This window comes from Cottoperca gobio, chromosome 5 (assembly GCF_900634415.1).
Source record: "Cottoperca gobio chromosome 5, fCotGob3.1, whole genome shotgun sequence".
NCBI classification, from domain to species: Eukaryota; Metazoa; Chordata; class Actinopteri; order Perciformes; family Bovichtidae; genus Cottoperca; species Cottoperca gobio.
Window position 1 is genome coordinate 17,743,418 of NC_041359.1, and position 288,358 is coordinate 18,031,775.

Here is a 288,358-nt window from a genome sequence, read left to right on the forward strand (position 1 = left end):
ACAGCATCAATCATCTTCAGTCTTCATGTGACTGCTTAGAAATTCCAGTGGATCTGCCATTTTCCAAAACCACAGCCACAAAAGTGGGAGACAACTCTCTGGCTTAGGTGTAGCACCAGAGGCCTTTGCCCACAGGGTCTGCTGGAAATTTAAAGAGCTTTACAGTTGCAGATATATCTCACTTTCCAGTACATCTAACTCTATTAGCATTGGGGGTTTAATAAATCATACAATTCAGCGTTTTCCTATATTTTCAACAAGATGTATGTTAAAGATTCAGCGTTTAGCTTGAGTACTCGTTAATGGCCATAATCTTCAAAGTATTTGGTTTCACATAAAACTAAAACAGAATTTAAGAAGCGGAATGACAGACGATCTGGTATTTTACATTGAGATTAATACAAATCCTCCTTCTGTGGTTTTTGTTACAGCCGTACTTCCTGTTACAAACCCTCTTATCTGTCCTCTTTCATTCATTTCCTTAGACATTTGTGCATTTTCATCATTCATGGATCTTCATGTTCATGTTGTTGAAAGTATTGAGTAGTGTTGGTTAATCACCATCATCAATTAAGCAATAATAACAATGGACTCGCCTTCATCATTTCAGTCCCCAAATTCCATTGCAGCATTGCACTAGGCAACACAGATGGGAAGAAGGAAGAAATATGTGTTCAGAGGAATCGCTGGAATTTAGCACATGGACATTAACATGGGTGTCGCACAACATTGCGAGTAGAATTTCAACAGCATATGTTTGTTTGTTTTCCCATGTGTATGAGGGTAAGAGATAATCATTGTCAATTGTTGCCTGATGACCGTCAGTACAATATAATGAGTAAACTCAATAGAAATAAATGATGTTATTCATGTTATCTTGGACTGTGAGATTGAATCCTCAACATCAACAAAGTTTTCCTGAAGCTTAAAGCAACTGAGTCATGAAAGTAGTCTAAGATGCCGTTTGATATGGACAATAAAAAGCACATGTTGACAGCAGCTACTGTGAACATGGGACCTGTGTGCAGAGCTTTCTCTGGCCTCTCTTGAAAAATGATAATAACTCAAATATTTTATGTGCTGACAAACTTATCCTCCGGTGCATAATCATTAGATCCGAGGATGTTGCCTTGATGATGTCGAAATCTGCTTACTTTTAAACCATGGTGGTTTATAACTATGACTTTATAACTTTCTGTATTTTTTGTTCTTTTTGGGTTTCTAAAATCCACCATGCAATTACAGAGAAAACTATTTTCAAGCACTTCCCATCACAAATCCATTTTAATACTGATGTTTACATGTGATCTTTAAAAAAAAATGAACTCTCAATGCATTAAATAGCTGTTTGCTTATCACGCATGGATGTATTACATCTTTAAGTCTCCAGCAAAATGTTCAGTTTCATTTGCTTCACAGAGTTTTAGCACATTATGAAAATATCTCAACATGACAAGGAATGCTTTTTCATCACATTCCCAGTGAGGCCACACTGCTTCAGGATGGACAGTTTAATTAATCCACCGACAAAATGAGGTCACTGAGAGCATATCTGGGGGTTAATGCTCTGAAGAGGGTCGGGGCTGCGAGCTGCAGAGCAGGACACTGAGGACACTAAATGAACGCCTCACATCGCTACCTTGTGGAGGTGATGGGTAAGACTATTTACTGTTTTCACTGAACCGGGGACAGATATAACGGGCTTGACTGCTGTAGTGCTTGCCATTCGGATTCTGACCAGAGATGACGTTGGAGATTGTTGGAGCTTTCAATTTCTGCTGCTTTTTTTTCTCGTCGTATTTTGTTTTCCAAAGTTTCATCGTGGTTTTTTTAAAGTAAATATATATGTTTTTGCTCGACAAAAAGCCTACTTATTCTTTGGATTTTTGAGAATTACCTATGACAAGTGAGGTGTACTACTCACGTATTTTAGACCCTAGTTTTTCTGTCTTGTAGATCCACATCGTAGCATTCTGAACCTTACGTTTACTTTTGTTTTGGCGTCAACATTTAGTCAAATATTTCATATTATCAGTGGAAATATTTTCAAGTGTCTTAAATTTAAGAAAGAATGGGAGATTGATCAACCAATCCTTGTATATTACTGAAGGAACATGTGTTGAGCCTTATCATACCCCACCCTTCGTCTTGACACCTGTGAGGACGCAAGGAAGACTTTGTCACTTGAGACCCTTTAAGTGACTGTTTTAGCCGTTGCGTGACTGCACAACTTCGGCGCATCTGCAGAGGACAAGACTGCAGCAATGGAGAGAATTTCAAATGAAAGTGACTTTTGGCAATTTAACGAATCCTGGCGGAACTCAAGTCTCGTTAACGGGACCGGTTTGTTGAATCAGACGAACCCTCTGAAGCGAAATGAAGAAGTGGCGAAGGTGGAGGTGACTGTGCTCGCCCTGGTGCTGTTTCTGGCGCTGGCGGGGAACCTGTGCGTCCTGCTGGCCATCCACACCACCAAGCACAGCCATTCCCGCATGTACTACTTCATGAAGCACCTGAGCATCGCCGATCTAGTTGTGGCGATATTTCAAGTTCTCCCTCAACTTATCTGGGACATTACATTTCGCTTCTATGGACCGGACATTTTGTGCAGGTTGGTGAAATACCTACAAGTCGTTGGGATGTTTGCCTCGACTTACATGTTAGTTTTGATGTCCGTAGACAGGTGTTTGGCAATTTGTCAGCCTCTCCGTTCTTTGCACAGGAGAAAAGACCGTTTCTATGTCATCTTTTCCTGGGTCTTGAGCCTGATCTTCAGTATTCCACAGATGTTCATTTTCTCCCTAATCGAGGTTGGCTCAGCCGGATCAGGAGTGTATGACTGCTGGGGCGACTTCGTGAAGCCTTGGGGTGCCAAAGCTTACATTACATGGATCAGCCTCACCATATATATCATTCCAGTGGCGATACTGAGCATTTGCTACGGGTTGATAAGCTTCAAAATCTGGCAAAACTTTAAACTGAAAACCCGACGCGAGCAGTGTATAAGCCTGACACCCAAAGCCTCCAAATGCAACACACTGTCCCGCGTGAGCAGCGTTAAGCTCATCTCCAAGGCGAAGATAACCACCGTGAAAATGACTTTTGTGATCGTCGTGGCATATATCGTTTGTTGGACCCCCTTTTTCTCTGTTCAGATGTGGTCTGCGTGGGATCCAGCAGCACCCCGTGAGGGTATGTGTCATTTTAAAGTTGTATTTCATAGTGAATGCGCGCCATGGTGCGTAAAGGCTGATGTACTCATAATGTCATTACGCATCGGAAAATGTTTGAACCACGTACACTCTCCCCATATTTTGTCCATCTTGTTGCACATTTTCCGGACAATATTGCGCAGTGGTAATGATTGGAGAGCTGCAACTGTCGCATCCCTCTTGCTGTGTGCATCAGTTCTCTTTACGCACGAGGGTGCCAGCGCATGCGTATCCGATTGGAGCCAACAGAGACAACTAAATCCCCATTCTTGAGAATGTATTCTGTTTTCCTCATTCAGATGGGTTGGGCACCGGGGGTTGTTTGGCTGACTCACGGAGAGCCGGGTTCTGCCGTTTTAGTATCAGGGTAAATAACGCAGCCAGGTTGCTTATACACCCGTGTGGCATTTGAGTGTTTGTGACATTTAGCAATTTTAATGAAAAAAAAAAACTAAACACAGTTCTTAATATAAAGAACCTGTCACCTCACCATCTAAATCAGAAACACGTTATTATAGCATGCTGTGTTTTCCTAATTGACTGACAGAGTCTAACACTATTTTACTAGTTAGTTGTTAATCTAATGTGTTCTGCGGTTAATGGTTTATTTACAACAAGAACAAGAAACAAAACAAAACCTAGGTTTTATTTTGTTTTTACTAATAGGCCTATGTCAAATTCTTGGATTATATATAATGATACACATGATAAGAACAATTAGGAAAGGCCTTTAAAGTGCAAAAGTGGTACACAGTTTCCTCTGACCCTCATCGCGCTGCAGAGACCGACTAACGGCTAATCATTAATCAAATTAGTGTGCACCACCAGTCGCCAAGGAGCTTTTATTTATGCCTGCAGGGCACGTTGGAGTGCGTCGTTGACATTTTACCACAATCGGCCACTAAGCAGCCGTGTGTATGGTCCCTATATTCATCGACCTGCTCGGCCATGGTCACGCTCATAGAGCAAAAGAAGATTTAATATGCCAATTTGACTTCACAATGTATTTGCCCTCTGCCTCTGTGCTCCTTCCATAATCCCATTATATGTCGATATAACTAAGTAAAAGGTACACTTAAAATATTAGCCTCGTGAAAAGTAAAGATGTGTTTCATAGTGGCTACAATGTGTCTATATGATGTGAGGGCATTTGTGTACTGAGTGAACAGTAAATTAATTAGAGCTTTTAATATAAAGACTTTGCAGAATAATATGTCTGCATAATAATAAACTCTCCACATGTTGAAAATAAGACAATCATGTCAAGAAGTTTCATGGTGAGTAGAGAGTAAACAAACTCGGCTCTTTTCTTTTTCTTCTGTGGGTTTGTTTACGAGGCTCCAGCTCCAGGTTGTGCGTCGCTGTCCTCCTCTTCCTCAAGCTGCATTGTTCACACAAGCTATTTGAACTTTGCAGCTAAACAGTTGCACTTAGCTGTCATCCAGTTCTTCAACACTAAGGTATATTGCTATAAATGGCTCTGATGCTGCACCTCACATCAATATTTACAGTAGCCAGAAAAATAGCAACAAAGGTGCTCCAGCCCTTGAATGGAAAAGAAAGTGATTATTTCATTTTCAGGTTGCAGTTGATGGCTCAGTGCAGGGAGGAGGCTGATGCGTGATGGCTGTCCCCCACGTGAACAGTGCTCAAAAAGGCCAGAGTTGGCCGTGACACGTGCCAGTGTTTGTGTACAAAAGATAGGCTGGAGTGTCTCGTGTGTGTGCAGATAAAGTGTCCATTAGAGTCAGAGTCAGCAAAGTGTGACCAGACTGCACAGCTTAGAATAGAAAGCCCTCACTAATGGAAGAACCTCTGCATTGCAAAAATATTTCAAAACATTCATGATGAACAAAAAACAGTTTCAGAAAACATCAGGTTAAGTAAGATTTTGAGGTTGTAGTTAATTGTAGTCAATTTGGTTACAATAATGTGTTTTGAATTTTAATGGGGCGACTGAATCAGGGTCTGTACCTTTAACACTGTTTGTGTTGTACTGAAATATTATCAGCAAACATTATTCATTATTAATTATTAATGTGTAATTACTGCTTAAGAGATAACATGCAGACTTACAGCAAATATTTAGATAGCAGCAGATCTCAAACAAAGATTATGACATGGGTCATTCAATATAATCACCTTTATTACTCCACCATGGAATATATCCATAACATGTAATATGAAACGAAAACAAAACATTATTAGAGGACTAAAGTAAAGTGTTTCCATGGTGCAGAAAAAGTACATTATTTTGGTTATTGGTGCCATTATGGAAAATGATTACCATGGTTTCCTCTGAGAAACACGTCCTTGTGTGAAATGTTCACATCAACAGAAGTGCAGGTTTATTTCTTAAAGGTTGCCGCCTGTCTTTAATATAGCATTGTATATATATTGTATAGCAGCAGTCGACGTACGTATGCGCAGACTCCCACACTTTCTACACTAAAGTAATCACGTCTTCTGCAATGAATGATTCAGGAAAACAACAACACAACACAACAGTGTCAACAACACCTTGCAAAATCTGTCCAAGTTCAAAGTTTGACATTTTATACAATATGATTATTGGCTCTCTTGTCGAGAGTTAAATAAGAAGCTAGATATTTCTAGCTTTGAGCCGACTATTTCTAGTTACTTGGCCAACAAACAGTTACAGATTAATGGTAATACAACATGTTAATTGGTAGGATTTTGTTTTTCTACCTTTGAGCAGAGCCGATATATTTATTTCCAGTCTTCATGCTAAGATAAGCTAACCGACTGGTTGCTGTAGCTTTATATTTACTACACAGATGTCAGATCATCAATCAATCTTCCTATCTAACTCTCATCAATCAAGCAAATAAGCGTATTTTCCCAATAATTTGAACTTTTACTTAAGCCACAATTGTACCAGTTGTGTAGCACACATCAGATACAATGTTCCCATTCAGCCAATAAGTGTATTTTAGAGGCATGAAGAGTCAAATTGCTTGAAACGAAGGTCCATCAAAACTGCTGATTTATTGCCAGGACCACCCCATTAGGCTTATCAATATGATTTTTGGGAATGTCAATGTCCCATTCTTCTCAGCTTTGTGACGTCAGTGGCGTCTGTGATTCCACTTTGAAACAACGTGACAAAGGACAAAAACACCTGAAGGCGATACCCTGAATCAGGCACTAACACAAGCTCCCAAAAAAAATCTATGAACATAAACATCTACCCCTGCTGAGCCTGGTGCCCTCGGGCGGTGACTTACAAGCTGCTATTGATTTGCGTTAAGTACACAAAGTCCAGTGTTCAATGTCTAAATGTCAGTTTCTATATACAGTAGTGTCTTTACAAGCAATGGGAAAAGCAAGGCGGTGTCATAGGTAAAGAAAGACCTCACAAAGCAAACGTTCTCATAAATATAACTTAACGTAGAAATGAAAATGAGATTACTGTAATGCGTTTACCATCAGGGAAAAAGAATCAGCACTAAGTGTTCTTGTTAATGACTTGCTGAAGAGTCTTCTGGGGCTGCCCCGGTATCAGCTCTGACAGTCAGACAGATGTACCACCCAGAGGATAATCATTCTGCCTTTTCATTTGTTGTGTAATTCATCATTCTCTTCAGTAAAGATTTTTCTTTTTTATAGTTCCCCTTATTCAAATTAGATCCAGGCTCTACTCTCATCCACCCCGATGACAATGCGTGATAATCTGCAGTTTTTTTGCACCGTCTCCAATGAAGCGTATTCCTCTTTACATCCCAGCAGCATTATAGTCTACATTAGAGCAGGTTGATGCATGGCTCACAGTGTTTGGGGTACAATTGTATCATATCAGCTGGTAAATTAACACTGTTTTTGGCTTGCCATTTTGTAAAACGTTTAATGAATCTGTATTTTCTTGTCATTTTCATTTGTATATCTGAAAGATTTCTACACAGTGCATACCCAAAGATAGATTATAAAACCTATGACACGATAGTAGAAGGGTATTGGAATGATCTGCACTGATCTCATAAATCAAACCCTTAAGGCGGACGATCAATTCTTATTAATCATGCATTTGACTTTCATGCCCTTACAGAGATCATTTACACTGAACAATTTAGTTAGAGCTCAGGGACTTTCATTAGAGACAACATGTGAATAGCAGGAGCACAGACTGATTGACATCAGTAAGAAGGGGGTAAATACAGGATGCAAGCCAATTACATGAATGTCACGTGAGGAACATTTCCACATCTCCCACACTAACCTGGAAAGTGATTTTGCAGGAATTTGCTTTGTTTTAGAAAAGCTGCGGTTTCTGAACAGGTTGCCATTTAAATTACTTTGTGTTTATTTCTTGAGTTGCTCTCTCCTTCCTCAATCTCTCATTTTAAAAGACTGAGAATCCCTCCAGCTATAATCACAGTTGTAACTGTATGATTGTAACTTATCATTTAACATTTTTGCAATTCATCCAGAGGGTGGGCATGCATTTCTGTAACAAATGTCAAAGCAATCCACTCAATAGTTGTTGTGACTGTCCGCTCAAAACCACAAATGTCAACCTGGTGGCACGAGAGGAACAATCAGGTGATCGCCAAAGTTATTGAGATTTCTGTTCCAGAACAATTCATATAATGTTTATCATATTGCAGTCTGGAAGATAGTGGTACACTGACTGATCAACCAACACTGCCAACCCTACAACCATGGATAAAAACCATGAATTTATATAGAGTTGTAAATCATCGGAAGTGAAACAAAATGTGTGCACATGTGTGATTTATGATAAAGATGGCAGAAGCTAAACTTTCAGCCAGCCACTAACACCTTTACTTTTTACAAACAAAACTTTCACAGAGGAAAACAAGCTGCTGGTTCCTTTTTGTTGTTGTTGTCAGTAACTTTCCGCTCTCTCTTATCTCCTGCAGCCATGCCCTTCATCATCTCCATGCTACTGGCCAGCTTGAACAGCTGCTGTAACCCTTGGATCTATATGTGCTTCGCCGGGCATCTGTTCCAGGATCTGAGGCAGAACTTTCTGTGCTGTTCCACTCGCTACCTCATGTCATCCCAGTGCCGCTGTGAGCGTGACTTTGACTCCAGTCACAAGAGCAATTCCTCAACCTTTGCCATTAAGAGCACTAGCAGCCAGAGGAGCATCACACAGACTTCCACCACATAAGCTCCCGCCCTCCCTTCCCTTCTTTTTCTCGAGCTGCCTCACACCACACGCCGTCATATCCAGCCGTTCTCCTTCAGATACCTCTCGCCCCTGGGTCTTACTGCTTGCAAGCCCGGAAACCACAGAAGTCTTTATAATTTTTTACAGTAGGAAAATGGAAATGGATTGAGAAATAGGAAAAAAAATCAGAATTTTATTAAGGGTGCGATATTTAGTTCATAAAGACGTAGAAGATAATCATGGAACGAGCTGATTAATCACCTGAATCTTTTTGTTTTTACATTATTCCTGTTTGAGATGTATAGAATATATTTGCAGTGCAGAGAAAGTAAGTAATATTTTATAAGCACTGTCAACCTTGGCTAACCACGCTATAGATTCAGTTGTCGTCATCAAAGCTTGTGGATCCTGCTGTCTGTGTTATGATGAAATTGCTCACCTGTTATAAATATTGTATACTTTGTGTTATTGCACAAAGTGGATTGCATACATGTAAACTGAGATATTGTTAGATGTGAAATGTCATGTCTGTCACTGGTAAAATCTTTAAAAAAAACCTTTTAAAAAAATAAAGCGCAAAAGTAGCACAAATGCATCAACGACTTTATTATTTGCACCTAGCTGATGCTAATTAGAGATCCTGTTGCCTCTTTGAAATCCTTGGCAAGGTTGCTGGAAATGTACCAGAGGGATGTTTGTCAACGCCAAATCAATAACGGCACTGAGTTCCTGATCACTTTTGGCAGCACATTGAAACTTCCTGTTAAGTGCACTGTTGGGTTGAGATCTGGAGACTGTGCAGACCACTGCAGTGAGCTAACGTGACTCCTGTTTCTTGAGCAATCTTAGGGGCAACAATTGATGTGTTTGTTGTGTAACATGTTGCAATATATCCCACAGGAAGTGCCAATAAAGGTAAACTGTGGCCATGAATTCCTTATAGCATTCTTTGTTGCAAAGCTAATTAAGCATGAGGCTGTTGTCAGTTGTGTTTATATTCATTGTAATATAAGAGCCATCCAGGATATGATCCTTGTTGTTATATTTACAGCACATTAATTATCATTGTTATAATGAGATGCGAACTGAAAAAATAAATAAAAATCTGCACAATAAAAACAGTCCAACACAATATCTCTGATAAATAAATATATAAATACTACATTAGTGACGTTTATGATGTTCACTTCATGTTGAGAGACAGGTTCAGCTTTCAACTCTATAATTCATCTGATCCTAATAATTTGCATCTTTCCCACTTACACTGTACTTACAATATAATGTAACACACACCACAAACTAGAGCCTCATCTATCACTAGTGAACTATCATTACTCGCTTTATACAGGTAAGTTGTTGCAGTGATATTCAACTGCATTACACAGCGTAGGTGTTGCTTTCATTAAAAAAATGTGTAGATTCTAGGATTTATTAATGAACCAGAACTATTTACGAATATATTTAGAGGGAGTTTACTTCCTGTATAATAATGTTATCTTCAATAAAATAATTGTGCACCAGTGGAAAATATTGTATCACGAGAAAATGTTAAAAAAGGTCAATATTTGATACAAATTGATACAAAGGTAAGCCTTTTAATTATTAATACATGTTATATTAAAAGGTAATTATACTTTAGTTAATAGCTATTTTACTTTTAACAAACAATGAAATTATAGTTAATAATGTTTACCAATTATCTAATCATTATTTGATTACAGTTACTCTGTATTAACAGTTTATTGTTCCACACATTGTAACTATAATATTATATATATATGTTAGAATATATAATAATGTTTTGTTAATGATTGTCAAATGATTTGTCAACCTTTGAGCAAACGTTTGTAAAACATCTTTAAACATTACGTTGATAAACAGACCAGAAACCAATTATTAACCATTAACAAAGTATTTACTATCTGTCTAATAATGTTTATAGATGCTTTACAAGGTATCTTTAACCATTTAACAACGTATTATAATCTTCAATTGCAACTTTATCCAAGTAATGTTTATAGACGGTTTACAAACCATTAACAAAGCTCACAAATATCTGCTCCATCTATCTATATATGTTTACTTTTTACAAATCATGGTGTAATCATTAACTAAAACCTAATCTAGTGGCCTATATCAAACTTTATAACATGTGCAAAAATGAAAGCATTACTAATAATGCGTAAACATTATTTATTCTAATTTAATTGTTAATAACTATTAACTAAAGTTTAATTAACTATCTATTTATCATTTATTAATGATGATGTTTCGTTTTAAATAACGTAAGTGTGAAGGACAATTTAGGTTTACAGTATGTTTGTAATTGCACACGTTTTTTTCAAGATTAGATAAATACATGAATAAAAGTGTGAAATTGTTGTATGTTGGTTGTATTTTTATTCTACATATTCACTGTCTCTGTTTAGGTTTTGTCAAATAAATCCCTCTTGTTCTTAATCTTAACACTGTGTGAGGTTTCTGCCTTTCTAAACTCTAGCTGTGCATTTTCCAGCCAGAAAGTTAAGAACAAACATTGACACCCTGTGAGATGCATATGAAAGATACACAACAGCAGCCTCTAGTGGGTCACCGCTCCCAGGTCACTGCGTCCCGGTTGACTGGAGTTGTCAAAAATATCACTGAAACGCAGTTAAGATGTTTGGTGAATCTTAAAAATGTATTTCTCCAGCCTCTCACAATGAATTGAAATAACACACATAATACACTTCCAATCAAACACTGAACCAGTGGTGCAATATAATTAGTATAAGGACAGATTCATCAATTGTAAAGAGTCTTTAGATTAGTTTCAGCTCACGTATACTTCATTGCAAGTACACTATAGCCGTAAAGGTATTACACTTTTCTACATAATTAAAATAACACTGTGGAGCAATACAATTATTCTTTGCTTTACTCCATCAGTAGTTAGGTCCATACCTGTTTACACATATGTGACTGATAAAAGGAAGTATATTATATTCACGGTTGGTTCCAAACATATTAATGACATCTGCGAGTCAGCAAAAAAGAGAATTAAAAGAATTATGTAGAGAAAACATTTTCAATTCCTTTCTTTTTTTTGTTAGAGCTTTCCAAATAAGGTTAATATATCAAATCCAATTAACTCAATACAAAGTTAAACAATACCAGACACGGCGACATACAGCATCATGTAATGTTGAAGAATGGCCAAATGTAATGCATACATGCAGCATTGTCCACAGGTGCAGCAGTGTTGGGGAGTTTATTGCATTTGTTGTGAGGGAGTAGCTATTGTCTTTGGCTTTTGTGATACACTTCAATGAGGGAAGACGGATCCTCGTCATGGCCGGCAGTCCTCTCCTTCCTCAGTGAGGAACCACTGAGCCCTGCAGGAGTGCCAGAGCTGTCACAGAACCACGCTGCCTGCTGCAGCTGTCACAGAGCTTCTGGTGGCAATAGGCACACAGGGCATATCAGGACCGAGCTTGAGGATGTGTGGGTGGGGAACGGCATGTTATGAAGGAAGGAGGAGGAGTATCAGGGAGTAAGCAAGATGCCAGGACTGAGCTTCTGGTGTAAAAAAAGATACTGCACTTCATCCGATCAAACTGTAAACACTACTGTGTGAGTTCTTAGACTTCTTTGCGCAGTGCAACGCGCACACTGCTGAAGATCTTTCCCAGGGCTTCGAAGAAGGGATCGCAGAAGGTCTGGATGCAGAGAGAGTAGATACGGCCGATGCACTGCGACTCAATCAGACAGCTCTTGATGCATGGAACCACAGCCCAGATGTGGCAGAAGGAGATGCATGCGAACAGGAAGCCCCAGAGCAGAGCGATAGGGATGCCAAAGACAGCTGACAAGATGCGATAGCACCAGTACTTGGACACAGTAAAGGTGGTGTAGCTGAGCTTCCACACCCCATCCAGGCTGTGTGTCCCGTCAGGCTCTGCAATGACATCCTCAAAGTCCACCTAATAGGAAATAGGAAAGAGGCTTTCATTACTACACATTCCTGAGTGCACAACCCTTTTATCCATCTCCCTCCACCAGAACTCTGTGGGCTCTGAATATCTGAAGTGTAAAGATAAGCTTGTGAAAGGGTCAAATTTATGCAGAAAAACCAATTATGTGTAGAACATTATACAAAAAAGAAATGTCGTAGCATACGAGCAAAGTCATGGAGTGGCTTTTATTGCTTGTTCCAAATCATTCTAAAAGCTCCATTCAGACACTTTTCTTAGTAACTGAAATGCACTGTATGTAAAATGCATGAGAGCAACTATACAATCATCTAATCTGTTTTCAGTATGTGTCTCCTTCTCTTTTTGAAAAGCCCTGTCGCATGCTAAGGCTAGTCTCATCTTTAAAATGCAAATTAATTTAATCATGACACGAAGACACACTGCACATCTGAAACCTTTTCTTTTCTTTCAGATCACTGGATACGATCAGCATGAGAAGTACTGAGTCCGTTTCCTGTAGAGATCATCCTGAGATCATCCTCTGAATGGATGGTTGGACATGCACTGTTTTAAATTCTCTCTGTAATGTCTGGCCTCGTTCAGCTCTTAGAGGGATTGTGGAGTCAAATTAAGGGAGAGTATTCTTTAGAAACTATAGATGGACAAAGAAGATAACACTCCCTGACTAATTAGGGAGACTGTTTCCGTACTACTTTATTTTAATGGCAAGGCCTTGTTACGTTATCAGAAAATGACTGCATGGATTACAAATGTAAATGATACCAGACTATTGGGATCGTCATAATTCCATCACTGAATTCATCCTCTACTTATCACTCATGATTTAACATCTTCAGTGAGCATGAACCCCTTCCAGTCAAACAAAATATCTTCTAAATTTACATTCAGTCCTGTCCTTACAGAAAATATTTTGTGGCAACAACATGGCAACAATCACAGGATAAACAATAGTCGAACCTAAATAACTCAAAGCGACACAGTGTATCAGTTTCACTCTCTTCTACCCCATTCCCAAAATAAACTTTGGGTTCAGCAGAAGCAACAGGAATAGCTCTTGGTCTATTTTAGGACGTTCCAGACAGTATGATAACCTGTTCTCCTGTCTTTGTTTCTACGAAACACTTTATTAACTTCCTCTCCACACATGCCAAGACAGGGGTTATGTTCTTAATCCTTTCGGTGACAGGGTGGACTCCATGCAGCACAAACCTTCACCACGTCCTCATTGATCTGCTTGGGATCTCTGTTAATTAGATCAATCTCCTTGGTGTGGCTGTCCTTCACAATCTTCTCCTCGTTGCTGTTGTACTGGTACTGATCCGCCATGGTGGGGCTGCAGGTCCTGGATGGGCCGGAGACGGTGAGAGTAAACCTTCCTGGATCAAACTGCACGGAGCCGCCTCGGTTCACTTCTGAACCCCTGTATCACCACTGTGAGTGACGCTCCCTCTGACATGCCAGTGGACAGCTGCTGCAGACGCCTTGGCAAAAATGGAGGCTTGACCCCCACCCTGCCTACACATAGGCACCCCACACACGGACAGTGAACACACACACACACACACACACACACACACACACACACACACACACACACACACACACACACACACACACACACACACACACACACACACACAATGTTATGCACACAGACAGAAAAGGCATGCCTTAAAGGAGAACCCAGGGCTGTGTCACATTTCACATTGGGTTGTGGTGCTAACTGGGTAGGGTTTACACAGTGGCACGAACTTCCACCACAGAGTGAGGCAGTGAGCACAAACACACCCTACGGCTCTGGCTTTAGTTGGGACTCCTAATCCTGAACTTTTTTATCTGTTTAAAGCTAAATTGCACAACAGAAAAGAGATAAATATAAAGTATACTCAATGTCACCACGAGGTCAATATCACTGTTAATGTAGATTCACACTATTACTATAGTGTAGCATTCAGAAGGAGGAATATTCACATTGAAATACACTTTACTGAAGCAGAATTCATCAACTCATCCACCTACATCATGCGTGATGTTTGTCAGGTGGTTCGTTGGTCAGTAGATGTCACATTGTTGGCACTGTGCCGGTCTGAATAACTCTACTGTACCTCTTCTGTCACTGTAACCCTACAGTTGACAAACACTCTGTAGAGTAGTAATACTGTGCTGAACTGAGAAATGTAATGATCAGTTTTCTGATGGTTTTGTTTATTTTTCAACCTATTTATTGTAAAAAAATGTATTTTCTTTCATTTGAAAGACTTGTTAGGAGAGATTTTCCTTTATTGCATGCTATCCCCCAAAACATGTTAAAGATCTGAGAGAGAATTTAAGAATTTAAGAAAATGTTATTCAGTCATTGGGACAATTAAAATGTCATTCGCTATTATATTCCAACATGTTTGCTATCATCCAAACATAACAGTAAAGTGATCACATGTTTCCCAGTCTTGCACAATGGAGAGAGTTCACACAATGTGGGTCCTGACTGAGCCTTATATTCAAGATATTTCTCATTTTAGCAAGGACAAATACATAGAATCCTGTAGTCCCCCAAAATAAACTCTGATTCAGTCTTCCTTAAGCTGTGCAGTTGTTGCTATCAGTCATAGCTTTCTATATCAGTAGGTCGCATAAACAAACACATACAGCATGGTGGTGCCAAAAAGAGGGGGAAGAGGAGGAGGCACATATGAAAACTGGTCTCACAGCAACCCCAGCTCTCCGTTGCTATCTCAAACAGTGGGGTGTAAGAACAGTAAAGGAAGTGTGACTGAGGGGCATGGATACGCATTTTTTGCCCCGGTTCCCTGGTGGCAGAGACAGGGACAAGGAAGGAGGGGTGGAATGGGATCTGTGTGCATGTGATCAAAAGCTGGCCCAATTAAAGGAGTATTCTTGTCGTGGCAATGGAGAGAGTTGAGGCCAGTTAGGCATGGAGGCTGAGCAACAGAAATAGCTCAGCAGAGCGACATGGTGGGCATACCTCTGCCTCTATGGGGGTCAATGCATTCAGCTGAGACTGCACTCGCTCCTGTCTTTCATTTAATGTAGACAGACATAGCTATATTTAGAGTCCTATAGAATGTAACAGTATGAGTGGGGATCAGTAACTAGGGTTAGTTTAATCAACAGTGCTGGGTGTGTTACTTACTGTAATACAAAATGTTTTACTTTTTGTTATATATTTATATATAGTATATATCTTCAAATTAAAGAAATTGTTCCACGTTTTGAGAAATACACTTATTCGCTTTCTTGGCAAGAGTTAGATGAAAAACTGTTTACCACTCTCGTGTCTCTCAGGTCAACAGGATGCTACACCTCCAGCAAGCTAAGGTAGTTAGCTTAGCAAAAAGGGAAAGTTAGCCTGGCTCTGTCTGATAGTAACAAAATCTGCCAACCAGCATCTCTAAAGTTCGCAGATTAACACAATATATCTTGTTTGTTCATTTATAATTGAGATTTTTTTTTTTACTGTGTAATAAAATGTATTTAGCCCCTCGTAAAACCTGTTTACCAGCTGCTGGCTGTAGCTTCATATTCACTCTGTATTCAGACATGTAACCAGTTTCACAGTGTACTTCACATTTATATTATTTCAATTCATATTAATATGGCAAAACACTAATACAAAATAATGTTTACGTCCTATGGAATACAACATATATTTTAATTCCATTCAACCAAACATTTTGAATATGTCAACCTTATCTCCATACAAAACAACATAGTACATTACAGTCAAAGAAAGACACATTATTTAATGAAATGTCAGTTTTTTTTAATGTATTTACAATGTTGTTGTATCAATATTAATATTAATGCAATAATTTAGCCTTTTCTCAAATTGACACACTTATTCAGGTTCTGGCTTAGAGTTAACTCGATGTATCATCAACATAATCACAAAAGGGACAAATTGAGATGTATGTCTCAGCATGCCAAACATCACGCCAGGTGAGTAATAACACAAAATAATCACAGACAACTATGATGCAGATTATAATTGACCTGGAAGGAGTCAGTATGAAAACTGTTGCCACATTTTCACATTGTTTTTCTATCTGTCTTGATCTTTTGCCACATGGATGGTGATTTGTCCACAGCACTTTCCAATACTGGTAAAAAAGGGGCTGATGAGAATGCTCAGTATGCTGCCCCACACAGTCTGAACCCAGTGCATGTTGATGAGAAGCAGCTGCACACAGGGCATGATCAACCTGGAGAGATACAGGGAAGTGGACAAAACATGAGCTCAACTCTTTGATAAAGAAAACAAATAGAAATCCTTCTCCCCTCTTAAAAACTGTTCCCATTGGAAAGACAACAACAACAACATGTAGTAGGGAAAAGGTTGCGTTACTACTGTATATCTAATTCAACTACCTACTCAATTATTTTTTTACCAGAAAAAGCGTCCATCTTATCTGAGTGTGACAACAGTCCTACCATATGTGAAGGCAGCTGAGCACAGCGAAGAGGATCCCTGCAGCCAGTGAGACTGGCACTGCCAGAAGGAGGGAGATGAGGCGGTAGATCCACAGTCTGGACACCTCAAACAGGGCGTGACTCCAAAACCACACTTTATCAAAGCTCCGCACCGAGGGAGGCTCTGCAATCACATCCTCAAACGTGACCTCAATACACACAGAGCGACACAAACACAGACTAAGAGATTTCTGGCAACCGTTTTTCTACAGCGTGTAAAATATTATACTGAGGCGTGGGGTTAGATGCTAAAACCTTGACATGCAGACTGAGAATGATGGGTAATGCATTCAAATGTACTGCAAAGAGCCGTTTTTAATTACAAACAAAGTAATTTTTTCTCTTCTGTTGTACTTTACAGTGTAAGATCATATGACCAGAGGCCAAAATAGAACTGTGCGTATGATCATGTCCACTTGAGGTCAGTATTATAGAGCATATTGATATTAAGGACATTACAGTATGTTGGTGGTCTTATATTATCTGAGAACAAATATGAAAGTCATTGGCATACATACCAAATTGTATTTAATAAAAAGCTTTATTTTCTAGTTTGCATTCATCCTCCTCATCATCGCTCTGTTCTGGTTCACTCCACTTTGCATTATCGCTGTTACAGGTGGGTCAATAGAGACAGGAGGAGTGGTATGCAGAGCATGTGCAGTGGGTTTGTCTATTTTACTGACCTGTCAAGTTTTCTCCAGACAGAAATGACGTATCTGTGCTGTGTGTTCTCTGTAAAGGTTTATGTGTGTTTAAACCTCCTGTGACGGTGCACACTCGTTACCTTGAGAATTGTGTTGACTCCTTTGGGATCCCTGTCCTCAATCTGAGGCCTTGTGTCAGTGTGAGTAGAATTCAGATCTGCAGATTGCACATCCACTTTGACTTCCATCAGTTCCACAGCTGGTCTCTTGTCTTTTAATCTCTGGTCCTCCATTTCCACTGAGTTGAGCTGTGTCCCGGCTCTGTTGACTGCTTTGTTCATGTCATTGGACATATGGAGGACGGGCAGGGCGCAGCAGGAGGATGGCCACTCTAACCACCTCTGCAGGGAATGCACTGACACCCAGGTGAAACATAGTGGACTGCTGACTGCCTTGCTCCTTGATGAGGAATGCCTTTATTGGTTTTTAAGGGCTTGTCTTTAATGTCATCTTCCATGTGACACATTACATGGAAAGTCTCATTTAGACCTGCATGAGAAATGGCCAACAGGCCATCGCTAAACGGCCTTCACTTCCTCCATAAATAATAAAGAGGGTGAAGATGATCAGGGGGAGTTCTTTTGCAATGTCGTGGTTATACCATCCTATCAACATGAAGGCAGAGTTGGCGGTGTTACTGTAATCTATTACAGAGTTCTTCATTCATTCTGTGATCAGTACATCAAGTGAATGTAGCTCTCTTCTTGTAGCTCTGTTTTGTTCTCCACCAACTCCTGAGTGAAATATCTGGCTCTACTATATCCACTGATTTAGTCTGTGTGCCATATGGTGCTGAGCAGGTAGTGTACATTTGTTTTTTTTTAACGACACTATGAGAGCAATGAAAGTAAACAAAATAGTACGGTTGCCAACCAAAACATAAAACAATGAAATACATTCAAATGCAAAGGGCAACTGCAGAGTCGGGTGATAATTCTCTGTGAGTGTAAGCTTAAAGTAGTTATTTATTATTCTATTGTAAATATAAGAATATTGCTTATAGCCTAGATTAGTTACTTACTTCAGACTTGAGGCGTTTATCTTGTCAGATGATATTGTGCTTTGGTGGTGCATTTTTACCAAACAAATTTGCAGTTAATGAAATTACAATAAACCAAAACACACAAAGTGAACCAGGAGCTTTTCCTGCTTTACCCTGCAGCCTGGTGCATCTTTTTTTGGTAGTTATAGTCCCCTTCGTTACATCCCCAGCACTGCCTTTATTTAACACTGACTGTGAGGTCCTGTTTTCCCTGAAGTAAGATAAGAAAGATGAATTTGTGCATTTGTTACACTGCATTACTCACTTCTTTTACAGTTTGCACTTTTATGGGTAGTGTATGTTTGGTTGGTTTATAACACACACATGTTATATTATATAGGAATGTTTCTTTCACAGCATTATCCCTCACGAAGCAGCCACGCAATCATACAGCAAATAGTCTCTTCTAACATCTGTCACTAAACCATCACATTTACCTGCTTATTTATATTAGACTAAAGTAAACTAGGCTACTGTCAAAGTCTAGAACCGTGAATCTAAAATGGAAAGCCTTACAATAAAAAATATGAAATATATATTTAAAATAGGTAAATTAAATTAGATCTCTTTTTCAAATAAAAAGAACCAAGAAGATGGAATGGGCAAAGGTCACAGTTTAAAGAATAAACATTACGTGTGTACAGAGATAATAATCAGCAGCAATATCTTATACATGGAAATGTTCTTCACATTTCGAAAAGCGAACGGACATTTAGCAGGTAACGTGTATCTCACTGTTTGTTGAGGATTCTGAGAAGTCTTCTTGTCAAAAATGTCCCAAAAAATAGGAGGGAAGAGATTTCACTGGTATATAGCACACTCTGTTGGCTATAGTTTGTCTTTGTCGTTGAAAAACAAATCAATACCACACATTCTTATTGTTTATCACTGATGGTTAAATGTGCTTAATGTTCCACCCAAGCAGGCCCAAAGAGCTCATATCTTCTCAATGCTTCCATTAATACCAAAGTGCTTGTGTTCCCGATGGCAGCAGGACTGCAGCGGTAGCAGAGTGGAGACAGAGCCTGATTAGCTGATGATTAATGCTGTGTGTGGAAACCATAGTGATGAAGAGCCCCCGATATTGTGTTGAGATTGTGTCTGTAGGTCTGCAGATCCTCCACTTAACCAATGCCGGCTTAGTTTTATCTGAAAATAGTATGATGAATTGAATGAGAGAGAAATATAATCCCCACTAATGCTGCCACTTTAAAATAAAGGCAACACAATGGTATTATACCAAAACAAACATCACTTTTACTTCATGCATGGTGATATCATTTCTACTACTCTGACACCTTAAATTAAACTGATAGTAGTATTTATGTTGAAGCCACACTGACATGTGCTGTGGTATTGCATATCATATTGTTCTGTCAACTCCAAATGTCACAAATAACATTATGAGCAAATACTGTAAAAAAAATCATTTAAAAAACTTGCATACTGTGTGCATGCCCAGTCATGGATGTCTTGAAATATGTCCTGTCTGTCAATACGATTTCTCTCTGGTGTTGCCTGACGTGACCAATAACAGAAATCTCCTTTGTTCTTCTCCACATAATGTGACTGAATCCACCATAAGTCTCATCCTGATTATACTTGAAGCAGGGTTTTACTGAATACATTTTGGATGACATGATTTTTATTTTCTTGCCAACTGCAATCATCAAAATGTGTATGCCTCCATGCAAAAGTCTTGTCCGTGTCGCTTTTTATCACATTATCACAGACAAGGCTTGTGACTCGACTTATGAGCGATTGCTCTTTCCTTTGCACGCTGTTTTTGGGCCTTTGACAATTATTGTCTAAAAGCCCTGTACAGAAATATCTGGCTCAGTGAGTGATCTGTGCTACTTCTGTCTTCTGTGATCTTTACCGTGTAAAAACCACACTCAGGTCCTAGACATCTAGACAACCCTCAATGCTGTACTTACCCACTTGATTTGATTTGTGAAGAGTGCTGAGCTCCAACATCAAACATGTGCTTCCAGAGGTTTCTGGAACAACATGCTCATGTCTTTCTAATCTGTTTTACTTAAAGAATAATGTCTGAACTCAGGTTGAGAAAACAGAACTCTGAATGTCGTGAATATCAATGTAATGGATAACGATTCAAAAGTCCTTCCCACAAGTCACAAGAGATATGATGGTTGTCTAGATTGTGTCCTTATTTGTATTCAGTTGATGTTGTGTTCCTGTTTTTATCATTGTATATGTAAGGTTCATGAAATTAAAATCTCAGCATGCACAATATGGATTCTTCTTTTTTTTACCTCATGTTGTCAACAGCTTTTAAAATAAAAGTCCTAAATGTTAAGATAAATATTCTGCTGGTCTTATTGATTCATTTGAGAAAATGAGATGAGAGGAGACAAAGAGAGAAACAAACATACATGTGTATGGACACAAAAGGTGTCACAGCATGCTGCGTGTGTTTCTGTGCACAAAGCTATTGCAGTATTAAGAACACAACCGCAGTTATGCAAGAGTGGTGTGTGTATACTCCAGTTAGTGAAAGCACTACAGCAAAGTGGGGTGTTTGCCATTATTTGCTTTAACCACAGTATTCATCTTTTTTTCGTCATGACCGCTGTTTGTAAAAGACTAATACAAACAGCAGGGGCCATAAAGCAGCACTTTGTTACCACTCTCAGAGCATTATCAATCCCCAGTAGTGATTTCCATTGTAAATTCACAATCTTCACCTCACCGTACCCATGTCACTATTTTAGCGGTTCATATGTGCAGAGACTTTTGCTACCTTACCCTCAGCCTCTAATCACATGTTGATGAACTTATAGGCTTCGTGTAATCGGTCTACATGTGAAAAGCTAAAGCACAAGCTAGAATTAGCAGACGGACTCCAATCAGGATTCAAAGCTTTACATCCATAAGCCTGCATCCAGCCTAAAGGTGCTTGTTGCTATGCGAGTCACAGGCTCACTTAACTTCCATGGCGACAGGGGCGGATGACATTCACCATCTATCAGCACATCTGTTACACACAGGATCTCTGTAGTATTGTTCCTCAGATGTATGAGAGCTTGTCACACTGCAGAGGCCACCGTGTTAGTTAATCCACTGCCTGGCAACATTTACATGCAACACTTTTACTAAATTCAACAGACTTAGTCACCAATGTCCCATTTGAAAATACTTATTGTTATTGGCATGACAAAAAGGATGAAGTGGAACCAACTGATGTTTATATTGAATACAAATTGTTCCTTATTAAAAACAATAAAACATTCAACATTTATCCGTCCAATCATAACCTTGTTATTGTAGTTACACTCCAGATGTTCACATTTATAAACATATAAAACCTTTTCTACAAACATCATTAAAACCAGGCCATTTGTATGAATGGAAAATATGCACAGGGGAACATTTGACACTAATATTTCATGTTACAGTACAAGCACAGCACCTTGACCTAAAATGAGAAAGCCTACCTGAATTATACGATGAAAGGCACTGTGAATTTGAGATGTATTTAAAGGATAAGGTCACATTTGTCTATCAAGTCTATCTTAAAACAATACTGACATGTCCCTATGTGCATTGGAAGGATTATCGGTTGATGTAATTGATCTACCCGTCCATACTGGCCGCAAAGACTTTATATAAGTGTTGGGGGACAAAATCCATTGTTATATGCAAAAACAATCCTTAAAGGTGCAATTGATAACATTAATATAATTCAGCCACTAGATGGCGCACTCCTCCTCCCCCTTCCATCGTGTTCACGTCACAAAATCGTGGTTGGCGGTTCCATTCACAACCTGCATATTTCATGGACGGTGTCAGTGTAGATTCCCAGTTAGCTAACTAGCAAACCTAAGCTTAGCTTACTGGTCAAGAAGAGAAGTGGCCGCATCAGCCTGGCTTTAAAGCCGTTGAAACTCCTTCAGCTGACTCTAACAAATATATGCAGAAACAATGTTCACACCTGGTCATGCATCCAAGTGTTTGACGTGCGTCTACGTCAAGCGCAGCCATTTTCCATTTTTTCATATTAACTGGCGAACTACTAAGAGTCTTGTTAGCTGACGACACAGCGAAACAAAGTTGTGATACTATTGGCTCACCAGCCTTGTTAGCACTGGCGGCAATCACACGTCAGATATCTTACACAGAAATAAACAAACAATCATTTTCAACCTGGCAGACATATCACAAACATATCTTTTTTTTCTTTTAGGAAAAGCAATACTTATATTCTGTACCTTGTGGATGTATAGTTTTTTTTTTTTTGATTCAGCAGACTGATTTTTTGCAAAGAACAATGACTGTGCATTTTATCCTCCATCACTTAGATTAAAAGAATGGATCATTTAAATATTAATATTAATGTATGCTTGTGCAATGGTCACATTATGCAATGTAAGACCAACTGCACTCACTCATAAGTTAGGAGGTTTTTATTTTGTAATAAAATATTAAATTATCTCTCGTGGCCAGTGCGAACAGGAGGAATTATTCAGGTGACCAATAATCATTTTAATGGGCAGGTTATTTTAAGATAGACTTAAAAAGTGAACTCATCCGTTAAGAAAAAATGTCCAGCTTACATAAAAAACTGACATGGCCAATATATTAGCACTGTGGTCCATAACTCACGTTGTTGGTCACTGTCTAAGCGTGCTCCTCAGGTATTTGTCCAGGGATCTTTATTCCCTGGTCCATAGTGTTTTTGGTATTGGCACAGCTGGATGTGGTCTCAACTATGCTGCTGCTGGTTCTCTGGATGAACTGGAGGAAATTCTCCTGAAGGGAGCCCTCATGGCTGGATGTCCCAAACTCTGCCGGCTGGGTCAAGCAGCAGCGCCGAAACTTTACCAGCTCTTCTCTGATCTGCCTGTTCAAAAGGCCGTAGAAGAACGGGTTAACAGCAAAAGAGGAGTAGGCCAGCCAGGTGACTGCCTCCTCCAAGTCCCCGGGGCTGTGCATGGAGCCAGTCAGAGACATTTGCAGGTGGAAGATGAAGTAGGGCAGCCAACAAACAAAGAACTGACCAACAATTAATACCAAAGTGAGGGCAGCCTTTCCTCCACTGAAGGCCCTCTCTGGAGATAGTCTTTGTGGCAGAGTGCGTGTGGTGGTGATCATGGTGGTCTGGCTGTTGATGGAGTCTGAGCGATTCTTAGCAGGGCTCGCATTTGCCCATGTTGGCACAGCAGGGACTTGCTGCAGGGCTGCGGAACGAGCTACTTTGTACACGGCACAGTAAACAGCAAAGATAACCACTGCAGGAACCAGGAAGCAGACGACACTAAAGAGCACAGAAAATACACTTCTTAGCCGACTGTGGCTCGCATGGAGAGAGCAGTGAGCTGCAGCAATAGAGCTCTGATGTCCATACGCTGGCCATCCAAACATCGTGACCATAGCTAAAAGGACTGACTTAACCCAGATTAGGAGCATGACACCAATAGCGAGGTTGATGGTCATCTTCACTTCATAACGCATGGGGTGTACGATATAGAAGTAACGCTCCACACTGATGGCTGTGATAGTGAGAATTGAGAGACAGATGAGGAATACATTTAGAAAGATGTAAACCTGACACTCCAGAACAGTAAACACCACAGTACCAAAGAACGCTGAGCTGGATATTATACCCAAAGGCATGAGAAGGATGGCACACAGCAGGTCCACTGCACAAAGGTGACACACAAAAGCAAACCTCTTCAGGTGAGGAGCACGGGCAATGGCCACCATCACACCAGTGTTGGCCAACAAAGCAATGAGGTTAAGGGTCACCATAAAGAACAACCCAAAAAGGTCTTTGATCTGTGACTGGGAGCTCGTGACGACGCCCAGGTCGGCAGGAACCGTAGGATTGGGCTCCCATAGGGCAGTGGTGAGATTTGGCACTGGGGGATTTGGCACAGAGGCTATCATGGGCCCAGTCTTGTCGGCCATCATTTATTCACAACTTCCATTTGTATCTCAGATGTCTTCATATGAGGATGTCCTGTGTTGAGAAAGACATAAAAGTGTTATTTATGAACATTTTCAAGGCAGTTCAAGATATAAAATAAAATAAACATTAGGTCCAGATGAAAGTAAAACAGTTACTGAGTGTCCCCAACAGTTACCCCAAATCTTCTTAAACATTGTAGGTCTTTTTCTAACATTGTAGAGGATCTTCTCTGGAGTACATGATCAGATCAGGTCAGATTTACAGTTCACTTAAATGCATAATAGTTTAACATAGCGTAGTTGAATACTGATGCAGGATCATATAATATCATGTGAATTATTTAAAAGATATATCGCAATTAATTGTGCTTCCTATTGATTTCTTATTGGAAACATGTAAACAGTTACATACACATTTTAAGTAAAAATAGATACTGTTTACAATAAAACTGTTTACAATAAAATACAGCAATGACTAGCATTGTATGTGTAAGATCAGTATTTTCTTCCCTTGAGGGCCATTCTACACTGATGTTGAAGATAAGACAATGACACGCTCAGTAGTCTGAGCCGTTCGCTACCAATTGTTTTAGGTCCACTGCAGTCTGCTATATCTGTGCGTTTGACATTTCATCTGTGAATTCCGTTTTTAGACGCTCAACATCCATTAATATTGAAGAAATGCAAGTCTGTCTTTTATGTCAGAGTGCTAAGGGCTGACAAGTTAAAAGGAAATAAAGCTTTCCCCCCTCTCCATCTTTCAAAGCTCTGAACACAATTTTACACATTTCTGGGAATAAATTGCTAAAGTTAAAGCAATTAAGTTGTTTTACACTCCAAAAAGTCTATTTAGAAAAAAAATTATATATATATATATATATATATATATATATATATATATATATATATAATATATAATATATATATATATATATATATATATATATATATATATATATATATATATATATATATATATATATATATATATATATATATATATATAAAATATTTGGAGTGCTGATATCAATACCTTCATATCTCATTGTGTGGTAAAACATATTGATAGTTTGTTGATTGAACGTAAAATGATGTCGAGATTCAGCATAAAAACAACAACAACACTGATTATGCATAAAGTGACTTACCCATGATCCACTCTGTGTTTGTGTGGTACAGTTCACACCAAACAGGTTAACCAGGCGTTTGAGCTCCTGTTGAAATCCCACATACGTTTAGATACAGTTGCCCCAAACCAGTTTTATTTATTTATTTTCCAAAAAGTAAAATAGTCAGTCCTCAAGCGTAAAATCCATTTCATAAAGTCCAGTTAACTCAGTGTGTGAGGTTTAGTACTTCTGAAGAGCACTTCTTCTCCAGAGGTCCAGACTTCACACATGTTGAAGAAACACTGATGACTGATTCCATGATGATGTTTGATGGTAAATGATGCTTCCTCTCTCTCCTCACCCCTCCTCCAGTAACACTCTCATTCCTGTCCTGTGCTGTGAATGGCACTGACTGTCACACATTGTATTGTGTGTGATTGTGTTTTTCTTTTTTTTTGCTTTCAAATAGACACACACTCCACTGTCTCCCTTCCAGAGCCCAGTCTCCCCTGGGTCCTAATTTCTGCCAAGTTAAAGGGGAAACTCGTGTTCACCCTGATGCAAAGCAGTAGTATTTATTGAAATCAGAGGACACTGTAACATGAGTATAAAATGGCACTACTCTACTGACAACAAGTAATTGATTAACTGCTGTAGTCACCAAAATAAAATGCACAAAAAAAGGCATGTTAGTTTACATCTATAGAGTTGAAGGATCTTCTTCTTTTTTTTTTTTTTTACCAATTACCTGTATTCCATAGCAGGGGTTCCCACTGTGGCCTCAGAGGTGGCCCTGTCCTGTCCTTCCCAGGCTGTGTGCTTAACATTGTGTTTCAGGAGGTTGATTGGTGGAGCTGAGACCTCGTCAGTAATGCAGCACACCTGAGCAGGCTGGGCTCCGGATATAAAGCAGACCTACAAGATCTTCTGGTCTCTTCACTTTGGGCTGCTGACTGATCCTATTATTTGCTTGTGAGGTGTGTTCCTGTCATTCACTTAATTAAACAATATAGCAAAGTTATGGATTGGGTGGGCTCCCTCCTTGTCGCCTCCTCTCGAGACAGGTTGTGACACCACACATGTCTACATTAATGAGCCCAAAAAGGCCAGTCTTCATATGACCTCATCCCAAGTGCTACCTGAATATTCATTCATGATGTCTTAGTGCAGAAGTATAAATTGTATTGTAATAGTACAAAATGTACTGTAATAGTATACATTTCATCCACCCCTCAAGTCGTCATCGAGTTAGCTGAACCAGTTTGCTAACTGTTCTGGACAATAATTATAGCAGCCTCCTTGAGGTAATTCAAAAATGAAAAAGGTGGGACCACCATTCACTTTATGCAAGTTTCCCACAATCTCATCAGCAGTGTCAGAGCTATATGCACATTTATAAGACCCATTCAGACACAACGGGTCATGCAAAATGAACGTAATAGTCCTGTTTTATGATTACATTTTCACAGTAATAAGAATTTAAAACCACAGGTAGTTAATTTCAGACAGATATTTCTGTATTTCTTTCTTGAAAAAGTCATGGTATAATATGTATGGAATTAAATTGTCCATGTAGATTCTGTATGCACTAGGATCCAACAGAAACTTTACTTTTTGCACACAGTAGACTCACTCCGGGTGTTTGAGGTTGGACAGAGAGTAATGGTTATATTTTATAATGCTGTGACATAAAAGGGTTATAAATGGGAGGTACATTCCCTCCTGGTGGATGCAGCAGGGATTACAAGCCACCAGACTGCAAAACAAATAGTCAGCAGGGCAGTCAGGACAAGGTTTGCTGCCCAGCTGTACCATATCAGCTGATTGCCCTAGTATGGCAGCTAAAAGGGGGGGGGGGGGATACAATACGTAAGGTGAAGAGGAGACAACTATGTTCAATTTTCATTTCTGAGCTGCAAAGTCGGCAAATGCACTCAGTTGATCAGCAGAATGCTGTCGGGAACACAGCGGTGGAGAGGTTTGTCAGTGTTTGGCACATAGTGACCAAAGTTTCCTTCTGCATCAGAGTCTCCCACAGGCAGCTTGGCATCATACATGTCCGTGATCACACGGCCCTGAAGCTGCAGGTTTAACAGTGAGATGCTTCGTTATGTCGCACAAACAGGCCAGCTCACATCGTCCCAGAGATCTGTGGTGTGTTTCCCTTTGCTTTCCAAAAACTTTCATTTCATTCACACATTTAGATACTTCCTCAAATGTCTTTCCCCGTGGTTGTGCCATGCATTGATTTAATTACTAAAACCAGCGGGCCAGTTATGACAGACATATGATATTTTCTCGCGGGCCGGATATAATAGAAATAATAATAATAATAATAATAATAATAATAATAATAATAATAATAAATTGTATTTGTAAAGCACCTTTCAAAGCTAAAAGCAATCTCAAGGCGCTAAAATGCAGGACAACAACAAAAACACCACACAACAGACATAAGAGGTTAAATAGGTCACAATTGCCTTGAGTTTGACACCCGTGCAGTAAACACTGAAACGTGCACATAAATTAGATAAATAACGTAAGCGTTTAGTTTATTTAATAAAAGAGCACCTGCTCAATGCAACACTGATACCTCTATTAGTACTCGGAGACGTGCTATTCTTAAAAAATGCACGCATAAAGTTGCGTTCAAATGTATTAAATATATGGCTCTCAAGGAAATACATGAAAAAATATTTGGCTTTTATGGCTCTCCCAGCCAAAAAGGTTCCCGACCCCTGAGTTAGACGATATAGGGTTCCAATGAAATACAGGAGAAGATACCTGAATAGTTATAAAAACTATTTTGTCCCTCTATAAGTGAATGTCCTACACTCGGGATTTAAAATAAGGAAGGGGTCGTGTTACATGTTTGAATGCATTTTATGTCGGCACTTGTCTGCTATGCACTTTACGTGCACTATAAATCTATGTTTTTCAAGTGGCAGCCTTTATGTCTAAGTCAAGTCAAATTTCCCAGGAGACAAATTTAGAGATGTTTTTAGCATTTTTAAGACTCTTATTTAATTTGTTCACACACAACCATCACTATTTGTATTACTACCATACAAATAAATGATATTGCCTTTTATCAAATGCCGTCCAGCACCATATTGAACATTCTTTACATGAAAACAAGTAAACAATGACGACCATATAAAACTGTAATACTGGGAAACACCTCGTAGACAAAAATAAGTATTTAAGCTCAACATCCAAAATGAAAAACATTTCAACAAGATGGAAGTGCACTTTAGTTTATTAACTAATCATTGGTACAAGTGATGTCTTAGTGCAAAAATGCAGTTACATTCCAAAGGGACTCTCGTTACTGACACCATATGGTGGCATTTGGAACAAAGCTAGAAGATCTACTGGGCAAGACATTTGACCAAGCTGTTCCATGACTTACATGTGACATAACTTTGCATAGTAGAAGCACTTTCAGAGTCTTCCTTTAAATATTAGATTAGTAAAAGTGCTTGAATATTAGCCACAAATTGCACTTCATACTTCTAACTGTAAATATATCTATGCATAGAGTACCATTTATACTCGGGCTCTGCTATATAACATTAGTCAAATGTCTATAACGGCAAAGGCATGCGGCAAAGTCTTTAAAGATGTTTCTCTCTGAGGGACAGGTTTATACAAGCGTTGTCACTTGGATTAAATAATGCAGTATGTAAAAAGTAAGCTACTCAAACCAGAATTGAGATATCAAGTATAACAAAGTGCAGCACGTAGTTTGAAAGCAAAACTGTGCAAATATCTAGTCCTTTGAGACATTTAAAGAAGTGAAGATGTCATTATTTCATTGCAGCATGTGTTATAATGGAAGTGCAGTCTATCCCACTCAGGATAGTTTTACAGTGTGCAAAACATAGGCACAGGGAAATCATTTATGAGTCGTGATAGGGACATATGCACAAACAACAACTGTAATAAGAATTAAGAAAATAACCATATCATTATAAGAAAGCAGCATAGCCAAGCTTTTTTAAGAAGTCCCTTATATAGAGGGAATGAGGAACGTTCCTCTATCAGAGGTTGTAGTTGAATTACTACATGTTAAGCTCCAGCAAGTAGCGAAGGCGACACTGGCTCTCTTTGTAGATGAGATATTCACTGTTGCTGAAGCTGCTCTTTGAGAACTGGGGCTGTTCGATGGGCTCACCCTGAGGCACAGAAACCTTCTTACCCTCCAGGGTGATGAAGACGTCCTTGGATGGATCTGAAAACACAGAAGCGAACAACTTAACCAAACAAAATATGTTTCATGAAATCATTTAACACGTTGGTTTTCAAATTCTTTATTTTTTTTAAATAATACTGGGCAAACTAGAGTCAAAAATAGCCATATAGAATTTTATTGAAATAACTTGATTCTTACAAACTGCGTCCACATGTCTTTTTTTTTTTAGAAACAAAAGACATGTATCGTAGTATTGTACCTGGCTCGACGTTTCCTCGTGCGACCACACTATCGTAGCCTGCGGGCGCCTTCTTCAAGGAGCCATTGTCTTTAGTGATGGTACATTCTTTGCCGAGGGCGACCTCACTCAGAAACATCACTCCAGTTTTTTTAGAGGTGCGCACTAAACATACATGGCAGAAAAATGTAATTTGTTAAGATTGCAATCAATTTCATTATTATCTCCTTCAATCCCTGCCTTTTTATTCAGCCTCACCGTAACCTGCAGACTTTCTGTTTTCAGAGGCAAAATAGATACCGCTACCAACACGGCCTCCTGAATGGGGCATGATCCTCAGACCGCTCTTAAGGATAGCTGCCACCACCGCTATGTTTGTACCATGCCACAGCAGACGGCGGTTCTCAAGACCATCATTCTCGCTAAACCGCTCCCCCTGCAATGTGCAACGTATGTGTTAGGTCGGAGCACTTCAGTCTTCTGTATCACTTTAAACAAGATAGAACGAAAGTTCCTACCTCAGTTTGTCGATTGACGTCCCAAACATTGACAATTTTTGGTCTATGATAGTCATCTGAAGTCGCTTTCAGGTATTTTTGTATGATCTTTAAACGAAAAAAGTTCATATTGGTGGACAAGAGGACAACATGAATGGAAGACGATCTAAGTGCTTTGTATTTACTGAACGTTAACATCACTTATGACAGTACCTTGAATGTATCTGTATCCTTGTCCATCAGAGTGAGGGGGCATTTGAGAGAATTGTAGTCCTGGTCTAGAGGGTGAGGAACCGTCTCTATCATCTCTTCTTGAACCTTTTCAGTCTCTGACTTCAGAGTCTGGGCAAGCTCGATGTCAGCCAGCACCTTTAAAGCACAAGTAAAAGGAGAGTGACTTTACGACTAAGAAAACATCATAGAAAGACAGCTCATTCCAACATGTAATCTAAAAAAACAAACTCACCATAAGCATCTCTTTCTTCTTCTCCACAATCTCTTTGTCGTCGATGGTTGGCGGTCTGTTCCGGCCAAAGTTGTGTGGGATCGCGGTGAAGAACTTTGAGGAAAGTTCTTCCATTTTTGCTCTTCTGCTTTTTTGATTTATGGCTGCCTCAATCTCCTCCAACACTTCGAAGCCCTTTGCAATCTGAATCTTACTGAGTTTACCCAAAGGCATCTTCTTGATGTCTGTGTGACACACACACACACACACACACACACACACACACACAAACACACACAAATCGGACTTTGTTTTTGCTAAGAAAAGGCATCTCAGACTGTGTATTTTGCCTATTTTAAGGTGCAAATTGTTTCAATTCAATTACTTCCAAACATTAGAATAAACATGCAATAATGATGAAGGTCAAGCAACAGGCCGGCTAATGCTGAGATAAGAGATGCATTGTGTAAATGCAGACTTCACCCAAGGCAAGGGTCAATCATTTACATGTCACATTCTGTCTCACTCTCTGATTTCCAAGTTTCACTGAAATCCAGCTAAATATGCAAAAAACTCAAAGAGCACATTTTTTGCATCCCATCTAGTGCAACAGGCACGAGCCCAACAAGCGTGTTACACAACAAGTATTTATGCATAGTGAACTACTGAACCTGTTTGTATTACAAGCTGTGTAAACTGCGGCACACCCACCTAGGTTCATACATTCCATCGCCTCCTTGAACATGTCATTGCTGAAAATGAGCTCGATGAGCTTCTTGGTCGAGTTGTCGAGGGTGCAAGCTTGGACATTTTTAGTGACTTTGACACTCTTTCCATCGACAGCGTCCACCTGCAATATCAAAAAGTTAGTAAACAGTGAGATTTTGTAAAAGCTGATACTGAATTTAAAATGTGTTTTCTCTGATGAAGTGTGTCCTGGATGGTGGTAACTTAGTCTATAAAATTATGCTTCTAAGATTTTGTAATTAATATTTCTTTCTCCGGGGAGATGTACATTTATGTTACCTTGACTTCAGCATCCTGCTCTCCATCCACCTCAATCAGAGTGTACTTCCCAGAGTGAAACACAAAATTTGACCGATCGCTCCAGTTGTTCTTGGTCTTGTCCTTAAACTTTTTCTCAAAGTCCTTGACAGCCTTCTCAGGATTATTAAACGGGTCTGATAGTTTGGATTGTCCCAATTCCCCCTGAAGTTAGATTACAGATGAGGCAATAAGGGGCAATTTGCTTTATATATCAAAATGAAAAAACCCTAACATGAACAGTACAAGAGCACACGTGACTTAAAAAAAGTAAAAGTACAGTAGTTATTAATATAAAAAACATAGTAAATGAACAAAACAGAATGTAGTTTAGAAAGAATCTGTTGCAGGACAAACGTACCACTCTCCCCCATCTGTTCCATGTATAGTAACTGTTTTTTCCTTTGATAACTTGAATGACATAAAACTTATTGTTGTTATGCCCAATGTTGGTCTGATTGAGCATGCAGTCATAGTCCTCGTGTATCTGGTGGAGAAAATACACAACATTTTTCAGTTTTTATTTTTCTATAAAAATTCAATAATTTGCACATGTCTAAGTGAATATATACCAGTGTCCTACAGCATCTTTCTTACCTCTCCAGACACTGAGCAGTGCTCATCAATCTTCCTCTTCAGGTTTACCTGTGGCCCTGTAGCCAGAAGGGCCTCTTTTGCAGAGGTGAAGGCATCCTTTGGCTTTGGTGTCTCGGGCTCCTGCTTCACCTTCTTCCCACCTGCCTTGGCAGCAGAAGCAGCTCGTCTCTTTGGTGGCATAATCCTGGATGAAAACCCTGAACAGAAACTTGCCATGTTGTTGATCCGGACATGATGCCTGGACATGTTCAAACATGCCTACACTGAGCAGCTCTCTGGCTGTCCATCAAAGCAAATTAATGAATTCTTCTCCATGCATGAGTAAATACCAGTCAGATACTACTATGTACTATGACAATTATTAGCAAATCAACATTAGACAACAGTAGTTTCGCTGTTTTGGGGAACTAAGAAGCCACAGTGCGTATGTGCCTCTTCTGTTTATTACGAAGTCGATCTGAATGTCCCTCAGCTGGGAACTCACCTTTTAGATTTAAATAATGTCAGCCCGGCTGAGACGAGCGCAGACGGGCAGGCAGATAGGGTCTCCTCGCTGTTGAAGCTGTCACAGGGCGGACAGGAGGCTAAACTTCTTATTGACTCAGATATACAGACACTTTTACAGCCAGAGGAAGAGGTGGAGCTCTTCCTTATTTTCTACGGAGCTATGTAACGGCTACCGCCACCTAGCTTATTCTGGTATGTATTGTTCTCTCAAAACCTTCTCTCCCGCTTGCTTTTCTCCTGCGTTGTTTATACTTTAGTTGTTATTATAGTGTAATTTATATTTCCACGTGCTGTCCCCTGTTACTTCCTTTTATGTTTTGTAAATCAATCAAAAAAACATATGTTCCTTGTATGTTGCACTTTTGTATGGCTTATTTGAAGCTATCGTTCTGCACTTAAAGGATTGTATCTATTTGAAGCTAATGTACTTGTAAGATTCTTGGTGTTCGGAGTTAAATTAAATTTAAAACCGAAAGGAGTTTTGGGGGTCGTTGTTGAGTGGAGTGACAAAATGAAAACAGCTTGCTGTATTTGAAGATAAAAAAAAACTATGTTTTCCTCCATTGATGTCACAGTCTGGTTGCACTTTTGTTTCCTGTTTTATTTTGAAATGTTCACTCCCCCTTGTGTCATGTCTAGTTGTACTTCCTGTATGTGTGTTTTCTCTCGTTTACTGATTGTTAATGTCTTCCTCCTGTGTCTATTTACCCTGGCCTTTCAAGGGTACCCTTTGCCTTTCTCCCCCAGCTGTGTCTTGTTACCTCGTTTGGTGTCTGTGTATATATCCCTGTCTGCCCCAGTGTGCCTTGTCGGATCGTTATTCATGTTGCCTGCGCAGCTGGCTGCGCTGCCTGCGCTGCTCGGTCTTATTTTGTTACTACTACTAGGTCGTCCTCAGACGGGCCATCCATCGGTGCTTCCAGTCATCCCGATCCACCATGCATCTGGCTAGCTCGCCAGTATTTTCTGCTCCAGCATCTTTCCTGAGTACATCCACGTATGTCATTGCGGGACGTCCTTGTGATCGGTGCCCGTGTGTTGGCTCCCACAGCACAAGTTTGCTGGCTGGCAGCTCTTGGTGTCTCTGCCAGCCTCATTCTCCTGACCGCTGTTTTCTCACCCACCCTTAGCGCCCCCCCCCCCCCCCCCCCCCCCCCCATACAAGTGCGTGTTGGTGACAAGCTGCCAAGTACCACACGCAGCATTCTCATGTAGCACCCATCTAGGGATTTCTGCAGGGTGGGCTTCAGGGTCCAGCATTCACTGCCATACAGGAGAACAGACTCCACTATTTTATGGAAGAAGCTGAGTTTCATTTGTTGGGGGAGGTTGGAGTTCCACACACAGGTCATGCCGTTCAGGGCTCTCCATGCAAGCGCCTTCCTCACTTTAAGGTCTTGCTTGGACGAGTTGACCCACGAGCCCAGGTATCACCTTATCGTGGTGGAAAGGTTTGTGTATCTTCAACTCACACCTCCGGCGGAGCTTTTCAGACATCCCTGTGGAGGTTGGGGGCATTGAACCTGAGTGGGCGATGTTCAAAACCTCTATTGCTGAAGCTGCGGTGATGAGCTGTGGTCTCAAGGTCTTAGGTGCCTCAAGGGGCGGTAACCCTCGAACACCGTGGTGGACCCCGGTGGTCAGGGAAGCCGTCCGACTGAAGAAGGAGTCTTCTGGGTTATGTTATCCGGGAGGACTCCGGAAACAGTTGCAGGGTACCGAAGGACTAGAAGGGCAGCAGCCTCTGCCGTGTCAGAGGCAAAGCAGCGGGTGTGGTGGTTCCCCTATTTAAAAAGGGGGACCAGAGAGTGTGTGCCAACTATAGGGGTATCACACTTCTCAGCCTCCCTGGTAAAGTCTACTCCAAGGTACTGGAAAGGAGGGTTCGGCCGGTAGTCGAGCCTCTGATTGAAGAGGAACAATGCGGATTCCGCCCTGGTCGTGGAACAACGGACCAACTCTTCACTCTCGCAAGGATCCTGGAGGGGGCCTGGGAGTATGCCCATCCGATCTACATGTGTTTTGTGGAGAAAGCGTATGACCGGGTCACCCGGGTGATACTATGGGAGGTGCTGCGAGAGTATGGGGTGAGGGGGTCACTTCTGAGGGCCATCCAATCCACTCGTTCTCAGTGAATGTTGGCCTCCACCAGGGCTGCGCTTTATCACCAATCCTGTTCTTGACTTTCATGGATAGGATATCGAGGCGTAGTTGTGGAGGAGAGGGGTTGCAGTTCGGTGCCCTGAGGATCTCATCGCTGCTCTTTGCAGATGATGTGGTCCTTGGCATTATCGGTATGTGACCTTCAACAGTCACTGGATCGGTTCGCAGCCGAGTGTGAAGCGGTTGGGGTGAGGATCAGCACCTCAAAATCTGAGGCCATGGCTCTCAGCAGGAAACCGGTGGATTGCCTACTCCGGGTAGGGAATGAGCCTTTACCCCAAGTGAAGGAGTTCAAGTACCTCGGGGTCTTGTTCGCGAGTGAGGGGACGATGGAGTGAGAGATTGGCCGGAGAATCGGAGCAGAGGTGGCGGTATTACAGTCACTTTACCGCACCGTTGTGACGAAAAGAGAGCTGAGCCAGAAGGCAAAGCTCTCAATCTACCGGTCGATCGTCGTTCCTACCAGTCACCTATGGTCATGAAGGCTGAGTCATGACCGGAAGAACGAGATCACGGGTACACGCGGCCGAAATGGGTTTTCTCAGACGGGTGGCTGGTGTCTCCCTTAGAGATAGGGTGAGAAGCTCAGCCATCCGTGAGAGACTCGGGGTAGAGCCGCTGCTCTTTCACGTTGAAAGGAGCCAGTTGAGGTGGTTCGGGCATCTAGTAAGGATGCCACCTGGGCGCCTCCCTAGGGAGATGTTCCAGGCACGTCCAGCTGGGAGGAGACCCCGGGGAAGACCCAGGACTCGGTGGAGAGATTATATCTCCTCACTGGTCTGGGAACGCCTCAGGATCCCCCAGTTGGAGCTGGAGGATGTGGCCCGGAGAAGGGAAGATTGGGGTTCCTTACTGGAGCTGCTGCCCCCGCGACCCAATCGGTAGACGATGGATGGATGGACTTCCTTTAGAGCAGTGCCTCCTGTTGTTTTTAGAGGTGGATGGTCCGGGGGGATGTTATGTTATGAACTCAGTTTTCTTGGCATTTAGCTGAAGGCCAACCTTGGCGCACTCTGTCTCCACTCCGCCCAGGAGTTCCTGTGCTTGCTCTACGCGGTCAGAGAGCAGACTGATGTCATCCGCATAGTCCAGGTCCGTTAGGACTAAAGCGGGGTGTCGTCTCGACCTCCTAGGTGTTATTGTGAGGCCGAGTTCTAGCTCCCGTCCACTGATGGCCTTCCTGAGCGCATAGTCTAGGATTTTGATGAAGAGGAAGGGGGCAAGGGTGTCCCTTTGCAACACTCCAGCCAGGATGTTAAACTCTTCACTGTTGCCATCTGGGGTTACCACCTTTCCTCTTGTACCCTTGTACATGGTCCCTATGGCCCGGAGTAAATTGGAAGGGACACCGTAGGCCTTGAGTATCTTCATCATAACGCCTCTGTGTATCGAGTCAAATGCCTTTTTGAAATCAATGAAGCACAGTACCGCTGTCAGGTTGTTCTTCTTAACCTCCTCGATGATTCTCCTCAAGGCCAAGATCTGGGTCACAGTGGTCCTCTTCTCTCAGAAACCGTTTTAGTTCTCTCTCAGGTGAACTGAACTGTATCCGGTTCAGTATCATGCGGTTGTACATTTTTGCAATGACACAAGTCAGACTTATGCCACGGTGGTTGTCTGGCTTCGAGAGATCTCCGGACTTAGGCACTGGGATGATGTTAGAGAGAGACCACATGTCATAAGGGCGCGGTTGCAGAACTCCAGGATGATGTCGTCAAGATCACAGTATTTACAGAGCTCTGGAGTGATGCCGTCCGGCCCAGCACTTTTTCCCTGCTTCAGTGTGGATTTCACTTTGGCAAACTCCCTGACTGTAAAGGGACCATCGTCAATAGCGAGATTCGTGAGGACGACAGGTATCACTTCCTCAGGTCCATCCACTGTCAGGTGTGTTCCCAGGAGATTTCAGAAGTGAGTGAACACCCTCTGTTCTGGGCTGTCGCCCGCCACCTGTCCCTCCTTCGACCTTTTCCTCCTTTTCCTCCCACTCATCTCATTGATGACCCTCCATGCCTCCCTGTACTGCTGTTCACCATGCGCTGCCTCCACTCTCTGCACCTTCTCCATCAGCTCCTTGTTACTTTGTATTATTGATTCAGCTTTGTTTTATTAGAAGCTCGCTTTTGGTTATATCTTCGTCTGATCTTCTGCATTTGGGTCCTCCCCTGTCCTGAACCGTGACAATTGATGCTATTAACCCAATACATACATGAGGAGCTACACCCCTCATTTTTAAATGATATATATTAAACCCTACTGTACTTTACAATTTACATATCGTATGTATATTGTAAGTATACTTATCTTCCCAAAAGGAAAGAAGAAAAATCCCTTTTCTTTTCTTCTCCTTTCTACTCCTATTGTACATCACTGTTAAATCCAGCATGAAAATAAGCTCCCTATGTGGTGCCGTTTTCTTTAATAATAAACTTAATGTGCAGCTTTTCTCTGTTAAATTCACAAAAACATTGAAGAAGACAACTGTGGTAATGTGTGAGTAATGCACAGCTGGGTAGTGTGTGTCCTGTGCATCTTTAGCAAATAGCCATATACAGGTTTACTTAGTAAAGACATGATACACATATTAAATATATTAGTCAATGGTATCATAGGTGGTGTTTGCAACATTTACCATTGCAGTCTCCTGTGTTTTATCATGACATTAACTTAATTAGATAGACTGTGGATGTGTCTCTTGAGAAATGAGTTTACCAGGACTGCTGCTATGAACTGTCATAAGCCCAAGGAATATTGTGAAATAAATATGGTTTGTCATAAACATTTCCTCAAGAAAATATATTCTCATAATTATGTCTCTAAATATTTATCTTAATATGCTGGGGCTTTGTCTTTAACCTTTACACACATGGCGACACTCTTGTTCTTAACACAGCAAGTATTTGTTGCTGTACATGGTTTATATAATATATATAACAGTAATTTGATGATGGCCACTGAGTAGATCCAACAAGATAAGACAATGCTCTGTTTATCTGTCTGCTTCCTCCATATGCAAATTCTCTATTTACAGCAAGCCCCAGGGCTGTCTACATGCTGTAACGTGCACAATTAGATCAAACAATTTGGACACAAGATGGCAGTGTTAAATCACAGATACTGTACAAGTCTATTTTCCAAAGCATCTGCCTCATGTACTCATGGGTACTGAGTGCTGTGTATGTTCTTGGACAGCTTTGGTGGGATTTGTCCCATATCAGCAGATGATGATATTTGTGCTGGTATTTTCATGCAGAGACTGTTTGGTTTTGGCAGATGGTGTATATAGAAGTTGATGAATACTAGAGAGCTCAGAATTCAAACCCAAACTGAGTCCAAATGTTGATTATCTAAATTGCACTTTTTCCACCTGAGTCTCCTATACATGACTTTCTTTTAGGGTTGTGGCTCAGGCAGTAGACTTCCACTCATCACTTAGTTGATGGTTCGATCCCCAGCTTGTTCTGTCCACATGTTGAAGTGTCCTTGACCAAGACGATGCAACCCAAGTTTGCTCCCAATGGCCAGGCCAATGTCTCGCATGGCAGCGCTGTCAACATCCGTGTATGAGTGGTGTGAATGGGTCACTGAGAGGCAAAGTAAGGAAGTGTAAAGTGCTTTGTCCTCTAAGGTTGTTAAGCACCATATACGGTATGTGCAGTTAAGCTGCACTGCCTCCAACCGCAAGACCCTGCAGCGCATAGTGAACACTGCTGCAAGGATTATTGGTGCCTCATTCCCGACACTCCAGGACATGTTCAACACCCGCCTCACCCACAAAGCACTCAGCATTGTTAGTGACCCCTCCCATCCCTCCAACTGCCTCTTCAGCCTCCTGCCTTCAGGGAGAAGGTTCTGCAGCCTCTGGTCGAGCTCCACCAGACTCAGAAGCAGCTTCTTCCCCCAGGCTGTCAGGATGCTGAACTCTCTCCACTGTGTGTGTGTGTGTGTGTGTGTGTGTGTGTGTGTGTGTGTGTGTGTGTGTGTGTGTGTCAATAAAATTGACATTGATGTGTAAATGACAACATCTCAAACTATCCAATGGAATATTAATCTCATGATGGTGTATAAATAGCTAGACTATGTCATTTTGGTATTAATAAAAAAACACAGCCGCCTCTGGTCAAGCTCCACCAGACTCAGAAGCAGCTTCTTCCCCCAGGCTGTCAGGATGCTGAACTCTCTCTCCCATTTATACATTTATTGTTGTGCCTTTATTTATTAAACTCTGTTATGGGTGTATATATGTGTGTATGCGTATATATATATATTTATAAATTCTTTATGTTTGTATCACACACAGAGAAATTGACAATAAAATTGACTTTGAGTTTGATGTGTAAATGACAACATAATAATGTAGTATGACAGCACGTTTGGCAAATTTGTGTAGGTTAATAAAAATGTGTCGAGCCAAGCAAATCATTTTTTGTATATACAGTATTATCCTCTGGAATATGAATCTCATGATGGTGTATAAATAAATAGTCAGACTATAAGTCATTTTGGTATTAATAAAAAACACATTTTATTTACATAAACTACAAGAAAGTGCAAACTGGTTCACCAAAATTAAAAACGTCTTGTATATATTACATATATATTTTCCTGGATTCATCCAAACTTTCTATTTCTTTTTTTTTTTCCAACACAACATAATTTCTGTCAAATGTTGTATTTGTACTATGTTGTTTATCCTGTACACACGACATCTATTGCACGTCTGTCCGTCCTGGGAGAGGGATCCCTCCTCAGTTGCTCTCCCTGAGGTTTCTTCCATTTTTTCCCCTTTAATTTTGGGGTTTCTTTTAGGAAGTTTTTCCTTGTGCGATGCGAGGGTCTAAGGACAGAGGATGTTGTAACCTGTACAGTCTGTAAAGCACACTGAGACAAATGTATAATTTGTGATATTGGGCTATACAAATAAATTTGATTTGATTTGATTACATTTAACAGATTTACTATAATTTACTCCATTGTTGCAAGTAGAATCTTCAATAAAAACAAGGGCTATATGCAACGTTTATTGGCATCTCATTTCAATTGCTACGAGTCAAAGAACAAAATAAAAGAATCGGGACATTGTACTCACAGCACTTTGAGGACAACAAGGTCAGGACAATCGTCTGTATGACCTCTTTAATATCTGAGACACCTTATTCAGGACTAGTGATTATATTAAGTTTACAATGCTTGGCAAAGGAACTCAGCTGATCTTCACAAGGAGGACGTTGCGGAGTCCACCACTTCTCGTCCGTTACACACTGTTGGAACAACATTGGAGGCTGATGCTGCAAAACCATAAATAAAAGTTATTTTGGATTACACAAATAATGCAGAATAATACATATGCCATATGCCCCTGCAAATTCTTTCTTCACTCTTCTACTGCTTGCAGATGAATCAGCAGTTGATAATAAAGTAATGAATTATATGAAATCTGGTGATTTGTAGTTAAATGTGGTAATATCGAGTAATATGGAGAAATCCCAATATCGCCAAGTATCACTCTTTTATTACATAAACTATTAATAGAAATTCAACTTTTTGGTAACAATGGCTTTTTCAGTCCACTAGATGGGGCTGAGGTTTTTTTGGGGAGGTCATGGGTAAAGTCAGCGGGATTGGCATGAAGTTGGTCAAAACAAAGATGTCAAACTGCATAGAAAAAAGGTAATAAATCTACAATATATAACAATGTATGTTATCTCAATACTCAGCATATCGTGGGACTTCTGGTGATTCCTACTCCTAGAAATGACAGAAAGGATCTGTATTTTATCTGGTGGATATGGAACAAAAAAGCATCGGACAAACTCCTCAGCCTTTTTGGCTTTCCTGATCTGAACTCTGCATGATTCGTAAAAAGGTAAAGAGAATACAACAGCCAGTGCTAGAGTTGTAACAAAAAGGTGGCTTCATAAAGGTAATGAACTTTGCAGTAGCAACAATGATGTTGTTGTACATCAGGTGGTACCTTGAGAGAAACTTGAGCCTTGGCCAGTGGTGACGCTGAAGCGGGTGGTGGCCACTCTCAGAGTGCTGACATTCTTCTGCGACTGGAACAGGATGATGTGGACCTTGGGAGCAAAGAGGCAACCCAACACCACCGACCCATTCAGACTGACAGAGATGCACATGGTGGTTGTCTGCACCTGGAGGAGGATAGAGAGGTGAGACATTCACAGAGATTATTCAGTGATTTGAGTTTACTTTTATTTAGGAGAAAAGTAAACATAGATTTCTAGATTGCCAAGATGAGAGAATCCCTATACCCCCTCAAAACCCCATCACATCAGTGTCAGTATTAATATTCACGCAAAGCTCAAATCCCAGTGTTAATGTCTTTTCAATGCAATTTATTGGTATAAGTGTGTTTGTTCATCCATAGGGCAGATAGGACTTAAAACAACCAGAAAGTTTTAAATTAACTCTACTCGTTTGGAATCGTACAAGAAATGGCATTGGGCTGAGAGACATTTTGCTGTTCAAGAATATTAATTTTAATAAGAAAGGAGCTCAGAAGTTAGGAAAGAAATGATTGAACCAAAGTCAGGTGCAACAGAAGAGGAAGGCTGAAGCTATCAGCTGGTCAGAGGTGTTAAGAGATCTGCTTATTTGCTTGTCAGTCAACTGCGTAACTCACACTCTTTTTTCCCTCACTCTGCCCACATCTTGCAACATGTCATTAGTCTGCTCCTTCATTTCCAATCTCCGCACAGATTTTTATTTTTCTGGATAACAGGATACAGCTCAGCATTGTGTTGCAGGTGCATCTCATTTTCACACGGCACAGCAGGTGTCCGTTTTCACTCACACAAAAGCAAACCTCTTCAGGTGAGGAGCACGGGCAATGGCCACACCAATGATGTCACAACGGTGCGGTAAAGCGAATGCAATACCGCCCCCGCTGCTCCGATTCTCCGGCCAATCTCTCGCTCCATCGTGCCCTCACTCGCGAACCAGACCCCAAGGTACTTCAACTCCTTCACTTGGGGTAAGCGCTCATTCCCTACCCGGAGTAGGTAATCCACCGGTTTCCTGCTGAGAGCCATGGCCTCAGATTTTGAGGTGCTGATCCTCATCCCAACTGCTTCACACTCGGCTGCGAACCAATCCAGTGACTGCTGAAGGTCACAGACCAATGACGCCATCAAGACCACATCATCTGCAAAGAGCAGCGATGAGATCCTCAGGGCACCGAACTGCAACCCCTCTCCTCCACGACTACGCCTCGATATCCTATCCATGAAAATCACAAACAGGATTGGTGATAAAGCGCAGCCCTGGCGGAGGCCAACATTCACTGGGAACGAGTCCTTACAGTTCTTACTTTACAGTTCATAACAATATCTCATTGTGTGATAAAACATATTGATAGTTTGTTGATTGATCGTAAAATAATGTCGAGATCAAAAACATTCAGCATAAAAACAACAACACTGATTATGCATAAAGTGACTTACCCATGATCCACTCTGTGTTTGTGTGGTACAGTTCACACCAAACAGGTTAACCAGGCGTTTGAGCTCCTGTTGAAATCCCACATACGTTTAGATACAGTTGCGCCAAACCAGTTTTATTTATTTATTTTCCAAAAAGTAAAATAGTCAGTCCTCAAGCGGAAAATCCATTTCATAAAGTCCAGTTAACTCAGTGTGTGAGGTTTAGTACTTCTGAAGAGCACTTCTTCTCCAGAGGTCCAGACTTCACACATGTTGAAGAAACACTGATGACTGATTCCATGATGATGTTTGATGGTAAATGATGCTTCCTCTCTCTCCTCACCCCTCCTCCAGTAACACTCTCATTCCTGTCCTGTGCTGTGAATGGCACTGACTGTCACACATTGTATTGTGTGTGATTGTGTGTTTTCTTTCTTTCAAATAGACACACACTCCACTGTTTCCCTTCCAGAGCCCAGTCTTCTCTGGGTCCTAATTTCTGTCAAGTTAAAGGGGAAACTCGTGTTCACCCTGATGTAAAGCAGCGAGCTCTGTATCTTTGCATTAGTAGTAGTATTTATTGAAATCAGAGGAAACTGTAACATGAGTATAGAATGCCACTACTCTACTGACAACAAGTAATTGATTAACTGCTGTAGTCACCAAAATAAAATGCACAAAAAAAGGCATGTTAGTTTACATCTATAGAGTTGAAGAATCCAATTATTTTATTTTTTTTACCAATTAACTGTATTCCATAGCAGGGGTTCCCACAATGAGCCTCCTTGAGGTAATTCAAAAAATGAAAAAAGTGGGACCACCATTTATTTTATGCAAGTTTCCCACAATCTCATCAGCAGTGTCAGCGCTGACCCATTCAGAGACAACCACAGGTAATTAATTTCAGACAGATATTTCTGTATTTGTTTCTACAAAAAGTCATAGTATAGTATGTCACAAAAACATCATAAAAAAGTCATAGTTTAATATATTGACTGTGATCTGTTAGGAATTAGGACATGTGGATTCTGTATGCACTAGGATCCAACAGAAACTTGACTTTTTGCAGAGTAGACTCAGGGTGTTTGGGGTTGGACAGAGGGTAATGATGATGTTTTATAATGCTGTGACATATGACAGATGTGACAGAATCTCAGCTTGGTTTGGTAATATATCATTCATCCATCCATCGTCTACCACTTATCCGGGGTCGGGTCACGGGGGCAGCAGCTCCAGTAAGGAACCCCAATCTTCCCTTCTCCGGGCCACATCCTCCAGCTCCGACTGGGGGATCCTGAGGCTTTCCCAGGCCAGTGAAGAGATATAATCTCTCCACCGAGTCCTGGGTCTTCCCCAGGGTCTCCTCCCAGCTGGACGTGCCTGGAACACCTCCCTAGGGAGGCGCCCAGGTGGCATCCTTACTAGATGCCCGAACCACCTCAACTGGCTCCTTTCAACGTAAAGGAGCAGCGACTCTACTCCGAGTCTCTCACGGATGGCTGAGCTTCTCACCCTATCTCTAAGGGAGACACCAGCCACCCGCCTGAGAAAACCCATTTCGGCCGCGTGTACCCGTGATCTCGTTCTTTCGGTCATGACCCAGCCTTCATGACCATAGATGATTGTAGGAACGAAGATCGACCGGTAGATTGAGAGCTTTGCCTTCTGGCTCAGCTCTCTTTTCGTCACAACGGTGCGGTAAAGCGACTGCAGTACCGCCCCCGCTGCTCCGATTCTCCGGCCAATCTCTTGCTCCATCGTCCCCTCACTCGCGAACAAGACCCCGAGGTACTTGAACTCCTTCACTTGGGGTAAAGGCTCATTCCCTACCCGGAGTAGGCAATCCACCAGTTTCCATGGCCTCAGATTTTGAGGTGCTGATCCTCATCCCAACCGCTTCATACTGTACTGCGAACCGACCCAGTGACTGTTGAAGGTCACAGACCGATGATACCATAAGGACCACATCATCTGCAAAGAGCAGCGATGAGATCCTCAGGTCACCGAACTGCAACCCTGGCGGAAGTCAACATTGACTGGGAACGGGTCCGACTTACTGCCAAGTATCCGGACACAACTCTCGCTTTGGGCGTACAGGGATTGGATGGCCCTCAGAAGTGACCCCCTCACCCCATACTCCCGCAGCACCTCCCGCAGTATCACCCGGGGGACCCGGTCTTATGCCTTCTCCAGATCCACAAAACACATGTAGACTGGATGGGCGTACTCCCAGGCCCCCTCCAGGATCCTTGCGAGAGTGAAGAGTTGGTCCGTTGTTCCACGACCAGGGCGGAATCCGCATTGTTCCTCTTCAATCAGAGGTTCAACTACCGGCCGAACCCTCCTTTCCAGTACCTTGGAGTAGACTTTACCAGGGAGGCTGAGAAGTGTGATACCCCTGTAGTTGGCACACACTCTCTGGTCTCCCTTTTTAAATAGGGGAACCACCACACCCGCTGCTTTGCCTCTGACACGGCAGAGGCTGCCGCTCTTCTAGTCCTTCGGTACCCTGCAACTGTTTCCGGAGTCCTCCCGGATAACATAACCCGGAAGGACTCCTTCTTCAGTCGGACGGCTTCCCTGACCACCGGGGTCCACCACGGTGTTCAAGGGTTACCGCCCCTTGAGGCACCTAAGACCTTGAGACCATAGTTCATCACCGCAGCTTCAGCAATAGAGGTTTTGAACATTGCCCACTCAGGTTCAATGCCCCCAACCTCCACAGGGATGTCTGAAAAGCTCCGCCGGAGGTGTGAGTTTAAGATCCCGAGGACAGGGGCTTCCTCCAGACGTTCCCAGTTCACCCGCACTACCCGTTTGGGTTTACCAGGTCTGTCCAGAGTCTTCCCCCACCCCTTGATCCAACTCACCACCAGATGGTGATCAGCTGACAGCTCCGCCCCTCTCTTCTCCCGAGTTTCCAAAACATCAGATGATACGATTACATGATACGATTACAAAATCGATCATTGACCTTTGGCCTAGGGTGCTCTGGTACCACGTACACTTATGAGCATCCTTAAGTTCGAACATGGTGTTTGTTATGGCCATTCCATGACTAGCACAGAAGTCCAACAACAAACGACCGCTCGGGTTTAAACCAGGGAGGCCCTTCCTCCCAATCACGCCTCTCCAGGTGTTTCCATCGTTTCCCTCGTGTGCGTTGAAGTCTCGCAGCAAGACTACGGAGTCTCCTATTGGAGCCCCCTGCAGGGCTCCATTCAGGGTCTCCAAGAAGGCCGGATACTCCGAACTGCGGTTTGGGGCATAGGCTCAAACAACAGTCAGAGTTTTCCCCCCCATAACCCGAAGGCGTAGGGGGGCAACCCTCTCGTCCACCGGGGTAAACTCCAACGTAGCGGCGCTCAGCCGGGGACTTGTGAGTATCCCCACCCCGGCCCGACGCCTCACACCTTGTGCAACTCCGGAGAAGAATAGAGTCCAACCCCTATCCAGGAGTACGGTTCAAGAGCCAAGACTGTGCGTAGATGTAAGCCCCACCAGATCCAACTGGTAGCGCTCCACCTCCCGCACTAGTTCCGGCTCCTTCCCCCACAGAGAGGTGACGTTCCACGTCCCCAGAGCCAGCCTCTGCTGCCCGGGTCTGGTCCGTCGAGGTCCCTGACCATCACTGCCACCCGTGTGACAGCGCACCCGACCCCAGAGGTTTTTCCCATGAGTGGTGGGCCCACAGGATGGATGGGAGGCATCACGTAGCTTCTTCGGGCTGTGCCCAACTGGGCTCCATGGCAAACCCGGCCACCAGGCCCTCGCTGTCGGGCCCTCCCTCTGGGCCTGGCTCCAGACGGGGGCCCCGGGCTTCCTCCGGGCAGGGTCTCTCCTTTCCCTTTTTTTCATGAAGTCGTTTTTGAACCATTCTTAGTCTGGCCCCTCGCCTGAGACCAATTTGCCTTGGGAGAACCTACCAGGAGCACTAGGCTCCAGACAACACAGCTCTCAGGTTCATAGGGACACACAAACCTCTCCACCACGATAAGGTGATGGTTCCCAGAGAGGGGTAATATATCAGTTAATCAAAAATCACAAATAAACAGACTGGTCCATACAGCAATGAAATGTTCTTTGAGATGACGATAGTTAAACAGCTGCTCCCATCAGTTAGACGCTGTCGGGTTCCAATTAAGTAAATTACAGTAGAAGATACCTGAATAGTTATAAAAACTATTTTGTCCCTCTATCAGTGAATCTCCTACACTCAGGACTTAAAATAAGGAAGTGGTCGTGTTACACGTTTGAATGCATTTTATGTCGGCACTTGTCTGCTATGCACTTTACGTGCACTATAAATCTATGTTTTTCAAGTGGCAGCCTTTATGTCTAAGTCAAGTCAAATTTCCCAGGAGACAAATTTAGAGAGATGTTTTTAGCATTTTTAAGACTCTTATTTAATTTGTTCACACACAACCATCACTATTTGTATTACTACCATACAAATAAATTATATTGCCTTTTATCAAATGCCGTCCAGCACCATATTGAACATTCTTTACATGAAAACAAGTAAACAATGACGACCATATAAAACTGTAATACTGGGAAACACCTCGTAGACAAAAATAAGTATTTAAGCTCAACATCCAAAATGAAAAACATTTCAACAAGATGGAAGTGCACTTTAGTTTATTAACTAATCATTGGTACAAGTGATGTCTTAGTGCAAAAATGCAGTTACATTCCAAAGGGACTCTCGTTACTGACACCATATGGTGGCATTTGGAACAAAGCTAGAAGATCTACTGGGCAAGACATTTGACCAAGCTGTTCCATGACTTACATGTGACATAACTTTGCATAGCAGAAGCACTTTCAGAGTCTTCCTTTAAATATTAGATTAGTAAAAGTGCTTGAATATTAGCCACAAATTGCACTTCATACTTCTAACTGTAAATATATCTATGCATAGAGTACCATTTATACTCGGGCTCTGCTATATAACATTAGTCAAATGTCTATAACGGCAAAGGCATGCGGCAAAGTCTTTAAAGATGTTTCTCTCTGAGGGACAGGTTTATACAAGCGTTGTCACTTGGATTAAATAATGCAGTATGTAAAAAGTAAGCTACTCAAACCAGAATTGAGATATCAAGTATAACAAAGTGCAGCACGTAGTTTGAAAGCAAAACTGTGCAAATATCTATAGTCCTTTGAGACATTTAAAGAAGTGAAGATGTCATTATTTCATTGGAGCATGTGTTATAATGGAAGTGCAGTCTATCCCACTCAGGATAGTTTTACAGTGTGCAAAACATAGGCACAGGGAAATCATTTATGAGTCATGATAGGGACATATGCACAAACAATAACTGTAATAAGAATTAAGAAAATAACCATATCATTATAAGAAAGCAACATAGCCAAGCTTTTTTAAGAAGTCCCTTATATAGAGGGAATGAGGAACGTTCCTCTATCAGATGACCTTCTTCTTTCCTTGAGTTGAATTAGTACATGTTAAGCTGCAGCAAGTAGCGAAGGCGACACTGGCTCTCTTTGTAGATGAGATATTCACTGCTGCGGAAGCTGCTCTTTGAGAACTGGGGCTGTTCGATGGACTCACCCTGAGGCACAGAAACCTTCTTACCCTCCAGGGTGATGAAGACGTCCTTGGATGGATCTGAAAACACAGAAGCGAACAACTTAACCAAACAAAATATGTTGCATGAAATCATTTAACACATTGGTTTTCAAATTCTTTAATTTTTTTAAATAATACTGGGCAAACTAGAGTCAAAAATAGAATTTTATTGAAATAACTTGATTCTTACAAACTGTGTCCACATGTCTTTTTTTTTTTTGAAACAAAAGACATGTATCGTAGTATTGTACCTGGCTCGACGTTTCCTCGTGCGACCACACTATCGTAGCCTGCGGGCGCCTTCTTCAAGGAGCCATTGTCTTTAGTGATGGTACATTCTTTGCCGAGGGCGACCTCACTCAGAAACATCACTCCAGTTTTTTTAGAGGTGCGCACTAAACATACATGGCAGAAAAATGTAATTTGTTAAGATTGCAATCAATTTCATTATTATCTTCAATCCCTGCCTTTTTATTCAGCCTCACCGTAACCTGCAGACTTTCTGTTTTCAGAGGCAAAATAGATACCGCGACCAACACGGCCTCCTGAATGGGGCATGATCCTCAGACCGCTCTTAAGGATAGCTGCCACCACCGCTATGTTTGTACCATGCCACAGCAGACGGCGGTTCTCAAGACCATAATTCTCGCTAAACCGCTCTCCCTGCAATGTGCAACGTATGTGTTAGGTCGGAGCACTTCAGTCTTCTGTATCACTTTAAACAAGATAGAACGAAAGTTCCTACCTCAGTTTGTCGATTGACGTCCCAAACATTGACAATTTTTGGTCTATGATAGTCATCTGAAGTCGCTTTCAGGTATTTTTGTATGATCTTTAAACGAAAAAAGTTAATATTGGTGGACAAGAGGACAACATGAATGGAAGACGATCTAAGTGCTTTGTATTTACTGAACGTTAACATCACTTATGACAGTACCTTGAATGTATCTGTATCCTTGTCCATCAGAGTGAGGGGGCATTTGAGAGAATTGTAGTCCTGGTCTAGAGGGTGAGGAACCGTCTCTATCATCTCTTCTTGAACCTTTTCAGTCTCTGACTTCAGAGTCTGGGCAAGCTCGATGTCAGCCAGCACCTTTAAAGCACAAGTAAAAGGAGAGTGACTTTACGACTAAGAAAACATCATAGAAAGACAGCTCATTCCAACATGTAATCTAAAAAAACAAACTCACCATAAGCATCTCTTTCTTCTTCTCCACAATCTCTTTGTCGTCGATGGTTGGCGGTCTGTTCCGGCCAAAGTTGTGTGGGATCGCGGTGAAGAACTTTGAGGAAAGTTCTTCCATTTTTGCTCTTCTGCTTTTTTGGTTTATGGCTGCCTCAATCTCCTCCAACACTTCGAAGCCCTTTGCAATCTGAATCTTACTGAGTTTACCCAAAGGCATCTTCTTGATGTCTGTGACACACACACACACACACACACACACACAAACACACACAAATCAGACTTTGTTTTTGCTAAGAAAAGGCATCTCACACTGTGTATTTTGCCTATTTTAAGGTGCAAATTGTTTCAATTCAATTACTTCCAAACATTAGAATAAACATGCAATAATGATGAAGGTCAAGCAACAGGCCGGCTAATGCTGAGATAAGAGATGCATTGTGTAAATGCAGACTTCACCCAAGGCAAGGGTCAATCATTTACATGTCACATTCTGACTCACTCTCTGATTTCCAAGTTTCACTAAAATCCAGCTAAATATGCAAAAAACTCAAAGAGCACATTTTTTGCATCCCATCTAATGCAACAGGCACGAGCCCAACAAGCGTGTTACACAACAAGTATTTATGCATAGTGAACTACTGAACCTGTTTGTATTACAAGCTGTGTAAACTGCGGCACACCCACCTAGGTTCATACATTCCATCGCCTCCTTGAACATGTCATTGCTGAAAATGAGCTCGATGAGCTTCTTGGTCGAGTTGTCGAGGGTGCAAGCTTGGACATTTTTAGTGACTTTGACACTCTTTTCATCGACAGCGTCCACCTGCAATATCAAAAAGTTAGTAAACAGTGAGATTTTGCAAAAGCTGATACTGAATTTAAAATGTGTTTTCTCTGATGAAGTGTGTCCTGGATGGTGGTAACTTAGTCTATAAAATTATGCTTCTAAGATTTTGTAATTAATATTTCTTTCTCCAGGGAGATGTACATTTATGTTACCTTGACTTCAGCATCCTGCTCTCCATCCACCTCAATCAGAGTGTACTTCCCAGAGTGAAACACAAAATTTGACCGATCGCTCCAGTTGTTCTTGGTCTTGTCCTTAAACTTTTTCTCAAAGTCCTTGACAGCCTTCTCAGGATTATTAAACGGGTCTGATAGTTTGGATTGTCCCAATTCCCCCTGAATTTAGATTACAGATGAGGCAATAAGGGGCAATTTGCTTTATATATCAAAATGAAAAAACCCTAACATGAACAGTACAAGAGCACACGTGACTTAAAAAAGTAAAAGTACAGTAGTTATTAATATAAAAAACATAGTAAATGAACAAAACAGAATGTAGTTTAGAAAGAATCTGTTGCAGGACAAACGTACCACTCTCCCCCATCTGTTCCATGTATAGTAACTGTTTTTTCCTTTGATAACTTGAATGACATAAAACTTATTGTTGTTATGCCCAATGTTGGTCTGATTGAGCATGCAGTCATAGTCCTCGTGTATCTGGTGGAGAAAATACACAACATTTTTCAGTTTTTATTTTTCTATAAAAATTCAATAATTTGCACATGTCTAAGTGAATATATACCAGTGTCCTACAGCATCTTTCTTACCTCTCCAGACACTGAGCAGTGCTCATCAATCTTCCTCTTCAGGTTTACCTGTGGCCCTGTAGCCAGAAGGGCCTCTTTTGCAGAGGTGAAGGCATCCTTTGGCTTTGGTGTCTCGGGCTCCTGCTTCACCTTCTTCCCACCTGCCTTGGCAGCAGAAGCAGCTCGTCTCTTTGGTGGCATAATCCTGGATGAAAACCCTGAACAGAAACTTGCCATGTTGTTGATCCGGACATGATGCCTGGACATGTTCAAACATGCCTACACTGAGCAGCTCTCTGGCTGTCCATCAAAGCAAATTAATGAATTCTTCTCCATGCATGAGTAAATACCAGTCAGATACTACTATGTACTATGACAATTATTAGCAAATCAACATTAGACAACAGTAGTTTCGCTGTTTTGGGGAACTAAGAAGCCACAGTGCATATGTGCCTCTTCTGTTTATTACGAAGTCGATCTGAATGTCCCTCAGCTGGGAACTCACCTTTTAGATTTAAATAATGTCAGCCCGGCTGAGACGAGCGCAGACGGGCAGGCAGATAGGGTCTCCTCGCTGTTGAAGCTGTCACAGGGCGGACAGGAGGCTAAACTTCTTATTGACTCAGATATACAGACACTTTTACAGCCAGAGGAAGAGGTGGAGCTCTTCCTTATTTTCTACGGAGCTATGTAACGGCTACCGCCACCTAGCTTATTCTGGTATGTATTGTTCTCTCAAAACCTTCTCTCCCCGCTTGCTTATGTGACGACCCTCGTTAGTATGGCTGCATGTCTAACTCGGCTCTCTTGCAGTTACGGAGGAGCTGGAAGGGAGTGTCTGCTGGTACCTGCCACCTGGGCGGGGCCTACAGAAGCCATTAATGACGGAGCTCTCTCTCACAGCTGGCCTCTCACAGCTGGCCTGCTGCAACATTTGTTACATTTGTTTGGTTTGTTGCACCTTACAACACACATTAAACCATATTTTCACCCATCCACACACTGCTAACATAACTGATGACCATACCTGGTTACACATCCCATTAGTTGCTTTGTTATGCTTATGTTTGTTAGTTGAATAAACATTTTTTGATGGTTACGACTGTGTGTGGCCTCCCTCTTTGTTGCCGGCCTTGAGCCAGGCGGTATAATTTAGTTATTACCGTTGTTTTCAAATTATTTTATTTTTACATGGTGTCCCGCTGTTTCCTTTTATGTTCTGTAAATCAATCCAACATTGTTGGATTATTGTTCTGCACTTAAAGGATTGTACCTATTTGAAGCTAATGTACTTGTAAGATTCTTGCTGCCTCATGATTGTTTACACTTATTGTAAGTCGCTTTGGACAAAAGTGTTAGTTGTAATGTAATCACATTTGTTATTGGATTCGTAGTTGTTAGTGAGTCGAAATTGTCCACGAATTGGTGAATAAAGGGGGGGGTGAATGAAAATTAAATTTAAAACTGAAAGGAGTTTTAGGGGTCGCTGAGTGAAAAAATGAAAACAACTTGCTGTATCTGAAGATAAAATGTTTTCCTCCATTGATGCTATTAAAACAATACACAACACAACACAATACATACGTGAGGAGCTAAACACCTCATTTTTAAATTCTATATATTAAACCCTACTGTATTTACTGTATTTATCGTCCCGAAAGGAAAGAAGAAGAAAAAAATATTCCATGACATAACTACTTTCTCTTCTTCTTTCTACTCCTACCATCACTGTTAAATCCAGTATGAAATTAAGCTCCCTATGTGGTGCCGTTTTCTTTAATAATAAACTTAATGTGCAACTCAGACAACTCAGAAGTGTGAGCAATGCACAGCTGGGTAGTGTGTGTCCTGTGCATCTTTAGGCATATAAAGGTTGACTTAGTAAATATATTATACACATATTAGTCAATGGTATCATAGGTGGTGTCGTTTGCAACATTTACCATTGCAGTCTCCTGTGTTTTATCATGACATTGATTTAATTAGATGCACTGTGGATGTGTGTCTTGAGAAATGAGTTTACCAGGACTGCTGCTATGAACTGTGTCATAAGCCCAGGGAATATTGTGAAATAAATATGGTTTGTCATAAACATTTCCTCAAGAAAATATATTCTCATAATTATGTCTCTAAATATTTAGTTTAATATGCTGTACATGGTTTATATATATAATAACAGTAATTTGATGATGGACACTGAGCAGATCCAACAAGATAAGACAATGCTCTGTTTATCTGTCCGCTTCCTCCATATGCAAATTCTCTATTTACAGCAAGCCCTAGGGCTGTCTACATGCTGTAACGTGCACGATTAGATCAAACAATTTGGACACAAGATGGCAGTGTTAAATCACAGATACTGTACAAGTCTATTTTCCAAAGCATCTGCCTCATGTACTCAGGGGTACCGAGTGCTGTGTATGTTCTCGGACAGCTTTGGTGGGATTTGTTCCATATCAGCAGATGATGATATTTGTGCTGGTATTTTCATGCAGAGACTGTTTGGTTTTGGCAGATGGTGTATATAGGAGTTGATGAATACTAGAGAGCTCAGAATTCAAACCCAAACTGAGTCCAAATGTTGATTATCTAAATTGCACTTTTTCCACCTGAGTCTCCTATACATGACTTTGTTTTAGGGTTGTGGCTCAGGCAGTAGACTTCCACTCATCACTTAGTTGATGGTTCGATCCCCAGCTTGTTCTGTCCACACGTTGAAGTGTCCTTGACCAAGACGACCCAACCCAAGTTTGCTCCCAATGGCCAGGCCAATGTCTCGCATGGCAGCGCTGTCAACATCTGTGTATGGGTGGTGTGAATGGGTCACTGAGAGGCAAAGTAAGGAAGTGTAAAGTGCTTTGTCCTCTAAGGTTGTTAAGCACCATATACGGTATGTGCAGTTAAGTTTGCATATTATAGATATTCAGTTCATTGCAGCATCAGGCTGATATGCATCACATCGTGAAGTTTGCGGATGATGCAACTGTAGTGGGTCTCTTCAGCAACAACGATGAGACAAACTACAGGAAGGAGGTGAACCAGCTGGCCACATGGTGCAAAGATAACAACATTTTCCTCAACGTGGGGGAAACAAAGGAGATTGTTATAGACTTCAAGAGAACCCCACACCCATCACCCCCACCCGCTGACCATCAATGGTGCTGCTGTGGAGCAGGTGAGCAGCGCCACATTCCTCGAGGTGAACATCACTGAGGACCTCTCCTGGAGAAACAACACCACCTTACTCGCCAAGAAAGCCCAGCAGCGCTTCTACTTCATCCGCAAGCTGAAGAGAGCATGGGTCCCCAACACCCATCATGTACTCTTCCTACCGAGGCGCCATCGAGAGCATCCTCAGCAGCTGCTTCACTGTGTGGTTTGGTAGCTGCACCGCCTCCAAACGCAAGACCCTGCAGCGCATAGTGAACACTGCTGCAAGGATTATTGGTGCCTCATTCAAGACACTCCAGGACATGTTCAACACCCGCAAAGCACTCAGCATTGTAGGTGACCCCTCCCATCCCTCCAACTGCCTCTTCAGCCTCCTGCCTTCAGGGAGAAGGTTCCGCAGCCTCTGGTCGAGCTCCACCAGACTCAGAAGCAGCTTCTTCCCCCAGGCTGTCAGGATGCTGAACTCTCTCCCCTCCCTCCCCTCCCTCTCCCCCCTGCCCCCATAATTTTCAGAGTGTAGATTTTTATTTTTATATATTTATTGCCTTTATTTATTCAACTCTGTTATGGGTGTATATATGTGTGTATGTGTATGTGTATATATATATTTATAAATTCTTTATGTTTGTATCACACACAGAGAAATTGACAATAGAATTGACTTTAAGTTTGATAAATGACAACATAACAATGTAGTATGACAGCACGTTTGGCAAATTTGTGGAGGTTAATAAAAATGTGTGTCGAGCCAAGCAAATCTTTTTTTGTATATACAGTATTATCCTCTGGAATATGAATCTCATGATAGGTGTATAAATAAATAGTCAGACTATAAGTCATTTTGGTATTAATAAAAAACACATTTTATTTACATAAATTACAAGAAAGCACAAACTGGTTCACCAAAATCTACATTAAAAACGTCTTGTATATATTACATTTAACAGATTTACTATAATTTACTCCATGTTGCAAGTAGAATCTTCAATAAAAACAAGGGCTATATGCGACGTTATTGGCATCTCATTTCAATTGCTACGAGTCAAAGAACAAAAAAGAATCAAATAAAAGAATCGGGACATTGTACTCACAGCACTTTGAGGACAACAAGGTCAGGACGATCGTCTGTATGACCTCTTTAATATCTGAGACACCTGATTCAGGACTAGTGATTATATTAAGTTTACAATGCTTGGCAAAGGAGCTCAGCTGATCTTCACAAGGAGGACGTTGTGGAGTCCACCACTTCTCGTCCGTTACACACTGTTGGAACAACATTGGAGGCTGACGCTGCAAAACCATAAATAAAAGTTATTTTGGATTAGACAAATAATGCAGATAGAGAATAAAACATATGCCACATGCACAATTCTTTCTTCACTCTTCTACTGCTTGCAGATGAATCAGCAGTTGATAATAAAGTAATGAATTATATGAAATCTGGTGATTTGTAGTTAAATGTGGTAATATCATATTTTCAATTAATTATCCAGAAACAACAGTGGGTTCGAGTTTCTTTTCTGATTTATAGAAATTACTATGCATGGGGGGAGAAATCGATACAAGCACAGTATACACAGGATTGGCATGAAGTTGGTCAAAACAAAGATGGAGTCAAACTGCATAGTTTGCAGTTGAAAAAAGGTAATAAATCTACAATATATAACAATATATGTTATCTCAATACTCAGCATATCGTGGGACTTCTGGTGATTCCTACTCCTAGAAATGACAGAAAGGATCTGTATTTTATCTGGTGGATATGGAACAAAAAAGCATCGGACAAACTCCTCAGCTTTTTTGGCTTTCCTGATCTGAACTCTGCATGATTCGTAAAAAGGTAAAGAGAATACAACAGCCAGTGCTAGAGTTGTAACAAAAAGGTGGCTTCATAAAGGTAATGAACTTTGCAGTAGCAACAATGATGTTGTTGTACATCAGGTGGTACCTTGAGAGAAACTGGAGCCTTGGCCAGTGGTGACGCTGAAGCGGGTGGTGGCCACTCTCAGAGTGCTGACATTCTTCTGCGGCTGGAACAGGATGATGTGGACCTTGGGAGCGAAGAGGCAACCCAACACCACCGACCCACTCAGACTGACAGAGATGCACATGGTGGTTGTCTGCACCTGGAGGAGGATAGAGAGGTGAGACATTCACAGAGATTATTCAGTGATTTGAGTTTACTTTTATTTAGGAGAAAAGTAAACATAGATTTCTAGATTGCCAAGATGAGAGAATCCCTATACCCCCTCAAAACCCCATCACATCAGTGTCAGTATTAATATTCACGCAAAGCTCAAATCCCAGTGTTAATGTCTTTTCAGTGCAATTTATTGGTATAAGTGTGTTTGTTCATCCATAGGGCTGATAGGGCTTAAAACAACCAGAAAGTTTTAAATTAACTCTACTCGTTTGGAATCGTACAAGAAATGGCATTGGGCTGAGAGACATTTTGCTGTTCAAGAATATTAATTTTAATAAGAAAGGAGCTCAGAAGTTAGGAAAGAAATGTTTGAACCAAAGTCAGGTGCAACAGAAGAGGAAGGCTGAAGCTATCAGCTGGGACGCCTAAAGAGAGGTGTTAAGAGATCTGCTTATTTGCTTGTCAGTCAACTGCGTAACTCACGCTCTTTTTTCCCCTCACTCTGCCCACATCTTGCAACATGTCATTAGTCTGCTCCTTCATTTCCAATCTCCGCACAGATTTTTATTTTTATTTTTCTAGATAACAGGATACAGCTCAGCATTGTGTGGCAGGTGCATCTCATTTTCACACGGCACAGCAGGTGTCCGTTTTCACTCTGAATGCTAATGTTGGTATTAAAATAATGTGGGCACCAAGTATTGCACTGTGCACATACTGTTCTGCAACAAAGATTACATGATAATAGCAAATAAACACCCATTACTTTAGGCAGGGATGTAAGTGACACAAAGTCAGTTTACAGAATAGTGTTTAATTATCTGTTTATTACTTTCTTACAATACATTATTACTAATTACTGTAATTGTATTGAACAGTTGATAATAAAGTATATGCAGAAAGGGACTAATTGATAAGGATATCTATCAAAAATGATTTAATATTCATATATTTTGATGTATATGTTTGCAACATAGTGGTCACTCTCTTTAGATGTATTGCAGGCTGCCAAGTGCAATGAATTCAACATTAAAATTCAGCTCATGCCACCTCTGAAATACACACACTGACACACTGACACAGGTCCTGGGTTGAGCTGTAAATTCATAAAAATGTATCATCACCCCTTTTTTTTTTTGTATATCTGACCTGTATATTTGGGATACTTGGAATAAACGTAATACAAAGGCAAAAGGGCAGTTTACACCTAATAATCTGAGCAATATTGAAGTGCAGAGAGGCTAAATGTCCTCTACTTAATTCAGAAATAGTTTTTGAATAAAACCAGGGACAGTACTGCATAGGAATGACCTGGTAAGTGGTTTTAATAATTCACAAGATGTTGCTTTGGAGGAGCAGAGAACAAGGAATCTGCCTTTGCAGTAATATTTCTCCAAATGGCTTGTGATCGAGTGTGGCGAACAGGATGTAGAGCATGGCTACTACGCTTTCGACTTGTCTCTGTTCACTCTTGTTTTTTTTTTATAACTTTGAAGGTATTATTTTATTATACGAACACAGCACTGCTGCTTCAGATATAAATAATGTCTTCTGTTTTCAGGTAGCTTTATTCCTCCAGAGAACCTCACAGCGAAGATGAGATTCTACCTTTTATTGGGCTCTGTGCTGTACGTATATTGAAACGCTTTATTGGATGAACCAGCCAAAAGTTATTCATCGATGGAGACCGGTGTGTGATAATGTTGAGATTTCTGTAGAATTATGTTGTTAATCTGTAATTAGACCTAACATATGAGTTAGGTTATTGAGAATGTATTATTAAAAAACAAATGAAAAAAACATATCTGTCCTACCTGAACCTCAGTGGTTCAGCTGATCTAGATAGGGTATCACTTTAATTGTATTTCCTAATGCTATGTTGCTCGATTTATTCCTGTATTTGCTGTGAGAGCTGCACATTCTGTAGAGAGGCACCTTCTGGTTGAACTCCTTTGTTGAACACCATGAGAGATGATACTCGCACTACGTCTAGTACGTGTGAGACGACGTCATCAATGGGCATTCTAAAGACAAAAAATACTATGGTGTTGAACTAAGTCGGAGGAGTTTAACGGACGGGTATTAAAATTGATTTAGGAAAGGTTGGCTTCCAGACAGATCTTGAAAGGATCTGTTAATGTGCCAGGAAGCGGTTGTAAAGATGTTCTGTCTTTTAGTAGCCTTCAGTGTTTTCATAGAAGTGCTGTGTGTTTAATCAGATGCGTTTACTGCTGAGATGAGATGACCAGTAGTGGCATATGAGGAGAGCCCTCTCCCTCAGGGTGCATAAAACATCTTCAATATTTCATATGATAATCAAATGTGTTATTCATGGTTCAGTAGTATTTAGTTTGGTTTAACATTTCATGACTGACCACAATCAAATCTGTATTTGTTATTCAGCTGGATATTTGCATCAGGCTGTGACAACAATTTGAGAAGTGGTGTAAAACTAGGAAAGCACAAGTAATATGTCCCTGCCTGTGAAAAACTAGAGACACTGTGCCGAGTCAGTTCCTTTAGTAATTATTTATTGGTCAAAAGGGGAACTTTGCGTCTAGCTGATGAGCCTTTTCTGGCTGTGAATGGCTCGCGTTGCCTGGGGGGGTCTGGTGAAGGGTTCCTCCGAGCCTCACTGGATTCCCAGGATAGAGGGCACAGCTGGGACTCAGCATCCCAGTCTTTCACACTCTATTCCACACAGCTACACACAGGGACACACAGGGACGTTCAGTCCTCATGGTCTTGCCTGCCTTCTCCATGTTTCTGCAGAGGCGGCTGTGTCAGGGGATTCCTCTGTCTATTTCTCCCTTCTGCCTCTCACTCGCTGTACGCTGTTCAGATCCCAGAGGAATAAAAGCCCACGACTCAGGCCACCCTTTTCTCTGAAGTTCTATCAATTCACTGTACAGTATGTTCTTGTGTTTACCGATCACCATCAGCATTCATTCAGCACGCAGGGGCCGGGACTGAACACTATTTATCTATTTTTATCAGTACCCATTTTGCTTTATTAACTATATTACATGCATACACATTATCTGTCTGTCTGTCTGTCTGTCTGTCTGTCTGTCTGTCTGTCTGTCTGTCTGTCTGTCTGTCTGTCTGTCTGTCTGTGTTAGCTTTAGTTGTGTGCTGGGGGTAAAGGGATAAATTCACTTCCTACCATAAGTCTTTATTTTAGGGGAGATGTGAATGATCTGCTGTGTCTTCCCTCCATTTCTTTTGTTAATTTAAACCAAAAATTGACTGTTTATGTTATTTTGTTCCTCGAAAAAACCTAGATTACATCTCATCAAAACGTTACGTAAATTATACCCCCACTGGAGCCGGGGGTTTTGTTTTGGGAACGCGAAGATTTTTGGCGGCCCGTTACACTTCTCCATGACTTGAGCATCAATATTTTATAATTTACTCTCACTTCATTAATATTTAAACTTTCAAAAGGTAAATTAAGGCGGGTAAAGTTCTTATCTTGGTGAGCACCGAACAATCTTTATTATGCAACTAATTCTGAAGAAGTTAAGCAATGCAGTAACACAGATTATATATTCCTAAGAGCCACGGGCAGCACAGACACGGCTGACTGCTGAATCAATAATAGCTAACATTAGTTTGTGATTTCATGCATATAAAATCCAACTTAAACCCCAGAAGAAGTCATTATCTGCGAGGATGTATTCTGCTCAGATTGAGAACCTAAAGCCATCTGAACAAAAGATGTTTACAAATCACTTCGACAGCATGTATTTCATTTAAAACTTAGGAAAGAATAAAGTAAAATTTCATTGATATGAAAAAACATGCGTTTTGATTATTTTACAAGACTACATGTGCTCGCTCATGAAGCACGGAACTCACCCTGTAGTCACTGGCAGTAACGTAGAAAATAGGCTGGAAAGCCAGCCAGATGATGCAGGTGGTGTACATGGTGAACCCGATGAACTTGGCCTCGTTGAAGTTCTCGGGGCATTTGCGAGTCTTGAAGGCGTAGACTGTGCAGAGGATAATGAGGATGCAGTTGTAGGTGAGAGACATGAGCATGCTGGAGTCCTTGCTGTTACACTTGAGGGTGACCACGTCTCTCCTCTCCGGGCTCACTTCCTTTCTCACCCCTGGGGTCTCCACAAGCAGCCAGACCACCACCACTACCAGCTGGCAGGAGATCAGACCACCGCAGATGGCAACTTGGGAGGCCGGGCTGATAAATCGAGGCCGTTGTGCTCCATCCTTCACCCCGCTGAAGATCCGAGCGATGCGATTGGTCTTGGTCAGGAGGGCTGAGTAGCACACAGCAAATGAAGTGCCTAAGCCTAGCCGACGCAGTGTACAAACTGCCGTGGACGGTTTGGCAATGTAGATGAAGGTCATGCTATAACACATCAACACTCCCAGCAGAAGAATGTAGGAGAGCTCACGGCCACTGGCCTTCACCACGGGTGTCTCATTGTGTTTAAGGAAAAGGCCAATGACAAAGAGCGTACACATCATCCCTAGAAAGGAAATGGTGACGGGTCCAATGGCCCAGGCATCTTCCCAGCGGATGTACTCCTCAGGCAGATCATAACAGCCCGTCAGGTTGCCCAGGGGCCACTGTCCAAAGCTGCAGTCAGCACAGGTGAACTCATCCAGCAAATACTGGTAGGACTGACAGGGGATACAGATCCAGCAGCACACATCTCCAGGCTGCATACTCTTCACCTCCATCTTCCTGCAGGGGTCACTACACTGGGAAGTTGGCGCAACCTGGCCAGCCCAGGGGATCAGGCTGGTGTTTAGGATCAGGCTCTGAGCCCAGTAGCCAACCTTACGGTAGACATAGCGACCATCTTCTTTGTGGTAGTGGAAAATGTTGTAACGGCCGAGGCTGTCCCCGAAGCCATCAAAGCGCACTACATTCTCTGTCTCTGGTGGACGAAATGGCGCTGTAGGTGAAAAGAAAACAAGAGAGTGTTAGAAAATAACAGGACTAAGAAGGTCATTGTATGACAACTGCAACTATGTTCTAAAAACTGTGAAAGCAAAGCACAAATATCAACATTTCTGGACAGTGGACTTTGTACGATGAACTCAAAGAGCACATTTTTCTGGTAGTACAGTCTCATGTAACATTTATCTCTTGGCCTATTATGTGTCTCAGCTGACATTTTATTTGTCTTGGGGTACAGACTGAGACTGAGCAGTGACTGTGACGGGACACAGGTGCAAATTGTCAATTTAAATGATGGAAGCCACAGTTTGAGTCTGTTTACTCTGATGGAAAGTTACTGGATTAAACACTCGATTGGAAATTCCAGACAGATGGGACAAAATACATAAAATAATGTTTGATTTTCCATGTGAAATCAAGGCTGAAATAATCCAACATTTACAAAAAAATGTAACAAAAGTTTAAATTGATAGAAACAGCAGCACAAGATTTCTACATGCCTCGTCAGAGAATAGTGTACTAAGGGCTGCAACTAACAATTATTTTCTTTATCCCTGTTTATTACTTTCGCAATGACTTGATTATTAATTTTTACTATGATCATTCCTGTAAATCCAAGGTGACATACTCAAATGTACAATTGTATATGGAAAATAAACACTTTAAATCTGTTGAGAAGCTGAAACTAATGACTTATTAGTGATTGTAGTTGCATCCATCGACTAATGTGTCATTTAATTGTAAAACTAAATCATTTCCAAGGTGTGAATATTATATTAAGCAGCCATTATGTTGTAGAATATTAGAATTCCTTATTATCTAGCAAACTAAATTTAAATATAATCTGTTATATCTAATGATAGTTAGCGGTCCACCTCTTTCTGTGTGTTTTCTCCTTTGGGTTTTGTAATGCCTTCAGGGACTAAATTAAGCCTTTAATCCAATTTCAGGTCTCTGGATAGTAAAATCCTTTGGGTATTTTTTTTTCTCGCAAATAAAATGTGAAGATCAGAAAAGCACAGCTGGATAAGAGCACACTGGTCCACTTCTATCTCCCATCAATGAAAATGTCAGTATTTCCATAAATCAAATGCTCTCACTTTCATTTACCAAAGTGAGAGCATCGTTGGGTCTGTCGTTTGTGATGAGTGGATGTTAGTGCAAATGCTGTTACACATTTTGTGTTGCAGCTTTGTGTAGACAAGCAGGAAACAAGTAATGTTTGCCTGATCAGTATGTGCAATGTTCAAACTGAAGATCCCTCTCTCTTCTCACACTTAAGTCAAGATGCATGAAAAAAAGAAGCCTGCAAGTACGACAGTGAGGAAATAGTTTCATCTTTGCAAATTGAATAATTACAGAGCTTATTTTAGCGCCTTGAGATTGCTTTTAGCTTTGAAAGGTGCTTTACAAATACAATTTATTATTATTATTATTATTATTATTATTATTATTATTATTATTATTATTATTATTATCAGCAGCTTCAGTGTACAAACATGTATAATTAATCTTGCACTAATTCAACATAATATGAATTGGTACATTGAATCTAAATTGATATAACCTAATTTAGGAGCATGCATTGTGTGCAGAGTGCACTTGGGGAAATTAAATGATTTTTATATTGAGGCGTGTATGGAGTTGTGTACAGATGACAGAATAATGAAAATGTTAAACCACTCTGTAATAATAGATTTTACTCACCCTCAAACTTGACCTTGAGAATGTAGTCCCTGTAGAACTTTCTGCCGTTGCCAGGTTTAAGAGCCTCACACACCTTGGTGGAGTTGGGGCATAAGGCCTGCCTCATGTTATGTAAGGCAGCAGCTATTGCATACACAGCATTCACTACAAACATGATCTTGGATTCGGGCTGAAACGGAGCCTCGCGCAGTGAGTGCTTCCCACAGCCCAGGTCATGGAGGCTGCATTGGAACTGGTTTTCCCAAAACTCTTTGAACCAGGGATTCCTGGTGTTGTTGTACGGGTGCAGGCCAGTAAAGTAGTCATTAAACTGTGGGATCGGATAGGAAGCCAGTTCGATGGTGAACGCCCCGTCGGCCACAGCCTCACTGCCTCTCACCACACTCTCCTGCGCTCCCCAGCCATCACTGGCCACCCAGGTGAAGGTGACGTTCATGCGGTTGGCTGCCACCAGAAGCTCCCGTGCGTCTTCGCTGCGTGTGAACAGGATGACCACCTTGGCGTTGGACTTCTGCTGCAGGGAGCGGATCACGTTCTCGTAACTCCAGCGGCTCATGGAGCGGCTCACCTTGGCGGAAGTGGCAATGCAGATCTGGCGGGCACGAGCCTCTTGCTGGAAGGCGTCAATGCCAGTCTCACCATAGTCACCTTCTGAAGCCACCGTCGATACATACGTCCAGTTGAAGTAACGCAGGATCTCTGCCATGGCCTTGGCCTGGTAGAAGTCAGGGGGAACGGTGCGGGCAAAGAAGTCATAGCGGGTCTTGTCGCTGAGCTTGGCACTCGTGGACGCATAGCTGATCTGAGGGATTTGGAAGAGTCGCAGCAGGTTGGCCACCTAGAATAAGTGAAAGACACTAGAATGATTATGTTTGTTACTTAAATCCGTCTTCACACAATATCAATCACTAAGGGTACTGTATTAATATGCATACTATTATGATATATTACTTCTAATTAACCTATAACACAGAACACATACACACGCCAACTGTGGGAATAGTTTAATTACTCATTATTAAATAAATAAATAAATAAATACAATTGGCTGCACAGTTTTTTTCCCCTCTAGTGGAATTAGTCTCTAATTTCTGCACTGGATCCCTGCTGGGTCTTTCACTATGTAACTCTCCTGCTGACTGAGTGACGAGATCCTGCATTAAACAACTATTGGGATTGTCTGTCTACTTTTCTGATTTCTATTGCTGTCAACAATTTGAAGTTGATGCTCTGCTGTGGAGAGGAGAGAGAAGTAGATAGGGTGAGACAGATAGGGGTTGAGGGCAGGGATTGGGGAAAGAAAGGAAATCAAAGAATCTCGAAACTTTGCGTTTTCTGTGTAATAGGTTTTGTCAGTGGCGTGACACTGTGCACAGTGTGCAGAAGCAGCTACTGACTAGCTTTTGCTTCAGGCATTTCTGTGGAAGCCTAAGGGGAGCCGGTCTGATCAGTCAAAAGGATGCCAACTTAAATCTGGTTGACTTTAATGCCAACTCTCACACCAGCACCCTAAGTCGTGGCACAACATCTTGAATGCCACTGAATCATTTCTGAGAAAGTCAGAGAGGAAATTCACATACAAATACATCCACTCTGAGTTAAACGTGTCAGTCCTATATTGTCATGTTATGGCTGTAAGTAAAACAACTTGTTTGACATTACAAATAGTCCAGAACTGTGTACTTTTACACGGGAAAGTGTACTTTTACACGAGAAAGGGCCCTTTTAGTGGAATGATAAAATAATATAGGGCAATTCCATCTCCTGTCTTTTACCCAAATCATTTACACCTTTCCAGGACAATGTTATAAGGCCTATCATACAGGATATACAGTATCTTTACTGAAAATTGGCCGGCAGTTTTTACAAATAATTGCATTTTTGGCTGTAGTATAACCTTGAAGAGGAATTGAGAATGTTGGATGATTGCTGGTCGTGATGCTTTATATACGGTACCATGTACAAAGTAACATGCTGTCATGGCTATAATTATGGAATAAATTACAATGTAATTACAATACACTTTTTCTGTGAAGTAACTAAATCACAAATAAAAGTCACACACCCAGTAAAACCTGATATTAGATATATAGTATTTGGCTATTTAAACAGGTTATTTCAGCAGCAAGTAGCCATTTCTAATATACACCAAATGTGCCAGTAGACAAACAGACAGGTAGAGTCAAACAGAATATACAGGCACTTCATTGATTAGTATGTATCCTCGCTGAAGGAGAGGGCAGCACACTGAAACATCACAACACATCTAGTGTGATGTGCTTCAATTGACATTAATCATAGGATCTTTATTATTCCACAGGATCAGAGAGATGAATATTAAATGAAACCATGGCAGTGATTTCCGATCCACTAGATTTATTGGAAGTAATGAGAGAATGTTTCACAGAAAAAGGAAATGCAACAGCACAATCAAGAGTGACTGGACTCGATATTTTACCACCACCCAAACAATGTTACACGGAGGGAATGTTGTACAACATTACCTTGTTGTCTGACATTAGAGGTATTCTGCCACTCGTCTGTGGTGTAGCAACTGAAAGACGCAGCAGTGAGCATTTCATATTAGATCAAAGATTGCTTTCCACTGAGATTTTCAGGTCAGCGAGAGAAACTCTGATTATGCAGACGGGCTAATAATCACATTTCCACATAAAATTGTATACCTCCTTAAAGCGCCTTGACAGCTTTCTCAACATGTGGTGAAACAGATGGCAGCAGTGCTCTTGCTCTCTCAGGAAGAAAACAAAAACTCAATTCAATATTAAAAAGTGCCAAACCAATTCCTAATTCTCACGAGGGCTTTTCTCTAAAATTCCCTCATTATCAAAAACCTTTCACAACAAAGATATTGAAGCTTTATTGGATTTAGTTGTGTGAACTTTGAGTGAACTAACTTAATCTTTGCTTTCAATTCACACAAATATATACCGTAGCGTTCACCAACTATACACGAGGATTTCAGCATGATGGTGCACCATGAGTTCTCTCCGTGCATAGAGACACTATAATAAAAGAATAAATGTGAATATTGTGAATTTTATTAAGTGAAGGTTTTTCAAATCCAGACCTGAAAATGCGTTTAAAATATAACATTGTCATGTATCAACACTCCAAAAAGATATTTTCTTTGTTCTCTTAGGCTAGTTCGGCATATTGTCTGAAAATAAAAAGCAATATGTTTGAGGAGCTCTTACAATACTTACAATAAAAACGGCTTAGCATTAAACATTCAATGCAGAAGGACGGGACGAAAGGAATAGCCTGGCATGGTTGTGTTAATGTGATCATTTACTCTACACAGGTATAAAAGTAAAAAGAAATGTCAATTATGCTGAAATGTGGCTATGCTTGCGGTAGTCAGTGAGTCATTTCTCTGCAGGGTATTAAAGGGAGATGTATGCCAGTTTAGTAATCCACTTACAAGTGGTTTATGGAGGTTATAAAGCAGAGTGCCAGACGTGTCACCAATACAAGGGGCTTATCAGAAATCATTATATAGATTTCACATGGCTTGTATGAAAAGCCAAGACCTTCCACCTGCCAGGGCCTACGACTGACACATCGTGAGTGTAGAGACCGTTGATACATATCAGATGGCAGATAAGGAGCATTGTGAAGATTTGATTGACAGTGACTGTGTTTTTCCTTTTACACTTATTACTTAATACAATTACCTTTGGTGTTCTGTGATGCACCTTCTACCCAGCCCCCCCTGCTAACTAGTTACTACTGCACGAGGATCCTCACTCAAGAATCTCAACTGTTCACAGAAGCACAAAAGTCCTGGAGCTTAATATACTAGAGGGCAAGAGGAGCAGACAAGAAGAGCTTGAGGAATAGGTCGCATGACACCAGAAAAGCTGAGCCAAAAGATGAAAAGATGTGCAATGCTTTGAAGGCTTCTGTGTCAAGTTTATATCCTGCAGACGTTGTCATTCTGCAATTTGTGCTTGGAGGGTGTTGTGTATTCGTGCCTACAGCTGCAGGTTTCAAGGAGGCTGTGAGTTTGTGTTTCTTGATTTCGGAAACCTCCTTTATTGCAACAGAATTCATCGTGTCCGACATAGAGACAGACCTGCATGTGCATCATTCTCTCTGCTGTTGTGCAGTAAACTAATGTAATTATGCATCTTAGAGATTAAAGAGGAAAACAGCGTTTAGATACTTTAGTTATGTAGGTAATTTAGTCATATTTTGTAAATCTTGTTATTTTACCTGCTCACAGTAAATGTCTTACAATATCAGCTACTACAAATGCATGCACGTCGTAGTTCAACCACTTATCAAAAGCAACCTGTAACATCTATTCATTCAGTAAGATATGGTTTCCAACATACTGATGTATCATAATTTAGTTTTCTTCTTCTTAGTCTTTGTGATATTTGTTGTGTTGTTAATGTTTACAGTACTAAAAGGAAACAAAAGGCCTTTCTTATTTCTATTTATAGCGAAGGAAGGGCAAGAGGAGGGTTACAAATATAGAATAAAGCATAAGAGGATTATAACACCGACACCATAAGACTAAAGTACATATTACTTAGTTAACATTAGCCACATGGCATGGCTTACAATCCCACCCGCTCAGCTATAGGGATCATACAGCATCTTATTTTATTATGAAAATTAAGAAGTGCCTCACTGTGGCTTTGCACTGGAGGGGCAGGTACGGAGCAGATTATTGTGAAAGTGGTTTCATTTGAAGCAACGAGAGCATACAGGACCTGGTAGCTTCATTTGACACAGAGTAACAGGATGTGCTAGAATTATTCTGCTGCCCATGTGAAATGTCAAAATACAGTTGTATAACACAACATAAAATATATTTATACATCCTAAATACTTGATAAAAGTCCATACATTTGGATATCTCAAGAAAATACCAACATAGTGTTTTAGTTTATAGAAATGTGTTGCTTTTACAAATGCCAGAAGTGCAGAATTTACTAGAATATTTGATTAAAAATTAAATAGCAATGCGGTTTCTTTTTTTTCTTTTCTTTTTGATGCTTTGGAGATGCAGCACATCTCCATCACATTTTATGTGCAGCACTTATTTGTGCCTTATTTTTGTCTGCTTAACATACTGTTGAATGGGTGAGATGCACTAAAGGGACAGAAAGGAGGGAAGAAGGAAAGAAAGGAAGAAGGGATCTGAGAAGAGGCACAGTTGGGGCAACTGTCAAAAAAAAAACAGAGCTAGAGAAAATAAGAGACAGAGAGTGCCGTGGTCCAGGAACTATCAGGCCTACTTTGCAGAGATGTCATGATGTTTTCTACATGAAAAGCCCATCCGCTCTTCCCAGAAGACTGTCTCAGTGTGCTTCTACAGCAATAACACTGTATTCCCAGAGCAGCAGTCCTTAGCTCACACAACTACGGCCCACTGCAGCATCCGGAAACACACATGCAAACACATACATGCATGCACATACAGCGTATAGTGTATAGTGTGAACTGGATCATTATTAGTTTATTTCTTATGATTTAGTTGCTTGGCAACAGCTTTGACGGGATGGAAATATGAACTGTTGGATACCTAGAGCAAGGTTGTTTTTTGATCAGGTCCTGCCCCTTCATCCTGCTGGATAATATGAATGTCCTTTATGCTACTGTGGAAAGTCCACAGTCATACCACATGTTAAGCTACGGCTGTACCTCCATTCATTTACAATGTCAGTAGTAACTCAGCTTTGACGTGCACCTGCATTCATTAGATGTATTATCACCTCTGTTACTCTGTATAAACCTATTAAGTTTTAGGTAAACTAAAAATCCAAAAACCCAACAAAGCAAATTGGGGGTCAGCTGACATTACGCTGTCGTTTATATCTAATGCGTGTGCGATGGTCATGATATGCATTTCAACTGCACAAATAATGGGTTCTGCCAAAACCACTGAATAATCCAATCACAAGTGAATTATTTACAATTTCGGGAGCACGTTCTTTACTTTTACCGATGAATAATGCATTTTCACTGCATGGCTTTACTGATATGTTTCATCATCATTGTTCTCTCTGGCATGAATTATGTCATGTGTGTATCCATGTTTAAATCCTTTGTATGACTCAAGTGTGCTCCAGAAATTGGCACCGTCTACCTTCAGATGAAGACAATTCTATAAATAGTGTTGTTTGTGTGTGTGTGTGTGTGTGGGGGGGGATTTAGATTCTTGATCTCGCTAAAAGCCCATAAATGTACCTTATTATTCTGCTCACACAGTTTAGTCTGCAAATGTCAAGCAAGTGTGTTCATATCAGAATCAATATCTTTAATTTCTAGCATGTGAGTGTGTCTTCTCCTGTCTCATCCATCAGTAAAATCTCAACCAGGTTTCAAATACAGGCAGCGATTTCTGTGCGCAGCTCTGAAAGATCACAGTAGCTTGTTTTTCATAGTTTAATCAGATGGTTTCCAGAAGTGTCCTCTATCTGTGTTTCATGCCTGAGAATAGTTCTTTAGCGAGCGTTTTTTGAGTATTTGACATTCCAGAGGTGTTGTTCTTCTAATGCGCCTGGTGATTATGATGTTGTTCCTGGGGGATGCTCTATTACCAGTGAGTCATATTCAGCAGCACAGACTGCTGTCAGTGTAACAAAAGTGGAGTCCCTTCCATGTATTAATTAGAAGCCAGCCCCGAGGCTAGATGTTCCTGGACTGTAATTGTGGAATATATCATATCATATCTGATTAACCCAAAGCTTCAGGACAATCAGGAGTAACAAGGACAATGGTCCCTCTATAAAGCAGCTAAATCCAGAAGAAATCAAATACTTTGCAGGCTGACAGTGTTTTGAAGATTGTGCATTGTTAAAGCTTGCTTTCAGTATGCAACAACACAACTGTAGGTATACATGCATCTAGTTGGTGCTGCAGCTTTCCACACATGAATAGATATGCTGAATGTACTGAGCATGTCATCGCAAGGTCATTACTTTCCTTGCACTGATAACCTGCTGTGTAGACCACAGGGAAGATGTTCAAGACTAAACACTTGCATCACATGAATATTTCTACAAGTAGATTCATTCAAACTGTCCAGATGGCGTCACAGACTTCCCTGTGACTGTTTAAGATGCAGGCTTTGATTATCAAATGGTTTGTGACTCACTCCATCTCTCTCCCCCCCCACGATCATATCTGCCTGTCACTGTCTCAGTGTTTCTGTGAAACATGATCTCTCGTCCGATCCCTCTACATCCTCTTTGTGCAGGCACACCTCTGCCAAACCACCAGACAGTCCAGCAGCAACCACAGATGGGGAAGGCAGGACCGAGCTTGCGAGAGCGTCATAGAACTTCGCCTCCACACTTAACTCAATCTGTGCCCATGTAACGCCAGCATGGCTAGGCCTGCCGCCAGATCCGCCCCCATATCTGCGATTGTCACACCACAACACCAGCAGCACAGCAACACGCTCCTTAATTGTAACAGATTTAGACATCACTCAGTGTTCTCACCACCTGTCAGTTCACCATGTTTCCACCATGTCACCAAGGCAATAGAGGTCTTTAAACTAACATTGTTATGTGTCCTGTAACTGCTCTGCCTTTGGGGTGAAATACACACGTCTGTAGAAGGGCAAGCGTCGGTAGCCTTTCACACAGTCAGGCTGGTTCACTGAAAGGTCTGACTGGCTATAGATTATGCAAATACCAGTCAGCTAAAAAGGAAACATTATGTGGAGATGGTAGAGCAACAACCAGCGGCAGCACAGGAATGCCACACGTTGCCCCAAATGCACATCTTTCTGCTGTAGCATTTCCCCGAAAACTACATTCACACCTCGTCTTTTTTTCAAAGGGCACATCTCACACAGCAAATCTTTAAAATATCAAGAAGATTTAATATCATGCAAGTAAATAATTCATTTTTAAAAGAGAGAAAGAGATTTAAAAATGTGCAGTTCGAGAGACTATGAGTGCAGATTAGATGCAAACCAACCAGTCAAGAGCTAGCACACCTCATAACCCAACTGCATTACAATATAGAGGATCATCATGGTGAGAAGGGGAACTATGTCCTGATGAGGAAAATTCAGTGAGGAGCTAGAGCAGACCTCAGACCTGAGGCTTGTAATAGTACATCCATAAATTACCACAAGACAAGGGCACTCTCTGAGGAGCCCCAGAAGCAGGGTTTCAGTAAAACTACAGCTCGTTAATCAAATCTTTTATTTCCAAACTGTCCTTTTCATCAGGAATCCCAATATAGGTGCTTTGAATCCCTCCTCTTACATGGTTTCCTAGGAGCTCTCTACCTGTATAATATATCATTGCACTGTGCTGTACTTGTGGCATTGTGTTTTGTCAGCAGCGAGACAAAAAAAGCCAGATATGTTTGCTGGGTTCCAGCACGATCAGGGATAATTAAAGCTAGCATACGCTTCATAGTGGCATTTTCTCATTCGAATAAAAGAAGATCATCAATTTATTTTCAAAATTGCTTCAAATTTGTCTTAAATATGGATATTGTTTTCAAGTGCACGTTTGAGAAAACATTTGTATGGCAGCAGATAGACACTGAAGCAGCTATTCACTGCGATTTACTTATTGTTGGCATATCAGTGTTGACATGTCTTTCTGCTGGCTGCTGTTCTCTACAAATCATGACTAAATAGTATGGAAGGATGCCACAACCAGTCCATTGTCCTGAAGTACCCAGTGGAGAAAAGCTACTAACAGCACCCTGCCACTATCTATGGTTTATCAATGATCTGAAGCCAATTATAATTTTTGGATGGGCAGAAGTGTCTTCAAACAAGCAGATATGTGGAACACGAGGCTACCCGTCTCGAGTGAAGTGAACCACACTCTTCAGCCGAGACAGCAGTGACGGTCCTCTGGCTGGCTGAGCGAGGATGACGAGTTTAAGTTAATGCTTTAAGGCATGTGTATTTCTGGGTATTTACCAATCTCTGTTCCACGTGACACACCCATCTCTTTTCACAATGACTTAAAATGACTCTGATGTGGCAGCCATATCACAGCTGAAGATTTGGAGACCAAATTAGCAGAGCTTTCATCACATCAGCTTGAGTGAGCCGAAAGGTGCATCGGTGCTGAGAGTAATCATGCCGTCACTAGTCATCCTGTCAGCCCGTCCCAAGCGCAGCATCTGTAGCATGTCCGCCTCTGACAGGATTGCTGCCGAAGTGTGAATTACCCGGAAAGAGAAAGAGATCTTCTAAATTAGATCAGCCAAGCATATGGGCATACAGGTAAACAGATCCTCCTTGCGGAACTGATACTCATTAAGTCCCTGTGTTAACATCTCACAAGGGGTAATTGCACATGGTACTTAAGTCTAAATGGACAGTTATATTACCATCCATCACATTCTTGCGTGTACTCCCTCCTCTCTCTGTTTCTATCTCAAGCCTGCATTAGCTGCTGATAGTTCACGTTTTATAATTGCCTGACAAAGTTCATGTAGCTTTTTTACCAACTCATTATAAGAAATAAAACCAGATTGAGTAGAATCAGACAGCCCACCCACTCAGTTTGTGTGTTTTCATTAGTTCCTACCTGAATGGAGACATCACTGTAGGATCCTCCTATGACCCCGGAGATAGCCAAAGGGACGTCATCATGGATGGCATAGGAGCCGTCGGGGCACGTGTATTCACTGTCATCCACCTTGGTGAGGGAGGCCCTGACAAACTCCAGAGACTGCTCTAGAGCGTAGGTGTCTTTAGAGCAAGTGTCCAATATATGAGCTCCCAGTCTGATCCCAGGCAGGATGCGCTCATCCTTGTTGATTTCATCTAATGCCAGCAGCATGGCCTCCAGTCTCTGGATGCCTCTCTGAGCATTGATCTTCCCACAGTCCTCTGCTCCCTCACCCTTCTGGTGCACAGGGAACAGCCCGCCGATCATCAAATCTCCCTCCAGTGTGATCTCCCTCTTGGAGTCAGTGTTATAACCTACCATAGGCAAACCCTGGGGAGCCTGGGCAAAGAGAGACACACATAAGCACAGCAGGCTGAGGTGGGAGAGCCAGAGGGGTCGGGGCACAGGGCGCACCCCCAACACATGGGATTTCCCCAATGACATATCCCTGGGCAAAACAAGGTCACTGTCCTGCTTGTGGTTCTGGTCAGCGTTTGGTTGGCTTTTGATGACGTCAGCTCTGAAGAAAAGAACAGTGAGGCGCAGCAGCACCAGATCTCAATGCACCAGAGTCTTTATTCTGACAGAGGCCATTTACAGCATCAGCCCCATCCTCTTCGTCCTCCTCTTCTTCAGAGTTTTTTGTAGATTACAGCCTGCAGATCAAACAGAGAGAAATTCAGTCACAGCCTTTGAGATGGAGCACAATGCTCTCTTTGTCTCACCCACATTTGTGTCTGCCAGGGACTGACTCGTCCCATTGGAAATATTTGACATCATCTGCACAAGTGAGTAAATATCCGTATCCTTTGATGCTTTTTAATAATGGGAATAAATAAATAAAGACGGGGCGTTATTAGTAGCCACAACACATGCTACTACACACTTGAGTTCACCATCAGAGCAGACTTCAATGAGGACAACAGAAACATCCTCCAAATGGTTTTCTTGTGTTTTTGAGCAGCACACGGCCAAGCCTTCGTTGTGAGAGGTTTCATTTAGAGTGTGTGTGTGTGTGTATGTTTTATTTTGAAAGCCCTTTTCTCCTCCCGTTTCATTGTCTCTATGACCTCAAGTTACTCGCCTTCTAAGGCAGATGATTGTACAACTCTTTTATAATCCCATGTGCACATGCTCCTGTACACCGAAAGTCTACAGAGATAACAAATCATGTCCTCAAGGATTGTTCGTCAAATCACATTAACTACTCACACAGTTTTACAAAAACGCGATTTATGCCCAACAAAAGCAAAATCCACACGCAAATCAAACGGAGATTAAGTATTGAAATCTATTTCAAGCATACTAATTCATTTTCTTGCCAACAGATTACATTAGTGTGATTGTATCTAGAGGTACGTACACTTATTCATTTGTTTTGTCTCTCATGTGGTACATTATTTATTCCAATACAAAGTAAGATGCAACTCTTAATATTATGAGCACTTCTCATTCCCAGATTTAAAAACAAAACAAAAACAAAAACAGATATGACTCATGCTGAGACAAATGGCAAATTTGGGTTTCAGTGTTGTTGGGAAAACACTTCATCTTCACTATAGTAGAGTTAAGTCCCTGTCCTTGGACTGTGAAGGCAATTACTGTGTGTGTTCAAATTAAACTAATACTAATACACAGTTGATCCTGCAGGTTAAAGGTTAGGGTCTGCTACACAATGGATTTCCTGTATGTAGAATAAACACAATTTACCCCCAGATTACCAGATACACAGATACCACACTTTGGGGAGCAGTGATTCTGATCTGCTGTACTGCCGATCTATTACTTTAAACCCACATAAAACCCAAAATGGTTTGTACTACTTGTTTTAACTTATGTTTTCCTTCTACCAAATAAAAGTCATTTTCCTGAAATAATACAAATTATAGGTCAGTACAATAAATAAATGTCACTTTTTTGTTATAAATCTGGCATCAGCACTATGCAGAGCCACGTCTCGATTTAACGTGACACTGCACGTCGATGCAGTTCATGTATGGATTTCAACAGAAGAGACGCAGGGTTTTTGTTCTGGTGTCAGTCCCTACAAATCCCAGAGGCTTAATTAGGCAGAGTGTTGAGTGTGGGAGAAGTTTATCGGAGTAAATTATTGAGCCAGAATGATCTGTCTCATATCCACGGTTTCAACAAGTCAAGTTAGGCTGACAAGCAGTAATTAACTGTATTGATGAGAGATTATTAAACCAGAGCAGGCGGATATTAATGCTCATATCTCTTTCTCTCTGTTGCAAAGTACTGACTTACCTATTAAAACAATGCAGCGCTCTCAACAGGAGTCAGATTGCAGACCTCTCTCCTCTCTCTCTCTCTCCTCTCTCTCTCTGCCTGTTGTTTCCATGGAAACTTGCCAGTAGATAGAAAGGGTGAATAGGAAGTGGAAGATAGACCAAAGACAAGCGGGCCAGTCTGACCATGCATGCTGCTTGGTCCTGTGGGAGAACTGGGAAACCTGCACTGTGAACTAACCAAACTGATCCGACTCCAGTCACAGCCTTTTTTGTGTTCTGCCTTTTAAACACATCTCAAACAGAACAATAACGACACAAGCCTCTGTTTCAAACCACCGATATCGCTTTAATATCTTATCTTTAAACCATCACGATTCTTACTCTTAAAGAAAAAGAAAAAGACTGCCTTAGAGGTGCTTCTGGTGCAAACACTGTAGTCTTTTAATAAGAAATAGGATGTGACATGTCGCATTACATTCGATGAACCGCCAATGACACTTGGATCCTTATTCTTCCACACAAAATGAATGTGTGGATACCAGACTTTCCATTTTCTCCCTCAGCAGCTTGTCAACAAGTGAAAGTCCATTGAAACAGCCTGCACATATGGGCCATGTCACTACTACTTGCCTCACATATAAAGGCAACTGCAAACATGCAAGGGAATACAATTGTGTACGACAAGAAAGTTTGAATGGTTCCTGAGTGTATTCTAGTTGTACTGTAACTCTGCAGTGCGGGAAACATTGGTGCATAGGCCATAAATGCCCAAATGGTGAAAGAAACAACAAGTCTGGACTGTAAGCTGACTAAATGTGTTTATCTTGAATATAGTTCTGCGGTGGAAAGAAAGGCGTCAATAACACTGGTAAAGCACTTAAGCACACAGCCTCATGAGAGGATGGTGACAAAAGGATTTCTGGCTGACACGTTGTCAGTCTCCTTCCCGATCCTACATTTACCAGGAGACCTCCATCTCACCAGTGGACTCTATTTCTCTCTCTGAGTCTGTGTTCACTACACTCCAATATCCAACCTATTGTGAAAGCATACACATAGAAAATATTTAAATATAATAATGTCATTGCAAAGTCGTGCGCAGTAAAGGCTGTGATCTCCTCACTTTGCTAAAACATTCTGAAGAATGTTCTTTACGTTTTCTTTTCACCAAAACAATTTATTTGTAGAAGTTTTTCCTTTACTTTATACTACATTTTAAAATTCCACTGAAAGCGATAGTTTGACATTTTAGAAAATACGCTTATTTGCTTTTTTGGTGAGAGCTAGATAATAACATTGATACAACTCTCAGCAGCAGGCAGTTAGCTTAACTTAGCACAAAGACTGGAAACAGCCAGCAGGGCTCCTTCCCAGGGGGTTAGAGGAGCATGTGTCAGAACATGTCAGATACTTCCTGGAGTCCTGACCAGTGCATTACCCCAAACACAATGTGCCGTTTTCACACTTAAACTGTTTATGGGTGGATCAAATAAACAAAATATATCGTGTTTAGTTTGGCAGGTTGTGTTACCTTTGGACAGAGCCCCTCCGTTTCCAGTTGTAATACTAAGCTAAGCTAAGCTAAGCTAACCATCTCCCTATTTTCCACACAGACCAGAGTGTTATTGATCCTGTCATCTAACTCAGTGCAGGTGTCTCTTCCTTAAATAAATGTATAAACTTTGTCCTGCTGGTTATAATATTGTATGGCTATGGTGGTTCTTGACATCCTTTTAGATAGCTGTTGAGAAATTGTTGATTTTCTAGCTCAAATACTCGATCAGCGTAATGCGTAAAATACTCTTTGTAAATGTATAAATGACAGATGTTACTAGCATTATTTACACTGTAGAAGTGATATCCCACCCAGGATTCTGTCTACACGTTAACTTCAAAGAAAAACTATGCCTCTCATTTTTCCTCTCTCCTCCTATCCTCCCATCTCTGTTTCCCTCTTCACCAGATGGCCTTTTTAATTCAAGAGCGCAAAGCCTGCCAGCCTCTTGCACACTTCAAACCAGACTGTGTGAAGGAATGGGAGGAGGGGATGCAGGCCGGAGAAAATACAAAAACAGATAGCAGATGTGAGAGGGCAAGAAAAAGAAAACGAGATGTGTGGGCAGCGGTGAAAAGACGGACTAGGGTGGGGTTTGAGAAAGATCCTATACGAGCTGATTTTTTTTCATGACACTCATTTAGCCCCAGGAGTGGAGTGCAGCATTAATATGGTAATATCCCCCCAGGCGATAGCAAGTGTTGACGAGTGGAGGTCGTCTACTGTAGATGCAGCCTTGGGCCTGGAAGAGCAGGTTGGAGATCCCCAGTGGAATGACTTGGAGGCTGGCTAAGAGGAAGCAAAGGTAATGGGAGTCAGGCTTCCCTAAAAATCACATTTCCTGCTAACAAAGAGAACGGCCCTGTGTGAGGGAAGAAGACTGAAAATGGTCTGCTAATGGGAAAGAAGGCTCAAAAGTGCCCACACACTTACACGTATTACTGAGTACAGACAAATGCAAATCCTGGAAGCACCTGTGACAAATGAAAGTCTGTGATAGTTTGCTTTTGGATATTTGATACTTGATTGAATTTCTTGACACGTATTAAAGGACAAGGCTGCTGATAATCTGTGTTTTTCTAATTGTCAACAAATCCCATAACAAGACCAAAACCAACAATGAATTCATCCTACTGACAAGTATTTACTGCAATGCCTAACTTTTGAGTGTATTCCTGTTTCAGAGCTCACCATCGCACTGTGTGACATACATGAACGTTGCATTTGTATATTCTGCACTGATTTTTTTTCATTTCATTATTGTGTCATTTTTATGTGAAGAACATTGTGTAAAATGTAATTATGTATGAATTAATAATAGTTTAAATATAGTTGACTTGAACATGTGTACTGTCTATTTTGAGTTTATTCCACATGCACTGGTGCTGTACTCACTGTATACTCACTAGAGCACCAACATGTGTATTAACTCACAGCTAGAAAGAGTCCACACAAAGTGCACCATTTAGTCCCGTTTGTGTTGTGTTTGATAAAAAACGACAGTTCCCAGATGTTCTATGAATTACTAAATGTTTTTTTTTAAACGAGTCTTTGTGAATCTTCAGTGCAGAGATAATAAAGACTACGGACATGTTGTTTTTGGTCTTTTTATAAGATGTGCTTATACTAAGAAAAATGTGGAATACCTGCAGCCTTAACTTTGAAAGATATTTTTCATACGGATCACATTTTTCTAAAGTAGGACATGAGAATAAAGTGCAACTGGTGATTAGAGAAAAACAGAAAATCCTCACGACTGAGAAGCTGGACATGTCCGTACAACTTCTGTTCTGTTTTGAAACCTACCTCCCAATGGGAGTTGGATTAACCAATCGGTGTGCATGTCTGTACAATGTGTTTTTGAGATAAAGGAGGTGTTCCTGTGTGCTCCACTGTGACCTTCAGGTACCCATAAACACTTAAAACTGAGATATTGCAGCGTCTTTGAGGACATTTGAGGCTCTCGTATTGGAAACATTTTCAATTATCTACGCATTTTTTTTTTTTGTTGCCAGTTGATGAAAGTGTGTAATACACTTAATAGATTAAAATAATAAAATAATAAGATCAAGAAATCAAGAAAAAGAAAAGAAAAAAAATACATAAAAGTGAGATATGAACAGTGTGTATATTTGGGACTTTTTGTAATATATAATATACATATTCAGTATGTCATATGTTATTTTCTTTAATTTTCAGTGTATTAATTTATTGAGAATTGTACTGTAATTACCTAATATTATTCACATAATATTTTTATTTATTTTTATATGTGTATTTCAGTTGTATACGTTGAAATCTAAACTAAATCTATCATTAAATTATCTGTTTTTCTCACTCAACCTCTGTAGAATTACTCATAATGACTCATTCAAACAGTAGCAAACATGGCTACTTAAAGCAGCACGAGGTGGGCTACATACATTTTGAAAGACAACACGCTCTATAGAATATAGTGAGATATTAACAGGAAATCTTACACGTATTATCTCTGAAAGCCACAAGCATTTGAATCCAGTTCAATTAATAAAGCTAGATTGACTGGATCAATGACTTCCACTGAAGTTAAACAAGGAAATGTCTCCCAAAAAACACAACTGCTGACCTTTTCTGATAAGGTCATTTATACAAGTAGCAATTAAAGAGCCAGGAGGTCCTTGAGGTTTGGAAATCGCTAAAGTCAATTTCACGGCATTTTTGCGAAGCAGCAAATAAGAAGATATGAATCAATTTGCAGGCTCGCTGCATAACTGGAAGAGTTTACTGTCACACAACCAGCATATGGAAAGAAAACCTTATATTCATACATACAATCCACCTCATTCATCATATGTATGCTTTTATACTTCTCCCCCCCCCTCCTCCTCTCCTTCCACCTGTAAAGGGGGAATCCCTTGTATGTGTTCAACGGTCCCTTCGCCTCCCAAGAGCCCCATTCTGCCTCCCTCATCAAACATTGATCGTCTCACCGAGATCATTACTGCCAGACCTATGATTGGCCGGAACACAGTGATGGATGCACAGTGCTTTTTCTTTCAGAGGTTTTTTTCTTGTATTGTATCTTTGCATTATTCATCATCACATCATCACATCACTAAAAGAAAGTGGCCTGAAACATTTTTTTGGGGAAATCATTAAAAGTGCTGTTCCTGGATTGACAATAGACATTAGTGAGGGAATTAAAAGTTAGCGATATGACAGCTCACATTTAGATTTTCTATGTTTGGAAATTGCATCAATTATATTACTAAAAAGATATCCAAGAGCAGTAAGGATTGGTTTTAAATAGATGCCTCAATCTCTCTTAAATTAGTTATTGCTTTAACAAAATGAAAGTTAGACTGAGTCGTGATGCGTTTGGGGGAATACCACCGTGCAAGATTACACAGTGGTATCTCCACCGTTATTTCTTTGAGTCTTTGTATTCCCTTTTCTCTTTTCTTCTGATATTATCTCATTTTTATTTGGAACTTGTGTCTCAACACTTCTGATGATAGATTGAAAAGGACTCTTACAAACAAAAAGCACATTTTCTTGTGATGTAATCTTAAAAGTCCAAAAGTGTTTCTCTAAAGCATTGTATAATTTGACTAAATTTGCTTATTAAGAGTTTAACACACTGATTTTCTTTATCAGGACTGTGTGGGTGTATCATCTATGTCAGGGGTGTCAAACATGCGGCCCGGGGGCCAAAACCGGCCCGCCAAAAGGTCCAGTCCGGCCCGCGGGATGACTTTGCAAAGTGTAAAAACGAGTTGTTTTCATCATAAAGTAAAATACTGTTCCAGATACCTGTGACAAAATGTGTTGTGCCTTTGTAGATACACTGTGATCTGTAAGTTGTAACACACATATATAAATGATAAACTGAGGCATAATATTGTTGAAATTGCACCTTTTTTTCTTAAGAAACTTCAGGTTCATAATGTTTTGTAAAAAAAGATAGTTCATTAAATTTAAACATTTTCAGAATGTACTTTTTTGCACTAAAACGAAGGGAAACATTTGGAGTTGTTGTTATTTACAGGTTATTATGCTGTGATGTTACTGGTCCGGCCCACTTGAGATCAAATTGGGCTGCATGTGGCCCCTGAACTAAAATGAGTTTGACACCCCTGATCTATGGTTTGATGTTTCTCACAACATAATCACATGGCTGAACAGTCTACATCAGCCTGGTACGAACAATTACAAACTAACTCAAACTTCAGAAATTCAGCACTAAAACCCCACAGCAGACCAGAACACCTGTCCCTAAAATGCAGATTAAAATTAGGCGCTTGAGGTTTAATACTTTAATGCAGTATTACTGGGGGTCAGGATACCTAAGGGGTCGTTTACTCGTTTCTAGAATATTTGCTTCCTTCTTGTGAGATACTGTAATTTGACATTTTCACCTTAAAGATCACTCTGGGGGAAACCCTACAACTGGGCTGCTCACAATTTACAGATTAGGGAACTTTATATTAAAGGGACAATATACAGCATTCATGACATATCTACGATTCGGAGTCTGAGCCGGGTTTGCCTGCACACAGCTCTAAACATGGAGATGGCAGAGCGGGCGGCTGGCAGCTAACGGTGCTGCCAGCGTTAATGCTGCATTTACACAACGAGCGACCAAGCAAAAGGCAACAAGTCATTTTCAATGGATAGCGGTGACCTGCCGTCCAACACTTGTCGCTGGGGGACAGGCAAAGGGGGGACGGGGCATGAGGCAATCAAAAGTTGAGCTGGCCTCAACCTTTTTCAGCGCTCCAATGACGCGGTGAAGAGTCAACCAATCATATGTTTTTACTTCACCATCTCCACTCCCCTGTTCCGTTCCTCTAAGAAATTGGAGGAAAAAAGGTATTGCTATTAAACGACATAACTACGTCAACAAGCCCTGAAATAACAGCGGCTCAGCTACAATGTAGCCACGCTTGGATGTTGCTTTTGTCGCTTGTAATGTGAACAAACAAACATGCAAACAACGGCAACAGTGCTGACAGATAACAGAGTTAACCTGAGGGGGATCTGGAGTGTGGGGAACCATTGCTTTAATGCATCAATGCTGGATCTCAAAACACTCACAGCTGGTCATTTTAGAACCGTTTATATCCATTCGTTAACAGCAGATCCTTGATGAACTAATGTTCAAGACACGTTGAACAGTAGGCGACATTAGCAGCATGAGAAGTGAAGAGAGCTTGGGCTCCACTGACTTGAAATCTATCGAGGATAGGGGCACAAAAACAAAGCAGATCTTTGTGCACATAATATAATTAATTGCAAATTCCGTTTTAAGCATGAACATTTCTTGGATAGTGGGGGAATCCACACATCCTTGGTTAATCCACAGATATGAAAATGTTTTGTTCATTGTCCTGAGAATTTTGATTAACAACTCTTTCGAGTGCAACAAAAACTACAGGCAGGACTAAGAATTGCAAACAATTGAAATTATTAATGCAGCCGATAGGACTCACATAGGAACCTCTCACACATACAAATAACGTAAAATAGGAATGAGCCATTTGCAGCCAGTGCAGCAGTTAATTTTAATCTGATAGTCATACACACATCTTTAATGAATTGGAAGCTTATTTATGCTTTCACTTGAGTAAGTCCATGCTTAAATCATTCTCCTCGAGTAGGAATCCAGTGAAAGTGCAGTGTGTCTCTCAGCTTAATGTGCGATTTCACCACGTTTTTATCAGGACTGCATTGTCAGTGAATGGGAAGCAGACTTGTTTGATCTAAAATTATATTTAAGGGGAAAAAACCTACAATACATGCTTAAAATATAGAAACTGAAAACATTCACATTCTGTCTTTTGATTTCTGTCATTTCTTATCTTTCATTGTCACTCTACCTTTGTCTTACGTAACAGCCACACAACTGTGTCTTGCTAACACCATAGTGCAGATGTACTATCAGCTCACAGAATACAAATCAGTACATAAATACCTACATTGAGAGTGGTGCAGTGGGACATTAAATATTTAATTTAACAGATTATTGTTATGAGCATCAGGTGTACAGTATAGACCAGGCTTTATGATATGATATGATACTGGCAGACATCGCACTTCCAAACGATGTACCTCACCTGCATGCGTGTGAGTAAGACCATAAGGACCATAAGGGAGAGTAAGCTATTAAGCTGTCCTGTTTTGAATAGGACCGGAGTGATTCATCACGCAGGATTGTAATCACTGGTAGCTGGATGCTAATAAAGCCCATATTGAGCCCCTTTCTAAAGTCTTTGCTTGGTTTGCTGTAATGTCTTGCCTCGTCTGTACTAGAACGATTAGGCATTCAAGTTAAGCTACTACAACATATCTGAGGAAAAAAACTTCTTTGGTTTCTCTTCGCAGATAATGAGTCATTTTTGTATTGCTTGTTGTTCAAAACTCTTCCCAAAGCACCTAAAGTAATTAACAGGGTTCCCCGTCCTCATGTTACCCTGGCACTGAGTCCCCTTAGCATCAAATCAAAAGTAACAAAGCGAGGCAGACTGCAATCAGGTCTGAGCTGCGCAGGGAGCACAGGTCAGACAGCCTCACCCACTCCCGTTACTTTTCTTGTTCCTGGATTCAGAGGATGGCAGTGGAGCATGGTCTTCTTCAGTCAGCCATGACCTGAATAATTTACTCTAATCAACATCTTCAGCTGTGAGAGCTGGGCTCACACGTCAGTCCAGATTCTCAGTCGTATGGAAGGAGGATTTACAATACTAACATGCTTATTTCTATAGTGTAAAAAAAAGAAAACCCAAGCATAAACACATGTACCCATGGTAATTTGAAGATGTCCTTGTTGGATGAACTGATAACACTGCATTCTGAGGAGTTTCTATTGTGTTGCATCTGCTGAACATGCAGCACAGATGCCCCTGGGACTGGAGGAAGCATCCACAGTACATTTTGCTTCCCTTAATGACTGTCCAGCATTAGCGACACAGCCTCTAAATATTTTTGCCTTAGGGTATTCTTTTATATTCCTAGTGTGTTTAAAAATGTATTTTAAACTCCTGGTGGTATGATAGACACAGAATCACACCGTATATAAGCACACATGCAGTATCCCACTGTTATCATGCTGATTTGCAACATTATGTAAATCTGCACTGAGGTAGTTCTATCAATTTGGATTATTATTTTATTTGGAGATGAAAAAACACAATAATAGATTATTACACATTATTTGATCACCCTCAAACTATTAAAAAATTACTCCAAAAATAGAAACCAAGGGAAATAATGACAATCTTCTTTTCTCTCGCACCCTGTGGGACACTAACTAATTCTCAAGTTTCTGGCTTTCAAGAAGACTTTCTCGGTAACGTTTAGCACTTTTTTTTTTTTTTTTTATCATACAAGGTGATTTGCCAAATAACCAAAATCAGATATGTTGTGTTTTGCATGTGGAGAGTTGTGCAGTGAATAGACATGGCTGTAGCTAGAGATGTAAAAAAAATTGGTAAAACGTGGCGACTATACGTAAACAATTGCAAATAGTGTCAAAGAAAAAAAAAAAAGAATATTGCCAGAAAACGACAAAAACACGTACTATTTTACTAATTTATTCTTCCATCCCCTTCGCTTTCATTTCCCACGAATATACTTTACGGATGTGCACCACAAAGATAAAAGGTGAGGCCAACAAATTCAAAACTCAACACTAGATTTAATTATCTACAAACCAGCTCGTAGAAGTTCACACAAATGCACCTTCAGGCTACCAACGTTCAAATCAGTGGAGACAAAAACACACAACATCTCCTACCTGTGCAGGGTTCCTCAGTTTCCAGCGCTGCTGTCGGAGTAATGGATCGTGAAAAGCCAACGCATATCCTTTGCAGCAGTGTTGAGTTTTGTTTTTTTAAAAGCCTAAAACCAGCGTTGATGTGAACTACAGTGGCGCTGGATGAATGAATGAAGGAGGAGAGGGTGTTGCTGCCTGAAGTTTGAAGCGCGTGCAGCTGAGCCGCGTGCCAGGAGCTGTCCGTGGTTCTGAAAGAAAATAAAAATACAAACCACGACGACGAGCCTGCCCGGATACCTGGAGGTGTGATCCTGCTGGTAATGGTTTAAAAGTCACATTTCCTAAACAAATGCAACTGACGCCCACTTCATGGAGAGAGAAAAAAGCATCAACTGTGAAGAAATATGAATTTAAAGATCTAGAAAAAAATGTGACGTTTATGAGCCTGATAGGATGCCAGAGTATCGGCTTTAACTGCTCAAGAAATTCTAGGAAAATTCTACCTGTTACTCGAGCAGCCTATGCAAAAATCTTCTGCCACTGGCAATAAATTCAAGAATGATCTTGCTGCAGATGAGCCACAAACCTGGGATAGCCTCAACTCTCAGAAGGTTTGGACACCTGAACAAAGGCGCAGTTGCTCTTTGCATGCGCAGTCTGTGAGATAGTCTGTCTCCTCGCAAATCAACATTATGTTATTCAGAGCCAACCGGAAAACATGTCTTTCAGCCGCTTTGTTCTAGTTTGTAAGCTGTTAGATCGGATGTGGAGACACTTTAAGAGTCGCCCCCTATTTGTTCAAGCGGCAGGAGGGGGAAGCGGGGGGTACAGTGCATTAAAATAACGATTCTTTGGAGATATCTCATCTTCAGCTGTGGGAATTTTATTTGGGATCCGCTAACAAGTTGTGACACGGCACGGGAGAGTGTGAGGTCAGTCCCAGATGGCACAGCGATGCGCGCGGGGGGACATGAGTTTTGAGAGGATGAGCCGCGACCCTTTCCTCTGCTCCTGCCGAAAGCAGCTTCAGACACGCAATGGTCCAGCATCTAAATCTGTCTATTGAGACATCTCCCCTACCATCTCTTTCGACGTGCAATGTAATGAGATTAATAATTAACATCATGGGAAGGCAATAATCTCCGCGCCCTCAAAGCTGCATGACATCCCTGTGGGTTTCACAATTAATTAAATCAGTTGTTGACCCAGTGTGTCATCGCAAGTGTCTTCCAGGCTGATTTTGTATTTTTTTTTGCCTTTGGACAAAGGTTATGTTGCCAGGATTAAAACTGAAAGTGCAACAGACATGTGGTGAGGGCATCTGTCCCCGCAGACTGATCACACCTCATGTAGTACAGCTACCAATCTTGCAGTTTAATCACACAAAATGTCACCCACAGAGTGTTTCGTGAGACAGTTTCAAACTTCATTTCTCCCATGCTCTGAAAATGAACAATTTGGGCACTATGCTAGTACATTTTCTTTAGTAGTACATTGTTCTTAGAGGCTTCATTTCTATATTGCATAACAGAATGTAAAGATGGGGGATCAAATTAACTGTACAAGATAAAGTGTCTTAATAAGGTGTCTTACACCACAAGTTGCAAAAACAGCTTTAATGCTTCTTGGCATAGATTCTCCAAGTGAACTACTGGAGGGACCTTTTTACACCATTCTATAAAAAGATATTCTTTCATTTGTCACCTCGAGTGCATCTTCTGCCATTATGGGTTGTGTTCTTGTCTGCCCCATGGAATAAATCTACAACAGCCAGACTGACATTGCATTTCTGAGGAACATGCATATAATAAGAGTTTAACATATTAAGTATGAGGTATTGGTCGGTAATAATTTTTCTACATAAGCACATACAATAAACATATTACATGTACTGGGTTAGACATGTTACAGATGATAAATAACACTTTATTGTGCGATGAGACAATATGCACCACTACTTTAGCCTGTGCAGGAGCAGGAAGGACGTTTTCCTCTCCATGGTCGATGGCGTAATATTCAGTAAAATGACTTCGCCTACAGTGGTGTTGGATTTAAATGAATGCATTTGTCCGTATAGGTCATGATGCTCATTAAGGACCACCGGCTAAAGAACACACGTGTCCATCAAACATCAATAGACTGTTGGAGCCTATTCTCTGTACTCACAGCTGATTAAATAAACTGCGACACAAATGCCAAACCTCTCATTCAAATGCAGCTCAGATTAACGCAGCTCCTGCTAAAGTGACAGAATTTATATACAAGATTTTGTAATAATCTTTTTGAGAGTGTTTGCGTTTTCCAAAAGACACACCACATCTGTATCATTTCTGTGCGCATTAATTAAACCGTTCAAGTGTGCCAGGGGAAATTGCTCCCTCAAGAAAATCTTAAAACAGCTTTGATTAATTTGTTCAACTTGCACTGAACGATGGTTATTGGTTATTTATTTGTATTCATTTTTGTTATGAACGTTTCTCTTTTAATCAGCTTTTGAATTCCACTGCTTCGCCTTTTCCAGAAAATGTTGGCAAGAGGCAATCATTACAATTTGAAAACTAGGATTTAATAGGCGTTAACTTCCAAACGTGTCCCACTGCCGCCCACACTATCTCTCCGTCTCTGTTGGGATACAGAGAAATAAAAATTGGTAAGAATTGTTCTCAGAGTGGAGCGGTAATGATGTGGCTCTGTAATAAAACGTACAACAAAATCTATAAACAACTCGTTCAATGTCAACTTAACTTTTCATCTGACATTTTATTACAGACAGAAAGACACCACCATGGCAATGTGCTGTACATGACTTCCAATGTCTCACAGCACCAACGATTTCAACCTACAAACATATCACAACTAGTCTCTGGAAGAGAGTGAATTTTGGCTACAAACAGAACTGTGGTTCAACGAAACGACTATAGAAGAGAAAACCACGTTAAACAAAAAACTAAAGCAATTATCTGAGCACAGGGTGACATTAAAATCTTCTGTACAGTATCCAAGGGGAAAAGTTTGCATCTTTAAATTGCATTTTAAAGCCTTGGTGACTTGGGTGATGTTACTTTACTGGTGTTGATAAAAAAAGCTTTTAGGCCTCAGTCTTCAGAATTTCCCCGTGTGATAGATATTCTCTTTATATAAAAAAAATTAAAAAAAGAACAACACACTGAAATAGGTCCATCAAACATTTCGACAGCATTATCTCCTGCACATTTTCACCCCATCGTTACTGGATATCAAGACACCAAAGTCGGGTAATGCACACCAACACGTTACATAAAAAAATCTTCAAGGTCATGACCTTGAAAGTGGGGTACAATATCAACAGTCACACACGGGCAAAAATATGCTGTATGATCCAGGATAGCCGGCATCAGTGTCCTTCCTTTCATCTTAAATCTTAAATTGAAGTGTCATTTCTTATCCGAGTGGGAATAGTGGAGATTCACACAGGATTATAGCCGGAAATTAAATATTAGAGTTAAACAAATCTCGCCTCTCATTTGCTGCACACCATGTGCAGAGAAAATTGGGTTTACTCAAGAAAACTTAACCAAACGGGGCTGTCTGTTGTTCGATCCTGACGGAGTTTAAATATAGAATCAAGAAGTATATTTTTGTTAAAAAGAGAGATTATAGTATAACAAAAAGTACAGGCTTCAAAAAGAGAATTAGAAGGCGCAGAAATACGGCATGTTGGTCATGGCATGAACAGCTTTAGATCCACCAACAGGATTACATGACAGATAACCAGCAACAACTGAGAAACTCTCGAGCATGCCAGTGTTACATGGCTTCATCTTTTATCTTCTCGGCATCCACCCTACTCCTCTCCATCCCCCAAGGGCTCCTTCTTCTCAGCCACCAGTTCAACTGCTTCTCGAGCACCATCTTCACCCTCAGGGACCTCCGCCTCTTCTCCATCTCCCCTCTCCTCCCTCTCTCCTCCCGCCTGCTGCTCCTCCTGATCCATGTCAAGCTCTTCAAAGGATGAGCCGCTGCCCACAGACTCGTTCGAGCCTCTCTCGCTGCTGTCCCTGTGCTTAATGTCTTCATTTGCATCCATTACGTCCCTCAGAGGCAGGGACGATGCCAGGGAGGCGGCTGTGGAAGCAGCCAGGGACGTCTCTCTGCTGTCCCAGGGCACGCCACCGCTCACTGAACTCACGTCGCTGTGGGAGTCTGCACCTGCAGCAACAAGAGAGAGAGAGAGGGAGATAAAATAGGACCTGCGAGTGTGTGATTGATACCGAGGAAAACTCAATTAGAGTGAACTACAGGTGTTTGTGTGCTGATTTATTATAAACTATTATGTTGTCCTTATAGTGTGTGATTTCCCTGGGTGGGATTGTAAAGAAGTTACTACAACCTTCTCAATTGAGAAGAGCACACTGAATGGCACTCAGGGAGCGCAGACCTCCGCCAAGACCAATGGTGCATTCAGGTGCTGCACGGATGCTCCCAATTTAAGAGTTGGAAAGTCGTTCTTCCGACTTTGGTGTGTTCAAGAGCTTTAGGATGTAATGTGGAAACGACATGGACACTAAAAAGAACATTGCGGTGGCGCTAGAGGAAAAGCCAGGGGATTCATCCTCCAGGGACGACAAATGCATCCATTACACACAATCCATCCAGTAGCTGTTGAGAGATTGGCGTCTCACTCTGTCATATAGAGCCAGCATTGCTAAATTTTACATAAATACAGGTTAATGAGTATGGAAACTTTATTTATACAGTACTTTCCAAAGTGCTTCACCGTTAATAATAAAAATGATTATAGTGCACTGCATGAAAACACATACAATTCATAAAACGGAAACAGACACTCACACAAAGCGAGAGAACAAAACAAACAGAATTTAAAAAGGGGAATGAATCCAGAAGGAATTGCAAGCAACACACTTATAAAACCACCAGCCTATAATAAGTGGGATTTAAAAGTTAGTTTTTTTTAATGTGGCACAGACTCAGCTGACCTGACAGCGAGGGGGAGGCACGGTCCCACTTTGTTTTGAGCATGAACTGTGGGATATTTAAGAGCAATTGGGTTTAGAAGATCTGAGTAAACTTGGTGCAAAAGTTATAAATTCTGGAATATAAGACAGTGCGATGCTATAGTGGGCTTCGGATGTGACCAGGAGGGTCTTGAACTGACGTCTGAAGCGGACAAGAAGCCGATGTAAGTGTGCAAATGTGCGTGTAATATGCTCTCTTTGTTTAGTGTTAGTCAAAAACAACACAGTAAGTAACATTAAGCCTTACAATGAACCTCATTAAAAGATGATGCAAAGGTGAAAAGATGTATGTCCATTTTCATTCTCTGCCATCCTATGAGCACAGCGGAGCAAAAACAACACTTACGTTATGAAACTTCTGATTCATAAGTGATACCAAGCTCACTTCCTCCAGCTTGAACCCGGTTATTAAAGCTCATCAGGACTCTACGTGTCATCGGAGCTCAGAGGAAACAGATTATTATCGCCGAAGAGAGAAAAGACCTTTCATATAAAAGACGAGTCATAGCCATGTTAGGAACATTACTCGCATGTAATGTTCCTGTTTTGTGCAGCGGGACAGCTAACTATAGCTCTGCAGGGAGGGAAAGTTCTCGCCGCTGCCGTCTGCAGCATAGAACGCATATCTATAAAATCTGCCATTAGCTTAATTTATGGAGATTTCTTAACCCACATGATCGGCTAGCGAATGCTTTCAGCCTAAACATGATTGTAATTGGTCTTTGATCTATGATATTCTGTTACCGAATAGCCATTCATTATCTCTAACTACTGTTATTTTTTGGTGTGTGTCAGCGAAAAAGAAGTGAAATGCTTTAATGTTGTGAGCAGAAACATAGTAATTGCAGGAAAAAGACAGAAATATGAAAACATTCCAGGAAGGTTGAAATAAATTAAAGTTTGTAAAATGCACAGCACTGCGTGTCAGGTAGGGGGAAACACAAAACAACAACTCACAAAACTGAAATGAGGGAGACAAAGAGAAAAATATGGAGGCCTTTGTTGCTTTTACTGCCTAAAAAATTGCAAATGAAAATAGAAATCAAGACTTATAAATGTAAGAGGCACATCACATCTCCCACCTACACAACAAATATTACTCAGTGAGACTTCAGAGGCAGGAGCAAAGAATATGCCAGAACCTTGCTCTGCAGAAAGCCGTCTTTAAACCTCGATGCCAAATTCTGGGTTCACTCTTGTCCAATTTATGACCGTTATTGTAAAGCTTTGATAATTTTTGCCTCTCCTGTTATTGTGTATGATACTGACCCTTTTCATACGTTTGTAGGGACCTTATACATCTGATTGGTTTTGAAATGAAAAGCCTCGATATAAAATGTCTTCCACAATTAACATCCGACTGGAGGAGACTCGACTATCCCACAGGACACTAACACACTATTGTCCGAGCTATTTTTCTTGCTGCTTTCACACTAGAAATAAATCTCATCCACACATCAAAGTGTGTTTGCACTAAATGTGTCATCTGGGACCCGCATACAATAAAAAAAAAAACGAGTCTCCGAGCTTCTCGCTGAAGTCGGTCTTTCCTTTTCATTTATTCGAAAGCTCAACATCACTTAGCGATCTAATTATCACATCAAGCAGATCTGAACCCGTCTGCAGTCAGGAATATCATATACAGGAAGTCCATTTAGGTTATTTCTAATATCTATTTATGGGCCTGTTGATTGGATGGCAGGTCCAAACAAAACCATTGGGAATAGTGTTCAGTGAAACATGTCCGGTGTGAATGTGATGAGACGTTTTGTTTTAAATGCATATTGCAGTGTAGGAACTGATTTATATTTCATTTGCATGTTGCAGTAAAATGACTTTTCCAGAGAGACTCATTTTACAATATAATATTTTTTACGGGAAATAATGGGTCTATTTAGGGTAATTGGGTGGACAGCCCCCCAAGGAAGAGCCTCAACACACTGGACAACTTTCACCCGTTCTACAACTGCAAGCAAGTCATGAAATTGGGATCCCGGGTTGAAGCCAGCTGCGCCTCTGAAAGTCTTTTAGATAACATTTGCCTAAATTAGTTGCTAAATTGGGCCCATTGGGATTATTAGCAGAGAATCAAGGTCTTGTTCTCCCAACTGTTTGGAACAGAGGAGAGGATTCTTAAAGGAGGTAATTAGAGCGAGATCGGGCTGAGGCACGCTGAGAGTTTGGAGCATCAGTCTGAGAGGAGTGCAAGAACAGTGCGACAAAAACAACATAAACAGAAGTTAAGAGGCGACACAGTCGAAAGGAGCATTTAAGGATACTCATAAAACATACACCTGTGTTGAAAATATATGTCTAAGTATTGTGGCACATGTATGTCACACTTTTTTTTTTTTTAAGCGCAGATTTAAACCACATTAAATCCAGTAAATCAGCAAAGAGAAATGATCATTATGATGCATCACGAGTCGGGTGCATCAAGATTAACAGTTGTTGGCAGTAATTCTTCAGACGGATGCCGTTAAATGAGAGTAATTAAAAAGAGCACCAGTCAAACTTCAAACACACAGAAAGGATGTAGAAAACATGATAACATTTGGCATTTATGTTTGTATCATGTATTGATTGGAGGAAGGTTACAGTCTCCTTCCGTCCGCACAGATCTGATGTTTCCTACACCTTCTTTGCACAGTGGAGCGGAATATATTCTGTTTCCATTGCCCTTAAAACGCATTTTGCTTTTAGCGATACGCCAAATTTTCCAGATCCACCAAAGATATTTAAACTTTTTTCTGGTTTAAAACTTAAAATGTCTCCTCTTAGGCAATAGGGTTAGGGCGCCTTGCATCAACTTTAACATGGAAACATAGCCTCATCCGATGGTAAGAATTATCGCACACTTAATAGAGCATTATTATCTAATGATGGGTTATTATACAGCGATGCCAAATAGATTTAGACATTAAGTAAAAGCATGTTTACAACTACCAATTTCAAATGACTTGACACGTTTAACAAGCCTGCCATATTTTGTAAGGTTGTACCTCAGCTGGGTCCAATAAGCCTCCTGCGGCTTTCTGCGACGAAGAGAAAATCCATCAGCGTTCTAAATGATATAGAAATGAAGCCCACAGGCTGGTTTTACACTGAGGCTGGTTTGTGTGTCCTCAAAAGATTAACAAGCTTCTCGCAGCACAAACAGTTGGCTGCTGTTGATCACCGGATTATCATGAAGGTATTCACATTTTGTTTGGGTGTTTACTTGCTCTCAGTCACCTGTGATGGTACAAAGACAAATATTGTGGCACAGGCAGAGTTTACGGTCAAGACGCTCCATCATGTGGACAGTGGAGTTGAGGGATGAAACGTCGAAGGCAATCTCGTCGCTGGCTTGTCAGACAAAAGATCAGCTGCACGGATTGATCCATCTCTCATTAGGAAAGCTCAGAACACACACACACACACACACACACACACACACACACACACACACACAAATAAGGCAGACATTCATATACTATCACACATGCCTTCACATAGAATACCTGAGCTGACTGCGCAAATGTTGAAAATGCACACCTAAACAGATTCTTCAGTTTGAAAAACAATCTGCTTTAGAAAGATGTTCAACAAAGAGGAAAAACAAGATAAGTTTACATTCCAATTGTTCACACTACTGCAAACACAACAGACAGCTGCATGAAATCTGATAAAAGTAACAACTCGCTATAGAAACGTGGTGCCTCTTCAAACTCAAGTCACACAACAGCTCCTGCTCAGCTCTTTGGAGAACAATAAAGAGGTCTGAGTGTTTCCAAAGGAGCAGAAATAGAATCTCACATTACTTTACACAGATGCATAAAAGCGCATGCGAAGTGTTCTTGTAGCCAATCGACTACATTGTGTTTAATGCGAGTTAACGCTCCTCATCTGAACTATTAACCCTATTTGATTCAATTTGATAAACATGGATTTGAGATTTTTAATACAGCAGTAAATCTTTTTAGTTTAAACTATTTAGGTGATTTTTTTGAATTGTGCCACAGTTAGAGGACAACGCATGGCTTTTTGTAGTTCCACCTTTAGCTACCAAACCCAACTCACTGCATGGGGCTCTGAGACGCTCGCAGGAACCTTAGAGTTATTAATGCAGGTGAGAAATCATAACCTAATTTACCTTTTTAAATAGATGTATAGGTGGCATCACTAATAAACACCACTAACCATTGCCAACACTTGGGTTAAGCTGCATGAGGTTTACTTCACTGTGTTTTCCAGCAGAGCTTCGCCAACAACACACGTCGTCTCTTATAATATGTTGCTGCAGCTTGGTGACATTTTTCATCTGAACGGCAACCGCCATGTTTGGTCGAAGCTCCGTTTTGATTAAAAGCCCCGTGACAATCAACAAAATGTGTTCAACACAAGTTGTGCATATATTTAAATTGTCAAAATTCTGAAATTATAGTTTTAAACCATTTCAAATTAAATGGAGAAATTGCTTCAATTCGGGGAACATGATGAGTGGGTTACTAAAGAAAAGGATGTGTGTGTGTGTGTGTGTGTGTGTGTGTGTGTGTGTGTGTGTGTGTGTGTGTGTGTGTGTAAAAACATGTAAGATCAACTTCACTTGTTCTGAACTCCTGTAGTCTCATGTTTTTCTAGCACTTTAGTCACTTTCGTTCGTTCTTATTAATTTTCCCATTTGTTAGAAAAGCAAGCCATAATCAAAACGTTGCCTCGGTCTGGTGATGCTGACAAAGTCATTTAAAAATGTAAAAAGCCTCGACTCTCAGTGGAACCACAGGATCTGAACAGGCCGAAGACCCGAACACATGTACAGATCATGTACTTCATGTACTCATACTTCACATATGAGCTGTGTTTACAAGCGATGCAACGTGATCTAAGTTCAAGGTAGACAGCACCTGATGTAAATCAGCCCACCTCCACCCGCTCTCTCTCTCTCTCATCGAACCAACACCATTTTCTTTCTCTAGTCATTTGTACGACGACAAAGTCAATACTGCCATGTGTCCAGCCTACAGGTCCTGCGAGTTTGAAAGAGTAAGAGCAGCAGAGAAGACATTGCGCTTGAAGACACACACACACTTGTAGTGACAGAACAATTACAGCGTCTCACGCATCACGTGTCCTCGGTGATCAAGGGCAGGAGGGGAGTCGGTGCGATGTCGGACAAAATAAAAGTTGTCACATATTTCCTCTGCGTTTGCTTCTAACTGACACAAGCTGTAGTCTCAATAGAGCGGAAACCTGTGTTTCTATTACCACGTTTCATTAGACTGCAATTAGATGACAACATAACAAGTGCCATCGGATGAATTCATTAATCCGTTTTTAATTTGTGGTTTCTGTGAAACAAACATTGATTTTAGTATCTGAAACGATGTGGTTTGGGAGAGCTTTTTGGCAGGTGCTGTGAATGATTCCCTAATGAGCGCTCAACAGTAACAACAGTGCTTGGTTGGAATATACACAACGCACAACATTACCTGTAATGTCAGTTCCTCTGTCCTCGTCAGAGTCCTCTTCTTTACCGTCTGTTTTAACCTCCTCCTTCATCTCTGGAACGAAGAAGTCTGTCTGGCGAGACAGCGGGACCATATAGTTGATGACATCCGAGCTACAGATCTCAATAGTTGGGAACGCACACAGCTTCCTCTCCTGTGGAAGAACATGCACAGTTAGATGTATAACATGAGACATTGTTGGACACAGTTTGGATTCATCAGTGCACCAAAAAAAAACCCTGAAGCAAATGAAGCCAGAATACACATTCAATTTGCAAAACACAGCTTCAGAAACTTTTACAGGTCCCTTTAATCAACAAGGTGCTAACCTTTCATAATTACATTGCGCTGGGATTGGAAAGAAAAACGAGCATGTCAATAATTATAAACTGCGACCAGCGTTCAGTTATGAGAGCAGATCAGACTGACAGTGTGTAAGGTTCTGCCAATCTCCATCAACTGCTTCACACTCAACACTCGTAGATAACTGCGATGGTCTTAGGCGGGCAGAGAATGTCGAAGATATGTAGCTTTTAAATGTCTTCCCTTTGCCGACACACATGAATATGAATATGTGCATGCGAGTGCATTAAAGTGCCATTACCGTCCACATCTAAATGTCTACATTTGCACCCTCCAGTGGTGTGTGTAGAAAGTGGAGAGCTTATTAAACTATGTTCTCTCAAGAAGACTTGAGCGTTGCATAAGTTTGGTTTATGCTTTCATATAGTTCTCAAAGGACTGCAGAGACGTGAGCGCTCTGTCAGAGTGCAGCAGGAGGAGGAGGAGGAGGAGGAGGAGGAGGAGGCTGCGCTGTGATTGGTCGCAAAGTGAGTAGAACTTTAGCAGTGCAAGTTCTACACTATCTCATTGATAAACAGTTTGCACAGCTTTACAGCTTTTACGCTCCAATTTTAGAACATTTTGGCCACGTTTAGCACATTCACAACACAACGTTGCTTCTCCTGTGGATAAGAAATGATATTTTATCATACATTTCCTTTCATTAGTGCCGGTCCATGTCTATCCAAACTCTTCAACACATCATACTGTATGTAAATCATTTCCATCACATTACCAAGATAACAACAATCAACAAACCCCTTTATTCGCTACACAGTGGATACATGTTCAGATCCAATACTTAAATAAAAGCAATAACACAAAATAAAAATACTCCAAATGTTAGTATTAAGCATAAACAGCAAAACATAACTACATTTAGTACACTGTGCAGAAAATTACCTCAAGAATGTTATTATGATATAACAAATGATTTGATGATTATCACGGACGCATTCAAGGTTGAGCCAATTCTATCTACTTTATATACTTTATGGTAGTTTAATCCATAACAGTGCACAAAAAGTGAAGTAGTTAAATGTACACTTAAGTAAAGTACCTTTCTTTAAAGAAGCCAATTCTCAAAATCTCCACCGTCTTTAATAGACACTGTTCTTACTCTAATGCCTTTTGCTAAGTGGCAAGACTGACGGTTTAACTTTTCATTTCTTTTATTCTACTGGATAAATGTCTTTTTTTGTTCTCTTTGTTCGTGATGTCTTGGGGTCATGGACACAGTAACAGATAGATCACACCCCACAAAACAATATAACTGGCTTTGTTGGAATCTTTACGCTCGCACTGATCTGCCCCTCGCTGCGTGAACGTTCTCAGAATGACATAAAAGGGCCCGTCTCCAAGTCTCTAAATGGAAAGTGAATGTAGAGATTTGTAACGTTGCCATGGTTGTGCGACAGATATGGCTTTTCTGGACAAGAAAACATGTTGGATGGTCTCACACCAGTCACCTGACTCCTTTTCCTTTGGGTCAGGGTGATCTAGGCTGATTGATTGGTTTTAATCTAATCCTCTTCAAAATAAGACTGTAGGAGCTGGTATGAATCACCTGGCTCCTACACACGGGGGCTGCAGCCCCAGGGCTGCCTATGCAAATGAGTACCCATCTCCTTGAACCTGCTCCGATAATGAGCAGAGAATTCTAGACAAAGGCAGTTCTCACACACACACACACGCACACACACCTCCATGGGATACTGTCACAGATGAGAGAAGGAAAACAGCATGTGAGAAAGATGTGCACCAAAAATATGTGTGCATTGCCAACAGTAACATTTACCTTGTTAAAACAGTACTTCTTTATCACTATCATATTCTCTCCATTAAACCTGGAGTCAGCAGGGGCTGCAGGCTTCCTGCCAGAGACTACATCAGGTGATTTTACTGATTAACACACCACTGACCAGGGAGAAGGAACTCACCATGAAATCTCTTCATCTGTAGATCCGTAGAAGTGAAACCCTAAATATTCTCAGCGCTCCATGACAGAGTGAGTCCTCACTCTGCTGCATGTGTGGATTGTTGCCTTCAGCACAGGAAATGACAAATATTTCTACCAACTCAACCAAATATGTTGTTGTAGCCGTAGCTAATTAGTGCTCCTTTGACATTACTGTGGCTTGTGATGAAAAGCAGGCCATCCAGTGAACACCACATACTTTACAATATGTTCAGTGAAATAGCATTTGAGGTTTAATTAGACTTGACCCTACTTTCATAGTTTTTGATCAAATGTATATTTCTGGTCCTGTTCTGTCAAATTATTGTTTATATATATATATATATATATATATATATATATATATATATATATATATATATATATATATATATATATATATATATATGTATTTATTTTTTAGGAACTACAATATAATGCCTAGTTATGGGGAAATGTTCGGTCTTTATATTTCTATATCAGTGGTGTGTACTCAAGTCTTATTGTATGTATTGCATATGACTTATTCATTTGATATTGATCTTTTCTTTCCTAAGGAGGCTATGATTTTTGCGTCACTTTGAATAAACATGTTTGATGTGTATGCTTATCTAAAACCTGTGCTAGGAACACATCTATGCCAACAGCTTTAGAGTCACAGTCCTGCCGGCATGGGCGCTGACAAGAGCTGTTGAGGTATTTTGTGATATCAAGGAGATTTTTAACATCTTTCTCACCTTCCAAGCAAACTCTATCCAAACTGAGGTGTTTATTAGAAGGTGTGCCTCCCTGCAAGTATTTTCCAATGTTTATCAGTGATTATAATATTTATTTCAGTTCCACTTTCTTTTGATATCCCGAGTGTTTGATGTATTTCAAAGAACTCTGTGACTCCACTTGTGAATATTAAGGTTCTTCCTTATCACTCCTCTCTGTTGTTAACATGAGGAGGTTGCTTCAACATAGAGCGTCATACTTGGCACAACTCCATATGCCTCTGGAAACAGTTTCACTGTTGCAAAAGTGTACAGCAACCCTTTGCATATGAAGCAAACTGCCACACAATATTTTCAAATCAAATCAAATAATATTACAACTTTAATTAGGATTAGCCTTTTTTCTGTATCAGCCAGAATTTATTATAAATTACAAGGCTGAATTAGAAAGGAACATTTGAATTATTTCCTTTCTTTTGAACATTTAAGTAAATGTTATCAATTAATTTGGGGCATTCATTTTTCTCCAAATTATTTAATTTGAGAAAGGGCATTCATTAAATATACACAGGCACAACTCAAAGAATCATTCATTAAATGATACAAGTACTTTTCAAAGGCTACAATGAATTAAATTATTATAATTTACCTCTGAACATTTTCATTCTCTAGTCCCCATTGATGACTCTATTTCCCTCAATTGCATTCTCTCTAATGTCCAGCAGGGGTTGAATCCTCTGATTGTATAGAAGTCGATGAAAAAAAGACTACTTCTCACTCGATTAATAACCTCAGTTAACATGTCCTTGATGAGTTTATGGTCTCAATCGCTAGTTTCAAGTCTTCTTCAAGACAGCAAGATGTTCTTTTATATTTATTTATTTATTATGGTAACATTTAGAGAAATACAGACAATAAAATAGCGTCAGCTAAATGAACTGTAATGTAACGTATGCTTTGGGGCGGGGCTACTTGTTGATTGACAGGTTACTACCACGGTGTTGTCCAGTGTGGGTGCTGTCTCAGAACTTAAACCCTTTTCAGTTCATGACAGTTCATTTTAACATTTTGGTCGCCTAAAAAAATATTTTCCAGCGTTCCTTTTGTACTTTAGTCTCTCGTGTTGCTTCTGGCTCCAGGAAAACAAGATGTCGACGGCTAAAACGCCAAACTCAAAACGATAGTCCACAAACTAATGGGTGACGTCAGGGGGACTATGTCCACTTCTTATATACAGTCTATGATCGTTTTAGAAGAATTGATAAACAGAGAGACAGTTTATTATTATTACTGTTTATATGTATGCCACTGTCATAGGTTGCTCTAAGCTTCCATGAAATAGAGCATAAACTAAGCTCTTTTCGAAAATACTGTACATGTTATACACATGGGTCTGAAAATCTATATATTTTATTCTGCTATTCACCCTCTTATGTGACAGCTAAACAGAAAGAAAAACACCACAAATATCTCTTATTAAACAATGATAAGCACATCAAAGCAGGTCTCATCTTTGGGAGGTCAATTGCTCTGACCACTAATCCATATTTCCTCTCACCTGGGAAATTAATAAAGAAATAGCAGATGGTTTAACCCGTCATAATCAAAACCCACTCCTGGCTTGAATTTGTTGATTGTACAACAAGCAAGATGTTCCATTCTCTCCCTGTGCCCTTTTCTGGTCGAAGCCTCCACATCTGCAGTCTGATTGGGTGCCATCTATTCATGTCATGGAGTCAACACTTAACCTGCGTCTAGACCCTGCTGGGTTTGAAATGTGCTTTCCTGCAGAATACGTAGGCAGATGAGACTGAACCCTCCAAAAACAGGTGGTCCTCCCTGCCACCTCAGAGCAGACTCACTTATTCTCAAATCACAGATCCATCATCTTGGACAAAGAACCAGCAAGTGAACAACCAGTTGGTATCAGCACCATTAAACCAATATATTCAACAGACCTGTTTTTAACCTCATAGTTACAATATGGGTCACTTTCAGTCCTGGACCATCGCTCTATCTTATGCAATCTCGCTCTTTATAATTAATAACCTTGCAGCACTGAAGTGTTTTGTCTATTAAACATGTTGCATTAAAATTGGTGGAGAATAAGTGATCTTATTATTATACAAAATGATCCTTTATTTTATTTTCTCATGCAAATTACACTGCCTCTTATTTCAAGAGAATATTACTCAACTTTAATTTAATATTACTTTAATTATGTGCAATCAAGCACTAAAAAGGTTTTAATTCCAACCAACAATCACACCACCGGGTTTCACTACTGCACGTGGATACAGCCGCTCGGTGTGGGAAAGTATTGTAATTAAAAATCAGAGAGTGTAAAGTTTAGTTTGTGATCCTTGGTGGTAAAACCACGACTGAGCACCACTTGAAATAACATTCAACTCTTTAGTGTTCTTCTTCAATCTGACAGATATGTTGCTACAGTTTGTCGATGCTAGGACATCTTTTGTTTGCCAACTGTATGAAGCCATTTTGCAAATCGATGAGCATTTACAGGAAGGTTCGCATCAATCTAAGGAATCGTTTCCATTATGATAGCTAATATCATGCCTGAGAAACACATCTTTGATGTCTGGCATCTCGGAAAGAGAGTGTGAGACAGAGGTGTGAACTTAATCAAGCAAGTAAATGTGGAAAGAGAGACATAAGTAGCCGTGAGACCGTCACATAATGGATCAAAGGACAAAGACACTGCATCTCTTGCCCCCCACAGGGTACGACTCCGTTGACCTTTTACCTTCACTGGACGTTACAAGCGGGTTTTTCCAACTAAATCAATAAACGTATCACATTTTTACTACCATTACTCACCAAGTGGCCTCACAGGAATAGTATGATTGCCTCATCATCTTCACAAGTCTCTTCAGGTGACACAACTCAAACAACCTTTCTCCAATGCAAACAAATGAAACCAGCCAAATGTATTTAAGAGGAAGATCAGAAGAAGTTAATTAGGATCAGTGTGTGTGTGTGTGTGTGTGTGTGTGTGTGTGTGTGTGTGTGTGTGTGTGTGTGTGTGTGTGTGTGTGTGTGTGTGTGTGTGTGTGTGTGTGTGTGTGGAAGGTGAGTTGAGGGACGCAGCAACAGACAGATATAGGGGAGGGTCTCATGGGGCTTTATAGTGTCCTTGACCTCTCTGGCAGCTGCTCAAATAGAAATACCAATAAGAAGAAAGTAAACCTAGATAACAACACCCCTGGAGCTTGATTTACTGCTTCACTTAACAAACCCTGAAATATAAACATAGCCACGGAGTAACTGGGTCATTAAAAGGACAGCAGAAGACTGTATGTAGTATTTCAGCCTTTCATACATGGTATGTATTGAATCTGTGCTCTCAGGTCTGATGAATAACACTTCTAAATGTGGCTTGAAAGGACATCAAGCAGCCATTTTCAGAGATCTGTGCATTAGCTTCGTTCTTTTTCGTCTCATCTCTCTCCCCTGTTTGTTTTCAACACAGTGGCTCATCTGGCTGACATTAAGAGAAGAAGTGACAGGAGACTATGATAAAGAACCTCACTCTCAGGAGGCCAGAAGTTTCACAAAGTCTGGGAGCAAACAACAGCAACTATCAAGAGGTCTGACTGGAGATCGACCCAGACAAAAGGGACATTTTCACCTTGCTCATTTCTGTGTTTTCAGAGATGCACTGTAGTGATTCTCTGAGGGATGGATAAAACAGAAACAGGGAATGCCGACGGGTGGATGTGCTACTGGCTGTGTAACCTGGACTCTTCTCCTCGAGTCCATCGTGTCACTTTCATAATATATCCTGCAACATATTGCATTTAACGGGTATCAGATTTTAGTGTAATTCTCAGAGAGAAGAGACTGTTAAATCAAAGGCTAATGCTAATTTGTTTCAAAAACACCACCCTGCCATTACTTTCACTCCCATTAGGTTCAATACTATATATAATAACACTCAGCTGGACACTGAAGGTCCTGTGGAGTCGTCCAGGAACGTCGGAAGAAATCCCGGGAAACGTCTATTAATTCAGAAAATCACTAACTTAGATAGAAAGTCAGGCAGAAGAAACGTGTAGGCAACAAAAAGGCAAATTACAACACTTCATCACAACCCCTGGGATTCAGTGGACATCAACAATGGAGGATATATATGAGAGAATAGGAAGATCTAAGGCAGCATCTTCATTCAGAGACAAGGGGGCAGAGTGGGATGGTGGATCGAGGTCACAGATTTCATCATCACAACGTCCATCAATAGTTGTGTCATGTCAGTGTCCATGAGCCAGGCAGAGAACCACTACTACCAATTACAATATACTGTACCTGAAAAAGAGCGACAACTAGAAAGAATGTAAGACATGTCCACATATTATTTCCCCATTTCCACTAAAACTCATCCTTCAATCAACCTCACCGTCTAAAGCAAAGTCAGCAGAGTCTACTCTTCATCCATGTCAAGGTCAGGGGTCACATATTGATCAGGAAACTACAATAAAAAAAGGTTATTCCCATTACTTTTCAGTGGAAAGAATGGTGAAATACATCCTAAACCAATGCAATACATTTTACAATGCTTCGCAGACAACTGAAGATTTGATTGAAGAATAGTAAGTGGAGTTTCAACACGTTTGTTTTGCTTCCAAATGACTTAGAAAATAGGATCTCCACTTCCCATTAAACTGCGAAGACATACACTGGTTCATTGTACCACGAAGCAAGTTCAACATACCCAGGATATCTTTTTGTTATGTGGCGTCACAAACCCTAACAACCGCAATCACAACAAGGTGGTTATCAACTCGGTAAATCAACCCAGGTTCCCCCCCCCCCCCCAATCTAACCATGAGCATGTTCACATAAAAGTGGAGTGTTTGCAGAATATGACTAATCGCAAACAGGGATAGGTCTGCTGGTATCAGAGCAGCATATTTTACAAACGAAGAGCAAACCATTGTATTAGAAGAGTACAAAAAAAGATATAAAAAATAAATATTTAAAACATCATTTTAAGTGGCAAGCATACATAAAATACACCCATATCACAGAGTCTGTGTTGATCTGTTTTCTCGAACCTCCAGTAATAGTTCATGTTGGCTGACCAGATACTACGTAGCCACAAGATAACCAATGAGTTTCTGTGCGGATGCTCACAGGTTTGATTGTTCATGCTGCGTCTGTACTGTTTGAAGTAATTCCTAATGTTAGGAAATGATCACTTGAAGAAGAAGGAGATGAGAAAATATGCACACGCAAAAATGAACTTACAACTCAGCATCAAAAGGTTGATAAGACCTAAGAGACCCTCCAAGGATAGATTCCTCCTCTAAACATCCCTGACTATCATTCAAAGAAACTACTGATCCTACGACGTAAAAATGGGTCGTCTTGCCAGTAGAAGAAAGAATCAGTGACAGCACACCTCCCCCTCAGGGGAGAGATGTGAGATATGTTGGAGGAGCGGAGGTGAATAATGAGAGGAAGAAAGAACCTTAATTCAGCCCTGTATTCACAGTGACAGCCTCCAACTAGCATGGATGGACCCCTACGGAAAGATGGAGAAAGACCCAGGCCCCCCCAGCTATGGCTGCAACACACCTTATCACAGTGAGTCGAGTACAGAAAACACACTCATCCATACACGTACAAAGACACATGTGTGTGTGTGACACATTCACACACACATCTATTTATAGGTGAATAATTTCTCACCCTGGTCCCCAGGCACACGAAAAGGAAAATTAATACAAAAGCCAGGCGGCGCGTGGTGACAATTGGTGTCAGTCCCCTGAGTCCTCTCTCTCCTCTAGTCTATTTGCTTCCACTGTACTATTACAGCCACATAGTCCACCATCCCCACACCTACCATAACCTCCTCTTCCCCTTCCTATCTGTGCAAAGAGACAAAAACTCTACTTCACACCTCAGTAGAGGTGTCCAATTCAGACTGTCCCTTATGGTCATAGACTTTTCCAGAACAGTGTATTTTCATTCTGCCCGCAGTGGGGCTATTTTCTGCATCCGTCTCAGCAGGCCCAGGCCTCCTCCATCTTGCTTGCTTGCCCTGGTGGAAGTGTGCAGAGGTGGCTGTGGGTGGAGGTAGCGGAGCTCTAAGAACTGAGAATGGCATTGCTATGAAAGCGGTGGAGCCGGAGGAGCGGAAGGCAGGGCGATGGATTTGTTGCTACCTCTCCATGCACCCGTGCAATCAATAAGCAGAAACACTTGATGAGCTTCAAGTATAGCGACTCTGTCAGCAGCTGCTGGAGTCTCCTGAGGTCTTCCACGATTGATCTGGTGAGAGGTGAGAGGCAATAAGAGTAGTTGGTCTCTCAACTGCTGATTAGAAACCCCCTCCCCACACTTTCCTTTTGTCTTTTTCCATCACCTGGTAGATTTTGTTCGTAAATTAACAGCAAAACTAGGAAATATAATGTGGACGCTCTGTTCCACTACACACTCTATATGGCTCACAAATCACTGCTGAGCAAGTAATACTCTTAGAGTGGACTCAAATACTACGTTCACACGCACACAAGGAACCAGGTTACTAGGAGAAATTGGAGAAATCATGTAAAGGCAGGAAATCAAAAAGTGAATGAGGTCACTAATCCGATCGTTAGCCGTGCTATCTGCATGGCTTAATGGCTCTATGGATGGCAGTGACAGTCGGTCGGTCGTAGAGATATTCATGTTCTTCAGGAGATTAAAATCATCCCTCGACTTTTCATGTAGCGCCATCATGAGGTTGACCTTTTCATTTCTTTGTGAAACGCCTTGACAACTACACGGATGGATTGCCGTGAAATTTGGTACAAACATACACGTTGCTGAGAGAATGAAGCAAAGGGACTTTTCATCCGGCGCCACCAGCAGGTCAAATATCTCAACATCTCTTGAGGAAGTATTAGGAAAAGAAAAATGGCTCATGCTCCTGAAGACATATGCTGATCACTTTGACTTTGGTGCTCCCATGACTTCTCCTGTAATGCCACCATGAGGTTGACATTTGTGGTTTTTGAGTGCCAGTAATAGCTTTAGCGATCACTTCATCTTTACATCTAGTGCTATCATCAGGTTAAAATGTTAATACTTTAGTTCATGACATGCAAAACGAATGATTTTCCCATCAGCATTGGCGATAGTTTGTGTTTAGTGCTGATACACGCTGCAACATGGACATGGGGAACATGGTAACCTGGTAAGTACAGTACAGACTCACACAGCAACGGCGTCAATGCGAGTTGTTAAAACAAGACTTGGATATTTAGTATCAATGATATATGATGCTGCAACCTGAGAAGTTTGTTTTCTTCTTTGTTGGATCATTTGTACATTTTATTTAATTAGTATACTAGTCATTCGGCTGTGAAAAGTGACTTTTCTTTATACTTAATTCAGCTGTTGGAACAGCGAGCAAAGCACCGCTATGAGCTTTCTTTTCATTTCACAACAGTGCCATCAGAGTAATACTTTCCCTGTCTGAAGTTTGTTTTTCTGTAATACCCACTTTTTAAAAAAGCAGTCTGTATCCTGGTTAAGCAATAAAAAAACCAGGCTGAGCTAACCGGGTTTCTTTTAATCTCCTGCTAAGTTTACAGAAACTTGGGTTCTCATTTACATGATGTTTAGGACATCAGATTGCTACAGAAAAAAACCAACAATAACCAGTTCCTTGAGTGCATTTAAACACGCCGAGTTCCTCCAGAGCTCTAAATGCATCCTTTGAGGAGGAAACTTAATGTGCCTTTAAGTCCTAAAGTAAACACACACTAAAAAAGCAAACAGTGCCTTTTTACAGCAGCTGTGAGATTTCTCTCTAAAATGGGATTCAACAGAAAACACGTGGCCATTAAGAAAACCATTGGAGAGGTTTGCAGTCAATTAGTCCTGGCCATTAAAGCTTCAAAATTCAGTGAACCACTGCATGAAGGGGGATATGGAAATACATGAATATGAATAGTGATTAATTTTAAACAGGCAGACAGATTCCCTCCTCTAATTGAGATCTTAATCTGGGAGTCTAATGTTAGAGATATTCACATCTCTATTCTAATGAGATACAATTAGGAGGAGGGGATGTGGACAGTGGCTGCGTGATTGTGTGAAACTGGACCATCTATTCTTTTCTCCGGCAGGCTTCTCATGAACAGAGCAGTAATATATTCCACATGATAAGTCCTCGACACGCCGCTGCAGTTTGTTTGCACCATCATACCTGGTGGCATTTAGTGGGACCAAGAAATTATTAGTGAATCTTTTCTGACCTGTCAAGTGAAGAGGGCGAAATTCTGCAGAGGCGGCATTTTGTTAAGTTTCAACAGTATAACGAATCTTTAAAAAAAACCAAAAGACCCGGGGCAGAACATTAGGATTGTGGCTATGTCCCTGTGGCAGCCTTGGAGAGACATGTGCAGCCAATCAATTTCTATAGGTGCATCTTGCCCAGAGTCTCGAGACATAATTAAAAGTTATAAAAGGCAGCAGCAGGATGAAAAGTATTGTGTCCGAAGATAGGAGATATGATTAATGTAGCAGTAATGAGTTGTCTGTCATTTCATTATTAGGACGTGTTCAAAACTGTGAGTTAAAGAAAAGACCTGCACAGAAGAGAAAAGACTTAATTGGGGATGAAAACATTTCCTTCCAAACATCACAATTCATAATCAGTGAAGATAAACAGAATTCTTTTGACCAGGTTTCACTTCATCTATTGTCCTTGTAGTCTTAGAAATAAGCCATGAGGCATTATACCACCTCTCTATGAATAAACCATGGCTACCCATCCGTGGCATTCACACAGGAAGAAGGCATGCACCAGCTCAAAGCACACATGTGGCCATGGTGCACACACACACACACACACACACACACACACACACACACACACACACACACACACACACACACACAAGCCCTGCCACACAGACTGGTAACTGGTAGAACTAATTGTCACAAGTCTCAGCTCTTCTTCTGAGACAGTAAAGTCCCTGTCTTCCCGTTTTTACAATTCTTTCCCTCCATCCAATTGCTGGACATGTGGGTGATTGAAAAGCCCCAGAGCAGAACGCTAAGACCTCAAAATCCCTTTCCTGTCTTGGAGCTCAACGTGGCATCTCCTTAACTACAACACCTATAGAGCTGAATTAAGGACTGGGATGGAGAACTAAATCTAAAGCATCTCACAAGTCCTGCCAGGTCACGTTGATCATCAAATATATCCACACAGCCTTGAACATTTGTAATGTTGTAAGTTGAAATAGAAAAGTTCTGATTCGCAGAGTGTACACAGTGTATGGAAACCATGTTCCTGTCTTTAAGCCAAGAAGTAAAATTAAAATATTCATAAAGAAAAGTATTGATGGCGCAAAATAACCAATCAAGGGATGACCAAAGTTACAATTCATCCTGGGAGGGAACATGAATGTACCAAATTCAATGGCAAGCCATTCGATAGTTGAGATATGTCACTAAAAGCTAAAAAAAGGTCAACTTCATCATGGGTATGACTTGATCCTAAAACATACATCCTTTGTCCAGAGCAGCCGGCAACCTCTGGGTCTGAAAAATGTAGCCAATTCAGAAGTGCTCTAATATCCAGCAGGGGGCGACTCCACTGGTTGTGCCAAGATGGCAATAGGCAAAAAACCAAGTTAGCCAAAACAGCAAACTCCAGGTTCCAAAACTGTACGACTACGTCCACTTGTTATATACAGTCTTTGGTCCAGAGGAGACGTGAAGCAGAAAGAAATGACAAAATCACAAGAAAAACAGATTACAATCTAAAATCCCAGAGATGTTTGGCAACAACTCGTTTTAAGTAAACTCTGCTCTGCATGTTTGGCCGTTCATGAGGAACCCAGTGGCTTGAAACAAGAGGCTGAAGTCTGAATGCTAACCTAAAACATTCTGCTGATAAGTTCCTGCTGCACATGCTTATGTCATGAATATTAACCAATGTGACAACCATCACAACACATAGTGCTCAAAGCTATAGTATTGCCAATATCTAATTATTGCACGGTACTGTGGCTAATAGGAGTTTAATTCTGTTTGAGTCTTTCAATTAACCCCGATAAACTGCACAGCAGAGCATTGTTCAAGAAAGAAAACAAGCTTCACTTCCACGGCCACAATCAGTGTGAGTGGAGCAGAGAGAGAAAAACAGGAAACTGGGACTAATGGCATGTTTTTAAGAGGTACCAAAGACAACAATTTGTTTTAGCTTCACGTCTCCATCCCTGAAGACACAGGGAAAAACACAGGGAGGGATGATCCGGTGTCAGTTCCAAGACAGAAGCAGTTGGATCCGGGGTAAAGATGTTATAGCCCTGCTGCTGTCTACGGGGCACGAGCCATGTTTAAACCATAGGCCAACCACCCTCTATTAGAGCTCTGTCAGTATGGCACAACGGCAGCCTAATGGTAACAATTAACAGTGCCTTCTGCTGACAGAGTTGCTATCTGAATGCCCCCTCTGTGCTGCTCTCAGCCTGATACTGCTCTAATGACTGTGATTTACAGGCGCAGTGAAAGAGAAACCAAATTTGGAGCAGGAATGTGAAGAACACAGAAAGAACAAATGTACAGAGACATAAGTTAACGGTTAAAAAAGCTTTGAGAAAATAACAGAGAAAGTGACTCTTGGGTTTAGTTAAGCGATAGTTTGCAGTGATATGATATGCTGTAGATATTGCCCAATTAGAAGAAAGCACTATTACATTATAGGACAAATATTAGATTCAAAAAACATCCCAGTCAACCAACTCAGTTGTAAAGGTTTGTGCAAGGATAAACTCAAACACGGATTCAAATCATCTCTTCATGATGAAGGCACTAAAGCTAGGGTTGGCTTCGTCAAAAACATCATCCTTATATATTTGTTTACATCCTGACAGCAATTAATAAATCCGCTAAATAATCAGATGCTGTGACAAAAAAAGAAAATCTTGCATCTGTAATAAGCCCGTTTAATGAAACGATTGAGCGTCTGCCTGTCCACCTGCCCGCGCTCTGCCTGTGCATCATACTTACAATAACCCTAACCAACCCTAGCTTTAAGACATCCTGTAGAAACCTGAGAAACTTCTGTAAAATGATGTTTGCTGTTGTTTGAGCAACTGAACCCCACAGAACTCCCACGGAGAGCTGAGAAGAAGTGCAATAAACACTTATTTTTGCTCCAATGCTTTCACTCTGTGGAAGAGGCACGGCTGCTTCTTCTTCAGTTATTACATTTTCTCAAGAAACAAAATCTGTACTTTTGTGCTTTTAGTTTTCTATGGTATGGTTATGATTATTTGTTTTAGTTGTTTCAATGTTAACGCCTAAACGATGGTGGAAATTGCGTGCCTTTTTATGCTACTGCTTTAGTTGTTCAGAATAACGCTTGCTTGGATATTGGCAATCGGAGGCAGACAGGCCATCTGGAGGAGTGGGAGTTTTCCTGGTGGGCCGGTCGACCAGTGGGCTGGTGATGAGTCTAGGAACAGCAATATAAAATCGGGGGGGGGGGGATGGGATATCTCATGTTGTTAGATCCTTCATTAGGCTGATTCACATAGTACAGATGCGAGACTGGCAGCGTTTAAATCCACATCTCGAGAGTACATCTTTCTTCCCTTTGGTACATTCTACCTCCAAAAATATCCAGCTGAAAATGACAAACTACGTTTTTCCATATCGGAAATCAAGCGTCTTGGAATTTGGGATATCGGGCGATATAAATGAAATTTGACTTTTTGTATTGCATTGAGCTGCATCATGCTGGAATTACAAGGTGATATAATACAGACGGGGGTTGAACATGATTTCTAACACACAATGACGTACACACATTTAGTCATGTATGTTAGGTCCACATGGGCTTAAACGTTGAGTAAAGCTCCAGGGCACAGAACCGCTGAAGATACTTAACACTGTAGGTACAAGCATCAGTCAAAATAGTTATAATAAGCTAGTTAATAACTTCCTGTGATCGGTGTGATCCATTTTGACATTTCATTTGTTTATTTGATGCAGACTAGAAACTAGAGAAACATTAGACATTATTTTGAATCCGTCTGTGGAAAGGAACAGAACACTTTGATAATGTTTTAGGTTTTTTTGTTTAAAATATAAAAACATGCAAATGGCAAAGAACCTCACACCCTCCTGTACTTTTCAAACTCTTTTCTCTAAAGAGCACATCACCTTGCTCCAGAGGACCCCTCTGTCTTCGTAAAGCCCATTCCATTCAACGTGGCCACACCTCACCGAGTCTAAATTACTTTGTAAATAGCTAAGAAATTCCTCATCAGAAAAACCATGTGTCAGAGGCTAAATAAATCCTCCATTAGCATGACTACTTCACTGCTTTCATCACTATTTCAGTCCGTCATTCAGTCTCCCCAGCTACTGTCACTCCACTTGTGATAGGTACATATAATGGTGCTGTCCCTGGAGGTAAAACTTTAAGTTCCAAAACCTTTCCGCTGCCTGTCTGTCTTGAAATTCACTGAGCTTTCTACTTTTAAATACCCATTGGCTTTTATGACAGTAAAGCTACACATCAAAAGATATTGCTTTGTACTCTGCTGCTAAAAAGGTTTCCTTTTTTTTTCCTTACAGTTCCTGAACAGTTTTACCGATTTAGTTAAAAATGGGAAACTCTTTCTACAATGTTGTATTCATACCGTCCTGTATACTCATGATGCTGCATTACTTTAAAATGTAGTACTAAGTCAGCATGTCCGGATGCAGAGGCAGTTTTCTAACTTACAATCACCCAGGAGAACTAACCCCAGACACAGTGACACTGATGAGATGGACACTTAAGTGCCGTGCTGTTGCATTTTATATGACATTTTCGTCTTGGACCTTTACTTTCAGGTCGTTTCCAACTAGTCAACAAATTACTAATTGGATGGTAGGGTCTCTCAGGAAACCAGGCAGGTTTATATGTCAGCAGCAAAGTTGATTTCAGTCAAGTTCAAACACCACCAGCCCTGAGAGAGTCTGCTCAGGTCAACACCAGAGGTACCGTCAGTCCACATGAATTACATGCATTATTTAGTCTTCAAGACTATGCTCCAAACAAGAGAGAATCAATAATGTCTCTGCCTGGCAGAACGTATTGAGCTGTGACGTGCACACACGCCTTTCAAATAAAGAATACTGAAACATTAGTCAGTTTTACTGTAGCAATGGGGCTTCAGAAAAACCTGCTTGACAAGTACAGTTGTTTCTTTTATGATTTTCTACTACCGACAGAAACATAGATGCTGGAAATGTCATGCGAAACATATGGTACTAACTTCAGCCTGACAGTCATCCGTCAAAGACGCTGCTGCTGCTGCTGCTGCTGCTGCTGCTGCTGCTGCTGCTGCTGCACAGAAGTATGAAGAAAACTGAAGCGCTCAGCAGCACCACACACAGTATGGCGTGAATGACAGCAGCTCGGGAAGAAACACTTTCGCAAAACACAAAAAGTAGTACATGTGCAAGACAAGACAACACACTGAATAAAGTACATTTGACGGCAGATGTCAAAAGTTCTCGTGTATGTTACCAGTAGAAAGAAATATACAGTATACGGTTTCTCGGAGGAGGTAAAAGAGGCAAACTTTAAGAAAAGAGAATAATTGTTTTTGGGAAACTCTTAAGAGTTCAGACAGCGCTGTACTTCAGTATCGTACACTTTATCAGTGAGAGGTACAAAGATATCTCAATCCTTTAAAACAGATTTTAAGATAGAGGATTTTCTACAGTATTCTCGCCCTGGATGTCTCGCTGGGCTGAGACAGATAGATACACCAACCTGTCAGCTGTCTGCCAACTTCCAGTTATGTGGTTTAGTCGGTCGTGTTTTACCTCTGCTCCGGGCAGCTGATTTAACTGAGCTTGTTGCCAGGGCAACCGTCTCTGCCAAAGATCCCCCTCTCTGTTTTCCATGGAGACCGGATACTTTGATAATCTGAGGGATTGCAAGAGACGTGGGGGGGGGGGGTGGAGTGGCTGCCAAATGTCTTTTGAAGCACAGGAGTTCTCTCAAAAGAGCAAAATGAGAAAAGAAGAAGAAAATGCCACCAGTGCTACTTTGTGTTATTCAGACGTTTCTACCCGCTCATTTGTAAGAGGCGTTTTCCTTTCCATTAAAAACGCGATTATGTCATCATGGTTTTTTTTTTTTAAAGATTTATAAGGATACAATGTTTTATAGCTGAACACTTCTGCATTTATGATTATCCCAATATTCAATCCATTTTCCACTAACAAAATGAGTTCAAACAAACATTCAAGAAAGAGAAAAATAATCACAATGGACGACAAAGAAGGCGGTTTGACTTTCTAGACTTTACAAAAATCAAACTAAGACAAGTGCCCAGAGTAAAACTGATCGTATCCAGCCATCACAACAATATTCTCCAAACATTTGGTCATTCAGCAATGATAAAATAAGTGCCAGGGGCCATGTTTAACTCAATGAACTAAGTGTTACGTTCATTATAATGACACCTGTCTGTTGATTTGCTCAGGCTCAGAAGAACTGCTCTCTGAATATGAACTTAGTCAAATTGTTCCTTTAGCAAAGAGAACATCTCTATTGATGTTGTTAAACATGAGAATACATTTAGTTCCAGATTATCCATTAAAACCAATTTTTAAGAATGTCATTTGTTTGGCTTTTCATCCTCAGTCTCTCAACAAGGAAGGTTTGCCCCTTGAGTCAAAGCAAAGTCAACTTCATCACGTTAATAGGATTTGTGACAGTGATGAAAATTATGTTAATTAAACCAGTGAAATGATGAAACACTTAAGAGATGATTCACAAGCCTGGCTGCCAAAAATGAAATAAAATAAGATCAAAAATGCAGAAAAGCCCATACAAAAAATAAATTCCAGGAAAAATTACCCCGCTTACGCAGCGTTATGAAATGATATCAAACTCTTAACTCCTTCATTCCTCTTCCAATGGATGTCTAGCAGTAAATATAAAACATATGTTGATAATGAGAGGACCATCATACCAAACAATTCTGGGGAGACACCTGAAATAAAATGCTAAATCACCAAGTGACACTATTTATGTGACATATGAAACTTCAGTGCTCATTTAAATCTCTACATCTTTACTACATCGACTAAAGTAAACAGAAAGCATACCGTCCGGTTGCCCACGAGTAGAGAAACACAAAAAAAATTAGCATATATGGAAATTAATCAGGGAGGGAGAAAATGTAAATGTGCTGCATGCTCTCCACATAAAACAGAGAAACTATTTATCTTCATTTTCAGCTGAATGTGAAAAAGTTCCCCAGACATTAGAATATGGAGAACAATAAGCTGCCAAGGAGTCTCAGGGGACAGGGGATCCATATGAAAGTATTCCTCATGGCTGAGGCTGTGCTGGTGACAGGAGGGAGATGAATGAAGGCGCAGTAGATTGTTCTGTTCTCAGCAGTGGCAGAGTGATGCCATTATGTCACTACTAATGTTAATGTACAGCAAAGAGGGAGCATCCTCCATGGCAGATCATCGCCTGATTAAAACTATCAGATGAAGTGACGAGAGACAACACGCATGCCAAGTTACAACATGGGGAATATATATAAAAAAAAAAAAACACATTCAACTTCCCACTCAATGTGTTGAGGCTCCAAGAAAACTATTTATAGAACATTTTCTCCAATTAGCAGAACCCACCCATACGCTGTATAATGCAACCCCTTTCTATGTCTGATATTATCACTTCACCAGTTTCTGGCTCATACAGCACTGATATGTGTGGGAAACAAACAGACATATTACATAATATAGTGTAGGAATTATGTGTGTGTTCAGCAACATGACAACACACACACACACTGGCTTAATACGCATCAAAAGACTAGAACAGCTAAATAAACATTCAGGTCCAGTTTACTTGGTATACAGTACAATTATAAACACACATCTAAAAGAAGAGGTCCACATTTTCAAGGTCTGTCTATGAAATCGCTGTATGTATGTCAGAAGAGTTGTGCTGCTGTAATTGTTTCTCCAACGCGACACTAATGCTAGAAATAGAGACAAAATGCTCAGGCTTTTTATTGTGCAAGCATGCATTATGAAGTTCAGCTGAAACCAACTTAAACTGGGTTAGCTGGATCACGATGTAGTCTTCTTGGTACAAAATTACCTCTGGACATGGAAACATGAATGCTAATGCAGGGTGTAAATGTAAGCAGAACGCATTGTCATTGGACCGCGATCGGAGCTCAGCCTGTTGTAAATGCTTTCTGTAGAGCAAATTCAAAAGGTCACATTACTCTGCCTCTTCCTGTTAGCTTAAGAAAGCCAAGCAAAACATACAAGTAGTAGCAGTAGCGAGCAAGTCTGTCCTTGAAATCTTGATTTAGAAATGAATGACGCCTCACCAGTTCTTTGACTTGGGACACGGCGTGTTTGTTGGCCTAACTAATTTGCACATTGAGATGCGATCACAATGTGGGTCGTGTGGAGATAGTGAGGACACGCATTAATGCAAAGGCCCGTGGATCGGATGTCATTATACAGATATTGTATCCGAATACAAATCGCATGATTAGACCATGTTCAAATGGGGGCTGGAGTGAATTAATTTAACACAGAACAAAGACCGTAAATTGTGTCCCCCATCTCTTACATTGGGGAGGAATGTCCTCCGGGATATGGACAAGAGGAATGATTACAGCAGCCAATCACACTTTTGAGACGATCCATCCTTTAGTCATAGCTGTATTATTTACCAAGTTGACCCGTGACACATATTCTGGGGCTGTATCGGTATGTTATCCACTTCATTTGAGATCTGCCTTCACCGTCATCGCCCCGGATCTGCAGGAGCTCACTGGTGTCCTACTGCAAAGTGTGTCTGAGGCTTGAACTCTGGCACACACACACACACACACACACACACACACACACACACACACACACACACACACACACAGAGAGCGGTCTTCAAGGCCCTATGCGCTCTTCACTCCTCTGCTCATGGGGTACTCTTCATTGCACTCGGGTGCATCCCATCACCTCCTGCCATCCCGCTCCTGCAAACTGCTCAGTGCCATGAAGATTGTTATGGTATTTCACACCCTGCTCTGCTCTGCCTCATTCCTCTGAGCGACGGCTTTCTGAATGGCATTAATAAATTGAGTCGCCCTGTTAGCAGTCTTCACTTCAGTACACAGAGAAACAAGCTCTCAGTCGGCATTTGTGAGACACCTCGGGTCAGGAGGGTAGGTTTGTCCAAAGCATTTTATCATCTGCAAAATGCCCACTGCCTGGCGCAAGTCTGTACACTACATTAATTTCTCATTATACTGCTGCATGTCAGTAAGGCTCTGCATTTATCTAGTTGTCGGTATGGTGTAACCTGGGTTGTATTACAGCTACATGATGAGCAGCAAGAGCAGATTCAGACTTGATCCTTTATCTCACAGAGTACGTACGCTCATCCTGTTTCTAAAAGGCTACTGCTGGCAAACGTCTTGAAAAGCACTTCCATTTGTTTTCATCACCATCCTACGAATAGTACATGTAGCCTGCGCGTGTGCGTGCGTGCATGTGTGTGGGAAAGCTCAACTTACTTTATAGGCGGTGGACCAAAATGTGAAAACATCAATTTTAATCAGCCGTCTCTCTCTGGCCTTACAGGGCTGTTTGGCTCAGCCTGACAGTTTGACATCCTTCCTGTGCAACATTAACCTTTCCTCTTGTTCCTAATTTTTCCAGCCCCTGCGGACGAACACCACAATTGCCCAAGAGGGGGCATGCGAAGGGAAGACAGGCCAATAAGGACACATGCTGTGCTTGCAGGGATGAGCGAAGATCTATGAGGAAAGTGAAGGGCAGAGGGGGAGGAGAGGGATGAGCCTTAGACTGCTGATCCATAACCTGTGGCATGTTGAATGTTAAAATACCACATCTGCCCCTCAGATGAAAAGCCCAACCCTCTCCCAGCTAAATGATTTAACATCGGTGCCAGGGCCGAGTGCTACTTATAGGAACATACAAGTGTGTATCTTCTTTTTTTGAGCACATATTTACATATTAATTGGATGTTCTCCCTGGGCTAATTCCAGATGCAGTGCTGTCTTGATGTTTTTCCAGCCATCACTTCAATTATATTTGCTGTTAAACCAAATAAATCTCAGCTGTATAAGCAATATTCAATAATAAAAGATACTGTGTTGGTCTTTCATGGTCATTTTTCAGGTGAAGGTTTTCTGTAAAAAAGCAAATATTGTGCTAAATGTTCAGGATTCATGACTATGGTTTCTCTTCTCATCATTGTGAGACCTTTCATTATACATTTTATATATGAATAAAAACATCATTTTAATTAGCTGCACAACTTTTAGACATATTAGACTTAATACCAGTGAGCTTTTCTGGAAATCATCTTTATCACTAGTGTGATTTCAAGGCAGGAAACTTCACTTCATCTGACACGAATGCTACAAAAATATAATCTAATATCTCACAAATCATCGATACATATAGCAAACACACACAAAAAATACTAAGTTAAGGTAAGTGTGTTCCTCAGTCGTCATTGGCAAATAATAGGCGTGTCTAACAGCACTACAAACTACGGCATCAACAGCAATACGCTTTAACAAATTGGTATTTACAAGCAAGCCTTGCCGTTTCTGCCTGAATTATGAGTTAAACAAACATTTAGAGCCATTGAATTCAACTTTACTGGAAACTGTTGAAGGTGGAGAAACTGCAGTGCATGGATGCCAATACATCTCGCAGCGCTTTGACAGATGAGCTGAAGGTTTGCATTGACAGGACCGTTTGTAACGGGGAAGCTTTAAACTGAATTAAATCCTGCACACAGTTAACGTTACATTACTGCATGCACTGAACAGTAGCTGTCGGCTTCACTTGTGAGGAGAAAAGCGGAATGAAAGAAAGCATTTGCACAGCCACCTGTAGCTGTACAGCATGTCATTTGGGCTGTTAAGTCAGAGGGGTGTCTGGCCTCTCAATCAACAGAGACTGGAAAATGTCCAGACACCATGCTGCTATACTCCACATTATTATAATAGCAGGGATGAGGGAGGCATATGGTGTGTGCCTCTAACAAACACAGTCGATGTGAATATAAGGATCTGGATCTAAACCTCTTTAAATAAAAAATGGGGGGGAAAAAAGGTAACAAAAGTATCACACTGTTTGATAGAGCCACTAAACCCATTATGGCCAAGGCCCGTTCTCCAGCTGGATGATACTGCAGCTGACCGCGACATGTCTGGGCTTTGATAGTGGAGCTGGTAGCGGTGAAAGGTGAAGGATGAAGCACGCCTTTCATTGTCCTCTCAGGAACAAAGGCCCTCTTTGCCAGTTGTGACATATTGTGACACATTACAATAGTACTCAGCATCAAACGCTGCGCACACACAAGCCTTCAGATAGCACAGATATCTCTCAATCCTGTTGGAGATAACCTAAAAGCACACCTCTTTGTGCATTGTCTATTTTTTTTTTTTTAAATGTAATACACAGCGCTTCGCCATTTTCTGAAATCCAGCTGGCAGAACAAAACAGAACCAGCGATCTTTCTTCAAACAGACCTTTCCTACACTGCACACATTTTTGTACTGCATGCTATTTACTGCCTGTCTGAATACTGTTAAAGATCCATGAAGAGTGAAGAAATGCATAAACCATGATGGCAGCTGCTGCTCTGTCTGAATGGGAGATCTACAGGCAGCACAGGTATGAGAGCTGTCAGTTTGATGCCACTGTGGGACTGGGTCTCAGGCATGCTAATGTGGCATTTGGGTTAAGAAGTGAATGTGACAGGAGTTCATGGGAGGGGGTAGAGGACAGGCAGTGCCCTTATTAGAACTGTGATAACCAGCTCTTCCTCTCTCTCACCCATGTCATAGGAGGTCAATCTGAATCAACCACATAATCGATGTAAACATGTCCATCTTACTTTATGATGTAATAAGCCTCTGATGCAGAAGTGATTACTGGAAACAAAGAAGAGATGTCAGCACTACATGGCCATACAAATAAAGAAATATAGATAGTCCTGGATTTACATATAGAAAAAGGTACCCTGTGGTGTTTTTGCAGAGAACTATATATTATTATTTTTTTCTGCGTGTGCTTTAAGACCAAAGACGGACACAAACACATACCGCATGCGACTAATGTGGCGAGATATTTGGCAGGGGCTAATGCAATATTAAAAAGGCAGCAATGCACCAATAAAATAGAAGAAAAACTGCCATCTGATGTAAACAACATGAGTCTCTAAACAAAAAGATTCATTATGTATTGAAAACATATTTGAAAAGTGGTAATGATTCAAGTCAAACATTTGAAAGATCCCAACTATAAAATGTTATGTTCTCCCTTCTGTTTTATGGTGTATACTTCACATGTCTGTCATAACAGGACACAGCTTTCTAGTTTGTGAACATGCGTCTTATTGTCTTGACTGGAGTCAAGCTATCAAGTGTGTTCTGAGAACATATGGCCCAGTAAGCCAAAGGGGGTGAATGAATAGTGCTGGGGCAACGGCCTTTCTGTAACTTTTATTGATCACATTGCTGCATGTGATCTCAAGCCATCTAACTTCCCTCCACCTCTCCATTTCTGCTCAGCCTATTGGCACATTAATCCCAATCTGCAATAGCTGCCGTAACACAGATTGCATTAGTTGCTGAGTGATCAAATTAGGCAACAGCACGCTTACCCGCCTCCACAATCAGTGGCACTTTCCGATGGAGACAACTACACGCTTACAATCAATTTGCTACCTAATCTAATCAAGAAGCTCCCAAGCATCTCTGTGCCCCTGTTTTATTTCTTGTACACTCGGGGACATGGCAAACATGAGCTCCACACAGCTAAGCAGTGACACACACACACACACACGCAGACGCCCACTTGTAGTATCACCGCTGCATGCACGCACTTTCATAAACCATTTTTCACATCCACACTCGTCCTCATGGACATGGTTCACTACATCCACAATAAACAAATGCGCCTCCTGCCTCTCCCAGGAGCTCGCTGCCTTCTTGTTAGGAGTTGGTTAAGATGTAGCAAAGCAAGCAGGGAGAAGGCAGGAGATGATGTTGACACAGTCTCTTAATCAACACTGTTCATCTCACAAGCATGCCTTTAGCAGTTTCACAAACAGGTGAGAAGCAAGAAGAAGGTCCACAGTGGGACAGGCATTGAACACACCACTATGCCGCTCATTGTCGGATGAAAAAACAAGTTCAGTGAATAACAAGGAGCTACACCCCAACCCCTTCTTAATTGCTTTCGGAATTAAGCACTAAATGTCTTAAAAATAAATATGAATTCACAGAACCACTGCTTAGGGGTTGTTGTTTCCCTTTTTCCAAAACTATTTTCACAGATCGTTTTGTTTACATATATCCAAAATTTGTGTTTTTTTTTCCTACTGCAATTACCGAGACACAGTTCAGTGTAGTAAACACGTAAACATTGTCATCTTGCAGCAGCGCAGCTCAGAAAAATGAAGATGGGAGAAAGCATAAATGAGCTGCTGAATATCCAAAGGTCTCTTCCTTGTTTTGTAATAACACAAACAATAAGCACCGTGTTTGTGCTAAACAAGGTATTTTTCCATTTAGATTTTAACCCACATATTGATATTTAAAATGAACACAAACACATGCACTTTTTTTTTTTTAAATGTATATGAACATAATGAGCAAAATCTAAATGACTTTAGTGTTTGATCATTAATCAGAGCACATATCCAACCACATGGATCTACAACATCCATCCCACAGGGACAGAGTAAACAAAATCAATATTTGCACCCATGAAGCATTTCTCCAGGCTCCACAGTACAAACCACTGATGTCTCATCTCTTTTAATGAGGGATGGCTCACCAGGCATCTGTTACACATAGATTGTTCCCACTGAAGCTCCAGGCTGCTGCTAGTTAGAATGTGACATGCAGTAAGTGTGCAGTCCACAGAAAGACTCAAGAAGGGGCTGAAAACATTAAAAAGGGGCCAAATATGAAAGTCAGAGAATACTGTATCTACGATTAAGGAATTGCCTCCACACAGCTCTAACGGTGCTAACAGAGCTAACCGTGTAATAAACAACGATATAGCTAACGGTGTTTACCTGAGGGGGCCACGATGTGGGTCTGACCGCAGTGCAGAGCGGAGGACGTTAGATCAAGGAAATAGGTGAGGGAAATATGTGAATGAGAGTTCTGAAGGACTTAGGAGAAGACAACAAGAGAATCCATCTGCACTTACACGAGGCTATTGAACTGTATTCATAACGCATAGAAAATGAGCACAGTGACAAACTCAATGCTGTACAATTCAAGTCAGGATTCTCAACAATTGAAATAACTTTCCTTAGCATTGAGGGAGTTCAGCTCTTCATGTGGTTTTGCTTATTTCGTTTCTAACTGAGTGATATGACCCAGAAGTATCTATTCGACGGCAGCGAGGGACTCACATGCACTAACATGCCCGGCTGGCCCAACTGCCAAAACAGAGAAGCTTGGATTACAACACACACACACACACACACACACACACACACACACACACACACAGAGGGAGTGTGACTTCATTATCTGCTCTGGTAGACATTACTCCACAATATCTTTACAAAGCAAATAGTTGTTTGTCGCTGTATTAATGCTCTGAATGCCTTAAAGAGAACCTTTCAAACAGTACATTTACATACATGGAGTTGGTACACATGAATTAAAGCTGTAAGAAAGGTTTTGTCAAAGCAAAAAACACAACTAACTACCTTCATTTACACCAAATACTAATAATTCAAACAAAATGGTGCTGCTACTTTGAAAGATATTGGATAGTTTAAGTGCAGAACTACAATAACTGTCAACACTGGCATACAAATTGTGCTGGTGGATTGTTGAGCCAGCTGAGTTTTAGCTGCAGAACCAATCAGTGCAACCAATACGGGCTGCTGATGGGTAGTTCAGCTACTAACAGGCTTTGCATGAAGGGCAGACATGGAAATGAGGCCAATGTGATCAACATCAGCCTGTCTTTCCATAGTTGTAGAAAATGTAATGAGTTTCAGCAACTAGCTTCTCCAGTAGTTGGTGAAATCCAAAGTGAAACGCATCCGTTTTGGGGAGTTTTCTCCAGGTGCTCGGGTTCTCAAAAAGTACCAAGACATGAAGGTTAAGGTAACTGGAAACTCTAAATTGTCTGTAGGCGTGAATGTAAATGTGTTGTCGTCTATGCGTGTGATGCATTGAGCCTCTCACCTAAGCTAGTGTTACTGCTACTCACTGGTGGTAGCCAACCACACTTTCATTGTTAGCGCCACGGCAATCCCTTCTGCAAAATATTGCCTTATTTATCCCTATTGCTTGCAGTCATGCTGTCATTCACACAGCATCGTCACAGTGGGATCCCCATATATTGTTCTCTTCTGCTCCATTAATTTGCTGCCATGACCTAATGTTGATGTGTAAAGCTACTGTTAATTACAACTCAATGAGTACGGCAAAGAAATTAAAATTAATGAGTATGGAAACATTATTTCTGTTTATTTAAATTCAGTTTTTTTTCTAAACCAAGATATTAATTGAGACTTATTTGAATACTGGCTTTTATATGAGAATGTATGGTATACACAGGACCAGTAATCCAACGTGTGCCTGTGACATGTTTTATGGCGCTTCACAAGAGTGAAATTGATACGTTTGGTTTGTTTTCTATTTAGACTGGTTCGGTTTCACTGTGCACAAATTCAGATCAAAAAAATTCAGCTCTGACGGATATGCCATTGTTAGACTAGGGAGTCTTGAAGATCAACAGCTCACTGGTTTTATGCCCTGACAACCGCCATTTACATTTTCAAATCATTCTTAAAAAATATAGGCTACCGGTACATGACATCAAGTGGGATACAACCACCATATTTTATAACACCACATTAAGGCCATATGGCTCCGGTAAACAGCGCTGTGTTGTTTCTTTCTTCTGACGCACGCAAGTAGGCAGGGGGTGGAGAGAAAGAAAATACTGGGAGAATCAGCGATCCTGCCCGAAAAGAGTCCTAAGTAAAAAGGTATTGGACAAACTGCTCTCTGAAGCATACGGACTCCCCACCACTGGCTGCCAAAGAAGGCTCACTACAAAGTTCATTAAAGGCTTAAATTACCCCTGTACATTGAATCGCCTACCTGAGAATCAGGTGCTGTCCTGCGGTCACTTCCTTGTGACAGCACCTCTGGCAGATTGTTTTCCAAAACTGTAGCCCTGCTGCAACAACACCTGACCTGAAGAATACATCTATCCATCTAAGTTATATTGATTATTCTCAGGTATAATAAATAAATAAATAAATAAATAAAATATATATATATATATATATATATATATATATAAATAAATAAATAAATATATATATAAAAAAATATATATATATATATATATTATTTTTATATTATTATTATTTTTTGTCTTGTTTCTTGTCTTGTTTAATTTTTATTTATAATTTCCTTTCTTGTCTCATCTTTCCTTTCTTGACTTTTGAGCTGCTATAACAAGTAAATATCCCGTGTGGGGATCAATAAAGTTCTTGTCTTATAATCTTATATAATGTTGTTTATATATTTTGTCAAATGTAAAACATCTGGTTAGAGACTGCAAACACAGCTCGGACTAGTTTCCCTGAGGACTTCAGTTAATCCCATTAAAAGCACAATGACATTTCCGTTCTCATGGAGGCAACAAGAGTGGACCGCAGGCTCAAAAGAAACATGGATTGTGAAGCCACCTGGGACCGAGACAGGACGGACACAGTGGCAGAAAAGGTATTTGAAAATCACTTCCACATGAGATAACACAGCATCTCGTGTAAGACCTTCCCCTCTTTGGAACTCTTTGATTTCCCCTAACATGCCAGAGCAGCAAGTGGGCGGTGATGCTGGCACGAGGAAGTGTACCGCAGGACAGCACTGATGAGGACAAAAGAGAGGAAATCTCAGGTGTTTTATCTTAACATACTACGTCACTACAATAAAGTAATCCGCTTCACACGATTCAATGCTGGATGCAGGTGAACGGACGTCTTTAAGCCTTTTCTATACAATATATACAGTAGGGGGTCCCTTCTCCACGCTACACCAGTCTGGGGGTCCTTGGCCTGAAAAACGTTGAAGACCCCTGGCCTAAAGCAAAACCCTTTTCTTAACCTTAGCTACTCGGTTTGTTTTTGTGAGCTGGGGTCGTACAAGTTTGCCACACTAGACATAGCAAACACCCATAGCTTCATACATATACTTAGTATAATTATAGTAATAACTTCCCAAGTAAAGAAAACGCTAAACAGACAGAAAATAAATGAAACAAGAAAGAGCCACAGTATCATTGTAGAACAAGTTGCATTTACACAACAACCAGCATAGTGTTACCAGTATATTACCACTTTTGCAACATAAACGCAGCATGCCCCGTCTCCCCACATAATATTACTCCTTTCCCCTGCTGTTGGTACGGAAGTGCCCAAAGGCTAGTGCGTGTCTGTGTGGCTACTTTACATAAGCCCAGCATCTTAGTATGCATCCACTGGAAAACAAACAAACACGCAGAGAAAGAGCTTCTGCAGCTATAAAATCAAGAGACAGAAAAAGCAATGCATGTAACACACATTTAAGGAAATGTCAACAGCTGATGCGTTTTGACACCTCTGCCCCTGCACTTCTCCTGTGTCTCCACGGCCAGGGGGGGTTGTGGATTAGCTGGCGTATGTTCCAACCAGAGGGGTTGTTCTCAGTAATCTGGCACCTATTTAATATTTGCTCACCCACAGTGATAAGGCAGTGTGGCCTTTTCACTGCGGGACAGCCGGAGAGGCAGAGTTACTGAAAGAGGGGACAGGATTCATGTGGTCCCTAGGACAATATGCCGCCTGACCCGGAGGTCAAGACTATGTGTGGGATGGAGATCAAGGTTTGACCATCAATTGTGGGAAATATAGAGACCTTTCATTGAAGTGAGAACCGCAGCTGTGGAGCAGACTTGGAGAGAATTTAAAATACAGTGAGGCAGATTTCATCCTCTCCTCACCGTCACACCGACATGGGCTGGCTTGGTTATTCTGGGATGACACTGCTGGAGCATCTACAACTGTTCTTGTAAAGCAGGCACGGGTGCTTATGACCAGGAATGACGACCATCCAAAACAAATCATTTTGTAAATCTCTTCCAAACCATTATCAGATGCTACGGTCAATGTTCTGTCAGCAGTATAGTGTACAGTACACTAAAGCAGCATATCTTGTATTCTTTTCTCCATCTGATATATCATTTTACGTTCCAGCCTGAAATCACACGAACAAGACTTCTCTGCATTTCTTCTCGGCATATGAGCCCACTATGGTTGCCCATCATAAATACTTTAAAGCTTTAGTTTTATTTTAATCAAGTTGATGCTGAATGTACATTAATTGCTTGTTCAGGACAGGTTTTAGTAAAAGGTTCTTCAATATCTATGAACATAGTGTAGAGTTGTTGTTCTTAAGCAGTATAGACGTATAGTGCTGCGGTGTCAAAGTGTTGCATTATATTTATCGGTTATATTATATTCACAACCCCAGAGAGAGAGACCAACCATTGCTCTCTGCTCATATAAGAGAACGGGTGTGTAATTGAGAGTAGAGTTTGTACACATACTGGTCCAGCCTGAAACAGGCCCAGGTTCATTTTCCAAGTTCTTCCACCAACGTGATTCAATAAAAAATACTTCAAGCTTATAGATCGCTGTTGTGAACCAACCTGGATAACATCAGTAGCCTACTAACAATACAAATAAACAAACACAAAACAATAGAGTACTTTATAAAATTAAAAAAAGGGTACAACACTATGTAGAAATAAATGAAGAATGATGAAAGAAAATGCTCCATCTGGTACAAGCCATATGGCACAGGGCCGGGCACATTGGGTTCTGGAATATATTATGCTACTGGTTTAGAAATAAGACATTAGAGTGGAAATTCAACATCTTGATTCTGTAACCTGTCAATCTCTATTAAACACACACACACACACACACACACACACACACACAGGCTGTAAAACTCAACAGATTCTCTGTATTCCACCATAAAATAAATTGTTTTGTTTTGTGTGGGACTATAATTTGCATTTCATTGCTCTGTGTTGTAGAAGAAGGACATTACTTTAACCTTGGACATTGTACAGATAGCAATAGTGCCACAATCATATCTAATGTTAGTCAATGCAATGATACAAATAAATAAAAGCATCCTCACTCTGCTCTCCGAGATGTCCATAGAGCAGCCTGCCCAAGCCGAGTGTACTGCCTTCTGTTAGGATGATGATGCAAAGATAAGCCTATTCTTCACACTTCCACTGTCTGCTACTTCAAACGGACAGATTTAGACTGAGCCCAAAGTTCCTACGGAGAATTGCTTCTTAAAGGCTGTGAACTTCAGTTTGAAAGGCCAAAATGTCCTTGCCGACTTAGCTGGATGCAATACGCTGAAATCAAGTCAATACACGTCACGGAGTTATCTGATGAACACGCTCACACACACACACACACACCACACACACACACACACACACACACACACACACACACACACACACACACACACACACACACACACACACACACACACACACACACACACACACACACACACACACACACACACACACACACACACACACACACACACACACACACACACACACACACACACACACACACACACACACACACACACACACACACACACACACACACACACTTTTGTGTGCAGAGAGGGTTGTAGTGCTTGTCCATCCTGTGGATGCACAAAGCCTCTCATCTAACCTCGTCAGTTTTCTTTCTTGGTCATCAAGCTGCCATTCTGCACGCAGATGAAAGAGGACAGGCCCACACATTCAAGACAGTTATTAGTTGCCATGTTAGAGCAGAATTTTTAATCTCAGACAGAAAAGGAAAGTACTGAATATCAACAAAACATAATGTGTTACGCATACCGCACGTATTCCTCACAGCAGTAGCTAAAGAGCACGTTTTAAAGTTTAACGTGTCCTCGAAATTCTTTCGTTAAAACCTTCATATCCACAAAATGCCTGAATGAGAAATTTGCGGTTTTCTATCAAGAAACACAAATATATCGTGCCTTAGTGACATTATTGCCATGACAACCATTATTCACATATCAATAGGCTGATGAGTTCATCAAATATGTGAGAGGCCGATGCATCAGCCAGCCGAACAGGAACAGCGTGCGCACACGGTAGAGAAGCGGGACACAAATACACACAGGTCACAAACACTACCTGTCAGAGGGTGCTCACAAGACAGAGTCTAATTGGCAGGATGTTTTGTGATGCCTATTTCGAGTTTCAGAGATAAGAGTATCCCAGAGCCAGAAGGGAAGCAGGAATCAATAAGAACACCACAAGCACTTTGGTCTGCTATCAACCTCACTTACTGCATCACTGGACTGTCACTAAGAGAGCCTTAAGTCCAACGTTACAAGACTAGCAGAATGATTAGAGCCCGGGGTTGCTTAAATGTTTACATGGTCTTGAAAAGGTGCAAGTAAATCAAATACTTAAAAGAACAGCTTGAACGGCATTTTGGGCATTATGCTTATTTGGTTTCTTGTAGAGAATTAGAGGAGAAGATCGATATCACTCTCATGTCTGTAAGCTAAACATGAGGCCACAGCCAGCTGCAGATTATCTGCGCCTGTAAAACTGGAGGAACGGGGAAACAGCTCGCCTGGCTCTGCCTCACAGCACCTCTAAACTTTACTAATGAGCACAATGCAACTAGAACAGCAAGGTTTAGGAAAGAAAATGAAATAATAATCAAACTGTCCCTTTAATAGACACATAACAGACAATTATATTTCGCTGGAAACATTTCATGTTATTATTAATTATTATTATTATTATTATTATTATTATTATGATAATATTCACTATTTAAATATTATATAAAAATATGCATATTAATTTCCAAGATTAGAAAAGCTAGTGGTTGAATTTTTAAGATAATACCACAATGTAAAATATATACGCAAATTAAAAAAATGCTGCATTGTACTTTAAAATGTACTTAATTATCAAAGTATCAAAAGTAAAAGTACTCAATAAAGGAGAAAATCTCCTGGCAGCATTTTATATATTATGTAGAAATATAGGGTTAGGGTTTGTCAATCACATGTTTTCTTAGGTAAAATCATAAACTTACCGATAGTTATAGCTTTCAAAACATTCAGCTGAGAAACAAAGTAAAATATTTTCACGTGTGGTACTCGAGTAAATATACGTTTTTACTTTCTAACCACTGGAAAATACCAGATTACGCTTTCCTCATCAAATGCATAACAGAACATGGCAGTCAGCCTACTGATTCCCAATTATTGAAGCCTTAAAAAGGGAATACGGAGGTAAGGAAGAAGGTGAGGTTTAGATGTAACCAAGGACGAGGCTCTGGATGAAAAACCAATAAGAAATGCAGCAATTCTCAGAAACAGAAAAGCAGTCATTTTATGACATTTTGGGAAGAGCCCAGTGTGTGCACAGGGTTTCTGCACATCATAGCCCACTTCGTGGTAGAAAAGAAAAGGAATAAAAGTGATGAAACTGTCATCCGCTTCATTGGTGTTTAAATATAGCCTTGTGCATCTACAGCCAAGTGTTTCCTCCACAGACTGTCAAATGGCAGAGTGAAGGTATAACAAGGCATATTAATTGTAAACACAGGATATGAAGAATTGCATGTCAGAAGTGCCTCCACTAGACTGTTTCCCTCCGTTATGTTAAGGTTATTATTTTTGAAAGCTCTCAAAAACAAGACGCGTGAGCCAATAAAAGAAGGTAATGGAGGGAACAATGCTATGGAATGAAAGCATTAATAATGAAGGCGACTTATCTCGCTCTAACCACAACCTGCATTTTAAAGATCACAGACACCAACATACACAGAGAAGACAGGCTTGTGCCTCCTCTCACTCAAAAAGCTCCCAAGCAATCAGCCAGAGACACATTCTCGTTCACAACCTCACACTTTACTTATTGACTCTCAAATGTTTTGCTTTCTGCGCTTTGATGCCATCACAGCCACAACCCCTGCCATTCTGCACCATCCCACGCAGAAATCGCTGAACAGAGAGCAGTTAAGGGAGTCGACGCCGTGAGACCAGGAGGCATTAAAGATGTAGAATCCTGCCACGCCTCCCCTCTTTATTTTCCACTTTTCCCCAGCTGAGACAAACATCTGGTTTTTTTCATGGCTTGCAGTTTGATGGCACCATATGCTGAAGATCTCATCTCTGATACTAAAGATATCCTTAAAGTGAGCTAAGGTACACTTTAAAGCTACATAAAGAGATCTAACAAAGAATCTATAGGTTTATTTAACTCTGGGTGAGTCAGAGAAGTAGTCAAATTCCCCCCACGCCAAACTATTCCTCCAAAATATTGTAGCGCAAGCCTTCGAGAACTCAACGCATCACAACGAGACGGGTGGAATAGGAAGGACAAATAGTAAGAAAACACAATATCTGAACAATGCCTAAAAATAATCCTGGATAGATAATTAGTTAGCTATATTATCTATGAACCCAGAGACTTCTGTGCGTGGGAGTCAAAATGCTATAGAACAAAGCCAAAAATAACTTTCCTCAGACTTGAACATAAATGTAGCTCAGACAGCTACATGACAGAAAAAGAGGTGTAACACGAGAAATGATGTTCAGAAATGCTGAGAGGTGAGACAGTGAGTGGGCAGATTCCTTCACTTTACTTTGAGAGGGAAATAATTGGCTTCATAACCATGTAAAACTATTTTGGTTAATTATTAATAAATGGTCTGAAATGTATGTGTTTCAGTGAGTGTGTGGGACAGAACTGTGTATATAGTTAATCAGCTGCACGCACATGACTGACACAAAGACAGAGATGCAATATACTAAACATTATGTTTTCTAGAAACCAAGACTATTTGGATTTGTTGACAGTAAACCTCAATGACTGTAGAGCAGAACACAAACATAACAACTCCATAGTTTACAATTCATTTCAGAACCATCAAACCCCATCGAAGGGCATCTCGCACCTTAATTCAGCACGGCTCCACAGGCTAACCCTTAAAATCAGGCTATTGCATGAAATATAGATGCTGTGGACAAGCAAAAAATACATTTCTATATTTAATTCAACAAATAATAACATCAAAAGAAGTTGGAGAAGAGTGGCTGGTGAATAAACCATGGACAGCGTGAAGGTGAGAATTCAACACTCAGCGGTAAAGCATGAAGGCGTCACTAACTGAAATGGTGAATGGTCTCCTCCACTCTGCCGGCAAATAATATCAAAACTCAACCTTCAATCACAGAGGGAGAGCGATGCCAGTACTAACAAAGATTTGATCTTAATTTTACAGATGATTAACTATATCGCTGCCCAGGAATCATCTGATCGATCATCAGTCTTTAGCCTTAATATACGGTTAACGTGTTCGCATTCAGTGTCCGAAATTAACTTGCCGACTCACCAGCCAAGGGTACTGATAGATGAAAAGATGTGATATTGAGGTATTATGTTGAATAGTTATTTAAAAATGAGGCAAGAGCAAAGTTTGAAGCTAAATTATTTTATTATATTGATCAATGGTTAATAAATTCAAGCCTGAATACAACTCAAGAAGACTTGATCTCAAAGTGTAAAAACATTGACCTGCCAGTGTGGCGGATAGCCTTCCGGGATTTACTGTCCAACATAAAAACTGCATATGGTGGTTGGTTGGTGTTCATTTTGGACCCTGATCACATCCGACATTTTACTCGTCACTGTGTGTCAATGCTCACAAGCTAGCGAGGAGCTTTCTCCTTCGCAAACACTGTAAATAAGGAAGTAAATAAGGACATAACGGCAGAAACACCGCACAAATCTCCCCCTCATTATATTTTGTTTTATGTTCGACCCCTCCCTTTTTTCATGTCGCTGGTCATTCCGGTGTTACATAGAATCGCTCAAGTGCTTGGGAAGCGATTCAAAAAAATAGACAAACTTCATGCTTGGTGGGTCTTCACGGCTAAAGTATGGTATATTTGAAGGTGTCGGTTATGGACAGCTCATGTCTAGCAGAGATGTCCAATGAGTCAGGCTGTTTATCCTCATTACCCATGTGAGCACTGTAGCTCCCCAAGCAGAACTATGGAGTCTCCAGGCGGCACCCTCTCTTAAAGAGACCCCATCCAGAGACTCCAAGAAGGCTCCAAATTGCTTGTAGCACGTAAGTCAGACTCATCCTCACTGTGGCACGCAGTAGAGGCAACCGTCAAGTGATCAAAGAAGCAAAGCCATACACCTGACACTGTGGGTGGTGGGTTCATATGGCGACATGACTAATTCCACTCAGCTTGTTGTTTATCTTTGTGACGGTGGTAAATTGCTTGGATTTTCTTTCCAAAGACTTAATTGAAAAAAAATAAACAACCTGTAAATTGTCATTGAATGCTGATAGAGAATCATGTTTTTCCAATTTAGCATTTGTGAGCTGAAACTTTGACCGTTTCTTTCAGCACTGCTTACGATTCCTGCTGAAATAACATATTTCCTTTATAAACACAATGTGAGCAACCACACAGAGCATCAATAGATGGAATACATCTCAATGGTGCAGTCGTGGAATACCCCAGATGATTCAAACCCAAGACATTCTTGGGAGTTTATAGATCTACATTTTAATTGCTGTGGGACCTGCAAGGCAAACAAAACTGCGGCATGACACAGTATGGAGTGAAATGAGGGGGGAAATAATAATGCTTTCATGATGCTTTAAGCTCGATTCAGATAAATGGATTACTAAATGGACGGGAGCTATCAGTTTCTCATCTCGTTTCTGCTCACAGGGGGTATTGGGAGTTTTGTCTGACGCAGCCACCGAAATAACACCCACAACGATTGTTCTCTTTCATTCTTTAGGTCCTGAAAAGGTGCTTTCACGAGGATCAAACAGGGCTTGCCCAAATCCTTTAATATAGCGTGAAAGCTACTTCTTTGTCCGTTCATTTTTTTCTTCTTTCACCAATCGGACTTTTTAACTAGGAGATGATCCAATCCCAAGCATCCTGGGCTCATACCCACTCACTCACACACTGCTTTCATTTAGACTGACGTGAATACACAGCTGCTGAACACAAATTACCAAGATCTCCAGATTTTCTAAATCCTACCTTCTGATTATTAGGAACACTTTAAAAACATCAGGATTAAACACAGTGAACACCTACGCATCACCTGCTTCACATCTTTTAAGCTACAAGTATACCTCCGTGTGTGTGCGTGTGCGTGTGTGCGTGTGCGTGTTACCTTACGTGTTTTGTACGGAAGAGATAAGGCAAGATACGCTGGTGTGGAGAGGATGCTGTTGGACCAGAGAGAAAGCGTTCAAGTGAAAGAAGGGCAGTTTTGCTCTCTGATAACTGGAGTGCTATAGGAGGCCAGGAGGTGTAGCGGAGTCTGAGAGAATTGAGCTCTGAAGGCTGGGCACGGAGCCAGACAGTAAGCCCATCTCACCAGTCTGGCCTCCTCTCGTCTTGCTGGCAGCACTAGTTTGCAAGGTCGCCATAATCAATACTTTTGAAGCGTTGGTCAAATGACTAGTGAACAATTAACCAAATATTTTTGGTCCACCCACAGCTTTACTGTTTTGGTTCAGTCTCAACCTTCTCATCACAATTGTTTTCGCCTGCAGCACTTAGAAAGCTCTGATAAACCCACTGTGTGCTACCTGACCATCAGCCTGCAAAGTTACATGGAGGAGCATGTAGCAGCAGGTGTAGACGAAGACCAAAGCAGAGCTACATATCTACTAAATGAGCCATATCTACTTTATATGATGGAATGGAAAATGGAGGAATGTTTTTCTCGTCACACATGTACACAGCACAACACACACTTTAAACCATCCGAGTATTAGCAGCAGTGGGCAGCTGTTTTCATTAGAATATACTGAGTGAGAACCGGAGGGTGGCTGTTACACTTTTGCAACATTGCCATCGGTCCATACAGCGTTATTCCCGGTGACCGCCGTATGAGCGCAGAGCAGAGCGGCAGTGGTTTGCTCGCCAGTGGCACGCACACACAAGGTCAGCTACCAAAACAAAGCACAGAGCAGCTCGGATTACAACACACGCAGAGGGAGTGTCCAACAATTGTTTTAATGCTCTGAATGCATTAAATAGACGCATTAAAATCTATTGCATCTAAAGTAGATAACGAGTACGAAGCTACGTCATGAGTGTCTCCTGCTTCCAGAGTCCCTCGTACTACAAACCTACTCAATTAATCATACATACAGTATATAGGCACACATTTCTAGCACATTCACATGCCGCCCTCTAACCAAGCCTCTCTTAACCGTGCTCCATTATTCATTACATTCGCTGTAGCTGGTATGCATAGTGCACTCGCCACGCCACAACTCAAACTGGATGTTAGTGTGTTAATAGCCCATCTACGTACAGGAGTAGCTCCTTAACGACCTGTCATAGCACTCGGGTCAACTGATGGACTGCGACAAGCACTTTTGCCTGATGGCAAGTGTAAGGGAGCAAAAACTGATGCTTTCCCTACAGGGGACATCATCTAGCTTGACAGACAGAGCTGCATGCTCACAAAAAAGATGCACAAAGACACTGGCAAAAATGATGTAACAGCACTAGCGCCTAAAAGGGAATACTACTAAATTTGAACACTGAGGGATGCTCTTTCTATGCCTTCAGAACGTTTAGTCTGTGTCAGTGCACATGTTAGAGTTTGTCCTGCCCTCTGATGTCGGCTGTTGCAGTGGGCATAGTGCCGCAGAGACCAAACTGCAAAAAGGATGAGATGGCTAGTAAATAATGATAAGTTGACCAGACAGTGGGTCTTTGAGGATTATAATTTGTAGGTCAGGACTGATATCACTACTGCAACATAAATGTGTAAAAAAAAAAAGGTAGAGAAAACTAAATGCATAAAGCGTCCCAGTTTTCATTAACTGCGTAATGCCTTTGTGGTGGCAACAAATAAATGTTCAGTTCATTTTCGAGCTCATCCCACATAATATCTTTGTATAGATAGTATGTTTTTTGAACAAATGAACACGTTAGAAAATCCAAACTTTATCGCTAGTGCCAAGAATGTATGCGTCCTCATGAAGACAACCCTGGGACAAAGCTAGGATGAAAGTCAACAATACAACCAAATGACACCTTTCAGAAATGGCCTGCATACTACACACAGGCCATCTTTAGTGTGGCTTTGATATGCTGATGACAGAGCTGGATACAGCCAATGAACAATGCCCCCTTTACTTCCTGCGCTCGAGACAAAACAACAGCCGGAGAACTCTACACCTATGCCATAATGGCACCATCACATGTTGGGTCTGTGCAGGCAATTCAAACACTGCAGATTGCTGCTAAAATACAAAAAAGGTTTAAAGAATTAGAGAGGAATACCAATCATTTTCAGCACTAAAATGCCACCGAACAGTTTTGTATGAACACATGAGAAAGAAAAGTTCCACTCACAAAAGATGAATGTGAGAAAAGAAAATCCAGCATATTCTTTTGACATAATGGTAAATTCTCTGACTAGGAAGTGGATCTTTCTTTCTTTTTTTACCTCATGTGAACAGACCAAAGCCTAAATAAACAGATGGACAGATGAGCGAGCACGCACATGCACACACACACACGGAGCATTATTCATGCAGTGGGATGCCCCCAAATGAATCCGTGTGTGTAAATGTCATCAGTAAATGTCAATAGCTTTTTGAGGCCCTGTCCTGAGGACATGGAGCCCAGCATATGGGCCGCGGGACTCAGAGCTACCTTCATTTCCTACTACTTAATCTATTCTTAATCCACTTTGAAAGACCTCATCTGCTCATGTGATGAATTAAACAACACATGAGTCTTTTAACAAGCAGGAAGCAGAAAGGAGGACAGACATGTTCTCAAGATGATTGCCATCCACCGCAATAAAGAGGACAAAGGAAGAGAAAAGAAGAGAGCTCACTGTCTTACTTTTTCATATGATGGTAAACACTCCATGCGGAAGAAGGTTACGAAACAATAATTAGAAAGAAAACAGTCTACGAATAACTTCTCAGGGATCCTTATTTGATAAGAGACTCATGGTAAGTCAAGCGATTATAAGTATATCCACATTGTGCATATTGTCTGTACCTCGATGTAGGAAGAGAGCCTAGGGTAGACCCTGTAAGGTCCCAGCACGTGAGACAGAGGGGTGGAGCAGAGGAAGCTGGTGGTCACAGCATGGCTGACTTCAGGCAGAGAAAACACCTTGAAGCCAAACTTCTCATACATCTTCTGCAGCTCTTCATCTGGCTTCTCTTCACCCTCACACAGGACGCTGCCCACAACGTAGCGACATTTCTCTGCTGGCCTCTGAGGGGGGAGAGAGAGAGAGAGGATATATATTAAACATTTCCAAATTCACTTCAAACGCCCTCTGTTGGAGGAACATTGATGTATTATACTGTAGAACATATCTGTTGGATTGAAGACGGATATATACTCATCTATAAACATGTACATCACAATTTATTAGATTTTAATGCACAAGGAAGTTGTTAAGTAGGACACAGAAAACACTGTAAATAAGCCAATCAAAGTTCTTTTCCACAATAGTGGTCCATTTAGTAGATAGTGTGGTAAGAATACAGCGAGCTCTTTGGATTGTGTTGGAAAAGCAACACAGCTGCTGTGATGTCATGAAGCTGATTGTATAATAACAGAACTGAGTGGAGCCGATTGGCACAACATTATTATCGTCTCACATAGCCAGACTTATCTCCACAGCGCTGTGTCAAGCCTACAGAAAGGTCTGGCTGCCCGCAACATCATTCAGGTAAAGGGGGAAAAACTCCTGGCTTGTTTGTGTGTCTTTAAACCAATCACAATTGTCTTGGGCGGCGCTAAGCCCTGGATGCAGCGACGGTGCCCTTGCAAAACAAACAGCAAAGATAGCAGAAGGGGAGGAGAATGCCGAGAGTGATACGTGTCCAATGGCAGGCTTATAGCCACAGTCTACATCCGGTGGGTCAGACAAACACGGGTGTAATATTGGTAATATCAATTTAATACTGATGTTATGACATAAGGCTTGCTATCGTCTGGCTAGCATTTTGGCTATTGTATCATTGCGACATCGATCGATGTTGTGTTTTCCTAATGGTCTGTGAAAGACTTTGCAGTGAGGTGAACGTTTCAGTATTTTCCATCTTGAAAATGTTTTCCAAAAAATGACTGTACAAAAATAACTGCACCCTGCCTTTGATTAATGAAGCATGCAAAGACCACCAATTTGTTCTTACCCATTCTTTTATAACACATAATCATTAATAACAATAGGCTAAGCAGACAGGGGGGGGGGGGGGGGGGGTCTTGGGAGGATGTAACCGGTGTGTCACTGCAGTTAGTGCTGTATCAGCAACAAAACTGCAGCTGTGTGGAAGTTAAAATAGAAGTTGTTTGATTTAAACTTGTGGGGACGTTGTTCCCTCACCTACTTCTACAGTAAGCATCACTGGATAGCGCGCTGCCAGCTCTGGTAAACATCCCTCTCCAGATATCCAACAGCCAGGTCACATATGTAGCAGCTCAAATTGCATCTGTGCTGCAACGCATGAGTGAAGTGTGCCTTAAATAGTAACTTATATATTTCTACACCATGCTACATGCAACAACAAAAATAAAATATGAACTCTTTTATATTGTAGATTTAGCATTTTACCAAAGTCAATTGTATTTTACATTAAAAGGATTTGTGGATATCAATCAATAAGTGGTCCCATCCAACCACACATACTTGTTCTCTTGCCTACTAATATTATGAAAGTGAGGAAATATTGATGAATTGCAGATGCAAGAATTCCAACAATTGTGTGTTTAGCTTCATAACTAAATCTTTGGTAGCAAAGATTGTTTGTTTTGCCTGAGGAGAGCAGATACAAGCTGACATGGAGGTTTGCTTTCCTTCACTACAAGGCGTCTCTGCCTCCATAATGTCTCTTAATGTGCCCACATGTCTGTATGCAGATGTGAGAGAAACAGAATCACAATCACTGAAGATGATCTGACAGAGATTCTCCCACTCACATGTGTTTGCAGACAGTGTGTCAGTCTGTAGGGCTTCATATGGAGAGTGGGAGCTGTTGTTAAAGGACCTTACTCTGGGCTTTTTTGCTCTTTTTTTGTCAATTTACTAAAACTCGCATAGGTACACTATACATTTTTTACTAGATCTTGCCACAGTATTTTAGATGTCTAAGGACATGTTTCCTAACTTTCTTGCAGGCAAAGGTAAAATAAAGTTTAGGCTAATCATTCATTTAGGCATGAGAACTGCCAATAATGATGCTGTAAGAAATTAAGCACAGATTATATTAAAGTAATAATAATAATAATATTATTAATAATAGTAGTAATAATAATAATAATAATAATAATAATAGCAATAATAATAATAGTAGCAATAATAATAATAATAATAATAATAATAATAATAATAATAATAATGATAATAATAATAATAATAGGCCTCAGAAAAACCCTGGTTTAATTTCTGTACCGTATGATAATTCTCTCAGAATTGGGAACTAGTGGCAGCCTGAAAGGCAGGAATAACAACTTTTATGGTAAATACAGTACATGTGATGTGTAACTTCCTGGGAAACAAACAAGAACCCTGGTATGGTCTTTTAAGACTTGCTGCTGGTTTCTGCTCTATGACAGTGTGACAGGCAGTCTGTGAAGGGTTGGCACTAAGGGGGGGGGGGTCACAGATGGGAGTCAACAGCACTCATCTTTATGTCCCTAGCGTCTTCGCACAATTATCACATCTAACCGCCACAACCTTCTCTTTCATCTAATTTCTCACATTCGGGGTTATTTTTGACTGCATTGTGCTGCTGCTACACTGCACTCTCCCCACTGTCCTACTTTGTTCATACAGAAGCTTTTGTGCCGTAAGTCAGCCGCGTTGGCTGCTGGTGAGACTGGCGGCTGAGATAAATCTCTTTGATCACCCCACCCCAACGCTCAATGCCTCTTAATGTCTGCATCATGTGGCTAATAATATTGACTGACAGTGCCTGTTGAGCATGAGCAGATAATCTTTACTGTCACCTGACAGAGACCCTTGCCACCATGTTGAACATGTTGAGTCAGAGAACACAGATCACCTGCTTTTGACAGGCAGCATGAGATACACCACATCTATTTACAATGAAGCAAACACAGACAGTCACAATGGCTGTGTTAGCATTGTGGGAGTAAGTCATTACGGCCATGTAACAATGAAGACATATCTATTTCAAGTCCTTGTAACATATATTGTAGGAAATTACATTTTAAAATACATAATAGTGGAGTTAACATCTTGTCGAAATAATTATTAATAATTTAGCCATTAGGGCCAGAATGTATGGCTTACATTTCCATATAATAATCATATCATATAATAAGAGCTACTAGCTGGTTTCCTCCAAAGGGACTTTCCAAAGAACCTTTATAGGAAAGGAATTTGGGAACTCGGGTCTAAAGTGAGTTATGTAGTTTATTGCCCCTAAAAAGCGCCAATGTGCTACTTTGCAATGCCGCAGGAACTATTGGGATGGAATGTGAAGCACTGTGGTCACCAAGGTGGTGGACATCGTCAACATTACACCTGCTAAACATCATTACATTAGATTGTTATTATGAACATGTTAGCTTGTAGACATTAGCATTTATCTCAGAGTACTGCCGTGTTTTATGTAGTCTCACAAATCCCTCGAATTCATCAATGTATGTCAAATGAACGCACAACCACGTACACATGCACGGATTTATGTGCAAGGGTTGGTCTGCATCACTTCCTTTCCTCTATGAACACATTAAATGTATGGGCTGTCAGCCAGCCTCCTATACAGAGCTACTACTTGTCAACACTGGTGGTTTATGATAAGATGCAACAATAACCTTCAAACACAGAAGGGATAACAACTGTCCTCCCACGGTGTTGCTTCAGTATCTTACCATATCACCATCTCTCATGCTCTCCGCACTGATAGACTGGAGTGCGTTAGCCAAACCAGTAGTTCACTAATGATATCATTCAGGGCTCTAGCTATCATTCACATCCCACACAGTGGCAAGAACAAACAGCAGCCCTGACTGCATCTCATCTCTGCTTCCCTCCAGATAACACACCCCAGAGACTACAGGCAATTAGGAACGAGAGGAACCTTAACTCGTCTTGTCTTTCCAACCGGAGTCGTTTTGTTTGCGTCTGAAATTCTACCACCACAAAAAAAAGGTTGAAATTCTCTGTCTATGTCCAAGCTGGGCAGCGGCACTTTAAAAGTCAGCTGCTGCCCGAGCTGAGTTATGGAAGACAGCGTGTGATTCCATTTCTCACGGGTGGCTTGAGGAAAGCAGACTGTGGCTTTTGATTGACCTGGGCGAGAAGCAGAGAGGGAGATAATGGGAAGACTGTGAAGGTTTTACCTCTATAACTGAACACTGACATGTTGTTAGGTTTCTGTACCAAGCTGCAGAAAAAAACATCCAGTCAACAGTGACTTGTAAACTCCACAGAAGTACATTAAAGCCGTCAGCAAGATTTACACAAACGTTTCATTTCATCTGAATACGTCTCTGCTGATTTTCATGTACGGCAAACATTTATTCCTTATATTTCCCTATGCTAAGCAAGCTCATTAAAAATGGGGAGAAACAAAGACGTATACAGCCAACTTTTGTAGAGCTCATGGCTCACGGGACTTTAAGAAAGCTTCCCCTCACAAATGGTGCCATTCCCATCTCTTCCAGATTCTCCTAAGCCAGGTCTCCAAGGACCTGTTGGGAAAGAAAGTAATTTCAAAAGCAATTCTTTGCTTGAGGCTACAGGCCTTTTTTTGATGGATGAGGGAACTCCAACAATAAAAAGGTATGGCTGACAGAGGTAATTCTTTATTAGCAGAGACGTAATGAGGATTTACACTCTTAATCTTTCCTCCTCTTGGCCCTGCATGTCTTCGCTCCCAACTATCACCACTTGGAACGCATTGGTTGGAGTGCTGGTCCCATTGCAAATGGTCATTTCTGAACCCTGACCATACTCCGCCTGATCGAGGCGAGGCCCATCGCCACGCTTAAAATCGAAAGAGCAAAAACATCGGCATATGGACTTCAAATAAATACATACGATTATCTCAGTTGACGTTGTGTTGCTTGTAGTTTGCAATTCAACATCTAAAGAAAAAGAGTCATTGCAATTAAAAACAAATGTGAGCAAAACATCACATGTTCCCTTCACGCTGTTGTTGGCAAACTGGGTTTCCTATTATGCCAGAATGGAGTTAAGAGGCTGTGATTGTACAAGGGTCCTTCACTGTACTGCAGTCAGTAAATCTGCACATTTGGAGCCTCTCTGGACTTCTACTCATTCTTCACATCAACGTCTGCAGTGAAGCATGACGAGCAGCAAACGCAGCATTCACAAAGAACACATCAAGTTTGTGAAGAGCACGTAATGACCCAAGAGAAGAAAAAACTGCATCCAGTCCAAATGAATCTGATTAATGTATCACACAAACAATACACTTCACTGCCTTTACTGTAGAGCTCTCTCCATCATGCTCAGCAGTACAACAGTATCGTCTTCTTTCTATATCTGGAGCACCGAGATAGATGGTGTTTCGGGCACTTTCGTCAACAAGCAAAGAAACCTCACACACACACGTGGAGCAAGAGACAGACTGAAGACTACGGGATATGCAATCTCTCAACAAGATGCGTCTTTCTCCTCAGTGTGTCAGAGCGATAACCTGTCTCAGCTGATTGGAAGCCGCTTGCCCCCCTACAGGCAGACGAGGCAGCAGAGACAAAGTCACCGGCATGGAAATTGAAACTAATAGGGCTGCGCAGCACTGGGAGCGCAGGTTTGCTGTGATTGGCTGTTTGTCGCTGAATTAATGGAGCCACAATTGCAGTGAAGCAAGTTTAGTTCAGTTAAAGTGGACTGATTTAGCAAGGGAACAGTGAGGGTCCTTTTGGGTACAAAGAAAAACCAACCAGCACACTGACTGATGTAATATGTCGCCACATGGTACTGTTGAGAAAATAAAATGAAGACTTATTTAAAACATCAATATGTCCTCCTGAGGTGGGGGGGGGGGGGGGGGGGGGGGAATCAAGCACCCAAATCAGATTATGCATCCACTGCGGTGCTGAGGCGTGGGCCCCTCGAGTCAAGAGCCAGTGGACATTTTTTCACCAAATGCAGCTCTCTGCCTTTAGGCTGTGCTCAGACTTAGCTGGTAATTACACATGGCATCCTGGGAGTTCTGGCATGTATAATTACTGGCGTGGATAAGCAGCCTGCTGGAGGCAGGACTCGGTTTTCCTTCGCCACAGTCGTTGAGTTGGTTCACCACTCCTTGGCCAGCTGGACATAGTGTGGCACTCCTCCAGCCAGATGTCACAGAGCAGGCATATAATCTTTTCTAATAGGAGATATGAATGATATCCTCCCCTCCTCCTGCAAAGGCTTACTTCCTTCTCTACAAATGTTCAACTCTCTTTCTCTCCACCTCCTTGCTCCCTGGAAGCATCGCTGATAAATATTCGCCCGTGTAATCCAATATTCTTGCGCATCATAACACGGGGTGAAAAGCCAATACGTGTCATAGGATTGATGGTTCAGAGGATTCAAAGGCATTCTTCACCATCTTGTTGAATCGTAACACGTCAGCTTATAGAGTAATGTCTTCCTTTCTACACGGTTTGTGAAAATGGCATCCTTAAAGATTCACTCAACAGTTGTGTTGTGGGATTTATTTATTTATTTATTTTTTAAAAGCAGCGCACCATTTAATAGATTCAGTCAGGATTTCTGGCTTCTGGTTTTGCAGTAGCTTACTCAGTGTAGAGATGTCCATAAACATTAATGGGGTGCTTTACTATATAGGAAGAGCCGACATGTCCACAATGTTGCATAATATTGACTTGAAGACCTGCGGGACCAGAATTTAGAGTATCAGCGTATTTATTTCTCATTTTATATCCACCTTTAAAAAGCGGCAACTCCTTGCCAGAAGCCCCCCCCCCCCTTTATGTTGTTGCTGTCCACAGACAGACAAGCAGCAGTAAAATGCTAATAAATTTGACTGGGAGTGCAGCGATGCTCGGAGCTCTGATCTGAAATTCCGATTGATGAATTGGAGCGCTGCGAGACTCAAGGTGAGTCAGACTCCAACCAATTTATGCCCCTCTTCCAAGGCAGTCCCACACCTCACCTCATCTCTCACTGCCACTCCCATACACGTCTACACATGACATTTCATTTTCTCCTGCTCGTCATGGGGAGCCACTTATGGGTTTGCTTCAGAAGTAGATCAGAGGATGAACCAAAGAGCAGCTCTAGTTTAGCCTCCGTACAAAACACAACATTGTTCAGCACCTGAAGTGCAGCTGCATTTGCCGTGTAGTTCTCCCAGGTAACAACATATCCAACACAGGCAGCATTAATGGTTACATATATGGTCTATCTATATATGTGTACTACCTATTAATTCTACTGCTTACGCTCTGGTAGTTTATGGTTCATGACACACACACACATACACACACACACACACACACTGGCATCTGAACATTCTTCTCTGTCCAGTCTTATTATTGAATTTTACTCAGGAGAGTCCTTGCAGCCTGGAAGCCTGCCTGTGGATGTTTTACTCTTTGCCTTTCAACAACATAACAAAAGGGCTACAACCCAGGAATTCAATGATTTAGTCGGTCCTTTATCCAGACTGTGATTTGTTCAATACTTGTTTTAAAGCCCTATTACAGTAGAACCTGAGGGCAACTCTGCCATGAATGGTTAGTTGAGTTTAAAGTGTTAAAGTGTAACCTCCAGTGTTGTGATTCACTGTCCGGCTGACTGACCCCTGAGAGCCAAACTGCTAAACTGTACAATCCCTCACGCCTTTGTGATGATAAGTTTTCGCAATTAGAAGCGTACATGCATTCAGACACACATGAATGGACATAAGAGAAACTAGATTTAGTGCTAATTCGTGTTGTCCCAAACGCCTCAACTGAGTGAGGCGACGTCCACTGCCCGCCTTTACCAGCGCAGACCTGTGAAGTCGAACAGACCGCAGCTGTCCAGAGAGACGCTGACTTACCAAACATAGATTGAGCCACTATACCAGAGGCTGCTCTTTTCACATCCAGTGATTAATTTGATCAGTTGCTGTAGTTGGTTTTGAATGCTGGTGCTTTCATTGTAGTCATTAAACAGGGATCATATTACAACCTCGAATGCAAGGTGAATACAAATGACCGCATTTTATTGAAAACCAGCAATTGACTGAATAACTGAATTAATTAGAGAGGCTGAGTCACATTACTTATGCCATGATGGTAATAAATTAAGTGTAAAGATTAATGTGGTTTTGAGAATGCGCCTACCTCTCACACAACTCAATGTGAATACCAACACTGCCATCTAGTGGCTGAAGTGTGCAGTAAGCAAACGTGCTCATAATGTTCAGTACAGGATGGAGGCTGTAGTACGTGTACTCACTAACAATATTTTCTGAATAAATACTCAAATGCAACCAATGTCGATCTAGCCAAAGACTTAATGGAGAATGAAGTCAGTTTTAGTCGTTAGCAATACTTCCCTTCCCTGTGGATTATGACTGCATCTCTGAGACACCATTCATACAGAATTTAAACCAGCCTGTGGTCTCCACCATGCATGTAATATGGCTTTAATTACATAATCCTTTACGCTAGCATTCAGATCTGCTAGAACAACTGTACACACACACACACACACACACACACACACACACACACACACACACACACACACACACACACACACACACACACACACACACACGTAATCTCCAGTGTTAATGTTCCCTTAAAGAAATCCTGACAAGAAGTATGAGAATTTATTTCCCCATTCTTAGCTGTTGATTTGGCTGGTCTGTATATTATTACATGCATTACTGAACACTTTTAAAGAGGCAAAGACACAGTAGCAAAGTGAGAGTTAATTGCCGTTTATCCCGGATGCAAAGGCCACCTTAAGTATTGAGGTCAAGCCTAAACACAGCAAGTTACAAAGTCCGTTGTAAATCTTGATAAGGAGAGTTGACCTCCTAAACCCCTTAAAACTTCTCAGTTGCTTTCTTTAATTACCGCATTAGAGTTTGGGACTAAGACGCATAAAAACAAGTATTAACATTTACTAGAAATTCCATTTCAGCCAAAGTTTAGCCAAATGGCCTCTCTCTCATTATGAGTTCACTCACGTGGCTGGTAGTGAGCAATCATACTCTTGGACTTGGTAAACAAACGAGTTCAACACATTCCCATGTCACAGCACAAACATTGAAAAACAACAAACATGATTTACAGGTTTGTGATGAAGGACCAGACAAGAATATAAAGCTTACTGTAGAAACATTTGACGACGAGACTGCCTGAGGTCTTGTTCTCTAAATCAGCAGACAAAGCTTTTCTGACAGACTCCAAGTTCTAGAAGTCAAAGGCCGATTTAACATTCGGAGTTTGGGCTCCTAAACGTTGAAATCAGTAAAGTTAATGACAACATTTTTGATACCCAATTTATTTCTGTGAAGTCTGAGATCCATACATCTTCAGATTATCTCAAAAATAGACACAGAGCAGAGACTTCTGAACATCCTATAATGGTCCCTTATGATCCAGACTCTCCACAAACTCAGACACCAGCAGAAAAGCCTCCTGTCAGAACTTTCCACTGGTATGACTCACAGTCAGGCTTTCCACTAAAAGCCTTTACTTAAAAAAAGGACAGCTGGAAAACACAAAGTGCTGCCAGTGTGCCACATTCACAAATAATAAGAAGGGACCAGAAACCATAAAACCCAATTAAATTACACTAACTTGCCTAGTCTATGCCCCTGGTCAACTACTCACACAGAGTTCCTGTGTATGTTTGGACTGGTGTGCCAATAGCCTCTACTTTGCCATTCTGTTTGTCAGCTTAACTCGCCAGACCACAACAAACTCAGCCCTGAAATGTCATCAGATACAATACAAGCTAAGCGAAGAGCTAATGTAAGAGCAAACCATGGCATGGATTAAGATATAGATAGGCTGTATTCTCCCTTTGTGAAATTATATCCTGTGTGTACTCTTCCCACATTAGCCGGGAACTCAATAAACACTTCCGTCTAGCGAGCCGCTGTTATGCAGACATTTCTTGTTTACTAAAAACACAACTCGTGATGCAAAATGAAAGCAGGACACAACCACAGATCTCAGCTGTGAAACATACCCATTCATACAAATGTGGTTTTAGATTAGGATCAGGATCAGGATGACGAAAGGAGTATGATAGCCTCTTTTATCTGGATTGGGACTGTAACTTCATAACCGTTCAGACTAGACATAAAAGTGTACACACACAGACATGTCAGCTCTCTTCAGACACACGTGGAGAGGTTGTGTTTCATCAGTACCATCTTTGAGTCAGACGCAGACACATGCTGAAGCACAGTGGAGCCACAGATGAGAAGTGTCAACATTGCAACGTGGCATTGAACAGCTGACCGGTTTCATCATCCAGGCTCAGTTCCTTCAAAAGGCCACTTGTAGATTTAACCCCTTGAGCCATACATGCTGAATTACAATGAATCACATTTAGTTATACTTCGCATTATACTTCCATGTCAAATCTCCAAGACCTTCAGACAGGACCAGTACTAAGGAAATTGCAAAACCTTATACAACTTTTCTTAGAGCTTAATCGATTAGTTGGTGGAAAGAAAGTTAAAGAGCAACCATTTTGATAATCACTTTTGTCCAATTTAAAGCAAAAATGCAAAACATCTGCAGGTTTGACCTTCTCAAATAGGACCATTTTCTGCTTTTCTTTGTCATATTTGACAGAATGTGAAATATATTTTGATTTTGGACTATTCGCTGGACAAAAGAAGCAGTTTTAAAGATGCCAACTTGGCCTCTGGGGGAAAGAAATGTACATTTTAATAGCCCTATTTACATTACATTATCTCCAAGACTTTAAGATAGGACTGTTGCCGAGTACAATACCTAAACAATCACAACTCACTCATTAGATACTTACATAAATGGTGAAAACATAAGTGAAATGCACGCTATCAACCCCTTTCTGTGACCTTTAAGACTTTGGTCAGGTCAAACAAAGCATATCTCACCAACTGTAACATCTTATCAGGAAACAAACTACATTGGGTTGTGTGCTTATATCATGAGGTCAAGTGCAAATATCGACCAAGGGCTGTGTGGTTAGACTAAGGGGCTGAGTCCCGGTGTCTCACCTGCTTGGGGTCATCGTAGAAGACCCCGACGGTGCTCAGCTTTGGCCCAATGCTGCAGCTCTCTGTGTAGGCTGCACCGCAGTCCTTGTATGATCCCTCTTTGAACTTATAAGCAATAGTGACATTTCTGACAGGAGGTCGCCCTGTCTTTATAATCACGTCACTCAGCAGTCCCGAGTACAGCAGAAGGCCAGCCACTGTCACAATCAAACACACCAGAAGCACGACCAAAAGAAGAACCAGAATTAAATCAGACATCGTTTCTTCTCAAAGCGGTACAGCTGCAGCCGGGGCAATTAGCAAAGAATATCTTCTCCTCCCGGTTACAAACACCGAGAATGTGGTCCAGCAGCTTCAAAGGATAACACAATAAGCGTGACTGTTCAAGAGACGGTGTCAAATTTGGTTTTCACAGTCACAATAACCTGAAACGAAAAGGGTTCATGCGTTCAAGTTGACAGGAAAGACAGTTTGTTTATGGTATTTCCCCAAACACTGAACATGCTTCCTGGATAGACCATTCTTGTCGACAGAGGGAGGTGATATCACTATATTTTGTTAAACAATTTTCTTTACAGATTAATCACATTTGTATAATATTGAAATTACAAAATTAATGATGTTATAATTAAACATGACTTCTTTTGATTAATGTAGATCTTAGTTAATGACCATAGCATACACATGCATAACAAAATACACCCCCTCTTTTTATTACCATGGTTCGACCCGTGAACTGTGCAGAAAGATGCTAGAGCGCTGTAACAAAAAAACATATTTTCTGTGTTTTTATTCAAATATGTTATTCATCACTGATTACTGTGATTTATAAATTATGTTAGGGACTTCTCTTAAGGATTAAACATTTTCAGTGCTACTTTAAGGGACTGAATGTTTTGTTCAACCAGGATTGTAAAGTCCTGCTGACATCAAGTTCACCAAACTATGGAAATTCATTAGGGACAAAATATGAAGCGAAATACAAAAACGTGTTTAGCAGAATTCAGTGGATTTGAGTGTGCGTGGTGAGATTTGTAAGCCCAGTTGTGTAAACAACTTAGGACAGAGTCAGTGGTGTGATAGGTGTTTCAAAGCAAAAGGTACAGTTCTCGTGGCTCGCTGCAGTAGACTATGTTCAAAGCTGTGTACTGTCATTTTTGGCAGTTTATATCCCTGACAAAATTAAAGCCAAATTAATACTTTTGTGGCCACTAGAGCACAGAAAACTACCAAAACAAGCTGATGGATACACACCTGCAAGCATAATACACTAGTGCACTCGGTTCCTGCCTGGGACCCAAGACCTGACCAATAAGTCCAAATAAGTTTTTGTGTCATTTTGATAGAGCTCTGCTATCAGCTACGACCCAAGAAGATCATGTGGTGCATCATAATCATCATGTGAGAGAAATGTGATAATTGATTCAAGACAGAGAATATGAACTGTAACTTGCAGGACTTTCTTTTCAACCACAACTGCTTAATTGGCCTGTTTGGTTTTGTTTTATGAGGGGTGGTGGTGGTGGTGGGCTGTTTTGGATCCCTGAAGACCTCCATTATACCATTTTTAATACTTCAATAGACAAGTATAGACCCTAACAGCCAGATATAGGTATGTCACTTCAAGCAATGTGATGTGAACGGGCATCCTCTTAGTTTCTCAAGTTCTCAGAATCTACCAAAACAGCTGGAGATAATGGTGAGAGCACCTTTTGAACTGAGTGCACTCACAAATCTGTACATACACATTACACACACTGATTACAGTTTTAATTGTTTAATAATACAATTGGAGGATGATGTTCTTTTTCTTCTTGATCCCTACAAATCCAACATGTCTGAAATATTTTTAATGGCAACCATCAAAAAGCACCAAACTGTACATACTTAAAGGGAAAGTCCACTCTCAAATTGAATCAGAATCAGAAATCCTTTATTTGTCCCACGACGGGGAAATGTGCGTTGTTACAGCAAAGAGCAAGAGAGTAAAGTGGCTGCTACAAAGTTAAATATAATAAAATACAGTAACAGTAATATAAGTACAGTCATTGGAAAGAAATGTGTACGAGTGAATATTGCACATGGCAGTGATAATTGCACACAGTGGTGGAATAGTGTGTTCTTGGTGTGGTGGTCTACCAGGGGCCGTGATGATTGTACAGTCTGACTGCTGCAGGAAGAAAGGACCTACTGTATCTGACACAGCGGGTGAAGCAGCCTGTCGCTGAAGGAGCTGCACAGTGCGGACAAAGTGTCCTGGAGGGGGTGGAACATGTTGTCCAATAAAGATGACAGCTTGGCCGTCATTCTCCTGTCTCCCACCACCTCCACAGTGTCCAGCGGGCTCCCCAGGACAGAGCTGGCCTTCTTAACTAGTCTGTTCAGTCTCTTCCTGTCAGCACCCGAGATGCTGCTGCCCCAGCAGACCACTCCATAGAAAAATAGCAGATGCCACCACAGAGTCAAAGAAGGTCTTCAGGAGCCCCTTGCACTCCAAAAGACCTCAGTCTCCTCAGCAGATAAAGCTGCTCTGTCCCTTCTTGAACAGAGCAGCAGAGTTATCTGACCAGTCCAGTTTATCGTTCAGGTGAACGCCCAGGTACTTATGTTCTTTAAAAAAAATAGTGTACCGGTACTTCTCAGTTCAATTGGTGAATTTGACACGTTTGTTTTTAAGATAAACAGATGAGACAGGTTTAAGTGATAGGATCATCGAGAGACAAATCCTCAAACAGCGTAATGGAAAAACTCCTGAAGAACACAACAGCTGCAGAAGACCATGTGGCCCAGTAAAGTTTCAGTTTCAGGACATGATGGTTTGGAAATGTTGACTTTAGTGTCTAAATAGTTTGGAATGGTGCATGGTAATGCTGTTTTATGGTGGATCTTTCCACTTAAAACCACTTTAAATGTTTTAAGTGTTGCCAGTATGATTTATTGGCTGCATTTGGGATTGAGGGTTGTAAAAGCAGAATAACAAACCACTTCATTATTGTGATACACAATGCTTTTTGTATTACCTGCCTTACATTCTTCATCTGTAACTCAACTGAAAATGGAGATCTGAGACTACTGCAGATGACTACTTGACTAAACATTTTGTGAAATGTCTTTGCTTTCCCATCAATTGCCATTTTTACAAGTTGCCCACAATGTAGAAATGTGGGTGTCAGATTCTTTATATTTTTCTTGAATATCTAAATGTTATATTAATATCCCATTACATTGTTTTTTTGTAAAACCTGACATTTTTATACAAAGAGTTTAAATCGTCTTTCAAATCCTGTTTTAACAAATGAGTTTCTATGACCTCTAAGTATTAAAAAAAGATAGCTTGCCTTTATATAAAACTTGAGCTTATTAGTGCCGTCCCTCTTTATGGGATTTCTCCAGAAACAATGTGCGAGTGAACAAAAGCCTTCTTACAAACCACAAAGTATACACTTCATATCAAACATTGGAACTATTGTTTGTCATTGTAAGTGTGGTTATGGGGGAACGAAATGAGTAAGGGAGGTTTCTAACAAAGAAATCACACATTATAAACCCACAATAGATTCTAGATTAGAAAATAAAAGAATTCATAATGTTTTGCAATTGAAATATGTTTTAATACTTAATGACAAATCTCTCAACAATCTATATTTTTTATTTTGTTGGCAAACAAAAGGATTCAAACATAACACAGAACCCTACCTAATGTGAAAACACCTAATTATTAGGCATGTCTTCAACATAACTGCATCTCTTTTTATTGTATGTACTTAAAGTGTTATTGCCACATATGTAAGAGTACAAGACTTGGATCTATTTTATATTATCGATCCTATACCTGCACATTGAGTAACGGAATTCAATACATTTAGAAAGTGTTAATGTAAAAAGGCACGACAACTTGGCATTTTAAACTTCAAAAGGTGATCCATAAATGGATGTTGACCCAAAAGCAAAGTTTAAAATCAAAACCAGGAGTTTATTGTTGCGTTAGTCGGAGTCGTCTATAATATCATCTTGATCCTCATCTTCCTTTCTGTTGACCTTCGTACTTTCCTCAGAGTCAGTCTCCTGGACCTGATGGAAAGCACATGAGAAACATTTGGCAAACATCGTGTGTGTGTAAGTGTGTGTGTGTGTGTGTGTGTGTGTGTGTGTGTGTGTGTGTGTGTGTGTGTGTGTGTGTGTGTGTGTGTGAGCATCCTTCGCATTTCTCGAGAACCGTTAATCTGATCGACTTGTCACCAGATGTGGTTCAGTTTTGCTATAGCTAGCCCCTCAAAAGTTTGCTCCAATGGCCACTGGCTCCGAACAGACACGCCCCCAAACAACGCTGCCAGCAGGTAAACCCGGGAGCTAAGCAATCCGCCTGTTCCGAACGGGCACGCCCTGAACCATTAGTGGTAAATAACGAAGCTGTAAACCTGCTCGCACAAAGCAGCATCAGGTAAACTTAGAGAAACTACATAACCTCGGGTCTTGGAACTGATGTTTCCCCTGTTAACTGTGTTGCCACTAACCCTCCAACAGTTATCTTATCAGCCCACTTACCTGTGAAGTTACAACTGCTGTTAACGGAGCTGTGTGGTTTCACAAAGTAATGACCGACTCCGCAGCAGTGGACGCACGTTGTTTGGCCGGTTTATATAACTGACTGTATTAAGACTGTGTGCTGCTTACCCCTTCAAATAAAACCTGTGTGGTGGTCCCCACTCCGGCTAATCTTTTCAGCCGCTTACGCTGACTTACACATTATTTATTCACATCCATTGTTCAGTTTTAAGAAAAAAGGTTTTCTTCCTTCCCCTCGTTCCCCTCTTTGTTTACAAGGTGCACTCACTGATTTAGCTGTATGACGCAGACTCTCCTAAATTCTTCCCAGGCCGTGTTGAAGCGCACCACAGTTCATACTTATTATAGTATAATTAGTTTACACATTGTCAAAACAATGACCTCTGTAGTTTTTACACAGTTTTAATACGTTTTGTCAACTAATTCTTGGTGAAGTCACTGCTGATTGTAGTAAACTCCAGGTCATATTGTCTCATGTTAAAGATCTCATCCATAAAAATAACTATACCTGAAAAACACAAGCAACGAAATGTCTAAACTGTATCAAATGCGAACGTAATGACTGGAAATGGCAGGTACCTCATGCTCTGACTGTTCCTGAGGCTGCTGTGAACGTTCCTCCTCCTCCTCCTCCTCCTCCTCACTTCCTTGTGACCGCTGAGAAAGAATCTCTTCACCCTGCAGCATATATATCGTTCCTTTAGGCAATTGACTCAAATATGTTGAACACATAATACAAATCCAGTAACGGTGTACCTTCAGGTTGCGATTCTTCAGGTTGCCAATCCAAAATGCCTCCTGACAGTTGTTGAGCGTCAGCATGGCCTTCACTCTGTAAACAAACAGCTCCAGGCTCTTCTTTAAGGCTGGTACGTGGTTGGTCAGGCTTGTATCCTGGTGCATCTGCGCAGCAACACATTATGATAAGGCTACAGAACACCAGAACACAATTCTTCTAATAGTTCGTACTCCCGGATTGTTAGATTTGGCATCAGTACATGCAGAGAGACACACATCGCGCACTTAACTCTGAGTTGCTCTGGATAAGAGCGTCTGCTAAATGACCTGCAGTGTAATTGTGTGATATGTAGCTACCTTAGAATGTCCGCACATGTGATGCAGCTGCCGGGTGCTGAGCTGGAAGGTTTTTAGCAGGCTCTGGACATCCTCCTTAAAAAAGAGGAAACAATGCATCACACACAGTCACAACACAGAATCTCCTTCTGAGCTTCTCCATGCTGTAGTGTCAACCCATGTTTGAATTAGGGCTGCAACTAACGATTCTTTTCAGAATCGATTCATCTCCAGAATTCTTTCTCGATAAATAGTTTGGTCTCTAAAAATGTCCATCCCAGTTACTCCGAGGTAAAGATGATGTGATGACACCCAAAAGATATTTAGTTTGTTATATAGAAACAGAGAAAAGCAGGAAATCTCCTTATTTGAGAGGCTGAACTAATCGTTGCAGCTCTTGTTTATTTTGCTTTTATTAAATAAGGCTGAGGGCAAATTCCTTTGAGTAAAGTGTACTGTAGTTGTGTGTCAAGGACAAGCGTTAGCGTTCAGCTTAATGAGGAATACACTGGCTGTATTAGGTGACAAGAGTTCATGCATACCATGTGCCTTTTGAAACTGTTATCCAGAAGTGGCATCCCCAACTTCAGGAAGGACTCCAGGAAAAGGCGGCCATACTTTCAAGAACAACATTATAATCAGTTAATATGAAATCATAGCAGTTTCACTTCAAGGTCAAATCTTTGTCCGCACGCACAGCCAACTCACCTTTAGGCACACGATGAGCACCGGCCTAGAATCAAACACCTGTAAGAAGAGATGAGAGGAATAAATATTAGAAAAACTGCACTTCTAATTTAACCTGCAGTACGAATGAAAATATGTCAAAGTCCGTGCAAATATCACGCTAACAGACCTTAACCAGGTTGACCAGGATATGAAACTCTCTGACCGCCAGGTTCCATGTCAGCAGCTTCTCACTCTGAGCCTTGAAGGAGAAACACACAGAGACAAAGTACGGTCTCACTTGTGTGAATAATTAAGTATAAATGTTGACTTGCACCTTTTTTTTTTTAGTAGAAGCTTAGTAGTGTTTACTGGCTCTGATTATATTGAGCTTTAAAGTTATACTGCATGCATGGAAACACATTGTGTAGTGCGACACCTAGTGGCTGACCTCAGCGTTGTCACTGACTTTGCAAGCAGGAATCTTCCTGGTGGCCTTTTCCAGCTCTGACATTAACACTTTGTAAAACACCAGAAAGGTCTGCCTGAGAGAGAAGGAAATAATGGAAGAATGAACAACAAAACCATAACGATACGGATAAATATACTCGTTACTGTGATGACTGTTCATTCATTGTTTGCACAGTTAGCCGAAATCGCTGTACGGCACGAGCACATGGATCAATCTAACTGCAATCTAAGATACTTTTGTAAAATCGCTGACTCACAATCCTTCCATTTAGCTGTGAGATACCTGAACACATTGAACTGATGAGGATCTACCTGCTGAGAGTGGGCCACGATGCAGAGCTCTCATCTTTTGATGCGTTGATGAGCTCGGGGATTCCTTCTCCAGCTATTTCCTCCACTGCCTTCAGAACATCGTCGACGTGCTCCAGGTAAATTCTGCAGCGAGAGGAGAAAAGACAAATACATACATAATTAAAAACATGTAGATGCTTGTTCACAATTGTGACACTACCATATATGGTAATACAAAGTGATGCTTTAACATTGATGTGTTGCGGTGGTCAGTGTTGTGTAATTATTGTTGTGTCAGCTGTGTTTGCTGACAGCACTGAACTGGTTTGCAATGCGAATAACACAAGTTATAAGAACACAATGTTTCTGAAGGTTCTTTCGAGATGATGCTCTTTATACAAATCAATTATATCCTTTGATAAATAACCTTTACTTTAGTGACTTAGTGTGAATAGTTCACACACGCTAGAGCCCAAACAATACTGGAGTTTTAAGGCTGTAACCAGTTTAGGTATTTCAGACCGTAAGAAATCGGCTGATCATAGTTTTTGTAAAACATGATTTCTGTACTTACATCTGTCGATCATATATACAAATACCAATATACGTGTGATAAACTAAAACGCATTGCTAACGCATCAGGTTGGTTGCTTTCTATCATTTTTGCAAGCTGCTTTGTTGTGTGCAAGACGGCCATTTCTGACATGCAGACCCACTTTAGGAGAGTGTGAAGTGCTTCATTGAATTTGATCCCTCGCTCCCTCTCTCCGCTGGCCGTCACCCAGACTTGGCTCAGGAATTGTTTTGCAAGAGAAGCTAGAAAGAAAAATCAGGCATTTTATCATCATAGTCCATTGGATAGCAGGTGAGTTGAATTAAGCGAGGCAGCATGTCGTGACCGTCGTGACTGACCGGTCTGCTCTCTGTAGGCAGCAGGGTTCCCTCCTTTCTCTGACACGGTGGACAGAAGCCGGGAGAGACACAGGGCTGTGCCGAGACTTGGCATTGTGCTGGAGAAGTTCATCAGGTACTTAAAGCTGTGTCTAAAACAGAGCCAGAACACAACTAAAGTCATGAACAAAACAAAAAAAGTGTCTCTTTATTCAGTTATTTGGAGAATTGTGCTGTTCTGTCTTTCAGAGCAAAAAGGATGCTGTATTTACTACATCATAGATCCTTTAAAGTCTTAAGCTTCATCACTCACTTTACAAGCTGCTCCAGGTTCAACTCAGCACTTTCCTCTTTTAGTCGTTCAGCCAAAACTCCCAGAGCCTTCTTCAGTAAGCTCCGCTGTCCCGGCTGGCTGAATCCAGACCTGACAAATACAAATACATCATTTCAGAGACAAAACTCAACAGAAGCCAGACAGACGGACTCCTCCAGAGGCATACTGCTCTGACATTTTATAGAGTTAAAAGATTAAAGTCAGTGGTGCTGACCAGCTGAAGGTGGTGTTCAGGATCTGCAGGAGCAGCTGATAGCCGGATGACATCCGCTGGTGCTCCTGAACATCTGTGGCAGGTCCGTCCACAACGCCGTTGTTCTCAGACAGCAGTGTCTGAGAACAAGAATGCACAGATGTATACAACCACAGAGCACTTTTTGTTTTTATAGACAACTGGAAGAAAGAGTCAAGGTCTTTCACTAGTATCTACAGATTGCTTGCGTTTGTACCTGAAAATGGTTGTGGCAGTTCTCCAGGTGTGAGCAGAGGGTGGGCAGCAGCTGGACGCAGCAGGAAGCAATATCCTTGGAGCTCTTCTGTTGTAGATGGGAGAAGCCCACGCTCTTATCAGTCCTCGCCTGCACCAGAAGATGTGTCATTGAGTTTAGTCTCATCTTATACCTGCGTATTAGTTTTATACAGTTGTTACTAAATATCAATATCATGACTACGGACAGACTCTCAGAAAAGCATAATAAATATTAACAAGACCTGCACATCTCCACACTACGAAAGCTTTCCTTCTGATTTGCATCTATCACTGTATGCGCCGGCTTTTCTCTGCACCTTAAAGAAAGGGGTTCTCTTGGCAGGGGCAGCCGTCAGACTGAACTCCAGTTTGCGAAGCATGTCCTCCAGCAGGAACACCAGCTCAGCGGGACCCAGCAGAACCTCCTCTTGCACCTTAATCATGTAGGAGTATTAGAAGAGTTATGCGTCCATGTATGTGGTGCCTGAGTGTGTGCTGGAGTTTACGACTGCATGACAGACATTGATTTCACTACAATCCAAATGAAACCCCTTGCTTCCAAAAAGTGATCTGGATGTCAAAGGATGGTTGGGTAGCAACGTCCCGCGGTCTGGATACAGTCTACATGTAAGCGGATGGACCCCGACTAACACTATTAAATCTATTACTTTTTCAATATCGTGTGCAATATTAATGTTCTATTTTAATACGAGTCTTACTTTTATTATTCTATTACACACTGGTGTTAGTGTTATGTCTAATTCACTTTAGACTTATGTTATTGTAACTTTTGAACAATATCTGGCACAAGAATTTCCTTACCTTGGTCTGGAGCTCAGAGTCCAGCAGTGAGCGGGACAGCAAGCCACACTGCAGCACACTCAGAACCTCCATGTCCAGCTCCCTGAAAAACTGTCTGTAGGACACCAGACTGACACTTTGCCGGACCTCCTTTTCTTTCTCCTTTTCTGGTTGCTCCTTCAGCACAAGCACAAGCACATGTTTTAATCTTGGTTGCATAAAAAAAGAAATAAAAAAAGAGATTAATACGAGAGGTTCACCTGCAGGGTTTTGTCTGCTTCAGTCTCCTCAAGCTGAGAGCTGCTCTCTGAGGAATTCTTAGCGGGGGCCTTTCTCTTCTTTCCTGCGCCATCTAAATAACAGTGAGTATTTATTCCCTTATTCGGAGTACTTGGTTTCATTAACGTGGAGTGAAACATCTTCTGTTGGCCACGGTTACCTTTCTTTGTCTTCACAGGAGCAGCAGAACTAAGAATAACCACATCTGTGCTTTCTCCATCAAAGTTGGCAACAGGTGGAACATAACCAGGAGTTCCTGAAACGCACATCAAAGAAAGAGAATCATTATTTGGAAATCTTTAGTAGAATTGATATCACATGGCAAAATGAGTAGATTTGGATTTGCTTACATGTGAATTCATACTTTCCTACAAAAACAAAGAAGCCTCAATAATAAATACAGATAAGGCTGGCCTGTGTGAGGATGCACATACAGGCCAGTGTTGATGGATCAAAACCTCACCTGCCAAAGCCCTCTCCAACAGTGTCTGAAGGTAGGTGATGTTCTGCAGACGGGTCATCACTTTCATCTTCATCTCCGTTTCTTTTTGTCCACAGAATGCATTTATGACCTATCGCAGAACACGGCTAAAGTCACACATCTCCTGCTCTTTAAGAAAAGTGTTGTACAAATCAAATCCCATGCAGTTACCTCTCTGAACCAGTTGATGGTGTGAAACAGCAAAGTACAGAGGAACTCCCTCTCAGCTTTTGACAGGCTCTCCATTTTCTCTAACACATCCATGTCAGTTAGGATCAGAGGGCAGCCTGTGTGCCAGCACATTTAGAAACACACGTTCACAAATTATCTTTACAGCCATAGAAATGACAGAACAAACTGTCTCAGGAGAAATGTGTGAACTTCCACTTGCTCACCTAGCAGGGCGTCGATCTCCTCCAGGTCTCCCTGGTGCTGTTTCTCCTCACAGAGTCTCAGGAGGCGAAAGAATGGAGACAGACAGAGAGGAGACACTCGCCTGCCCCCACAAAACACAAAAAGAAACCCTCTCGTTGATTACATGCATGTTTGTAGGATATTAGAAAATAAACTGAACTTGTGCATCTGACTCGACTGCGAGCGAAATACATCCTCGATTCTTCAGAACTGTTTCGAGGGGGTGGGAGTGGGGCGACTCACTTGTGTGTCTTCTGGGTTTGACGCTGCTGCTCTCCTTTGTTCTGGACGTCTTTGGCCAGTAGAGGCAGCAGGTTGATGGCAATGCCTCCCTGACTCTCGTCATCATCAAGGTTGTATATCACACGGGGAGTAAAGGGAAAGGAACTGAGACACACAGGGTGGAGGGATTAATGACAGTGGTTATAGGAATAAATAAAAGTACATTAAAAGCGAGTCATTTCTTATGCTGCCAGCTGTCCATCACTAACCCCGATATTTCGGGCCCTAGATCCATCACAAAGTCATCCTGGAAGTCATCTAGGACACTCTTTCCAATGGTTTCCTGTTGGTAGGAGGACAATAATGATAACCAGAATGCTTAGTCATGCCTCTTACGTTGGGTGCATGTCAAAACATGTATAAATTAAAGGCCACCTTTTATGTGGATGTGCAATCAGTGTTGATGGTAAATGTAGCCAATTGAAGCAATATTTCCTCAGTGCATGCTATACATGTACTATAATGTATCCTCGTCCATCACACCCTGTGCAGTCAGGTTTTAGGGTGCCATTTTCGCTGTTGAAAACGTCGCAAATGTGCAATACAAGCAAAGAGAAAGAGGAAGTTCCCTGGCTACCCATAGTCAGAGACTAGAAATCCCAGCTGAAATAGCCTGTAGTTCTTCTTTGCATCCAACTACGTCACTGTCACTTCAAATGACGCCACTGGATGCAGGAAGAACAGATTTTGCAGCTTTCTCTGTCAATATATCACGCACTGAGGAATGTCCAATCATCAACTCTGATTGGACATATAAAAAAAGGTAGCACATTTTCCCTATGAGGAATAAGAGGAGCTATTGAGATAGGAAGTATGTTAAATGTTTGATTGAGACACACCTGCACCTGGGGGTCCAGGGTAGAGGTCAGGATCAGGTTGGCCAGTTCGTCATAGTACAGAGCTGCAGCCTCAGGTGAGCTTTCACTGCTGGACTTCACCAGCTCCAACAGGGCCGTCACCTGCAGCGAGAGAAACATACATACATGAGGATATCTGCACACCAGACACCTTCAGTTGCAATCACTCTGTTGTAAAAGGAAAGTATTTAGTGTTTTATACGATCTACATTCATGATACTTCCTCACAGCCTATAAAAACACTAAATGTGGAACTTCCTGTTGTCTGTATGTACCAGAAGTTAAGTATTGTAGCTATTAACTAACTGTAAGCCACAAGTAAAGTGATAGTAAAATAATGTGTACCTGTCTGAGCGTCTCCTGGGGTAACGACACATTCTGTGACTCCTTCACTTTAAGCCTGGGAGGGGGGCGGAGAGTGTGATCAAGACATAGAGATAAAGTGACAGAATGAACAACCCTGCGTCCGCCTGCTCTTACCTGGAGGCCCCCATGCTGCCTACAATCATAACAGCACCAATGATGCCAATGCGCTTGTACTTGGGCACAGTGCTGGACAGCTGTTTGCGGATCACGATGTGCATGTCATCCTAAAGGGGAGAAACACAACGAGAGAGGAAAGGATATAATAGTTTAGAATTTTCCATTAGGTTTTTCGAGTGCGTGTGATGAAGCTCGGCGTAAGTTCAATCAGGAAGACCTTTGTGCTTCATTCAGTCTCAGTGCTCTCCCGCACTCCTCCAGCTGCTTCTAATCAGCTGATTACGGGCGTCCACTCTTTGAGTTAACCAACTAGATTTTTGCCACGATCTCCAACAGAAAATCATGTCGCTGCTGTCAAACTTAGAATCTGTTGTCCTCTCTGTTGCCGTCATTTTAAGGTGATATCCCTCCTCCACCCCCGTTCACCTCCAGTCATCATATCCAGTGCCCATGTGGAGCTCATCAGAAGTCCATTTCCTTCATCCCATCACCCCCAGTGTCTAGACCCCATGAGGTGAGGTCTCCAAAAAGGTGAGAGGATGATAAGAAGAGGCAGAAACAAAAGACTGAATGTGCACCTGGATGTGAGATCCCTGCTGCTGTTGCCCAAAGGCCAGTCTGCTCAGAAGGTGGAAGAGCCTGCGGATCTGCTGCGGCGTGAGGTTGTCCATGTAGTCCAAGATTCCCTGTATAGAATATCGTACTCAGTTAAAAACTAAACCAAACACAATGGTTAAATACTAAACATTTGTATCAGGTACAAGCTGTTGGTACATACAGATATTGTGCTCACATTTCATTTCTACAGTGTATTGGCAGCTACAGTGGCAGAGCTATGGATCACCTCCTCACCTTGACAAAAACAGCATACAGGGACATTTCTGAGGGCTTTTCTGTGACGAGGCCGCAGAGCAGCTCCAGAGCCATGTCCACCTCCCCACCCACACCACTGCACACGTGGGTCACCAAAGAGCCCACCACCTCCTATAAAACATAACACAGGACAGAATTGAGATAACGCGGCAAAAACAAACTTGATAAACAAACTTGTGCAGAGTTTTTAAAAAAGGAATCCCAAACCCACCTGTTGGCAGTAAGAGTCAAAAGCAGTGAATGAGTGTCGGTACATGTGTCCTCCAAAGGGCACCACGCAAGGGTCAGGGGAGCGCAGCGAACTCTGAGCAAGAGCCAGGATGGAAGGGAAATACCCTCGCATGACCTGGAGAATCATCATTCATTCATTCATTAATACACGTTATTCAAATGACTACGACAGTATACAAAATAAAGTGGCTACGTCTGCAGTCTGACCTACCTGAGCATAGTCCCTGAAGGTCCTCTGGAGCAGAGCCTCCTGGATCAGTCCAGACCTCACTTTCCCCTTCAGCACCCTCTCCGCCCCCCGCCGGCTCTGGTTGGCGTTGGTGGAGTGGAGGATGAACAGCACCAGCAGATCTATGACCTGACACGGCAGAGCACTTTTTTAAACGTAGAGTCACACCCCCAAAGACACACAAACTGTAAATATGACACAGTTGCTACATTTCTTTGATTTCAAAATGTCTATTTCGTCCACATCCAAACTTCTTGACTGGTTTTGAAGATGATAGTTAATATACAGTAGGATATATGCTAATATATAATAATAATAATAATAATAAAGTCATTTTGCAGACTTCATTTACATACACTGTTGTCAAAAATGTTTTTTTTATAATGTTTCTTAATTGTCTAGACTCCCTCAGCGTGGGATCTAAGCCCTCCGTCACCAGGGGAGACCCTGAGCTGAGGAGATGACGCTCACCTTATGGTCGTCCTCATTATCCACAGACTCCATCGCCTAATGAAAAACAACACAGTAAAAGTTTTATTAAGCATCAGCATTTATTCATCTATTTAAGCAAGGGGGCTTAAATACTGATTGAATACCTTGAGCCAAGCCTCAGATATGGTTTTCTGGAAGCGCACTGCTGACTTGATGCCGTCCAATATCAAAGCAACGCTGTCCTGGCTGCTGCCAGCTGCTGGTGTGGAAGTCGACCTGTTCCAAAAGCAGAGTTATCAGATTAAATCTTCAGGATGACAAGATCAAGACAAAATGCACAGATGTATATTGTGAGTGGGGATCTGTGTTGTCCTACGCTGCTGATCCTTTGCTTTTGATGCGGCTCTGGGAAGCCTGCAGCACAGGAGGGAGAACACACTGCTCCAACTCCAGCTTTTTACGAAGATTACACACCACCTACACAGTGAAAACACACGCCACATTCTTCATTTCAAAATATACGTACTGCAACAACCACAGCACACAATTGCTATTTTTTAAATGCTGTGGACATGACTCTGAGCTCTGACCTCACATGCATCAGAGGCTGAGACAGAGTGCAGGAGGAACTTGACCACCACAGGTAGGTCCTCCAGCTGCACCGCAGCCAAAGTGGCCATGACGGCTCCACGGACCTGAGAGGGCAGACAGTAACAACTCAGTGACACTCACAGGGTGTGTGTGTGTGTGTGTGTCTATTATTTTTGATACATATGGATTCTGAATATATGAAAAGGTTTCCATACTGCAACACTAGTGTGTGTGTGTGTGTGTGTGTGTGTGTGTGTGTGTGTGTGCGTGTGCGTGTGTGTGTGTGTGCGTGTGCAATACCTCAGTAAGTAATGAGGAACTAAGGTTCAGGCTAGAGAGGGCATCCAGGATGGGAACAGTCAGCTGAGTGTTCTCCTGGAGTAAAGAGCTTCAGAGAACAGGGATGAAGAAGCTGTAAGTATAAACTCTGAACAACAACCACAGATCTGTAGCGATTGACTGCACATACTTGAGCTCTCTGGCTATATCATTGTGCTGGGAGTCATCCAGTATCTCTGGCAGGCTGGTGATGATGTCCCGCTGAACCTCCACAGGTGCTACTGACACCAGCTCCATGAGCTTCGCTGCCAACTCCTGCAAATATCAGGAGGGCAGAAATAAACCCATCAACATCTAGGAATGTGTGATGGCCGACAGGAAGAAATGCATGATTACAGGTCTAATGGTACAGATCAGCAAAAACAAAACATGTTTAACAACTGTAATGGCTGTGACTACTGTACATGCAACCTATCATCAAAGAAATGACTACCTTGCTGTCCACAACTCTGTCGAGCCATTTAAACTGGTTAATAATTGTGTGAGGAATATTGAGCCCTCCGTCTGCAGCACTGTGAAGGACAGAACGAGATGACGTTGAGAAGAAAAGTGGATCAAATGGTTCAAATGGTGTAAAGTGAAATACTGACCCATCAAGCATAAATTCAGGGAGTTTCTCGAGCAACGTGTTAATGATGAAGGTCTGCATGAAAAAGAAAAGTGGAGAAGTTAAGACTGTGGAAGATGCGTTGTACATGTACACTTTCAACACTACATTTTGCATTTGCCTCACGGCAGAACATATATTTTGAATGTGTTAAGTCTGTGTGAAAGGTTATCTTTGACAGAATCTATGCAAAATCTGACCTGCAGCATCTCGATCCCCAACAGCATGCGTAGCAGACTTTCCTGGAATGAGCCGACACAACTGTAACACATAAGAAAACACGTCACACCATACAGTCAGACCGCTGACACAAGCTCTAGGTCGTTGCTGGAGCTCAAATAATTAAATCAGACAGAAAAAGACCCTTTATTAATTAAAAGTTCTGCCTGAAGTGGCCACTATTAGCATTGAGTGTTTTTATAACAGTCACCTGGAGTCTCCATCAGACAATCTTGGGACACATGGGAGAAGGCAGTTCCTAAACCGCTCAGGGTCCTCGATATGAGACTCCAATCCGGTGGTGAATTCCTGTACAATCTGAGCAAAGAAATGGCAGTGACGCATAACTGTGTGATGCCTCGATCGTGCATAGGGATGGTGGTGTGTGTGTGTGTGTGTGTGTGTGTGAGTAAATATTGATACGGTATCATATTGGGATATAATGTTTTGTGATACTGTATCAATTCTCAAAAACACTATTGATTTTTAATGAACAGTTTACCAATACAGAACAAGTTGCCAATACACAGCCTGAGTGCCTACACTTACCCCAGGATACCTGGGACTCTTCCGTAGTTGTTTCTGTATCCTTTTTTGGAAAACTACTTGGTCGACAGCTAGAGGGGGAAAAGATAAAGATAAGAAGAATCAGAAGTGGAAAAACTGTCTTGTATGTTGTGAAACCTGGATTGACTGTGTTTACCAATCTCATTGGATGTGCCACCTTGTTTCAAGATGACACCTGCCTCTCGAAGGAACACGCCGAATACACTTTCATTCGTCTCTTCTGGAGCAGGGTCCTTTGTTTGGCGACCAGTGTTGCGACTCTTCTTTGCTTCTAGAGAGAGAGAGAGAGAGAGAGAGAGAGAGAGAGAGAGACAGAGAGAGACAGAGAGAGACAGACAGCGAGAGAGACAGAGAGGGAGAGACAGAGAGAGACAGAGACAGACAGACAGCGAGAGGGAGAGACAGCGAGAGCGAGAGACAGAGAGAGAGAGAGAGACACAGCGAGAGAGACAGAGAGAGACAGACAGCGAGAGAGACAGAGAGGGAGAGACAGAGAGAGACAGAGACAGACAGACAGCGAGAGGGAGAGACAGCGAGAGCGAGAGACAGAGAGAGAGAGAGAGAGAGAGAGAGCCAGAGAGAGAGAGAGAGAGAGAGCCAGAGAGAGAGAGAGAGACAGACAGCGAGAGAGACAGAGAGAGAGAGACAGACAGCGAGAGCGAGAGAAAGAGAGAGAGAGAGAGACAGACAGCGAGAGAGACAGAGAGCGAGAGACGAGAGAGGAGAGACAGAGAGAGAGAGAGAGAGAGAGAGAGAGAGAGAGAGAGAGAGAGAGAGGTTGGTGTCAAACATGCAATGGTCCTGTCAGACTTCTGTGATACTTTGCTCTCAATATAAAATATATATAGTTAACGTTGCAATGGGAGAAGGATCTGGGAATATGGATATCATAGTGGGCAAGATGGTGAACTTCACCTGGAAACCCTGTACTGACACATAGATATGCACTTACTAGTGGTCGTAGTAGCTTCCTGTGCTTTATCCGCAGTGGAGCGTCGCTTTTTACGCATCATCTGAAGAAATACAAAGGACAGAAGGTTTTTAATAGCTGCACCATGCTGGCAGACACAGTCGCAAACAAGCTAATAAGTCAACTTCACTGAGGACCAGCAACATACTATGTGGCTAGAGTGCTAGCTCGTCCAGTAATTCAACAACTATAACACAAACATGAGATACTTTAAGTATGCGACGTGACATCGAGGTTATGTCGTTGAATCATTCAGAATGATAGAAGTGAAACATACGTTTATTAAACAGACGAACCCACAGACGACGATATCACGACCCAACACACAAGCCACAAAACAAACTTCCGCGCCAACGTGCTTTGCACGTCATCAAGCAGTTAGGGGTCATCTTTGTGGCGTTCAGGTAACAGGGGGTAACAGCGACAAATAAAAACCTAATACGACCGAGAATAATCAAATAAAGCAACTATTCATTTAATAAATAGCTCCTTCATAAGCTTAGTCTGTTGACAGAAATATATGTTGTGCCATTAAAAGAAAGTGTCAGTGGTTCAACGCTACAATGATTACAACGTGTTTTAGACGGTCTCTAAGTGTCTGGTGACGTATACTGTATATATAAAACGTTTGTCCGTTGGTGGGCGGGGTTAAGATTCTGTCTACTTGTTTAGTCACGAAGATTTCTCCGGGATACGCCGTAAGCAGAAACATGCACAACCACATCAAAGAGTGTACAGTTGATCGAGAGGCTTCACTGCTACCTTCCTCCTTCTTCGCCTCGCATGGTTCGCTCATAACATTTTAGCCCAGTAACGTTATGATTTATGAATTTAAGGAGCAGTTTTGTTTTCAAACGAGAGCAGGGTGCTCTTTACAAGCTACAGTGCCGTAGCAGCTATCGTGCAGCTGAATTAATAACCTTGTTGTTAAGTGAACAACACTGTCTTGATATTCATAATTAAGTGTACTTCGCAAAGTGCATGCCACTGCCCCATAAACACACGCGCACACACACACGCACACACACACACACACACACACACACACACACACACACACACACACACACACACGCACACACACACTTGTGTCATAACAGGTGCAAAAAAGTCTATCATCCTTCTTATGTGATCTGGGGGGCAACAATAAAGTGCATTGATTATTTACCCACCTCTTTAGTTATGTATTTAATAATGTTGACATAGTACTATGAGTGCATGTAGGTTTATCAGTCCTGGCTGTAATGGTACTGTGTATGTTCCACTCGGCCGTCCCACAGGCTGCAAGGTGTGAACTATCTTGACAACCAAATACAAGATCTCTGACCATATGTCACAGGTTGTTTAAGACGCTGAAGCAGGCAGAGCAACTCTCAGAAATAAAAGGAAACAGTGTGACTCTTATCAAAGGGATAATTATCAAGAATAGAAAAAATGGCTGCGAAATTTTACGAGCTCTCGGCCAAACTATTGACGGGAGAAACGTTTAATTTCGCCTCCCTACAGGGCAAGGTAGTCCTTATTGAGAATGTTGCGTCTCTCTGAGGTACGACCACCAGGGATTACACCCAGATGAACGAGCTCCACGAGCGGTACGCCGGCAAGGGGCTCGTGATCCTGGGAGTTCCCTGCAACCAGTTCGGTCATCAGGTGAGGAAATGAACGTTATATCCACCAGGCCTGCTCTATTGTCGACTTTCAGACACACTGGGGTTATATGTATTTTGTATGTATTGTTTTTATTTAACTACTAATTGTATTTCCTCCAAAATAGCACACTTGCTTTTAGACTCTCAAGGTTACATTATAAAACAATAATTATACAACGTAGTAGAACTATTGTAAATTATAATTGCTTTGTACAAATGGAAGGAGTTTCAGACTTGCTTTACATATCCAAGTGTACTTAACTTGTTTGAGCTTTAGTCTTATATTTACTCAGTTTGTAACTGCTACAGACAGAGTAATCCAAGTACATTATTAGCTACATTATCTCAACTTGAACATTTGAAAAGTAAACCTATAGGTCAAGGATGCATCTGTCTGCTGAGATATTTAGAAATAGGAAGTTGTGGTAGGGTTATTGAGTAACAAAACACATACTTACTAGTTTTTAAATTGTTTCTTGTAACGTAATGCATGCAATTTATTCTGCTTCACCATTACAATGCACTCAATACAATCTATGTCATTTATTAACTCAGTGTTTATGGCATCGATATAAGTAACTCATTAATAGAGTTACAGACATGATGGTTCAAATAATAAGCAGGAAGTTAAACAGTCTAGGGGGAGGGGTTCTCTTTAGGAAACACCCAGATAACAAGACAAAGCAATCTATTGAAAGAGGATTCCTTGAGTCAATCTGTGGGCTCACAACTTGCCATACCAGAAGATAGTTGTGCGTTAGAATAGTTTGCTGATAAGATACCGATCCGTAAAACATCAAATTCTTTATTAGCCATTAATAAATTTGTTCTCAACAATTAAAAACCTTGTGTGGGTTAATACAAACTGGTATTGAACTTGTAATATTGGTGGTTTTTCACTCCACTTGTTCTAATTTTTAAATCTCTATTGTTAAATGTTTGCTGTTCACTTCCCTCTCAAAACATCATTATACATTCGTAATAAATGTCTATAGAGACATCATGCCATGTTAGACTTTATCAAGGTCACTCCTTGTATTGAACCGGTCTGCTTCCTCATCACACAATGACACAGTCTTCTGATCAACCCATGCAGGAGAACTGCAAGAATGAGGAAATCCTCCTCTCTCTGAAGTACATCCGTCCCGGAAATGGTTTCCAGCCAAAGATTCAGCTCCTGGAGAAAGTTGATGTGAACGGGAAAGATGCCCATCCTCTGTTTGTGTTCCTGAGGGAAAATCTCCCATTCCCCAGCGACGACCCAGTCGCCCTGATTAATGACCCCAAGTTAATCATGTGGAGCCCGGTCTGCAGGAACGACGTGGCCTGGAACTTCGAGAAGTTCCTCATCGGGTCAGATGGAGTGCCGTTTAAGCGCTACAGCAGGAAGTTCCTCACCAGCGCCATCGAGGGAGACATCAAGAAGCTCCTCAGCCAGGCAAAGTAAAGAAGCTGTCCTACAAAGTGTTGTACACCTCACAGCTTCCACTTGCACCAGCTTTTCAGCCACAATGTGTGTGACCTTCGGTTCACCTTTGGGCTCATAGTTTTTCCCTCCATAGCTTCTGTAGATGGTGTACGACACTATTCCAGACCACCTGTGCTCTCTTGTATACGATGATGGCTGTATTCTGTTCTTTTACTAAATGAAGGCATCCTCTGAAACCAACTCGTTGTGAGGAGGGTATCTGATGAAATGTAAAAGGCTGAATGTTTTCAGCTGCAATGTGTGCATGTAAAGCAAAGTTGTGTTTTAACAGGACCAATAAATGTATATTTTCAAACATTTGCCTCTCTGAAATTATGGTAACATTTTAGACCCTAATAATTTAGATTACCCTTAATATGTTTTAATTCAAACTCCATGTTAAAGGCCAAATATTATAAAAAGGTCCCATGAGAAAATTCTCCTTTTTCTTTCATGCAACCTTCAAATGAAAAAGTTAGTGGGTGAAATGATCCATCCAGCACTTACATACTAATCCTGGGTTTGCAGTAAAAGTGTGATAACTACCTGTGCCGTCCCAGTGACTACAGGTATAGTTTCACCTTTTATATTGTATTTAATACGAGGGAGTGACATCGCAATTTCTTTGTATTGTTGTCTAGCATAGAAGTATGAAAGGTTTCTTATCAGAGTAGTTGTACACTAACAGAGTACAGATCATAGTTCATTTTGCTACCAGTCAGTATGAATGGTATGTAATTATAGTTGCATCACCTGCAATACAGTTATTACACAACTACCACTGACATTGAGCCAGCTATGTTAGAGTCCAAGCGTTGGTGTGGGCTATTAGAGTATATATATATTTATCTTTGTGCGTGTAATTATTCCAAACAAACCACCCTGTTGAGGCTTCCAGTCTTTATTGTACTTTGAATTCAAATATTTCTCATTTAAAACAAATACTGTAGATATCGGCAATAAGATAAATATGAAGACAAGAATTTATACACCTATTTTCAATAGTGTGATTATTTACATCTCTTCGGTTATTTTTGAGTTTGAATTGCTGTCGTGGTTTAGGGGGGAAAACAAGATTCGCCGCATTTGGCAGCTGGATTTTGTTTTCAAAGAATTATCTAGGATTACAAATATGATGTAAAGCTTTTCTAAGCATAGGCTTAAATTATTATATTTAGGTAGTTATCTCTGAATGACATAATGGGCAGGACCAACCAGCAAAAAGGGCACTTGGAGGCCCTTCATATCAACATGCTGTGATGCAACAAAGAAGTGCAGAATTTATGCCACAGAACAAGACTTAAGGGAATAGATCCATTAACTGCCATCTGGTTTCACTAGAGGAGCCTTGAGGCCGAGTATAAGTCAATGTATTTTATACTCCGTCACACTCATACAAGACACCTGTTATAACTGCTTCCTGGGATAATTGTGTGTCGGTAAAGACCACAAAAAAAGAAAAAGGGGTGGGGGGGGGGATTCTTCTCTTATGCTACCAACAGAGACAGCCTTATTCCTATGATCACTGGAAGGGAAACAAGTGGCTCCACATGCCTGCACTCTGTAGGAATGCTGTTAAGGTAATGCCGTCCTGACCCCATCTGATGACACATGTGAAGTCTTCCTAATGACAAGGAGCAAGTTCAAGTTTCATGAATAAAAGCACCACTTTCATACTAGTTTATTTTTGCTTCACTCAGTGTGCTTTGAAGATATCAAATAACATAGCCATTTCAATACAGAGCTGCATTAATGTACAAGACTAATAAAGGACAAGCCATTGCAGGTGAGCTAGGGGTCCAATCAGGCAGCAATCAAAATATTCTTATAAGACACATTAAAATGATGTGGAAGTGTATGACAGACCATAACCCTTAATGCTAAGGCCAAATCATACAGTTCTGTCATGTCTAGATACACCAGAAGCAGGTAGATAATGTACTCATGGAGAATTCAAAGTGCCCCCTTTTTTAGTCAGGCTGCAGGAATCAAAAGGCCGCTTTTGCATTGAGATTAAAAAATTATAATTTTTTAAAAGAAAAGAAAAGTTGGTAGCAGGATAAGACTCCTCTCATGAGTTTAGGGTCCGAGAGACAGCAGAGCCCATTCTGTGAGTCAAAAAGAAAATGATGGCTGAATAAGAGCAAGGCCTATAAAACTGCTTCTGCCACAACTCGTGTCAAGACGCAGATCTTAATACCTTGAAACAAGACATCCCCTCTGTAGTTTGGATTGCAACACAGAGCCGGCAGGCCGGAAGCACAACTGCCACAGTTAGTCTGCAGCAGCCAGATCTCCCATCAGTGATCTTCTCTACACAGGTGGAATAAGGTCACAGGATTCTTTCAACAAGCATGGCATGTATTGTTCTGTGTGCACATCACACTGTTAAAGTTTGCATTTACGTCAGCACAGCAAGATCATCAGAGATAAATCTAGGCGCAAGGCCAGTATGTTGCTCGTGTCTTAACAGTTGGTACATTTCATCATAAAAACCTTTGAGCGCTTTGGTTGAAACAACATGTGCATTTGGCTTTTTTTTCTTCTTTTTTTTCCTAAAGATTTTTGACTGTTGTTGTGGGCAACAGAAACATTTGTTTATCTACGCATGTGAGGGCACTTCTAACATTCTGTTCATCCAGTGAGAGGATCTATATCCATTTATACTCCTCTTAAGTTCCAGACTAGTAAACTATGCTCAGAAATCAGTAGGCCACCCGCCTCAGGAAGGAAGGAAGTCTCTCAGGTCGCTCTTCTGACAAGGCTGTTGGCTCTAGTTGACAACATACGAGACAGAAATAAAATTAAATGCGGGGAAGGTGGGGTTAATAATGTTAAGTCTGTGGAGTCCTCTGTCACTAAAGTAGCTTTGTGTGTGCGTCCGAGTGTCTTTATTTGCCATATGTGTTTCAGTGCGTGTCCCTTCGCGTCAGGGCTCCTCAGTTTGTGTCCATGTGGTCTTCGGCTGCTTCTGGGGCTCCACCCAGCGAGGCCGAGGGCTGAGGTTTGGAGGGGGCTTCCTCGTCTCTGCGCTGATAAAACAGCACATAGGCTGCTTTAGTCTGCAAGGGGCGACACAGATACGATTACCATACAAAAACAGGGACACTCGACACCAAGGACAGAAAGCCAAGAAGGCAGAGGGCTTATCTTCATCAAACATCGGTCACTGATAAAAACACACACACACAAGGATCTCCAAATACTGCATCTCTAAAGGGGTTTTCAAGTGCATGATAACCAGATTTATTAACATTTAAGAGTCACATTAAAAACTCACCACAATCTGGTCCTCTGAGGCAGAGGAGACACTGCTGTCATCAAAGTAATACCACTTTCCATCAACTTTATTCTTGCCATAAGCTGTGTCTGTTAGAGGGAAAGAACTGTTAAACAAACAGCTATTCATTATCATATCATTTGTTTATCCAGGAAGAGATAAAAAAAATCTCACACCAGTTCACTATGAATGGACAAAGCAAACAAAAAAAAAAGACTTAACATGAGTGCACAAACAACAAAGATGTGTGAGGAACTTTGCCAAAATCCATAGAGACACAGACCATATGTTGAGACACATTGTGTGTGTGTGTGTGTGTGTGTGTGTGTGTGTGTGTGTAGTGATATTAACCAATCCAGAATAAGGCTAAGTGTTATTTAAAAGATTAAAATTACAAAGTAAAAAATGAACAGTGACTTACAGTGGCCGCCTCCCATTCCTCCATAGTGGTTTGACACGGCAATAAGGTCGTATACGTAGGGGCTGGCCTTAGGGTCGCACACAAACTCCGACATGTTCAGATCCCTGACAAAGAAAATATCATCAGTCGCAGGAAAATTAAAGGGCATTGCCACCACACTGAACCAGAGTTATTAAACTTAGCAAGAAATAAAAACTAAATTCTCTTAAAGTCACATTTAATGTAAAACATAGGATATTGCAATTTTAAGACAACCTTAGTGAGCATGAGTCAGCATTTGTCATCGCAGGATTTCAGTAACGTTTTCTCTGCTTCCTGGTTTCGAGTGGATCAAATGACCCTACAGAGGCTATTGTGTAACACAGTGCCAGGAATAAGACCGACAGAACTTCTCTCTTACAAAAATGCACGGGAATATTTGTACGGTGCAAACTGAAAACAAGTTAATGACTCATGCAGAAGTGAAAGGTTACTTCTGAACGGTATATTAGTTAAACAGACAAGGACAGTAAAACAAAGATGTAATTGTTTGTTGGAGTATGATGCCAGTGTCCTGAGGAAAGGGTCCATGTGTTGAAAATACAATAAATATAGCATTTCCTTTATTTCAGACCTCAGGTCACCTTGTTGTGAATTAGACTACAGCTCCCCCTAGTGTAAAAGAAGTGCCACTGATACTGCAGTGTTTCTCAGGCAGTCTTCAAATGTCAAACAATATTCTTCAAATTGAGTGAAATAAAGTGCATCCACAGATCATTTCCCCCCCAACATGATCTGTGTTTCAAATTGATTTCACAAAGAAAATATTAATTACTACAATTTTGCACCTGATGGCCAAAATCAATAACACTGCTTTTCTAAAAGAATTGCATAAGTTGTGGTAATATTGAAAACACTAAAAAAAGAACTTTCAGATATTCAGTCATAATGTTTCTGATATCATGTGAGATTTAAAGACTCTACACAGACTGTTCACTTTCAGAGGTGACCTTTTCTCATCTGGAACGACTACAAAGTCACAATAGTGCCTTTTCTCTTCATCAGACTTCTTACACTTATTCACTATAATGTTAACAAGCAATACCTGATGGGAAAGTCCACTATTGTGTCCAGCTTGTCCCTCCAGCACCGGTTGTAGGAGAACCGCTTTAGATGAACTACCAGAATGCGAGGCAGTGACCACAAGTCAAACTTTTTTGTGGCCTGTTGGTGTTTCTTACACGTTGGACAATACCTGCAATAAAAAAAGATTGTGAATGAATGAAAAAGATAAGAGACAAACGTGGTGGCTTGACACTGAACTAGGCTGTAGTGGTCGTGAACCCTTACCATGGATCGTGTTCTCCAAGTGTCTCCATGGTTGTAAAGAGCTCGATGCATTCCGTCAGAGCCACGGTGGCTTTCTTCTTTTGGGGCTGGAGCATGCTTTCGTGCTTCTCATAGGCCTGCACACAATATTCACATATAAAGAATATAAATAGACGGTTTGCTTATATTGTCACAGGATTCTGTTCTGATGAATATCAAACTACTGACCTCTGCTTCCTGCTCATCGTAACACAGTTTCTTTGACTCCGTGTCCCAGTCAATTGCCACCGTGGAATGTGCTGCAGAGAAGAGGAGTTGGGAGAGGCTGTGTCAACACAAAGTGGCTTTTAAATATAAAACTATCAATGCAGCAAGTTCAAAAGATTAACACTGACGATTAAGTTTGAGGACATTTCCATCACAGGGCAGCGGGCTGATGTTAGCTGTTCCGTAAGAGTTGACTATGCTGAAAGTGAAGAGCTTGGCTGGCGAAGAGCTCGGCTTGGCTGCTTCTCCTTTAGATCCATTTTCCAAGTCAGAGGTCTCCTCTTCGTCCTCTTCGGAGTGGCCGTTCTCTGGCTCTGGACTCACCTGGTGGTCCATGGCTTCCTCTTCACCTGAACAGACACCAATGAAATATTTTGTTTTGCACGGCTGATCAATGTTTACATTCATTTAAATATGGTGATAGATAACGTTGGCTGCTTACCATCATATAGTCCATTCGTTTCATTGCAGGTCCCCGAGTGGTTGCTGCCGTTACTGGAGCTGGCACTGCACGAGGCCCCGTCTGACTGGGGGCTGCCACAGCCACCCAGGCTGGCATTGATACTAGACGATGTGGAACATTCAGGAGCCTGGCTGCAGCTGGCAAAGGCCGCTGAGGCTGAGGCTGAGGCTGAGGCTGAGGCTGAGGCTGAGGCTGAAGCTGAAGCTGAGGCTGAGGCCCTACTTTCACCGTTAGGGCTCTGGGATTGTTTGACATAGCGCCTGCAACAGGGAACAGAGGAGATTAGTTCATCAGAAAATACACTCCAAACTCGCTTTTTATTAGCAGTCACACTGCGTGCGGTTTCCTTTGTTACTATCCACACAGTATGTCCTTACCCAATCCTCTCTAGGATCTTGTCATAAAGAACGTCTGCTATGAGGTTGTGTCTGGGCACAGTGATGAGTAAAGGCTGGCCAAACAGCATGGTGCTCGTGGAACTTCCTGCATGTTTGGAGTGGCGCTCCCTGAAATATACAGGCAGGCTCATCTTCTCACTGTCCTCTTCCTGTACCTCATACCTGCAAAGAGCAACAACACAAACATTACACACACACCTAGTATTAAACTGTAACCACAGAAGACATCTCATCCTTTAGTCAACAAAGAGACTTACACAAAGATGTCATCTTTTTCCATTATTTGGTTGAGGCCATCATCCCGTCTGTAGATTTTATGGAACCTATGATTGTAAACGTCAGCAACCACCATCTAGAAAGAGAATTGAAAGCACATACTGTTTCCATTTCAACCCAAGACAAAGACAACGTAAAGCTAGAAGTGAAAGAAAAAACAAAGGTGGGGGAAGTTCTTACATTTTCAGGGGGGAATCCACAGAGTTTGGACAAGGCGCTGCACAGGTCTGTCACTGCACCCAGTTTTGGGACCACCACTCGATACTGTCGGGCAAAGACAAAGAGAGATATTAGTGAAGACTAGTTAAAGGATTCAGCATTCAGAGCCAACTCTGTTTATAAAAACTGTATTCATTAGTATTAGTTTATTTCTAGTTGTTTAAGTCTAGAGCAATAACCCTAGAGCTTAATTCCATCTCACCTGTGTGGGTCTCGACTGAGGGTCTGATCGCACCAGGAAAACCTCCATTGTACGGTCCTTCTTCATGGGCAGAGGCAGTGTGAGGTAGCAGAATGGGTCAAAGGTCACCGACACCTTGGAGCACTCTGGGCACACCAAAGTGGATTTGAAGAGGCCGTGGAAAATATCAACTATAATAGAGTCATTGCGCAAGCGGTGGTTCGTCAGGGCTTCCTGTGCAACAATCTGTAATTCCACAACCAAGAGAAAAACTTTCATTAAGATACAGATTTTAAAACCTCAGGAAAAAAAGAGAGTGCAACTTGATATTGTAAAGTGAATTCATTAAAAGCATTTTGTTCTTCTGTTCTAATAAAACAGTGTAGATCAAAGCACACTATGTGCAGCTTCAAAACAAAAGCCTCTGCTATGTCTTGCAGCTCAGTAAAATCTCGTTAAAATTTAAAAGACAATTTCCCAAATCAAAATACAACAAAGCCGTGAGTGCTGTGGATATAAATATTTAAGTGGCATTGTATTAGATCAGACTGAGCCTTTGAAAGTAGTTTTTAGTTTTGAGAAATAAACGGCTCCAGTACCGCGCCTATTTTATGTATGCACTATACCTCGTCTTGACGTCCCTCTGCATCCCTCACGGCCAGGTAAGGCTTCTTCTTGACTCGGTTCAGATCTTCATGAAGCCCGTCGAGCAGAAAGGCCAACAGCTCCTGCGAGTCCTGCTGCTGGTAGCCTGAAAACTGAGGGGCAAAACGACCAACCTGGGTCTGGAAACAAAACAGAAGATAGCTTTTATCAACTTTGTGTGAAGGATTATGAATGTATAACTTTCAATCTGTATACGTTCATTTCAGATGAACTTGTTTGGCACAACTCACTTTGAAGGTACGCGGGGCCACATAGCTGCTGCGACTCATCCACATCTGCTTTACTAGATCTGCGTAGGCCTCTGCAATCTCGCCCCTCATTCCCAGGGGATTCTCTCGGTTAATCTCTGCCTCATACTGGTCATTGAGGAAGTACTCTGTGAGTGGAGATGCATTGCTCAGGCACTGGAAGAAGAAGAATTAAAACTAGATTATGCGGGGGAGGGGGGGGAAACAAAAAAACAAACATGGCAAAGGACTTTCTGTGAATAAATAATGTAACTGTAGCATCAGTTGTTTGTTTTTTACCTGGAGGGCAGAGTTCATGAAGCATGTGTTGCCCAAATTACTGAGACCACACAAACCAGGCTGTGACTGTGACTCTCTGTAGTTGTAGGAGGAACTGTAGGAATTGTAGCCTCCCAATCTGTTGGAAGAGCAGCTCTGTTACTGTGGGTATCCTAAAATACACTGTGCTGTGATGAAGCCATATGTTTAAACATGACCCTCAAATACGATAAAATATCAGATTGTCAAAATCCTGGACAAATATATTCCCAAAAACTCATGATCACAGGAGTTCATGTTACATTTTAACATTTAAATGAGGCCCAAATTTACATTTGATCAAGTTGTACACACACACACACACACACACACACACACACACACACACACACACACACACACACACACACACACACACACACACACACACACACACACACACACACACACACACACACACACACACACACACACACACACACACACACACACACACCTCCTGCTACTCTAAGTATTAAACCACTTCCTGATGTGGTTAGAACTATCAAAAGAACATCAAAGCCTCTTGAATAAGGGGAAGCCATTTCACCTCGTCGGCACTGAATTCAGACGTCATTACTGCAGTTACATCTCATTTCCCTTTAGAACTAAATGTCCTGTCCCTGGATATACTAGTAGCGTGACAAACCTTATGCTGCTCCAAAATGTGTGCATACATCTTTCTCTGTATACTACATACAAAAAATGCTGGTGCTGCTGTTAGTTCACTCCTCTCCTATCCTCCGCTCTGTCTCTGACTTTAGGTGTGCGCACATGTGTGTGTGTCGCGAAACAGAGCGGAGGAGGGAATGTGAATGTCCAAAGCAAGAAAAAACAAAAATAAACTTGAATTTCAGGGGGGGGCGCGGGGTTCTGTTGGGGGGGGGCTGCACAATGGTAGGGGAAATTTTTATATATATATATATATATATATATATATATATATATATATATATATATATATATATATATATATATATATATATATATATATATATATATATATATATATATATATTAGCGGAGTTGGATAAACTTTAAGGCGTAGGATGCAGCTACATGTACCAAATAAACTGGTAACTGTGTGTATATCCTTATCTAATTAAACAGCGTTTTGCACAATAGTAAATCAACTCTTAAATGCAATAGGATTGAAACTATACTGATGCAGCACTGTAGTGTATATACGTAATTGATACCAGCTGGCTTTCAAATGGGTGTTGACATGCACTGCTCTTCTGGGTGACACATGGTGTTGCATTTGAAAGAAAACAAACCCAATGCATAACAAATGTACAACGGACAAACGAATTAAAACAATGAAAAGCAGAAGTATTATAAAAGACAATAATGACATAATGGGCAGAAGAGAAGCACATAGTTGTGTAACATTAAATGTGTCATCTGTCATATATTTTGTTCTTTCAACAAAAACCTCATGCTCTGATGAAGGTCTGTGGGGGCTGAACAGTTAAGTCTGATGTACTGATTCAATAAATGTCTTTAATGCAAGAGTAATGTGCGAAAATCTCCTTTTAATTTCCTCTACAGTACACTGGCATGATAAATATTGGATATGCAAGTTTTGTCATAACAACTGAAAACCACAGGAGCTGAGGCAATAACTGTGACACAAGAACATTAAGGACGTGTTCACACTAGCCTTGTTTAGTCAGGTTGAACTTAATCCTGGAGCGTTTGCCCGCTTCTAAAAGAATGCATCATCCTCCCTTTGGTTTCGATTCAGGAACCAGACCTTTGGGTGTGAACATGTCTGAAGATAGGTTAACTGCTGGTTGCTATGCGTTTGATCCAAACCCATGTGATCATAACAGAAAAGTCCTGCATGTGCCACATAAAGCACACAATAAATGCCAGGAGAGGTAAAAGGACGCTACTCTGTGCAAGGGGTGAAGGGGGGATAAATCAGAAAATAAATCTTGCCTGTTGCCAGAGGAGGTGCTGTTGTTAAGAGTGTAGCCAGGGCTACAGCTGCTGTCTCCATTGGTTACTGTTGAGGAGATACTGGCTGTTGAGTTGGAGGACAGTTTTGGGGAGGTAGTGAAATTCCTGGATGGGGTTGTACTAGATCTGGTGAGCAAGAGCAAAACCATGTTTTAGAGAAGCACATTTATAAAATACCTCAAACTTTTAAAGTTATGTAAACTTGATAAAGGATGTATATACACTAAGTGTATACTAGGTTACAATTTAACTAACTTTCCAGATTAACAAAACCAAAACAACAACAACAAGGTATTTGCTTACTTGGGATGGGAAGCTTGTCTGGGCCACGTGCCATCCTCATTCTTCCGCTCAATCACAAGCACCTGTGGGAAAACAAGCTGAATGAGAGCCAAGATGACACAACTGACCTTCATGTCCGAGCTATCATGTCTCAGGCTTGAATTTAATACTAACAGTTAAACGTGTGCCAAGTGCTGCCGAGCTTTAGCAGCTGCAGGTAGGTCTATCAACCGCGCTTACTTTGATGTGCGAGTAGTCTGTTGTTGACCTTTAGTGTACAGTTTTAGGACAATAGCTGCTGAAATAAATTTAAACGTGGTCTCATACCGTTCTCATAGCAACTACTAGAAAGTAATTGAGTATGGACGCAATAGCATGAACATCTGTAATTAATGTAATTCAATAAAACAGTATTGAATGGTAAAACTTTAAAACTTTGGCGTGACAGAGATATTAGCTCAACTCTACAGTCACATTCGAGGCCATAGTTTGTGGTGTTGTTGAATTGGATTGTGTTATGTGGAAAGATGTCTCAGATGTTACATTACTCTTGTAATACAACACCACCACAAACTTCAGCATCAAAAATGACCATACAGCTGAACCATAACCGGAGCTCTCTCCGACACATCAAGACTTACACATTATGACCTCAACAATATATATCTGATTGCAGGGCTAATGTATGGTATAGCAATAAACTCAAGAGTTCCCGTTATTCTGTGAAATGCCTGTAAATGAATTATGTATGCACAGTGAGTACCAGTATGTTACTGGGCCGTGGTGTTCTTCAAAAGAAATGAGGAACAGAGTCTATCAGTGATCTGAAGGTTACTTGAATAACACAGCTCTACACTACCTGCCCCTGGAAGAGACCAGCATCCTGTACAGTGCTGTCCGGCTTATTCAGCTGCTCGTAGGTGTTGCTCATGTATTTGTTCCAGAGCCGTGTCTCCTTCTCCGATGGGATATTGAACAGCGCCCTCATGTCCTTCTCTATGGTATCTGTGAAAAAGGGTTTTGCAAGGCTTGCTTATCATCATTAAAAAAAATGTATGATATTTACAGTGTGTAGGCAGCCATCTATCTCGTTATTTGCAATGCAAAGTTTAATCCATGGAACCATGTAGACCCTCACCTATAGTATCAGCTTTACTGAAATGACGTGTAACAACATTGTCCATGTTGTCATTCTCACACAAGTTCAGCTCCAGCAAATAGACCTCCACCTTACAGTGCTTAACAAACATGCCATGTTCAACAACCTGGAGAAGAAAGAAGACATTTAGGAGCTCAATCCATGAGTGATTGGTCAAAGTAAAATAAATGAATGAATAAATAAAAATGACAACAGCTTTACCTTCCTGACGATGGGTCTCTGGCCCTCAAGGCAGCCATACCAGCTCACAAGCTTATTCCATGCTTCAGTGGGTACAAGGACATAGTCCAGCTCATCTATAAGGTGCTCTTTCAGGGCCTGTGTCTCCTGGTCTTTAAGGAAACAAAAACAAAGTGATGAGTAAAGGCTGAAAAACCACTCATTATATCTCCATGTGGGATTTGTGCTGTGTTCAAGAGCAAGCAAAAAAACACTGAACAGATGTTTAAAGATTAAAGTTTTACCTGAGAACAGCCCAGAGTTATCAATTGGTCCTGGATAGAGGCTACGTTCTCCAACATTGTACATGTCCCAGCTGTCAAATCCGACATACTTCTTCCATTGTTTGAACCACCGGCTGTCTATTAGATACCTAGAACAAATGGGTTGGTTGGGTTAATGACAAACATATCACAATTTGAAAGACAGTTCAGTTTCTTCTGAACTTTTAAGACTTATACTTCCTGTTTATGATATCAAGCAAGGTTAGAAAAGGATCAAAAGATGATACAATGTATGAAGTTTAAGAGACATTGTACTCAGTCTTTTGCCAACCCAGAACATTATGCAACACCAAACTGCCTTTGCATTTGCAGATATAGTAACCGCAAGCTGGTTTGACTTAATCTCCTGCCAAGCAAGAATCTCCTTTAGTTAATAGGCTTGTTAGAAAGCATTCACATAGTAAGACGTCGGGGTCAGGGAACTATTATTCATTCTACCACTGTCCGAATGAATGCAACAGCTTCAAATGGCAGGTGACTCAGTCAAAAGAAGGTGTATGATGTTTGCCCTTTAACCTGACATGCTTTCGTAAAATCATTAATTTTAGCTTGAATGTCATAGGATAGCAGTTCATGTTTAACTGATTACAGTATCATGGAACACTATTTTCAATTTCAACAACTATATGAACATGTTAACTGAGTAGCTAGTTGCTGACAGACATAATACATGTGGCATGTTCTTCTCTTAGTGCCAATTTCTATAAACAAAGAAGGCAAATTAAATGACTACTTATCAGACATTTATATACTGTAAAATTGCAGAGGTAAAGGCTCTTTGATACACCTATCTCTCAATGCCCAGGCCTGGATGGTCTTTATGATATGAAACAATGTGAGCTAACACAGAGAGCTGGACAGTTAAGATACATTATAGACAACTTTAACTGGCATGTCACTACAAACAGCTAACGACATCGCAAAAATATTCCTGCCAACGGGCCTATTTCCTGGTCACTATTGTTACTTATCCAGTAACGAGCCGGTCTAACTGGCAGGAGCACCCACAAACTGAATCCAGGGCCTGGTCTACCAGCCGACTAGCCACCACATCAGCCAACGTCACTTAACTTGTCACAAAACAGACATTAACGCCTAAGTACTATAGCAATGAGCCACGTAGCCCACAATGTTAGTTTGGTAGTTTACGACCAACGTTAAAAGTTGTTACTACAGGCACCACTCTCAACAGATAAAATGTAAAGTAGGTCTTGCTAGCAGTTAGCGTGCTAACTTGTTAAACATTAGCTGGACAAAATATCGGTAGCACAGCAGCTTTCGATTTCAGACGCGCAACCATTGGTGCCGTTAGCTTGCTAGCTTTAGCATGTTAGCGTTTCCTGTTTCATACTAGCTAACGTTAGCTAGCTAACGCTAACTGAAACACTAGGTAACGTTGGCCGTTTCCGATTCTTACCATTCGTCACCCTTTCTTAGAGTTGTTTTCAAAAGTGACCCAATAGTCTGTTTTTGATTTTCGGTTGAAGGGGTTGGCATTTGTGCTGCTACCGGCTCCGAGTCGGAGTCTGCCGCGCCGCCCGGCTCGGGTCCGCCTCCCTCGGCCATCATGCAGTGAGTGTGCCGGTATCGTGAACGCGCGGATGGAAGAGGCGCACTTGGGCGAGCTTACAAGCAGAGCTCATGGGAAACGTTCTTCCTCTACGGTCAGTACACATTAGAGGAGAGCTGTAGCACTCCAATGTGACTGCTCTGCCATCACCATAAATTAGTCAGTCATAGGATTGTCAGATGACAAATGGCAACGTGTATTAGACCAGTAATGTACGGTAAGGGCCACTTTACAAAAGCATCCGTGTATTGTTATGACTTCAAAACATCTTTTGTGGCAACAAACCTCACCACTGACTTCACCTTTGAAAATTCATAGCCTGATGGTTGACAGACATTATTCGTCAAATTACTCGTTTGCATGTTAATGTTATTATTATTTTTTAATGTTTTGGGGTGCATTGCAACAAAGAAAACTAAAAAATGTTTTGTCAAAACAGGCTTTATGCTGTACAAAACACAGAGGAGTTACATTACAAAATAAACCATCTACATAATTCAAAATCACAACATTTCAATCACACAAACATTCTCTGCCTACAGCTTATCAGTTCTGGTTCTACTTCCAACTCTAGGCAGCTCACACAGAACCGCTGATTTATCTATGACCTAACAAAGGAGTCATTAAAGATTGTTAAAGTATAATTAAATAAACATCATTCAGACATGTTAAATGGTATTGTGTTCTATTGTTTAAACATGATGATACATATGAAAATTAAGACAGCTAGTCTAGCTGTGCAAGACATAAGAAACAATAAGCACTAGGTAGTTCACATTCTATTACCTAATGGCATGATGGCATACAGTTACAAGCTAATAATAATGCATTCCAATAAGCAAAAAGCCTTCTTGTCTTGTCTCAAAAGAGATGAGACAGGAGCAGAACCAGTGTATTATTAATTGATTTCAGATAGTCTATGGACAGGAATGGAAAGGTAATAATACATGTGAAAAGACGAGGACCACAAATAAGTGAATGTAAACGTTGCATAACATGGAGGGATTTGTCCCATCTCTGTTGCTTTAACCAAAAACAAATCCCTGCAATGATCAAAATTCAAATTGAAGGCTCCAGGTGGAACCAGGCCATCAGAAGATACCACTTGGCAGCTCCTTGCTAAACATGCCATCAAAGTCCAACTCTCTGCTCATCAGATCCTCCTCTACACTCTCCAGCGCCCACTGATGGTCAGTAAGTTCCAGTGCTTCCCACTCCGCCTGAAATCAAGGACAGACATCACATAAACCACGAGCAAAGCCCAACCACATTAATTAATTATGCTAAAACTACAGTATATACCTTGAAAGCTTTATTTGTATCTGCAGGCATAGCCATTGCGGCACCACTCATCTGCTCCTGCATGATCCTCGACTGATCGGCACCTGTGGGGATTGCATCGCATAGCCAAAGCAATCATCATCTGGGAATGAAACATAACTATCCAAATCCAAAGCTATTTCCACATAGATAAGGCATTACAGACTTCACCAAAGTTACAGGCTTTACTCATAAGGTGGAATTGGTTTATGAATGGTTGCATCTGTAGCTAAAACTTAAAATGAGATGGAGTGTATTAAAATGAAATATTGTTATCATGTTCATATTCCTGTAAATCAAACTACTTGTAGTAAGACAGAGTTGGTATTACTGTTGAACAAAACTCTCAAAATTATATTAAAATTAGCTGCACCTACCATTATCTTGGCCTAGAATTAAAGAGTACATGCTTCGTAGTCCAAATACGTTCAGGAAATACCATGACGCCGAGCTCACCCTAGATGATAAACGCACACACACAGAACAAAAATATCAAGGACACACACTAGCTTAAGCATTTTGAGATGGACTAATACACTGCATCTCTACAGATCTTGTTTATTAGTTTACCAGGAGGCATCCAGGGAGAGTAGCTCTACTCCTTGCTGCAGCATGGGCTTGAAGCGCAAAGTCAGAGGGAAGGGAACCTTAGCTGTGTGAAATAGAGTACAGAAAGAACTCAATGTAGTATCTCCATATAAACAATATCTTATCTGGTAGCAAGATACATTAAAGTATATATTTTTTTGTTCATGTCACATTCTGCTCCACAAGCTGCAAGATCTGAGAGAATGAGATAATTACTTGTAACAAATCCTGAAAAGGTCCAGTTGATCCAGCCTCCAATGAGGATCATGGGAAGCACGTTGGTGACATTTCCTTTCATCATATCTGTCAGCATACTGGGATCTGTGAAGAGATACAGCATGCAACAACATGCACTCAATGTAAGTCTTGATAAGGACAGTTTTTTTTATATAAGTGATAACTACTGTGCCCCGACTATGCTGCTAAATAAAAATGCAAATATGTCTCTAACAGTATTGTTTGGTAACTACGGACTTAAAGCACAAAAATCCTGAGAACATTATTGTTTTAATGACTGACATTTTTTTATATTTAAAAAGGGCTTCTTTATGAAGGGTCACTGTGGATTATAACACTGAAGATTGTATCATCATATCCTGTGTATTAGTAAATACTCTAAAAATGATTACCTGTCATTGGAGAGGGTGGAACAACCTTTCTTTTGGTCTTCTTGAAAAATCCATCTTCTTGATTATTGAAGTAGAACTTCCTCATCAAAAAAGACTAAAGCAAAGAGACTTTTTAAGTAACACACTATTTGTGACAAATAAATGCAAAGACCAGTGTGCATTTTGTATATGTCAGACAATAACTTGTGCATGAGTTGGAGATGTATGATGAAATTCCCCACCTGTTTGGGAATGTATTTTCCATTTTCCCTGAGGATTCTGCTCCGAATAAGAACTTGGCTGGATTTGGAGATGGAACAAAATAATGTATATTAATTAACATGAATCTTAATTTTGTTTTTATATGATCCACCTCACAATTATCTATGTTAAGATCAGTAGTATACATAGGCATATTGCCTTCACACTACTGTAACCATGATGATGATGATGAATTGAAGTGACGTCGAAATGGAGAAGTGGCTGATGGTAAACCAATCCCTGGAGTGGTATGCTGCTAGTGTTACACCGGAATACACCGTTTACTGTCAGACCAGTAACATCCACTGATACATATTTCCCATTAATGTATTTTTTTCTGTTTTAATTGACAATGGATAGTCTGATATTACAACGTCTGTATGTATTGATTACACCTGATAACCCTAAATGATAGCCAACAGGTAGGCCTACTCATTGAAAGTATGGTGAATAATAAATAATATGTCACACGTGCGCCTGGTAATGTTTTCCGACTTGTATGTGTATGATCGCATTCGACTTTTAAACATGGCAATATAATACAAGTATGGATTAGTTATTTTTGCTATACATTTGTGTTGACTGGTGTTAGACAATCATTTACTTACGGCGCTATGTTGCGCAACATTGATTCATTTATGAGAAATAGGTATCAGGAGGAAGTTACTGGTGTGACAGTCTGCCAGTGGCATGGCTCTTCTGAACGACACCTGCCGTTAGTCGACGGTATATCCCGGTGGAGCACCAGCAGTGTACCACTTCAGGGATCGGCACAAACCGCTAAAACATAGCAGTTTGTACCACTTCAGGGATCGGCACAAACCGCTAAAACATAGCAGTTTGTACCACTTCAGGGATCGGCACAAACCGCTAAAACATAGCAGTTTGTACCACTTCAGGGATCGGCACAAACCGCTAAAACATAGCAGTTTACCATCTGCCACTTTTCAATCTCGGCGCTACTGTGAAGATTACGTACCTGTCAGATACTTGTTCTAACGTCAACTTCTTGTCACTTTGAAGAAGAATGGATACATAGTGCCGAATCACCCCAACAAGAAAGGTGATGAAGACGATGGGTAACACCACCCAAAGTCGAATATTGGAGTCCAGCAAAAGCTCCGGCTCAGCCATACAGCCTGCTAGCTTAACTGAAGAATCAAAGACACACAGCATGGCGAGCGTAAGAGAAATACTTTCAGTATATAGCAGGCACCTTTAACACAGCTTGTGTTCGTCTCAAACATTAAGGTGACGTTCTAACTAATGTGATGCCTTTCTATTTTATAGTTTGCTAAATTACTAAGAAGATGTAGCAAGCTACGTCCGAGCCTCGTAACCACAGAGGGAAGAGCTGTCAGCCCATTAAGCTAGCTAGCCAGCAAACATGATAAATATTAAACAACCTAATCTAAGCTCCACTTTACAAAGTAGAAACGATTTGTTGTTTTTTAAATAAAACAGCAGCAATAATTTATAAAACTACCGCCTATTAACACAGTTGAGACTATTGGTCCGCTAATATTAACGTTAGCAAGCCGGCTACCTTCTTCCTGATGGCCGGGGTCACAGTCGGTGGGAGCAGGCGAGTCTTGTAAGCGCAGCGGAGACCACTTGCAGTGTTGTTTCCAAGCTGAGAGAGACGCAAATCATACGCTGTATATGTGAGGTAGTTCAATAAATTAAACAATATTTAACAGCTCCATCCACTGCTGCGGCCATCACGCTGTGGTATTGGATCCAGGGATGAGAGCAGATTTCTGCTTCTACAGCTCATCCGCATCTCACTGGGACTGCAGCGCCACCCCGCGGTGATGGAGGGGGAGTGTCTGCCCTGACCAGCCAGTGTCCCTCTGACAGGGATGTCCCAAGTGTGACAGCCTTAGGTCCATGACAGTGCAGGGCGAACAGCACTAGTGGTGGAAGAAATACTCTAGTACTTAAGTAAGATTTGCAATATCACTCTGCTACAAAGAGTTTTGGTCATGTCTACATGACTACTTACTTACTCTAGTAAGTAAGTAGAGACAGTTGAGTTTCTTCACAGGCTCTTGAAGGATAATATACCCAAGGACATATTTTTAAATACTAAATACATCTAATAATAGATCATAATTTATTTGTGAGTATATTTTGTATTATTCTGAATCTGCAAAGTAACTAATAACTATATTAAATGAATGTAGTGGAGTAAAAAAGTACAATATTTCCCTGTGAATTGTAGTATAGTAGAAGTATAAAGTAGCTGAAAATGGAAATATTCAAGTAAAGTACCTCAAAATAGTTAGCCTACTTACAGTACTTACTTCCCACCGCTAAACAGCACACAGTAAATAATAGGTGACATGTTTTAGGTTTCACCTCGGCAACCAAAGACAGGAGGAATAGAATTTTAATCTGTTTCTGTAGTTGCTCCTACATTTAAAATAAAGTAAGAGCATAACAATTTAATTTGAGGTCAACACCATTCTAAATTGTGTATAATTAAAGCGTCTTTATTGATACATGTGTGGGAATTAAAGGTAGCAAAGAGGCAGGATTGACATGCAGAGCAGTAATTGTATATGTTAAAAATGCAGAGGCTAAAGGGATTATGTCATACAAGCAGTGAGATCAGTGAAACAGACACATGTCATATATTTAGAAATGATCTTTAGAAAGGTCTGGAGAAACACAAATCAGCCTACTACTTATGTGACTAGGTTTAGAACAAGTGATATGGATTTAAACGTCTTATAATTTTATTTCTAAAGTAAACACAAACAGATTTATTTGGCAAGTATGTTTGGGCAATTCAAACTTACTGTAAACTGTTTATACAAGGTAACAGCCTTGTGCATACACTTGAAAGTGCAAGATAGTATTGCACAATTGTATATTAAACTGTAATGTTTATTTTTTTAGTACAGTAGATGTTTTGGTGATACAGTCATTTCACAGGGAGCATTGTTATTCGCTTGTTTTGTTCACCGTGTCCTCCCGCTCAGTGGGTGGCGCTAATGCGCAATGAATCTGTTTGCAATAAGTCCTGAAACAGAGAAGAAGACGCTCCTGCTGAAAAGACAATATTACAATCCTACAAACTCTCAGATGCGGCAGTCTGTGATATTAAAACGGTATGTAACACAAAAGAACACTTATTTATATTTGTTGTTCAGACTAACGTAAACTAAATTATTTAAAGTTACGCAATGGTATCAAACGTTTAAGCTCGCGCATTTAGCTAAACTGACCGTCTCGCTACAGTGTTAGCGAAGGCCCGTTTCTTTCAGCAGGGTTGTTGCTGAAAAACAATTTGCAATCCGATCTGAGCGTATACGATCAGTAGAACAGTTTTCCTGTAACTTTGTTCACCTGAATCTGAAACAGTGTGACATTTTCTGTCAGTCGTTTCAAATCAGGCCTTCGGTATCCCTGGCTTCATCTGTGTCCTCAGCCTCCATATGCCAACTGAATGAAACGATAATATAGAAATGTTAGACTTTTTGATCAACACATTCAGTGCAAAAGTGCAGGCACTTTTTTATTGGAGTGTATTAATATTATAAAGTATTCAGGACAAATGTGCTTTTATAGAAATGCGTATCCTGATAATATCTGTCTGTCTGATGCTTTCCCTGACTGACGTTAAACACCTGCTGACAGCTATTTTTAATTTGTTTTTATTCAATGGCTGAAACAAGTATTTTGATTTTTCTACAGAGTTCCTTGATCAAACGTGTCTCCTCTACATTAAACTATGAGAGCTGATAAAAGGTAAAATGGTCATAATTCATTACGGAGGTGGCACATATTCATTGTATTGGCACTGACACTCATTTTTCTTTTTCAGGCTTGGTCGGAGTGAACGTAGTGGAAGATATGGTTCGGATGGGAGGAGAGATGATCCAGAATGGCAGGAAAGACGGAGTCGGGACCTGGAGAGAGATTATGATCGACGATGGGATGATTATAGACAACAAGAGTGCTTTGACGAGCACAGGGAGAGTCTAGAGGTAAGTGAATAGGAATACCTAACCAACACCTCAAAACATCCTGCTTCTAAATTGAACAATAACAGCATTTTTTTTTGTTTGCCTGCAGCAGAGGGGCCGAAAACGGCGCAACAGTGACATATCCGATGATGAATGCGATGGGGATTATCCTGATCAGGACTGCAAAATGGAGCTGGAGGAGAGCAAGACTATTATGCTGAGGGGCCTTACTCTTTATGTCACAGAGGATGATGTAAGCTCACAAGTCTCACTGATGCTTTTTAAAGGTGAAGCAACACCAAGCGTAACGGGATAGGTAGAGCTGCCGACTTCTGGTTTAATTTTTCATGAGGAACAGCGAATCCTTTGTAAAGAGTGTGATGGTATTAGAGGCGGAGAGTGGCTGGCTGTCAGCTCTAAGGGCAAAGCTCACATCTGTAAACTGACCTGGAATGGGTGTAAAGGTATGATGCAGAAATCAGTCAGAGATCCTTTTGTGAATGTAAATAGGTGTACATTTCAGAGGCAACTTCTGCACTGATCTGTTTCATTTGTTGACCTAAATTCCTAAAACACTTGAGCTGCATGACAATTTAATCGCCATCAAGCAGCTTATTTTGGGAGGTTTTGGGCGCATTCATTCTGGCTTTACCACAATTTTGTTCCGAGGGTTTGTTCCGGCTTCTTGTATAGTTAAGGAAGTTTCAGCCGCCTTTTTGTTACCTCACTCGCATGAAAATGAACAGTTTAATTTGACTCACTGCCTCAATTCTCCAGATCCGCTTGGCGCTCGAGCAGCTGCTGGGGCCCCAGCCTGTGGACATTCGGTTGACGAGGAAAAGGACCGGTGAGTGTCTCACATTAACCTCCACGCTCTGTCTCACAGCCCACTTTACCCCTTTTATTGCAATCCCTGAAAAAAACCAAAACTCTTATTACTACTGTCCGAGGATCCTTTGTGTCACATAGATTATCTGGTTGTTGATGATATCGCCAGGTAAGGAGGTAACTGTATGTACTATTCCTCTACCAGTTTTGTACTGATATTACATGTTACAGTAAAGAAAATCTACCACCATCCCCTTGACCTTGTAAGCACCCTTCCTATCTCCGTTTTGATTTGAACTGAACTGGACTGTACAAGTCCATTGTGAGTTTGAATGTTGCACCAAAGCATTCTAACTAACACGCCTCCCGTCTATATTTGAATGCTGTCTCTAGGTATAAGCCGAGGTTTCGCCTTCGTGGAGTTTTATCACTTGCAAGATTCTACCCGATGGATGGAGACCAATCAGGTTGCCTCAACAATCACCAAGTTTAGAATTATTCTTGGAGATTAGAGTCCCAATGAACCTATACATGAGTGATCATTGAGAGTTGTGCATATTTGTAGTATACAGAGCTAAAAACGGTTGGTATTTAGCTGCAGGACTGTATCATAACCTTGGCTCACACAAATCTGTGATATCAGAGGTAAATGTTTTTTGATATCACACACGTGGCTGACTTAGTATACAGCAGCTTTTTCAGAATAGTCTCAACTGCTTTAGTTTTTAGGAATGTTGTGAAGTCAGTGTTGAATCACTGTATAAAGGTTTTTGCTTCTGGAAATACAATGAAATCTTTTTTCTGTTTCTGTTACAAATGTTAACCAAGATACGCATAAAGTTTAGGACCTTTTATATATTTATATATATATATATATATAAAAAAAGAAGCTAAATAAGCCTTTTTGGCTCTCCTTATGAAAGGATTATACTTCCTGTTCACAGAGTCCCAAGTAGTCTTGTTCAGTCCAGACTGTCCAGTGGTTTCATAGCACATTCTGCTCCAGCTCAGTCACCTTGGATATTTTCTCAACTCCATTTAAAATCCGAAGACTGGCGTGAGACATGGACGAGCTGGCGGCACTCCGATCCCAAACACTTAGAACCCTTTTTTTCTTTTTTTTGAGAGCTCATTCCCTCGTACACAGAACTGCAGCTTTCTCTCTGAACTTCACTTTCTATCTCTGTTCCCTTTTACTCGCTGAGACACTCCTAAGCAGCTAAGAGTGTAAGCCTAGCCACTCTTTTCCGTTCCAGCTGCTCTCACTTTTCTCTTTTGGAATTTGAAATAACTGGCGGCTTTTGACTTTGCAGAACAAGTTGGTGATCCAGGGGAAAAACATTGCGGTGCACTACAGCAACAGGAGACAGGCGAAGTTTGAAAACTGGCTTTGCGTTGCAGTGAGTTTAATTTCTTACTAGTTCAAGTAACTTTGTTTGCCTTTTGCACAGATGCAGAGGACATGCACCTTGGAATTCTTGCAGGTTCTCTCAGACAAATGAGAGGTGGCGGTAATGAGTAGTTACAAAAACAAGAAACGCAACATATTCGGGTCATATACTGAGTAAAAAATAGACTAAGTATTAATATAAAAAAGAACTTAATGTATCATCTTATTACGTACTAGCAGGCCTGTTGCACAAGGACTGAACATGGGCTGTAACGATAGTGCTAGTATGTTAATAAGTCAGTATAAAGTGCACATGTGTTTTTAGGAGCCTAACTACATTTGTCATTGACTCATCAGTGTGGTCTGTACAATTTCCGGAAGAGGTTGAAGTGTTTCAGGTGTGGGACGGCCAAAGTTGGTGAGTTGTTTCTTCAACAAACCAAAAGTCTAATTTTGGTCCTTCTCTGTAAGAATCTTCCACTGTGTCCTGCTCTCACTGACCTAATGGTAACCTATGTGTGTCTCTTCTTTGTCCTTGCCGTACAGAGGGAGAGTCACCAGGACTAAGTGGTTTAAATGTTGAGTCTCAACAGCCAGGAGATTACAATGGAGACAGTAAGTGTGTTTTTCGTCACACATTCGAACAGTAACAGTAAATAGCGTTCGACATTTATTCCTCAATACTTTTTGTTTGTTTGTTTTTTTGTTTACAGCAATAATCTTGAGAAACATGGCCCCTCTTGTAAGTGTTGATGGAATTTTGAACTTATTGGCCCCTTATGCCAACCTGTCAGCGGGCAACATCCGCCTCATCAAAGACAAGCAAACGGGACAGAATAGAGGCTTTGCCTTTGTTCAGCTCTCATCTCCCTTGGTATGTTTTTGTTTCCCCCCCCCCCCCCCCTTGTATGTCAATACGTAGTCATGACATAAGTCAATATGTTTCTTCTCGGTGTACACACGTGTGACAATCTTGCGTCTTCACTTCTTGTATAGGAGGCTTCTCAGCTGCTCACCATTCTCCAGAGCCTTCAGCCACCTCTAAAACTGGATGGAAAAACAATTGGTGTGGATTATGCCAAGAGTGCCAGGAAGTGAGTCCGACACACACACACACACACACACACACACACATGCAGTTAGATTCAGATTTTTAATCATACAATATAGTACACATAAGCTTTATTGGAGCCATACTGTGTGAACTGCATCATGTGGGAAGGTTTATCCCCAGATAGTGGTGTTTTTATTATTTTCTATTATTCATTTGTTCTAGTGCACTAGACATGAAATGGGTGCTTATTTGGTCCTGCAGGCAGGTTCAGTTTTCAAATGCAAGCGTATTTAAAGCAAACAAAGGACCCATTTTCATCCTGCGTGTGCTGCAAAATGGAGGTTTTACTAATGGCTTTGTGTCCTTTTCCAGAGACTCAGCGCAGCCTGATGGGATCAGAGCCATTGCTCTCTCTGTTGCCAGCACAGCCATTGCTGCCGCTCAGTGGTCATCCAGCCAGGTATTAGGGTTTTACTTGTGCTGTGCAGTATTTGTCAGTCATTTACATTTGTTGCACTTAAAATTCCCTACACTACGTGGTGTGACATTAAAGCACACAACACTTCTGAACTTCTAAAAGGTGGTATGAGTAAAACAGGGACTCAAACCTATGGACTGGTGAATTAAAGTGATTTAAATGAAAGGCCCAGAGTGTCTATTCTCAGTGGGCTCGTTGTTTTTAAGAGACTTTGACATTACAAGGAGTCATTTGATTGTTGATAAAAAATATATTATGTGGTTAAGGTTTACTGAATCAATGCAGCTTGGCATGTTTTCATTTGGGGGTTTTCTGTGTTTCTGTGCTGACTTTGCGCTCATCTCTTTCTATGTTCTTGTAGTTGCAGCAAGGTTCAGGTGCCACCTCTGACTACGTTGCTTCAGAAAGCTGTGCACAGCAAACATCGGTCAGTTCACAGTCTGCTTTATTGTGACAATGGCTTTAACAAGAAAGACCAATGACTAAAGTAACCTTTTTTTCTTCCTCTGATGTAGGCACAGAGCTATCAAGTGTTGCAGCCGGAGGTGTTTGCTCCTGTCATTGGAGATGGATTACTCGGAGGTAATAAGAGCTGTCAGTCACTCAGAGATATTTTTGACTGATTTCTATACTACGGCTGGGAATGCTGATCTATCATTACCGTCTGTCTTTAGCTGCTCCAGGAATGAATACCTTGATGCCTGCAACGGCAGGTGTGGTCATATCCCAGACGGCTCAGGTTTACCAACCTGTCATTAACAGCAAGCCTGCATTACAGGTATTACTATGGCAACTATGTACTGAAACACAACTACTCATTTATAATTTAACAGTTTTTTTTTTTTTGGTGGCTGCAAAAGTAAATCCTGATTCCCCCCTCCCTCCCTCCCCCCCCCCCCCCCCTCTCTGTCACATCAGTTCATGAGCCTTGATGATGCAACACAACAGACTGCTGGTGTTTCCACTGCTGCAGCTCCGGCCTGCGCTGCCCCAACTGCTAACACAGCAGGTGAGATTAGTTGGCTCCACGATGGCTGCTCTGCATGTGAACGAGTAGAACAATGACTTTTTATGTGATTTATGAGGCATGTTTTGTTTCATATGCGTCTCTTTTTGTATCTGCAGCTGCCCCTGACACCTCCACGTACCAGTATAATGAGTCTTCAGGTTACTATTATGATCCACAGACCGGCCTCTACTATGATCCCATCAGCCAAGTATGTTCCCTGTGGTCTTACTGCCAGACACTGTGAGTTTATTTGATCAGTTTCTAACATTTTTCTTATGCTTGTTATGAATAGTACCACTATAACTCAGAGACTCAGCAGTACCTCTACTGGGACAGTGAGAAGGAGACGTACGTCCCTGCACCGGGCGACTCCGACACGAGCACAGAACAAGTGTCGGCTAACAGTTCCTCAGCCACAAACAGTAAAGAGCCCAAATATAAAAAATACAAGCCCAAAAGCAAGTCTGCACAACAGGTAAATGCTCCTGTTTCTTTCTTTTTTTTTAAGAAATGTTTTTTCACTGCATGACTCGTTTCTTGTCATTTAAATGATCTCTGTAATATTTGGTAATACAATTACAGATCGCAAAGGACATGGAGCGTTGGGCAAAAAAAAAGAATAAGCAAAAAGAAGGTTTTAAGAGCAGTTTCCAAGGCGTTTCACCTTCCAAGGAGGAAGAGAGGAGAGAGTCTGCAGCTGCCGATGCAGGTTTCTTCATCTTTGAGAAAAAGGTATTCAGTCGTCACTGGGCCTTTAGTTTGTTTTGCTTTGGATTAGTGTCGTGGCAGACTTGAAACTACGAATATAGACTGAGGGAAGGCACATTCAAATACATACTTTTTGTTTAAATTCAAACTTTTGTTCTTTGACTCTAAACCATTAGGCCTTCTGTGTTGTGGACAATCATGATAGTATTGCTTGTGTGTGTGTGTGTGTGTTGTTTGTTAATGAGAGTTGCTTCCTTATTTAGCAAACGCGAGGCTTTGAGATTCCTTCTTTCATGATCCAACAATTCAGGATCACAGAGCCGGAGACTTCAGCTAAGGTGTGTTTGTGCCCTTTTCCCATTCAACCATTAATAATAATAAAAGAAACGCATCCCTTAACTTCACCCTTTTATCCTTCTTCATATTACAGAGCGGTCTGTTTGCTGCTTACGACGGAGACAGTGACCCGGAGGAGGGCAGCCCAGAAAGAGCAGCAGATGAGGAGGAAAGAATAATGGATTGGAATAATATGGTTTGTCTGCTCTGTCGACGGCAGTTCCCAAACAAGGACGCTCTGCTGCGTCACCAGCAGCTCTCCGACCTCCACAAGGTGAGGATGGTGAGACGGCGGGCGTCAAATCTGCAAGTAGCTGTGGACATTCTGGCCTCTGCCATCTGTTCAACATACAAAATGGAGAGGATGTTATTCTGTCTTGAATAAATATGTGTTATGTGATGTTTAGTTGGAAATTTAAAAAAAATGCTTTAAATTGTTAAAGCAAAACTGGGCAATGCAGAGAAGATCAAAACTCACAGAAGCTGAGCTGGAGGAGCAGGAGAGGAAAGAAACTGAGGTATTTGACGATTTTATACCAATTCTTCTCTTATCAGTGAAATATCTTTGCAATGAGGACACATTTAATAAAATGTTATGGTTGTTTTAACAGCGGAAGTACAGAGACAGAGCTGCAGAGAGACGGGTGAAGTACGGTGTTCCCGAACCTCCTACACCGAAGAAGAAGAATAATAATAAGAAGAAATTCTACTATCCGCCAACACCTACAGTGTAAGTGTGAATAAATCTCACTGCAAAACATCTGGTCACATTTTAAGTCATTTCATCTTTAACGTCTCCCGTCCTTCACCTTCCACAGAACCAAAGACGACAGCCTTACGAGTGATAACATCGGGAACAAAATGATGCAAGCGATGGGCTGGCAGGAAGGCAAAGGTCTCGGTCGCCACCAACAAGGCATCACCGCTCCCATCTCGGTGAGGAGGAACACTTATTTCACATATCTCTTCATATGAACACTCTCGTATCCCGACCAGCTCCTAACAGATGGAATATGCATGTCATTGTTTTGTGTGGGGTTTTTTTTTTTTCACTCACAAAGCAATTAGCACTGTTACCTGAGGGGCGACCTGCGTCCAATCTGTCTCCTCTAATAACCGTCTTTCTCCCCACAGGCTTCATTAAGGACCAAGGGCGCAGGCTTGGGTATTAAAGGAACCTCGTATGAACTCTCAGCATCTGACACCTACAAGGATGCCGTTCGTAAGGCCATGTTCGCACGCTTCACTGAGATAGATTGAAGCGGTGAGAGAATCGTACTGAACCGGGAAATATGAATTTTGTGGCCAAATGATTCTACTGTGAAAAAGAGAAAATAACCCCCCCCCCCCCCCCCCCCCTGCACAGACTTAATTAACTCATTTCTATCTTCTCTATGTATATAAAATGTAGTTTGGTTTTATATACCTTTTCAGTTGAATGAACCATGTTGTGTAGTGTGTATAAAATCATGTGGACCTGCTGAGGTTTTGTTTCTGTGAAAATCTAAAATAAAGCCAACCTCCTGTGTTTAACAATACTTCTCTGCAAGGTTTTCTTTTATAAGAAACAACGAATGAATAAATATTTACTTTTTTTGTCTATTCAGAAACTTTACCCAACAACGATCCCAACATTCCTGCATCTAACAGCACAATACATACATATCAACCAAGCATAAACGTCACCTCTCGCTAATAATGCTGCAGTTAACAATGTTTCTTTCGTGACTTGGAAGTGTAGGCTTCATTTAAGAGGTCATGTTTGTAAGTAATGATTCGGTATCCTTCATATAATACAGCTTCACTCTCAGCTATGTTTTTGTTGTACTACTGAATACCAAATAAGCCCATAGCTGTGCTTCTAAGAAAATAATGAGCTGTGTCTGGGGCTTTACGAGCTGTTACAGTATATAACATGTAAACGCAGAGACTTGGTCCTCCAGCCTCAACATCCTTGTTCACTGTAGTTTCATCCAATACATCCTCAATCCTTAGAGTCTTACTGCTCTATAGGCTGCTATCAAAATGCTCATTTATGTTTGTATACACATACAGTACAAGTACTAAATCTCTCACCACTAGATATGTTGTCCATTATTTCTGCCAGACCCTCTATTGGCTACCTTCATATCCTCTTTCCTAAGGCTTAATGTCTGACATGTTTCCCCAGCTCTCGCTTCAGTTGGAATGAGTTTGAAAATGTCCCACAGAATATTGCTATGTTTGTTCATGGTCGTTTTATCTCTGCTGTTTCCTGGAACAAGTGAGCTTGAAGATGGACGTGTTTGTGTGACGCCACAAAGATAGCAGGACAGTACAATAGCTCCTGCCACCTTAATGGCTGTGTTGTTCCTAATTCTTTAACTCTGTAATGATACATTTCCGCAGTGGGGTGGTTTAGTCCTTCATTTATGTGAAGAATGTCACCACTTTCCTGTGGATAGTTTTCATGTAGGTGAATTTAAGTAATTTTGGGGGGCTTATTCAGTCACTTTTACAACTTGGACCAGCAGTAAAATGTCAGTCAAATTCCAGTGAGATGATATCATAGTGGCAATATATGTAATCTGCTTTTTTGTATGTCATACAGTTCACTCTCATTACCATCACTAGGGGGCAGTGTCACTTTCAGAAGGAATTTCTTCAACCTGACACTATTAAAGATGATGAAAAAACAAAAAACTTACAAAACAGGGGGGGGGGGGGGGGCGATTAAACATCACTGAGGTTGGGTCATAATACAACAGTCACAAGGCTAGAAATCCTCCCCTACAATCAGGTTTTATGCGTCGTGGAGAGTCAGGATGCCAGAGCTCACCCAGGTCTCCTTGAGTGACAGCCGGACAGTGCAGCTTAACTAACCCTGTAGTAGCAGAATGAAAGCTTTGATCTCCTTGTTGATTAATACCGCGGCACAAAATGAGCTGTGCTCACTGTCACACAGGGACACTTGTGAATGCCTACTCAGTTTTCAGCATGGCACTGGCTCAGCTTACCAAAATCTGTGTCAGTTGACTAAGCCGTTTTGCATAACGCAGTCAGTAGCCACACTGAATAAAATTGTTAAAGGATGAGTTTGGCATATGTACAGTATGTCCCAAATGTATAGATAATGTGATATGAATAAGATTTTAGCAAATGCACTCTCTTTTTAGTTCTAGACACAGCCTAATTGAACATGCTTCATATCCCTGCCTCTGTCATGTATTACTGTACCACACTGGAGCAGGTCATATCACTTAAATAATGGCTATTGCCTCACCAAGCATTATGTCTTGCCTTTTACATTTTACATCTCCAACAGAATGCTGAGCAACAATCTAATATCTCTCAATGGAAGTCAATCTTGGCGTCTACATTTACATAGAAAACGTGAAAAAAGACTGAAGTTAGACTTAAAGTTTTAATTTTCTGTGCAACTAAAGGAAAGGAAGCGTAGAAAAGTAGAGCATGAACCTGCCGATGATGTAGGGGAAGCATGACATGCGGAAATAAATAGGAAGATACATTTTGTTACAACATGAGGAGCGGTGACATGGAAAATGGAAGCAAAGAAATCAAGAACTACATCATAAGACAAGCTGAAAGGAAATTGTTGCATGTGACTTTAAAAGTATGGCAAGGAAGGAGAAGGTTATTATTACAAAATGTGGACATTTGGGCATGAGGAAGCTCGGTGCATTATCCAATACCATAATAATTTCACACTATCCGATAAAGTCCTTTACACAATAAGTTGTTGTGAATTAAATCAACATTTTCCATTTAAAGAGGGAAGCTTTGCTGTCAGGTGGATCGTGAAGCCACACTGATCCAAAGGACATGCTGCACAGTGTGGTGTTTGTCTACATGTGAAATGTTTGTTTTCCTTTCCTCTGGGACCTACAAGGAAATACATCTAAGACTATACACGGAACAAATGCATGACCCACACTGGTAATACACGTGTCTCATCCAGGCAACTCGCTTAAGGCTGTGGCCAGCTGTCCAAACAGGATGAGCCACATTCATTTAGAAAGAGTTTAGATGTCTTATTAAATCTTAGCGTTCATAAAATGAGGCATTTCTACTTCATAGTTTAAGAATTATTCCAAAAAACGTTTGAGAAATGTGTCCCATGGGAGCCCTTAAGACGACTTCCTGATACCATCTGTTTGGGGATCATAAGTTTGAGTCGACTAATGAGATGTTTTCTTTTACACTGACCATGTTTAAAGAATGTACCAGTAGGCTATTTGGTGGTATTATGCACCTTATGAAATGTTAATGCTATCAGCTCTTACACGTCAAACTTGTACTAGTAATATATTCTCTTGTTATTTTGAAAGTGTGAAACGCATATTGCACATTTCAATTCATGTTAAAATGTTTATTTCCGTACACATCGTGTGCAGATTGCTCCACAACAGTTTGTGTAATCCATAGAATTGCACGGCCACACAAAGTTCATACAGAGTTCATCTCTGTCGCAGGAGACTCTTGTTTGGGACTTACCTTGTCACATGAGCCTTTCATGATTCCTTCAAGTGACATAGATTACAGAAGTTACCCAAGGCTCCACCAAGCAGCTGGCAAAGGGATGAAATTTGAATAATGGTCGGTAAAAATTTGATGAGTTTAAGGAGAAGCTGACAGATGTGAGATAATAGTGGCTTCAGTGTTCAGCTGTTCATTGAGTTCATTGAGTCCTGACCTGATAATCACACTGGATGAAAAGTCAGAAGATAACCAAAGTTATTACAATTCATCCTGGGATATTAATGTCTGTACCACATTGCATGGCAATCCATCCAATTGTTGTTGAGACATTTCACACAGAACCACAAATTCCAACCTTATGGTGGCATTAGAGGAACATGTCAGGGGCTCTCAGGAGTCAATAGGACACCTGGGGTCTAGTAATGTTTGTATAACACATTTGGTGCCAATCCATTCAGTAGATGTTGAGATGTTTCACTGGATAAGTGACAGGTATAACCTGCTTGTGACCATGGAGGAAAAGTCAAAGGATGACCAAAGGCTTTGGGATTCATCCTCTGGGGACTATGATTGTCTGTACCAAATCTAACAACAATCCATCCAACAGTTGTTAAAATATTTCTGTGTGGACCAAAGTGGTGGACTGACTGGCAGACATTCCCATCCAATAATCCATGTTGCTTTGCAGGGCTAAAATGACGTATTGTGACAGTGATCCTTGACAAAAATGTGCTCCAATTGATATTTAAAATAGCCATTGATTAGATGGAGGACCACGTCAAATTAAAAATGTCCAATTCTATCTTTTTGTGAATGAACTTCCTGGTAACCATGGTAAACGCAAAGCAACAGCAGACATTTTCAAAGTTTTAGTACAAGTGTTACGTTGCAAGCCAACTAAACCAAACTTTTATCCTTGAATGTGGTTTCCCTCTTTGGGCCTCGATGTTTCGGCTCCCTCCTGGAACGGCTAGGCTGCTTCTTCAGGGAATTCCTCCCACAGAGAGGAATAATGCTCAGGATTTCTCTACTCTGTGTGTGTGTGTGTGTGTGTGTGTGTGTGTGTGTGTGTGTGTGTGTGTGTGTGTGTGTGTGTGTGTGTGGTGTGTGTGCGTGTGTGTGTGTGTGTGTATACTTCAGTGCAGGCTCTTTGATGGCAGGAGAAGCGGGGGATGGGCAGGTGGCCCAAGTATGTGTTTATGTGTGTTGGAGAATGAACTTCTTCTGTAAAAACTTTCTCAGATGATTGAAGTCTGGAGAGAATAACAAACATCATCCTCATAGTATGACAGATGTCTCCTCTTGATAAATGCTTCAGAAACTCCCTGATTACTCTAGCTTACCGCGTCATTATGTAACATTTACACTTGCTGACAATTTGAACCTTGAGGTTGGATTGTAAAAGAGAACGAGAAAGAACTTTACACCACCGACAAGACGTCCTAAAAGTGAAATCACAACAGCTATGAGCTCCCATATCAACAGATCCATCTCCAACACAACTGACCATTGATGAAGATCATGTTAAATGATTGAACGCTCGGTAAAAAGGTAGTAGCTAGTTGGGTTTGTTATGTCAAATTACAAATTAAAAAAATTCAATAATTACAAAGAAATACATGTCCGTTTGAGGGATCAATTATAAAGCTATACAATATTACTCAACACCTAAATTAGGGCTGGGCAATATGGAGAAAATCAAATATCACAATATTTTTTACCAAATACCTCGATAACGGTATTGTGTCTATTTTGTAGGGTTGACCATTGTTGCTTTCACAAAATATTTACGCCATGATAAGAAATGATCAATAATGTAGATGCAATGACTAAGTGGGTAAAGGCAAATAATAGAACTGTTTGGTTAATTAAGATGACAACACTTTACTGTATAATGCACCTTTAAAACCAGGAAAAGACACTTGTGCCATGTAACGATATCCAAAATCTAAGACAATATCTAGTCTCATTGCAATAAAATATTAATAGATTGAAAAGCTCTGACATAAATAACCTAACCCACATAGAGAGAAATCATTTCTGATAATGTAGAATATAAATTAAACGACCTATTTGATATGGATCATATTCTTCTTCTCCTTCTTATTTACTAATTATATTCATGAAAATAAACCTGAACTACTGAGCAGGCATGTACATTTCTTTAACACCTACAAACTGACGCATGCCTGTAGTCCCAAAGGCACCGTGTCAAGTGTTGTCAGTGTTAGCTGATGTTCACGCATGACTATGAGTCACCCCCACACTTGATTCACAAGGCATTAAAAAAAGCTTTACCAAACTGCCTATAGTCCTACGTAAAGCACTATCTCACTGAAACCACCTTTCAGGTAATTTCATAACCACATCATTTCCACAGCCGGGCTATTTCTTGCTCATCCATGAGTGGGCCATGTTGCTTTGGATAATCACACAGTGACTGGCATCCCTTCCCTAAATGATGAATGCACATAGAGGATTGACCTTAATTGAGTTTGATTGCAGCATCTTCCAGCAGGGCTCAGCAAAATATACTGAATGGGTTTAGTGGTCTGTGATGAGATCTTTTCTTCCCGTTTCTCCTAATTATGTAAATGGTGTGGGCTGTGGGTCTGTGGGGGATAGACAGGAGGCCACAAATCAAGCTTCATATTTGTGAGGGAAGCTCCTTGGAAAAGACCCTCACAAATATGTCTCATTGAAGTTAACCAAGTGAAGATTAGAGAGACTGCTTTTGTAAGGGTGCAGGATAATAAGGGGAGGATATTTGTATATTTGGGATATTTGAAAAGTCTAAATCCACTTACAGTCACCAAAGTTATAAGCTCTTATATTGTTATTCAGATTTGTGTGACTCCCCAGAAGTCAAAGGCTCCCATTGTTTTCAGAAATCCATTCAAAGCTGTTCAGAAGTCTGAGTCCCTTTGTTGATACGCTGGGTTCAGTGTGTGTATTGCAGTTTGTACAACGATGACTTAAATCGTTTTCTATGAATGTGCAACAACATTCTTTTGGTGAGAGCAAGAAACAATACAACTGCTTTTGATCAACAAATGAGTTTTTGTGACGAAAAGACTGTGATGTCAAAAATAAAGGGAATAAAGTTATGTTAAAATAGCAGTAAAGTACTTGTGTAATATGAAAGAGGCTTTGAATGTATCATATGTCCCTATCAAATGTTAATTTCTTAATGTATCTGTATTATTCTGTATAAATGTGTTACCAGGATTTTAGTTTCAGGGTAAAAGAAGAATCTGTTAGATCATTATGCACGTGAAAAATCTCTGAAGTCCTGCCAACTAACTGCAAACTCACTGCATTTGTTTTTAGCTCACTGTGTGTCTGAGTGATATGTCTCTGCCAGCATTTCTAATGTCCAGAAGTTCAATTTGTTGATCAAAGTACACCTGTGATCTCTGCACAAAGACAGAAAGAATGCAGAAATGTATTATTATGAATTATTTTCATTTTAGCGTTTGTGTGCCACTCAATGGAAGTTAATGGCAATGTTGGTCAGTAGGTTGGTCCACCACTCTGGTGCAGACGGAAATGACTCAAAAACTATTGGATGGATTGCCATGAAATGTTGCGCAGACATTCATACTCCCACGGGATGAATTGTAATAGCTTTGATTTCATCTAGCGCCATAATCTGATACAAATTATGCTTGTCTAACATTTTGGTTTCTGACTATTAATGATGACCGCAAAAGTGCTGACATACCCATGAGCCTCAGCTATACTTTGTGTTTAGAGCTATTTAACAAATCTTAGCGTGCGAACATACTAAACCAAGGTGGTTAACATGGTAACATTATACCTGCTAAACATCAACACATTAGCATTGTCATTGTGAGCATGTTAGCATGGGGACATCATCATTTAGCTCAGCTACATAAAAAAAGTCTGTCCTAAGGCATTTATTAGTTTCTGACTCTAGGAAAGTGGGGAAAACAGTACATTTCCCCAAAAGTACAGTATCTCTTTAACCAAATCACACACATTTAGGCTATTCTATGTGATCTTCAACTAATGCAATGTAATAACTGTAAAGTGTTTCCCTTCCATTCATTGAGCCTCTCCTTAAACCGTCTGGAGCCCCCCTTGGGAGGCACACCTCCTACTTTGAAAACCTCTGATTTAGCTCAAAGCTCTGAGCCAAAGTACAGCCTGACTGAACCGCTAGCATGGCTGTATTATTGATGATGTAGACTTTTATATATCCTTTTAGTTATGTGTTTTTGTGTATGAATAACATATAACATTAGCAACAACTATGTACTACTATCAGGAATAAGTATTTTGTGCAATGTGTGAACCATTTCAGTGTAGTGGGTGTACTTAAATAGGCTCAGAGCCCCCTGACCTATGAATGTCATTTGTGAGGTAAAATACATTAATTGCTTCCATACTTCATTAGCCATTTAGCATCTCTGCTCAGTGGTTGTCCAACTTGTGTTGGAGACCTTTGCGACACCCAGTTTCTATGGTTACACCTTGCTGCGCACTGCTCTTGGCAGTCAGAAAGTCCTCTGGAGCACTACACATCACCTTTTAGGGCTGACAGATAGGTGAGGCAAGGTGAGGCAAGGTGAGACACACACACCACTTAAAGAAGAAAGAACAGGGGGAGTTCATACAGCTGAATGAAAATGCTGTGCCTCCAGAACCAGTTGCCAGATGTCCTTTGCGTTCATCCTATCCTCCTAATTAGTTGACAGCGCTTAAATTAGCACACCAACGTGTATTTATGAGGAATAGGAACAACCAGAGGACAGTGCTCTTGAAATGAAACCACACATTGAAGCACATGCACTTGAGATTTGAACTATAGCATACATCTGTTGAGCTCCTCTGCTGACCTCCAGGATGCACCAGCCACTTTCTCAGCATCTCTGGCCCTTTCCTCTATGGGTAGCCATTCCCCACTGGGTCAACCTCAGAGCAGATGCTGAGCTTATATGTCCCAGAGGTTAAATATCCTAAAGGTCAGGTTTACTGCCACAGCTTCAAAGGAAGTTGTGGTTGGTTCATTCTGGGGTGATATGACAGTATGGTACTTGTGGGAGAAAGGGAAAAGTGTCTCAGCTCACAATTGTAAATATATTGGAGGAAAAAAGAGAATGCATATTTGCAAATACAGCTATGTACTTATGTGCCTGTTGTATGCAGGTTGACTAATGAATGACTTTATGAAGGAGTCAGTTTTCTATGGGAAACGTGTGTTTGCTGCCCCACATGAATACAGATGAAGATTCACAGGATGAGGAAACCTGGTTTAATTTGACTGCAGGTGTGTGTCTTCCTCGCGTGAACACTGAGCTAGAGGAGAGAGAAAAGAGACGATCCCCAGAGCGGTGTGACATCAAAACGCGCTCCCGCCGATGACCTAGAAATGGAGCGAGCGTATCCTATGTGCGCAAGCAACTGCGAGCTTGTGTGGCACATGGCTCAGGCAGCTGTTTACATTGTGGATTACGTGCCAAAAAAAAGACAATTATATCGAATTTCCTTAAAGAAGAGTTTTATTCGTTTTGATCTAATCAAAGGGGAAACACTCGAGTACATTAAATACATGCATGGTGTGTGTGTGTGTGGTCTCGTCGCGACCACTCACTGTCTCATAATGCGCGCTCAAGCACGACGATAAACCCGTGAAGGTGAAATACACCCCGCCACCATCACCGTGTGAGATAACATCTTAAAAGCAGCTGCCACGACCCTTTAACCGACCGACACTGTCAATATAACGCTTGTCATCATCATTTTCAAACGATTAAAAAGGCGCATGCCAAATAGGGGGCTCTCGTGACTCTGCGCGCGCGCTGGCTTCGCAACAATAATTTGATTGGGGTCGCTGTGCGTGCGGTAGGCGGAACCCGGGCACTCTTCACATCCCACTTTTGAGACGATTACGAGAACAATTTAGTGAGAAACGCATTACGTTAACGCAGTTTGGAGGGAAGGCGGACGGACGTAGTGGACAGAGGCAAGAAGACACGCCACGGTTCGAGGCAGAGCCGAGCACCGAGAGGAGGCAAGAGCTGTGTGGAGATATTTGGAGTTGGAGGAGGACACTGGTACTTCTCTGGTAAGGCACTGAAAGGCTGCTGTGCGTTTGAACGTTGACGTGTAGCACCTACGACGTAATACAACTTATCAACGAACATGTTTTCTTTTGCAGATATGGGGACCTAAATATTAAAATAAAAACGAAACGACGCTGCTTGTGCGTGTATGTGTAGCATCTGCCTGCTTGCTAAATCCGCTTGTGACATTTACTAAACGGGAGTAAAAGTAAGGTTGAGATAACGTTGTTTAGGATTTTTCATTCTGGCAAATAACCAGCCATAGAAAGAGGTAACATTACCCACCGTGCTGCACTTGCTCTTCATTTGTCTGTTGAGATTCAGTGCTACCATTTGGACGACACAGACCCCTTTTGTAAGGGCTTTCTTCCTTGGGGCTTATTTTACAATCTGCTAGGATGATTTGGTACACAACTGAATACATGTTTACTCTGCTTAGAGTGCAACCTCTGATTAAAACAGTCATCTCAGTGATTCCCTCTCACTACCATGATCAAGTAGAGTAGCTTAGTGAGATCACACTAAGGGAGGTACATACTGGAAGCTCATCCACGACCCTGCTTCTTAGTAGGACTTTCATCTTTTTCAGAGGACCACTGTGTGCTCTGCAAACATTTTCACTGCATGTGTGGCATTTAGGACTATAGTGACATTGTTTCAGTAATGCACGTTTGAGGCATTTAGGGGAGTTGCTACAATGCTAAGCTCTTGCAAATGCATTGCATTGCACATTTTAAAGCTTCATTTTTTGGGCTGCCTGTTATATTTTTTACTCATGCCAGCGTAGCATCCACAGCACGTCACAGCTCAGCTACAGGTGCCATCTGATCCTCATGTTTGGTAATCTTGCCCTTGTCTGACGGACATACTCAGGCTTTTGGTGGGATGCCAAGTCTAACTAGGAAGGTGCCAAAGCAGCCTTCAAATCATATACAGATATATAAATATATATCTACAGTAGCTATATCTGATGTTATTGGCTGCTTTTAAGCACTCACGCATTACTTTGGTATGATTTAAGAACTGCATGTTGTAAAACAGATTTCTGATAAAGGCAGAATGCATGCATATAATGACATTTAGTACTTGTATTTATTTATCCAGCTAGGTGCAAAACATCCCATAGACTGGATAAAACTCTTAACAGCAGCATGTTTTCTGGAGTCACCTGCAACTGATTCACTCCTCCACGATGAGTCATCTCAAGGGCTTGTGGGCAGCAGGTGAGACTGTGACTGCTAGACTTGACAGTCTGGTGCTGGCGAGAGCTCATGTCTGGCCTGCTTGGCCTCTGCTATTACTATTGACTGTGTCCTCTCTCTGGCTTGTCGTGGGCCCGAGTGCTGCCTCTCTCCAAACCCCATCACAAAATGAAATCACATTGTGAACAGACTGATCCAGCCTCGGCATTGAGGCGTGCTGAGCTTTTGATCTGGTGTGTGATTACCGTCTGGATTTGTGTGTTTCAGACTGTATCAGTGTACATGTGTGTGATCATGCACATGCATGCGTATACACCGTTGAATATTAGAATTGAGATTGAGAATATATTTTGACACAAATATCATCGCCTCGCAGGTTGATAACAAAATGTATCGACCGACAAGAAAAGAGTGAGGAGCGCTATGCAACAATGGTCACAGCCCTCATTCACAACTACTATAGTGGTTATGGCCAGCAGAAAATAAGCAATCAGTAGCCTCCTTAGTATTTGTTCTTCTCTTTCAATCTCAGTATAGTGGATGTGAAATGTTCATGACTCATTCTGCGGCCTCTACTTTTCTTCAGTATTCGATGAGACATGGACAAAGATACTCACTAAGTTCCTATTTGATTTGATCAAAGCTCTGTGTCTATTTGAAATATCCTGCAGCAGTATTGGTTTACCGTTGCAGGAATGAAAAGAAAACACGAAGGGGTTGTTCAGTATTGGAGTGCCATGTAGTTCACTGTAAGAAGAAAGGAACGCCTCGCTGTGACTTTGTTGTTGTATTAATCTATGAAAGGCCACGAGCTTCTGTCTGGACTTGAGGTTTACCAGGGATTTGATAGAAGCAAACAGAAGTATTTTCTTAACTCTATCCTCCCACTTGTTACAAAAAGCCAATGTTGTATGTGCACAGATTACATTTTTATTTAGTCAGTTTCACAGATGATCTGCTTTGTGTTTTAGAGAAACTGAAAGGGATGGGATACAAAGTCTAGGCCCTAAGGTCACACCACGTAGAGCTCATTGAACAAATAGGCTAGCATTTATCCTAAGTAGAGAGAAAGTTATTATACCCTCCACCCTATGCTGCCCAGTAATCAGCAGTAGATTGTGCAGAGTCACACATCCATGTCTTATGTGAACAACTGCCTAATGTAATTGAAACTTCATACTGGCTGAAAAATGAGCTTGCACTGTTTTATCAAAGTGGGACTGCGTGCATGGTAATACCATATTAATCCCAATATTGCAATGGATCCTCAAAGTGTCCGTGTCTATGAGCTGTGAGACGTTCAATTGAAAATAAATTGTTTTTCTTGATTGATTGATTATGCCCGACTAACAGTGGAGAAAAGCAAAACATTTTATTGTCCACACCGAGGTTGGGAACCACTGCCATAGGGCATTTCTTTCATTTGTCCTCCTCCTGAGGAAGTCAGAGTAAAGGGTCGGTTGGTGTGAGTGTGTCCTGGTTCTTGTTGGGCTTGATTAAATTGGCAAAGACACTTCAGAAGGACAGAAAGTGTTAAGTCTTAGCATTTGGTCATCTTACACTCCCCAAAGTCTCAATACAATCTTCTGAGTCTCAGCTAGAGCTGAATTTCTGCTCATTATCCATCGTTGGCTTATTGTACTCGGCACAATTCTTAGTTCTATGAGGGATTTGATACTTAAGCTTTACATTGATCTGCTTAGAGTGGGTGCCCGCTGTGCTCAGGAGTTCTATGATTGGGATTTGGACGTCCATGGTGCTGCAGCATGTGACAGAGTCAGCAGTGCAACATCCACCACGGTGGTCAAACACTGTGTGAGTTGTACTTCCAGCTCAATGAATGCATTCGCACCCACGATGTACTCCCTTTCTTTTGCTCTCCTCCCATGTGATGAGGAGGAAACAGGAGGGAGACGAGTGGCAGATGCCAGGAGAGGATGGTATTTTGTTTTAGGGCGCATGATTGAGAGAGGACAGAGCTGGCATTGAACAGTGTGGTGTTGACCCAGGACCGTCTGGATGGAAGGCTGGTTAGCTGATTGAATCCGGCCCTATTGTTCAAACTAATGTACAACTGGCATACGGTTTCCTCACCACAGCTGACTATCTGAAGGAGAAAAAAGTCATATGCTTTTATATCAATTAAGCCGATTAATCGATTTGGGGTTAATTGAACATAATAAGACATTTGATGATGCGATGGGCATTTTCCAATGTTTTCTGATGTTTTGGAGACCAATTGATGAATCAAGAAAATGAATTGTTACAGATAAATTGATAATGAAAGAAATCGTTAGTTGCAACCCTATAACAGGGACTTCTCAAAGCTAGATCTTACATATTTGTCCAAAATCCAGAGTTAGGAACATTGTGAGGTCTTTTAAACTAGTATAACTTGCATTGTTGGTGTTATTAAACAGCATGGATGATGGATTTTAATGGATTTGCATTATTAACCTGACATTGAGACCAAACATGAGCGGGGGGGCTTTTGCTTCATCGTGTGACCCAACTAACTAGTGAAAACCAGTTTTCTCTTTTACACAACGTTTAAAGGAATACTTTGATGTGTGGGTTCAGTATGTTCCAAACACTCATAGGTTCTCCACAGCAAAGCTAAATTGATACCAAAAGCACGGGTTAAGAACTGTCCAACGCATTATTAAAACCTGGAAGGATAGCGGTGAACCATCATCTTCGAGGAAGAAATGTGGTCGGAAATAACTCTTGAATGATGGTGATCGGAGATCACTTAAACGTTTGGTGGAATCATATCGTAAGAAATCAACAGTAGAACTCACGGCTATGTTTAATAGTGAAAGTAAGAATATTTCCACACGCACAATGGGAAGGGAACTCAAGGGATTGGGACTAAACAGCTGTGTAGCCATAAGAAGACCACTGATCAGTGAGGCTAATCGACAAAAAAAGGGTTCAATTTGCTCGGGAGCATAAAGATTGGACTCTGGAGCAATGGAAGAAGGTCATGTGGTCTGATGAGTCCAGATGTACCCTGTTCCAGAGTGACGGGCGCATCAGGGTAAGAAGAGAGGCGGATGAAGTGATGCACCCACCAGGCTGTGTATATATCGGCTGATGTTAGCTCTTTGCAGACATTGGTATCGTGTATATTTAACTGATAAATGTCAAGTAATTGAAGTACAGAAATGCCAAAAATATGTTTTAAACAGTCACCATTTTAGTTTGTCTAGCTGAGAGTAGTGAGAAATATATTTATCTGTCTTTGTTTTATATGTCTTGGTCACAAAGAAAATAAAAAACACATTTACGGTAACCTTATTAAAACTGTTTAAGTATAAGTTGTGTAAAGCAAATGAATACCAGTCTATGTATTATTACCACATTTTTAAAACTCTCAAATGTCCCTATCAGTATTGGCCTTAATATCTGCCACTAGGTGGTTCGGTTTGTTCTTTCTCAGCCAAGATATTTGTGTTTACCAATGACCCTCTGGTCCCCATCTCCATTAGTTTCAAACTGAATGTGCTATATTCATCCAGAAAATCCAGCTGAACTTGCGGTGTGTCAGCAGCATTGTGTGATGAGTTGTTTGTCAGATATTTTTCATACATCTTGTTTTGAATAGTGTGCAAATCGTGTTTTGCTCTCACCGTGACTTGCAAGCTTCTTAATCTAGCAGCGAGTTTACTGGCATTCGCTCTCAGTGCTGTGTTTAACAGCAGTCTGGGAACAGGCCACATTTCAGTTGGCATTGCCATGCCAGCATTGTGTTACTATCCAGGCCAGTTGTTATCACCCTCACTGTATTCCCTCAGATAAAATGAATGGCGCACATGTGGCATGGGTAAATACATGTTTCTTTTTAAAAAGATCCATCCCATAAATGCCTCCTGTCTGTCTAATAACTAGTAACTTTAAGTTTACACCTTCCTGACTCTGACTGTTCACTCTACCACCATGATGTCGCATTGTGGGATAATCACACAATCTGGCGTCTTGTAATAAAACACTTTGTAGTGTATGTAAAATATGTTATAAAAGGTGTAGTTTTGAATATTGAGCATCATAGCACAGTGCTATTGTGTTCTGCACAGAGGTGATGATGGCAGCTTGTGAGCCAGGGAGACAAAAGGCTGAGATCACATTCAAATCAAGTGCATAATTTGTCCTACATTCACAGTATGTTGTTGAAACAGATGTGCGACTTTACAGAATCTTATCTCTTCAACTCAAGAGCAGCATGGCATACGGCATCCCCGCTGTAAACAGTATGTGTATCCACATCGCTGATACGTTAAATGATTTTCCCTATTTAGCATTTCTCAATTTTGATTGGCTGTTTCTCTTTCTGTTTGGACACACTACTCTGCTTTTTGGTTTTCTCTTAGATCCGACCACAAAACCCAACTTAAATCAACAAGTGACATAAATTGACTTTGCTTTCAGCGCCTAATTATAGCTGCATTCTGCACCTGCAGAAATGTGTGTGTTATACTACGCGTCAAACATGCACGGCAGCCTGGAGCTGCCTTCATGTCAGGCAAATGCAGATGCGTTTAATGGAGAATTGTGCAAATAGTCTGCTTGATTACAGATTCTGCTGGATTTGATAACCTTCACGCAATTTGCAACAACCAGTTTTAAATATAAATATCTCCAAAAGAACTGCACTGACTTAAATACTACATAAACAAATCAATACGTGTATAAATAAAGAAAAATGGCAGTAATAATAAATGAAGATTATGTTTTACTATTTAATAGCTAAAAACAATTAATAGAAGATGGCAAGTTTTGTTTTTGTGGGACTTTAACTTGGCTAATGCACTATAGCAATGCAACTCTTTTGATAAGACAGTATGCACATTGCACATTATGCACATTGAGACATTGGATTACAATCCAAGCGCAAATTTAAGCAAGGCTCAGCTCCCCGCACTTTAATATATGTAAATCTTGCTCTTAACATCGTATTGACTACTTAAGCCCTGCATCTTACCTCTCCCCTTTTGTTTTATCTCATAGAACTCATATCCTCATCCCCAGCTGTTTGCCCGTCACCTGTCCTGCCTGCACTGTTTTAAAGAAGTCTCTGGACTCCTATGTGCACATTACATTGTTGCTCTACTGTCCCATTCTTGTCTGTGGGGTGTCCGGTGTCCGAGTTGAGCCAAAGTGACGGAAAATGTTGTGTGATTCTATAAATAAATCACATTTTCAGTGAGTCACCAGGCTGGTGCTCCCACACAGGCGTGTCAGGACACACTAAAGACGATCCACACTGCCTCATGCCTCACTCTTTCCTGGGTCCAGCCCCACGTTGTACTGCAGACACCTGTCATCTTCAAGCTGACGCAAAGCATTCAGGCCAGGAGACAAAACAGTAGACCTCTTTGAGTCACACAGAGGAAATACACAAAATTCAGTGACCAAACAAGTAACTACCCAAAATCAACAAATGCAGTCTTAAAGAGGAGGTAATGAGGAAAATGGTCTTGGAGTTTTGTAAGTGTCCCGAACTCAATAGGTCACAACAAAACCATTTTGTTGTGTAAAACTAAAGGTTTGCGTTTGGTTATTTCCAAATGTACAGCACATTCCTGTCTTTCTCTCTTATGTGCTAATCCTCTGCGTCCGCCGTGAAAGTTGATACACAATGCACTTTGGGAAGTGGGAAAGATACAGGGTGTAGCTAATACAAGGCACTGTATCTTTCCCTCCTCGCATTAGCCTGGCAAGTGGATGAAATATAGTAAAATATACGTAGCTTTGGGTATTGGATCAGGTTCAGGGTACAACACTGAGACCTGAACACGGCTCTTACCCATGTCTTTGAGGCCTTTGCAGAACTCGTAATTTATGATGTAATTTAATAGCTACTGAAGCTGGTTCTGTTCCCTGTTTCACCAACTTTTTGATGAAATTGCTCCATCTGATTAAACCGAACATCAGTGTGATTTTTCAACTTGAGTAATTAAGTGCGGGTGGAACAACGCTGTCAGCTAATCATAGTTAAATAAGACAGAAAGACAGAAAGTTAGCGTGAACACTGAAGCTTTATTTTGATCCTGTCTATTAGTTAGATGTGAAGGGAAAGAGCTCTATAAATATCAGCCAATCAGAACTGTTGACACGGGTTGCAGTGGGGTTGTTGAAGGTCAAAGCAGCATAGACTGCAATGACAGCAGAGGCACACAAATAGCTAAGAAAAATCCCAGTAAAATAATTGCATTAGTTGAGAGGTGGAGCCTCAATGTGGTGACCAAACAGGTTGATAGTTGTTTTTCTGCTTTAACTTGTACCAACATTTTAAAAAAGAAAATAAAAAAGCCACAAACAGCCCTTTTCATTAAAGCAGGGTGTGGACACAGGAAACCAAATAAATGGTTGGCAAAAAATAGTGAGCAACCATTGATGGAACAAATGTCACCAACGTACTTTAAGGACATAAAGCTGTCATACCAATTCCACTAAATATTATATAATCCCCACCCACCAAGGACATGTTTTAGATTATGTGTGGTGATGTGTGTGCCTGAAGCCAGACAGTGTGGCATGCAATTAACCATTCCATACACTACTTACACACATCAGCATCACCCCGTTATAAGGAAATGCAGTTTACCAAATCATAAAAGGAGAATTGAGGGCAAATTATTGCAATTTGTATTCCCCTGCTTTGAACATTCAGAATAATCCTGATAAGAGGCTCTGTCTGAAACACTTGACTTGCTGGTAGATAATACCTTCCACATGATACTGGATATTTAAATGCACTGCCAAGCAGAGACCACATCCTGCATCCTTTTACAGTCTCTGATGTGTGTATCTCCCAGTAGCTTATAGGAACCCTGAAGATGAGGAGCATCTCAGAAACTGTCATACAAATCTCTTAGTCAGAAATTAATCTCCTATTCTCCATGCTGGCTAATCACAGTGGTATCCAGGGCCTGCAGCTGAGAGAGAGATGGCAGCACAACAGAGGATACAGAGGCCCATAAGGCAAGTAGTTTCTAATGAGAGACTCAAACACAGTTCCCATATAATTCTCCACAGTTTGTGGTGAATGTTCTGAAAAATGTACCTTTTCTACAGTCAAGTAAAACTCTCAAAGCTATTCAATAGAGATACTAGACTATTTACTTGGATTGTCTTTTTGCACTTTTCATGCCTTCCTTAGAAATTGAACAGTAGAGGGATGATAGGAAAATAGATGGGGAACGACGTGCAACAAGATCCTCGCCTGGTTCATGGTCATTTGTTGCATGGTTGGTGCATTAAATCCCTAGGCCAGCGGGGAGCTCCCACTTGTATCATTCTCATAGTATAAGTCCAGTAACCTCACTTCATTTACAAATGTGCCCACCTGAGCAGAGCTCTAATTAGCAAGAATGATTGAAAACACCTGTGTGGGTCTACAGAGCCTTATACTACGTCATCAATATTCCTCCTGAATCTTTTAGCCATACCTAAAGGCCCTGTCACACATATCCGTATGACAGAGACGTATGCCGAAAAAATTTGTCAGAGTCCAAATACGTCCAACATTTCATCGGATCGGAAAAATGAACATATACAGATACGCATGTCTAACCTATTGATAACTCATCACTTACTTATACAAAATACGTAGGTGAATATTTACCTACGTAAATACTTACCTACGTAAATATAGTGAATACCTACGTGACTACGTTAGAGGTACGTTAGATATAGGCTACGTCAGCTGACGGTGAACCCTACAGCCAGTTTATTGATAACGAGTGGATAACCTATTCCTACCCTATGTTAAGATGATGTCTGACGACGGAGTAACTTATTAAACGTGTTTCTACAGTACAGCTAGCGTTCAGCATGTTAGCCGTTCTCCAGCATCAGCATGACGTGAACCAGATGGCACTTTTCCAGCTCCGTTGGCCAGACGCTCTGATACGTTTTAAATAGGTAAGTGATACGCTATCAATGTTTGACATACGTATAATAATTGGTTATGTATTCGTTATGTATACGTCAGCTACAACACCGCTGTGGAAAAGTTGGACGTATTTGGACTCTGACACATTTTTAGCAAATTTTCATATACGCCGGCACTGTTTCTGCCATACGGAGCTGTGTGACAGGACCGTATGTCTGGCGTGTTCGGCGTATCGTCTGCGTCCTTCAAACGATCACAACTTACCCTTCATTTATATCAACCTATTGCCGGTATTTCTTATGCGCCGGCATACGTTTCTGTCATACGGATATGTGTGACAGGGCCTTAAGGTTTATATTTCTGCCAACAGTTTAGATAATTGCAACTGTCTGTTAAATTTCTATCTGTTTGGTATGACGAATGGCTTTAGATACTACACTACCCTTGAGCCTGAATCGTCTTTGCTGTCGAGAAGAAGAGTAATAATCGGCAAAAACGCTTTGCTGCTGCAGGTAGGAACAAAACATGGCTCTGCAGTGATTTTAGCTGCATATACAGTATATAATACATAGTTTGATGCCTATACTTTTGTGTCATAGGAACACAGAAGATCTTGCATATTGCAAACATCTCGGCTCAACAGCAAATGTAATTGGACTCAGCTACACATTTTGTTAATATTAATTGCTTGTTTTTCTGCCCGTTGCCGTTTGGAATGGTTCATTCATCCAACCACAGCATGCTGTTTTCCTGTAAATTACACTGCATATGTCTTTGTGTGTGTGTGTTTGTCTTCATGTGTATTTATATGCATGTTCACCCTTGTGTGAAGAACCAGAATACGGGCAGATGGTTGTTGGATGCATTTGCTGGGAGTTTACTGCTTAGTTCAGGCAGCTGCAGTGCTCATTTGGCACATGCAGGACACACAGCTTCAAGTGTGACATGACGTTGGAGTTACAGTGAGGGTATTCACTCCTCTGCAGCTATTTTTATACAGGAGCAAGAGTGTATGGAGTGACCTGAGTGGTTTGATCCTGATTTCCTACTTGAGCGAGATGGGGCCCTAATCTGATGTACTCTGTCACAGGTCCAAAGTTTCAGCTCACTGTATACAATTAAATGTTCTCTAATAGATCTATTAGCTGCATCATCCGTGACATTGTGGGCATGTGTAATCTCTTAATCTACAGAAAATATTTTCCTGTTCATAGACAGAAATGGAGGATGAGAAATTAGCTTTAGATGCTATAGTGCCATAAAAAGTGAGTTTTCATTTTCATTTCTAATTTTCAGAATTGCTGTGGTGAGATACTGTAGGTCAGCTGTGTTTCAAATGACCTGCATAGAGGTGATGATGCTGTAGATGACTTTAAGGGAATTACATACGCAGCAAAGGTTATTCAGGCGTCTTGGTGGCATTTAAAACACTTTAGCTCATAAAAAAGAGTGAAAAACAGTCAATGATTGTCCACATGCACTTTAAGCAGATTAAGAGTCTCTGAAAAATACAGTGGAGACTTAATTAAGAAAGCTTATGCGGCCAGAGTACTATAAGAATGTCATCAAGTAGTGTCAGAGGCAGTATTACACTTTGAGATTACTCATTGCATAAACTGTACACACACACACACACACACACACACTTAAAGACACACTTAGTTATTCACAGAATGAACTACAACTGCGCACATGCGTAGCAATAAGTGGGGATGAATCAGCATGCACTGTGTTATTTGGTTCAGGTATCACTTAAGGAATAGCAATCAGTGGAACTTCCTGGCTTCATTTGCCTCCTTGTGCTATGACGTCTCTCAGAAGAGTTGCTTACGTCGGAGCCTGCGAACTGAGGCGCATGCACTCGCTGCGTTTTGGCACACTGAGGTGATGTTTTGGATGAAGGCTTGAATAAACATAGCCTCTGCTGTTGATGTGAAAAGACTCATTTACTCCCACCAAGAGCATCACAATGTGGCATTAACTCTTGCTCATTCGGATGTTTGGATAGAATTGGGGAAACATTGGATTCCTAATGATAATCTATATTTCATCCGGTCCTTCTTTTGTTATTCTTCTTTTCTTTTCTCCTCTACAGCTATTGTTTTATTGTTTTGTTATAAAGCTTTGTTAAACTTCTCTTCTGCTTTTAAGGAATGTGGTTTATTGGAATTATTTAATCTGTAACTGAGGGCATTTCAGTTTTGCTGAGTATTTCTTCATGGACACACAAGTCTTCCTCTGTTTCACACCACAATGGTGCTTTGGTAACTGGTGTTCAAGCCTGTAGGGCTGAACTCAATTGTCTTTGTGCTCGTTCTCATTTCCCTCCATTTTCTTGGTTATAATAAGAATAATAATAATAATACGTGGTGGCTTGTCACCACGAGATAGTGGTAGTAAGATTTGATATATTATTTATATTATATTTTGAATCTATGTAGAGCAAAAACATGTAAGTCTATGCTAAATATTAGATCCTTATCCACATCCTCAACTGAATCTGTATTATGTTGGTACAAATATCTTTATTTAGCAAATAATACATGATATCAGAGTTAGTATTTCTGCTGCCAAAACCTTGTCCTACTTTTAAAGGAGCTTTTCCCCACAGCATTTCAGCTAACTTCTTCTCACATTCATTTGCTTCAAACTTGGAGGACTAGCTTTCTAAAAATAACGGGCTCTTCACTCAAATACTTCCAAGCATGTCATGTATTGCCTTTGTTATTGAATATATTAATTGTCGGAGCCACAACTCTGTCCAATCAGGTCTTGCTGTTTCAAGCTTCACTGCTTGAGGCCATTGAAGAGGCACCGTTGTAGCCGGACAGCCCATCGTGTATTGTACTTGAATGGCTCCCCCCAACCTCCTTGTGATTTGTAGACTATCTGAGTGGCAGTGTGGTTCTGTGCGGTGATTTGTCCCACGAGATGCCATTGCTACCGTCAGCAACTCTGCTACAACTGTGCATGCATACAGGATACTGGCATTTGCTGAATCCAAGGTGGCATCTTTTCAACCAGAACCCAGTGAAATACCTTTTCAGCCTGTCGAGTGGTCTGGCGAACTACAGCCAAGGGGGCCCCAGCAGTATAATGATGCCTGGCACAATAGTACCACTGTTCTCCAACCCGTTCCCAGGAAACCGCACAACATGTGCTATTGTGCACTGTGCTTTGCTGCCCAACCACGTTGCCCGGCTTTAGCCAGAGACACCGAGAGGCCTGGCTGTGCAGTGGCGCTCACAGCAACGTGGTTGGTAAGACCGGTTCAGAGGACTGCTAGACGAACACCAAGGTTTATTCACCTCACACTGCGTTTGATGTGTTAAAATAATATTATACAAAGCTACATTTAAGGCCAGGATGCGAGGCGGAAGAAGCCTGAGGGAAAAAGGACAGCTGAGTGCTTGCCAGGAATGGTAGTACAGAAAACCCTGAGTATTGTTGAACCCTGCTCAATAAAAGAGGAAACCAAGAGAAAAGTGACAAGCAGAAAAATGGAGGCACAAAAGCCAGCCAAAACTGGTTTGTAGCTGGTCCTAGCTGGTTCTTCTCCTTTTATCTGAATGCTCGGGGTTCAACCATTTGTGTTTGTTCCTCCTTTATGGCCCCCAACGGGCTCTCCATTAAAGCCTCCACTGCTGCGGCAGAGTAAAGGAGATCATTCAGGGCCGGCCAGATAGGGGCCTTTGGTCAACTGCATCCAGAAGATACATGTCACGGGGGCCTTTCTGGGCCCCAGAAGCCAGCTGGTCACCTAAGACACCACAACAGGATACCAAGGAAATAGAGGCCTGACGCAAAGCCCAGTGTGTCACAGTTACTGGAAGCTCTGTTTCCTCTGAGCGTAGACCTGTCAGTTGATGTGTCAATTATTCATGGATTTTGCCAAAACATCCTTTTATTGTCAACTCTATATTTTGACTAACATAGTCGGAGTTTGTATTTTTGCTTTAGGTTACAAGTGAAAATGTTTATTAGCTTTACTGTCACTGAGCGCTCGTCATTTTTTCATCCATTAAAATTGACTGTATCAGGGTTTCATAAAATAATGACACAGAATTTTTTCAGAATTTTTTTGACATGTTCTAAATTAATCGTCATTTGTTTTTTTATTACAATATGCAATTTAGTCAGTTCATTATTTCTGCAAGGAATTTTGTGTTGTTACTCCATCTAGACTTTTCATCCTCTCTGTCAGCTTTCATAGTGAATTGGAGTTCAGTCACATCCCTGTTGGGCCTTAAGGAAGAAGATACAGACTCACTTGAATGCCCTCAGGGTGGCCTCCTTTATCTTTCCACGTGTCTCTTATTGTTGGGCACTGGGCAATGCACTCACTGTCTATGATTGAGTTGGACTTCCTAATATAAATAAAGAAAAAATATAATTAAAGAAAAAAGAAAGAACATTATCCCAAGTAATAAGCAACAGTTACATATTTATCTCTAAAATGTCAAGAAATACAGTCCTGTTTTTAGCTTTTTGACAATGCATTTTTCAGATAATTTAAAGGGGTTTTAAATTATTTATTTAACTGAAAAAGTAGGAAAATTATCCTTTTAATCATTTTGTTTATAAAATAGCCATGTTGGGTATTACGTGAGGTCATTGAACGCCACGCACCAATAAGAAAGATAAAGTCGTTATTTGTTCCACCATAGCAGGTACAACACATCTCTCAGGAGAGTGTCCATTAACGTCTGTCCACGTTAACACCGCCACAAGAAGAGGTCGAATCAGCCTCGATAAGTGAAATCACCTGTGTGGGCATGCAGGGCCTTTACTGTTCATAGTGGTCTGTTTAATTTCAAACATGTATTAAATATGGCTGTGGTAGGTATGTATATCCTTGCTATCAAGAGAAAAACCCCAAATCTCTAAATTTTGAATTTTCAGGGTGTTTTGCTAATTGCCCTTATCTTTTTTTTTTTTCCACCACAGATCTCAGGAAGACTTCACTCTCAGAGCACTTTTCAAACACTTGCACAGCCTCAAACATTGACACATTTCAACAGATTTGTTATTACATACACACCGAGGCACCAGAGCAGATATGAGTGAAGATAAACCAGGCGATACTATGGATACTGCCCCGGCTGAGGTGAACGCTATTCCTAACGGGAAAGGCCATGAAGCCGGGGAGGAGATCACAGCGTCGGCCAAAACACCACCTGCAGAGGCCGGTAGAAAGTGAGTATAATCCTACCTAACACAATCTATGTTCCTGTATAAGGAATACCTTTAGAATTCATTACGGTGCACAGATCCTCATCTATTCTTACAGGAAATAAATGATTAGCATTCTTTATTAAAGGGCTGTTGCCAATAATTAAGGAATGTGATTTGATTCAACAGGGGCTTTTACTTGTCATCTTAACATGCCACTTACTGAAGGTCTCGCATGTCTTCTCTAATGCATCACATCACATTAAACGCTGTTAATAGAACAAATAGGTGCACCTACGTCTTTACTAATGATCAGGTTCACTCACAAGAAGGACCTTCCCTCACTTATAGAGGCAAAGATGATGTGCAATATTTAGCTGGAATTCTTTATAAATTAGTTAGAGGAAATATACAAAGATATTAGCTAAATGTAAGGCCTAAATGCTCACAGTATATTAGGGAGAGATACAGAATAGCACAATCCCTATAACTGCCTGGTGTGCCTTTGAGCAAGAAATGTCCCTCCTACTTGCCCCCTCATTGTACGATCATTTGTGCTGGATAATGGAGTGAGCTAAATGCCTAATTATCATGTCACTGGTTGTCTAGCAATATTTTTTTGTATCCACTTCCTTAGTAATTAATGGTTTAATTACAATGTCGCTCTTACATGATAGTCTTCAGATGGTCCCTTTTGCTGCATTATTTGCCTGATTATATTATGACTGAGGGTGTTGTTTTTCCACTTTGTGCTCTCGTTGGGTGATGGATGGCCTCTCTCTACACTGCTTGTAGTGAAACGATACCCAATAGTGCCCAGAATGCTAGGTATGTATGTTATGATAATGAACAGAGAATTCAGTGTGCTATCTGAATTAAGTGCTAGAAATGAGCAGAGAAAAGCAACTTATTCTAAATCAGATATAAAACAAACAACAACAATTACATAGTTTGTGATGAATCTTGAGTGTTGTTGTTTATTGTGTTGCTACTTAAAGATCTTTGACAGTATTTATTTCCATTAGTCCCCACAGAACTGAGAATACAGAAGCCAACCTCCCAGAGAACCAGGAGTTCCTCTCAGGCTTAGACGACAAGAAGACCACTCGCTTTACAGATGTAAGTTCAAACACAGCCAATCGACTTTTCTCACTGCTGTCATACATGTGTGCTTACTGATGACGTAACATTTATTCTTCTCCTCTGTCTTGCATCGGTTATAGTTTGAGGGGAAAACCTCTTTTGGGATGTCCGTCTTCAACCTGGGCAATGCGATCATGGGTAGTGGAATCCTGGGACTGGCATACGCCATGGCCAACACGGGGGTCGTCCTGTTTTTGTAAGATATTTAAATGAATTTGATACACTAAATATGTAACGCCATGATTACAGATTGGAATAATGACTTGTTGAATAATGACCGATGTTCTCTGACTCATTTTCTTCCCGCTTGCCAACCGAGGTCTGCGTCACACGTAAATAGCACCTAATTGTAATTCTCTTGCCTAAACCAGGCAGCAGTTCCTGGTTGTGACACATAAGCCAATGACACAGGGCGCATTTGTTTGATAAATAAAGGCTCAGATTAATAGCGAACTGGCAACCATTTACTCATTCTATAAATGAGTACAATCGCAGTCAGGGATGCAGAAAATAACCACATTGTTTCTGTGTGGTTGGTTCTCTGCCTTGAACCAGTGGGTGTATGTACTGCATGTGGCTTAACACATAAAAGCCTCGGTAGCAGAATTGTATGTCAGGATAATGACGTCACGGGCGACTGCAGCTTTCAGGTTGATCATTTATATTTTCATGCAGATGCTTTTTCAGACTTATTCTGCCTGAATCTCCTGCCATGTTGAAGAGCAGATCCAGCCTGCTAGATATTACTCAAATATCCCCCCATAATTTCAGCTAGTGAGCATAGTTTTGATTAATGGTGGCTGGATGCTGTTTATGTAAGCATGAAGCTCTGGCGTGGAATATAATTCAAACGTGGTGGTGTTATAATATTGGACTGATGGGCTGTCAAAGCTTAACACATTTCTTTAGGTCTTACATGTGTGACTGCATTTAAAATGTCCCTTTTTTCACGAGACTTCCAGCTGTAAGCTTGATCTGTTCGCTGCATGTTTCTCAAAAATAATCAGGCCGGTGTTTCCACGAGGTAATCTCACCAGAAAGCACTTCAACACTTCCCCCTCCCTGTCTTCCATCTTCCCGATGGCTGGATTTGAAGGTGTCTGGTGTTGAAACTGGCTGATCGAACTGTTTTTCTGTGAAAGGTTAAAGGTTTAATGTTTCTTAGAACATTCAGGCTCTGCTGTTTAACTAAACATCCCAGGATCAAAATGACAATGCAGAGCCCCTTTGAGAGGTGAAGCGATGCTTTAGATGTTTGTATAACTCTTGGCTTGTTGTAAGTGGACATGCCATGGTGGAAAACTAGATGCTCTCCAACCCTAAAATATTATTAAAGGTTATTTGAGCTTTTATTTTTTTCCAAGGCAGTCATTTCTGGAGGATTTTCCCTCGTGTTAAAGAAAGCTTCTTATTTTGAGCTGAGTTGTGTGACTGTGCTCGTTCAAGCTGTCTGGTGTCTGGAATGGCTGAACCCTGTGTCACAGAACACAAAGTATTTAACACCTTTAAACAGGATCTGACATGAACTTTAGCCAATTAGTCTACGTTTAACTACATAACTGATAAATACAGGTAATTGCATGTGAATTGATAGTACGTGACTGAATCCAACAGTGAGCGTGTATCCATCCTGTTAGAGATGAAAGGCTGTGGGTTCGTGTGCATATCCGCACGGTCTTGTATCAAACAATAGAGTAGCTACTGAGAAATACAGACAGGGTCAGTGACAAGGATACGAGCAATATTTCTTGCTTTTAGTTTTCCACATTGGACTCCAGGCTGGTGATCGCCTCAAAAAAAACATTCTATCTTCTCTCCTAGCAGCGTCATTCTTAGGTCCTTAGGTTCTTAGGTAACCTTAGGTCCTGCTCCTAAAGGGGACAGAAGACCGAACAATGAGGCGACCATGTTTGCTCAAACACTGGGAGGTAAACAAATGCAAAATAAATGTTTGAAATGGCAGTGTTCAGACTGTGAGACAGCGAGAGCCACAATTTGACTCATGCTCTTAAGCAAGATAATTACTTGAGAATGTCCTTTGTCTCACTTTCCCTTATGGTCCGATGTATCACACAGATTTTTGTTGGCGGGTGCAGAGGCTTCAGCGGGTCACTGGCCCCGGCCCTGATAGGAATGCAGCGGGGTGGAAAGCTGTGAGCAGAGCTACAGTGACCCAAGTGTGTCAATCTGTCTGACTGTCAGCAGTTCAGTCCTCCCACTGCAACTTGACTGACTAAATCCTCCACTGCAAGTCAGCCAAGCATTCTTTCACATAGTCTGAAAGAAAAAACAACAACAACCAAAAACCTGTTAACTGGCCAAGAGTTGAACTCGAGTTGAAAGGAGAGCGGAATGGAGAGAGAGTGTGTGTGTGTGTGTGTGTGTGTGTGTGTGTGTGTGTGTGTGTGTGTGTGTGTGTGTGAGGAGGTTTATGTCGCCAACATTAACGTCAGGTTTTGGGAAAGTCAGTAGATCAGGGACCCATTCACAAAGTCTTAGTTTCTCAAACGTCTCCCTTAAAGCAGATATTACACTTGTGCACTTCACAAGCCAATAAAACACCATTAATGAATATAGCACATGCTCCTTGTGTTGTAACTTGGTTATTCTCTTGTCATATTAATAAGTCAGTGTCTTGCATAGGCCTGTGTGCCAATATGATCCTTTAAATACCAAAACAATATTGAATCAGTGATATCTCATTTTGAGACATATAAAAATAAAGAAGCCAAAGTTCTAAAATGTTAAATGAATGTTGCACAACACTCAGTCACACAAGCAGCCATATGTTCACGACCGGTTCAGGAACCAAACAATGATTAATGATTAAATAGGAAAGATAGACGCTGATCACTACAGCAGAATGCATGAAGAGGAATAACATGTAACATTGGTGAATATGAGTCAGTGGAGAATTCAGTCCCTCTTGAGAAAACAACTCTATTACTGAATATGGACGGGAAGCCTGCTGTTGTAACTGCAGTGGGTTATTCCACCATTGAAGAACAATGAGGAGATGATTAATGTTTACAAAGGATTTTCCTCATTCTGTCAATCTCAGCATTGCGTTGGAAACGTTTCTTCTGAAACTGTCCATCTGGTGTGCGTGTGTGTGTGTGTGTGTGTGTGTGTGTGTGTGTGTGTACTTACTCTGTCAGAGGGCAGAGCGGCTGACAGCGCGGTCTCCTTGGCTAAGCTTGAGTAACAATCCAGGGTAAAGCAGAGCCACAGGGACTCTGTGTTCTTCCAACATAATCTATGTACTGGCATCTATAAAATGTATATTTATGCTGCAGCTGTATAAATAGCCTGCAGATTAATGTGTAGTGTAACAATTTAACGTTTAAATAATGGTGATAAAAATGGTGTCGTCGCTGATGTGAAGAAGTGGCAGTAATACTGTGCGTGTCTGTTGTTGCGTGTCTGTTTCAGGGTCCTTCTAACAGTGGTGGCAGTCCTCTCATCATATTCCATCCACTTACTGCTAAAGTCATCTGGTATTGTAGGTATGTATGCAACCTGATAATATGCATCTTCTGATTCAAGGAAAGTCTTGTCATATGGCTTCAAATGCCACCAGCGCAGTTCCGTACAATGAAAAGCGTTCACGTTCAAAGTATACACGGTATACAGTTCGACACAGCAACCGTGGTCTTTTTTTCCACCTAAGAAAACATTACATTTTCCTGTGCCTGTTTCTTTCTCAGTATGCAGTCTGTGTTAAATAAAAGCGGTAGAAAATCTGTCTACCGAGTAATTAAAAAACATCCATGACCTGGACAGAAACACCATTAGTGTAGGTGGTCCTATTCTTAAAATCAATAATCACTTTCGGTTTTGCACACATTGACAGAAAGGTTTTTCACTGTGCAGCACAGGGAAAGCTCGCTCTCCTGCAGGACTGTTCATTGCCATCATTTATCCGGCCGACCTGATGCGGTGGTTTTATCCGCAAATTAGCCGAACCTCTAATGTCAGAGAAAAAGATCAAAATGCGTGCACTCTATCTACGAACTGCTACGTCATGTATGAGCTTATTTAGAAAAACAGTCTCTTTACAGTCCTAGACCTTGTTAGTATGGATTTAACACATTAATGCTTTTGTCTGGTATTTGTGGCTCAGGTATCCGTGCGTACGAGCAGCTCGGCTACAGGGCCTTTGGGACACCGGGGAAGATGGCGGCAGGTATTGCCATCACGCTGCAGAACATTGGAGGTGAGGTCACACTGCCTTCTGTCCTCACACTTACACATACACTCTGAATTCCCTCTGAAGTTTCTGGGATAAAACTCATATTATTCTGTGACTAGAGGCTTGGGATTAGTACTGTTCAGGATTCTGTGGAGCTAATGTACTCACTCTTTGGTGTGTTTGTATCTCCTTTTCCACAGCCATGTCCAGTTACCTGTACATAGTCAAGTATGAGTTTCCTTTGGTCATCCAGGCCTTTCTAAAGCTGGATAAACCTGCAGGGTGAGTGGTTAATGCATGACATGAACGTTTCCTTCATACTATGCAGTAACACAAGTGATTTAAGATCATAGGAAACATGCTGTACATGTCTGAATTGTAGCTAAATGTAGATGTAAAAATCTATTTCTTCCTGTCCTTGTGAGAAAATTAATTGTTAACAAAGTAGTCAAAAAGCAAATAGTTCTTCTTTTTAACTTAACTTCCCTCAAAAGAACATTGAAAGTTGTAATCCTTAAGATTTCAGTCCTAAATTATTAGCAACAACCGTGCTCATAGCTGGTGGTAATTCCAAATGTAGCTTAACACAACAGCAAACGCTCCTTGAGCAGCTGCTTCGTCAGGCATACGCCATAAGAGCAACTGGTGATTCTGATTACAACGCAGCCAAACTAACTTGTGTTGTTTTAATAAAGAAGTCAGTTTCCATAAAGCCATGAGCAACCTTGGTTGAAATAAAAGTTATTCTACTACACACTTGAAATTAAACACACCTGGTTCAGTGTGACATTTCTAGACACTGCCATGCCTCCTGAAGGTCAAAAGGTAACGTGCTCATATACAAAGTAGTGCAATACCTCTTTATGGTAACTCGTGCAGCCGTCCAGCATGTAAGATTTCAGCCTCCACCGAGGAGTTGTGTCAGGCTGTGCCGGTTGGCGGGCCTGGTGCTGCTCTGGATGTGCTGAACAGCTGGCGTGAGAACAGCTGTGATAGTGACCCTGGAGGAGGAGAGCAGCACGGCCACCGAGAAACGCTCACATCAAAACACAGCTAGACTCCACGGCTGAAAACGTAAACCATGGGATATCACTGGCCAGTGCAGGTGGCCTCAGAAACAAACAACACTCACTTCCTTTGGATGGGATTTCGAGTGTGATGTTACCCCCTTACATCTTCACCCTTACCCCAGTTAGAGCCTCTCCTCACATTCTCTTCGGGTTTAAGAGAAGTATATTATATAAGTACAGGAACCCATCAACCCATAGAGGAGAATAGAGACTCTGCTACCACACTTGCTCATAAATTTTCACACTGATGTGTCCCACTACATATAGTCACTATAGAAGTGACACACTGTGACAACATGTTCACATTGTTGTCTGGTGTCAGCTCTGCTTTCTCTGTGTAGCAGTGCTGTAGGCAATGGTCAACAATCACTGTTTATTTAAAATGACAGACTAGATTGTCCCAATGGCATTTCATCCCGTGTGTGTGTGTGTGTGTGTGTGTGTGTGTGTGTGTGTGTGTGTGTGTGTGTGTGTGTGTGTGTGAACTGTACTATGGGAGGATCAAATAACAGGGACACCTCACTATCCGATGCATGATAATACAATAGCTCTACAAGAACTACATTACAATATAATTATACTGTAATGATAGAGCTAATAATTATATGTTAAAGTGAATTACAGATTACGCAGTTTTTGTTGACTGCATCTATTGATCATCATTTTTGGATTTTATAAAAAAAAAAGGAAAATTGCTTTCCAGGAGGTTATAGTGTTTATTTAGAAAGCAATATAAATCCAGATGAAAAACAATCAATGGTACAACAATCATTCACATCAAAACATTTACAACATCTGTTTTTTATTACATTCATTTCCTGGTGGGGCATAATCAGAAGCTGATTTGCATTTTTCCCTCCATGTTTTCTTTCACTTTCTGTTTCTGGAAAGTAAATAATGTACAGTGTCTTCTCCCAGCTGGAAACACAATCATTTTCAATACATAGGGACATAAAATTCAATCGAAAATCAAGTCCATTTGTAAGGTTCGCTGGAACAGACAGACCTGAACCCAAAACCAGGATCTGGAATGATTGATGAATTACTGACAAGGTAAAACCAAATGAAAACAAACTAATAGTGGGTGGAGCGTGTGACACCATTGAAACAGATTTGCATGTTTTTCTGTTAAAATACTCTATTGAGTATCCGTCACCAAAAAGAAAAAGGACAGGCACGTAACCATGTAAGAAAGGCAGTTAATTGGTGTGGTGGGCATTAGTACATGGCCACAATTACAGATGTACTGTGTATATATATATATATATATATATATATATATATATATATGTATATATATGTGCATTTATGTGTTGGTCAAATACTGTATGCTTGTGTGCATGTGTGTATCAGTGTTGGTGAGGTGTTGCAACACTGGTCCAGATGGCCAAAGGGCAGGACAACAACAGGATAGATTAGCCTGTTCTTCTTCTTGTGTGTGTGTGTGTGTGTATGTGTGTGTGTGTGTGTGTGTGTGTGTGTGTGTGTGTGTGTGTGTGTGTGTGTGTGTGTGTGTGTGTGTGTGTGTGGGGAGAGCCTGCCACCTGATAGAAGTCAAGAAATGAATCACCCCTACTGTGTCAATCTAAAAATAGCTCACAGAGGTGTGTTTCTGTGCATGAGACAGTAACGTGTGGTAGGTCGTGTCAGTGGAGTCTGTTTGTCATATGTTTTTCCAAATGTCTCATATTCATGTCCTCCGCTCAGTCATGATGGTGTTTTTTTAGTTTGCCAGACACTGTCTTTACGCAATGTTTCCTCTTACACAATGTTTATACTTTGAATGATAGTTTCAACTCAACTCTGTCAATTTTATTTATACAGCCCAATATCACTAATCACACATGTGCCTCAGGGGGCTTTACTAGGAGTTACCAATAAATGAAATGATATAAACAATTGATTATGGGTCTGTTATAAACTCAGTACATCTTACGTTTTGACATTTGTTAACATATATATCCTAAGTAAAGAATTCTATGTTAAAAGGTATATGCTGTATACCATGAAAGGACACGTTTCTCTATCTGCTGAGCCAGTCAGTTATGAAACCACAGAGCCATATTGTGGCAGAGCTCTGTGATATTTTAATTAAGTTCTCAGCAGGGCTTTAGACGGGACTTTTTACATACTGAGATCATCACAACCCCACCTCTCTAATTCATTTTTCACTAGCCATCAAAAAAGTCTATTTTAAGTTAATTTTACTCGTATTTAATTTTTTCATTTGGCCATTTTGTTTTATGTTCTCTGAATGTGGTTTCAAAGCCTTCTCCACACTTGCAGGATAATAATTCTGGTGGACAAATCTTTATTAATACATTTTTAGTATAGTATAGAGTCTAACAAATACCAGAATCAGCCTAAAAAACTACTACGTGTAATTTATGTAATATTAACCTCCCCTAAAAATGTTCCCGTAAACAATACGGAGGACATGCCCTCATGCCCTCTGTGTCCCAGCCACAGTGGTCCAGTGGTACAGGGAGCTAAGAGGCTTATTTTTTCCACTCTTTTAAATCTTTGATTTCATGGCAACCAGTTTAATTTGTGCTCACTTCTGTTCTGTTGTGAATAAAATTTAGCATAGTGGCTGCGATATAAAAAAACAAACTCGATCAGTAACTGCTTTTTCCACCACATAAGCCTTATTTGTGTGCACCTCATGTTCTAGCTGTTCACCCACTGTTCCCCTGTGTCTTCTCAATCAATATCTGATGCAGTGCAAACCCTTACCAGGATTGAGATTGAGAGGAGTGTTTGAGTCGCGTAATTCCAAATCGATACATTTAATTCTTTAATGTCTTTCTTTCTTTTTGCAGTGAATGGTACATGAACGGGAACTACCTCGTGATGATCGTGTCTGTGGCAGTAATATTACCACTGGCTTTCATGAAACAGCTAGGTAAGTGTGTAATATCACATATTTCTTACATCTCATTAGTCTTTCAGTCTGGGCTTCCTTTTAAATTCTGTGTTGTGTTACTTTTATGTAATTCGCTGAACAGCGGCCGCTGACAATTATGAGATAATGTTAAATGCTGAACTACTATTGAAAGTATGATATTGTGAAAAACCCTCCTGTTTGAAAATATAGGAATGAAGCCCTGAATATTGTTTAGAAAATGTGCTACATCACTGACCTCTGTGGGGAAATCCTTCACTTTTTACTGCTTGCCAACTTATTTCCCAACATCCTGAAGCGCTAGAGGCAGAAAAAGAGGCTCATTGGATTTTCTGCAGTGACTTGCTCATTGACACTTCATACAACAGGATGTTTGTCAGCATCAAGGCTTCAACTTTGGTCTTGTGCTTGAATAATGTCCTTAATTAACTACCCTTTAAGCCTTGATGGCCTTCTAGTCCTAAATTTGAACTGATGCCATTAGTTAGATATTCTCAGGGGGGTTTGCAAAGGTTTTAGACCCACACATGTTTTAGTTTTTACTGCTTGTGACACACACAAATCCAATGTGTTTTCGCAAGGTTGGTCGAGTGTCATGTGGGCTCTCTGCATCACACTCTTCACATGAGCGAGTACATGAAACGAAACAGATGGAATGGAGAAGAAAAGCAGGGAGAGCCAGTTTGGAAGTAAAAGAAAAGAGGAGGCGTATTGGCTGACCTCTTGTAAGAAGTCTGTCTCCTGCCGAGACATCAAGGACAACAGAGCCAGTCGGTGCAGTTAGAGTCCAGTAATGAGCTCCGACTCCCGGCACATTAAATCATTCTAGTTCACCACAGGGCTTGAAGAACATACAGAGAAAGATCCAGTTCAACAGGAAAATCAACCTCACTAGTTACTAGTTATTAAAGTTAAGCCTACATTTTAGCCTAAGTGTAATATATTTCAGAATAAGCATGGCCATGTAATCCCAGATAAGAGACATGCTAATGAAGCGTTTGTGTTTTAGGATACCTGGGATACACCAGTGGTTTCTCCCTGACCTGCATGGTTTTCTTCCTCATTTCGGTACGTCCTCTGACTCTTGGTATACCTACTTTAAACTAGTCATTATGTCTTGCTTCTAGTTTCTTGTCTGTTGGCAGAAATATCAAGGCATCATATTCAGATGTAATGAGATCTGTCTGTAACATGGTTTCTTCGTCACCATCCCACCATCTCTTTAGTATTCCCTACTCTCTCTACTCATTGCCATGAACTAATGTTTGCACGCTGCGGTTCCAGGCAGTGTTGGTTCTCTGACCTAGTTTTGGCTGTGCGAGCTGTAATCCATGCATCACTCTCTCTCTACTTCTCTCTCTCTTTCTCAGTGCCATATTTTCCGCCGTCTGTATGCTAACTGTGTCTCAAAGCCTTTGTCTCTACTTAACGCCTCTCCTCTGCACTGCACAGGTCATCTACAAGAAGTTCAATACCCCGTGTCCATTTGTGGACTTTGTATTCAATAGCACTGCCGGTGCGCTGAATGTCAGTGCCATGGATCCTGGTGGGGATCCTGATCCTGCCTGTATTCCCAAAATGGCCAACCTCAACTCACAAGTAGGTTTTACGCACGTCAAACTGCAAATCCACCTCCACTGCCATGGCCACTGACAGCCACCAACTTATGTCATAGTCATCTTCAGCATGTTGCCAGTGACGGTTCACAATGCAAGCATGGAAATCACACTTTGTTTGAAGCACTCTCACTCAAGAGGAGAGCAGGACATTTATCAAGCTGTTAATGACGGACACTAGTCTGTGATTAATGCAAGGCTCAAAGATGGACAGTGACACCTGAGCTGTCTGCTCCTGTCAACAGTGGGATAAAAATTGCTTTGGCATTCTGTTGCTTACAGTGAGATCATCAAGTTTGACCTTTGTGGGCCAAAGAGATGGGTGATGAATGAAATGGGAAAGACTTGACATTTCTCTAAGCACCTCTATTTCTTTACACACAGTACATACCTTCACAACAGGAGAGGACTCGTAATTACAGCTAGATGCCTCCATTTGTTTTATTGTAACATTACATTGGTACTTGTATTTAAAAAATATATATATATACTTTTCAGAGCATTAGCAAATACTTAAAGATAAAAGATATATGAGGCTTTGCTAACCCGGGCTAGTGAGACCAATCCCAGCTCTTTAGCAGCTTACAAGTGAGGCATTCTTAAATAGGCTAAAGCTGGTCCGCAGCCAGGCCCAAGTTAATCACAGGGAAACAATTAGCTCTCTGTGATGTGTCTGAGGGAGTAATGGGCCGTAAAGCGCGAGGTTTGGTAGTAAGACGTCTGGGATGGCGCTGCTGTATCTATTGTGACCTGTTGGGTTAATTTTCAGACGGCCTACACCATCCCCATCCTGGCGTTCGCCTTTGTGTGCCACCCCGAGGTCCTGCCCATCTACACAGAGCTGCGCAAGTATGTTCTCATGATGGAAAACCCCTGCTAACTTCTGGACAATAAATCAGTTTCATAACAAAGAGGAGAGCCACTGTTTCTGATTTGTGCTTTGCTGATCATATCCTAGTCACATGCACTGCTTTCACTTTATTTTGAAATGCGTTGGCACTGCTTGTATGATGTAAGCATGTTGTTAGTTTAAAATGATCATTCTGCTTTGAACCACTGTTGCTTGTTTTCCTAAGATTAATTGGGATATGTTATTGAATCTTTAAATAACTTCCCCTACAACTAAAGTAGCCCTGCAGCTGAAGATGGTAATTTATAGTAACTGGGCTACATGGCTTTATATATATATATATATATGGGCATATACAGTAATTTGACAGTGTATGCCCTGATGTTATGTGTGTGTCTGTTTATGTTTGTGTGTGTGTGTGACATCACATAGCAATATCTTCTGATTTCAGTCCCACCAAGAAAAAGATGCAGCATGTGGCCAACATCTCCATTGCAGTAATGTACGGCATGTACTTCTTGGCTGCCCTTTTTGGATACCTAACTTTCTATGGTGAGGCCTGGTCCTCCTCCCACTGCAGAATATTCTGTCTCTGTCTCTTTCTATGTAATACACTGGCTTATTTTGCTTTTTTAATTCATTCATGTTAATTGTTTTCATATTAGGTTACAAGGTTATCAGCACATTATGAAGTCTGAATCCCTTTGTCATAGTAGGACAGCAATCCTGTAGCATCATGATGCATCTGCTCCCTCTAGTGGTCATATTTCAGATGTTGTAGATTCATTCTGCTACTGTCATCTACAGCACTGAACAGGCTTCATTATTTATGAAGGTTTTATTAAATATAATAGCATTTTACAACGTGATTTTTACTTATATGTAGGATGTTAATCAAGTATGATGTCTGCATTATTCTCTTTGCTATTTGTTATAATACACACATATTAATATTTTACTTATACTATAATTAGATATTTTATTATTATTATTATTATTATTATTATCATTATTATTATTATCATTATTATTATTATTATTATTATTATTATTATTATCAGTACGAATTATGTTTTGCCAGCTGGTTTGAGTATTCTTCCTTCATCATTCTTGGACCTACTCTATTTTCCTCTTTTTGAATCTCTTTCAGGTGAAGTGGAAGCAGAGCTGCTTCACACCTACAGCCGTATTGACCCGTATGACAATTTGATTTTGTGCGTGCGTGTGGCTGTGCTCACCGCTGTCACACTCACTGTACCCATTGTGCTCTTTCCTGTAAGTACATCTTTAGCATCTGAAGTTTACACTCACTTCTGGCAAATCATACAGGAGTTATTATCTTCATGCAGTGACAACAGAACATTGCTTTGTTTTGGTTATAATCAGGTACGGAGAGCGATCCAGCAGATGGTGTTTCCCAACAAGACCTTTAACTGGCCCCGTCACATCGGCATTGCCTTCGTTCTGCTCACTTTCATCAACTTGCTGGTCATCTTTGCCCCCAACATCCTGGGCATCTTTGGGGTCATTGGTAGGTTAGACCAACCCTGGGACAAGGCTGGTTTTGATGCATAAAAGCACCAACATTTAAACAGACCCAGTTACTAGTAGAGGGTGCCCCCCGACACATCCTGAGTAGCTTCGAAGATCTCTATAAAGGTAGAATCGGTAACATTTCCACATTCAAATATCCCAAAACTGAATCAAAACCTACGTTATGTTGTGTTCTTGCGTTATCCCAAATGTTTCCAACGATTTTCAAACCCAGAGAAATCTGTATTTTTAATCAAGGTAACAGTCTTTGTATTTGGTCGTAATGGCGTCACCCCCCCCCCCCCCCCTTTTTTTTTTAGTCATTGGACGTCTGGATCTTAAGTTATCATAGAAACAAGCAGAGCAAATGTTAACGGCAACTGACTACAATGACAAGCTCCCATGTGCCGCTGCAGCCTCATTTGTTAATGTTGTTAATGAGAATTCATGGAGGATGAGTGTGATTGTGTGCTTGTCTGCTTTCCAGGTGCCACATCTGCCCCTTGTCTCATCTTCATATTCCCTGCTGTCTTCTACATTCGTATTGTACCCAAAGAAGAGGAGCCAATGCGCTCGTTCCCCAAAATCCTGGTGAGCATCTCATGAGAATAACAGCAAATTAAGTTCAGTTTAGTTACATTCATTTTAGGTCAGGTGAGGTTATAGAAAGCTGATGTGTCAGTAGATGATCCGTGTAAGATGCTCTGCGGTGCATGTGAACAAAGATAAGGAACAAAACGCTGAACAGATCAGAATCAGCTTTATTGGACAAGTATTTGTTCACATACAAGGAAGTTAACAGTTTTCTGTTTCTCTCAATGTACATACACAGTTTAAAACAGTAATAGTGCAATTTATTTACATAATGTAGATACACCAGTATATACACCGTACAACATGCTTAGATTGGTGATATTTACATAGTGTGTATTCAAACATATATGAGGCTGTATCAACCTACATAGGTAAAGTAACATTGAAACATGTGTCTGGTTGAAGCCATTTAGATTTACTATGGAAGTGACTGTAACTGAAGAGGATGCATCCAGTTAGTGTCCTTAAAATGATCTCTGTTATATTGTCACTGTCTTTAACTCGATCACACCTCCTCTCTTCCAGGCCGCCTGTTTTGCTGGGATAGGCGTCCTGTTTATGATAATGAGCTTGAGCTTTATCATCATTGATTGGACATCGGGCAGCAGCAAAGCCGTCAGTGGTCACTAGGCACCACCTTCCACTTTTATTTTCTTTCAGGTTTTATATTGTTGATTTTAGATCTGTGTTGTAATGTTACAGTTTTTACTTTGAATGATGTTTGACGTTGAAGATGCCCTATTGTTTCCATCAGAGAATATTGGCCACAGAGAAGGAGTCTAGAGTTCAGGATGGCTCTCAATTTCTCCACAAAAGCTATCGCTCTAATGACATTACACTGCACTGTACATCCTGCCAAACAGTGACTGCAGTTCCAGGCCAGTAGACTTTCCTGGAAAGTTGATAATAGGTTGTTGACATTTGGAGGCTGTGCCTTGTGAGATGGATGTAAAAAAGAATATAGACGTAACAATATAGAAAGCTGCTGTCTTTATATGCCTGTCCCTGTGTTGGTTGTGAGCATCTGCTGCCCCTGGCCTACCCTGTCGTCTCCCTAACATGATCTGAACACTGCTACTTAGACTATAATACACAATCTGTGGCACCTCAATTTTACCTGATGAAGGACAAAAATCTATTGAATGATAGACATGATGTTTATTATTATTAAGTTATTTGAATAACTACATATTTGCCACTCAGTTAAACATTTTCTGGAAATACGCTAACCCACGTTGTTGCAGAGGAGATTGATACCAATCAGCTGGTTAGCTTAGCATAAAGACTGGAAAATGTTGAACTGTTTCTTTAAAGTGTGCAGCCTTTAGCTCTTACTCCCCTTGGTTGAGCTGCTATTATTGTTATTTTAAGGTTTGGAGGTGTTCACATTCCCACCTCTGACAGAGCAGGGTGAAAGACAACAGAACATATGTGGTATGGTGTTGTGAGCACATTTATCAAAACATTCCTACACAATATGATCTAGATGTATATTTTTTATTATGAATCACTACTTGATGAAAACCTCAAAAGATGCAGTATAGACTGATGACATGATCCTCAGGTGAGAGGCAGGTTTCAGGTTATGAGCGTTGTTAAATGGTTCTTGGCTGACTATATCATTACATTAAACAATGCCTGTATTGTACACAGAGTTTCCCTCCAGTATTACTGTGTATGTGACGTGATCGATGACACTGGAGACTTCATCAGTTGGATTGTTCAAGTGATAAATGAAATGAAAAAGAAGAAAGTTACGGCTCAGTGTTCTTAATGATCGAGCAGGGACGAGTTTTACCTGGGTGAGGTGTTGTTTCTGAACATTTACTGGAAGTAATCAGAGATAACCAAAACAACAAAACAACAACAGGGTCACTTCAGCAAAGTCACTTCATGAAGTGGTTAGTAACAGTTTGGTGACTAAATATTTCTGTGTCTAGCACAAACTTGATCCCTAACAGAAATGGAATAACTTCTCTTTAACAATCTTGACTAGTTGTTGGTTAGCAGGAGCACTTTCTGTTTGATAAGCACAACTTCTTTTAGCCATTAATAAATTGAAACACAAGAAAATGATTTATGAGAAATTCACATATTCGATAGATGTGATTTAAGGGCATGTACCTTTTGTATAACAAAATATTTGGTGAAGTAATCAATCTAATGTAGATTACAAGAAAATGTAACGTATCGATGGTATAATATGGATGTCTTCTCAAACATTACTTGAAATAACGTTAAGGTTAGTTCTCTTGTAAGCCCCTGCGATCATGAGCTTCCTCCTCTGGTCCGTTCTGTAGATAAAACAACTAATGAATTGGATGTACTGTTGGAGGTTTTTAAGTGTCCGTGTTGTTTAAAAAAATAAAACATGGGTCCACTGTAATTGAACTATAGTATCTATATGCATTAGTGTTGTTAAACCTGGACCTATACTCTGATCAGAAGTATAATTCAAGTGTTCGTCTCCTGCCATTGATAGATTAACTGTTGTTTTAAACTTCATGTTTAATGTTTATTCGGTTAATCTGACCAGTGATGAAATGCAAAACCTGCTAATGATTGATTTTATGTTCTTTTTATTCTCATAATTGTCATTTGTAGTCAGTTGCGTATAATCAGTGGTATAGTTTGGGTCGTTTCTGACTTCCTTGCTGCTTCTTGGCAGACGGTAACCTACTAACTCGGAGTTGTTAGTGAGCTGGTGTACTTGCCTACTTTACAATATATTTTTAATGATAAACTCTGTTACACCGGACTACAGTGAGTGATGTATGGGTAAGTGAGTATTGTCCAGTCAATTTGTTACACAAAAAACCTCTTTTAATCCCTTTTCCCCCCCATTGTATCTCGATATTTGGTTGTCTTTATGTATCTGTACGCAGAGGGAATCATGAGAATCAGCCACTGGGGCATAAAGTAGTGTTTGGTGTTGTTTAACCAATGCAATGGTTATATTTATCCCCGACTTCCTGTTCCTAGTTTGACCTTAGTGAGTTTTCCTATGACTCGCACATAAAAACACTTCTAAACATCACAACACGCAAAAGGGCAGCACAGTAAGGGGATGATCTCTGAGGACCTCTATTTAGATCTCAATGTTGTTAGTCTCCCTCTTTGTGTGATTTATTGTATGATTGAATAGTAACATATTAAATATTGACATTGGCCAGCATTTATAAATAATGTATATAAATGTATACCCTTTATATTCTATATGCATATCTAGTTTGTACAATGTAAATAGCAAATTAAAGTTTTAGCCCAATTAAAAATATAAATGTAATCATTTTAAAAGTGCTTTTAAATCTTTTTGTCCTTCAATTCATGTCGATTTTCTTGTATCTCTATATATTTTAATATGTTGCTGGCAGTTGTTGTACTGTAAACAATGTTGCAATAAAGATAATGAGGTAACAAAACTTTGATCTCAAATCTGTAATTTTGACAGTACTTCAGTCCCTCTTCCGACATTATCATTCCGAAGTGAAACACTTGCAAATTTTAGCATTTTGATTTGATTAAAATGCTAAAATTATATGACCTCGAATTTATAATGCATCCTTCAGTCTATTGCAATTTATTGCGTAGATTATGTGAGTGAATAAGCAGAATGATAACAGCTTTAAATGCACCACTGCGGCTGTGTAAACCATAAACTTAACTTTTAAGTTAATATTTTTCTGTAATAAAAAGATATCATTTATTTTATTCATATAATATTTGAAAGTAATATTTAGTATATAGTGAAAGAAAAGGGAGTTGTTTTCTTGAGAGTTACGAGCCAGTCCACTAGGGGACACTGTAGTGCTGTGGTAGGCCTATTTTAGGAGTTATGACCATCATGCAATGTAACAATATTGGAGTTTTATCATAGGTTTTATTATAGAGCATCTTCTTAAACTTTTCATCATCTAGTTCATAATAGGCAAATATTGTATTTTTTACGTGACCAAATTTATTCGACCGCTATACTTAAAGATGACATTGAAGGTTAAGATCATTTTTAAGATTAAACATTAAGATAAAACATAGCATTTTATGAAATATGAAGCATTGTTATAGTTTCAACGACCTAACAGTAGGCAATATAAAGTAGTTAAATGGCTCTATCCCTCAACCAGCTCCTACAACATTAAAATGATGCGTACATTGCATTAGTAATAGTAATCCAATTAAATACCTACATTAATACAACATTTTGAGAGGGGACATTAGTAAGCACTTTTCCTTTTATAATACTTTTGTAGCTACTTCTAGTTAAGAACACTTTTGAATGCAGTAACTTTACTCCTTTATGGAGTAATTTTTCTACTTTTAGCCAAGTAAACAATCTGAATACTTCTCCCACTGTTGTATTTTATCAGTAGCCTAGGTTGTGAAAGGGGTGCATATAAAGCACGTAGGCTACTGGTTAATGGCTATTAGCCAAAAACGTAGGCTATTAAAAAAATAAGCAAACAGAAACACGTCTAATCTCTTCTCTCGTCACTCATGGACGCACATAAACCCCTAATGTTGCCACTTAAGGCAGTCATTCATATGAAGGCTATTTCCGACGGCTTTAGAAGAAAACAGTAGCCCGCCCCCTTTGACTACATTTCCCATGAAGCACTCGGAGTGGGCGTTCTTCTTCTTCTTCTGATGAAGGTTGTCCCTGCTGCAGCTGAGTTGGGAGGTGACGGCGCTGTCTCGCTGTTTGTCGGACGGAGGGGAACTACACGGCGGCTACGGGTGTGGCTTCAAACGTGATAAATCTCAACGCGGGGAAAGAATGCTTAACGGCAATAGGGATTAAAACAAACAAAGATATAAAGCAGCAAAGATAAATACCCTCTGAAAAGTGGTTAGTGTGTGTGCGGTAGCCTCACTGGCAGCAGGAATCCGTGTGCTTGGTTTTTAAACAGCTGGAATACTTTTTGCTGAACTTCGTTGCCCGTTCTCGTGTGTTTTAACCTGCTCTGATGGTCTCCTCTAGGAACTACCGAATTAGCTAAAAGTCAACAGTCCGCAAAAAGTTGCTCAAGCTTTTTTTTCGGCCGCCGGACAACTTCTCCACTCTCATAAGAAACCCCCCAATGCTGGCCAACTGACTTAGCAACCAACGGGTGTTTGGGAATTTCATACGTTAGAAATCCAAGTTCACATCGCAGAAGGACATCTATGATTGTCGTCCCCTCTCGTGGATGAACGGACTCCGTCACGTTTGTTGCCTCTCACCAAAAAAGGGAAGTCGCCTGACTCAACTTCACCCCTTGTTTTTTTAAATAAGGGATTTTCGGACTCAGCCGATATTTTTTTTTCCCAGGTGATATTTCCCCCACTAAGCAGCAGTCCTGAAGCGCGCACTAGGAACCATGGGTTGTACGGTTAGTCAGGAAGATAAAGCCGCGGCCGAGAGGTCCAAAATGATTGATAAAAACCTCAGAGAAGATGGAGAGAAGGCGGCGAGAGAAGTGAAACTGCTGCTGCTCGGTGAGTAATATGTCACAACACTGAAACTGGCTTGCAAAAGTACCACATTAATGGTCCCAGACGAATTGTGCAACAGCATGAAACACACTTGACCATTTGTACAAAATATGACACAGGAGCACAACAGACAAAGAGCCTATGAGTAAGACACATTTTTAGCTAATGCTATTAATAGAAATAAAATTCCCTACAAAATCAAATGTGGCCTTCATTCATATCATTGACACAATTGAAGTGTTTTTATAGCCACAGCAGAACCCTTTGAGTTGTTGAGCAGTAATGTGTAGTCCTGTGAACTTAACCAATGTCCAAGTTCATATGTTATTGAAAAAAGTAGCATGTCGCACTTTGCCTTCATTCTAGGCTTTATATGGACTTTATTGAGAATGTTGAAACGGCACTCTGGAGCACGTGTCCAGCAAAGGATTGTGTTAAATGTTAAACACTGGATGTTGAGTGAGAGATCAGAGCAGAGCGTCAGATTTCTTTTGACAGCACAGTCAAAATAGGCAGTCTTATGTTTGCAGTGGTTTCCTCCCAGCAGGACTGAAATGAGGGGTCAGACATGGCAAGGTCTGGTTGATAATGAGTGGGCTGCTGCTGTTTGGACAGAGGGTGAACAGCCCTGACTGTTCCCAGGACTGGCTTGTTCTCTCTCTCTCTCACACACACACACACACACACACACACACACACACACACACACACACACACACACACACACACACACACACACACACACAAACAACTGATTGAAAGTACTGTGCTTTTAAATGTCTCCCTAGTTCCTTTGATGTGCAGCTTACTGGACACATTGGTTTTAATGGACTTTGTAGACAAAACCATACTGGCATCTTGTTTTACTTCCCACATGCTTATCCATTTTTGATGGGCCTACATGGCATGAGACGATCTGAAAATTTAAAGTCACGATTATCCTGGCCAAAATAATTGCTTTTCATTATAGTAAATAAAAAAAATATATATTTCACTTCAAACCTTACTTGATATGCAGCTCAGACATGCAGAAAGAAGGAGGGAAGTAGCAAGTCTCATTAGCTGCTTAAACAATAATTTGTATGATTTAAAATTGGAAATCAGTAAATTCCTGCATCAATGATGTGTTTCATCTTGTGCTCATTGATTCACACTCCAGAAGTTACTCCCGTTATTGCCTCAAGGGAATCGATGCAATTTTGAGTGAGTCACTTTGTTAGAATAGACCGTGATTTTATTGAAAACACCTCGCAGAACATATGCTCAGGTTGATATTGATCCTGCGAGTCGAGAGATCTGAGGCAACTTTATTCATACTTGAAATAGCCTTTTTATTATTCTCGTTCGGCACCACTCTCATACATACTTTCTTTCCTTTCTATAGCTTGTTTAAATCTTTGTAACAGATTGGCGGTCACACAAAATTGACTTGTCATCCTCTTTCCTGACAGAAACCGAAAATTCTTCCTAAGTTGATGGTGAACACAAACTGTTTTTCTCTCCTGGGTCTTTGAAGAGACGGCTGGTTATTAAGTTGTGCCCCTGGTTAGAAGGCTAATTACATACTCTGCTCTGTACAGCAGGTTTAATATCAGTAATTACCATTCAGCGCAGTGTGTGAGGGTTGAGAGGAATTATAGGAGCGGTCTGAATCTGAACCGAGGGTTCATGAATTTGTGCGTAAAGACTCTCGGGTCATGCGAGTAACCTTTTCCCTTCACTTGTGCATTTTGAAAAAAACGTGTCTCGTCAAGCGGTGGTGTAGAATTTCTGGTCTCTGAAAAGTGAAATTTAAAGTCCAGCTATCTGAAGGGTAAATGCAGCTGCATTAATAATACCTTCAAAATGTAATTCTGACAGATGATTGCGTGTGCCGTTACAGTGTCGGGTTTTTCTTTTCACACTATGCTGCTAGTGGACTTAAGTCAAATAGTGTTTCAGTTTAATTGCATTATTCTCTCTTGGAAGATGTATCTATCTATTGAGTGTGATGGAGGTGTGACATCCTTCCAGAGGTGCTACATCACGCCTCCAGGTACGCTTTTCAGCGCTCCCATCTGCTGCCATGGAATCTGTTGGAACAGCTGAGAAAAGCCTCCCTGCCTCCTACTTGGCCTCACCAGTGAGCAGTATGTCCTCTATGCCCAATAAAGCCTAAATTGTAATCTAATATCCCTCTTAAAGCAAACTCATGAGACTCTTGCTGTGAGGTGTGGGGGTTAAGGTTAAAGGATGCCTCATTTCTACTACAATGATGGATCTCTCTTTTTAATCAACTGAGTCACTGCCTTCCTTTTTAACAAGCAGCGGAAGTCTAACCACGAAAGGCTTAATCGACATGTTCACTTCACACTTTTTTTTCACCTCCATGAAATGCAATTAGGAATTTCCATTGTAACTACTTTTCTCTAATTATGCCTCACCTAAAAGAAGCCTGTGTTATATTGTTTTGTCTTGTTAGTTGTCCCCAGAGAAAGCCATTAGTTAATGCAGCAGCGAACCCGTGGAGGCTTAAGCTTTCATTAACAGGAAGCACTCATTCACAGGCTTCCCTGCTGATTCTCATCTTTGATTGACATGTAATCCTCCTTCCCATCCACAACAAAGATTTCTCTGCTCACTTCAGTTGATTTTCTCTCTCCTTTTGGCTTACTATCCTTTTTTTTCTTCTTCAGCCCAACACAAATAAAGTTCCTTTTGGCAGCGTGCCTCGATTGAACTGTGAGAACTGCAGTCTAGTAGTAGGAAATATTTCTGCATTCTCACACACACACACACACACACACACACACACACTTCTGTTAATTGTAAATAAACTAGGGCTGTCGAATTAGCGCGTTAATTTCGATTAATTAATCGCAATAAAATATATAGTTTATTGTCCAATGAAAGATGTTATGCCAGATTTGAAATTGCACTTTATGTCAAACTGTTGGTCTGTGTTGTCTAAAATAATTGTGGCAAACAAGATATTGGAGAAATAGTATGGAAATAAAAGAGATGTTGACCTTTAAGTTTATAATGCTACTCATTGATTCACTCATCTTCCAAATCCATTTGAATATTTTGAAATTTAATATTTGCATCTCACAGTAAATATTGATATATGCGATTAATTTAGATTAATTTATCACAAAGCTTGTAATTAATTAGATACATTTATTTAATCGCTTGACAGCCCTAAAATAAACACATTGGCTCAAGGCTTGATAGGCGATGCTGTTATGTAAATACGCTGGCATACTGAATACATGAAAGATGCATTTACCTGCAACACAAATACATAAACATTGTACTAAAGCATCTTTGATATGTGTGCACATTAAAGAAGCGCACGGCACATGTGCGAAGACTCCCTCCCCCCCCCCCACAGCTGTCAGCTTGACAGGGTAGAGTTGATAAATGAAGGAAAATTAAGATTGGGCTGCAGTGAAAAAAATGCTGATCATGTTCTTAGAAGAAAAACAACTTGGTCTATTTTAAGTCTTAAAAAATAACTGATATGGCAGCACTGTTTTTCATTTCCATCGAGGACGGTGGTCGTGTTGTTTTTATGACATGATGTACAAGGCGTGCACTGCAGTACACATTATAGAATCAGTTCATGGTTGTTGCTTCAGTGTGGAATTGGCTTGGATTCCATTACATAGCCCCTCGTGGTCACTGCAGCGAGGCTGCCACATGTAACAATGTAAGGCTGACATACTGTCGAGCCTGCAGCGGGTATTATTCATGATCAAAGCATCAAATGGTTAACCTAAAATGAAGTCGGTAACCACGTTAACGGAATGGGAAATGTGCTGTGTGTGTGTGTGTGTGGAGAGGGGATGTAAAGAGAAGCTTGTTATAATTCGGTCTCCTTGACTGTTTTTACATAAAAGCACTGATCATTATCACGAAGCAACATTCAATAGTTACCACAGACAAAAGAAAGAACACATGATATGAAACCAGTCGTTTTCTCTTCCTCTTTTCCGTCTGCTCCCTGCAGTGTGCGTGAGGATGCTCGCTCATTAATCTGCATACTTTGCTAAAGGCTTGGTCAGGAAGTAGGGAAATGGACTTCCAGTGAACACTGAAGGAGTCATAGGATGATGTGAGCTCCAACAAAAAATGTTCCGCTCGACTCGCTCTTTTTTTGCTTTCCAATAGCAGAAGCTGTGTTTAGTACATGGTACCTTTTTTATTTAGTACCACCTCAGCTGAGGTTCCAAGCGAGCTGAATGTTTTCTTGGCTGGAAAACTAACAAATACCGGCTGTGAAAATCATAAAGCAAGTGGCATACCAATCCCCAAAAGATCGAAATAACTTTTCCAATGTAATTGTGGCATAACCCCCAGTTTTAAACACCCGCTGACGGTATCTATTATAGTTTTACTCTATGCTGTTCATAACGGCAGCATGAGGTGTCTGTATCTATGAGAACTGTCTTTTATTTCCTTGTTGCATTGAAAGGCCACAGCCGAACACTTCAGGGTGACATTTCAGCTCATCTAATTGTATTAGGTTGTAACCACTGTCGCACATCTTCGGGCAGTTTCCTCTTGTGGGTTCCAGCAGAACAGACGGTTCACTTAATTTCTCTTAAACGCTTTGATTAGGTAACTTTCTCAAAGCTTAGCGCTGCAGACACCGTATTGATCAGAAAGAGAGGGCCTCTATCGACGAGCCCAGCCACTGCTACCGTTTGTGAAAGCCATCAATCTAAGCAGAGCTGAGCTGGGAAACCTGAGCTATAGCTACTGTGGTAGTATGTTAGAGAAGCAGGGAGCTCAGGCCTCTCTCTGATCCGATCCCATCGTTATCACTTTGCCTGTTGGTGATTAGAGGTGTTTGACCGGTCTTCAAAACTCTACAAAAGCTGCTCCTGTCGGGCCCAATTCCTACTTAATTTCCTCTCCAGCTTTAAAGGGTTGTGATCAGAAACATAACGGGAGTTAAACCTTTCTAAATGAGGTGGCCGTATTTGTCCAAAAAACATCAAGGAGCACAGTAAAAACACTTGCGTTAAGTCTCCAGCACAGTCACCTATTTACTGTAGACAGTTGTGTGTGATGACAACACAAGGTGACATGTTGTACTGCTGGTCAGACCATGTGGTCAGTGCTGCACAGACACGGAGTTCCTCCCTCTTATTAAAATCAGAGTAATTACAGTTGGCTGATTATAGAGACCTGGGCTTCTCTGGAGAAAGCGAGTGAGACTGTGCTGTTCCACAGGTATAAACAGCTCGACGTCTTCAGAGCCTGCTGGCAGCATAGCACACTTCCACAGCTCCCCGGGAAATTTCATCAGCTACTTAGCAGCTACGTTGTAACTGATATTTACAACGAGCACCATTGGCAAAAATGTGCCAATTCTATGAGATTTATCAAATTAATCTGCTGCCCTATGTTTTTTTGGGTGACTTGACCGTGTTTATTCAACAGTCTGCACCACAGTGCTGCCCAATTAGCTGTATGACGCACTGGATGGCAGATCTGCGAGTGTGTATGTGAAGGGGCAGAATATATCCTGCAATTACAGGGAGAGCTCCTCAGATAAAGCCTGCTCCTGCAGACTGTGTGTCTCAGTGTGAGTCCACAGGGACAACGCTGCATTATCCTCTCTGCTCTGGAAATGGTGATAGTTTAGAAAATCCTCCACCACTAACTTAAACCTTACCTCTAAACACAGCTCATACATTCGCTTTATACTTAGATTCTTCCTGCCGTTTGAATATTTTAGCCAGGAAAGACCTTTTCTGCGCGTGTGTGGGCAGTAACGGTTATTGAGTGCAGCCCTTAGGATTCACCTCGGTTCTGATCACCACAGGGTGTGAAGATGACACGGTACCAGATCACAAGCCCAATTCTCCGTGCTCGCCCTTAGCCTCCGATAATGTGTGTAGGAGGGGGAAGTAGATACTGCAGCCTGCAGACAGCCATGCACAGACACATGAACTATTGCTAAATGCAAAGCTCTCTGAGTGAGAGACTGAAAGGTATAGGCTCAAACTACAACAGAATGTACAAATAAGTTTCAATAAGGGTCAGTTCACCCAAATTACAAAAAAGCACCCAGTTAATCACAAGGTTATCAAGCCATGCAGATGTAATTTGGTTTAAGGTGCTGAGTTTTTCAGATCTTGTCCACTGAGACTTCTAGAGCCAGCCCAGAACACTGGCATTTTCTTTTTGCTGCCCAAAGTACTGAGACAATACTCAATTTGTTTGGCCAGAAAACACACATATAGGCCTAATTCTGTTTATTTTGGTCAACCTTTTCTACCAAAAGGCCGTGTGGAGATGAGATCTGTAGATAATCTCCAGTAACTGGGACATTGTTTGTGGTTAGACATGCTGCTGATGAGCTTATCTTTCAACTGTGTTAGCACCACAAACAACCTGCATTGTGTCAGATGGTTGCAGAACTGTCAGCGGTGGAGGTATGAAAACCTGGGTGAATGAATCCCAATGTATCTGCATCACTAGATACAACTTGGGGTAGGGAGAAATTTTTTTTTTGACCTGACCACAACCGACCTGCTCATACACATCGGTGAGTCTCTTTCTTTCTCTCTATATATATTGATATATTTGCACCAGCCCCAGAAAACAACTTTATTTTCCAGTTTCAACCTAAACTTGATCAACAAATATTATATAAAGTCCATACAGTGCTCCCTGTAGTGCTGCTTATTTTGCTAGTGTACACAATCCACTCCTCCAGTTCATGTCCCCCCCCCCCCCCCCCCCCCTCAATATTATCACCAGATATGTCAAAGTTCCCCACTTTATTTTGCTTACATTTCCCAGTGCCCCTGGGGGCTTGGGGCTGAGAGTGGGGTCTTTCTTTGTCTCACCATGTCATTAAACACACGTACAGAAAAACCATTATCCCCTCTCTCCCCTCCCACAGTCCATTTTCTTTCTTCTTGCCATTATAGGAAATGAGCTCACTTCACTTCCCCTCCGTCCGCATCGGGTTATCCTGTCATTTCTCCTGCACTGGAAGGTCTGGTACTCCTGGGCTTTTCACCCGGGGGCCAGCCTGCACTCTCAGCTTTGTGCTTGTCTCTGTGTTGTGCTTGTATACATGTTGAAACCAGCTAAAGTACACTTAGACAGCCAAGAAAAATAGCTCCAGTTCACTTCAGTACATTTTACAATCTTGGAGAAGTGTGCAGCACTTGGGTGAGGATGCAAAGAGAAGAAGGAGAGGATGAATTTAATTGCAGACAACATTCTAGAAAAGCTCATGAGATGATGAGTAAGGATGGAAGCAGAGGGTGGGCCGCAGTTCATATTTAACCAAGTGGAAGATGGAGCATGTCTGTATGATCAGCAGGGGAGCTTCACTTCCATCCACACACATCACTGCTGCGCTTGGTCACAGTGCAGCCATGGTTTGATTCTCTCTTTCCTCAAACGTACATGCAGAAAGGGGGGTGCAGACCTGTTTCTGACGAGAGGGCGAGCTACATCAGAGATTTTATCTTGAAAACAATGCCATCAACAGGTCTTTTTTTTTTTCATACCGAGTGTCGCTGCGCAGATGTGAAATGGTGATGTAGTGAAGCAGTCAGCAGATGATCCCGCAGAGGTACAGGAAGCGGCAGCGTGCCCTGCTTCAGTTCTGTAAAGTTTTTCCAGTATCAGATTTAGTTTCACCACCGGAACCTTGCGTGAACTGTCACACTCGGCTGCATCTGGCTTCTGTTGGTGTTCATCTGAACGGACAAAGTGTTTCAAGTGAGGTGCCTAACATAACTAAGCAGCAGGGGCTCATGTGAAGGTGATAGATGAGAAGCATAGTTTAGATGTCACACTGAGTGAGGGTATGTTCCCCCTCCCCAGGGGGCTCAGGGTGATTTATGTTGAGACAGTTGCACCGTGAAGACTTTGATTGAGAGGTTGATTGTATTGCAGTAGTATTGCCTGTCCTGTCTTCACCTCTTCATTATCTGACAACTAGACAAATATATTCCATAAACCTTTCATCTTTCCAAAAGGTTTCACTCTGAGCTTTCTGTAGCAGGGTGTGTATTCCCCAATCGAACTAGGGCTGCACGATATGAGGAAAATATGCGATAATGTTGCTGAATATAAAGATATTACTTGGGATAGACTCGGGTCTGCCTGTTCACTATACTGCTCAAATACAACACATTGCTTGTTGAATTTAAAAATGTAGCATTGAATGAACACATGAAAACATGATGGTTACATTTTAGAGTGCAGGTTTCTACTGATACTCTCTTTCAACTAACTCTGAAAAGTTGACATCGCGATGACACCCTAAACAAACTTAACCGTAGACCTTTATTAGGTCACCGAGACGAAACCAAACTGCTGTCATGCCCGTGTAGTTTGGGTTTGTGAAAAGGTGCAACACTTTCAGCTTCACAATTTTGATATATATATATATATATATATATATATATATATATATATATATATATATATATATATATATATATATATATATATATATATATATATATATATATATATATATATATATATATATATATATATATATTTCATATTCACTGGATCACTCAAGTCACATTATAGCCTTTTATAATGAACATATTGATCAGAAGCAGTGCATTGTTATACCCCTACAAGCACTTGCATCACATCCGTGGCCTTTTAAGGCAGGCAGTTGTTAGCACTGTGGAGCCTGCCGTGCTCTCTAAATGTTTCTCTTTTCATTTCTCAAGTTACACCTACAGCTTGAATGACCTCAGCATTATTAATGGCACCAAAAAGACTAAAGTCGGTGCTGTGAAATCAATTTATGGCAAAGAATTACACTTGGGTTTTTGAAGGAAATCTATTTTATTGTGACAAATTACTTGGTACTTTAAAAACTCTGTGTTCACCTTCCAAAAGCAATCAGAGCTCGCTGCTGTTCTACAAATTAGGATCCTCCCGTGGGTACATTGCGATTTAACGGTTATCAAATAAGAACGCACACATGGAGAAGTAATCGAGACCATAGCCACCGTCTCTTTAGCTCTTTCATTGGATTTCTTTTATAGATAAAAAATAATAAGTTAATCATGTTTGTTGTACTTTACACACACACTAAGGTTAGCATCAAGTCCCATGTCAAATAGATTGGACTCACTCAAAGCAGTTGCTGTCATGTTAAGATCTCTGTCTCTCCTCTCTTTCTTACCATTTTTGATCATACTTGTTAACTGCTGCAGATGCAATTGATGTCATTTCCTGTTTCAGCCCGTCACCCCCCCCATCTGTCACTTCCTCTTTCAGCTGGCTGCATGTAAAAGAGAAGTACATGTGCGTCTTTTGTTCAGCTGGTTGAGGAAACCAGCACACCCATCCTGTGTCAGTTGTCTGGTTCTGATCCTCAGACTGTTTGTCACACTCATTTAACACACAACAATGACGACCTTAAGAAGCTTTTTTGCACTAACACCCCCCCTGTGCTAATTAGCAAAACAATTAAAGCCGTCACCTTTTTTTTTTTTTCCTCTCCACTTTTTCTCTGAGAATGACAGCAGTAATAATACAGTAATACTCGTGGTGCGTCTTCTCACAATGAGTGGAGTTTATAAAAGTGTTGGCTGTGATACTTTGGGACCGTTATCACTCATCTTTTAGACATAATAACACTCGGTCCCCATTGTTATTTGTCTGAACACACCCCTCAAGCTAAGAGTTTTGGAAAGAATGTAGCAGAACCATAAATATGTTTTGGTGTGTTTTCTTTTCCACCCCATTAAAAAAAAAGAACTCTTAAAGCTGTGTGTGTGTGAGAGTGAGAGAGAGAGAGTGAGAGAGAGAGAGTGAGAGAGAGAGTGAGAGAGAGAGTGAGAGAGAGAGAGAGAGAGAGAGAGAGTGAGAGAGAGTGAGAGAGAGAGAGAGCATACCGAGCCCTTTAACTTTAAGAAAAATCCTTGGCAATGCACGCTGGGTTGTGCCACTTGTAATGTGTGTGTGCATGTGCACTATGGAGGGTTATCGTGTGGTGTATAATTTGGCATGTGAAAGGCAGGCTGACATTCCCTCAAGTACGATGCACAAACTAGTATTCAACTTAAAACCAGTTAAAAAAAAACGTTCCCTGGAGGGAAATATGATTAGTAGAGTAGACAGGTTGACAATCAAAAGCACATATTAAAATACAAAGTTCAGACGACAACAATAGAGCCATTTACTACTTAATAGTTTAGCCTCACACATTATGTTCTCCGTAGTTGTGACAGTATAAGTACCTCCTGTGATTAAAAAGGTGATTTATTAGTTTTGCATGTGAAAGCATGCTGCTGCGTCTCCTCCCCCACAGAGAGTCTGAACGTGGAGACAATATACAAATAGAACAGTTGCCGGTGTATATATTTAAAGCAGGTTGTTTTTATACATTCTGATGTGTTGTGCAGTATTAAAATAACATACAGTGTATAAAATAAGGAGATTTCACCAAAGTCACATTTTGATGAAATGGTGAAGGGAAGTTTTAATGTGAGCTCTTGTATGATGTTTGCTGTCAGAAATATCGTCAACAGCATTTCTGTCTACCGCAACAGAACTACCACATACGCAACACATGGCCATTAATAGCTTAATTTGTCTGAAGCAAGATAGGGTGAGGGTTTAAGAAGAGAGGCGTTTAACTTTTATCACCTGAGTTTTCATCTTCAAGGGAAATGGGGTGAAAACGCTGACTCAGCGCCTGCGTTTTAGTGGCTCCCTCACTGACGGGGATTATGTCCTCCGGTGTGTGTGTGTGTGTGTGTGTGTGTGTGTGTGTGGGGCCAGAACCACAGCTCAGCTCACCTTGCAGCTTTTCTGTTATGGTCACAGAAGCATATGTACAGGCCTGTGTAATGTGGACATGTACTGCACTTGTGTGTGTGTGTGTGTGTGTGTGTGTGTGTTTATAGGGGCGAGGAAAGCTCCTCATTGCACTGATGGGGAGAATAAGTTCATCCTAAGGCTGAGTACCATCCTGGCTCCCCTGTGATTTTTCTGTTCCATGTTCAGCTGCAAACTAATGCTCAAACATTAGCAATTACTTGTAGGAATAGACAACATAACTGTGGGAGACTCCCAGGAGAAATTAGTTCATTGCTCCCTTTGAAACGGGGTTGGTTTCCATGAAATCAATCAATAATGTTACACACCCTGTACTATCTTCACAGGAGCTTAAGAATTTGAATATAAAATCCCGATTATATGCTTTGGTCTGTAAATCCCTTTAAAAAAAAAAAAAAAAATTACAAACTGTTCCTCAATCGTCACTTTTCCATCATTCCTTTTTAAAATTCTATTTTGATGTTGACTCACTATATTACACTACTTTAGCGCTTTCCACTTAAATAACTCAAATTGCCACAACTGTGCCAATGGCTCGAGGAGCTGTGTGCCTTTCCATTCCTGGCGCAGTTGTCGAATGTTAGGGAGCCGGAGGTTAGGAAAAGTAATAAGTAGAGCATATAATGTCTCATCCACATTATTAAGAATTCCTTCCCACACACAGGGGATTTCATTTTGGTGTTGATGCTTGTGTCGGTGCAATCATACGCTCTGACAAAATGAAAATAATAACAGCCAACGAGATATCCGTGAGTGTGTGTGTGTGTGTGTGCCCTACATTTGGTGAGTGCCTGATGTTGCAGAGAACATGATCAACACAAAGTGTTTGACACTTGTTCCAAACATAAACAATCCCAATGGCTGACTAATCAGAAATATCTGAGATAACTCTGAAGCTAAGTATGGCCTGAAGCACATGCTCATAAAAATCACGATAGCATTCAACAAATTCCCTTTTTTTATGACCCTTTTTTATTTCCATTTTTGACCTTTGAGCGTTTGGGGCGAGAGCTGTAGCTGCAGTAGTTAGAGTGGCTGGGTAATGATACTGGGACAGTGACAGCACACAGGAGAGAGGGAAAGTGGAAATATTTCACTGAAGCGCTTCTAATCAAAGAAACTCTCGTAGTCTTCCTCTGAGTTTATTGTGAAGGATTGTGTTTGGTCTGTACTTTTAGCGCTCCTAGAGGTGGAACCAAGTCTGTTCACTTAAGTCGAGTACATAAAACAATACTAGTACCTTCACTTTGCCTTTTACTTCCATTGAATTTCTGAGGTAACAATCGTACTTTTTACTTTACTACATTTATTTGATAACTGTAATTGCTTTGAAGATTATACATGCAGAACATGCAATAACAGTCAATGACTCCTGCTATAACCTACAACCTTCAAATACTTCTTACATGTTCGCAACAATGACATTAAAACTGTTCACTTTGTTACAGTATTTTTCCATGCTGGGGCTTAAACCTAAGTTACAGATGTAAGTTCAGTTACCCTGGGGACTCAACTGAGTGCAAAGTTAGATTCCATCACAGTCGAGTCCAAAACACCACATTCATGCAACACTTCCAGAAACAAACATGACGCTATATTTATTTGCAGTTGCGGTTAATTAATAACTATTTAATTGTGTAGTTTGTGTAGTCTGACGCATCAATAAGTGAAGCAGGGACACGGTGTGACAAGTGGTTCCTCTGCCTTTTGCCTTCCTCTCACATTAACGAGCATGTTTTAGCAACTAATTCTCTTTTAAGTTGACCTTTAATATTGGACCACTGTAGGCATGATTGAACAATAATTACACTTTAATTCACTACAGAGATTTGACCCTTACTCTTGAATACGGTTTAATGATTGGCTTAGTTTAGTTTGCTGCGAGCTGGAGCTTTAGCTCTGCATTAGACTCTAATAGGCTTTTATTGCTCAGGCACGAATCCTTGTCTAATAAAAGCACGTTTCTGTTCAGAGCTCCTTCATAAAGTAAACTTATGCCCCGTTAGTGTTGCTGGTACTGTACAATAATACCATAAAGCTTATTTCCCTGGTATTCTTTGTGTGAGCTTATGTGTGTAACCATGGTGGAGTTATAGCAATTGGAAACGGATTATTGCAGATTTTCTCGCTCAATATACAAAATTAAACGGATCAACAGCGCAGTTCGCCGCACTGATCGAAACAATACTGGTTCGTACTGCGGTCGTGAGTATTTCTAAGATGATTTATTGATCCCCGTTGTGAATTTCATCAGATATAAACAAAAAAAAGAGAGATGGGCAAAGAGGACCGGAGGGAGTAAGATTTACAGCAGGGACAAGAGAAAGAGAGAGGGCTGAGGAGGGCATGGGTTAGAAAACTGAAAGAAAGTAGTGAAGGAAGGGGGGGCGGCCGTGTAGCTGTAAGCAAAAGCCTCGAGTTGGAGCGGAGCAGGGTGCAGCTGAGCCTCTGGCAACGACACATCACTGAGGGCTTTATTGTGATTTGTAATTATGTGGTTTTCTGTGGGGCCTCAGTTTGGTGCGCTCCCACACTGAGGCTCTTTTTAGCCAGGGAATACTGAGTAGGAGAACAGAGAGAGGGTGGGGCCAAGGGCGGGGGGGGCGGGGGGGCGGGGGGAGGGGGGGGGTCACTGTTAACTATTTCTGTTAAACCAAGAATGAGAGGACATGTCTGTAGCTCCACTGGAGTGAAGCCATGCAAAACAGCCATGACTCTGTAACAGTCAGGTTTATATTTAAATGCAAACGTAAACTTTATTTTTCCCTTCTGGGTTCAATATGCGTTGAGGTTCGGAAGATGTTTGAACTGGATAACGGTACATTTTAACAATCGCCAAAAAAGAAGCAATAGAAAAATGTGCATACTACATGTTATGAGCTGAAATTATGGCCATGTATACCTAGTTCAGTAACTGAACATCATGCCTGATGTTGTGTATTACAGGAAAGCAAACAGGTGTGTGTGTGTGTGTGGTAAAATTGGGCACAGCAATCGTTCCACAGGTTCCTCAAGCTGTACACAGTCATTATCAGCTGGCTGATACAGTGTCATTTATTTTAACAACCCACTCGCATAGTAAAATTAGAGCAAATGATAGACTGTAAATGGCTGATGGTCAGGTTTCAGTTCTGGGTCAGGACCTTACATTGTTCCATAGAAGGTGAAATCACTGGCAGTGGTACCTCCTGATTCGGTCGTGGAGTCCTACAGTGACGACTGGCTTTGCAGTGTTATCAATCCTCCCAGACTTTGTCTTGATTTCGCTTCGTTTCCAATGAGATGTTTTACCTTTTTTCTTTGTTATCTGTCTGCACCACAGCAGTGTGTGGTACAAACACACTGTAAATGATGGTGGGCATAACTTTTTTTTATGCAAATATCTTTGTTCTTTTATTGTGAGATTACAACAAGCTGGAAGAGTTTGAAGAGCCGTCAGACAATTGTGTGTTCGTGCCGGAGAGATGGTGGTCGGCTCTGGAGTGGCTCAGCTTTCCCCAGTCGTGTGCTGATTGAGAACTGCATCTTTATTCTTGGGAGCCTCTAGAGACTGACAGAGGATCCCTTTTATATAAATGTGGAAAAAAGGGTGTGTGTGTGTGTGTGTGTGTGTGTGTGTGTGTGTGGAGCTAACCAACAAAAAAAAATAGATGAAAAAGAGAAGGGAAGCCACAAATTGAAGTTTCTTTCAACTGAACATGAATAGAAATGAAGGGGAATGACGGGCGGGACTGTGAAGGAAGGAGCATGAGGGGGAGAGCAGAGGTGATAACAAAGTGTTGGAGTGTTGAGTTGCTGTGCTGCATGTTTCGCTGTCAGTCAGTGGCTGAGCTCTGCCAGTTAAGTTTAAGAGAGCAGACAGCTGTACTGAGATGAGTTTGAAAATGGAGCAGGAGGAGCTCGGCTTGTCGTGCCCACATGCCACTTTAATTGTAGTGCCTGCAGAGCCAGACGTTTAATACTATAGGCTGCATATCTGAAATAGCCTATGGTGTTTGTTGTGATTTTGTTTTATATTGATCTGAGGCTGGATGTTTTCAACAGTAAACACTATTCTATGTTATGTATAACATGCTGTGTAATAGACGGTGACTCAGAGACTTTCTTTGTGTCTGCTTTTCGAACAGTCTTCTCTGAGTCTGCCCTTTAAAAGCAGGCTGTGCCAAAGGCAGAAGGCCATGTGTTGACTCAATCCTGCCCACAAAAGCTCCCAGTTGAAGCAGGTTGGTTTCCTGTTTTTCTGCTTTCTTTCTCTTCTTTTTTTTTTTATGTCTCTGTGAAACACTGCACACATGTAGGCCTGCAACTCTCTGTGCATCCACAAAGAAATGTCAGATTCAAGAGATGAGGATTTGGTTCTGTTTGGCTCAGTTTTCTCACAGTCACACACTGTTACATAATCTGTTAAAGTGGATACCCCATTCTTTAGAAATGTCAATGGTCCGCCCTTTCCACTCAGGTTTGATTAAAGACTGTGGGGAAATAAAGCACTGAGACAAATATAGGATGCTGGGCTGCAGCAGCATGGGGGGGAAGGGCCTCCCTTCTTTAGGGGACCCTAAATACAACTTTTTTACGTCTCCACAGGAGAACAGTTTTGTTAACATTGTCACTTCTCAATTACCACCCAACTCAGCCCAGGCACATGTGTAATCCTGACGTTTTCCAAATCCTCAGCGTTTTCTTTGGCTCAATCTCGTGTTTTTGTTCAGGAGCAAAGACGAGGTAGGTTGGGTTTGCAGTCTTGGAAGCGCAAAGGCAGATCAGTGCTTATTATGAGCTGTAGTCTTCAGTTTCAATGTTTTCTTTTTAAGTTTTTAGAGGTTTAAACTTCATTGTGCAGATACTATACACCCCGCAGAATAAAATGATCCAGTGTAGCGGGACGTTCACGTGATGGTTACCTGGGTGAGTTGATGGTGTTACCTTTTAAAGAGAGGAAGAGACAGACCTCAACCAGAGCAAAGTGTGTGTGTGTGTGTGTGTGTGTGTGTGTGTGTGTGTGTGTGTGTGTGTGTGTGTGTGTGTGTGTGTGTGTGTGTGTGTGAGTGTGAGTGTGAGTGTGAGCGCATGAATACAGGCAGAGGCAACAGGAAGGGCAGGGCTGGGGCTATGTAGCGTGTTTCCTGTGAAGCAGGAAGTGAGCAGGGTCAGACCACAGAAGCACTACGAGTTATTGCTCTGTGCTCCTGCTGCCAAAAGCCAAAACAAATAATCCATTGGTGCCTCACTCTTCCCTCTGATTTCATACTTCATTCTGATTGGACTACTTTTCAGTTTTGTCTTACTGTCAGCTATGACACTATAGGGAGAAACGGACTGGTTTCTTACGGAAACACACATAGTCATTTCTTTCCTCCTAAGACCTTTTTTTTTTTTTTTTTTACAGATTCTTATATAGCAAAGAAGACACACAGGACTCTGATCCTTATACCTGGAAACACCTGTGTTTAGGTTGCTCTTGCCACAGAAGGCTCCTGAAGGTTACTGTGCGATAGAAAAGAGCTAATCGTAATAGTAGAGCAGTATTAGGGTGGGTAGGGACTCTAGTCTGAGGATCAAACCATGACCTTTTCCATGAAACGAGGAGAATTAAAGGAGCAGAGAGATGGATGACTCAGCTGTTTGGTTGACGAGTCTGGTTATGCTGACATTTATACTGGATTGTATGGTGCCTCGCTGCTCCCTTTTTTTTGTATTCACATGTAGACACACATTTACAGACACACACACAAAGCAATTAGGACAGATAGGAGTGTACTGGACGAAGAAACTTCCTACTGTCATGCAACAATGTTTCAGTTTTCATACTAAGATACCTGCCTGCATGAAGACCAGCACTGCATCAGCGATGGATGTTGTATTAGAAGAAATATGACCATGGGAAAGCTGTGTCGAGCATTATCGTGCGATTTGTTGTAAAAATCACACAGAATTCGAGTTTTACAGAGTTATTTCCCTGTTTTTTTGTGACTAACTTTGATTTCATTTTCAAGACCATCTTCACCAGGTGGCACAAACACACAAATGCAAATAATACAAATGTTAATACAGAAGAATAAACGGCCTTTCACCGCCCACACCCTCTTGCCGTTTCACAGATAAGTAATGTTTTTTTGCAATCGTGGAAGTTCATCTTATCACACACATTTTAACATAACATTTCATAACTGTAAGTTGGCAGTGTACCCCCTCATACTCGTCCTTCCATATATCAGGATATGCAAACATCTACATTTATATTTTACTCGAAGGATTCCACCAGGTCAGCAGCTTTTTTTCTTTTTTTTTTAATGGCCTCTGATGTTTCTCCTTTAGCATTGTTTACAGATGCAATTAAATGTTCTAAGACTAATATATTATGAAAGGAAGATATCCATTGATTGAGTATGTAAGGATTCTTTCAGCTGCAGTTAAGCCAGTGAAGAATCATCGATCAGCAATACAATGTTTCGGAGGCACGGTATCTGAACCCCCACTTAACTCCAAACTTGTTTAACTGAAGTACACTCAAAAACATGTGTACATACAGTACGTACTACGTACAGTAGTCTTTTTGTTACACAGGAAGCACAGTGGGCTTGGAATCATCCTCAGCTGACAGCATTTCCTCATTGATAGATAATATCTGTGTATCAATTGGTAATTATAGTGGCCTGATGTTAGAGAAATGTTAGTCCATATTCTCTTCCAGTCCATTGCCTGTTCATAGATTTTCAAATCAGCATTTTATACTGTCGAAATTCCAATATATCAAAGTCATTTCTGTTTTTTTTCTATAATGTGTGAAGTAAAGCCACTTCCACCATTTAAGATCTGTAACACTTTAGTCATTGGGTGTGTTGGCAGAGGGTGATTCCTGGGTACTCCATATGTACGCATTGGCAGTGCGTAGTTGTAAAAGACAGAAGAGCCAGGTATAGTGTATGTACATCAGGCTGTAATTGTTTGTTATATCATCGAGGTGATTTTTTACCAAGGGTTTGCCACTGTAGGAACTGGATTGCTTTCTTTCCAATACGTCACAATTTATATTTGAAAAGTATTATTTCTTATAATAATTGGTCCAAATTTGTGGACACAAGTCTTTTAGAGACATAGCAGAGAAATTGAATCGTGAGGTACAGATACATTCACACCCCTACATATAAACATAGTTTCCCCTCATGGGGTGCATGTATGTTTGATGCATATTATGTGGCGTCTGAACCGTGACCTAGTGTACCTTTTTTTTCTTTAAGTCTTATTTCTCTTGACAGGAATAGTAAATCATGAGTTGGAGCAGGACGGCTGCCTCTAAATTCTCATCGCTGGAAAATATATCGTTGTCAAACTGATGTACAGCCTTGAGTACACTCACTGGTCATAAATGACTGACCTCTTGGACCATTACACAAACCTTTTTACACCAAAGTTGGTTTTATTACACCGTACAGCGAATCTATCCTCATGTCCGGGGGGCGCTCTCTCACAAGTGCAGCATTATTCCTGCACATTCTAAATCATCCTCTCTGGTGCTGCGATGATCGTGATGTATAGCAGCTATAGCCTGACTGATGAATCTCTTACAGTGAGGTCATGAGTTTAACACATATCGACTATTCAGATGAACAGCGCCTTTGTTTACGGGGGGTTCTTTCAAACTGTAATCACTAAAAGGTTGCATTCAATTGTAGGCAGTTAGCCGTGGGTCTGATGTCTCATACAATGGCAATATATGGATACATTTTAACACTGGACGCACTCGGAAAGACTGATTCAGTTCTTCTCTCTGCATCCTCGGGAGATGAATGTGTAATAATAATAATGTATTAATAGAAAACGACTAGGGTGGAAGATGGACTTGTAAGGTCTGCTGCAAGTTTCCAGCAAAGATAACGAAAGAAACAAATATTTTGTTGGAACAAATTGTTTATCTGCAACCATGCAGTCATACATGTCCTCACTTCTCAATGCAGTTGCTCTGAAAATGCTCATCAGAGTTGGAACAATAAAGAAAATCTACCCTCTCTGAAAAAGAAAATGAAAAAATGGTCTCTAATCTAGAATCGGCAGAAACTCATTATTTGGCAACTCAAGTGTTCATATCAGAACATGAGACTGAATGACAGCTGGGTTCACTCTGCCCCAGTTTCTGCCTTAAAGCGCTCCTCATAAGCTCTCACTACTATTTGGAAGTCAGTAAAAGGACCTAATATTGAAATTCTGCTTCTTTTGCTGGCACGTTTGATCTTTTTGCTTCCTTGTCAGACAAAAAAAAAGGAACTGTATATGATATTTATTACAGCGGAAGCCGAACAGTATCATATGTGCTTCACCTCCATACTTTCCCAGGTGTGCTTTCACATTTGTTTGATTGTCCATGATGGCATTTATAACAGCACTTGAAGACAGACTTTGCCAAAAAAGCAGAACTCTGTGAACTTAAGTCTGCACCCACCTCTCCCCTTTTCAGTTGTGTGCCTGTGCAGCTTCACATGCATACTTGCAATATCATCAAGCACAGTAGAAAAACAATAAGGCTGCATTTGGAATCCTTTCTGTGCAAGTGTGCATGATTTACAGCTTACGTTCTGCTTCCATTCCCAAACGTTTTTCTATTTCTAGGGTAACTGTCGTACACAAAGTGCAACAAGACCCCCGATCTTTTCTAGACCCGCATTCGTTGCCTACCACAAGTTAATCCCACAACCCTGGCAAACACGGCTGCAGAATTACATTTTGAAATTGTAATTTTGATTCATACTTCTTTGTCCTGTTCATTCTCATGTGACAACATTTCTGCTGTATTTGCATCAGGAGGAAGATCCTTTTGCATCAAACCCAACGTGGCATCAACAACTGATATTACAACACGTGACACAAAGTGTGCAGGCAGTGGGAGCAGTAAAATTACACCTAGCTGTAGGTAATGAAAACAGAAGAGAGTTGTTGGCAAGGAAAACCCTCTGTGCTTATTGAAAAAAGGTGATGGAGAAAATAAATCCAGCTCCAGTTCTTATGCAAAGATTTTTCCATTTCTTGTTTTTCCTTCAACACCAACTTCCTGTTAGGCAGTGAGCCACCAGCCTTTTTGTCCTCCTGAAGGACAGTGAACTTAAAATACTACTGAAATAAAGCATCACTGTCAGTCTTCGGAAGACAGCGGTGGCCTAAAGAGAGCATGTGATTGAAAGGTTGTAATGGAACTGGGACGGGAAGTAGAAGAGCGGCACGTGCATTTAACTAAGTAGCACTGTGGAGGTGCCCTTGAGCAAGACATTTAACCCCTAACTTCTCGATCAGACTTCAAGTGTGAGCGCAGAGCCTGACGTTCCTGCAAAAGAGCGTTTGTGTTCAGTGAATCTACCCTGGATAGAAACCACACGCTGATATATGCACTCAGCAAAGAGACCGTATCTCCCGGATGAAGCCAGAGGGCCCTGTCGCCAGGCTGCGTTGTCAAGGCAATGTGTTCATTGTTGAGTCAACTCTGAGTCTTTGCTCTAACAGTGTAACGGTGTTAATGAATTAAATCTGCTTTGTCCGGTCATCTCTGACCTCATGTTTGATGTCTTGTGCATGTCTGCTTCAGTGAACCGCGATTGTTAACGTGCGGAAATGTCCAGATAGCTTACGGTTTCAGCTCTCCGGTTACTATGGCGATTATCACTGGAACAGAGTGTGTTTTGAAAGCAAACAGGGCTGTTTTGGCACCAGAACCGGCCGGGAGGATGTCACTGAGAGCAATCAAGGTGTGTGTGTGTGTGTGTGTGTGTGTGTGCCTGCATGTCTGTTGTTAAAGGAACATGTCCCATTTGGTTCCTTATTTTTGTGGTTTTGTTTTTGGCCAACATTCCTGTGTGTTGTGATGATGTAGGGACGTGGCATACGTTTATAAAGATGACTTACTAGTTTTCCAAACTTATCACATTTCAAATACTAATGTCACTGAACACCTTGAAGACCAGGGTGCATTTGTCCCAATAGTGTGGAACAGAAGCACAAATTGAAATGTGTGTTACAGCTGGGTTATTCAGATGCCAGTCAAATGAGCTCAACAGCTTTTTCATTCCTCTGAGGAACACCATGACCTTCCTTGTACACATATTTCAGTGTGTGCAAAAACCTATGTACAGGTTGTTTTCCACGTCGGTTGTTTGCAGCTAACAAACCTAAAACCTAAAACAGTTGATTGATAGAAGTACTGTTAGGAGAGCTTTTGTTTCTCATCTGGTAATATGTCAATTACCATGGCCCCGTTCTAAACCGGATTCACTTCACAGAGCACTTGTCTGTTTGTCTGGAGTCTGTCTATCTCCAAATTTCTCTCACTGAATCTCTCTCACTCCCTCTTTCTTTCGAGTCCGGGGCCATCGCTCTGGTCAGCTGCAGAGAGAGGAACCTGAAAGGAAGTGGAATAAACAAAAGGAAAGCAAGCCAAACAAAGCTGCAATGAGGCTTTGGTAGACATGCCGCTTCAGTGGCAATGTGCACACACAAAGAGCTCTCTGTGAGAGTGGTGGCGCTCCGTATTCCTGTGGAGTACTCACTCGGTCACACACGCATTACAATCACACACACATCAACGGTACACAGACATAAACTTAACTTAAGCGTACGTTTTTTTAATCTTTTAGTGCACAAATTAGTTTTTTTCATGCTGTTAAAAGTGACGCGTGTATCTGCAGTCCCGACATGTTCCTTATGGAAGTCACTCAGAATTTAAATGTATTTTTATTAATCACGCTATTTGCTCACCCTCTGGTTAACTGTTGTTTTGAAAGTCAAAAATATTCAAATAAATCTTCAGCCCTAATGGATACCTAGGAAAGTCAATATTGGAGACTGCGTTGCCATATGTCAGTACCGTCTCTAGCAACCGTTCTTTCAGCCGTTGTGGAATTCATTTAAGCGGTTTTTAAAATTAAACCTTTAAACCGCCTGACTGTGGCTGTGTTGGTTCTTTTCCAGCTAATTTGTGTTTCTAATCTGATGCTGATCTGCAGCTCCTGTCAGTACTTGCACCGTAAGGCTACCATAAACAATATTATCACAGGTGACCTGTCTTGAATCTAGTGCCGAGCTCCTCGGCCGTCGTCACAATCATTCTGAGAACGCTCTCCGAGAGCTCCTAACTAAAGATACTTCTACCTTTCCCTTAATGAGGAGGCGTGGCTGACCCCGTTGCTAGGCGTGACATGGTGTGAAAATTCAAAACATTCAAAAATACACCGTTGGTGATAATGGCCACTGCTTCACAGAAATAGAAACTGAAAATACACGGTGCAGCCACAACTTATAAAGGCCAATGCCGTCGAGAAAGTAGAAACGTAGATAAAAGACATAATTATTAATAATATGTGATAATAATGAACATCTCTGTTGAATAAATTGTAAGCCGTGCTTTAGAAGTAGCGGACACATCGTCCGAAAACACAGGCCTACATGTGCTGTAGCCTATTCACAAGCTTTTTAAAAGTCCTCCTCCCATGCTTTATAAATAACTTTTATCCTAACCAGCATCTAGTTTTAACTGTAAGGGGAAATTCTTAGAAAATTGCCTAAATGCAAAACTGCAGTCTCACATGGTGACTCATGCAAACAATGCGATACCAGGAATACCTGCATGGATTGAACACAAATTTGGAGCAAGTTTTTCTTATTAACCTATGTTAATAATAGCAATAAACATATTATAATCAGAATCACATTTATTTGTATTTTTGTAAATGCCCCAAAAGTACACATGTTGACATCATACATGTATTACATGCTGCAAAAGGACCGTGTATAAGCCACATCTATGCTATGCATAGAATATACATGCATGTCTCGTATGTGGTCTGTCCCTTTTTATAGTACGACAGTCATGTTTAGTGAACCATGAGATAGCAGAGTGACAGTAACAGCCTGAAAAGGTTAGTTACAACAGTCAGAGAACAGAGAATTCATGAGGCTGTAAAGTGGCACAGTGTACAGGAGGTTGGGCAGACGTTGTAAAGCATTATCTGCAGCACATGAAAATACAAGCAGAGGAAATGGGTTTACAGTCATAGCAGAGTGTTGAAACGACAGGTTATTGTGGGTCAGTCTTAATGTCAATGAAATTACATTTTGTCTCTCCACAGTCGGGTCAAAGCGCAATTGCTGAAAAAACTGCAGAAAAAGGAGCACACGTAACACTGCGCTGAAAAAAACAAAACGAGTTGGAACAACCATTTACAATGTTAGCTCTGTGTTAATGCAAATTCAACACTTAATTGTCATAAAAATCCTATGACTGGAAGCCTAGCTGAAACCACGGAGCATGATTCTTCTTAAATACAAGCGATAAACTTTTAAATAAAAGTTTAACGGCACTTTCTTAACCAACTTTTTTGTCGACCCAGGATTTGGAAGCGAGTGTGACGGAACTGTGGAGGTAGAGCAAGTGTTCGACATTTGAAACGGAGATAATCGCAGCCATACTGTCAGAGAGAATTGGGAGAAGAAAAGTGCAACTGTCTATCAGCTTCTAGGTTTGAATGATCGAAAGAGCAGAGCTCCTTTTATTCAATCTGCAGAGGAGAGAAGCTCCAGCACCAGCAGTCCTCCCTGCGGTTTTGTCTTGTCTTTCATGGTGTCATGCGGTGTCTTAATAGTGGACAGCTGGCAGTTGATGGCCCACTGACCAGTGAGTGAGGACAACTCCAGGTTGTTCTTTCGGGTATAAATTGTCATTTGCTGCAGGTAGGACATCCTCCATGGGTTGTGAGCAGGAAATGTCCTTGAGGCTAACGTCATGACGGTGATGTTATGTCCTCGCATGCATGTTTTTGTTCCAATACATCTCTCTGGTCCAAACAGAAGTTTGGTTAGTGAAGTAAGGAGACGTAGGTCTTAAGTCCATTTCTGTTTGACAAATGTGGTTGGAATCAATATAGTATCTTAAAATGAGAATACAGGACCATGTCAAGGTTTGTCTGTGTTGCCTTCACAGTGAGTCACAACTTCAGCTGAAAGCAGTACAGGGGTAGCTTTTAAGATATCATCTCTGTTATCCCCCACACTGACAGTGTCTCAAGGTGCTTGTACACATTTCCTCTTCTAGCAAGGACTGGAGGCAGCTGCCTTATTGGTACGTTCAGGGCCGTCGGCCAACAAGGGATTTTCAGTTTGTCGAGCTTAGCTCGACTATTTGATCACGTAGCATCTCCATATCCATGACGTCCACACCAGAGAAAAACATTATACAATAAATAGTTTCAACTGTTGGTGAGCCTCATCCGATACGTTTGCACTACATACAGTGTACATGGGAAATGTGTTCTCATTTGCTGCACCAGAAACAATGTGACCATCAGTCCAAACCTAGAATATCAACAGCGCTCTACGACGGAGCTTCAATCACGATAAGAATTGTGTAAGAACCAGAATTGCCTAGTTTTAGTCCACCAGTTTCTCGTAACTCTTCTTTTCGTCCAGATCTGTGTGAAAGTTGAGACGATGAACTTCCTCAACACCTTTTCATGAAGTGATGAGTCCACTTGAATTCTTTCATTTTTAGTGAAAGCAAGTTTCAGCTTGTATGCTCTGAGGAAAATGTGTGTGAACTGTCGAGAAACCTCCCACTTCACCCCTCCTCTTTTCATTTCCTGTGCTTTTTTTGTGTGTGCGGTTGCTATAGCAACACGGAGATGGAATAAACTTCCTGTCTGTTTCCCGTGGGTAATTGCGTCGTCTTTTGGCACTTTCTTTTCTCCCTCTACAATTTCTTGCACTCTTCAGATTTGTTGATTTCTCAGCATTCATCATTTCATGCAGATAATTAGAACATGCACGCGCCACGATCAGTTTGCTTGATGAGCAAAACACATTTCAGACTTTCGAGTGTTTTGTTATGCATTTCCAGTTTGAAATGAATTAACCTTTCCATACTTTTATTTAAATGTATATTTATCAAGAAACACGGCGAGAGTCCTTTTATGACAACTGGCATCCCAGCATCCTCTAGTTATTAGTATCCTGTGGCACAGCAGTCGAGTGTCTTTTGTTTAACACATCTTTAATGCTTCCTAACCAGCTGTCAGTCTAGTTCTAAACTTAGATTAGTTTGGGTATAAATGCAATAAGAATTTTATTTTATTTTAACTGAGCTTAGTATTTTTCGGGAAAGTATTTAGAAATCACACGAGTACACTATTTCATAGGTTGGTTGATTGTAAATGACATCAGAACTTCATCTGAAGAGAAACTCCTCGTCTCTGCTTATATCACCGAATATAAAGAGAAGGGTAATTACAAAACTTCTGTCATCAATTGCAGTATTTATTATTTGGCTTTTTAAAGTTAGTCTTGAAAGAGAACAGTTTTTATTTATTTATTTTTTATTATCTGAAATTGGATTCACAGTGTCTCATTTAAAGTTGAAATGCTGAGCGACGATGTTTGCTCTGGCCATGTCAGGTGCATTGGTCTGGTCGGGCCTTTCATGTCTGCAGGCTTCAAGGCCAGGCTAGCCTCTGATTTTTAGAGCAGTAAGAAGGCCAGTCGTCTCGGGCGACCTTGGTCGCCTCGCCTGTTCTTTGATCGATGGCCTTTCAGTCTAGAGTAATTATCCCAGACCAGACTGGGAGTCTGGTGACTTTGTTGACTGCCTTGTCCACATAAAGGTCCACAGACCTTAAAGATTCTGGTGACAGATATGAATGACTTGCATCTACAGCGGTGGATCAGATTATTTTCAAAAAGGTTTACTGCCCTAACTGAAATGCCAAATGAATGCCTCTTTTAAATGAGTGCATCACACGACAGTGTGTCACCTGGTTAGGTCTCAGCAAGTTTAAACTGTTGATTCACCTCCTACTTTCTATGATCATTTGATCATATCATCATATTGTGTTTCTACATAGCCTAACCTTTTAATAGTCAGTCATTTTAATTGACATGTTATTGTTTCTGTTGTCAGAATCTCGAACAAGTATCAAATAGGGATTGCCATGTTTGTTTTGTTTTATTCAATGAAATATCGCATTATGCGTTACAACTAATGGGGTTCTAAACACACAAATAAAAATATCTGCAGCGCAAAGACGGTTGAGTACATCACTATATTATGGTTATGATATTATCTGACTGATACTATTAACATAATTATAGTTACATTACAAACAAACAATAGTTCAATGACTTGTGTTTGCTGGTCGACTATATTGGCATTTGAAATGACACAAAGAAAGCAGGAAGTTGTCTCTTGACATTACTGGTGCACAGCACATGACCGTAAGAGAGCATACCTTTATCGTTTTGGAAAGGTTTTCCCCGTCAGCATTACGGGACAAAATTGGCACGTTACAACATGACTGGATCGCCAAAACAGTCGACTACATTTGAAAATGCATCATTTTCTCTAAGTGTGGACATCAGTGTGTTTTTAAGAATATGTTTCTGTGTATGCTCTCTGCATTGGAAGACAGGGAGCATACACAGAAACATATTCTATAGATATATTAATAATTCAATCAAAAATAGTTGCAGATTAATTCTCCGTTCATCGACTAATCATTGCAGCTCTACTCTGATTACAGTACTGCATTGGGAGGATATTCAAGAAGCTTTTGATATTACTGTCTCCTCTCTGTCTGTGTGACAGGCTTTTATTCCGATGTCTATACCATGCCAATCCATCATTCATTTAACCTTTTTTCCACCTATCCTTCGGTCGGTGTGCCTGTACATGTGATTTGTGAAAGTGCATTCTGAGTACAAAGGTTAGTGCTGGAGGGGGGCTGGTAATGGATGCATGTATAATGCATCAGCAGTACATTTCCAGTCGCCTAGAGCCCATGATGCGGCAGATGCCTCCAGCGAGAGACCACCATAGTCTTTGTCCCCGTTTGCTTTTATCTTGGCCAGTTGATGGTGAATAAGTGTTTTCCTGCTGTACTGTACCTACGTGGACGATCCGTACAACAAATCCATGCTATGTTTTCATCAACTGTATCGTATGCTACCACACCTTCACATGGTTCAGCCTCATCATTGGGAGACTGCAGCTGTTGTGACTGTGGACTGCTAATGCCAGAGAGAGAGAGAGAGAGAGAGAGAGGGAGAGAGAGACGCTCAGCTGCAGGCTCTGTTTCACTGCATAAAGTGAGACTGAAGCTCAAATAATGATTGTGTGGAGTGGCTTCTCCTGTGAGTGTAGTGCGAGTGTGCAGTGGATTTCTGGGTGACACAGAACAGTGCAGTATGACGAGGGAACATAATAATGTTCTCCATCAATAAAACGTAACACTGTACTTTGAATTCAGGTATGTTTTTCTCAGGGTGTCCTTAAAAACTAAATGTTTGCTGAGGGCCAAGAGCTGGGAAAAGAGTCTGAAATATGCAAACTATGAAAGATATTTGTTAGAGTTGTTGTTCAGCTGTTTCAGGGCTGAATTAGTAGTAGTGAGCTTGCAGTTACGGATTACTATGAGGTCTTTGACTTGTCTCAATTGTTTGAGACTTTGCAAACAATAAGCTAATATTAGATAAAACGGTTGTACAGTAGATGTAAGTTACGGTTGTACAGATGTAAGTTATCCCAGAGCAGCCTTTTAATGACTTCTCTTAAGGAACATTGAATAAATGTCATTGGACAGGGGTTAACACAAAGTTATAATGTCTAATACTATTAAATATAGATATGTAAAGCACAGAACACACAAAGAGCAGCTAAAAGGGGGGCAGGAATGTGATGTAAAATGAAGGGAATTAACCAGAACCTGCAGCCCAAATGACGCAAAAAGCACAGCCTAAATGCCTGTCTTATTGTTTCGCATCAGGCAAAGACGTATTTGTGTGCAGTGAACAAAGCTGTGTGCGTGCTGCTTTATCCTTCTGAACACTTGTTTGAGTGTTGTGTTTTTTCAGTTCATCACAGCATATTGAACATCTGTATGAGGTAATGCCTGACCCTGGTTCTGCCGCAGGGCTGCTTTAGGGGAAGGATAATATGCCTGTAGTTGGTGCAGGGGTGCTGGGACGCAGACACGCAGGCATCACGGCTTCCAACAGATGAATGAATCTTGGTGTCCGATTTGGACAGATGTGTGTTTACACAGACGTTTTCATTTTCAGAGTAATTGTTCTAAGAAATGTGAAGTTCTTAATAGATCTCTGTGCAACAATTATTTAGCGATTTTAAGAGCTGTCACAATATCGGATTTTCACTCAACAATTATCGTGGCAAAGAAAAACTATATTATTCCGATATCTATGGAAAATTTGCAAAAACAAACACAAATCTATTATGCTCAAAATAGATTAACCAGATAAACTGAGGAGCAAAACAATCCACAATGCCTAACAACACAATATTATCATGTGTATTATCAATATTTCATTTTATACATATCACAGTTAGTGTGTGTGTGTGTGTGTGTGTGTGTGTGTGTGTGGGCGTGGGCCATCCTTTATTGGGAAATAGGCTTGTTTATTTGCTTTGTAGTAGCACCATGGCCATGGATGGCCTGTTCCAGATGTTACGACACATTACAAAAAGGCTCACTGAACTGCAGATTTTCCGCACCCCTCTGCCTGACGCTCCTTCATCCCTGCAAACAGTTCAAAAATCGCCATCAATTATGAATTACTTCCGTCTGGTGGGCTGTGATTACTGCTCCTGGCACTGTAGCAGGCCTGATAGCTGCTCCTGCTCACAGCTCTGTCAAATAGTTTCACTGCTACAATTCAGAGCTGATGAAATGAGGCAGGAGAGAAACATGGGGCCAAATCCACGAAAGAAATGAGACCTCACTTCTTTTTATTCGTCATCAGTGAATTTAAAAAGCATATCTATCGGTGTCTCAGATTGGTGCCCGATTTATTGGAGCTTCCCTGTTATGTAGTGTTTTTTCTGAATTGGATTGTTATCCACTCGACTACTCCTCTGGTTTGGTGGATTTCAAGGTTGTTTCAACCATGGGCGGTCATGACCGGGGACCAGCCAGTTAATTTGGCACCCTCACTCTAGTGTCATACAAGGCCAACTCTGTCTTTCACTCCTCTGCACCTTTTCTCTCCTCAGTTGATCCTCTCTGCTGTCTGCGACTATTAATGGTTTGCTGTCCCACTCATCTCAGTCTCCCATCAGCTTTTCTTGACCCCCACTGGTTTTTGTCTTATCCCTGTTATCCCACCTCCAAAGAGAACTTCACTTTCACGTAGCACTTCTGACCGCTGTCTCAGCACACTGCCCCAGCCTCCCGTGCGTTAGCGATATTACCTGCTCTACATCCCGTTTTCCATTTATCAATTAGTGAAACGTAATATATTCGTAATTACTTAAACAGATCCGCTTGTGTGTGTGCACTTGCAGGCCGCGTGTGTAGAAAAGGCCTTTAAGGGAGAAACTGTTGCCAGGGGAGTGTAGAATGTTGCTTTAAGACGAGAGATTGGGGAAAAGGGCAAGATGTGAAGGTACCTTGGAGGGTAAAAACTAACGCTGGATTTATTTTTATGTGTAATGAAATGTCATTGTTCTCCTCTGCTCGTTTGTCCCTTTTATAAACTGACACCTGAGGCTACGTTACTAAAGATCCTCACGTCACATGCCGTTGCCATTAAAGCTGAGCAACTGTAATGACACAATTGTATTTTCTTTCGCTCTGACTATAGAAAGCAAAATGAGTCAGAGGTTTGTCATGTAGTGTAGGTCCTGATCAACTGTCAAGTTCTGCACCTGCAGAGGGGTAGAAGTGTAAAGATTAGCAGCAGGGAGCTGTCAGACTATCGTACAACCAGCGGCTGTTTCCTTCTTGTTGTTCTTCTCTGTTTTGCTCTCCACGTCGCCCTGTGGGAGCAAGGAGACGGACATTTTGTTCCAGAGGTCCCAGTAACCTGTCAAAACATCGTACCTCCTCTTACACTTTCAAGGGTGACAGAATCCTGAGTTCTTGCGAGCTTCATTATCGACTGAACTTTACACACAATTCGACATGGTACTTCAGTGTTTTTACTCCCTCCTTTATCCGCAGCCCTCTGCGTCTTTAAGTCTTCTATGGACGGAAGGAGGATGTCTTGTGGAGCATCCCTTCCTTTGAGGAAGATACCGCCGTGTATTGGCAACTGTATTGGTCCCACACCCAAACGCATCTTTTGGAGCTCTTCATCTACCCACATAATTATGGCTGCTTTTCCATCAAAGTAAAACATGAAGCTTTTAATGATTATTAATCGATTATTGATTGTTTCTGCGGCTGACTATTTGTTTGCGGCAATTTTCAGAATTGTATTCAAACGTGTCTTCTCCCGCCTCCTTCCATTCACTCAATACACTTAGAGGAAGTAAATTCGGTCTTCCTGGCTCTCATCCCTCTCTTCTACGGCAGCAGTTGTCAGTGTGCTGTCCAGACTTGCTCTTTGCCCCAGGCATGGAAGCCATCTGTTGGAAGAGACAGAATTTCTCCGTCCCTGTCGTTCAAACGGACAGATATGACCGTCTGTGTGTGTGTGTGCACGTGTTTTTTTTTTTTTCTTGGTTTTTTTTTTGCGTTTCTCGAGTGTACACGAGTTTATGCAAGCTGCTTCCATTTCCTCCTTGATTGGATCAGAGAATAGGAAGTGGCACATGTGTCTCTCAGAGGGCCTCTGGTCTCGAGTCTGGATTGGCACATTTTCTCAACACGTAGCTGAGAAGAACAGGCGGCGTCGGGCCGCCTCACGGCTGGTGTGTAGGCGGCCGAGGACAGTGGGAGGAAGAGTTCGAGAAATGATGGAAATGGAAATTAATTAGATTATAGAATAAAGAGAGAGTGAGGCCATGGGGAGATGGAGATGTGAGGATGGCTTGTTGTGTAAGAAATCTGTTTGTCACAGTCACTATAGTGAGGCCCCGACTTGTTTTACTGGATCCTGCTGCAACTCAGTCAGCACTTATTCCTTTCCTCTTTAACCCTGTCCCCCTATTTTCTACCTCGGTTACTCATCTTGGCATTCATACAGCTACCCATCCTTTCCCCCTTAGTTTAATGTATATTAATGGGGAGATTGTGGGAATTGAAGCGGCACATTGTGCTGTTTGTTTAAGTCACAATGCGTCTCACGGTGCTGAGAGTGAGAAAAGAGACTCAGAAGTCTCAAGTCGGTGGGAAGCAATGTCCAACAATGAAACTAGCCTTGCCTGCACTGCGACCAATATTTATAAGCACACCAAGGAAGCAGTAAAAATAACATTAAAGTGAACTAAACAGCGTTAAGTCTCGGTTTCTCTAAGTGCATATTGATTTGAAGCCTCGTGACATCCAATGTTTGCCTTTTTTAGGTTTTAGCTTCAAAGCCAGTGCATATTTGATCGGCCTGTCACTAAGGGGTGAGGTATTGATTTATTCAACAGATCTGCTCTGAAGTGTGGACGGGAAGGACCAGAGGGCCATCCCATTATACATTTAGTGGACTTGAAAGAAAATATCCTTGTGCTCTTTCCAATGTTTTATTAAACTTTCTCTTTTGTTTTACTTCACTTTCTTCTACGTTCACTGTGGCGGTATAAGAACAGGGCAAATAATTGTATTAATTTTACCCTCACTAGAGCCGATGCTTTATTATTTTTTCAGTAAATTGGCTGGTTCAATAAAAATGGCTCCCACATTACCTCGGTAATAACACAAAGGCAGTCTATAAAGCTAAAAAGCCTGTTTGGAAGAGGACTGTGGGAACACACTCGAGGAGCAGTATTAAACAACCCACTCCTAGAGAATTTGGTCACAATATCATGAACAACTACAGTATGCAGTTTTAGAAATGGAAGATTTGAATCAAATCAACTTTTAGTCGTCACGCATGGACACAGCACTGCACACACCATGCATTTAAACCAGCCTAGTATTAGAATGCAGGACTATTGCCATTCAAGGAAACTGCCTTTGTGAAAGTTAATGTTCAATTGGATTATATTGTACTGGCATTTGGGTTATTATGCCCAAACTCTGTTCGAGGCCATTGTAACTCTCATTAGGCCAAACTATTACTGAGCACTTAGTGTCAGCTAGGAAGAGAGAAAAGGTCTAAATGGGAAAAGAAAAGGCAGAATGTGAAATGCATTTTATTATTTACAAGAAACGTTAGAATGTGTCTTTGGTAATACACATTAGAATTGAATGCATCTTTCCCTAATCCAAAAACCAATTGTCATTTCTCACATTCATCCTTATTAATTGAAATCCCAATTAGGAGTGGGGCTTTAAAGGTACATGCCTAGCTATGAGTACTTTTAGCACTAGAACAAAACCATGAAGTATTTGGGATTTCACTCCTTTACTAATCAACTTAATGTTCTAAAACTGAGCTTGTCATCTTAATTGCTTTATGTCTGAACTAATTTCACAGTTGAACATATACTGTATGTTCCTCTCATCAGCGATGAGATTTATTTCACTTCTTCAGTCGTGTCCCCTCGAGCCTTTTTTCTCTTGCTAGCGGCCATAAAATGATTTTCTTTGGGCTGGTGAAGGCAGTTGTCATGCTGGCTGAAAGGAGGCGGAGGTGTGTGTGCGTGTATATATGTGTGTGTGTGTGTGTGTGTGTGTGTGTGTGTGTGTTAGCTAAAGCGCTGATTGGAACGGTCCAGGCCTAAACATCAACAGCGGGCCTGTGTTCTCAGCTAGCAGGGTCTCACACTGCTGCCTTTGTGTCCTGCTTGAAGTCCCACCAGGATGGGTCACACTTGTGCGAGACACATGCACATTTATTCATACACAAAGTAAAAGCCTTAATATCATGGGAGGCAGACCTTTGAAACGGTTAACATTTTTAAACTTGTGGCTGCTGCATGCTGATGCAACACCTAGGCTCTGCAGCACGATCAAGACATAAGTTGATTATTTTTAAGCTGTTGAGCCTCAGTCTTGACACAGAACAGAGAAGAGTACCTTTCATTCTCTCCTCCTTTTATCTCCTGACTTGTCAGTTTCATCATGCTTCACTGAGTAACGAAACTATAGAGACGGTGCAAGCATGCCAGGATTTCTCACAGAAGAGCTGGCTGGCACACTTCTTCCTCCTTGTCGAGCTTCATCACCGGTCAAAATGTGGGAGTCGGAAAAAAAAGCTTTGTCAAGTCTTTTCTCGGATCCTATTTCTGCAAAAGAAAACTGAAATTCCTTATTAGGACATAGGATTTACAGTTAAACAGAAAATATAATGTCAATCTGAATTGATGGCTTTAATCCCCAGCACTCAGGTGATCTTTTTTTACTTTTGTGATCTCCAGAAAGCTCCTTAGTACTAATGGCTGCTGCTCAGTTTGGATATGACGTCTATAGACCAATTAATCACCAAGGCTTTGTGTTTGACAAAGCACAGGTAGAAAACTGCACCACGTCAATGACAGGTGCTAGTGCTGTGTGCCATTGTTATATTATTATTATAGTCTCAAAAGCTGCTGATGCAGTGTGTATGACTCAAGCAAGTCATTTGTCTGTTTTAAAGAGGTAAAGTTCAGCAACCAGTGTGATATTGGAACCCTGCTGCTGTCCATGGCTGCAATGTTCACACACATTTTGGTCTACTGCTGGACAACTTGTAGCTTATCACCAAACCTGACGCGCCAGATGGTTTGTTACTCAGAACTATCTGAGAAGTCATCTTTGCAAAGTGTTTGGAAAAGGGCAGGCACTTTCGAAACAATACAAGGCAGGTGATGAGATGAACCATCTGTCAAACATATTGAGAAAAGTCTTCAGTGTCCTTCTTCCAATTGAGAAATTATTATTCAATATTGCCATGAATGTAACTGAAATACAGTTCTGATATAACTGATGCTATTGCCGACGCTAACTTCTTTAGGAGCCATTTTGAACCAATGGTCTCCTCTCCGTGTCGTCACACACACCCACAGCACGCCCGGAACTGCCAGTAGCTCCCCACGTGACACTACTTGGTCTGAACCGCTGTGGTTCGGACACAAACGCATTACTTGAAGCCTGACCAGATGGATTTTCGTGTGATCTCATGATATCACAAGCATCCATCTGCTTTGCGGAGTAATTTATCACCTACAGGTATGCTGAATAATTATAACTAAGCCCCAAAACCACCTATTGTGCACAGTGGCAGATTTCCCCTCGCATAATAATGATATTTATATTCCATTCCCAGGAGGCCCTGAGCGGCTACTACCTGCTCATCTACCAACAAAGGTAGTAACTCAATGTGTCTTAATTTGAGTCCCAGTCAGGTTAACGGTTCACAAAAACTTAAAGTCCCATGTTGTCGATGAATGAAAACAGGAATAGTTTCCTAAGTTAATAAAAACCACCAGGTACCTTGGGGCAACAAGACACCTTGTTATTGATATCTTAGTGCACATTAGGGAGTGTTCGCTTGAGTCTCTGGCCAGCTGGGATTTGATTAAATGTAATGTAATGTGTGTAGGGAATGCATCCAACAACGACCACACTCTCTTACCGTGACTGTCATATGACCTGATTGTGTCTCTGTTAATGACACTCCCACCTATGAATACAGTCCATCCATCATGGGCCAGGGCCAGGCTCTGTCCCGCAGCTGGACCCTTGTTAATCATGTGGGCTCCCTGGCTCCTATCTCCGTGTTGGTTCTGCCTTTCTGCCAGTCACATTGTCACCCGTCTGTAATCGGACAATTTCCCGAGTCCTGCTGGGAGATGTACAGATTCACTCCTGCTTTCTCCTAGTATTACATCTTTTCATGCTAATACCCCCTTCTATGTTCGCATGCACACACTCGCATTTGTCCTCCTTTTTATTCATTTTCTACATCTTTTGCATTTTATAAGGGAGGGCGAAAGAATGGTGAGACATACAGAAGCTAACTAATCTCATTCAAATGAAATTGGAGACTGAACTGGCAGTCCTCTATTTCCCCCCCCTCGGCTTTCTTTTCTCCCAATTTACTACCATGAGTCAAAGACGACCACAACTGGCGTACATGTTGCCCAGTTGCTAGGCAGTGGACAGTATTTATTTTCTTGCAAACTGCATTTGTGTGTTTTTAATTTCATCTTCAGTCAGTCAGTTCAGTTTGTTTTGAAAAGGGTTGGGCTAAAGGGTCAGTTTAGTTCTATGTTGTGTTGGATCAAGTTTAAGCTTAGTGTGCTTAGTGTGCTCTGTTTTGTGCTGAAAAAACATCAAAACAAAGCAAAGTCTACCATTTGATGTGTTCTACTTTAACTTTAACTGTTTGAGATCTGATTATAACTGTGATCTATTCAGTCACCAAGGCCACCAGTTCTAGCTTACTGTAGAGAGAAGCTGTGCTTGTTCAGCGCTAAGTTCAATTCTTTTCAAACAATCTTTGGAAAGTACGAGTATCAATAGGGCATGTGGAAATGGTGTGTGTGTGTGTGTGTGTGTGTGTGTGTGTGTGTTCATGCAGCTGCAGTCCTGAGCCTCCATAGTCCAAAGGGAGCTATGGTGATAATGCAGCATTAGCCACAGATCAGACAAAGTGTGTTGTGTAACAGTGACCGTATCAGTGGTATCAGTCTGGCTGTCATCAGGCCCCGAGTTTCTGCCACAGAATTTCCCCACAGAACCAGCAGCAACATGCGCTTATTGCCCCAATCTTGAGGGTGATTGCCACTTGTATCACATCAGTGACAGCACCCTCTATGATTCCTCAGTAGTCCCAGCTCTCCTACTAAATGTGCGCGTTTCATTTAATTAAAGTCCCAGTTATTTAGCTTCTGTACTGTGACATATTTCCGCATTTGATTAGACTGCAAAAAAAAGTGGGCAGGCTTCAAATGTAGTGTGATACGTTGCTACAGAGGACTTTCGGCTCCACACACACCTCCTTTGTCCCTACAAGTGGTAGATTGATTGATGGATGTTATGATATTATTGGTTAGAAATGTGTTGTTGCACGTCCTATTTAGTATTACTGGAGGAAAATATGAAAAACTAAGAAATTGATTTATTTTTGTGTGCCTGTTAAATAGGAGCACAATATGATCTAAAAGGGTTAAAATTTCCTCTTGACTTTAAGATTTTACTCGTGGAAAAGAAGTGTATCCAGTACTAGTCTGAATTCTACAAACCGTCGAATTAAAGTAAAAGTGCTTGTACTTGTTGGCAGCCTTTTACCGCCAGCTGGCGAGTATGCAATATTAAAGCAAAAACAGTGCAGTGCAGGACTTGCCTCTGCATATATGTACGTACAGTGTGGTCGAAGTACTCATAATAAGGATTACTGCAGCAGGAGTGCATTGTTCATCTTTTTTTGGGGTGTACATAAAACCTCAATTTATACTCTAATATAAGGAACAGACTGTATTGCAGTCAAGTCATTGCAACTTCAGTCAGACTCCACATGCACAGGATTGGAAACTGAGAATATACAAGTGTATTTGTATTCTACAGTAAAGAGAGCTGCTACCTATTTGTTAACCAAAGCAGCAGTGACACCTAGATATCCACCGCTCATTTCTAACTGTTAGCAGCTCCAGGTTCACAGGACAAACTCCAAAGAGCATGTTGCTACTTTAAGGTGTGTGTGTTGTGTGTGTGTTGTGTGTGTGTGTGTTTGTAGCTTGGCACTGGTCATTTAGATTAATGAACTCACAGGTCGAGTAAGTTTGTGCTGACAGTTTGGCTACAGACTTGCATATCTGCGGCTGAGCCCCAGAGGCTCCAAGGACAAACTCTGTCATTACTGTGAAGTGCAACATTATAAATGATTAGTTTCCTTTGTAGTACTTTTTTCCTAAGATGTCCTAATAGATACGGTTTCACAGAGTTAGTTTGTGGAGGTTTAAGAGAAGACTGTTTTGATGGTTGTTGGCTTTAAACTAATATTGTGGTTTTAATCAAACAAAGCGTGTTCATAAAGGCTCGTATGATTTATGACCGGCTCAGTTTTCCATCTGAATTGTGACAAAATAACTGGATTTATATGGAATGCACACTTCCCATTTCCATTGAATCAGTCTGCCTCTTAGTTATTTCCCATTTTCTTCAGCATCGAGTCTGTTTTACAGTTTTCCATTCAAGGCATGCAATGAGCAAAGAGAGCATTTATTTCCTGCTTTTCCTTCTGCATAACAATATGGTCCACAGACTATACAGCAGATGGATAGCCGCTTCATCACAGTGAGATTTTGTAAATTGTGTGGTGGGGAGCTGGGAGAGGGCTTGTGGACACCGAAACCATGAGGTGGATGTAAAATAGGGAATGTCACAATGTGTTAGTGGGTTTCAACAGAAAAGCACTTTCACCCAGACCTCCATTTTACCCACGTCTGGTCAGCCTTGGTACACACCAAGGTGCACGATGACACACCTTTTTAAGACTGTCAACATCTGTTGGATATTTGTTAAAGCTCTCTTTTATTTCAATACAAAACCACACGTTCCGCTGTATTAGTTCAGTCTGAGCTCTTCTACCACGGAGGAGGAGGAACTGACAGCTGTCTTGGAAATTATCTTAGCCCATTCCTACCCAGAGGCCTTGCTGTGCATGTTGCATGCTGCGTCGTAGTGTATTTTGAGGGTCATCCCAGAAACACTTCACCCTGGGCGAGTACGAATGGAGAGTGCACTGACAGGCACCCCTGGGTGTGTGTGTATGTGTACGTGTAGTGTTAGATTCCTTGTGGCAGATGAGCTCCCTCTGGTCGCCTCAGGTTATTAGAGTAAACATAGCAGTATATAAGAAAAACCCATATCCTGCCAGTGCCAGACATTTCCATTAAAATGTTAACCACGATAAAGTGTCTCGATTATAAAAGTATTTTTTAAAGGAGAATATGATGACAGGTGTTCAGAGAGGTCGGGATGTTTCCACTGTGAATTTAAGACTCCTCTGTATTACTGACTGAGTTCTAACCAAAAGGGCAGAACGCCTGTAGGTGTACAGTAAGAGAGAACAGGAGGCTTGTCTGAGATATGTTGCAGAGCTGAAGGAAAGACTGGGAGGTAAAAGGAGTGGAGCAAGACACGGGTCCAGATGTGAGACGGCCTCGCTCGCTGCCTGTTTACATTTCTCAGCTAACGGGAGTGTATTTTTAACCTCTGATTGTTTTTGTCCTCTCTGCAGGTGCTGGAGAGTCGGGGAAGAGCACCATTGTGAAGCAGATGAAGTGAGTGACTGCTCATTGTTTTTGCTTTTCCTCCCATCCTCTCTGACAAATGAATACATGGTTTGGCAGTACAATTACATGCATTTAGAATATTTACATAGAGATGGTTTTCCAACATTGATTTGGAAATTGAAGAATTGTAGCAGCACATTAATTTGTAGATATTGAAGCAAGCGTTCAGGACAAATGTCGCCTCGCTTCAAAAGTATCCTGGGTTGAAATCTCAGCCCTGGTCCTTTTCTATGAAGTGTTCTGTAGAGGATAATAGCATGTTCTTGTTTGCTCCCATGTTCCCATGAATCATGTTTTCAATTTGCACATTAAAAAACCCTAAATAGAAATGGAAAATAATGTTTCACTAAAATCTTAATTTGTTTTCCAGAATGTTTTTGTTTGTTTGAGTTTTGACTGGCTCTCTTTAAGTTAAGTCATCTTGATGCTCCTATTTCTCCTGCACTGATTTAATGGCACTCTGATGCACCAAACTCCTTAAATTTGCAAAAGTGGATGGAAACGCTTATTAAATTGCATTTTGGGCTTAATTTGACTATTAAGGGTTCCTTGTGTTTGATTTGATGTACTAGGTTCTGAACAAATACATGAACACACAGCCTACATGAGATAAGACGCATGTTTTTCTGTGATGGTAAAAGAGAAAGGTCTAATGTAGAATTTGAATTTGTGTGTTGTTGTTGTTTCACTGTAAATCCAGAGTGAGACCAGAGAGGACATCTGAAGGAAGCAGAATGCATTAGTCCATAAGTGTCTTCCAGTTTAGTTTCTATTAGGAATCAACACACACACACATACACACACACACACACACACACACACACACAGACACACACACAGACACAGGATATTTTCCTCTCATATTGTATACAGGGATCTCCACCCCTATTGATAAATAGCTCTCTGATATGATGAGGACTACAACGAGTTTGGCACCGTTAGCTTGGCAATGCTTGTGTCAGAGCTAAGTGATTGATCAAATAGATTAGGGAGCGCAGTCACTGCACAGAATACAGATATCCGCAGCAGGTACCGGGGTACATCTCGGTACCTGCTGGGTACCATCTAATTAAACCACTCTAAATGCTGCCAGTCGTGTTTTTGCATGTGTGCAATCCAGCATTGTCCTGGAAAAGAAAGCCCACCATTGCTGTCGCTGCACTGATTGTAATCTGACGAGGCTTCGGTAAGCGTTTGCTAAGGACAGACATCATTTTAGTCGGGTTGTACAAAAGATGATTGACAGTTCTCCATTACACTGAAACATCAGCATGAACATTTCCTTCACCTTATTGGACTAACCCAACCCTCACAGGACTGTCACTGCTTTGTGCTTAAGATTAAAAGACAAGAAAGACCTTGAATCTGGAACTTCATTCTCAAGTATATACCAAGAGTGGATTCTGAATAGATTTAAGGCCATTTATAGAACATGTATTTGCTGAAATATGGCACATTTAATAGGCAGAAATAGTTACACAAGATTTGGAGACAGTTAGTCTTGTTTGCCTCCAGCTGTAGAGTTTAATTCTCAAAGGTTGTTTTTAAAATAAAGATCTTGTAGGGAGAACTGTAGCCTAATAGCCTCGCAAAGTGAATATAAAGTGAGCTACTTAAAACGTACCGTGTGAGCATGTTATAAAATCAATAATTCTAAGTTTCCAGTTTGTCGATCGAAGAAAAGTCTTAAAATGGCAGCGTGACAATTTCAGTCTCAAAAGATTTGAGAAAAGACTTCAGCAAGGAGTACGAACACTAGTTTTACGCTTCTTCTGTACAGCCTAAACTCTGACTGCAGTGCAGTAAAGCATACTGTACATGAAAAGGCTGTTTTCCTGCCTATGAACGTGTACTCTTATCAGTATCTCTGAAACACAGACAGAATTACAACATATTTTTGTGTGTGGTTTTAATCCAAATGTCTGTTGTGCACAAAGCATATCGAGCTTTTAACTGACACTGAAGTAAAAAGAGTACAACACCGCTGTCTTCTCTTTCGCTCTTTCGTTTACCTAAAAATAGAGAACAAACATAACTTAGTCAAATGTAGCCCCTCAGTGCCACGCTAGACTGAGGGGCTAGAATAATAGATTTCAGAGATGCTCTGTGTGGGATCTCTCTATTCATAGCCTAATTCTGAGAAAAGGAGAAATAATGCTTCAGCGAGAGTCACAGGAAACTGCAAGACTAATGATGGGGTTTCTTTTAATCTAGTTTTGAAGTTCTCTCTGGTTGACACTAGTCTTACATGTTACAAAAGGACAAAAAAAAAGGGTAATTATGCTTCCAAAGATGTGACAGTCACAGGATATGACCGCATTAATGATGGGATTTGGGATTGTATTCTGCTGAAAATGTCCCCCTGGTTGACATTAGACTTGCAAGTTATTTTTATCAGCAGTAATGAAATATTTATTGAGAAGGAAGCAGCTCACGACGTCCATACAATATGACCACAATGGTCAAGTGTTTAGTTTGTTTCACTCCATAGGATATTTTAAAAGTACAGATTTCAGTCAGTTAGTGCGTTAGTTGAGGATATCGCCTTCATCTGGTCACACAATTCTTCTATTCTTGATCCTTTATTAGGGCTGAACAATTAATCAAAATGTCATTGGAATCGCAATATGGATATAATATCCAAATAGCAGAATTTTCAGTATTTGTTGAAGGCCAAATATGTGTTAAAATACCCGTTCTGAGTATTGTATTGTGGTGCTGCAAAAGCCAAATGAGTATCACTCACTGGAAGTACAATTCATCCTTTTACAGCTTTAGCTTTTAGCTTTAGAATTTAGAAAAGCGTGTTTTATGTGTTGCTGTATGTTGATGCAGATTAGGAACTATGATTGTGCTTTGGGGAGTTATAGATATGTTGAAAGAGACTCTACATGCGTTCAGATACGTTAAATGTGCCTTTTAAACAAAGAGTTTAGGTGTAGAAAGCACAATATCACACTTTGTGTCCTGCTATGTATGCCGTGTTCACGTGTGTGTGTAACCTTTTAGATTACGATAACTACCTTAATGTTCAATCAATCAAAGATGATTTGTATGAAATTATTAGAAGAATTGTTTGTATGAGGGGGGGAAAACACTGTAGGCTTTCATTCCTCTTGGCTGTGCCTCAGTGTTTCACAGTGAGCTCACTTGCATTTTAATGAGGTCCCATTCAGCACATCACACAACCAATGAGCTTCCTGGCTGTGTGGCTCTGGTCTCTGGTCTCATGGCAGACCAGGGGAGTTGGTTCTGTTTGGTTTCCAGCCCAGCAGCTTCAGTCTCAGCGCTGCCTCTTTCTCTCTGTCTCTCTCCACAGCTCCAAAAGCAAGTAAATATTTGTACTAGTGCCCTCTATAGCTGAGAGATACAAAAATCCTCCCAGTACTGCAACCCAGCGGTTTTGTGATCTCATACATGCAGGACGAGATCATCTTTTAAAGAATCCAATGACGTATCAAATAGATTTTAAATTAGCTTTATTGTTACAAATAATGTTCACAGTGACATGAAATATTCAGCAAGATCTGCGGCAAAACAAAAGTCAGCAAACACTATTTTGTATTGTAATAATAAATAATGTAATTATTCTGTTTCATTGTCACATTGTGATTTCATCTTAACTTACACGCTCATCTATTTTTCCTCTCGCTCTTCCCCTCCGGTCTCTGTTTTCAGGATTATCCATGAGGATGGATACTCAGAAGAAGAGTGTAAGCAGTACAGAGCAGTTGTCTACAGCAACACAATCCAGTCCATTATGGCCATCATCAAAGCCATGGCCAACCTGAAGATCGACTATGAAGAAGCTACTAGAGCGGTAGGTATCTGACACCGAAATGTCTTTTACTTTTTACACGTCGTCATCCTCCGAAGACCGAAGAGAAATGATGTTTGAAATGACAGCAAAGATGGCCGCGTTTTTGTCGACTCCTAGCATGAGCCATTGCAAAACTCAAAAGACATGCGAGCTACAGAGCATCTCCAACCAATGTGTCTTTTTGGATGTATAAAAAGTATAATGTATATGAGCCTAATAAACCAGATAGATTTTAAAACAGACGTGGGCATTGTACAAGCTTCAAGTGCAAAATTGTTCCCATGTTAAAGGTAGTAACAGAAGTTTGCAACCCGTCAAAGTATAATGTAATATAACTGCACTCAGTACAGTGATATCGTCTCGACTAATCACCACCAAAGCCTCCACTCTGCCTCCATCTTCACCGCCCATATCTAGCCTTGAGGATTTGAGGCAGCAGAAATTATCCAGCTCAAGAATTTCTCTCGAGTGCAGTGTGACAGTCTCTACTGTAGCAGATGCTGAAGATGGACTCCTGCAGTGCCATGTATTTCCTCTCTGTGTGTGTGTGTGTGTGTGTGTGTGTGTGTGTGTGTGTGTGTGTGTGTGTGTGTGTGTGTGTGTGTGTGTGTGTGTGTGTGTGTGTGTGTGTGTGTGTGTGTGTGTGTGTGTGTGTGTGTGTGTGTGTGTGTGTGTGTGTGTGTGTGTGTGTGTGTGTGTGTGTGTGTGTGTGTGTGTGTGTGTGTGTGTGTGTGTGTGTGGTTAAAGGAAACAGTAAATCATCTCCACCCAGGGAGATAAGATGACAGAAATAAAATTCAGACATTACTCATGAGGGGAGAAAATGACATTCCTTTTCCTACAGTCTTCTGATAAATGTGATTAATATATTCTATTCTCACAGATCATTTGAAAGACAATGTCTAAGTATACGATTAGTAAGTCTCTAGAGATGCTCGCTTATGTTATAGACGACGAAGCAATCTGTCAACTCCTACATCAAAGGTGAGCTTGAAAAGATTGTGATCGACTTTATTAAAAGCAGAGAAAAGGAGACATCCGTCATTCCTTTTACACAGTCCCACATTTCAACTCCATAGCGCGTATTTAAACTCGTATTGTCAGCTTCTCTTGCTGTTAAAGTAGATCTATGTTTGCAATGACGTGTAATTACTACATGGGGAAATCTGAACTACCTGATCTGAATTCGACTCTGAATTGGAATAAGTAATAAAGCAGCGGTGTGTCGTGCCTAGTGGATAAAATGACTCTAATAATCCTTACTTATCCGTTTCTGAACATCTTTGATACTTTTGTTCTCTCTAACGTTCCCTCTCCTGAGTGACCTTTATCCCGGAGGAGTTGGATAAACATGTTATTTTATTTTATGTGGAGCTTTTAGACTGTATGTGTCAGAATTGGCTCTGCCAAGGTAGCTAGCTCTGCACGACGAGCTCTGCTGGTAGTTTGTTTGAGTTTCCCCACTGCAATGACCTACAGCGAGCGTTGAGTATCCTGGAACAGTTTTCAATTAAAAAGACAATATTTGTCTCTCAGCCAGAGGGGGAATGCATTCAGCAATAATCTGAAATCGCCGTGTTACTGAACTGGTTTGTTTGATATCTTTATGTCTACACAAGGAACAAGCTGCTTTCATTGTTTGCCAAACATGACAATCCCTGCAGGCTATTGGTAACTAAATAGCAGTTGGTTCGGTGCCTACTCCGTGCACAGGTTGGGTTTCTTTTACCGTTTTTCTTTGACCCGCTGTCAAACGGACATAACATTGTCATGACTATATCGTAAGACCATTTCAGGTTAACTGATCTAATTATTAACAAATACATGGAAGTCTGCTCTCAATACCTTACGTCACAAGTTTATGTAAGCCACTGTCCAGTGTCAAACACAGAGGGTCAGAGTGGTGCGGTGGGGGTGATGTAAGCTGTGGACGACGCTCTCTCGTGCTCCCAGTGAGTGTAAACCCAGTACAGTTGCAGAATTTCAGTGCTCACTTATTCTGGGTGCCTCAGGGTAATAAAGGCAAGTAAAGGCTATTAATGTAAATAGTATTTGCTGTCTGCTTTGCCAGGCCACTGCACATTAATAGATGGGTTCATTACAGTGCAGTTTAATGGCAGATATCTGTGTAATGGCCCAGTGCCAATTAGGCCAATGATGGATACATAATTTCTGGTCAAACTATTCCTCACGCTGTGTCTTCACTTCCCTCTTGTGCAATCTAATTTGTCGAGAAAGCTTAGTTACTCACAAGACATGTCAAATCTGTATGGAGTGCATAGGGCTGCAGGAAGAAACATGATGTTTCTCTTCCCATCGTGGAATGTTGTCCTGTGGTTGTAGCTCTTATCTGCCGTTTCGAAGTAAAGCAGATTGAGATAGCTGTTTTTATTTTAAAGCACCAATTACCACAAGCACACGCTGGATATCCACAACAACGGCAAGCTACAGTTTGTATGTTGGCAATGCAGCTCACCACTCACCATATCTCATTCATGTTGGCCATGCAAGATGATGCAGAGAATGAGCCGCCCAATGAATCTGTGCTCTGCTTTTTTTTCTTCCTCCTTGTTTCCTTTGAATCTCAATGATGAGAACAAGACTATATACTGTACATGGCATGCAGTAAACAGTCGTGTCTTTTCATTGTGAAGGCACACAAGATTTGTTTCTCCCAAGAATTTATTTTTCAATTGTACGTGGTTGGGAACTGGTTCTCAGTCTTCTTCCCGATCAGTTGAAATCTGGGAAATCGGTACCGTCAAATAATCCTTTTCATCGCAAGTCTGTACTCTTGGTATATAACACTTTATAGTAATAACAAGCATTGAGGCCCGCCGTTACTGGGACCTGCAAGAGATAAGTAAGATGATAGCAATGTGAAAAAAAGTCCTAAATGAAGCTCTGCAGTGTTTATCAGCTAATAAATAATACGGTTTAATACAATTTTATATATATTTTTTTAGATACCTACTCTATCTAATTGTGTGTGTGTGTGTTTTGTCAGGACGATGCCCGCCAACTGTTTGCACTGTCAGCAGCAGCAGAGGAGCAGGGCATCCTGCCAGAAGAACTGTCCAACGTCATCCGACGACTGTGGGCTGACGGCGGCGTCCAGGGCTGCTTCACACGGGCCCGAGAGTACCAGCTCAATGACTCGGCAGCCTAGTGAGTGCCTTAAAAGTGGCAGAAAATAACTTCAATGTACATTATTATGCATGGTAAACCTTGGTGATCAGACTTTCGCTGATATATATATAATATCTATATTAGCGAAAGTATAAATGAAATAAATGATGATATATTGATTGAAGATTAGGCAGTAAATTCCAGTTTATTTTAATATAGAACTTTCTCGTACAACAGTCATTTGGTTACTCCTGTGATGATGATTATATTATAGTTTGAGGTGCAGAGCAGGAAGTGTGAGGAGTTTCTGTAATAAAGTTTATGTCCTCCAGCCTGCATTTAGAGTTTAAGATTATCTTTAATATACCTACAACTTCGTGCTGCTCAAATATCCTATGATTTATATATTACACCAACATCATACTCTTCTCTGCTTTAGTAGTTACAAAGGCCCCCATATAAAGAGGCTGCAGATATTTATAGTGAAGGCCTTGCTGTTTTGTTTAACCAGTGGCTTTCACCTTTAAAGACCAGTCGTGTCGCTAATCTGCAACTACACCGTAGCCTCAGCCTCTCTCCGCAGGTCTTAATTACTTTAATGATCCTCGTTTCTGAGCACACAGTCTTTGGGCGGCGTTGTTATAATGTGCCAGTATGATAAACTGGGAGAGCATGAGGTAATTGTGAGAGGGATGCACTGCTGCTCTGAAATAGAAATCCAAAAACCACCAGCTGCCTGCAAGCTGCAGCAGGAATTAACTGCACTGATTTCTGCCTTAGATAATACTAAACCACCTCCAGAGTGTGCTGTAAACTGACAGGGGAGAGTTAAGTCTTTGGCAAGTGATTGCTTTGCAGTCACAACTGTATTTAACTTCCAGAGGGAGTGATAGTGTCCTCGGTTTGTGTTGGCCTGTATAATCATAACTTCTGCATCTCCGCTTCACTGCTCTTGTTAAAGCCGAGGGGACCTGGAAGCTTACTGCTAACGGGCTCACATTTAGTAGCTGGGAGAGTGGACAATGTACCATGTTTCATTATGTCTTTGTAGAGCGCTGAGACAGTTAGTTGCTTTAAGACAGACCTAAATGAGTATGGCACTAGACAATAAGCTATGTCTGAGCACCTGCTGAGAGAGAGAGACTGAGAGAGAGACTGAGAGAGAGAGAGACTGAGAGAGAGAGAGAGAGACTGAGAGAGAGAGACTGAGAGAGAGAGAGAGACTGAGAGAGAGACTGAGAGAGAGACTGAGCGAGAGACTGAGAGAGAGAGACTGAGAGAGAGAGACTGAGAGAGAGAGAGAGACTGAGAGAGAGAGACTGAGAGAGAGAGAGACTGAGAGAGAGAGAGAGACTGAGAGAGAGAGACTGCGAGAGAGACTGCGAGAGTTTAAAACCTTATAAAATGACCATTATTTTGCCACTGACGATTCACACTACACAGTTGAGTGCCTTTTCTTATTAGAGTGTAAACCAACCAAATTCAATTAATCTTAAAGGCTTATAAACCCAATGGCTAAATCAAGCCATGTTACAATATCTGATGTGTGGACTACAAAAGCATCCTAAATCTCTCTCCGTGGAGAGCAGGATTATGATTAAACTGTCAAACACGTGGCATGAAGTAGTGGTGTGGAGGCTCTAATATCTACACCCGGGCTGCGGCTTGAATGGGATTACATCCAGCACCAACACTTTGTTATACAACAGTCTTTTTTATGCAGTTCATATCTTGTGTGTGTCTCCCATGGTAACATTTTATTTGTAAAAAGTTGATCATGGTTTTGTATTTATTTTATCAGGCTTTAGGAATGCTGGCATGAAAAGGGAGATTGCTCTATTTAGCCAATTTATGTGCACACGCACACACAGTTTCTTTTAAATAGATTTTTTTTAAATACAAAATACAGAGACAAACAAAGCAGAATGTCAACATATTACATTGAAGGGCAGATACCTTCCTTCCAGCTAAGAGGAAATGGTAATACAGGAGTTTGATAGTAATATTCTAACTTTGAATTGGATGCCCCTGGCTGTCGTCGTATAACAGGCGATTTAAACAAAAATCACTGTTCTGTGCATGTGGATATGAAAAGAGTAGCATCTCACTGCAGGATTTAGTGTTTACAGCGCTGACCATACATCATGATTTTGTCATTGTTGCCTAAAGTCACTAAGAAAATGTAATCAGAAAACAGAAATCAGCTAACGGAGCTATTCCGTACCATGCTCTGCCTAGTTTGCTGACTTTGCACTTAATGCCTTCCCATGGTTGGGATAGTGCAGAGTATGTGATATACTGTCCATCTTTAGTCTGTCTGTATTCAACAGCATGGTTGGTTCTCACAGACCATATACTGCACGCTGCTAATAGTAATGAATGGATTGTGGAGCGGCGGTGTTGCATATCTCTTTCAGAATGTCAGCAGATATTAAGTTTCAGAATATGTTTCCTTAGGTTACGCCACGCGCTCATCTCACAATTACCCTGGATCCTTTAATGTAGATGATAAAAAAGAGATTAGGACAGCGCTCCAATATGACCTTTTAATATTGCCACATGGACGTCTAATTAATTAACACCACCTGTGAATTCATGCTGAAGAAGAAGAAAGTCTTGCCCAAAAACGTTTGTGTGGCAATATTAAAAAGTCAAATTGGAGCTCTGTCCTAGTCTTACCTTGCTTATCTTAAACACTAATGCATTGAATGGTACATTATATGAAATTATTATTCATGACATGACTGTGTGAACTGCTAGGGAGTTAGCAGAAGTAAAGCAGCAGCCTGGTGTGCGATCAACTCGTGTAATGTAACCATCAATTTCAACCTGACTGCAGAGACGAGCCGCTAGCGGGCCGTCTGTCCTTCTCGTGTCTGTGAGAAGGAAGTGATGAGACCTTTAACCTGAAACAACTCTAACAGAACAGCTTCACATCACTTTCTTTCTGTAAGGTAGGACTTTTAATTTCAACATCTTGTTTGTGTCCGTGTTCCCATCAGCTACTTAAATGACCTGGAGAGGATAGGCAAGCCAGATTACATCCCCACACAGCAGGATGTGCTGCGGACCCGAGTGAAGACCACCGGCATTGTGGAAACGCATTTCACCTTCAAGGATCTGCACTTCAAGTAAGATGCCCTCCTTTTTACGGTTTTTCCTCCCGTGCTCATTTTGTGGAACACTTTTACAATGTGACAAATCCGTTTATAATGTACAGCTCAACTGCAAAAGGCCACACCCTACACATTTAACATCAACATCCGCCTCTTCTAATATACGTCCATGAACTATAAAGAAGCAATGATGTTATTTCACTGTTTTTAAGATCATCATCTACTTACTAAACTGACTGGAGAAGCCTTCAGGACTGAGGCTCAGCAGGTGGCAGCAATTACTTAATTAGGCTCGTGCTCCCACCTGAAGTATATCAACACTGATTGAATAGTTCTGGTTGTTGCGCGACACATTTTGCTTGATGTTAGGATTTTCACATTAAAACAATTAAACGAGTCATTAGCAGTGAAGCGGTGAAACCAAGACGTTCTCAATGCATCCCTGTGTGCTACTGTGCTGATAATAACTGACTTTAACCTTAATGAAGAGAAACTAAATGTTTCATATCTTGTGAGAAAATCAACAGTTGTCACAGAGTACTTCACTGTGTTCTCACAATGATGATTGTGCAGATTTAGCCGACTGAGGAAATTGAAGTTTTAACATTAATCTTCTGATTTGTCAAGTTGCTTTCTCAGGTCAGCAGCTGAGCTTAAGATGTCTTTTAACCCAAACAGCTCGTCCCACTCAATGCTGTTACAGGGAGGACGTGGGCTGTTTGTTACAGAGTGGTTATCACAGCAGGATTCTGCATGTTAGTAAAATGTATTACTGAATACAAACTCATTATAACCCCTTTAGTTCGTCTCTTTCGATGCCCTTTTCTTTGTAGCCATGCTTCTCAGAAGTTGTCTTGTTTTTACCGTGTTAATGTTTTGTCCTTATCTTTGAGTTCTCACAACATATAAAGTATTCCCCATTGAGATAATGAAATCTGAAGTCTGCACTCGATCCACACGCAAACACGTTGTCTTTTATATTTAATGGAGACATTAGTCACTTCTAAGGCTTTGGAACGGAGAGCATTGTTTACAGTCAGACTTCACTTCAGCTGCTTTAACAAGGAAGTGGAAATAAAAAAGGTGCGTCTGCTGCGTGTCTGTGTGTTGCGTTTAAATCTCATATTTATGTCTAGATTTATTTAATTTCTCTTGGGATGACATAAACCAAATCCAACTAGCATATGTTTACCTCCAGCACCTCTTCAGTGCTGCACTGCCGTGATATATTTAGCCTGTGTAAGCAGGGCTGGAGATGAGCGCACTGTTGAGGTAAACAGTTTAACGTGTGTCACTGTTATAATGAGCTCTGCTTACTCAACATAAAGCTGGCCATCCGTGGGAGTCAAAGTACTGCTGTAATGAACTAAATTCTGCAAAGTGAAAACTGCTTAGCTGGATAAATAAGTGTGTGGCTCTGCAATGCTATAAATGGTGACACTCTCACTGTTAGATGGAGAACATCTTCAGTGTTGCAACGTCCAGACAAACATCCTCCCTTATCCATCTATGTAGCCTCCATCCCCATGAATAAGTCATGTAGGATCTCAGTAAAAAAGAAACCTGCCGCTGCCATGCTTCAACCTGCCTTAAGGCTGCCTGTTACCACAGCAACCGCACTGAACCAAAATGCCAACAAACGCCAGGAAAGATGACGAGGCGTGTGCAGTGAAACACCCTGCCCCGAAGAGAGGCAGAGGCAGAAATGGAGAGAGCACACGCATTTCCAGGAGGAAACCTTGAAGCTGCTGTCTGTCAGCATGAAAAAGTGTTGTTTCTCCTGCGCTCAGTCCCATCCGCTCTCCCATTAAAAATATATATACTGTGTGTATATATGGCATGTTTATACTGCGTGTGTCTGCGCAGGATGTTTGATGTTGGAGGCCAGCGGTCAGAAAGGAAGAAGTGGATCCACTGCTTCGAGGGAGTCACAGCTATCATCTTCTGTGTTGCCATGAGCGCTTACGACCTGGTCCTGGCTGAGGACGAGGAGATGGTGAGTTAAGCTCATACTTAAGCTTAAAAAGGCTTTGCATGCATTTTGCAGTAGAGCCAATTCCCAGGAAAATTTAAATGGAGAGGAGAGATTTGGGATCAAGTGAACTAATTTCCTTCACGTGCCCTATTAATAATAATCTTTTTATCTCCACATTTGTCTCCCGTCCCACCCAGAACCGGATGCATGAGAGCATGAAGCTGTTTGACTCTATCTGCAACAACAAGTGGTTCACGGAGACGTCCATCATCCTGTTCCTCAACAAGAAGGACCTGTTCGAGGAGAAGATCGCCCACAGCCCTCTGACCATCTGCTTCCCCGAGTACTCCGGTACAGTCTGAACGTCTCGGTAGAACCACAGGACAGGGCCAAATGATTGAAAACACTTTGCTTTAAGTAAAATATTCTGTCATTCGGGTGCAATGATAACACTTTTTAGAAGTTGTACTTCTTTGTTCCTGGAACAGAATCAGCAAAACAAGGCAAAATCTAGGTTCTTTATTATAATCAAATTGAAGTTACAGAGATAAGCAGAACGTTGTTTACCAACTCGTACTGCTTTTCCATAATCCTTAAACACTCTTCTAACCATCTGGATGAAAACATTTTCCTTTCATGATAAAAACTTTTCTTTTCTTTTACGACTATATTTACCAATCCTGAAATAACCTTTCCTCTTTTTGTACAACACAAAAAAGTATCAACGCATCATTTTGTATTAAAATGTAAAATAAAGGAAAGTAACATCAATATAGCCAAATGATTGTTAATTGTTGACCTTTAGATTTTCTAAATACAGCAAAGTTATTTTGAGTTCCGATCTTTGTTTGGATTAGGAAACGAGCTGGACCAAATTATATTTTTTCTCCAGATGGTTAGTCGTCTTTGGGGATTCTGAAAATATCTCCAGAACAGCAGTAAGTGTTGTCAGACAACCTTCTGGATTTTCAAACATTGATTTGAGAAACAAATGTATTATGTATCTATAATGTAATGAGCAGCTAGGCAAACACCAGGCATAATGAATTCTACATGAGAACAGAAAATGACACTTCTAGCTACTCCTGAAACTGTGGGATCCCCTCAGCAGACTCAAGCTCTCTTCACACTCTCTGTCCCTCAGGCCCTAACAAGTACGAGGAGGCCCAGGCTTACATCCAGACCAAATTCGAGGACCTGAACAAGAAGAAGGACACCAAGGAAATCTACACCCACTTCACATGCGCCACCGACACCAAGAACGTGCAGTTCGTGTTCGACGCCGTCACTGACGTCATCATCAAGAACAACCTGAAGGACTGTGGCCTCTTTTAAAAAATAAAATAAAAATAAAACATGCCTGAGAAAGTCAAGGTGAGTTCAGAGAAATGACTCCGAAGCTCAACAAGTCACCAAATAAAATGGTCTGAAATGACTAATTTGTGTGTGTATTTGTGCTTTATTAGATTACTTGAAGAGTTCCGATGACCATAAAGATAGCGGGAATATACACACATCATGAATGACTGCACTGGCCAACCACGATTTCTGCTTTGATCTGCTTTTTATAAAGACACCTAAGAGACTGAAAACCCGACGAGCCTCGCAGAATTTCAACGAATGCTGATCCAGTCGCTCGTATCGTTAACTCTTTGGGCTATGACCACAAAATCAACATTTATTATTGTAATTTTGTTCTTTATTTGTTCTTTATTTTTCAATTACTAGAGGAGGCAAAGGAAAACTTTTTTTTTTTATATATAAATGCATTTATTTTACTTTTAGAAATTCCGATGTGCAAATTATTAAACTTTTAATCACATGAAGCTTATTTTTTAAGAGATGAAGCACAGGCATGGACATAAAATATGACTGATAAACGAAAGTGCTTTTTTTTTGTTTTGTTTTTGTTTTTAATAATGTTTACATATGTTCATCATTCATAGCCAAACCGTATATTGTTCTGCATGACTCAACATGGCAAATACTAGCTCTGTAATCTGCACAAACTATCTAACATTCCTACAAAAATAAAATAAAAAATGTTAAAATGTTGAAAAGGAAAAAAAAAATCTTCACATGCAGGGGAAATTATGGCAAATTTCTAACTGATATTTAAAGTATGTGTGTACCTAACATTCTATCACTTTTTATAGTATATTTCCATGTTTGTCGCAGTATGTTTGTGCCTTGACTTCTGTTTACAACCAATTCCTAGATATGCTTTCAGTACTGTTTGACCTACTGTGCACCTATATTTTACTTGCATTTTCTGCCTAGCACCTATGAATATATAGTCATTATTAATAAGAGACGAAAATCTAATTCAGAAAAAGGTTAGTGTTTTTTGGTAAATATTAAAATGCTTTAAAAGTCCTATATGATTTA

At 41.0% G+C, this 288,358-nt stretch overlaps 16 protein-coding genes across 19 annotated transcripts in view; 5 read left to right on the top strand and 11 right to left on the bottom strand.

Moving 5' to 3' along the window:
* Positions 1–1,764: 1,764 nt before the first annotated feature.
* oxtra (oxytocin receptor a) lies at positions 1,765–8,478 on the top strand. Its single transcript, XM_029431911.1, has 2 exons — positions 1,765–3,192; positions 8,114–8,478. Exons 1-2 carry the CDS (start codon positions 2,265–2,267, stop codon positions 8,365–8,367), a joined length of 1,182 nt encoding a protein of 393 aa, XP_029287771.1. The 5' UTR covers positions 1,765–2,264; the 3' UTR covers positions 8,368–8,478.
* A 1,025-nt stretch (positions 8,479–9,503) lies between these two features.
* cav3 (caveolin 3) lies at positions 9,504–13,850 on the bottom strand. The gene is made up of 2 exons (XM_029431912.1): positions 13,551–13,850; positions 9,504–12,329 (listed from the first exon to the last, which is right to left on the bottom strand). The coding sequence occupies exons 1-2, from the start codon at positions 13,665–13,667 to the stop codon at positions 11,988–11,990; spliced, it is 459 nt and encodes a 152-aa protein (XP_029287772.1). The 5' UTR covers positions 13,668–13,850; the 3' UTR covers positions 9,504–11,987.
* A 2,551-nt stretch (positions 13,851–16,401) lies between these two features.
* On the bottom strand, positions 16,402–17,817 carry LOC115008700 (caveolin-2-like). Its single transcript, XM_029432443.1, has 3 exons — positions 17,617–17,817; positions 16,791–16,978; positions 16,402–16,561 (listed from the first exon to the last, which is right to left on the bottom strand). Exons 1-3 carry the CDS (start codon positions 17,815–17,817, stop codon positions 16,402–16,404), a joined length of 549 nt encoding a protein of 182 aa, XP_029288303.1.
* A 3,905-nt stretch (positions 17,818–21,722) lies between these two features.
* gpr61l (G protein-coupled receptor 61-like) lies at positions 21,723–26,455 on the bottom strand. Of its 2 annotated transcripts, XM_029432590.1 has the most exons (3): positions 26,367–26,455; positions 25,658–25,723; positions 21,723–24,561 (listed from the first exon to the last, which is right to left on the bottom strand). In XM_029432590.1, exon 3 carries the CDS (start codon positions 24,510–24,512, stop codon positions 23,220–23,222), a length of 1,293 nt encoding a protein of 430 aa, XP_029288450.1. In that variant the 5' UTR covers positions 24,513–24,561; positions 25,658–25,723; positions 26,367–26,455; the 3' UTR covers positions 21,723–23,219. The 2 variants fall into 2 exon arrangements, with proteins under 2 accessions (XP_029288450.1, XP_029288451.1); XM_029432591.1 differs by lacking the exon at positions 26,367–26,455 and having other exon boundaries at positions 25,658–26,010.
* Positions 26,456–28,859: 2,404 nt separating this feature from the next.
* On the bottom strand, positions 28,860–33,274 carry LOC115008946 (protein mono-ADP-ribosyltransferase PARP3-like). Its single transcript, XM_029432861.1, has 11 exons — positions 33,119–33,274; positions 32,635–32,831; positions 32,399–32,524; positions 32,020–32,202; positions 31,705–31,843; positions 31,015–31,238; positions 30,762–30,917; positions 30,570–30,656; positions 30,310–30,487; positions 30,073–30,216; positions 28,860–29,852 (listed from the first exon to the last, which is right to left on the bottom strand). The coding sequence occupies exons 2-11, from the start codon at positions 32,812–32,814 to the stop codon at positions 29,683–29,685; spliced, it is 1,587 nt and encodes a 528-aa protein (XP_029288721.1). The 5' UTR covers positions 32,815–32,831; positions 33,119–33,274; the 3' UTR covers positions 28,860–29,682.
* Positions 33,275–40,131: 6,857 nt separating this feature from the next.
* On the bottom strand, positions 40,132–41,954 carry LOC115008440 (metabotropic glutamate receptor 3-like). The gene is made up of 3 exons (XM_029432047.1): positions 41,948–41,954; positions 41,279–41,456; positions 40,132–40,592 (listed from the first exon to the last, which is right to left on the bottom strand). The coding sequence occupies exons 2-3, from the start codon at positions 41,439–41,441 to the stop codon at positions 40,519–40,521; spliced, it is 237 nt and encodes a 78-aa protein (XP_029287907.1). The 5' UTR covers positions 41,442–41,456; positions 41,948–41,954; the 3' UTR covers positions 40,132–40,518.
* A 5,416-nt stretch (positions 41,955–47,370) lies between these two features.
* Positions 47,371–51,778, bottom strand: LOC115007673 (protein mono-ADP-ribosyltransferase PARP3-like). Its single transcript, XM_029430609.1, has 11 exons — positions 51,623–51,778; positions 51,139–51,335; positions 50,903–51,028; positions 50,525–50,707; positions 50,210–50,348; positions 49,530–49,753; positions 49,277–49,432; positions 49,085–49,171; positions 48,825–49,002; positions 48,591–48,734; positions 47,371–48,378 (listed from the first exon to the last, which is right to left on the bottom strand). The coding sequence occupies exons 2-11, from the start codon at positions 51,316–51,318 to the stop codon at positions 48,206–48,208; spliced, it is 1,590 nt and encodes a 529-aa protein (XP_029286469.1). The 5' UTR covers positions 51,319–51,335; positions 51,623–51,778; the 3' UTR covers positions 47,371–48,205.
* Positions 51,779–55,124: 3,346 nt separating this feature from the next.
* Positions 55,125–84,741, bottom strand: grm2a (glutamate receptor, metabotropic 2a). Its single transcript, XM_029432497.1, has 6 exons — positions 84,279–84,741; positions 72,617–73,356; positions 63,069–63,906; positions 60,293–61,356; positions 56,237–56,414; positions 55,125–55,578 (listed from the first exon to the last, which is right to left on the bottom strand). The coding sequence occupies exons 2-6, from the start codon at positions 73,142–73,144 to the stop codon at positions 55,505–55,507; spliced, it is 2,682 nt and encodes an 893-aa protein (XP_029288357.1). The 5' UTR covers positions 73,145–73,356; positions 84,279–84,741; the 3' UTR covers positions 55,125–55,504.
* Positions 84,742–86,997: 2,256 nt separating this feature from the next.
* tex264a (testis expressed 264, ER-phagy receptor a) lies at positions 86,998–145,707 on the bottom strand. The gene is made up of 4 exons (XM_029432408.1): positions 145,220–145,707; positions 134,034–134,255; positions 94,744–94,915; positions 86,998–88,445 (listed from the first exon to the last, which is right to left on the bottom strand). The coding sequence occupies exons 1-4, from the start codon at positions 145,475–145,477 to the stop codon at positions 88,081–88,083; spliced, it is 1,017 nt and encodes a 338-aa protein (XP_029288268.1). The 5' UTR covers positions 145,478–145,707; the 3' UTR covers positions 86,998–88,080.
* Positions 145,708–148,808: 3,101 nt separating this feature from the next.
* Positions 148,809–163,005, bottom strand: fancd2 (FA complementation group D2). Its single transcript, XM_029432681.1, has 44 exons — positions 162,914–163,005; positions 162,619–162,679; positions 161,803–161,937; positions 161,649–161,716; positions 161,311–161,417; positions 161,081–161,141; positions 160,864–160,916; positions 160,707–160,785; positions 160,404–160,528; positions 160,235–160,322; positions 159,934–160,038; positions 159,720–159,820; positions 159,508–159,619; positions 159,383–159,418; positions 158,894–159,040; positions 158,663–158,797; positions 158,431–158,562; positions 158,157–158,264; positions 157,576–157,685; positions 157,441–157,495; positions 157,078–157,197; positions 156,448–156,521; positions 156,200–156,343; positions 155,938–156,038; positions 155,714–155,829; positions 155,525–155,633; positions 155,222–155,317; positions 155,043–155,134; positions 154,804–154,959; positions 154,299–154,415; positions 153,962–154,090; positions 153,727–153,845; positions 153,492–153,602; positions 153,200–153,330; positions 153,004–153,103; positions 152,309–152,431; positions 151,977–152,070; positions 151,716–151,787; positions 151,568–151,606; positions 151,402–151,476; positions 150,881–150,955; positions 150,542–150,688; positions 150,365–150,463; positions 148,809–149,290 (listed from the first exon to the last, which is right to left on the bottom strand). The coding sequence occupies exons 2-44, from the start codon at positions 162,677–162,679 to the stop codon at positions 149,204–149,206; spliced, it is 4,344 nt and encodes a 1,447-aa protein (XP_029288541.1). The 5' UTR covers positions 162,914–163,005; the 3' UTR covers positions 148,809–149,203.
* Positions 163,006–163,975: 970 nt separating this feature from the next.
* Positions 163,976–166,069, top strand: gpx1b (glutathione peroxidase 1b). The gene is made up of 2 exons (XM_029430894.1): positions 163,976–164,286; positions 165,382–166,069. Exons 1-2 carry the CDS (start codon positions 164,071–164,073, stop codon positions 165,730–165,732), a joined length of 567 nt encoding a protein of 188 aa, XP_029286754.1. The 5' UTR covers positions 163,976–164,070; the 3' UTR covers positions 165,733–166,069.
* A 569-nt stretch (positions 166,070–166,638) lies between these two features.
* Positions 166,639–179,345, bottom strand: usp4 (ubiquitin specific peptidase 4 (proto-oncogene)). Its single transcript, XM_029430893.1, has 22 exons — positions 179,104–179,345; positions 177,648–177,775; positions 177,385–177,515; positions 177,163–177,289; positions 176,884–177,029; positions 176,046–176,107; positions 175,722–175,868; positions 173,760–173,877; positions 173,463–173,636; positions 173,193–173,351; positions 172,588–172,812; positions 172,347–172,430; positions 172,148–172,242; positions 171,870–172,052; positions 171,472–171,752; positions 171,158–171,379; positions 170,991–171,061; positions 170,784–170,899; positions 170,539–170,688; positions 169,455–169,558; positions 169,034–169,122; positions 166,639–168,815 (listed from the first exon to the last, which is right to left on the bottom strand). Exons 1-22 carry the CDS (start codon positions 179,253–179,255, stop codon positions 168,693–168,695), a joined length of 3,087 nt encoding a protein of 1,028 aa, XP_029286753.1. The 5' UTR covers positions 179,256–179,345; the 3' UTR covers positions 166,639–168,692.
* A 334-nt stretch (positions 179,346–179,679) lies between these two features.
* On the bottom strand, positions 179,680–183,910 carry emc3 (ER membrane protein complex subunit 3). The gene is made up of 9 exons (XM_029431661.1): positions 183,580–183,910; positions 183,013–183,184; positions 182,015–182,072; positions 181,794–181,887; positions 181,381–181,485; positions 181,147–181,228; positions 180,954–181,033; positions 180,559–180,641; positions 179,680–180,476 (listed from the first exon to the last, which is right to left on the bottom strand). The coding sequence occupies exons 2-9, from the start codon at positions 183,165–183,167 to the stop codon at positions 180,348–180,350; spliced, it is 786 nt and encodes a 261-aa protein (XP_029287521.1). The 5' UTR covers positions 183,168–183,184; positions 183,580–183,910; the 3' UTR covers positions 179,680–180,347.
* On the top strand, positions 183,080–193,348 carry LOC115008217 (RNA-binding protein 5-like). 2 transcript variants are annotated; one of them, XM_029431658.1, is made up of 26 exons: positions 183,080–183,216; positions 185,060–185,149; positions 185,736–185,789; positions 185,866–186,028; positions 186,117–186,260; positions 186,785–186,854; positions 187,229–187,302; positions 188,149–188,235; positions 188,583–188,643; positions 188,772–188,840; positions 188,939–189,099; positions 189,222–189,319; positions 189,652–189,739; positions 190,119–190,184; positions 190,273–190,339; positions 190,432–190,535; positions 190,676–190,766; positions 190,883–190,974; positions 191,059–191,241; positions 191,349–191,498; positions 191,738–191,812; positions 191,905–192,084; positions 192,254–192,328; positions 192,422–192,540; positions 192,629–192,746; positions 192,945–193,348. In XM_029431658.1, the coding sequence occupies exons 3-26, from the start codon at positions 185,773–185,775 to the stop codon at positions 193,068–193,070; spliced, it is 2,478 nt and encodes an 825-aa protein (XP_029287518.1). In that variant the 5' UTR covers positions 183,080–183,216; positions 185,060–185,149; positions 185,736–185,772; the 3' UTR covers positions 193,071–193,348. The 2 variants fall into 2 exon arrangements, with proteins under 2 accessions (XP_029287518.1, XP_029287520.1); XM_029431660.1 differs by having other exon boundaries at positions 186,120–186,260; positions 192,945–193,086.
* An 8,797-nt stretch (positions 193,349–202,145) lies between these two features.
* LOC115008240 (sodium-coupled neutral amino acid transporter 3-like) lies at positions 202,146–233,968 on the top strand. Of its 2 annotated transcripts, XM_029431698.1 has the most exons (17): positions 202,146–202,380; positions 216,425–216,673; positions 217,445–217,477; positions 217,675–217,768; positions 217,873–217,988; positions 221,225–221,298; positions 221,916–222,008; positions 222,185–222,266; positions 225,877–225,959; positions 226,969–227,027; positions 227,412–227,558; positions 228,345–228,424; positions 228,877–228,977; positions 229,576–229,700; positions 229,812–229,956; positions 230,446–230,549; positions 231,078–233,968. In XM_029431698.1, exons 2-17 carry the CDS (start codon positions 216,537–216,539, stop codon positions 231,180–231,182), a joined length of 1,578 nt encoding a protein of 525 aa, XP_029287558.1. In that variant the 5' UTR covers positions 202,146–202,380; positions 216,425–216,536; the 3' UTR covers positions 231,183–233,968. The 2 variants fall into 2 exon arrangements, with proteins under 2 accessions (XP_029287558.1, XP_029287559.1); XM_029431699.1 differs by lacking the exon at positions 217,445–217,477 and having other exon boundaries at positions 202,147–202,380.
* A 1,223-nt stretch (positions 233,969–235,191) lies between these two features.
* The window catches only part of LOC115007858 (guanine nucleotide-binding protein G(i) subunit alpha-2), a 53,194-nt gene continuing 27 nt past the window's right edge, over positions 235,192–288,358 (top strand). Inside the window, exons 1-9 of the mRNA XM_029430892.1 lie at positions 235,192–236,027; positions 273,876–273,918; positions 277,609–277,750; positions 280,758–280,918; positions 283,882–284,010; positions 285,862–285,991; positions 286,168–286,321; positions 287,115–287,344; positions 287,437–288,358. The exon at positions 287,437–288,358 is cut by the window's right edge and continues 27 nt beyond it. Of these exons, the coding sequence (XP_029286752.1) occupies positions 235,910–236,027; positions 273,876–273,918; positions 277,609–277,750; positions 280,758–280,918; positions 283,882–284,010; positions 285,862–285,991; positions 286,168–286,321; positions 287,115–287,305 (1,068 nt within the window). The 5' untranslated portion in view covers positions 235,192–235,909 and the 3' untranslated portion in view covers positions 287,306–287,344; positions 287,437–288,358. The remainder of the gene's footprint in view (positions 236,028–273,875; positions 273,919–277,608; positions 277,751–280,757; positions 280,919–283,881; positions 284,011–285,861; positions 285,992–286,167; positions 286,322–287,114; positions 287,345–287,436) is intronic.

Coding starts and splice junctions, on each gene's coding strand:
- LOC115008700 (XM_029432443.1), bottom strand. CDS start 17,817: ATGAACAAAGCAGTCAACAGAGCCGGGACACAGCTCAACTCAGTGGAA. Junction 16,979..17,616: donor GAGTCAACACAATTCTCAAG/GTAACGAGTGTG, acceptor GTGTGTATTGAG/GTCACGTTTGAGGATGTGAT. Junction 16,562..16,790: donor CTCAGCTGCCTTCACATATG/GTAGGACTGTTG, acceptor GTATCTCTCCAG/GTTGATCATGCCCTGTGTGC.
- gpr61l (XM_029432590.1), bottom strand. CDS start 24,512: ATGATGGCCGACAAGACTGGGCCCATGATAGCCTCTGTGCCAAATCCC.
- grm2a (XM_029432497.1), bottom strand. CDS start 73,144: ATGTCATTGGGGAAATCCCATGTGTTGGGGGTGCGCCCTGTGCCCCGA. Junction 63,907..72,616: donor ACAGTGATGTCTCCATTCAG/GTAGGAACTAAT, acceptor CACTTATTCTAG/GTGGCCAACCTGCTGCGACT. Junction 56,415..60,292: donor TTACTGCCAGTGACTACAGG/GTGAGTTCCGTG, acceptor ATCCTCCTCCAG/GTGCAGACAACCACCATGTG.
- emc3 (XM_029431661.1), bottom strand. CDS start 183,167: ATGGCTGAGCCGGAGCTTTTGCTGGACTCCAATATTCGACTTTGGGTG. Junction 181,486..181,793: donor TCCACCCTCTCCAATGACAG/GTAATCATTTTT, acceptor ATCTCTTCACAG/ATCCCAGTATGCTGACAGAT. Junction 180,642..180,953: donor AATTCTAGGCCAAGATAATG/GTAGGTGCAGCT, acceptor CAATCCCCACAG/GTGCCGATCAGTCGAGGATC.
- LOC115008217 (XM_029431658.1), top strand. Junction 188,644..188,771: donor GTGTGGGACGGCCAAAGTTG/GTGAGTTGTTTC, acceptor CTTGCCGTACAG/AGGGAGAGTCACCAGGACTA. Junction 189,740..190,118: donor CTCAGTGGTCATCCAGCCAG/GTATTAGGGTTT, acceptor ATGTTCTTGTAG/TTGCAGCAAGGTTCAGGTGC.
- usp4 (XM_029430893.1), bottom strand. CDS start 179,255: ATGATGGCCGAGGGAGGCGGACCCGAGCCGGGCGGCGCGGCAGACTCC. Junction 173,878..175,721: donor AGCACCTCCTCTGGCAACAG/GCAAGATTTATT, acceptor CTCTTCCAACAG/ATTGGGAGGCTACAATTCCT. Junction 172,053..172,147: donor GAAAAAGATGACATCTTTGT/GTAAGTCTCTTT, acceptor TGCTCTTTGCAG/GTATGAGGTACAGGAAGAGG.
- cav3 (XM_029431912.1), bottom strand. CDS start 13,667: ATGGCGGATCAGTACCAGTACAACAGCAACGAGGAGAAGATTGTGAAG. Junction 12,330..13,550: donor TCAATGAGGACGTGGTGAAG/GTTTGTGCTGCA, acceptor ATTTCCTATTAG/GTGGACTTTGAGGATGTCAT.
- tex264a (XM_029432408.1), bottom strand. CDS start 145,477: ATGTCTGATTTAATTCTGGTTCTTCTTTTGGTCGTGCTTCTGGTGTGT. Junction 134,256..145,219: donor TCTACGATGACCCCAAGCAG/GTGAGACACCGG, acceptor CTCCCCCCTCAG/AGGCCAGCAGAGAAATGTCG. Junction 94,916..134,033: donor GGCTCTCTTCCTACATCGAG/GTACAGACAATA, acceptor GTTCTTCCACAG/GAGAGGAAGCTGTGTGCGTT.
- oxtra (XM_029431911.1), top strand. CDS start 2,265: ATGGAGAGAATTTCAAATGAAAGTGACTTTTGGCAATTTAACGAATCC. Junction 3,193..8,113: donor TCCAGCAGCACCCCGTGAGG/GTATGTGTCATT, acceptor TATCTCCTGCAG/CCATGCCCTTCATCATCTCC.
- LOC115007673 (XM_029430609.1), bottom strand. CDS start 51,318: ATGCCACCAAAGAGACGAGCTGCTTCTGCTGCCAAGGCAGGTGGGAAG. Junction 51,029..51,138: donor ACTGCTCAGTGTCTGGAGAG/GTAAGAAAGATG, acceptor TTTCTCCACCAG/ATACACGAGGACTATGACTG. Junction 48,379..48,590: donor ACGAGGAAACGTCGAGCCAG/GTACAATACTAC, acceptor CTGTGTTTTCAG/ATCCATCCAAGGACGTCTTC.
- LOC115008240 (XM_029431698.1), top strand. CDS start 216,537: ATGAGTGAAGATAAACCAGGCGATACTATGGATACTGCCCCGGCTGAG. Junction 216,674..217,444: donor CCTGCAGAGGCCGGTAGAAA/GTGAGTATAATC, acceptor CACTGCTTGTAG/TGAAACGATACCCAATAGTG. Junction 229,701..229,811: donor TACCCATTGTGCTCTTTCCT/GTAAGTACATCT, acceptor GGTTATAATCAG/GTACGGAGAGCGATCCAGCA.
- LOC115008440 (XM_029432047.1), bottom strand. CDS start 41,441: ATGTGCATCTCTGTCAGTCTGAATGGGTCGGTGGTGTTGGGTTGCCTC. Junction 40,593..41,278: donor AGGCTCAAGTTTCTCTCAAG/GTACCACCTGAT, acceptor ATGGTTTTGCAG/CATCAGCCTCCAATGTTGTT.
- fancd2 (XM_029432681.1), bottom strand. CDS start 162,679: ATGATGCGTAAAAAGCGACGCTCCACTGCGGATAAAGCACAGGAAGCT. Junction 161,142..161,310: donor TTGTCTGATGGAGACTCCAG/GTGACTGTTATA, acceptor TATGTGTTACAG/TTGTGTCGGCTCATTCCAGG. Junction 159,821..159,933: donor CAGCCTCTGATGCATGTGAG/GTCAGAGCTCAG, acceptor TTCACTGTGTAG/GTGGTGTGTAATCTTCGTAA.
- LOC115008946 (XM_029432861.1), bottom strand. CDS start 32,814: ATGCCACCAAAGAGACGAGCTGCTTCTGCTGCCAAGGCAGGTGGGAAG. Junction 32,525..32,634: donor ACTGCTCAGTGTCTGGAGAG/GTAAGAAAGATG, acceptor TTTCTCCACCAG/ATACACGAGGACTATGACTG. Junction 29,853..30,072: donor ACGAGGAAACGTCGAGCCAG/GTACAATACTAC, acceptor CTGTGTTTTCAG/ATCCATCCAAGGACGTCTTC.